Source organism: Pleurodeles waltl, chromosome 3_1, assembly GCF_031143425.1.
Source record: "Pleurodeles waltl isolate 20211129_DDA chromosome 3_1, aPleWal1.hap1.20221129, whole genome shotgun sequence".
Classification (NCBI taxonomy): Eukaryota; Metazoa; Chordata; class Amphibia; order Caudata; family Salamandridae; genus Pleurodeles; species Pleurodeles waltl.
In genome coordinates this window covers 77334970-77620602 of record NC_090440.1, presented here as the reverse complement: position 1 = coordinate 77620602, position 285633 = coordinate 77334970, and the positions used below count along the sequence as shown (strand labels likewise).

The following is a 285633-nucleotide window of genomic DNA, read 5'->3' as shown; positions in this document are numbered from 1 at the left end:
TGAAAGACCTGAAGAGTCACTGGTCCTGGTGAGCTTCAGCATTAATTTGATGTGCCTGTTTCTTGATTTGTCGTGAGGCCAGTTCGACTCCAGGTTCTCTAAGCAGGACTTTGATTCTGGATCCTGCTTGCTTTGATGATTAAGGTAGTCTCATTGGGACTTTCAGCATCTTTCAGGACTTTAGGGTTCAAGTCTGGACACAACACAAAGCCTTAAGCTGGCGTGCATCCACAGGACAGTACTTCATGCCATTTATTTACGCATTCTCGGCCAGTGGTTTCAGTAGTAGCTCTTCCTCGCTTTGTTGCCTGCTCTAAGCCACCTCTTTTTTAAAATACACCACAGCAGATCATATGTGGCACTTGCACATTTTCAATGAAGGGGAAAGACTGGAGTGCAAAGCACATGTAGGAAATGTCATCAGAAATGACGTCACATGAAGTATGTGACTGAAGGACCCATTGAGCAGATAAAGAGTGAGTTTGAGGCTCAAAGATGATCACTCTATACCCGAGGTCACAGGTAGATCACATGTGGTAAGTGGAGGCAGAGGCTACCTCCTCAGCCAATCGTAATCGGAGATAGGTGGTTCAGACAAGAGATGCTATCTCAACTAATCACATGGAAGGGGGCTGCTAATAGGCTAGACAGGGCCATCCGCCAGACCAGTAATATTTTGTGCAGCCTATGTTGCCTGCCTCACATACTTATTTGAGAGTGGGGCTCGGTACATATTATGAAAGGAACACATGGAGGATCCCATGCTCTTGGAAACAGTCACGGATATCACCTATCTGTAACATATCCTACAAGCGGAATGGCCCCAGATCCTAAGACTTTGATGCTCTGAAACTGGTTATTAATTTATTTATTTGTAGTTGGCCTATTTCTTGCAGGTTGTTTTCCGTATTTTAATAATGGCATAAAATTTATTTACTGAGGCCTTGCGGGAGATCCCTTGTTTGAAGAGACAGAGTATTTTAATGATAAATAGTCCTTCAAGTTGTAACACTATGGTCTCTAGTTTTCAGCTTGCTTAATACAAGTGCAAACATCTTTACATTATTATAAAGTGCTTCCCGCACAGTTTGGCAGCTCCTTGGCACTTGGTGGGAGGAGGTGATACTTTTGACCAACTTAATGCCATTCATTTTATTCAGTTACAAAGGATAATTTATTATTTATAGCATTTATGTAGCACAAGTCTAGCCTCCAAGGCAGCGTAGAGCTTTACAGAAAATCAGAGAACAGTGCAGGGAGAAACATGGTCAGCGTTAGAGAGGAGCCTGTCCAGGAAAAACTGTTTTTAGATACATTCTGAATAGGTGGAGTTTTCAGGTTACTTCTGCAGTGGAGAAGGTTGTTGTTGGCTCTCAGGCTGAAAACAGTGAGTCAACAATGCTGGAATCCAGGCGGTGCTTAAACCAGTTTTCAAGCATATATTATATCAGTGGTAACGAGCACAGGTATACAAGCATTCATTCTTCACGAATGTATAGTACTTAGATGATGAGCGCAACAGTAAAACAAGGTACTCAAAGAGTGGATCAGTGGTGTTGGCCGAACTGAATACAAGGTCAGAGGACCACCTACCTACTTCCTGCTATTGGGGAGGCAGCAGGTTCTGTATAGAGCTTTGCGAAAATCTGATTGATTAGGAAGTATGGCACTGAAGCATCTACTTCAGGAGCTCATGTGGAGCACTCTGTCTGGAGCAATGCCCTCCACCCTACATGCCAGGGACCAGGTTGTGCCTCTTCTGTAGTTGTTTGTGGTAGCACCTCACTGTGCTGTATTAAGGCATTGGTGTGTACTGATCCCCAGAGCGACTAGAAAATGAGTAAACTGAGCTAGGAAAAGTGGTTGTGTTGGGGTGCTTATTGAAGAGACCTTTAGCATAGGAGTGGCGATGGAAGAAACTCTTTAACCCACAGTCATCTCCTCCTTAGAATAGTTGGTGGCGATGGAAGAGACCTTATAACCCAGAGTCACCTTCAGCTTGTGATATGGGTGGTGATGAGAGACCTTTTAGCCCACAGTCACCTCCGCCTCGGGATGGGGGTGGCATTGGAAGAAACCTTTAGGACATAGGTGGCGATGGAAGAGACCTTGTTAACCCATAATCACCTGCACCTCAGAATCATGGCAGGTGGACAGTACACTTCTCGAATACCAGCCCTTAACAGATACTCACTCATAATTTGTGCAAATCCACAGCCACCAGTATTTCCTGATGAGAGCAAATGGGCTCCTAGAAACGAATGTGGCATCTTGTGAAAATGTTCCTGATAGATGGCTGTCATATCATATCAGGATTACGTGCGGATATGGCCACCTTGCTAATGTTAGTGAGTATAAGCAGATGAGGTCGAGTTGCTTCATATTCAGCATCGTAGGTGAATAATCTGCTCCCGTGCATCTGTGTTAGAGTTGGAGGCATAATGAGATAATTGGTGGCTAAATAGTGAGGGAGGGAAACTTGCATTAAACACATTTTAGGACCTGTTCTCTACTCCAAGAGAGCTGCCCCTTGCTGTTTCTTCTTGAATTTAAGTTGTGGGATTGCATGCGTGCTGTTCAATCTTATTCTCCCGATCTATGCATAAATTGAAGGCCAGCTCCAGAATGGTATCTGCCATTCAGAGGATTTTGAAATGTATCCTAAATTTCGCTTTCAGCCAGCGGAGTACTTTGGTAAGAGTTTTTCAGTTTCATAATTGGTCTGTGTCAGAAAATGAGACTACTAGAAGTGTGAGTGAAATGTCCAAATGTCACTCTTGACACATTGATGAAAAGCTGGTTTTAATGCTGAAATACCCTGGACTTTTTTCATACATCTTTCAAATGAGTTTTGGAGGTTTAGACGATGTTTCCTTAATACGTGATCTGTGAGCTCTCCTTAGTGATTCGTTTGCATTAATAGTGGAACTCTGTAACCTCTTGCACACTTGAGAGATAGTGCCTCTTTTGACATGGTTAGTCCCCCGCCCCATCCCTCCATCCCCCACCTTTTGCCTGGAACATGATGTTGGTTCAAATTGTGAGTGCCCTGGAACCCTGCTAAACAGATTCCCAGGGCCAGACCTCTTTCCCGAAAACTGTACTGTGGTTGGCACTTCAGCAACCCTTGTAAGTCCATAGTATGGTATCCCTGGTACCTAGGGCATGGGTACTAAAGAGGACCCTCAGAGCTGCAGCATCAGTTTTGCCACTCTGAGAGCCCCCAACACTAGCCTCAAGCAAACTGCCATTGCCGGTTACATGACAAGGTGTCCCCTAAATTGCAAACTCAACATGGCACTCACCCTGGGTGCCCGGTCCACTAGCGCTGCATGCAGTACAGCAGGCCTTACAGCTCTAAGGCACGGTGAACTATAATGCATGTGAGGGCATATGTGCATGAGCATGTATGCCCCTACTGTGCCTTTGCTAATTTGTAGACATAGTAAGTGTACAGGGAAGCCATAGTAAATGCATGTGCTGGACACTGATCACTATGAGTTCGTCAGCTACATGATGGCCTCTCTGCACCCTGGGTTGTTTGGTATCGAACATCTCAGAATACTAAATCCACACTGATGATAATGTGGGAATTATTATAAAATGTGCCCAGAGAGTACCTTAGAGGTGTCCCCTGCAAACCCTAACAGCCCTGGCTTGGTTGCTCACTGGTCCTAACCAGCCCGCCACTACCAGACACGATTTTGGACTCCCAAGGTGACAGCCTTTGCTCTCAGGAGCCAGACGACAAAGCCTTTCCTGGGCGGAGATGTCACACCTCCTCCCCGAGGCAGACACCCTGCTCCAGCTGTTAGCTTCAAAGCCCTTGCCGCCTTTGAAATCTGATCCCAGCTTCTGCTCCTACCAGCCCACTGGTTCTACCCTCACTTTAGACAGGAAAACGGGCGGGAAACTTAAACATAGGGGGAGTGGCCACCCTCAGCCTTCACCATCCTTCAGGTGTGGCATGCAAGGTGACCACTCCATTTAATTTTCCTCCATCTTGGATGGTAGAAAAAATAGCCAATTAGTGTTAGGGTTCACACACAGGTAGTAATCACTTAGTGGGTGTAGCAAACCTAGGATAGATAGGCCATTGGCTACTACCAGGTACCCGCCAAGACCTCCTAAATTCAGTATTTAGAAGGCATCCCCAGACAGTAGATTCGACGAACACAAGAAGACCAAGACAAAGTACACCCAAGGCAAAAGAACTGAAGCCCTGTTGCACAAAGAGAAAGGCACCAAACCCAGCCTGCTGCTCCAAGGACTCGACAATCGTCGCTGCGGTATCGCCTGGAAACCTGAAGGACTCTTCGAAACCCCAGAGCACTTCCAGCCTTCTAAAAATCACCACAAACCTCCCTCAGAGTGAAGGTATCACTCTCCTGCACCCTGAAGGCAAGGAACCGGTGAATTTCGGTTTACTGACCTGCGGCTGACCAACCACATCCCAACCAAAAAACGTACAACAGCCCCAGAGCACCCGACCTGCCTCCCTGCCGAGTTTGGTGGCACTAGGACCTCACAGGGCTGTGGCATACCAGAACCTGGGGTACCAGACTCCCAACGGCAGACAGCCAGAAGCAGAGTCCAATCCAGACTTTCAAAATCCCAGAAGCAAGCACCAGTCGAGTGACTTCAGGACACCCGAGATCCACCCCCCTGAGTGGCCCAGCTGACCTGCAATCTCCCCTCAAAGCTGTCTGCTCCTGACCGCAAGGACTCCCAAGACGCACAATGCCTTGCTTACCTATCTGCGCTGCACCCGGCTTCCCTGGCCTCTGCACGACCATCCAGCTATGTTCCCGTGGTCTCCAAGCCCTTGCGACATCCTCCCTCCAGAGAGACCCTTTGGACTTACCTTTAAGTCCCTCTGTGCAGTGTGTTTCCCAGTGGTCCCCTTCACCTTTGCGCACCAGCTCCAGGGAATTCAGCCGCTGCTCCCGCTCGAATCGAGAACTGCCCAGACTTCTCCGGATGGACCATTGGACCCCTCCACAACCTCGACCTAAAAATAGAATGTGACACTTGTGAGAGCATTGCCTGATTTTATATGCATTTTTCTAATTTTGAAACTTTAAAAATGCATAACTAAAAAAGTACTTACTGTATAACGAAGATCTTGGTCTTCAGTCTTAAAAATTTTATAAAAATCTATATTATTTTAGTAAATTAGTCTGAAGTTATTCTTCTGAGTGTGTGTCTTCATTTATTGAAATTTTGAGTACAACAAATGCTTAGCACGACTCCTGGATTAGCCTAACTGCTCGCCCGCAATACCACAGGAATAGACCATTAGGTGATCTATTTTCACCTCTGGATACCAAGGTGGTGTTGCTTGAACTTTCTGCACAATGAACGCCATTTTCGTATGCTACATAGAGAGCCAGCCTCCTAGAACACCGCATTATCATTTTAGAAGATTTTGTTAGAATCTTTACTTGTTGCCTCGCCCAAGTTGTTCCCATGTTGTAGGCCCATGAAATAGACCTGTCTTTTCTTTTGCAACTTTGACTCAGAAGTAACAAATCAGGTATAAACATGATCCAGATGGTTTGTGGCGTTACGCAGTCTCGTAGTTTTTCGTGTCCTGGCAGAGACGGATGTGGTTATTCTCAGCCTACATTTGGAATTGTAGATGGCATTGTTTGCATACCCAAGCCAGTGGGTGCATATACATGATGGAGAGCAGGAATTGAGGGAAGAGTCCAGGGCTATACCCCCTGCTCCCTTTCTGGTTCCTAGCAGTAGTTTTGGGAGAGTGCATAGATTCACATTCTTGAAGATCCTGACACTTCCATCAAAAAGTTCATCCATTGTGTCGTGGTCTACAGACTCATGGGTTGCAGAGACGTCAAAAAGTAGCAATGCTTGTGATGTCATCTTAAGGCTCTATCCGAATTCTATTGTTTTTCGCCTACCATCACTGCAGTTTGGACATGGCCTTATGCAAATGTGTCTTGACCTTGCTCCAGTAGGAACAGTCAGCCCGAAATGACAGTCTGCGACCTCCCTGAAACAGGATACATGCAACCTAAGACTGTTTTTTACCCTGAGTAATGCTTATCAGTGCGGTATAGCTTGGTTCAAGTGGCACAGTGAACATGGGACCCAAGCCTGAGCATACCCATCGTACTTAGACCGTCAAATTTAACAAGCTTGAGTTTATCTCAGCCACAGGCAATCGCTTGGGCTGCATACTAGTCCATCGTTTTTGCCCTTCTATGCCACCCAAGTTCTGGTTAAGGGAGAATCTGGCCTGGTAGTTTGGACTAGACTTGTTCGTATTCGAGCAGGTCAAGACTAATTTACATATGGCTGTATCCAAACCGAGTTGGCATGGTGGGCGAAAAGCGATAGGGTAAAGTGTGGCCCAAGTGATTGCCGTGGATGAGATTAATTCAAGCATTCCATCCATCACCTTGTTGTTGCAGTTGCCATCCAATTTGCAATGGGTATGCCCAGACAGGTGTGCCACAGGAGCTAAGCTAGACCTGACTGAAGAACCCCAATCGGGGGAATATGGTCTTGGGTTGCTTGTGTTCCGGTTCAGGGAGGACCTAGCAGTTGGGGGTGGACTGTTTTTTTGGAGCAAGATCAAGACTGATTTGCATATATCTAAGTCCAAACTGAGATGGCATGGTGAGCAAAAAATGATGGACTATAGTGCAGCACCGAGCAATTGCCAGTGGCTGAAATTAATTCAAGCATTTCATCCATCACCTTATTGTTGTTGCAGTATGGCATATTAAAAAAGGATGAACTTTCTATGCTTCAGTGCATCAGGGATGCAGTGGTAAGAGGTGAGCTTTTTATATTTGCTGTGACCTTGTGGTTTCTAATGTTGTTGAGTTACTGCCTTTAATCTTTTATCAGTGTTAAGTTGTACATTGGAAGTTTTTCAGTGATTTTAAATTGGTTAATTCGTAGAATATTTTTGGTGATATCTTGAGCTGATTTGACATCATTGTTGCATTTCCTAATATGTCCCAGGGCTCTGTTTACACTGTCATCTTCTGTGTATTCATATCACATCTTATCTGTGCCAGTGTTGATTCCATTGGTGGCCCAGGCTCCAGCCTGCCATTTTTAGATGAGTGAACTAAAGTTGTACTGTTTGTTACTAAAATTATCTAGTAGTACACTTGCCATGTAGCTGTAAGATCAATCTCTTCCTCGGGCTAGCAGTTTGATAGCCAACATGAATTTACTGGGTATTTCTCAGTAGGTGAGTGGCTCTCGGATGTGATCATACTCCAGGTTTGCCTTTGGCCATCTTCAGACATTGTTCACAATGCGTGTGTCCAGGCGATCCTAACTGGATCATAGATAAAATATTACCTACAATGCATTTGTGGAAGTCTTCACATATGTAACACAGTCTGTTTTAAAAGATCTACCAGATGTATTGACACCTGTTCAGGCACCCATCACCTTTAGATGAAATAAACAGAATGTATTAATTTCAAAATCGGAAACTACGAGGGCACTCGAAAGATCCTGGTGGTCGTTCGATTCCACAAAGTGCAAATAAACTTCTCAAGCCCAGGATAAAAAAAATATAATACTATTATGGCCACAATCAGACGAGCAAGCTAATCCTGCTTTGTTCATAAGCAATGCCAAATTTGTAAAAAATCAGAACAATTCCGCACCAGCATGTACTCGGAACACTGTTTCTGCTATGGGGTGTCTACACCTAGAACAGTTTTAAAATGTAACAGGACATGCTATTTTTTTTCCACTCCCTTTTTATATGCTGCTCTCCTCAGAAAATTGATGCTTTCTGTGTATGTAGGAAACAGTACTTTGACAGTGTATAGGTTGCAAGTAACTGAGCGCTGAAAAAAGGACGCAATTCAGATAGTTTACAGTGGTGCAGTAATCGATTACAGCAATGCAAGAATCCATAAAACCACTGTGGGCAGGGAGGTGGAGGAGGGACTTTAAGGGGTAAAAAGCTCCTTATAGAGATCTTCAGTTTGTGTTCTGAATTTTAGGAGAGTTGGAATATTTATTATCTCGTGAGGATGGTGTTCCACATCCTGGCCGCGTAGATGGACAAGGCTTGCTTTTGGTTTTCGTCCTTTCTTCAACTCCAGGGTGCCTGGTCTGGCGTTTTTAATTTCCTTGCCTTATATGCGTGTGTTGTTTCTGATGACCTTGTAGAAGATACAGCTAGGGTTGAAGATGATGCTTGAAAGGGAAGCCAGTATATAACTGGGTCATGTAGTTGGATCCTTCAAGCCCTTGATGAGACCTGCCATGTGTACAAGACCTTTCATGGGTGCCAGGAGGCCATCAAGCAGACAGACTGCTGCCTTAATCCTGGTGGCAATTCTTTGGTGCCAGGAGGCCATAGAGCTAACCCCTGTCTTCATCCTGTTGGTGCCAGGAGGCCATCAAACTAACCGCTGCCTTCATCCTGGTGGCAATTCGCGGGTGCCAGGAGGCCATATAGCAGACTGCTGCCTTCATCCTGGTGGCAAAAGACCATGACTTTCACAATTGTTCTGAATGTAGTCTCATGTAGTATAAGCTTTGCTTTCCTGAGGAGGGGGTTGCTGGTATCGTGCTGTTGGGTTTTCCTGGTGATCTTTTGTCTGAATGTGCGGTTAGGGATTTTGCAAATTTTGTCAGCTGGGACTGTAACCATCCACCATCACTGAAATGTTGTAGGCTGCCAGGTACACACTATGGGAGTCAAATTAATGAACATGAAATGCTGAAAACATTCACACTGAATAAGCTTTGTCATGCTTGGGAAGCCATCAGACTGCATATTAAAAGGGATTACTGCATACCTTGTGGGATTAGGTGCCGTTTGAGGCACAGAGCTTATGTCTAGGAATCCGGAAGGGATTTCTAGGGGAGCCAACCTTAAGGTATGCTTATGTGTGCAATGGCACTCGGAGTACAGGAAAATGTTTACTTATTCTTGTGCTCAAGTGTTTTTGTGGTAAAATCAGGGGCGGCTCCTCCATAAGGGTGGAGGCGTGTTGCCCCCTCCTCCCGCCAGCAGCTGCAAACCTTTTCCCAAAAAACGATAATAAATCTGTGTTTATTATCGTTGTTTTGGGAAAAGGGACAGGGCCACGGAGGTGACGAGTGCTGTGCACTCCCCCTCAGTTTGGCTGCCGTCTGGGGCCGGCCAAACACACATGCGCACAGGGCGCCCAGCCCACCAATACGGTTGCTGGGCTGGAGAGAGCCTGCATAGGCTCCCAGTCTGCCTGGGAGCGTCCCGGCTGGGTGCAGCGCAGGCTGGGAACCTGTGCAGCGAGGAGAAGGAGGAGCGCCGTGTGGCGGTAAGGTAAGTGTTATTTTTTAATTTTTAAATTATATTTAATTTAACCCCATCACCCTCCCCCCCAAGCGCCGTGGCGCGACACACCGCCCCGGCCCTTCTGTTCTGCTCAAGCCTCGACTGAGTAAAGTTTGTGCTGCTGTGTCCGTAGACACCTACTCTTTACTGTGAGAACCTTGCTGCACGACTACAAATCTTTCTCAAAGCTACACCTCACATGTATTGCAGCATATAAACTCCAGCACTTCCACCAGTAATTATGCAGTGTTCCCAGTTTCCTCTTTTTTGCTAATTGGTGTACAGTGGACCCTTTTTCTCTCGTGCTTGGCAAGCTTGATTCACTATGCCCTGGCCCCTCTTTTCAATTTTTTTTAGTTGTTCTTTCCTCAACTATCCTGTTTGTGCAGTGCATATTGCAACAACCTGGTTTGAAGCCATGTGACAAGTGCTACAAGCACTTTGTGCCAGCTGACCCACATTACTACTGCATGTCCTGTCTGGAAGGCAGCCACCCAGAGGATGCACGTGCTCTCTTTCTGACTATCAGAACGAGATGACTCTAAAACTGACTCAACCCCAAGATATAATCTGCCTTAGTTTTTTAATAGCAGCTTAAAGGTGGGTGGAGGAGCTTAGGTACTTAGTCTTGCATCGAACAACTGAGGCACAGTAAATGAGGACTCTCCCCTTCCCCCGCAGGGATAAGTGAACAAATGCATCACCTCTTAATTACAACTGGAAAGGTGATGGCATTGGGAGAACAGTCCCAATTTTAGTCCTTGTATCAGATAAGTTCGTCCAGTTTGATCTGGCTGTCGAGATGCAGTAAAAAGTTGCATCCCACCCAGGAGCAAAAGTCACTTGGAAATCTCTGCTCTGTCATTCTTCCGTCGGATTGAGATCCTATTCCTACCTAGGCTTATTCGGTGTGCTGGCCTGGGATGAAGCTTGCCTGCCTATCTGGGCACAGCAGCATAACTGAATGGTCAAGCTCCCCTCTGTCACTTGGCACCTTTCAGAGGACCAATTCTCCACCTGCTGTTGGGTTCCACCAGGGCAGACCTGTTGACGTCCAGTGAATTTGGAGGCCTTTTTTGCACAACGAAGGACCAGCATGCATCAACAAACGAATGACTCCACCAACCAACCAGACACCTATGTCCTGCTTCCCTCTTCCTCGCAGACACCCCCCAGATCCACTGGATCAACAACAGAGGTCCCTTCTTCTCTCACCTGGCACCAACACTTGGAACGACCTTCCCTTACATCTCAGGACCGCCCCTTCATTCCTACAGTTCTGGAAAGGACTCAAGACCTTGCTGTTCGAAGTAGCAGATCACCACTAAGCAGCTCACAACTCCACGGCCTTGAGACCCTCACAGGTAATTTGCCATGCTTTACCAAACCTTGATTGATTCATTCACCAAGGTTCTTCGGCCTGTTCTGTAAAATGGAGGTGCTACAGTGGGCACAAATGCTTCTTGCATCCCCTGGAGAGGGCCAGAGCCACCATCCTCAGATGCCCACTGGTTGAGCCCCATCCTGACAAGCCTGCTTGCTCCTGATTTCCCACCAAAACCGTTCCTATCATCCCTGCTCCTTCACAACAGTCAGGTTAAAGACTCAAGTTTAGTGACGAGGCTTCATCACAAGACGCAAAAGAGTTTAGTTCTTCATTATGCAGGAGGCACAGAAATGCATGTGTCAAGAGCCATCATCATCTGCCAAACCACCTTCCACTAGCCGCACACACCATCCAAGTAGGTAGTTACTGCTGGCTCTTTCCCACATTCATGGATTTGGGGGCTATTGACACCACCATCTCCATCATCAAATCTTGAGAGAGCTTGGCGATGTATGGTCAACACCCTGTTCATTATTTGCAGAACACTCCTTGGGTCTTCATCAGAACAGGGAGCCTCCTGTGGCCGAGTACCATCCAGAGCACTAACCTTAAAGGCAAGGTCCACTTGAACAGGACAGAAGTAGTACCACCCCACCTGGCTGTGTTACGCCCTGAAAGGCATATAAACAAAAATGTGACAACCAAGATCTTTTTATGTGACGTACAAATTAATGTACGAGTCTACTCAGCGTTGTGATATTAGGAATATATTATTAGTCATCTTCTTAAGAGTCAGATTCCAATATTCATCATGTCACAGGAGGAGAGTTCCCATCACATAGTGTGTCATAAATCTTCATACATGCAAGTCATAAGATCCGATGATCTCCCTGATGCGAGTTGTGTTGAACTACGAACTCTACAGCATCAAAAAATTAAAAATGCCTGTGGGTGGACCAAACATGTTTTATTAATGTTCTCCTTTCATTTAATTAAAACACAGAGCATCTTTGTACAGAATCTTCTGGCTCAGCAGTCAACATGTGTCAGCTCCCACTGCTGGCCCGGATATTGAGTGGCCTGTAGCAGTATTCCATGTTTGAAAGATGGGTTTGATGTTGGGCGTTAAGGAATGCCACTGAGGGCCATAGTTTTTCACCCTATTTCTGTGGCCCCAGAATTAGCAGGTCCAGAAACATTGGCAGGGACTTCAGAGTTGAGAGGGAAGGGCCCAGGCAAATGCGACACCTTGTCCCAGTGTGCATGGTTGTTGCATCCTTGGGAGAGAAGCAAATACTCCCCCAGCTACTCCTCTCTTCACATCAGCCACTCTTCACACAAGCCCCACCGACATTCACTGCCTGCTCCAACCAGATGCTAAATATGGGAGGATTTGGACCCACTAATTCCCTTGGAAAGTGGGAGTGGACCTTGTATTTCCATTCTGGTGGAAATATGTTGTGATCCCTATATTTAGGTGCTGGGGCACCAGCAGGAATCTGAGAGTCCAGCCTGCCAGTATCCCGCACACCTAAATCTGGGTTCCTTGTACTCAGACCCTAGTTCAAGTGGTTATGTGCGTTAGTCAGGATTGTTAAGTTAAAGGAACCTGGTTGTTAAACACTTCAGTTGGATACGTATGATCTCTTCCTGGTCAAATATCTTCCAAATTGAAATATTGTGCTAAATAAAGCATAATGTATGTAAGCAATTGCCATTATACTGACACTCTCCACTGAAATGCCTGTGTTAAATGGGCAAATAACACAATTAAATACCATCCTTTAAGTTTAGATGGCACATGCATGGAGTGTTTTTAAACAAGTCATCTTAGGGATCGATACGCACATGCTACATACATCTCTCCGTTTATTCTGCATTGCTTATAGTGTTTGTATTAAACGAGCCTTAGGCCAAAACACAGTATTTCCGTGTGTACCCGGAACCTATGTGGTAAACTTGAGAAGGCATGCTCAAAACCTACAACTAATGCTTAGACTTCATGACTGATGCTCCAGGCCTTCCCTCTAGCTAATGCAGCAAACAAATCTCACGAATAACCCATAGGTTGTTTTATATGAGCAATGTAATACAAACAGTGTGAGCCTCAGCTACAACAAGCAGTTGCAATTCCAATAGGTCTGGAGGACAAGTGAAAGTTCTGTTTCTGTCACTGATGAATTTAGGATTTCAAAAAGTCAACATATATTTACTCTGTCACTCATCTGTGCACTTAATCATCTATTCATCCACCCACTGACTCCGTCTGGTGTTCACCCGCCATCAAGCATATGGGGACAGTAAATTAAAAGAAGAAAAAAAACATGCCACCACCTGAGCCCGCATGTGATGTAAAAATAAAGTGAAACATAGTAGCGGACAGCCATCCTGCAATGGCATTGTACACAGTGTATCACTGTTTTAAAGTTGTAACATAGAGTCACATTGAGAAGCAATATGTTTACCATCTAGGAGCTGTAAAAGCAATTATACTCTATGAACAATACCATTCCAAGATGACGGTATGGTAAACGTCACACTTGGCGGCCATCTTGTGTAGTACTGAACCTAAGTGGGCAAAATAATGCTTCTAAACATGATATCTATCTTGAAACAGTCAAACAATGTTTCATTATGGACCGTACCATTCCGCCAAGTTTAGAAACGGTGGCTGTACAGGATGCAGCACACTGCAGATGACATGAGAGGCAAGCAAGCGACAGGTAGGGCTGCCTGGGGAGCTGCAGGATAAGCGAAAACAAAGTAGGAAATAATGGAAGGAGACCAATTAAAGGAAAAATTGAACTGTCCTCCATCTCAGACATATGAATAGATGTGTATACGATCAGGCAAGGTGGCGTTACTAACAAGGCAAAAGAGCCAATGGCAAAAATTGGCAAACTTATTACCCCGTGAAGTATGTTGTCATGGGGAAAAGCGAAATGAGAATGACACTCGAACACATGGAAGAGGCTGACCCAAAGAGCCTGTATGTATGTTTTTGAGTTAAATGTGTTTTTTTAATTACATGAGCATCACAGACAGCAACACTTCAATCATGAGGGTCTTCCAAGGGTTATCACCATTTGTAAAAGGATTAATCAATGCCAAACTCCTTGTTTACCACTCTAACCTGGGAGATGTCATGTAACAAATTATCTGTCTACAGGCTTTGTAATGGCCATCCACCCTTAAAGGCCTGTTCACTTTAACAAATGTTTTTTACATTAAGCGTACTGTCATTGTCGTAGATTTTTTTAAAGAGCATTTCAGACCTACGGCATCTGACAAGTTTTTCCAAAGACCCAATCAAGCTTCTAGTCAAAATTAAACTTGTCATAACAATATCCAACTCCGCCCAAGTGGGTTAACTGGGATTATCAAGGTGTAAATCTACCTGCAAGGATTATCAAAGGGGGAAACTAGCAACAATATCCTTGCCTACTAAGTAACCTGTGAGAATGTATGTAATGCTATCTACAGACTTTAACACAATGTAACAACTATCCACCCTCATGGCCATTGACTTTAGCATGTTTTTACAACAGAGAAGTTCGGCCTGCTGCGTTTGTTTTAAGTCTTCTTAATAAAACAGTTAAGTCTAAAGCCTCTGACCTAACCTTTGAGACTGAAGCAGTCAAGCCTATTGCCTTTAGCACTTCCTTGTCATCATAACCACCTCATGTCAGCTGTATACCGCATAAGCTTTCCCAAAATGCAACTGTTGGTGTACCGTCATAAACTTCCAACGATATACAAAATTATAGTTGGTAAAACAATGGAGAACCATTCCTAAAATGGCATAACAAGAATTCTCAAGGTGTAACTCTTCTCACAGGAATACCAGCACCAAAACCCAGTCTGTGAGATTCCCTGTAACCAAGGGCCAGATGTATGATTCTGGCCCATTGCGAATCGGTAATTGCGGTTTTTAAGAAATCGCAATTACCGACTCGCAAAGGGCCATGTATCACATTTGCGATTCGGTAATTGCGATTTCTTAAAAATCGCAAATGCAATTACCGAATCGCAAATTGCGATACTGGCCCCATTCGCAGCTATGGGCCTGTTGGCCCATAGCTGTGAATTTTTTGCATTTCCTAAATTGCGATTTTTTTTTTACAATGTAAAGTACACACATGCCAAAAAGGCATGTGGGCTTTACATATTAAATATAAAAATGCAGTTTTACTGCATTTTTTAATTTTGCACCAGGTTACCACCCGGTTGCAGACAATGGTATTTTGCATGTGCAAAATACCATTCTGCGAAAATTTGCAATTTTTTGCAAAATAGCCTTGCGACCTGGATTTTGCGAATCACAATTTGCGATTTGCAAAATCCAGGTCGCAACGCAGAAAATCGCAATTTTTGCGATTTTCATTTTGTGGTCTGCGAATGCCTTTGATGCATTGCAGACACGATTTTGCACGAGCAAACGGCCGATTTCGCTGTTTGCGAGTGCAAAATCATTTGATACATCTGGCCCTAAATGCCTGTCTGCAAGCTCAGTGTAATGACAATCCACGCTTACATGCCTATTGGCTTTAACATAGGCTTTTCACAATAAATAAATCAGGCCTACAGCCTTTGTTGTACCATTTTGTGTATGCCTGCAAGGACAATTTGGGACTTACCTCCCGACCTTGGAGAGCATTGTTGTGTTGCTCTCAACCCCTGTTGAGCACCTCGTGTGGACTATATATCAAGTGACTGGCCAAGGATCAGTACTGTTTGGATGATGAGTGACCCAACGTAACTCTCGTCACCCGCATTATCAGCCCTTGGCTAACTTCATTGCAACTGATGGTATTCTGTTCTTTCACAAAGAATATGTCCACACAAAATACTTCCATTCATTACTAGGTAGCAGTATCACAATGTGAGCTTTTGAGACCAAAATATTGGTTTGATATTGGTGAGGGCCCGACTGCTCCACTAATAATGTTTTACAAAAAACATGTCACAAGAAAGCAAGCATTAAAATGCCAAAAGCTGGCAGTCGACACCAGACCTATTGGCTTTGCCAATGTTTATGGAAGGTTGGGGGTAATGTGTCTGTTTAGAGGATTTGGCAGGTTGTTTCAGCCCGCGTGATGAGGGCAAAGGAAGCTGTTGTCTTATTTTTAGATTTCTGTATTTTGGAGGGGTTGCTTCCAGCTGTGTGTGGTATAGAAAAGGCCAATGAAGACTTAATGTTAGGAGTTATTCTTATTTTTGGTTTTGCTTCTTCCCTGCACAGACTTCATCGCAGTTAGCAGGAGTCTGGTGGTTGTTTGTAGTCCCGAGACCCTGGCAGTCTTCTTCGATAGAGTGCCAGCCTGGTCCGGAGAGGATCTGCTTCCCCCCAGTCTGCAAAAGCCATGTTGGAAATGTTCTGAGTACAGTGCGAGTCATAGCAGCCACCCTTTACTAGTGTGGGTGTAGCCTCCATTCTTCTAGTGGTGTGAAGCCATACAGAAGGTTCTTGAAAATCTCAGGAGCGGTTGGCAAGATGTTGACCTTTTGAAGTATTTACGGATGAATTGTGTGTTGAATGTTGGATCCTTCTTGAAACATCAGGATGTGCATTATTTAGCAAACAAAACAGTCATCCTTCTTTGAGTGTGTCAAGTTCTAACTTTTTTAGGGAGGGCTGATCAGTTTGGCAAGTTTTAGGATGTACAGGTTGTCATCATGTTATGATTAACTGGGTGGATAGATCTTAACTGAAGAATATAAGTTGATTTATCTAGACAATTTGTCTGCAGAAATCTTCTCAGTGAAATATACGGCATCCTAGGTTTAGAATGGGAACGTTAAAAAGTTAATTGTATGGATGTTTTCCTAACTAGTGCATTTCACATCTCTGATTCTAAAATAAATGTATTTTTCAAGGCTTATTGGAAAGCAAAGGCTGGAATTTACAAGTGGTCTAGGGGTCAACAGCACTTGAACATTGTCAAAGGTTCCTTAGACCTTTTCATTTAAGTTTCTTTTTACAAAATAGCTTACGCCTTTGCTGGTGGAATTTAGGTGGGTATTTTCAGGTAGTGATATTATGATCTTCTCTGTTTTCCTTTGACCCTCAAGCTTCTTGCACTTAAGTATGTCTTGACACCCACGTTTTTTTTGACTACTCTGGACCACCATCCATGATGCAGGATCCACGCACCTCAAGATGAGGGGAGATCCATGCAGCCAGTCGCCGCTTGCTGTAGGTGGCTGCGTTTGCAGGGGAGTGACTTCTTCACTCCAATGGACATTCCTCCTTCTTCTTGTGCAGGCTGAAGAGTTACTGTCTTCTGAGGATGCACGGCCGGAGAAATGTTGCAAAGCTGGCAGGAGACGTGGAAACAAAGTTGCAGTAGAGTGTTCTTCTTTGTTGCAGCGTTGTCGGTTCCTGAAGGTCCAATCGCAGATCCAGTGGCCAGAAGTCGAAGTGGAGGTTGCAGAAAAATCCTGCTGGAGTCTTGCAAGCTGAGTCTGCGGACCCACCCAAGAGAGAGACCCTAAATAGCCTTGAAAGGGAGATTGGTCACCTAACAAGATAAGCACCTATCAGGAGGGGGCTCTGATGTCACCTGCCTGGCCACTCAGATGCTCCCAGAGTTCCTAGTCAACCTGGGAAACAAGATGGCAGAACCCAGGGACCCTCTGGAGGAACTCTGGGCACCACCCCTGGGGTGATGATGGACAGAGGAGTGGTCACTCCCCTTTCCATTGTTGAGTTTCATGCCAGAGCAGGGACTGGGGGTCCCTGAAATGGTGTGGACTGGTTTATGCACGGAGGGCACCAAATGTGCCCTTCAAAGCAAACCAGTGGCTTGGGGAGGCAACCCCTCCCAAGCCAGTCACACCTATTTCCAAAGGGAGAGGGTGTTACCTCCCTCTCCCAAAGGAAATCCTTTGTTCTGTCTTCCTGGGCTTGATCAGATCAAGCAGCAGGAGGGCGAAACCTGTCTGAGGGGTGGCAGCAGCTGGGCTGCCTGGTAAACCCGGTAAGACTGGTGGAAGCAATGCTCAGGGTCCTCTAAGAGTGCATGAAATCGTACTTCCAATAGTTGCAACAGTATTGGGGTATGATTACAACATGTTTGATACCAAACATGCCCAGGTTCGATACCAAACATGCCCAGGTTCGGAGTTACCATTATTAGCTGGACATAGGTAGTGACCTATGTCCAGTACACGTGTAAAATGGCGTCCCCGCACTCACAAAGTCCAGGAAAATGGATCTGGAGTTTGTGGGGGCACCTCTGCTAGTGCACGAGTGCCCTCAGACACAAGTACCTGCACCCTTCCCTCTGGGCTGAGAGGTCCTACCATAGGGGTGAGATAGTGACCTGGTGTAGTGATCTGTAGTGAAAACGGGTGCATGCACCTGTTTCATGCAGTCTGCAATGGCAGGCCTGCAGACCCCTTTGTATGGACTTCCTATGGGTGGCAGAATAACTGCTGCAGCCCATAGGGATCCCCTGGAACCCCAATGCCCTGGGTACCTAGGTACCATATACTAAGGACTTACATGGGGGGACCAGTATGCCAATTGTGGGAAGAAAAAGGTATACTTTACAGGAGAGAGCAAAACTACTGGGGTCCTAGTTAGCAGGATTCCAGTAGACACAGTCAAACACACGGACAACAGGCAGAAAATGGGGGTCCATCCCAAGAAAGAGGGTACTTTCCTACAGCCCTCCTGCATCTAGATTTAGACATCAGCAAGCAGTCCCTCTTAGACAGATATGCCAATCTGCCCCCACATGTATCAGTAGCAAATTTGCTGTATTTACAGTAGAACATTTTTCTCCTCTCCCCATAGAAATATATTCTCTGCCTTCAGTAATTATAGAGAGGTTGATCGAAATCAGAAGTAGGTCACCGGCTATTAGCTTAAGGAACACCAAGGCTCATTGATTTGAAAATTCCTTATTTAAAAATAACAAAACGATGCATTGATGATAAAGCGCTCTTGCCACATCGTTGTGTGGCCTATGGTCCATTTTCATATTAATCCATTTTAGGTGGCTGACAGCAGGTTCAAGAACAGCTAGGTATGGAGACCCATCAGTAAAGTGTCACTGAGGTGGGAGGTGAGGTTGTACATCTTCTTGGTAAAAAATCAGGTCCATTAGCGCCTGTTCCCCAGTCACCTTCCTGCCTTTGCACCAGAGTAATTGCTTTGTTCCCAGGCACAGGCTGTGGTTCCTGACCTGGGTTTTTCAAAAGGGGTTGTAGCCGGAGAAGCCTGGGCCAGGGTGCAGTTTGGCAACCATGACAGGTGATAAGGTGTTGGACTTTAATCCCTGGCTCCCTGGTTGTTAAATAACAGCCATGCAGGGAGGAAAAGATCACTGATTCTCCGACAACACACATCAATATTTACTTTGAGGATAACAGATTATATCAGATTTGGGAAACACAGTGAGTACTTTGACGCATTGCCTTGTGCAAAAAAAGTTATGCTTATCTAAGATAAAAGTTTGAATTAGGGCAACAGTACAAGTATATATTTTGGGTGCTACCAGTTGTATAAAAACTATTGAATTGTGGCCACTTAGGAAAACTTTGAGCAATACTTTGTGTTTGTGGATGAGACTAATTAGGAAATGCACATTTGTCAAGGAACTGCTATGGTCAGAGTAGAACAGCGGTTCCCAACCTTTTGACTTCTGTGGACCCCCACTTTATCAATACTGGAACCTGGGGACCCCCACTGAATCATTATTGGAATCTGGGGACCCCCACTGAGTCATTACTGAAAGCTGGGGGCCTAATCTGTTAATATCATTTCATTTTCTAAGCAGCCGCGGACCCCCTGAGGAGACTTTGCGGACCCCCAAGCATCCCGGACCACAGGTTGAAAACCACTTGAGTAGAAAATCCAAAACATTAATTCCGGTTGCTGGATTTAGAAGAAGGGTTGTATCAGCACCTTCTAAGCAGGGCAGTTAGTACGGTGAAGAACACATGTACAAGGGATAATAAGAATAGGACACAGATGTAAAATATTGCTACGAGTGAGGAAATTATTGTCTGCAGGATGTAGGAACTGACATGGTGATGCTGTCTGGCTCCCATTCACAGCACAGAGTACTATGCCGTCCAGGGGTGGGACTTGAAACTTACTCCATTACTGTTTATTGTTATAAAACAAACCTTATTGAGTTTTAAAACTTTTATGCATTAGTAATATTGAGGTAGTTCCACCACAGATCCCGGATGATCTCATGTTTACGCAGGCACCCACTGGCCAGGTAAATTGGTTCCTCAATCCTGGAGCAATGGTCTGTAGCTATCAACCATTCGTTTGTGGTCTGTCAGTGTCTGATTTCCAGTGCCCGATGATGTCTCTTTTTGCCAGTAGAGTACAGATGCCCAACAGGATGCTTTCTACTTCCCCTCCTACCTCAAAAGGCCATCTAGGATCCCTAATAGAAGAAGCCGGGTCAGCGATCAACAGGTTGGCCCACCACCTTAGACAGAGTTCATTGTATCGAGTCCCTGTAGTTGTTTATTGCTCCACATTCCAAGACCATGTGACAGGAATCGCCCAACTGCGAACAACCCTTGTGTAAATAGGTTGGGGATCGCACCCATGCACCATATTCGTTATGCCATGAAGTGTTTTGTATGCAAATAGTTGAGTTCTATTAATCATAGCTTAGTTGATGTTGTAATCTTCCCACAAAATGGAGGTTATTTCTCCTTGCTCGCCCTTCTGCATCTTCTGCGCGCTCCCTGAGGACCTTTGTTGCCGGTCGGAGGTGTGTCATTGTGGCTTTCAGCTCCTACCCATATCCTCAAATTCTGAGATCTGCCCCTTACCTTCCGTACTCTATCCACACAGAGGTCGAAGTGGGGGGATCTGAGGTTCACGAGATGCCCATACTTTTTTAATTTTAGAAAAAACAGTTCCCTTACTTTTTGTGAAAAGACAACTGTCCCGGGACGGTTAATTCCAACAGTGGAAGTTGAAGACAGGGGTCTCTTTTGTTGTGAAACCGGGAGAGGGCGGGCAGGCGCCTGGTTCCCTGAAAAAATATAAATCTGTGCAACTGGTCAATCTGCAAATGTGAAGGCGCTTGGAAGCGGGTATCGGCTTGAATTGATGGAATCACTGGGCGCTTCCTGATGACACAGATGCATTCTTTTTGAGTGGTATTGTAAGGGAGCTTCCAGTAAAGCTGTGAAGTGTGTGCTTTCAAAAGACAGTTATAAAAAATATTTGCACTACATACATTCTGGGTATAACTAAAATCTATATTTTGGAAGCACTTTATCTTAAACCTTTTTGCGCATTTTGTAGCAGCCTGTCTTATAATGTGTGCAATGCAAGTTTGACTCAGATGTTCCCAGTGCTTTCTGTCACCGGCTGGGACCTGGTAGCACTATATCCACTCTAGTCACTATTCACCACTGCACCAATTCTGTGGCTCTTTGGTGCAGTACATTAACTAACAGAGGTTCCATAATATACATTAGTGCATTTCCCACTGATTAGATTAACTTGCATTTAGCTTTCATTTCAGCTGTGTTGGTTTATATTTAGGTACCTGAAGGTGAAACACCCAAAAAAGTTACAGAATATTTTGGTTTTTTTTAGCTATGCCTTTGACCACGCCCTCACACTGACTCGCCACGCCCCCATTGCACACAGCATCCCAGTTCCCATGCTTTTTTATGCACTTCGACCACTGTAACCATAACATTAAGTGCTGGCTGCAGCTGCCTGGGGCCCTGCGCATGCTCACAGCCATGGGGCCTCACGTCTTTAAAGTCTCTAGAGTTTTCAGGCCCAGGGGGCCCACTCAGAGTTTATATTTTCATTTTTTTATATAATTTTCCCCTGCTGTCCCCTCTCTCTGGGCCCAATCGCTGCATCTGTCTGATGATGACAGCAATTAGACAGGTACTTAAAGTGCCCTTACGTGAGAAGTGCGTCCTGCACCTGAAAACTGCTCACCTAGGATGCGGGAAAGGAAGCAGAGAGGTGAATAAAAGGGGTGAGACAAACGGAAGAAGCTGAGAAGAGGGGCAGAGCAGATAGGTGAGTACAGCAGTGAGACAAGAGGTGCACGCAGAGCAGTAGAATGAGCATTTAAAAGTGGCTGGAGCAGGGCTTCAAGTGGGCTGGGTCCCGTGAGTCTGAGACCCGGAAGTACTTTAAAATGGACATTAAAACCGGTCCCCATAGGGCCCTATGTTCATGTCCTTAACTTTACCTGCAAAAACACCGATCCACTGTCTGAACAATGATTGTACAATACATTAGCAGGGTTGGACTGGCCTACAGTCCCTGATGGGCTAATCTGTCAGGTCAGTATTTAGGACTTTTTTGTGGCTTTTTATTGGCCTGCTTTGTGGCCGGTTTTTACTGTTGATTTTCATGATATTAAGACAAACATTGCCTGCAGCAAACTCAAATCTATGCAGTCTTCCATGCCTTGCAAAAAAAACTTATACAGCATGATTTTGCAAGTTAAAAACTGCTCTAATTTGCAAAACTGAGGCACTTTTCTAGCTACTAGTTCACAAATGGGGGCCACTTTTATTTTCGGTTCTGGGCCTATTCTCTGTGCCAGTCTGATGCTGCGTGTTAGGGTAATCCATGGCAGTGATTTCGTTCTCTTTATTTCACTTGCTTTACTTAATCTTGCCTTCCTTAAGAATGTTTGCTATTTCCAGGATGTGTTTCTGTATTTCGTTTCCCAGCACATTACTCTTGTATTGTGCAAACTTTGTACTGAGTCGCCTTCAAGTGTTTATAACAGGCTTTGGGTGAGCGCTTTGGAGTTGAGGCTGAAAGCAGTATGACTTTCTCACTGTCCCTGTCTGTGGGTCAAAAAGGTGTTCAGAATACATGATCATTCAATACATGGCCTCTCTGCGGAGCACACAGAGCAATAGTCACGTATTCTAGTTACAATTGTGATTCTATGCAAATGTGTGTGAAGGAGGTACTCACCAGTCAAAATATTGACAAGGTGAAAGTAAAAGAGCGTATTGTTGTTACTCATTTATTTAAGAAACCTAACAACCTTGGACAAAACCAATACTCCTGGCTGTTTTTAGGTGTATGTCAGTTGTTGTGTTATGTTTCTGGATTCAAGCACAGAGAGGAGCAAAAATACTAGTCAGATGGAACATTATGGGGATCACAGAAATTTAGATTAGGTGTTTAAGCAACAACCTTAATAATATAGACCCAGAACTTTAAGTATGATGAAAAAACTGGGAGGGTCAGCCAAAGGGGTGTGTCCTATGTAACTAAGGAGGATGTGGCCTAAAGTTGTAAGCTAAAATCTGTGCTTAGTATACTATGCTACCCGAGTGGAATTTTGCTCCCTTTTTCTCTTATTGCATCTAGATACAATACAACAATTGACATTGTTCGTAAAACAAGCCAGGACTATTGGCTTTGTCAGTGTTTGTTAGTTGAATAAGAGTAATAAGTAGCAACAACGAATCTGTTGTATATAATATTGAAAATGCTCCTATGATGAGACTGTGAAATAAATATACCAAGTCTCCCTGAAGTTACGTCAAAGGCCAGTGAAGGGTTGTACTTCTTCCCAGTTAAGATTGTTTTTTACTCTGACGGGGAGGGCAGAAATGGAGAGCCTGATATGGACTCTTCTCAGCACCTGCTTTTTAGAACTTCCGGTGCTGAGCACCGGCAGGACCCTGCTCACTTAAAGCCCTGCACGGACCACACCCCTTTTAGAGACCCACCCATTTTTGACATCTCATTTAAAGCACTGGGCCGGCGGAAAGGGAGTCATGGAAAGAGAAGAGACAGATGTAATGGGCACAATGAATGAGAACAGACTGGCCGCGAGATGAGGAGATGCGGTGAAGGGCATTGCATGCAAAAGACAACGATGTAAGAGGAAGTGAATCCGCACAAAAAGGAAAGAGGCAGGGAGACATGAACTTCAGAATATAGGGGTTCCTAATGAAACATACAATATATTACGGTGTGCCAGGCAAGCCTCACCCTTCCCAGTAGTTTGGGGGTTTCACCCTCCCCAAGAACACCTTGAAAAATGATAGAAGATAGTATTTTTTAGTCAGTTTCCATAAAAAGTGGTCAAGAAGCTCATGTGTGATCCATTCTAACCAGTTTGCACCACTTTCCTGTACCTCCTTCTCAGGCAAGAACTTCACTCCTGTGTTTTCCCTTCTCTCTCCTGTAATTCCTTCTCTGCTGTGTGTGACATTTTGCCCCTTCAGTCACCACTTTCCTGTCTACAACATTCTGCCCCAGTAATCTCCTCTCTCTAGTGTGTACTGTTCTCTGGTGTGCAAAACTCTGCTCTCTAAGCTCCTTTCTCTTTGGTACACCATGATGCCACCCTGTGTACCCTACATGTGTGGTCTTCCCTCCCTCTAGTGGGCAAAATAGGAGCTGGCACCTGTTGCATGTGGGTACCAAAATAAACATTGGTGCTAAATCCAGTGAAATTCTTTTTGCAACTATTGCTGCCATACCTGGGTGTAAATAACTCTGACCAAAGAGGATGCTAGGGGTTATCTCCATCTGGACAGAAAGAATATTGTGTCTATGTTAGACAGGAGGTTCAGCCAGGAATTCGACATTTCAGCTTAAGTCAGAATGCGGGTTTGTGTAGGGAATTAAACATATTTAAATTTAAGTTGCAATGGTCTGCGGGTCACAAGTTTTAATTGGCTATTAATATTTCAATTTAAATTGCAATGATCAGCAGGTCACAAGTATTAAATGGCTATTAACATATTTGCAGAGCTTAGTACTGGCAAAGAGTGATATTAAGTGCTATATAAAGACATTAATTGTTCCATTTACTTTTCTTTGCAATGGAAACATTCCTACTCCTTGAAATGTGTTACTACTCAAGAGTAGACATCGCAAGTATAAAGTAGTTCAATCAAATTAATAAATGTCTGATTTACACCGAGGACTCACTCTTTTGCACAAAACATATTTTTATGTTTAAGCTCAGAAATAGGAAATACTGCAGCATAGGAGGAATCTATTGTCCTAGCTTTTAAAATAAACTCAGTGTACAATCATGGCTATTACTTACAGAATAAGGCCCTCATTATGACATTGGCTGTAACTCCCCCTTACCGCTGTGCCAACTGCCGCCAACATACCGCCGCCGCAGCGGTGTACCGCTACCCATATTATGACGAACACATAGCAATCCATCACTATACAGAGACACACACAACTCCGCCAGCTCAAACGTCAGTGATAAACTGGCGGTAGCAAAACCCACACCGTTACACCAGCAGAACTACGTCCACAGCATTATGACCCATGAATCACCGCGGCGGACATTCAACCGCAGTGGACATTCAACCGCGGCGGACATACCGCTGCGCTCAAAATACACATACACGTACAAAACAACACCACATTGGACAATTCAAACTACACACACCTGACACACATACACGCACTACACCCACACACCCACACCAGTATAAAACACACACACATTACCCACAACCCTTTACGACTCAAAAAATTTAACAACTGAGAGAGAGACACACCAAGAGCACCCACAGAACCAGAGCCACTGAACACCATCCACGCACCTCACAGCACACACCCCAACACATCACTCCAAACACCCTCACACACACCACACACACTACACCCATGGCACCACAAAGACACCCCACGTTCTCAGAGGAGGAGCTAAGGGTCATGGTGGAGGAAATTATCCGGGTAGAACCACAGCTATTCGGATCACAGGTGCAGCAGACATCCATTGCCAGGAAGATGGAGCTATGGCGGAGAATCATGGACAGGGTCAACGCTGTGGGACAGCACCCCAGAACAAGGGATTGCCTCAGAACGACCTACGGGGGAAGGTGCGTTCTGTGGTTGCAAGACCACAGATAGCTGTACAGAGGACTGGCGGTGGACCCCCACCTCCTCCCCCACAACTAACAACATGGGAGGAGCAAGTCTTGGCAATCATGCATCCTGAGGGCCTGGCAGGAGTGGCAAGAGGACTGGACTCTGGTAAGTCAAATCTCTATTACTATCACCCCCACTACCTGCATGCCATCACAAACCCCCACCCCTACCCTCACCCCCAGCACTCCACCACCTCACATATAGCCCACCATCACAACCCACCCATCCCAATACCAAGCCCTGGGTGCAACATAAATGCATGGACCCCTATCACAGACCTGCATGGACACACATCAATAAAGCATGCACATTAGAGAGACTTACTTAGCCCACAATATAACTACTCACACAAGACAAAGCTGACAGGTCAATTACAACCATACAGGTCAACACACCCATGCACAAGATGTCACATGCAGAAACCATAACACTGCATTTACATCCCCACAGGTCCCCCACCCAACGTCACTGGAGAGGAGGTGTCAGCAACATCCAGTCCCCCCCAAGAAGAGGCCCACAATGAAGACAGCAGTTCTGCTCGCCTGGATCTGGATGATCAACCTGACCCATCAGGGATCTCCGGACAGTCGGTTACCCAGGCACAGTCCCAAACAACCACAGAGCCTCCTCCCTCAGGAAACACCACCACAGCACCCACCCAGCGGTCCCATACCTCTGTCTCCAGGACACGTCGATTAGCAGTGTGTCCACCACTACAGGGACCCCAGGCAACCCCACAAACACAGGACGACCAGGGACCTGGGGTCAGTGGCAGTGGGCACACGGTTCAGGGGACAGAGGCACAGGACAACAGGGAAGCTGGGAGGACTGCTGTGCGACAGGGGGAGGACAGGCCCAGGGAACCATCTCTCCACGAGGCACTCACCAACATCCTGGGAGCATACCACCATTCCCAGGAGACGATGGGCCAGATACTGGACAAGTTGCGGGAGGCCCAGCGGCTGCAGGAGGGACAATACCTGGGGATCAGAGAGGACCTGAAGGACATCCACACCACCCTGGTCACCATTGCAGGAGTGCTGGCAGACATGGCCAACACCATGAGGGAGGTAGTGGCACACCTCCGGGCCCCGGACACTAGCCACACCGATGAACAGCCCTCCACCTCCGCTAATGCTAGTGGACAGGAGGCCCCACCACAGGAACAACAGGCCACCAGCACCCCTCCCCCTGCAGAAGGAGAACCACCCCGCAAACAGTCCCTGCGATCCAGGCAGAAGCCAGAGAACATTGCCAAGACCCCCGCAAGGAAATAAGACTCTCCTGAGTGTCACCCTTCTATCCCACTCCGTCACCCTGTCCACCTTGAACTGCCATTGCTCCCCTTCCTATGCCCCCTTGGGCAATGCGCCTGTGATACAAATAGACTGGACTCTATCAAGTACTTTCCTCCATCATCCCCCAGCCCATTGCACATCCCCCTCTACCTCTTAGCACTTAAATAAACACCCTTTGAAAAAATACAAGTATGTAGTATGTCAAATGATTTAAGTATGTATTTGTTTAACAAGGTTTAAACACTGCAATACAACTGTACACTAATGTATACATAGGAATGACCTGTAGTTGGCTGCAGTCAACACACCAGGTGCCAGAGTGGGGCACAGATATCTGAAAATAGAGATGCCAAAGGGTACAGTAAGTGGCCATAGAAGTGGTAAAATCTGCCTGTCATGTACAATGTCAAATACAAAACTGTCAATGGAAGGTGAAGTTACAGTGTCTTACGTGTGTGTCACTGGAAGTACTGTCGTATAATAGCTGTTCTGTTGTCCTCATCCTCATCCTCTGACTCCTCATCTCCACTGTCCACAGGGTCCACTACTGTCACACGCCCATCTCCAGCCTCATCCTCCTGCAGAAATGGCACCTGGCGTCTCAAGGCAAGGTTATTCAACATGCAGCATGCCACGATTATCTGGCACACCTTCTTGGGTGAGTAGCACACCTGTTAGATGGAGGCACCAAAACCTGGCTTTCAGGACGCCGAATGTCCTCTCTATTATTCTCCTTGTTCGCCCATGTGCCTCATTGTAACATTCCTCTGCCCTTGCCCTGGGATTCCTCACAGGGGTCAGTAGCCATGAGAGGTTGGGGTAACCAGAGTCACCTGCAAATATCAAGTGACACCTGTTAGACACACACTGACCCTCAGGGCCCACACCACACCCATACACCTACATCCACTGGGTGGGAAGCAGGGCTCACCTATTAGCCACACCCGGTGCCTCTGGAGTTGAGCCATCACATATGGGATGCTGCTATTCCTCAGGATATAGGCATCATGCACAGAGCCAGGATACTTTGCCTTGACATGGGAGATGTACTGGTCTGCCAGGCACACTATCTGCACATTCATCGAGTGAAAGCTCTTTCGATTTCTGAACACCTGTTCATTTCTCTGGGGGGGGGGGGTTGACAAATGCAAAATGTGTACCATCAATTGCCCCAATAATGTTGGGGATATGTCCCATTGCATGGAAATCAGCTTTTACTGTGGCCAAATCCTCCACCTCGGGGAAAACGATGTAGCTGCCCATGTGTTCAATCAGGGCAGACAACACTCTGGTTAGCACTATTGAGAACATTGGCTGTGACATTCCTGCTGCCAAGCCCACTGTCACTTGGAGTTGCCAAGAAACGGAGCACAGATAGGACTTGCACAAGAGGTGGGATCCCAGTGGGATGACGGATAGCAGATATCAGGTCAGGCTCCAATTGGGCACACAACTCTGTGACCGTGGCCCTGTCAAATCTATAGGTGAGGATAATGTGCCTGTCCTCCAGTGTTGCCAAGTCCACCATCGGTCAGTGCATGGGGTGATGTCTCCATCTCCTATTCATCCGCAGCGGTTGTAGTCTAGGGGGCAAAATGGGGAGCAGCTGGTCAGTATTCCACATTTCCAAACACTACACTACATTGCATGTTGTGACTGTAACAGTATATTGTTGGATAGGCCCAAATGGTGCCTATGTGTACTGTGACGCAGTTAGGTGCCATGTCCTTCGCCCCCCCTGAAATGGTGTCCGCCTGTCCTGTTTGGAGGGACAGGTGGAAATGAGGTAATTCTACTGATGTTGTGCACCGTTGCAGGAGGCGGTCAAGTACCGCCGTGCAACACCTCATTGGTTGTCTATGGGCCCTATGGGTTACAGTGGCCGATGGCGATGTACGCCAGCGGTGACGGTACGCACCGCAGTGGACGTGACCGCCATTTTCTATCTGTTCACTCACTTGCTACCTGACCTTCAAAAGGAGAGGACCTACACTGCAAGTGCTGCTGTGTCCTGTGTCTGGAATCGACCATGGCTCGTGTCACTGGGGAAAGGGCCCCTGCCTTCACTGCTGTGGAGTTGGAGAGACTGTGGATGGGGTCCTACCCCAGTACCGAATGCTGTATGGGCCTGCAGACCAACAGGTGAGTACACTGTGAGCACGATGCAAGGGGCATGGATGCATGGAGTGCTGTGTGTGAGGGCCTCATGTGGGGGGGTTGGTGGAAGGGTTCTGGGTAGCGTGGTGTATTTATGGTGGGCAATGTCTGCGCGTAAGGGGATGTGAGGACTATGATGGGCCATGAGTGTAACAGGCCAGACGGTATGAATGATACCTTTTTCAATGTATCTTTTTCTGCAGGTCAGCACCCATCAGAAATACGGTATATGGCATGCCATCACCAAGGACGTGCGGACCCTGGGGGTCTACAACAGATGGAGCACCCACTGTCGCAAACGGTGGGAGGACCTGAGACGCTGGGCAAGGAAGATGGTGGAGGGCCAGCTGGGGAAGGGAAGGAAGGGGTGCCCGTCGAACCCTGACCCCCCCTGATGGCCCGCATACTGGTGGTGGACTATCCGGAGCTGGATGGGCGCTTGAGGGCATCACAGCAGCCACAAGGGGTGAGTACAGTTTCACATTATACTACTTGTGCTTGGTGGGGTGGTCACCAGGTGGGGGATGTGGGCCTGTGGGTACCCCTAGGCCAGGCCAGACATTGCAGGGTAGGATCCATGTTGGGCAGGGGCTGATGAACACCACCTCCAACCAACCTAGTAGGCATCCACTACCGGGCAGGGGTCTGTGGGTCTCAGGTATGCTGCAATTGGCATTAGGCATTCCTGTCCATGGGCTGGTGACTAGCATTGTGACTGGTAGTGCATTGCCTAGTGCGTAGGGTTGTTCCCTGTGTGTGTGTGTGTGTGTTGTGTACACTAATGGTGGTGTTGTTGCTGCCATTGACCAAGTGTATCATTTGTCTCCCCCCCTTTTTGTTTTGTCACCTTGTCTTTATGTCCATTAGCATCATCTAGTGGAGGAGCAGAGGCACCGGCGACGGAGGGAGCTGCATCCTGCAGGGCCCAGGAGGCCGAATCCACCAACGGTGAGGGCACCAGTGGGACGGAGGGGTAGGGGAGCACCACGGCGGAGACAGGAGGGGACAGTTCGGACAGTGATACCTCCTTCAATGGAAGCTCCCTGCTGGTGGCAGACATCTCTGTGCCCACCACAACTACAGGTACAGCCGCCACCCCGTACCAGCACCGCCATCCCAGCAGCCCCTCAGTGAGTTTCCCGTGCCCGCTTACCCAGGAGGGTGGGCATCTCCTTTGACCCAGGCACCTCAGGGCCTGACCCAGTTAGCCCTGCTGCCCTGAGTGAGGAGGCTTTTGACCTCCTGCAATCCATCTCTGTTGGGCAGTCAGCCATAGTGAATGCCATCCAGGGGCTGGCAGCCCATTTACAACAAACAAATGAATTCCTGGAGGGCATTCACTCTGGCATGGCAGCCCAATAGAGACACAATCCAGGCTCTGGCCTCCTCCCTGATGGCAGCCATTGTCCCTGTCTCTACCCTTCCCCCTCCAACTTCCTCTGCCCAGTTCCATTCCCCTCAACCCCATCCTATCCCAAGCACATATTCAGACCAGCATGCACCCAAGACAACACACAGGAGTGGCTGAGGCAAACACAAGCACCACACATCATCCCAAAGGCACTCACCCAAACACCATCCAGATGCAGATAAAACAACACCCACTGCCTCCACTGTGTCCCCCTCCTCCTCCTCGTCCACCACCTTCTCAGTAGCGTCTCCACTCACACCTGCATGCACTACATCCTCATCCACTACCACCATCACCAGCACACCATACAGACACCTCCAACAACCACTCCCTCTTCCTCCACGCCCAAACCTTCACCCTCTTCCCTCCCCAGTGTCCCTAAGAAGCTTTTCCTCTCCGCCGTTGACCTCTTCCCTACCCCGTCATTCACATTGGGTCAGGGTTGTCAGAACCCAGGCTAGCACCTCAGCCACCCAGTCCACGGCCACAGTTGTGTCAGCAGCTACTGCAGGAGGGAGAGGCTCCAGCGAACCAACCATCAGCACTGACAGTGTGCCTGCACCAGCTGCCAAGGGGAAGGACAAGGAGGCACCACCAGCTGCCAAGGGGAAGGGCAAGGAGGCACCACCAGCTGCCAAGGGGAAGGGCAAGGAGGCACCACCAGCTGCCAAGGGGAAGGGCATGGAGGCACCACCAGCTGCCAAGGGGAAGGGCAAGGAGGCACCACCAGCTGCCAAGGGGAAGGAGTCACCACCAGCTGCCAAGGGGAAGGGCAAAGGGCTCACAGGGAACAATGCCCCCTCCAGAACCAGTAGAAGAAGCCATCCACTCCCCCCGTCCTTGCCAGGATGAAGCATACTGGGCACAAGGCCCCCTCCAGAACCAGTGGAAGAAGCCATCTACTCACCCCCTCCTTGCCAGGATGAAGCACACTGGGCACAAGGCCCCCTCCAGAACCAGTGGAAGAAACCATCCACTCACCCCCTCCTTCCCAGGAAGAAGCACACTGGGCACAAGGCCCCCTCCAGAACCAGTGGGCAAACCACCCACTAGAGAGACTGTGGCTTTGCACTCCCCAGGACCAAGCAGTGGGCAGACCACGCACTTGAGAGACTGTGGCTTTGCTTTCCCCAGGACCAAGCAGTGGGCAAACCACCCACTTGAGAGACTGTGGCTTTGCACTCCTCAGGACCAAGCAGTGGGCAAACCACCCACTTTAGAGAATGTGGTCTTGCACTCCTCAGGACATCGCACACGGCATGTAGCCCCCCTCCTGGACCGGTGGTATTGTACCCTCTTCCGGCTGAGGTGCCCCCCCATTCCCCGCCCCCCTGAGGTGCCTGTGTATTTTCGACCTGATGCCCCTGCAGTGTTCTCTCTGTGTTGTTGCAGGAGTCAAGTGGGGCCTATGCGATGTGGCCCGGTGACCCACGGACATTGAGGACTGGGCAGTGTCCCTCCATTTGTTTATATGTATGTACTGTTTTGATTTAGAATCACAATTTTCTAGTATTTTATCTTATTACACTCACTTTAATCAATTCCTGTTGTCCTTACATTATTCCTGAGGGGTTTGGGGTGTATATGTAATGTTACTGCATCTGGTTGTGTGTGTATAGTGTTGGGGTTGGGGGTGTTGTGTGTTGCGTGTGTGTGTCACTCTCTTTTTCCTCCCCCCTCCTTTGTGTGCTAGGCAGCAGTACTCACTGTGGTCGTCTTCGCTGGCGTTGCTGTTCATAGTGAATGAGGAGTTATACAATCATGGGAAATATGTGCAACTCGGGCTCCATGGCGTTGTGGTTCTTCCTTGAGTCTCCAGAGGTGAGTCCTTTGCCTTCTGTGTTCTGTTTCCGACGTGCTTTTGATGTCGTTGGTACCGCCCTGGAAAAGGTGGCGGATAGGCCTGTGTAATAGTGTGGGCGGTACATTGTCTTCCACCTGGCTGTTGGCGGTTACTGCTGCGGTGCTTGTTGCTACCGCCGTGGCGGTCGCAGTGTTAAGGTGGCTGTCTGTCTGGGCGGTTTCTGCCGTGGTCATAATTCAATTTTTTCACCACCGGCCTGTTGGCACTATTACTGCCGCTTTATCACCGACTGCCAGGGTTGTAATGAGGGCCTAATTCTTTATTTACAAATGCAATAAGGCTATGTTATTGGACTCAAAAAGCCAACGTGCTGTGACAGTCTTCTCTGGAATGCGACACCATATGTTCGTAGGTGATTCTTGGCTCAAAGCCTTTTCACACCGTGTGATCATGGGCTGAGAAAGCTGACACTGTGTGACTATGCGTGCATCATGCCAAGGCCTTAGTGAGGAAAAAGAAACCTGGCCAGTGGTGAGAAAAACAGGCAGGAGAAACCAGGCAAGTGGAAAGAGTCCAACTTACCAACTGTTACTGAGACTGGTTTCTGTGCACTCAGTCCTCGTGTCTGTGCACATGAGATTGCTGACCGCCCTATCTGAAAACAGGATAGGAACAGGGGCTGACCCTTCTATAGCCCCACTCTCTCATGGCTTCTGATAGAGCTTGGGGCGACATTGCTACAAATGCATCACTGCCCAAGAATGTTCATGTGCATTTCGGGTGGGCATGCACAGCTTCTCTATGACTTGTGAATGTGTGAAGGGTGCGGGAAGATGCATATTACTGATGAAAGTAAACACCCAAATTTACTGTTAGTTTCAGTATTTATTCTTTTTGCCTTTCAAAGCAGCTTCTTTTTATGCCTGCTGATACTGGGCAGTGGTGATCTAGCGCCCTCAGTCACCAGCCGCCACTGGTAGAAGGATTGGGGCGAGTGGGAGGGTGGAAGGATAGAGGTGGATGTAAAGGAGGAGAACAAGCAAAACAAGATAAGAGACTGGGGAGAAGAGTGATGAAGATCAGCACATGGAGAGGAGAGGTAAATGTTAGAGGGCCAGAACCAGCAAGAAGAGGGTAGGGGCCGTGGTGAGATAAAACATGAAGCCAACGGGTGGATCTAAAGGGTGCAGAACCAGCGAAAGAAGGTTGAGGCTGGAGGGAAAGATAAAAGGTCAAAGGCAGCGCATGGATAACAGCAGTTGATCTAAAATGAGCGTATTCATCAGGAAAACTTAAGTCGTGGGAAGAGGGAAGGGTGAGCAGTGGATGTACGAGGGCGATAGCACCAAAAGCAAGTTAGAGCAGTGCTTAATTTGTGCTTGTTGTTTCCAGTGCGGAGCACCGCCACTAATTTTTGAAAGCCGGCGCTTATCTTTCTGCCTTAAGCATTAGCTGCCAGCAAAAGACACATATGGGAAAGACTAGGAAGAGAAAAACGAAAAGGCGTCACAAATGGAGAAAGCAGAAAACTGCAAGAGTGAGGGGAAGGGGCAGGGAGTGGCTGTAAATGGATTATAGAGGCCCGAGGTGGCTTCAGGATTACGCCACCTCAGGATTCCGAGTTCGTACATTTAATTGCAGCAGCTGCGTATTTAAGAGGAGGGCTTTGGGCACCGGCACGTTTTTATTTACAAACTAAGCACTGGGTAAGAGGCTGGGTAGGGAGGCAGGGGAAAAGTAGCTGTTACAGGGACAGAGCCAGTGAGAAAAGTGAGAGATGAGAGATGAAGGGTGCATCAGGGAGGAAAGATGGGGATGAAAGAGGAGCAGAATCAGTGAAAAAAATAAGAGGCAGGAGAGGGATGAGGTAAAGTGTAGAGCATGGAAGATGGAGATGGATGTTAGAGTCAAAATAAGAGGCTGGAGGTAAAATGGGAGAGGGGCATTCAAAGGGGAAAGACCAGCAAATAAAAGGTACAAGGCTGGAGAGGGAGAGGGAGAGATATATATATATATATATCTTGAAAGGCCGAAACGTGTCGACCATTTTATGGAGGAATGTTCTTGAAATTATGGAGTAATGGAACAATGGAAATGAGATGGTATTGTGTATAAACATTGGGAGGAAATACCCCTAAAGAAAACGATGCCAAATACCATTACCTCACGTTATAAGACTGTTTGCTGGAAGAAGGCTCAGCAGCTTACTTAAAGAAAGACTGACTTCAGTGCTAAAATTCATAAAAATGATTTTGATCTTTATTTTCATTCATTTTAACTGTGTGGTTTTAGGATGTTGTTAATTTATTGGCTATTTTTCTATTTGTATAATGTCGGGAATGTAGTGATGTAGTTATGTGTACAGTGGTGTTCACTTTGCAATTCCACCCTTGGATAAGAGTCAAACAAGGAGCCACAAAAACATTAATAAATATTAGAAATAAAAAAGACAATAATTGTCCACAATGATTAATTGATGTTTTCATTTGGAATATATTGACATATACAAATCTGTCCCCTCTGTATATCGATAATGGTGTATTGAACTGCTGATTGAGGGCTGACGGGGGCACAAGCTGCGATCCGTAGAGGAGCCAGGAACACTGCGCTAGCACCCTGCGATCTTACAGTTTTCATCCCCCGCAACTAGGATCCCGCAGTGGAGCGGGGCAGCGGCTCTCCACAGCAGCCGCGAGAAGCACGGCACCGGGTCTCCGTGGCCCTGCAATCCAGGCAGTGAAGCTCAGCTCAACGCGGTCAGTGGGGAAGGGTGTTTGTGCGGGCGTGTGAAGCCGCAGAGGGATGCAGCGGTTTGTGGGCTGAGAAGAACAGAAGAGCCCCCGGAGGGCCAAGCGACAAGATCCTAATGGAGAAAAACTTATCATGATGCTGGAGTTTCTCAGGATGAGGGTTCTAAATGGATGATTTCCAGATGATACTCCACCAGACTACACTTATCACGCTCCCAATTCATGATCGATCATTGACTATGCAATAGCCTGTGTACCTTTAATTCCCTTGGTTGGGCACTTCTCAATAAAATACACAACATGCAGGGATCACTAAAGCTAGCTCTTGTTGTTAGGAATAAGCCCATGTACACACATACAGGTCTCAGCAGAAACTGGTGCAACCCACACCACAAACCTAAAGCGACTGGGATGGTCAAATGAAACCATAGAAGAACTTGCATTACTAGCCAAAGAGTTAATGATTTATAGTATAAACACTACAGAAAATCAAATTGACGCTTGGTTAGGCTTTAGATCCTCCTTATTAGAGCAAGCTTCATTAGTGACACAAAAAAAGACTTTTGGACCACAGTCAGGACAAAAATGATACCATCTCTCTTGAAGCAATTCCTCGAAGAGGAATTGAAAAGGGAACAACAAAATTTAAATTGAAGTGCATTCCCTAAAATCTACGCTCTGGGCATGTTTAAAAAGCCTCAAGAAGGAATACAAAAAACAATTATGGGAGGACAGGAAAGTTGAGAAGGACGTCTTTTGGGGTAAAACAGTATTTAATGCCAGGCAGAGTAATCCAAGAAACCTCTGGGAAACCATAAGTAACCTCAACTTAAAAGGAAAAATAGTAAATAATTCCAACATCGAGTATCAACATGGGTGACCTATCTTGTCAGTACTTTCTCTATAAAACAACAGTTCTCTAGTGCTGGACACCCCACGTACAATGAAATGCAAAGACAGCCAGCAACCATGAATCCAGCATCAATTAGACTCAAATCCATGTACACCCCAGCCCAAGTCTGGAAAACTCTTTTTAATAGGTGTCGAGAAGGTGTGCCAGGGCCAAATGGCCCACCTCAGGCCATCTTTAAACAAGACATAGAATTTTGCACAGGGGTACTGGCTTCACTATATAATGAAATTCAGCTAAGTGGCGGCGTTCCAGAAAGTTGGCATGGCTCCATTAATAATCCAATATGCAAAGGAGGTGACAGGACAAACCCAGACAATTACAGGCTCATCACCTTCCTTGATTCAGAGGCCAAACATTATGCATCCTTGTTACTCACAGATTAACAGCTTGGTTAAATAAAAACTGCATTATCCCACTGATTCAGACTGGTTTTAGAAAACGTGTGGGTGCTACAACAAATATATTATCTCTTGATTGATCAATGTAAGCAGCTTAAGAAAAATATTCCGCCTCTGCTTCATAGATTTCAAAGCCACCTTCGATTGTGTAAACAGGGAGTTATTATGGAATAAGCTGAAGAACTGGGATCTCCCAGATACTCTAACAGCGATCCGATCACTGTATTCAGAAACCTGAATCCAAATAAAAATTGGTGATGGCACAAGTATTTCTAGAAAGGTTCCAACTTCTCAAGGATTAAAAAAGGGGTGGTGCTAGCGCCCCCATCTTTTTAATCTGTTTATGGCAGACCTTTCACCTCCAGGGCACCCTTCACCATGCCCAACTATCATGATGACTTTGTGATATTTAGTCTAACCAAGGTAGGACTACAAAGAACATTGAATGTCCTTGCATACTATGCAAGAACCAACTACCCAGAGATAAATGTGACCAAAACAATATCTATCTGCAACAGACATGGGCATGCCACCCTGATAGCTTTAAATGATGTCAATCTGGAGTCAGTAACTAACTACACACATCAGGAGCTATACCTCGATTCAAGAGTAACTTTTGCTCAGTAAAACTAATACATTGAGAAGAAAAGGTCTGCACTAATTTACAACTTTATCACCTTGGCAAAAAAATTAGATGGGGCGTCTTTTGAACCACTCTTAACAGTTATCGCCTCCAAGTGATTACCAACCATCACTTATGCCAGTGTGGTGATGAGAGAGCAGGATGCGCAATAGTGGATAAAATACAGATCACCACTCATAGACAAGTGTTCAATTTACCCCAGAGTTCATGTCCATCACAAATTCACCTCAAATTTGTTTTTACAAAACAAGACCTTGCCAGAAGAGGAACAGTGATTGAAAACTGGTATAAGATCAGCCGAGCCAAAGACACAATAAATTGTCCCTTCAAAGCGACCAGCACTCGAAACATTACAAATATTTGAATATTTCCATCATGCAATTGAGCCTAACACAACTATGGGCGGCAGGTGCGCCATAAGATCCTTCAAAAAAGGAGAAAACAGGACAATAAAACTCCATTCTTCCCCTGAAGACAAAATCAAATTTCAATCAATCAGAATTTGTAGAGTGCAACACTGTCACCCCTAGGGGTATCTGGGCGCTGAGGGTGCAGTGTCTCCATCGAAGAGCCAGGTCTTGAGTTCCTTACTGAAGTCCGCTAGGGTGGATGCTGTTTAGAGGTGGAGAGGCAGGTCGTTCCAGGTCTTAGCGGCAATGTAGGAGAAGGAGAGGCCCCCGCTGCAGCTGCGACGGATGTGGGGTGTGAGCAAGGGTGAGTGAGGTGGATTGCAGGTGTCTTGTGGGCAGATGGAATCTCAGTCGATGGTTGATGTTAGAGGGTCCCTGGTTATGTAGAGCTTTGTAGGCTAGCTTGGGGATCTTGATCTGGCATCTCTTCTGGACGGGGAGTGAGTGGAGGTCTCTGAGGTGGGGGGAGATGTGGTTCCTTTTGGGGAGGTCCAAGACAAGTCTGGCTGCAGTGTTCTGTACAGTCTGGAGTCTTCTGAGGAGCTGGGTGGAGATTCTGGCATAGAGAATGCTGTCGTAGTCAAGGCAGCTGGTGATGAGGGCCTGTGTGATAGTCTTTCTGGTGTTGATTGGGATCCATCTGAAGATTCTGCAGAGGAGGAGGCGACTGCGTTGATTTGTTGTTTCATGGTCAGTTGGGTGTTGATGATGATGCCTAGGTTGCGTGCCTGGCCTGTTGGTGTGGATGTTGGTCCCAGTTCTGTTGGCCACCAGTTGTGGTCACACACAAAGGTATTTTTACCACAGTTTAGTGGCAGGTGTCGATGACTAGAGGGGCGGTGAGGTTGACAAAGGCATCACAGAAAGCTGGTTGTGGCCCTGGGGGTCTGTAGGCGAGCGTGCCTCCTATAACAATAAGAGGCATCTTTGACTACATATTCTCTCTCTTGGCCTCTTGACTTCACTTTGTAGTCTGAAGTAGAGGTGTTCTATGAGGAGCATTGGGTCGTTGTTGGTGGTGGTGCATCGTATGGTATCCTTGAAGATGATGGTAATGCCTCTCCCAAGCTTGTTGGTGCAGTCTCTGTGTATCATCTTGTAGCTCAAGCAGTGACAGTGGCGCTGTCGGGGCTCGAGTGCGGGTTCAGCCATGTCTCGGTGATGAAAGCAACATCATGGGAGAGGGTGTTGATGGTGTCCCAGATTTTCGTTGTGTGTTTGCAGAGGGAGCGGCCGTTGAGCAGGATGCATTGGAGTGGTTCTGGGTTGTTCTTGCTCTTCTTAGTGGAAGTGGTGCGGGTCCGGTGCAGATGGGTGGTGCAGTGTAGAAGGAGAGGGTCAATGTCAGCAGGTGAAGGGTCCTTTGATTGATCTCGGGGAGGCAGTGAAGCAGATGTTTTTGTGGTGCCCCGGGTCCAAGCCTAGGAACTCTTCAGTGGTGTAGTGGAGGGAGGTGGGAGGACCAGGGATCCTGGCGCTCGACATGGTTCAAGTGCAGATGGGCGCAGACGGGCTTGCCTTTGGCGCTCCTTTGGTGCCATGCAGCGGTCTTGACAGTAGTCCTCGGAGAAGGGAGGGCTGTGCGGGAGGCAGGAGGGTGAGGAGCGGAGCAGCGACGGTAGTGGAAAAAACATCGGGAATGGCCGGGGCAGACACCAACTGAGACTACAAGCCCAGTAAACAGAAATCAGTACCACAAATACTTAGACTCAAATGAAAAGAATCAAAAGTAAGCAGAGCAAGGGGAGAGCGGTGCAGTGGCCCAGGGTCAGGAGCAAGAACCCGCGTGCACACATGGATGCTAATCAAATACTACAATATGCTGTCCCCAGCACCTTACTTGGCAATTCCGTTTCCGGGACACGTTAAACGCAGCCTTATGACTCTATACTTGGGCAATATACTGACCTTAGCAAATAAACCAGCATGTAAATACTCTGGCCAAACATCAGGAGGTGCAAAATGGAAAAAGTGGATCTTATACATCTGAAAAGTATTTGTTCTCAGCTGCGTAAGCTTAGGTCGCAACTACTAAAGAGAAATTTTAATGACACAATGTAGGAAGCTGGCTCTTTATATAGTAGTCCAAAAAGACGTGCACTGTGCAGAGTCCAAACAAAGCCCAAAGGAATTACAGAGGCACAAATTACCCCCCAAATGCTCTCTTTTGTGGTAGTGTGGGTGAGAAGTTAGGAATATCAGAGGGTAGTGTTAAGCATGTAATGCACACATATAGGCAATAAGTGAGACACATACTCACTTAAGAAATCTGACACCAATTTATAAAAATACCACATACATTTATATAAATTTAGATTCCAAGATCATTAGAATCAGGTGATTACTTTTCAAGATACGAATTTTTACAGTTTTCAAGGTCGACATTTTGTGCCTTTTTCTGTAGCTGCAATGTTACCCTGTTTGAGAGTAAACCTGTACGGCAGACAGGTACTCCACAACAACTTACATGAATATTTTCAAGGACTTAAGGTAAGTATGGGGCATGTTCCAAGGCCATACCAACAGGTCACCTCGGGAGGCTCTGGGGCGTCCAGGTGCAGAGGTGTGTTGAGGCATCGGGTGTTCCATTCAAGTCAATGGGGATCGGTCCAGTCACAAAGATGCTGCAGGTAGGGACTGGAAGTACATTCAAGGTGAATCACCAAGAGGCTTCAGTTCCTGCAATGATCGGGGATGTAGGCACACCAGTGATCCTCTTCTCCTCGGTCCGGTCACCTCCTGCATAGCTAATTTTCCCTGCCTGACCAGGTGCCAAATGGACCCAGGTGTCGGCATGGCACTTCTGAGGGAAGCCAGATCTGTATACCTAGGGCAGTGGGCTTCTTTGAATCTCCTCTGCTTTGGAAAGAAGATTTGCAGGTCATCGTTTTGGGAGGGGTGTTTTAACACCCCTGCCAGAGCAGGCTTTGTTGCTGACTGCCTGAGAACAAAGGCTCTCACCTCTGATGGTAAGAAACTTGTTTCTTGGTGGTAGACTGGTAGAAACCAGTCCGATGGCACAACAGCACTTGGTAGATTTTCATGGACTCCTCTGAGGTGCCTTCTGGGTGCATGTTTTGACAAATCCATCACTGGATTCAATGAGGGTTTATCAATACGAGATGTTTAATACCAAACATCCCTGTTTTCAGTGCATCTATCATGTGTTGTCTAGTGTCCAGCGCATGTATTTTAAAATGACTTCCCTGTTCACTCACTATGTCTAAGAATCGACAGAGACATAGTAGGGGTATATTTGCTCATTCAGATATGCCTTCACCTTTAATATAATGCACCTTGACTTAGGGCTGAAAGGCCTTCTGTAGGGGTCACTTACAAATATTGCAGGCAGTGTTACAGAACATGTCGTGTTTTCACGTTTTGGAGCACCTTCTCATGCAGCTTGCAGTGGCAGTCTGTGTGAGGTTGGTACTATGTCCCTTAGAGTGACGCAAGTGATGCTGAAGCTCTGAAAGACTCTCTTTAGTACCTATGCCCTAGGCACCAGATGGTCAACTTACTAGGGACTTACGAAAGGTGCTAAAGATCTGGTTACTTGAGGATCAAGCAACCAGTGGTATTGTTTTAGTACAGGAACACTGGCACTGGGGACATGGTTAGCAGAAACCCAGTGCACTTCAGTCAAAGGTGCACCAAAAAACAGGCATAAATTGTGGGGACTACTGCAACCAGAACTTGGTTTCCTAAAGAGAGGCATTCATACGTGCAGGGAGTCTATAATAACATGCCTTAACACCAGCAACCTGCAGCTAAACTGCAAATTTGTTAAATTCTTGGCAATGGCCCTGAGTGAAAAGTCTTGAGTCACTCAAATTCCGTAAAACCTTCACTGTGATCTGGTGTATTTTGCACCTAATTACCGAATGACATTGGGCACTGGAATGTTATAAAATAGGACTGGGTACCTATGTCTAAAAGAAGTCCACAGCAAGCTGGCTCATTTTGCACAAACATTACTTCCGTTCTTTGCACCTGGCCTAGGTCCTCTGGTTGCTAATGATTATGGTAATTGACTGCTACTCAAGACTGCCCATGATGGCACAACGTTAACGTTTTTTAAATTTTACAGTAATCTGTCTTATTTGTAAACATATAAAACTTGAGAAAGACAAACCAGTAAGTTCTCCCTGGATTTATTATTTTAAAGTTTGCCTATCTGGCACAAACACAGGACACGTTTTAGTTCATCAATACGTTCTGAGGAAGCTAGCTGTATGACCTGTTGATACTTCCTTCTCGGATGCACTTTTATGATGTTTATAAATTGTAATGATCTTTGGTTTTAACCTGTCAAATTGTTATGGTTTTAATTAACTGAAACAATAAAAAAATTGACTTTGTCTTTGAATCAAAGCGTAATCTAACAGTCAGGAAGAGAGATGACGTGAAGTGTAAAGCATTGAGGAGAGAGGTGGATATAAGAGACAGAACCAGTAAGAATTGGGGCAAATCTCAGAGCATGGAAGAGATGGTTGTAAGAGGGACAAAATACACAGGGTAAGAGTCTGAGGGAAAAATGGGAAAAAGAGTAGAGCATGGAGAAGGAGGTGGATTTAAGAGCATCAGAATCAACAATAAAAGATAAGATGCTTCGGGAGGATGGAAGAGGAGAGAAGAAGGTATGAGGCTAGGGGAGAGATGAGAGGCGAAGAGGCACGTATGGATAAGATGTGTAGACATGAAAGACAGAACCAGCAAGGGAACATAAGCAGAGTTGAGAGAGAAATAATGGTAAAAAGTGACTAGAAGAAAGCAGAACCCCCGAAAGATGGTAAGAAGTTGGGCAGAGGGAGACAGGAGGGGAGAGTTGGAAGTTAGATGGGCAGAACTAGCAAGAGGAAATTGAAGCAAAAAAAAGTAAGAGTATTCGGGGAGATACAAATGCTCTAAAAATGTTCTGCAGGCTCAAAACTTATCAACATCTTTGTATATATCTTTGTTGCCCATTTCTTGAAAATCCTAGAAAAAAGAAGTCAAGTTCCAAATCCCTTTCATAAAAAGTAATTTACTGATTGACAACACGGTGGTTGTTTTCTGACAACTCTATGAGTTTGAAGTAGAAGTTCTTGCTGTGTCAGAATATTTGTAGCTGACTCTTGTTCAAGGAGTTAGAGCAGCCTTAATATTACTTAATCTTGATGCCACATTTGGCACTGTTTCCCAGCCATTGCTTATAAATCAAGTAGTACAACCTGGAATTTAAGTTAATCCCCTTGTATAACTTGCCTCTATCCTATTTGGGAAATCTAAAAAAAATCCACTCACCACCTATTACTGTTATGTAATAAATCTCTGGCTTGTGGAATGTATTGGGTCTCTGCTCTTTAATCCTTATGATTCTTATTAAGTCTTACTAATATAGTCCTTTGATTTCTTGCAGATATCTTACGCATATAGATACCCAAAACATCATTTCCCTCTGTGACAATCTGGTCTTTGCCCAAGAATATGTTTGGACTTGCATGCTAGCAGTTGATTTCTAAATGAAGACAAATTCATTAAAACCTTATAATGACAAATCAAGGAACCTCATTTTTAAAGAAACTCATACCATATGGTGCTCTTTTTGGTGGATGTCGTATCTGGGCCAATCACCCACATTGGCAGAGTCAGCAAAACAATCTTGGATTCGTTTTTCAGTATCTTCTCTCTTTTCAAAACAGATTAACCATGTTTCATCCACTTGCTTTTATTACATACATTAGCATCACAAAAATCAGCCATTTTCTCCCCTCTCATTACAGTGAGGCTGTTGTACAGACAATTATCTTCTCACTAGATTATGCAAATTTCCTCTATCTTAGGCTTTCCTCCTTTTTGCATTTGCTACTCTTCAAATCATTCATAACAGTGCTAGGTATACATGAATAGCGTCAGACAAATATTGTGTTATAGATATTATTTATAAAAATATTATACCATTCACTGTGGATTTTCTACTACAAGTCCTTTGCAGTGATATTTTTGTAAACAACATTTAAGCAAAATAAAAAATGTACATTTATGGCAGACAATACCCTAACAATAATATTCTGGTACCACACCTCTGCAGGGCCTCTCCATAACGATTTTGGACTGCAACCGGTGGACATGGGTGGTGGAACTGGTACCCAACCACTGACCTGTAAGCATGAGCCTATCATGTTGCAGATGACAGGAGTGGTGGACTGGGACAGGCTTTGACTGATGGTCCAGCAGCTGGTCCCAATGTTCTTCCAAGTGGAGTTGAAAGGAAGACTTGTGAAGCTTCACCTGGTAAATTACCACAGTATGTGATGCCCGCAGAATCCAAAAACTCTGGTGCAAACTGGCTGCCACTGTGAATTTCAGATCCAAGATTTGTTTCATGACTCCATCGCAGAACCACACTCTGTAGGAAAGAAGGGATGTGTCATTTACGAGACAGAATATCACCAATGAACTGGATCCTCCTACCATTAAGTGTAGATACTTGCAGTGCCCCTGCAGAGCAGGCACCTGAAAGTAAGCATCCCACAGGACCATGCATACAGCCAGCCATTCTAATAGACTCCCAGCAGAACCTGGGCCAAAGTTATCATCTTGAACTGCTGTATAGAGATGAACTGATTCAAATCAATCATAGAGGTCAAGGATAGGGATAGTCCCTCCTCTCTTTTACCATATAAGGCATTAGCTAGAGTGGTACCTTCAAGGAGAAGACTCAACCTTCTGCATTCGTCCCTGTGGCACACATTACCTAGATGAGGAAGTTGTAGAGCACAGCTGTTTCCACTGCTAAGAGGCTGGGTGTGATTCCCATATTGGATTTTACCAGAGTGGCAGGAGCAAGATCACCGGGGGGACATGGATTGCCATTTGTGTCATCAGTCAAACGAATCGCTGTTGCATTTCATATGTTATCTGTCCCTGTTTGGACCTCCCGCGGAGGACTATGTTAAGGAAAGGGGATCAGATTGTGCAGATAAGCAGTAATAGAATTGTTTGATCCCCAGAGCGTAACACTTAACATCCAATAGGTGCAATTTCTCGATATTTTAATGCCCTGGTAAAGCCCAAGGATACTTAGCCCAAGGATACGGCGGTTGGCTAAGTTTGGGTTTTTGAAGGGCTTATGGAATGGCTGGGGTGCTGGGGACTGGTAAGGTAAATTTTGCCCCTATCGCGCCTTAGTGCCTTATGGTTAGCGGGCCAGGATCAGTTCCTGAAAGGCCCCGTAAACATGAAGGGCTGGTAGGGGCTATGAGCTCCAGCCAGCTCCTATCCCGTCTCACTGTCTTACTTTTTAGATGATAGGCACCATTTTACGTACCATATAAGCACTTTATGTGCTCGCTTGAGCAGCCGGTCAATTTATGACAACTTTTAAGGTTACACCGGTACCCTTGGTTATCAAATGTCATGGTATTGTGTGCTTAGAAATCGATCCATTGGCTGTATGTTTAGGTATATTAGCATTGTGTGTTTACAAAGGGATTTTATTGGCTGTCCTTTTAGGTACGTTATGTTAAGTATATGGTTTTAATTTGACTAATTAACATTTTAGGGTAGTCATTAGTTAGTCCAGCGTAGGACTGGCATTTTAGTTTCTTATATGTGGTAAGTGCCTGGGTCTACAACAACGGAGGTAATATGAATAAGGAGTGCTGGTTATCTATCAAATGTCATAAACATTGTGTGTTTATGATACTGATTTTATTGGCGGTATGTTTATGTACTATGCAAAGTTTATGGTTTTAATTGACTAATAAACTAAGTTCAAATTCATTCACTTTATCATTATCACTGCTAAGAGGACCCAGTCATTGGTGGTAATCTAGGCCTAAAGGTGGTGATGGTGGAAGGAACCATATTACTCCCCCCCAACATAAACCACCTATATTGGTTCCAAGGAGGGAGTCCAAGGGAAATCATTGGGACTGAATGGTCACTGATTAGGCCTAGAGGCAGACTTGGTTTTGCAGTGCAGTGCCTCTTATTGAACTGTAGGACTTTGGCCATCCTAACATTACCAAGGTAGGTCTCCTTACTTCCAGAAGGGTCCTAGCAGCTGCTGGAATGGGAATGTCCCCTTCATGGTATACAGGTGTGTGCTGCTGCTCTGATATAATGTCTACATGGGTATATGGTATCCTGACATATTTTGGCTCTGGCATCATGCTAATCTATCTTGTGTGCAGGGGCCTAGGCTTGTCCTTCACTATCTGAGGGCTAAGGCCTGTCCTGTGACTTGGAGGGGTGCACAAATTGTGCCCTCAGTGTAGCTAGAGGTTAATGTCTCAGTCCTGGGGTTAGCACATAGGTGTTGCTGGCAGCGTACTGTGTGTCATGATCTTATGCAGTTGACCAGACCTTTTTCTCTGTCTCACTAAGAGTGTCGCCTACTGATCCCTCTGTGGAAAATGACACTGTTACGTGAAACCCAGAACTTTGCACTGACATCAGATGCATATGTTGCGTGCATGTGCATGTATAGAATGCATGTAGGGCATTTGCAATTGTAAGGCTTTGTGTGTGTCTGAGTACTGAATCCAGTGGGATTGCAGAGGCCTTTGGTTTAGCTTGCACAGCATCCTCAGACAATGGAAGTGTGTTGCCTGCATTCCTCTCCCTAGAGAGAGTGGAGATCTAAGCACCGAAGTGTGGAGAATAGAGAAAGGATACCTTTAGAAACTTTATAAAAACTTTGTAGCAAGGGGCGGATTAGGTTGTTGTTCCCGACTAATGTCATTTGGTAGATGGTAGTGGTCAAGGGTAGATATGTAGTGTTTGTTGTTCATGGAGCAGAAACGTCTAGGTCATGCCAGTCCTTTTGCCTGTCACGGATTACCTTCCAGAAAGTCTAATGAAAGCTAGATGCAGAAACCTCACATTTCATTGTGTCAATACTGTGGGCACTTCAGTTTAAGACAGCCCCTTTCCCACCTGCTGTGAGAACCATCACTTTACACAAACGCTGTGTCTGGAGGTAGCCTCAAGGGGACACTTGAAACAACAACTAGAGACACAGGATCCACATGTCCTGTTTGGAAAATGTAAAAAAAGGTTGAACGAAAACAACCCCACTTTGTTCCTATTCCAAGTTCTTCAAGTAAGGACCAAAGAAGGTGAGTGACCAAGCTTGTGTCTGCCTGACAGCCAGTCTCCCCGAGGTGAAGGGACAATACCTGAAGTCTTCACTTTCTGCAAGAAGGGTTGAGAGCTTGCTAGTGCTGAGAAGTCTGCCTGCTGAGATAGTAAAGGTGTCTGCCTGGTTCTATGAGAGGGGAGATTGTCCATGAAGAGAACCTCCTCATGTGAGCATTCAGAGAAAGGTGTCTTCCTGAAAGTGCAAAGAAATGAGCAACCAGTGATGCAGAGGGTCTCCCGTCCTGTTTCTATGGTTTCTAGAGAGGGCTGCATCTACCTTTCCAATCAATCAATCAATTCAATCAATCAGTCGCATTTATAAAGCGCGCTACTCACCCGTAAGGGTCTCAAGGCGCTGTGGGGGGGGGTCAATGCTCGAAGAGCCAGGTCTTGAGTTGCCGTCTGAAGTGAAGGTGGTCTTGTATGGCGCGAAGGTGGCTGGGAAGGGAGTTCCAGGTCTTCGATGTGTATTGGCCTGGGATGGAGTGGCAAATGGCAGCTATGTGCTTCGGCCCAGTGTGGGCTGCGTCTGCATTTCCATCTGTGTCTGCAGGGTTAGCAGCTGCATTAATCTTGCCATCTATATCAGTTCAGGTTGGGGCTATAACTGTCTGCCATATTTGTTGTTGTGGGCTGCCTCTGTTTTGCCATGAGTATCAGCCATGTTGCACAGTATTTTAAATACAGCACACACATGGTGACGTTAGGGGAGCGCTAAGGGGCGCAAGAAAAGTGGTGCAGCGCCACTATTTTCAAATAGGTCCCATAGGGGCATATTTAAGAGCCCCTAGTGCCATTCTAACACCACATTAGTCTATTTTTTTTAAAGATAATGTGGCGTTAGAAGGCCAAAAACGCCTTGCCATATTCACAAAGTGGCACAATGCCTGCATTGCGCCACTTTGTATCTCTCTGCGCTACATAATGCCTGTGCCAGGCATAATGTATGTAAAGGGGGCATCACCCCATCAGGGGGGCCAAAAAAATGGTGAAAAGAAATCTGACAGATTTCTTTACATCATTTTTGTCTGGCACTTTTAATGCCTGCTCAGAGCAGGCGTTAAAAGGAGGCTTCCTTTGGTTACAATGGGCCTCTGGGTAATTTGCAGGATTAGTGTCAAAAAATTTTATGCCAATCCTGCAAAGCGCCAGACTAGCATAAAACATTCTGACGCTAGACCCCTAACTACCGCCATGGTGCGCCGTATTTTAAATATGACGCACACATGGTGAAGTTAGGGGGTGTGAAGGAAAAGTGGCGTAGCACTGTTTGCAGCTCCACTTTTTCACATATGCCCCATAGGGCAGTGTTTAATTTGTAAATAAAAAGGTGCTGGTGCCCAAAGTTCTCCTCTTAAGCACGCGGCTGCTGCAATTAAATGTGTAAACACGGAATACAGAGGCAGTGTAATCCTGAAGCCATCTCGGGCCTCCTCAATCCATTTAAAGGCACTTCCTGCCCCTTCATCTCACTGTTGCGGATTTCTGATTTTTCCCATTGTGACGCTTTTTTGTTTTTCTCTTCCTCAGTCTTTCCCGTATGTGTCTTTTTCCCGCAGTAAATGCTTGAGGCAGAAAAATAAGCGCCAGCCTCAAAAATAAGTGCCGGTGCTCCACACCAGAAACAACAAACACAAATTTAACACTGCCATAGGGGCATATTTAAGAGCCCCTAGTGCCATTCAAATGCCACATTAATGTAATTTTTTTACACTAATGTGGCATTGGAAGCCCAAAAACACTACCCCATATTTACAAAGAGGCGCAATGCATGCATTGCACCTCTTTGTATCCCTTTGTGCTACACTATGCCTGCGCCAGGCATAATGTATGCAAAGGGGGCATCCCCCTCGTTAGGGGGGGCAAAAAAATGAAGCATCATTTTTTCTGGCACTTTTAACGCATACTCAGAGCAGGTGTTAAAAGGAGGCTTCCATTGGTTACAATGGCCCTCTGGGTGCTTTGCAAGATTAGTGTCAAAAAAAATTACGCTAATCCTGCAAAGCGCCGGACTAGCGTAAAAAATTCTGACGCTAGTCCCCTAACTACCGCCATGGTGCGCCGTATTTTAAATATGACGCATACATGGTGGATTTAGGGGGGCGCTAAGGGGTGCACGAAAAGTCATGCTGCACTGTGTGCAGCGATACTTTTCTTATATATGCCCCATAGTTCTGTTTTTTTGCAGCCGGCATATTAACCCTCTATGCTACTTTATGTCGATGGTGCCACTGGGCAAAACTCCCATCTCTCTCTCTAGCAGGAACATTAATCACAAGAGGAATCTTGACATTTTAATTGTTTCTTGAAGGATAAACGCACAAGGAACTTTTCAGCAGGTGCTTTTAAATCTCAAGTTTCTGAAGTTATTGCTAAACACAGCGCCCCCCCTGAGGCCAGCGCCCGGTGCGGTCGCACCGCTCGCACCGCCCAAAAGCCGGCCCCGTGAGTCGCAATCCTTATTTTGCTAGTCGGTAACTGCATACTGACTCGCAAAATAGAGATGGTGCATCGTGCCAGGCCATTTTGCAGTCGCAAACGGCGATTTTTGCCTTTTGTAAGCACAGAAAAGGTGTCGTACATCAGGCCCAAAGATTCCTGGTATACTCTTATTCTTCTCAAGCATTCAGTAGATTTCTATGACATATGACTTAAAGAAGTGTTTTGTGAATCACAGAAAATTGTTAATCAAAGGCAGGCTTTTAATTGTTTGCTTTTATTTGTGACTTGGGTTCTTCATGAACAGTATCAAAGACATCTGGCGTTGCTGTGTGAACTTTGAAAGGAACCAAGGTAAATCTTAGCGAACTGGGCTCATTAAGGTTGACGTACATGCCACATTAAGTGCCACATTTTCAATATTTTAACAAGTTCAACACTTTCAGGCGTTCTTGTGTTTGCTGAACATGTCACAGTTGTGGCACGCCCTATGAACCCATTGGTTCTGCACTCCTGCAGGGCCTTATTGTAGATGCAGTCCAGGCAGGTTATTGCACTCACATTGCAATTATTTTAGCAGTCGACTACTTCCTCAGCCCTGCTAGAAACCTAGTGATGTAATTCATTTTTCTTGTCACTCATTACTCGTGTATCCCTTTTTCTGGGGGTCTTTAGGTCATGTTCACAGTTTATAGTTGTCGGTTTTTCTTTAGAAGCACAGCATGTAATTTTTTTAAATGCCAGTGTTTCAATATAGGAAAAATGTTTGTAGGTGTGAGCAACCCCCACTTTCGATCAATTGCACAAGAGTAGTTTAATGTTGTTTTGTTGCTTTAAAAAAAAACCTAAAAGAGACAGCTCACGCTTCTTTGCAAAGTCAGTTTATATAAACTCTTGCATCATGGTAATCTTTCAAGTAATCGTGTTTGGAACTGGTCCATGGGCCTGTCAAGTGGCAGGATTTTGAAATCATGTAGATAAATGCATCGCTCTTCTTCTAAATGGTTTTATAACACTGAGAGGGTGTGTCTCACCCAAGTCTTAAATGGATTGTGACAATGGCATCAGAAGAGTGAGCAATGAATGGCCTGAAACATCTAACAAAAGTAATGCAACATTTAATTGTTTTTGAGGTAGACAGAGGTTTATTTTTCTGGTTCCTGCGACTTCCCTGCATCCAATATTCTTTCTAAAAATAAAAACCCTGGCCCATATTTATACTTTTTGACGCTAAACTGCGCTAACGCAGTTTAGCGTCAAAAAATTTAGCGCCGTCTAACGCCATTCTGAAGCGCCATGCGGGCGCCGTATTTATGGAATGGCGTTAGCCGGCGCAAGCAGACCGGCGCTGCCTGGTGTGCGTGGAAAAAAACCACGTAGACCAGGCAGCGCCGGCGTTGGGCAAAAATGACGTTAGGGCGTCTTACAATGGGGCAAGTCAGGTTGAGGCAAAAAAATCGCCTCAACCCGATTTGCGCCATTTTTTTACGACGCCCAGATGCCATTTCATGACTCCTGTCTTAGTAAAGACAGGAGTCATGCCCCCTTGCCCAATGGCCATGCCCAGGGGACTTGTGTCCCCTGGGCATGGTCATTGGGCATAGTGGCATGTAGGGGGGCACAAATAAGGCCCCCCTATGCCACCCAAAAAAAATTAAAAAATATACAAAATTATACTTACCTGAACTTACCTGAATGTCCCTGGGGTGGGTCCCTCCATCCTTGGGTGTCCTCCTGGGGTGGGCAGGGGTGGCAGGGGGGGTCCCTGGGGGCAGGGGAGGGCACCTGTGGGCTCATTTTGAGCCCACAGGCCCCTTAACGCCTACCCTGACCCAGGCGTTAAATAGTGGCGCAAATGCGGGGGTTTTTGACCCGCCAACTCCCGGGCGTGATTTTTGCCCGGGAGTATAAATACGACGCATTTGCGTCGCCGTCATTTTTTTAGACGGGAACGCCTTCCTTGCATCTCATTAACGCAAGGAAGGCGTTCACGCAAAAAAATGACGCTATTTGCCAATACTTTGGCGCTAGACGCGTCTAACGCCAAAGTATAAATATGGCGTTAGTTTTGCGCCGAATTTGCGTCGAAAAAAACTACGCAAATTCGGCGCAAACGGAGTATAAATACGGGCCCCTGTTTCTTAGCCTAAATAAGCTATTTCGGTCACAATGTACTTATTGCTGCCTTCTCTCACATCACACCCTCCCTCCAGTATTTAAAGCTTTGGAGGGGGAGGTGCATTAAAGAAGAGCTCTTTCAGTTTAACATTATCAGATCCCTCACTGGAGAGAACTCTGATTAAACACAGGGCACCCTCGAGGCTGAACAGGAGGCTTTGATGCTTCATTTTCTGCATGCCATCTCATGCTTGAATACTGGCACTCGGACGCCCTCTGAATGGAAGTCATAATTCAGGCGAAGTATTTTGCTTCTTAAGAGCACTACAATGTTGTTTTTCATACTCAATATACTGAATATTGTCGAGGGAGGGTCATGGCGATTATGGGAAGCGTTCTATAGCAGCTCTGCCCTATGCAGAGGACGCTGCTCTCCTTTCTACAACTGGTTTACAGCGACTTATCGACTCTTTTGTTGACTTCATGGGTAGCCTGGATTTAAGTACCAATGTTAAAAAGTCCCACGTGATGGTAATGGGCCCCCTGGCCACCAAATACTGGCACTTTTTGTTAAAGGTGTACCTTTTAGTAAAGCAGAATCGTTTTCTTTTTTGGGAATATTACTCGACTGGGCACCTAACTGGACCCCTTTACTGAAACAGTAAAGACAGGCTTTTGGGCAGTGCAGTAACTATGTATTTGACTTTGCAAGGATATTAGGCCACACATCTATTCATGCCATGATTAGAATATATAATGCTCTTAATGTTGTCTTATGGAAATGATGTTTGGAGTTACATTGTAGCACCAGTAATACAGACAGTGGAAAATAACCACAAAGTATTGCTTTGCTTATGGTGCATGAAGAACTGGGAATGTCTTATGATTCTGATGTGTCACAACTTCCTCCACTGATATTATGGCTCATTGTGTAGCTTGAACCTGAGGCTAAGTTGAACTGGTTAATGATCGCCTTGGCCTTGATCATGTCATGGCCATACCATGCGTGAGATGGATGGAGTAGACTTTCAAGCACTTAGGCCACCCTGACCTTTATTACTGCCTCAGTTCCATCACTAAGGCAGACATAAAATGGTAATCCAAAGACTTCCACCTTAATAAAGAATTAGAAAGAGAGATGGGAGCCATGTCCAGACCTCTTGTTAGGCAATTCTTAATGGTTATAACCACACGGTCTATGGAGCCATATCTCTGTTTTGCAATTTTTAATCTTTATCGCTTTCTACTGACTCAATTTAGTTTGAACCTCACCCATCATCTGTTGACAATCCGGAGGGGCTGGGTTAAGGAGTCTGACTTGGGTCCTTGTCCAGGTGGTATGGTCTTTCGACAAGACACTCTACATTTTATCATGTTTTGTCGTAAGTATGCCATTGTAAGAAGTACATTTACCTGTCCCTTGTTAAATTATTATTAACCAAGTCAAGCCAGCACTTATATATCTTCAATGTTTGCCTGATGTGCACATCTGTTACCATGTTGCTTGTTTTCTTTCTAGGGCAGTCAAAGCTAGAAGTCTATTGTATTCTGATTGAACTACATGATGATTTTATATCTTCCTTTTTTTGTCTTAACTATATCTTTTATATGGTTGATTGCTTCAAACCAAATAAAGATTAACTGAACTGTAATGAACTGAATATTCTATTGTCTTTTTTCTTCGGGTCCGAGTTTTCAAAAAACTTTCAAAATGTGCTACAAAGAGACTATGCACACTAGTCACTGAAGATACTTTGATGAGGGGATGTTATGGCTCATTGCTCAGGTGAGGAAATCAGGTTTGTTATTAAACCCCCATAAGCCGAAGACAGGCCCTGTCCTCAGCACCCACTGGGCACATCTGATTGCCACGCTTGGTGGGCTCTTAGTTATGTGACGTGAAGTCAAGTGAAAAATTATGTGAAGTAAAGTGGGTCCTGAAGTCGGCACCCTTTCACACTTAGGGGCACCTTTCACACTTAAAGGCATACTTATGAAAAAAAGTTACCTTGCTGAGCTGCGTGATTGGGAAAGGGCAGGAATGTGCCGTATTTAACATGATACAACGCACTCCTGTCTTAACCCAGCGAGGGTGCACAACGTGCTGTCTAGCGCCAACATCAAAAAGAATAGATGAGAGAGGGAATACTGAACAAATCAAACATTCACAACCAGTCTCAGATCTGGGTTTAATCCATAGTTTTTTGCTCACCACGCCACCCCAGTTTGGACCCAGCCATATGCAAATCAGTCTTGGCCCTGCCCCCCACGGTAACAGTCCATTCCAAACTGCCATGCCAGGTCCTCCCTGGATAGGAAACAAGCATCCTGGGACCGGTTTCGGGTGCAGCCAGGCTAGCTTGAATCCAGTGGCACGGGGCCCATGTTTGGGCATACACTTCCTACTTAGGGCAAAAAAAGCAAAAAAAGAACAGATGAAGGATGGAATAATGAACAAATCAAACATTTACCCCCAGTCTCAGATCTGGGTTAAATCCATCATTTTTTTTACTCACCACGCCACCCCAGTTTGGACCTAGCCATATGCAAATCAGTCTTGACCCTGCTTCTCATGAGAACAGTCCAGCCCGAACTAGCAGACCAGGCACCATGGTGCAAGGGTGTCTGCATTGTAAGCAGGATTGGTAAGGGCCACCTTCCTACACTAAAACAATCCTCTGACACATTTTCCTCTTTCTGTGTGCTGAAGAGGATATAACGAATTTCTCCTTGTTACGTCTCACCTGGGGAGGCATACCATTTTGGCACGTTCCCAAGTCTACCAGTAATGGTGAATCTAAGAGTGCACCAAAATCCATGGGTGATGCGTGGGAACATCCACACTATACCCATGGAATGCCTTCCCAGGGCAGAGCAACGCAATGCAGCAACTTGCGCAAGGTGGCCATGCTTGGCTTGATAAATCTAACTTAAGGGATGCGTCGCTCTTGTGTCCCGCTGCGTGGTGCAAGGGCAATGCAACTCTTTAATAAATATGCCTCTTAAAATCTGGCCTGTGATAGGTTACTTACTGGTCGTAGAGCCTACCAGATACAGTCAAAGGCTGAGAGCAATGGTTGTCTGGCTTGTAGGGTCATGGAACACCTTCACTGACATCACTGATGCCAGAGATGATGTCAAATTTGCTGTCACCTCCAGTATCACTGATGTCATCTGTGATTTCCTCAGTGGTGTCTTGTGTGAGAGCATGTGCAGTGCATTGAAGGTTGAGTTACGGTTGCGTAACTGGCAAGTTTCAATGGATTTTTGGTTTCAGATGGCTAATGTAGCATTTCTTAAACTGAAGTTTTTGGGGTAAATATATTGCAGTTTCTGATAGTGACTCTTTATTTGTGCCTCTGATCTTTTGTCCACTTTATATTTAAGCTTTGATTGTTAATACATTTGAGGCATTCTGACAAATGTACGCTGAACTTAACGGAATCCTGATTTCCCCAAAATAAGGTTTTGCATTTCACATTCCTTTGTCAATGAGAGGTAAAATCATAAGTGCTATTCAAAATCTTATGCAACTTTTATCTTTCTAGTACAGCAAACCAGGCTCACTGTAACTGTTCCACACCAGGAGTGAAGTTAGAACTCAGAATATATATATATTTTATTTGGTCTCAATCTGGTCTTCTAAACCTTAATCTTTTGTATATTTGAAATAATTCTAGAAATGTGACTCGTGATCTAATTGCAAATAAGATGTTAAATATAAAAACAAACTGGAGTAGCCAAGACAGGAACTTTTTTAATCAGCCATTGTGTTGTTTGCAAACCATATTAATCCAATTGGCTGCTGAAAACTAAAAAAATGTGTTGTTACATGTCCCAAATGGTTTGATGGTTTACCAGTTTGCACAAACACAATGTTGCAGAAATGTTGCAGGCGAGCGCAAACGGGTATCACACAAATGCTGGGAAAATCAGGGGCCACCACAAAGTCGTAGAAAGTAGATGGGAAGAAGCCTTAAAAGGAAGAAAATCCAAGAACGACACTTATTCTCCAAATCACTAATTCGGGTCTTGCAGTTTGACTGACAAGTTGACACCACACAAAAAATTGACATGATCAAAATTACTTCAGAAATGACCTGGAGTGTAAAATCCATTTGATGCATGACTGTGGTGCACTAAAGGTTCATAAACTGATTTGGGTTTCATGTTTGCAAGTGGTTCAGAAACAGTGTGTACATCCCCATCGGTGGAAAACAAATGTAATGCATAACTCTGTTCTCACACAAAACCCACAACCCACAAAAAATATGGAAACTTCAGGACCGATGTGGAAGCGTCATTGAGTTTTAGGGTTAGAAGGACTGCTCACAGTCAAGGTAAAGAAAAGGTCCAGTGTCTGCTTGTGAATGTGGGCTTTATGCACTGAGTTCTCGGACACAAACACTAGACAAGGAGAAGAACCTGCACTTTGAGCCATCTGCACATCAGCAAATGCTTGTCCTAGTGCACTATGCGATTGTGCCGCCGAAGGCAATGTCCGCTCCACAAAGCCTATTTTGGAAAGCCATGCAAAGCAAGTACTATTGGCAGAATGGTTGTGCCCAAGGTGTGGTGAAAGCGCCAGTTTGTGTCAGGTGCTTGCTCTGCACACGACTGCGCACAAGCAGCATGATGTGGCGGGGCAAAGGATGTGACCAGGAGTTGTGGGAATGGGTAGTGAGAGAACTGGAGTGGGACTCAAGGCATGCATGAAGGCCACAATCTATGCTCAGAGCTCTTCCGCCTGCATCCAGACACCACTAAGTACGCCAACCCAAACACTATACTGCAAGGTAAGTCTAGGTAATTAAATGTGGGGACAGGAATAGTAATTATACCTTGTTGATGTAGGTTTAGGTTTAGTAATGAATGTGCTACTCTTGTAGGTTGATATTATTGATCTCGATTTAATGTTTTACAACCTCATGGCTGAATGACATGCCCTGTACTTAGAGATATGCAAAGTGGGATCAGAGGGTGTGAAGCTGTCTGCAGGGTTTGGCTAAAGAATACACCATTCACCCATGTAACACAGAAACAGACCATGCACAGTGGCCTCTGTAGCAGTGGCCAGGTTGTGAACAAAAGCTATGTGCTATGTCCAAGGTCCACAAGTGTCCTCTGAGAAGTCATGGACCCAGTAAATAAATGTTAGACTATTTACACCTTGATGAAAGGTTAACTAACACTTACGTCTCAAAATAGTCCACAATTAACCAAGAACCCACTGTCCAGAGCTCACAGTGCAATGACCTTGTGCAAAGCTCAGAGCACAAGAACATGAACTCTGCTAAGAGGACTAGCAACAAATCTTTGCAATTTGAAAAAGCAATGACATTGTGGTAATTGTCTTAAGAGAACATTGTAGACACTGACGTTTTTATTATACTGTTACATAAGCCCAACTGCATTGTCTGATTATTAAGTTCACATCACTATGACAATAAACAAACCCTACAAGTGGGACAATCACTTCATCATCCACTTAGACCTCAACCTCACATCAGCTCCTCCCGCATCCCTCAGTTCCAACAGACCTTTATCAAATTCTGTCAAAAAGCTTAATCCCAACTTTCTCTGGTCACAGCTTACAGTTTCTTTGCTAATCAACTCCATGATGACAGTTCAGCAATTCTAAAGCTAGCTTTCCACTACCTGCAACAAATCAATCCTTCTCAAGACCAGATTTAGAGTTTCGCGAACAGACTAGTGACCGTCAGGATGGTGGGTTATATTACCTCCGCTATCCCCAGGGTACTCCACCCACCACATTAAGAGTTGCCCACTGACCTGGCGGATCTCTCTGCACACTGAAAGGAATCCCATCACAGCAGTCCTTTCAATGTACAAAAAGTGTGGTGTACGTCTGCCGTTGGTTTTGACTCACATATATCAAACTTTCCAAACTTTTTGGTTTTCAAAAACAAACTCCTAAAATGGAAGTTTTGTTATTAAAAAACAAGAAACTAATGTGAGGATTTACTTGGTGGTGGCGGAGAGGCAAAAAAGACAGTACACTGTCCACTTTAAAGAAGCAGCAATTTTTATGTCCTTCCTCCGATGGACCATATTCCACCAGGCCGTCAGAGGAAGATTTCTATCAGTTGAGCTGATGGGGACTGTACTGATGGAAATCTGGTGGGTGTGTATGGCTCTAAATCAGGCGGATGGTACGATGGTTTGGCGGACAGGATAATCCGTCACATTTTGAACTGAGTTCCGGCCAAACTCTAAATCAACCCTTAATCACGTGCACAACAAAGATGGAAGAATAGTTGGTTATGCTCAGAAGGAAGGATTTCAAGAGTCATAAACAGAATCCTAGAAAGGCAAGGAAAACAAGCACTGACAAAGCCAACAGGTATGGTTTTAATTTCCTAATACATGTAAACATCATTTGTTACAAGTAACATAGGGGGTTATTACAACTTTGGAGGAGGTGTTAATCCATCCCAAAAGTGACGGTAAAGTGACAGATATACCACCAGCCGTATTACGAGTTCCATAGGGTATAATAGACTCGTAATACGGCTGGTGGTATATCCGTCACTTTTGGGACGGATTAACAACTCCTCCAACGTTGTAATAACCCCCATAGTCCTTCCGAAGGCAATGCCCTGTTCACAAACCCTGTGTTTGCATGCATTAGCACTTGAGTTATGCCTCAATGTGGCAACACCCACGGGCACTGTAGCCACCTCCAGCTCCAGGTATCGTGAGCCCACCAGATCTTACCCAGCTGCCCAGATCTTACACAGCTACCCAACAGCATGGGACAGCATCCATGCTTAATTTTAGCTGGTGGTTTCTGGTGCTCGGCACCGGTACTTAATTTATCAACACCGGCTCTTATAACAGTTTACCACATGGCGGTGCTGTTTGTCTAATTTTGAAATGAGCACAATAACAGGTATTTAATAATGTATTATTCATTAAAAATGACTAATACCTGCCACCCATGCCATCCGTATAGCTCAGTGGGCCTGGAATGGTCTGACTCGCCACACTTGTAGAAGTGTGATGGTTAGCATCTGTGCTGGTACTGTCGTTGGCTGAGCTGGCAGGGGCAGTGCGGGATGCAGTGGCCTCCTGGTGAGAGCCCTGGTACTTATTTTATTACAAGCACTGGACAACAATCGAGGCAGAACAGGGTCAGTTTCATGGCATCCTTCCTGGCACTGTCAGGAGTGAAGTGATCAGAGATCCCGGCGGTCTGGCGTTCCGGCGGTCCTATTCCTCCAGCACAGTGCTGCGAGCCACGCTACACTGGGGATTACGACCATTGTTCTCTGCCAGTGATTTCATGGCAGTAGCACCACCATGAAAATGCTGGTGCAGAACAGGTGCAGGGGGTTCCAGGGGAGCCTGGCCAGCACCATGGCAATGTTCACTGTCTTCTGTGCAGACAATGAACATTGCAATGGTGCTGGTGTCCCCTGAATCCTAAAGCATTGCCGCCAACTTGATTACGAGCAGGAGACAATGCTGTAGGGTGTTTCGCGCTAGGCCAGCGGATGGAAACTCAAGTTTCCGCCCGCTGACCTAGCGGAAAACTCATAATGGGCCCAGAAGGGCGGCAACCTCCCTGTCGGAAGTTCAGTAGACGGCCTAAACCGTCCGTAGAACTCGTAATGATGCCCTTAGTGCCAAGAAGGTTGCTAAAGCTTGGCCCCACTGCTGATCATCTCTTTCTTCAGAAAATCTCATTTTGTCTGGACTTTTTGTTCGGATTGCCACTCTCTGACACTACCAAGAAGGAAGAAAAATAACATCCATTGTCACCATAAATTCCAGACATTGGTGAACGCCTAGTTGTTTCCATGTCAAGAGCAACGTAAAGAATACCTGAAGGCATGCCTCTCTCTGTTTCATCCCTTTCTGTATGATTTTGCGCTTGAGCACAGACACCATTTTTCCACAATAGTTCTGCAGCACTCTGAACCTCACGCATTGCATGAAATGCTTTGCAATAAGAGCATACTGTAAACCCACTCACTACCAACCATGACAACATATAGGTAGCCTCTTACCCCACCATCCAGACCACAGTAGAGGTACAAAGCTCTAAACAAAGGCTGCAGGACTATTCACTACAAGGTTTGAGAGCCTATTGGATGCTGGAGTCCAGTTTTTGACAATTCATTGTTGCAGAATGTCTACATTGGCTTTTTCAGTACTCAATTTTGAGACCCCTTTGGTCCTAAAATAGGACCTAACTATGGCTACGCTAGCTGTGTTTCTACAATTGGAACTTTGTATTTATTGTTCTTTAATTATTTCTTCAGGTCAGGTGGATTTGGCTGAGGAAATATAGGGCCTCAATTACGAGGTTTTGGTGCAGGGCAGCGTCACAAGGAATCTTGCTGCGCTGCCCTGCGTTGTAGGGATGATTGTTTTTGTACAGGAAGGGCCACCTTCACGCACAAAAAACCATCATGCGATGCATTTTCCTTTTTCTGTGTGTGCAGCAGAATACGAAAAAACAAGGAGAAATAAAGGTATTTCTCCTTGTTGCATCTCCGTTACGCCTCCCCTGGGGAGGCGTAGGCTTTTGATGCTTTCCCAGGTTTACAAAACCTTGTAAATCTAGGAAGGTGCCAAATGCCATGGGTGTTACATGGGAACACCCACGTAACGCCCATGGTATGCCTCCTTGTCACAGTCCATATCTAGAAGGCCATATAAAGCCCGCAGGGTGACTTTACGTGGCCTTGTAAAAATGACCCTGCAATGTGAGCCGCTGGACCGTCACTAAAATAAGCCCTGTAGTGCCAGGTGAAAAAAGGCATGTTCTTGGGAATATTAATCTCTTCTCTCTCTGCTAAGTTCATCCTAACAAAGGACCTGTGGAAGATGGTCTGTTCTTGAGAAAGGGTAAGTGTTGAGAGCATACACATTTGTGACCTGATCCATATAAATAGCCAAAAAGTCACAGATAAGCTGTTCTTTCTGTCCCATATTCAATCAATAGATATAGAAAGACAAAGAGGTAAATCATTTTTAAAACAACATTATATTTTAAAAGTACCCGATTTGCGAACCTGTGCAAATGCCATTGGAACAAGCATTGGTAAAGCCAGTAGACCTGGCACTGGCCACCAGACTTTTGGCTTGTTTTTTTGTGTCATGGGTTTTGCAAAACTTTAAGGCTGGAAAAGCTTCCAGGCCCTCATCAAACTAAAAAAAACATGTAAAAGCACAAATATATTTCTGGTCTCAAAAGCACATATGTATTTTCCTTAAGTGAACTTCTTTGTGTGTCTATGTGTGTCTATATGATCTGTGTGAAATGGCATAACTCCACAGCTTACAAAGAAGTCAATCAATGGCTGAAGTGGGCTGATCGGTTGCCCAGTGCTGTATGCTGTTGTGGGAAGGAGAAAAAAGTATTATTGATGTAATAAAAAGGACAATGTATTAAGATGATAGATAAAAGCCTTTATGAATGAGCATAATATATACATAATTTTAGCAAAATCAAAAGGTCTTGGCTAATGCCAGACATTAAAATGATGAGATTTAAGGGGAACATCCAGTGAATGTTGTCACACTATGTCTCAAAACTCAAATTGGCATTAACAAACAAAGGAGAATTCTAAAATGTTTACTGTTGGTGATTTTTAGTGATGCAAGACTGGGTAAATAGAACTTGATGACCCCTTTAGGTATATCAAAAATGCGATGTTGTTTGTGAATGTTCACCATTAGCAAAAGTGTGTGAAATGTAACCATTAGAAAATACATAAAAGTCATTTATGAAAAGGATAATCCATCTCAATATGGTAAATATATTAATTAAAATTTTCCAGTGAAAGAAAAGGAAAAAATGCTTGAAGAATTACATATAATCATGAAAAGACAAGCATGTTTACACACCCCACCAATAATTATATTTTCTAAACACAAACAAGCAGTAATTGAAAATTTCACAAAAATAAATTGTACATTACATTCAACATTAGAAGAAAAAATGATTGAAATCTGTAATTTTCCTAATTTATGATTAAAAAAGGAAATTGAAGTATTGGTTTTATGTCACAATATTATTTGAAATATTGGCCTGCAAAATGTTGTGGCTATAATATCTACTACCACTATATTGTCAAGATCTAGTTACCTTACCCATCTATTAGTAAGTGATATTGTGGGTGCAATATTTTTGTAGATTGACCCCCCACTAAAGTCTTTGTTTGTCAATTTTTGGAATGGAAAAGTCCTGTCTTACAACCATCACTTTTTTTAGATTCAAAACTATAAGATTTACTTCCATAAAATCTATCTCACACAGCAGACACATACATGGGTGCAGACATGCAATCTACATGGCCACAACCAACTGGGCAAGAACACCAACAGCCAGAGCATCCATTAGAGTCAGATGATAATGAAGTTCAATTAGTGCCGTTACCATGTAATCTTCTAAACTTATTTTGAGAGTGTTTTTTATCAGATTGAAGAATAAACAGATTTAATCAAGATTTCAATCTGAATTTTTTATCAGTAGTAGGATGAAAGTAGAGAGTACATGATTTGCACAACAATGTTGCCTGCCACATGAAAACTCAACACAGAAAGCTTTATTGTGCGGGAGTAAAAGAAGACAAAAAATACCAGAAAGATATTGTCGAGGAGCCTCAACCTTTAATACCACAATCTGTTAGGGAAACGAGTGGCAAAATGCTCATTTCAATGAAACACAAAAAGTGAAAGGTATTTAAGGGGCAGCTTTGCTAATATAACATCCTATGGTAACAACGACAGCCCAGGAGAAACAAATATTTAGCATTTAAAAATGTTCTGCTTCCAATTTTGAAATCCTTTTTTGAATCATGTTAATTGTTTCAGTTCATTTTTTAGGCTGTTAAGAGAAATAAGAGGAAACAGTACAAAAACCATTACAAAAAAAGTTCTGTTGGAACCATCTTTCCTGGCTTAAAAAAGGTTTGTGATACTTACACACTTAAAAACAAAAGTACACAAAGGTCAGGACGTGTATGTACAGTTTGAAGACAGTGGTTTTGTGAACAAACTGAGAGGGTAACTTAGGATCTGATTTAGAGTTTGGTGAACGTGGCAGGTTTCACATCTGCCTTATTATAAGTGCACTGTATACACTGCTATATTCTAATCCATTATAATACGGTGGTCACATTGTGACATAGTAATCTGTCCACCAAATTCTAAATCAGACCTTAAGTCGCAGTTTAGCATATAGCTTCGCCCTGACTTAAGCAAGATGGTAGTATAACCCAAATGATAAGTTTTGTGTCCATACACTGGGGATTCAGGGTCGGATGGTAAACTCTATGCCCATTTCCCACTAACTCGGTGTCATTTGTGGGATTTAGGGTTTAGGGAATATTGACTACCAAGTGTATCTAGTCATAAACAGAATGGGAGGAATAAAGAGGTCTAAAGGCTTAAAAAGTCTCTCTGAAGGAGTGAGCGTTGAGCAGTGAGTGACTGGACAGCAACTGGGCAGAGAGGGTGCTTGGTGTAGCGTCCTCAACAGCCTTGAAGCATGCAAAGAACACACCACTCACGGAGCTCTAGATTAAATGTCTTTATTCCTCAGCCGATGATCACACACTATTCACTGATTATGTCATAACTGCTAATAACCACATGTTAACACCTCCCAGTATATTATGTGATCTCCCTCTTAGGTCTGCCCAGAACCACTAGGGTCCTAGCACCCTTAGGGGGTTATTACAACTTTGGAGGAGGTGTTAATCCGTCCCAAAAGTGACGGTAAAGTGACGGATATACCACCAGCCGTATTACGAGTCCATTATATCCTATGGAACTCGTAATACGGCTGGTGGTATATCCGTCACATTTGGGACAGATTAACACCTCCTCCAAAGTTGTAATACCCCCCTTAGTCTCCTAACACTACATGGGGTATCTGAATGCCAGGGTTTAAAGTGAAGATCCCAAGTATGATAGGGTGAATTTATCAAAACATGTAATTATTCAGGGAGGCAATGATTATGGTGAAGTACAATTCAATAGGCATAAGGATTTAAATGATATCAGGTTAGCTATGTAATGAGTATTTAGTTGAGCATGATGCCAACACCATTGCCTTTGTAGATGGTGTGTAAGCAAATATAGCATTGTATCTGTGAAGGTCTGCTGGTGTAACAAAAGTTACATCACCATTGATATGCCATACATCTTTCAAGTGCAAAAGAAGGATTTTACATGGAGAGAGGTGTCAACTTTAACAAACATAGATTTATATAATAATCTGCAGTAATGACTGTAGTTCAGTTGAGATGGTTTGTCCGTAGTGCTGTGCACCCTACCTGCCATCCATAAATCGAAGGGTATACCTGCAAAGATGTCTGTTACCCAACAGGGAATTTCTTGTTGTACCCCCCTACAGAGAAAAGTAATACAGACAGGTGTCTCTCTCTCTCTCTTCTCTTTAGTGAGTTAGGACCATCTAGACCAAAACTGTTATGAGTCCGAAAACTCTGCCAGAGAAACCAGCACCAGAATTGGTGGGAGTGGGCTCTCTCAGCGCTCAACAGAGTGCCGGACGCCTGTGCCTTCTCTAACCCAGCTGTCCTAAGACAGCTGGGTTAGAGATGTTTAAAGTGTGCATGTGTGGCTGGTTGTCGCAAGACAGCAGCCAAAGTGACATATGCACTTTAAACATGTGCACAGCAACCTGCTGCCACTCAGCAGCAATTGCCACGCCCCGTCCTGACAATCCTTTCAGGACGGGTTTTGAAAAAATAGAATGGTAATAAACAAAGTTTATTACCATTTTATTTTTTTGTTATGAGGGGCATTTTGTTGGTGGGGCGACGCTCCTCCGTCCACGTGGTGGGGCCACCCCTGATACATGAAAGAAAAAAACACCTGTTGTGATTGTTTTTGTGCAGGAAAGTGTAACTTTCTGCACAAAAACAATCATCCTTGAAACACAGGCACCCTTGCACCATGGCGCAGGGGACAAGGACAGGAATGCACCATTTCTTGTAGATACGGCGTAGTCCTTTGGTTGTGTTTTGACACAGGGCAGTGCTGCAAAAATACCTGCGGCACTGCCCTGCGTCACAAAGTTGTAAATGAGGCCCTTAATGTCTCTGTGCCTAAAAACAAAAACAAACATTGGCATAGCCAATGGGTCTCGCTTTTGGGACCTTAGAAGTATTTAGCTATCCAGCACATTAAACCTTTATTTTGCTCATGTGGCTGCCTTTGGGTGCCGCACGGGGTCCCTGGCTTTTCCTGGGTCACAGGCAGGGCACAGTGGCAGTGTAGACACGGAAAAACAACACAGGAGCAAGAACCAGGCCAGGGAGGCCTGTGGGGTTTGAGCCTGTACTGTGCACTCCTGATTCAAGTCCTGGCAGTGCTAGCGCGTCTGACCTAAATAAGTAAACTTACAAGGGGACCCAAATAGGTCGATTAAGCTTTTGACTCGCAATTAAGATAATCCCACCATAACTCAAGTACATGCAGATCAATAATCAAATAACCAATTAATAACATCAATAACCAATTACATTAATAATCAACAGGCATCAGAAATTGTCACACACCATGAGTTTTCAGTCATGAATAACCACGCCTTTAGTAAAAGTTCGAATATTTATTTCCCTATATTAACAATGCTAATGTCATGTAAAATAATCTTAAAATCAAACGATACACATACAGAAACAACACTGGCTGTCCAAAGCGACAGAAGAAACGTAACCTAATCAAAGCTGAACTATTATGCATTCTAAGGTTATGGTACAAATTAATAACAAGAACAATTGTGCAAATTATATCACATACATTTAGATTCAGCAAAGAAAAGCATCACACGTTATTCCCTATTAGCAGAGTAAGAATCCCTAACTAACACCAGATTAGCATCAGCATGTTGGGCTTCATTCAAAACAATTTAGTAAACACAAATTTGGCAAACACCTATCTATGCCTCTATCAAAACAGTGTGGTTGGTACCTAGAAAGAAGATGTAAATAGGCATAACAAAGACATAGGTACAAGAATGCGTCTCCTCAAATGGATCGCCAAGCTAAAATAGTCTTCGCCAGCAGGACATCACTTCCGTCAGCAAGTCATCAGGATTCAGCATCAAAGTTCAGAAAATTCAAAGTCTTTAACCAATAAAGTTAAGCATGTCTCTTGTCAAGACGCTTTAGAAATTAATGACCTTTCGGCCAGCAACAAATGGAGCAAAATGTTAGTCTTCCCCCTAAGTTAGGTTTCCTAAAACTACTTCCCAAGTCCCTATGGTCAAGGGATCGCATGTTCACACTTTGTCCAATAAAACTAAAACGCCAAATCTATGAAACGTTCTCATCATCCGGCTCATCGGGTAACAATATTGTTGCAGCTTATGGTCCAGTCAGTGTCTTCATTGTTCTCCTCCTGAGAAAGTCAGTCTTGCACAGTTTACACTCAAAATTCAGCAAGAACAGCATCTTCTAGCAGTTGGTTCTCATGAGAAAGACTTTTAGTTACAAGCACATAAACACAATACAGTGGAAAATCACAGTTTAACTCTAGGAAAGCCATTTTATTAAACGTTAAGAATTACAGCTTGACATGAAGCCGGGCAAGTAGGCCAAGACCTTCACTAAGTTAAGGCCTACAATTAATAAAGCTAATACATGAGGTATAACTCTTGATATGATATATTACTACAATAGTCAAACATATAATCAACATTTCATATTAATAAACTATTAATAAGTATACTTCGTGAACACTGGCGGCCACTCATTGTGATCACATTTTCAAATGCGTGCATTATTTTTCTATGTTATTACATTTTCTATGCAAATCCATTACTCATAGTACATTACCACTCAATAATTTTTATTAAAACAACTGCGCTAGCAGCAGCAGCAGTAAAAATGCATGAAAATGCGCTGCAGTGTGACATATAAAAGCATAGCAGGACCGGCTGCTCACAGGGAGGGGACGTGCTGACTGGACAGGGCCTGGCCTGGGGAACAAGGGCTTAGAACAACAGAGATGAGGCACACAAACTCTCACAGCATGACTTCTCCTCTCAAATATATCACACCAGCCTTTAAACAGCGCTGCAAAGGAAGGTGCAGCAGCCTCCCCGCTTCACTTTATAGTACTGTGACATTTATTTTAATAGAGGGAAAGGCAAGATGAAAAATCTGAAGTAAAGCGCCTTCTATACAACATGTTTTAATTAATATATTCTGATTAATGGCTATGAAAACCGATGTCTGAAAGAAAAAAAACGAGCCCATGCACGACGCAAAGCAGAACGAGCCACATGGAGAAAGGATCCCGGTTGGGATTAAAAAGGAAAATCGAAACCAGACAGGAGGAGGGTAGAGGGGCCATCACACCCTTTAACGGGGGAAGTGTGCAGTGTTGCCAGATTTGAAAAGCCTTCTAAAGCCCAAAACTGTTGAACGACCAGCCCAAAGTAAGCCCAAATGAACCGGTCCCAGCCCAGGAAGTAGCCTAAACTTTTAACAGTGAAATAATGCAATTGTAGGCTGAAGCAAACATTTTAAAGCATAAATCAAATTTCTATTGTAGGCAAATATGTGGAACTCACCGTGCCTAGATTATTCATTGCATTGCACACTAAAAATGGAAATCAACATGGAAAAATGGTCACTCGCTTCTTTCAGCAGCAAATTGGAACAAGTAGTAAATCTGGACTTAGTGAGACATGTAAATCTTTGATTATGTGCACAGCAGTTCCTCTTTGACACACCTTTTAACATTGAAGCCTCTAGAAGCTACTTTATTCTCTTTTGTTTGGAGACAGAAAGATGAACGTCGCTTTGATAAAGTTCACAGCAGTCCTTTTGGCACTCGTTTTGGCATTGGAGCTCTTTGCAGCAGGCAGATTATTTCCTTTGCAGACAGAAAGCAAGGGCAGTAGCCACATCCTAGGTCACAATGTGCTTGTTTCAGAGTGCGAGGCATGCACTGGTAAGTAAACATGGCTGGTAAAGCGAAACTGTGAATGGTTCATTCAGTCACATACTGTTTGATCCTTTCTAGAATTCACAGCTTTTGGTTGAACATCACTTTGATCAAGTTCACAGCAGTCCTTTTGACACCAGTTTTGGCACTGGAGCCCCTTGTAGCAGGAAAATTATTTTCCTTTTCTTGTAGACAGAAAGCAAGGGCAGTAGCCACTTCCTAGGCCGCAATATGCTTGTTTTAGAGTGGGAGGCATGCACCGGTAAGTAAACATGACTGGTAAAGTGAAACTGCAAATGGTTCATTAAATCACTTACACTCTGTTTGCTGCAGGTTGCTTCGAATCATTGGGATGGGCATGCAATTTTTTATGGCAATACTTGAATGCAGCCTTGGTATTATCTAATTTTACAGGGCAATCAGTCCTTTTAATTCAGAAACCACTACTACTCTTTTTATTATATTGTAATATTGGGCCCACTTGCCCATGTTGCCATAATTAAACTGCAACTGTTTGGCAGCTAGGATAACCTGCTCAATGAATAACTGTCTTGTTGAGACGACCGGGGACTACCTGAAACTGCAAGAGACATTGGCCCTCATTCTAAGTTTGGCGGGCGGCAGACGCGGGCCCGCCAAACTTACGCGGCCGAATGACCGCTCTGCGGTCAAAAGACCACGGAGGCCATTCAGACTTTCCCGCTGGCCCGGCGGGCGCCCGCCAAGGGAGCGCCCGCCGGCCCAGCGGGAAAGGCCCTGCAACACAGAAGCCGGCTCCGAATGGAGCCGGCGGTGTTGCAGGGGTGCGACGGGTGCAGTTGCACCCGTCGCGATTTTCACTGTCTGCTAAGCAGACAGTGAAAATCATGCTGGGGCCCTGCTAGGGGGCCCCTGCACTGCCCATGCCAGTGGCATGGGCAGTGCAGGGGCCACCAGGGGCCCCAGGACACCCGTTCCCGCCATCCTGTTTCTGGCGGTGGAAACCGCCAGAAACAGGCTGGCGGGAAGGGGGTCGGAATCCCCATGGCTGGAGGATTCTCCCAGCCAGGGGAAATCTGGCGGGAAACCGCTGGATCCCCTTTTCTGACCGCGGCTTTACCGCCGCGGTCAGAATGGGCAGGAAAGCACCGCCAGCCTGTTGGCGGTGCTTTCCGTGGTCCGTGGCCCTGGCGGTTTTTACCGCCAGGGTCAGAATGACCACCATAGTGACCATATCTACATCTGTAATGCATAACTGTGGTAGTCAGTACTGGTGTCTGGCAGCGTGCAGGTTTCTGATTCTGTAATGTGTGTGTGCAGGCGTATTAACAGATCTACTTGGAGTGTGAAACAGATTTTAGTTAGCACACGTCTTAATTTAGGATGACACCGTAATCTCATATTGTCATGAGTAGGCTCTAGGGTGGTGCGACTGGTGAAGCCGTATTTGGTGCTGACCTGGAGGAGGTGGGGGTGTTTAGCAATAATACAGGTTTAATAGTACTTGCTGCAGAGTTACTTGTACTTCCTGCAATTTTCAAGCAACAATAAAATGTCAAGACAAAGTTGGTGATTAAAGTTCCTGCTAGAGAGAGATTGGAATTTTGTCTAATGGCAGTATCCGCTCATGTTAAAGTAGGGCAGTGGGTTAATTTGTCTGCTGCAAAGAAAGTGTGCCGCAAAAATCACCAAACTGTATTTCATGTGAATCACTCAGAAAGTTACTGCTTTTTTCACAGAGATCCTTTTGTTGCTCGCAGTTCATAAATTACAACCATTATATAGCACAGTGAGCTATTAAATGTCATGAAAAAGATGCAAGCAAATTGCATGGTACAGGTTATCATCCTACCAAATACTTCAATACTTGTGTTTTTCCCCATTTTTCCATTAACCTAATGTTGCTAAAAGGGTTTATTTGGGTAGAACTACATTCTTATTAGTAAATCCAACAACTGTGGTACGTTCCAATTTTGGGATTCTCCAGACCAGATTCTCTTACAATATACTGCCTACTAGAATCTGCAATATGTGACACTTACAGCTTGTAATGCTTATTTTCTTGTGAATCATTCCCTATGGACTGATTTACAAACTTCGGATTAATTGGCTCTGTCTAACTTGTGTGTGCTGTAAAGTGCTCTAAACCCCTACACTGGTATGAGTATTGCTAAAGGTTTTTGAGGGTGGGGGATGCCAACAAAGATAGTTGCATTGGGCGCCACCAGCGCTAAAAGCTGGCCCTGCTCATAAGTGTGCCAGAAGTCTTACATTTTAATTAGGGATGTATTTAACCTTTCTATGCATTTTTATCTTCACTGAATAACACCACCTTAATAATTTCCCAAAATTAAGTAAGCATGGGGCAGAGCCCTGTAGAGGGTCAAACACAAAGTTATTGTGTTAAAGTTAATGGAGCTGGGTTTCTAAGAGCAGGAGTTGACTATTATAGCATCGTAAAATTACAGGTATATCAGAATAGTTACGGTTTAATCAACATTTATGGCAATTCCTGTAAGCTTTCAGTAGCTGCTAGGTACATGGATAACAAGTTTTATGTTTAATTGAGATTACATTGGTCCATACAAAGCCCGGCATAACCTTCCTATTCAACGTTCTAGACTACACAGCGAAGGTTCTGATCACCAAGTGGGCGAAAACAGCCACGCGCAAGGACTACTAACATACATTACAAACATCTTCAAAACATAAACAAGTTAAGTACGAAAAGAAGTGGCACATACCGTACGCAGAAACACTTGAACCTAGGATGGTACTGCGAAGAAAGGAACCCCATTAGCTTATCATACTATTGTGTATAGTGGCATGCAGTGCCCTTAACACTCCCGCAGCCTCTGGCCTTAATGGGTGTTCAGTTCTTCTGTCCAACTGCGCTGATCTGCAGACTGTGCTGCAGTGCGTGTGGTCCATGCGGCGGCAGGCCAATACTTTTTAGCAGGGGCCAGGCTGTCAATTGGTAGAGCCTTCGCGCGCTAGTAGATTGATGGCCCTATGCCCCAATTAGCAAGCACTATGACCTTAGCACTACACATAGCCAGACACGTGCTGTTGGGTGTGATTCCTGTGACTCACATTGTCACTACACTGAGGGAGGGCCCATTTTATATCCTCACATGGGGGTGGGGGCAGTGCACGTCCGCTGCTGTGGCAGCGGCATTGCCCCGCAAACAATTTTCCGCACAAAGGGCTAATAATCGCCCAACAATTAGGCTCCCGCAATTGGGGTTTTTTGCCGCACAAATGGGAAAAATATTGCCCATTTGTGCGGGAAATCGCCCAATCTGGCAACACTGGAAGTGTGACATAGTGTGATGGCCAACAATAATGTTCCCTTAGTGAAATCATCTGGGAGGGAACTAAGCACACAAAGGGAAGAACATTTTGAAAAATGCACCAATAAAAAGTAAGCATTTAAGGCAAGCACAACAACAACAAGCATTTACAATGCAACGGGTCTCGCGTTTGCTCATGTTATTAGAGTTGTAAACTCTTAACCCGCCTTTTCACCTATCGGGCAAAAGTGCATTTATGTACATAACCCGAAAAAGTGAAATCAAGTATGTAAAGCGCTCGACTTCTGCCAAGCAAGATCGCGCTGGTAAATTAGAGAAAAAGAAGTCCACGAGCCCGATGGAAAACAGCGAGCCTCGCATGTTTTCTGTACTTGGTCGCTGCGCTCCAGGAGGGCTAGCCAACGGAAAAGGCATGACATATGGGTGCCTTTGACTAATGAAAGCAAGCAGATTTTACTTGGGAAGCCCACGAACCAATAAAAAACACTGACGTGAAGTTGACAGGGCTCCGAGCCCTTTTATAAATACAAAAGAGTCTCGCTGCGATACGCATGCGCGAGCACATGCAACGCAGGCTCGACCCTAACTAGCCACCGGAAAAGGCATGACATATGGGTGCCTTCGACTAATGAAAGCAACCAGATTTTATTTGGGAAGCCCACGAACCAATAAAAAACACTGAAGTGAAGTTGACAGGGCTCCGAGCCCTTTTATAAATACAAAAGAGTCTCGCTGCGATACGCATGCGAGAGCACATGCAACGCAGGCTCGACCCTAAAAAACGAATGTCAATAGTGGGCATGGTTAAACGATATTCAAGCCCATAGATTGAATACAGCATGTCTTGCAGACTGTGCATGCAGGCTGCATAGGCTCGATCTAAAAATGAATGTGTTGTTGTGTAATGATGCAGCTGTTTTTTTGCAGAGCACCCCAAAACCTTTGGGTCGAGTTCCCGCCATATAAAAAAAAAAAACAGAACTGCAAAAGAAATATCAAGTACATCAGAGAAGAAGACAAAATGCTCAGTCTTAAAACAAAAACAAATCACGTGAAGGACAATTTGGGGTAGAATTGAAACGCGAAGATTTCTACATTTCTGCTCCCTCGAAGCCAGTGGAGGAACTGTTTTGCTAGCACAGTCGGTGGGGGTCCATTTACCTAGCAAGAAAGATCAACTTGTACAGCCAGTCCCTGTCGTTTTTTAAACTCGGGTTGTTTCTGCCTTCCCCCAGATAAAAAGCGCTTTTTTTTCGTGACAGAGGGACGATATGTTCTAACCAATCAGGAGTAGCCCTGTGGGAAGCGGCCTGGCAGCAGGGGCGGTCGTTTAAAATGATTGACGGGGCAGTGAGTGAACCGCCGTGCAGGCCGCTGTTTGTCAACGACGGGTAGGCGGGTGAAGTGGGCGGGCGGGTTGTCGCGAGTGAGTGGCGTGCGCGCCAGCCTGTCAGGCGGTGAGCTGTGGAGAAGCTGCTCTTTGGCCCGGAGGCGGGGACGGGTCCGAGCGGTAACGGGACTGGCCGCGGGGCGCAGATAGCGACAGCAGTAACGGCAGAAGCGAGCAGCAACAGGCAGACATGGCGGAGAGCAGGGACAGGGCGGCCGACCAGATGAAACTCTGGCAGGAGAGCCGCGGGAGGCAGGTGAGGCACCGGGGTTTGGAGGTACCCCGCACACCCCTCAGGAGCGGTCTGAGGAAGCCCCCGCCCCCCCCCCCCCCCAAGGGTGAGGGTAGAGTGGTCAGTGAGGCGCGGGGTGAACCTGATCCAGCAGAGGAGCACTGGGGGGGGGGGGCCGGAGGGTGGGGGTGTCCTCAGCTCCCGTCAGATGCTCGCAGCCGTGTTCCGGGGCAGACCCACAGGAGGGGCGCCCAGGCCTCCCGGGTTTGCCGGGACAGTCCCGGGTTTTCACCAGTCGTCCTGGCAGATTTGGCTTGTGTCCAGGTTTTTAAAGGGGGTCAGATAAACTACTGAGGGCACCTTGTCATGTGTTCCAAAGCAGGGCTGGTGAGCAAATGTTGAAGGAAAGCAGTTTCATTAATAGGTATGATACTGGGTTTAAACATTGCATTTTGTGCATTTTCTTAGTATCCATTCTGTATGGACGATCGCTGTCATTCTGTGGCGCTCGGATAGTGTAAAATTGTAGTCCTTCTTCTGCTCCTATTTTTGAGACATGTTCTGGGTTTTGGATTTTAAAATCTGGTCATCTTAACCAGAGGTTAGTGGGTCGCCTGGGCGCCCCGGCAGAGCCCCAGGCAGGACTGGTGAGGGAGTCTAATACAGACGCTTGGAGGGTGGGAGCACTCTGTCCTGCGGGCACTCTGGGAGCCCTTGCAGGTGAGGCCTGATGGGGTAATCATGTACCTGCAAAGAGTCTCTGAGGGAGAGGTTGAAGTGGGTCGGGGAACTGCAGGTGACAGCTCCACAAGATTGTGTTTGCAGAAGATACCTAAGCTCCGAGTAGCTCACCGAGGCCCTGTGGGACCGAAGCTAATAAACAAAGGGACTGCCTGAGGGCACAATCAAGGACCAAGAGTGCATCCAGGGCATAAATCCTATTAAAAAAAATGGGGGGGACTAATCATCTTAGGCAGTATGCAGTTAACATCCTGGCATGTGATATAAGGGCGCTTGACAAGCCACGAGACGACACAGGACGTGATATCACAACCCATGACGTCACATGAGTGACATTAGATTTTAAGACCTCACACATGTACAGCAGGTCTATCATGGTTACAATTGTGCACATTACAAGATTTAACACATGAGATTTTGCTTCAGGGTTGTGCTTAAAAAAGTGAAGCAAGTCCAGCGAATAATCAGGTCCTGAACTTAAAACACTTTTTTTTTTTAACTCTCCCACAGAGAAATTAGCAACGAGGAGAAACATGGCAATAAATCTGTTCTACGTAATTGATTGCAAAGATTGAAATTTAAAATACTTTATGGGGTTAATGCACCTGCTGCAGAGATCTTAATATAAAGAGAATAATAATAGTGAGATAACTCTGGAGGTTCACACATTTGCTGGCGAGATCTGTTTTATCTAGTACTAGTTTTGAATCAAAATAGCATAGAGGGTTAATGTGCCTCCTGCAAAGCACATCGTATAACATGCAGATGACAGATTAGTATTTTGTGTAGTTACTTGCAGTTCATAAATTGTAATCCTTCTAATATAGCACAGTGAGCTATGAAAGACTGTGACTCCTTCCTACTCCTTGTAATCCTCACTGTCATATGTAACACATCTTATACATAGATAGATTTTATTATTGATTGGTAATGTGTACGTGTGATGTAAATTGAAATCGCTCCGACACCCTGCATTGGGATGAGTAGCATTATAAAAGAAAACAAAATAGTGTTATTTAAATTGTTATTTTTGCGAGTACTGGGCAATGTGCTTAGGCTGCGTGCTTCAGGTCAGGAGCTTTCGGTGCAATCTGGGTGCGCAAGGTTAGGCCTCTGCTGGCGCGCTAGCACTTCTCCTCCCTGACCAGTATCTAGTATCCAGTACTTTCATAGACGGCATATGTCTAAATGTGAGTGGCTTAAATCACATTAGAAGACACACATTAGTTTTCTGACGTACCGTGGAGGTACAAAAGGACAATCATTCATTCTATAAATCACATTGACACCTCATATTCTTCAGCGATACAAGAAGAGGCTATGTAAATGCTGATACAATCTAAAGATCAAGAGTCTCATAGTTGCTGTAAAAGTATATCACTAGCTCGCGCTGTTGCATACCTTTATTCAAAACTAAAATCTTTTGAGATAATAGACTGAATAGTTATTCTTAATGTGAAGTAGTGAAAATGAATGCTCTATAAATCCACAGTACTCATGTGGATGGTGACATGCCAGACGATTTATCCATCCAGATGCCATGAAGCAGTCACTCTACTCCAGAGTGCTCTGTCAAAAATGCTTGAATTGCTTGCCTAGAGGGCACTAGCCTGGGAATGGCTTCTAAATGCACTTGAAATTAGAGATGACTAATCTTATGTCAGTCGATAAAGCATTCTCTTCCAAAATGCACACACATCTGATCTAAGCTGTGACGGGCAAAATTAAGAATAATTCACATTAAAAAGCTGACTGTTATAAAATGTAATATGTTAAGTTTTTGAGGGCGCATTATTTATTGGAAGCAAGCCCAAACAGACATATGGAAATAGCAATCTGAAAATAACCCTTTATAAGACTTTTTACAAAACTAGTTCATGGCATAAAACTGCCAACACTCCAGAATGATTATCTACTATGGAATACCAGTCACGCAGTCACTCAAAAGGGAAGAACTAGCAACTTTACAACTGCAGACATGCACATATTAAGGTAATGAAAATTAAAAATCCAACATGAATTGATCACAGGTATTAAAATGATCAATCAATCAAAAGAATTTATAGGGCGCGCTACTCACCCGTGAGGGTCTCAAGGTGCTTGGAGGGGGGGGGGGTTACTGTTCGAACAACCATGTCTTGAGGTTTTTTCTGAAGAGTAAGAGGTCTTTGGTTTTGCGGAGGTTGGTGGGGAGGGAGTTCCAGGTTGTGGGGGCGAGGTAGGAGAAGGCCCTGCCTCCTGTGGTGGTTCATTGGATGCAGGGGACTGTAGCTAGTGCAAGGTCGACTGATTTGGAGGTTGCGGATGGGAGTGTGGAAGTTCACTCTTTCGTTGAGGTAGGTCGGGCCGGTGTTGTGGAGGGATTTGTGTGTGTGGATGAGGATCTTGAAAGTGATTCTCTTGTCTATGGGGAGCCAGTGAAGGGATATGAGGTGTGGTGAGATTTGTTTGTGGCGGGGGAGGCCAAGGACGAGGCGTGCGGCTGTGTTCTGGATTCTCTGGAGTTTGCGTTTGAGTGTGGTGCCAGCGTAGAGGGCATTACCGTAGTCTAGTCTGCTGCTGATGAGTGCATGGGTGACTGTCTTCCTGGTCTCTGGGGGAATCCATTTGAAGGATTTTTATTTAGAGTGCGGAGTGTGTGCAAGCAGGAGGAGGTTAGTGCATTGATTTGCTGTGTCATGGAGAAGGAAGGGTCTAGGATGATGCAGAGGTTGCATGCGTGGTTTGCAGGGGTGGGTGCGGGGCCTAGGGCGGTGGGCCACCAGGAGTCGTCCCATATGTTTTGTTGGGGCTGAAGATGATCTCGGTTTTGTTGGAGTTAAGCTTGAGGTTGTTAGTTGTCATCCAATTGGCAGTGTCGATGAGAGCAGCGTGTAGGTTGGTTTTGGCGGTGGTGGGGTTGCGGGTGAGGGAGAGAATGAGTTGGGTGTCGTCTGCTTAGGAGAGGATAGTGATTATGTGTGGTCGGAGGATGTTGGCTAGGGGGATCATGTAAATGTTGAAGAGTGTGGGGCTTAGGGAGGACCCTTGGGGAAACTCCGCAGATGATCTTGGTAGCGGTGGAGTGGAAAGGTGGAAGGCGGACTCCTTGGGTCCGGTTGGTGAGGAAGGGTGTGAGCCAGTCTAAGGCTTTGTGGCAAATTCCTGTGTTGTGGAGGCGTGTGCGAAGTGTGTGGGGGCAGACAGTGTCAAAGGCTGCGGAGAGGTCTAGGAGGATGACTACGACGGTCTTGCCTTTGTTGACTTTGGTCCTGATGTCATCAGTGCATGCGATGAGGGCGGTTTCCGTGCTGTGGTTCTTGCGGAACCCGGATTGTGAGGGGTCAAGTGTTGTTTCTTCGAGAAAGTGCCATAGGTGGGCGTTGACTAGTTTCTCAGCAACCTTGGTGGGGAAAGGTAGGAGGGAGATGGGGTGATAGTTGGAGAGGATCTCCGGGTCGGCTATGTGTTTTTTTTTTTTTTTATTTTTTATTTTTTTTTTTTAGGAGAGCAGTGATTTCTGCATGCTTCCAGGGGTCTGGGTAGGTGGCGGAGTCGAAAGAGGAGTTGATTATGTCGCGGAGTATGGGGCGATGGTTAGGCTGGCCTTGTTGTAGATGCGATGAGGACAGGGGTCGGAGGGGGCTCCGGAGTGGATGGAGTTCATGGTTTTTTTAGTTTCTTCGTGTATAGTGGGGGCCCAGGTGGTGAGTGTGGTGGGGGTGTCATGAGTGGGGGTTGAGTTGGGTGTGGGTGGTATGAAGCTGTTGTGGATGTCGAGGATTTTGTGGTGGAAGTGGTTGGAGAGGGCGTTGCATAGGGGCTGTGTGTGTGAGGAGTCTATGTTGCTGGCTTTGGGTTTGGCTAGCTCTTTAATGATGGTGAAGAGTTCTTTGCTGTTTTGAGAGTTGTCAAGGCGTGTTTTGTAGTGATATCTTTTGGCGGTGCGTATGAGTTGGTGATGGGTGCTAATGGTGGTTTTGAGGGTGGAGAAGTTGGTTGTAGAGGGTTCTTGTCGCCATATTTTCTCCGCTTGGCGGCATTTGCGCTTGGAGTCTTGGAGTTCGGGGGGTGAGCCATGGGGCGTTCTTGATGTTGCGGGTGGCAGTGTGTTTTCTGAGGCGGGCTAGTGTGTCTGCGCAGGTAGTGATCCATTTGGAGAGGTTGTGTGCTCCTCTATTAAAATTATAAAGTATACTTTGCCACTGGAGGAAGATAAGAGAGCCTGATACCATTTGAACAACTGTGGCAGTACTCTTGTGATGCTAACAAGCGTTCTCATTTTCAAATTATATTGAGGTTATGGTTAGTACACAATGAGACCCTTGTGTATTCTTTACTGCACACTACGATATTTTACAATGGACCAAATTTTAGAAATACTTTTGTTTTTGTTTTTCTCTTGTGTGTAGCTGTGGTTCGGCCACTTTTTATCAGTTAACCTTTGTTATCAAACACAATTTCTGCTGCCCTGATTATTTTTTTACTTTTTACAGAAGTTCAGCTGCATGATTTAGACCCAACTGGCCTCTTGGAGTATTCAGTGCATCTTTTGGAATAGGAGGCTTTAGAAAGTTGCACACAACTTTAAATTATTTTTTGTAAACCTGTGTGCAAGATGGGACTGTTCAGTTTTAAGGTCAGAATGACCATGGGTAGGCGTGACAGTTCAATTTCCTCCACTATTCAGTCAGTTTTATCAGAAGCGGGATTTGTGGCTATTGAGATTATATCCTCTATTAAAAAAATATCATTTTCTTAAAGCTTCTTTCTTCATTCAGTTTACAGTTTGTTAGGCTCTTTTGTGACTCTGCTGGGCATTATCTGTGTGATGCCATATGTTACTGTAGGAAGGGGCTGTTGGTCACACCACCACAAGGCATTGGGGGGGGGGGGGAAGGTAGTGTTCTTTCTTGTGCTACTAATATGCTAGCCTGCCATGGTTTGGCAGAGCACACTGGGTGTACAATGATGTTGTTTACTCAGTTGTCAAAGGAATGCAATTGGGGCTGTTATGGAGAGCATGTAGCAAAATGGCTGATTATCTTAATTGTCTTCTCAGGCATTCTCCCTGAGAATCGCTTCCACTCCCATTCTTTCATGACCTTTATGATTGGCTGTCCTTTGCCACAAAGATTAAAGTCTTGCTAATATGCTTAATTGATGTGATCCCTTCATCCTCCAGAAGTATATATGCTAATTCTGATATATTATCTAATTGCAGATTACTCACTTTAGAATATTCCTAAACGTCAGACTGGATCTGTAAACTTAAGTGGTGCTATGTGACTCTGCACTGGCTCTATACTGCCCTGAAAATGACGCGGTGGAGTTGCAGTTAAGCTCCACCACCACATACTATCCCCTACTCGTGGCAGAACAAGAGTTAATATACACTATTTTCCAAGATCTTTTTATCTATGGAGGGGCTACAGATCACCAATGACATTTTTTGTAGTGGGCTGACCTGATCATAGCCTTTTAAGTGTTGAGTCTAATTTCTCTACTTTCTCTACATGCGTACATTTTTAGATTTCCAGAAAGGAAACTTATTATATGCTTTTTTTCCTCATTTTAGACTTATCATGGTCGTGTATGTTTCTTGATTTTTGTGATATACATTATATTCTGGATAATCCCTGTACACGTTAGCTGGGCTATACATCATTATTGGACTCTACATCACATTGGATATCTCGGGAGACATACATATCTTGGTATGTTACCTTTCTAGTTGTACTTTTTTCTCTTATGCTTTGTTGCCCTGATTTGGGTTTCCCCTTTTGAAGTTTTATTTCTCACAGTGTGTGGTACAATTTATCATAACACAGGTTGGCGGACTTTCTGTTTTGGGGAATTCTGGAGGGTCTTGTTCGCTGATGGCTTTCTTACTCACTAACATCTTTAAACCCCCTCCTTTTCCAGAATATATGGATTGTGGTTCATACTTGTTTTTTTCCCCCATGATAGCATGTCGTTGGATTTATTTGTGGTACTTTGTACCACTAATGTTGGCTGGCTTTTCGTTCTTGCACCATCGCCTGGACTCACGGGGGATTTTTCTGATATGCTAGCTGCATTTATATTGTATATATGCATTTCCTGTTTTGTTTACACTGTTTTTTGTATTTATTGTTTTGTACTCAGTCTACAGCCTTGAGAAAGTAATTTTTGACTAAACACATGTCGGCTGTTCTCATGGGATTAGCTGTTCTCTGCACGATCTCCTGAATGTTGGAGGAATAAAAAGTTCCAGCACGTTGAAGTTAAACTGTCTGTGACTCAGGATTTCTGAATAGACTATAAGAATGAATGGGGTGCTCCGTGGTACTTTGAACATTTACCACTCCATACTACATTGTCATTTTCTTTCTCTGTCTTCTGATGTGGATCTGCGAGTCCACTGTCCAATTCGTTGCCCTATTGATGACTCCTAAAATCGAAAGCCAGTATGCCAGGGAACAAAATACCTTCCTAAAACTTCAGGTTTCAAACAATTCTTTGTCTATAGAAAACAGTTGTTGGTCACTCACTCACAGGTGTTTGGTCTCTGTTATTTGGACTTGGGTTATGACTGGAAGTCGGTGATAAGTGTTCTTATGCACCCAAAGGCAATTTGGGAGAGAGCAGCGAATCTGTGCTTTGCTGCATATAAGAAGTAAAGACCCTTGTGTAATTCCCTTTACATGTCACGGACACGTTGTCATTCAGGGACTTTTCCTGCAAAAGGACAGTGCATGGCCTAAGTCTTTCAGTAAGTATGAATCAAAGTCCAAGTGAAAACATAAAAAAAGCTAAGAGGTACTCAACCACATCCCACCTCTCAGTACCCAAGTAGAGGGTGCATATGCATCACAATGTCAGCCTGGGTCCCCGGTCACAGAGCAAATTCCACATCTGTGCCTGGGGCACCCTGAGTTTCTTGGGCCAGCGGCGATTCAGCAGCAAAGAGGCCATCCTTGAGATTTTTGGTGGTTGTCTGATGCCCTCTGATTTGCCTTGGGGCCCCAGGGAACAGCCAGAGCCTTCAGTCAGGTTCCCACTGGCTGTACTGTCCTTGGTGCGATATGGCTTCCTGGACTCATTCCTCCTACCATATCAACTTGTTGAGACTGGTACCAGCACCACTAGTGCTGGTAGAGGATTCAGTGCTGATTCCAGTGTCTGACCCCTGAACCAACCATAGCTAGATCTCAACTGACGTTGCTCTACGACATTACTAAAGTGCAACCATTCGTCACTTGGCCTAACTCTGAACCAGTACCTATCCAGGACAGATGCACCAGGAGATGCTCCATTACCTTTTTGGCTATGACTGTAAACTAGGTACACTACCAGAGGGAGATGATGATGGTGGTGGGGTAAGCAGTGGCAATCTCCACCCCTATCAACCTGACTGCATACTTTGACTCTCATCTCTAGAAAGAGGTGGAGAATCTCATTCGATTGTACCCCAAAAAGTGCTTAGAGGATTCACATTGATTGTACCAAGGAACGCCCTGTGGATGTGCAGCTATTTCTGGTGTTCTCCAGAGTAAAGCAAGTCAAGGCTGTGTAGAAAATGATCCCATTGAGGTGAATTTTATTAATCGGCATACAGAATATATGAGAACCCATCTCTCTAGGGTTAAGGCTGCTACCACTGCGTTGGCACGTAGAGTGCCTGTCCATGACATCCGGCAAGCTGCGATGTGGATATCGGTGCACACGTTCATGAAGCACTTACAGCTTTGACAGCCAGGTTTGGCGGAAGTGCATTTTGCCCGTTCGGTTCAACATATTTGGCCTGAGCCCACTTCACAGACCCTCCACCTTGGGGAAGGCACTGCTTTGGTATCTATTCTAAGGTGAGGAGTCTGCAGTTAGAAATATAATTTTAGTGGATACCCTATTGTTAGAAATAATAGGGTAGGCACCTCAGCCAGACAGGGACCACCACTCTAGTCAGGGCAAGAGAGCTACATACCCAAGATAACCCCTGCTCTCACCGCCTTGGTTGCTTGGCACCAGCAGCCAGGCATATCCCATAGACAATGTGTGAAGTGTTTTTATTTATTTATTTATTTATTTATTTATATACACACACACACACACACCAAGTTATATAAAAATGCATAAGATATCACTAGATCAAAAATGACACAAATCATTAATATTGTGCAAGGCCAGGCACTTGTCAGAGCATCATCATGTGTAGCAAAGAAAACGATCATTTCCATATTGCAGTTGTTATAAACACACCCTGGAATGCAAATCCTGAAAATCTACACGTTCCCATTGACCCAACAAGGCACAGGCGACTTATCTCATAACATCAGATGATAACCGTCAGGTAAAAACTCTGACGGCAAAACATGTCGCGGTGATAGGAAAACATCCCTACGACTAGTGCAGGAGCATTTGCGCTCCAGTTACCAAAAATGCAGACTAAGACGGCTCAACGAGAATGGGGCCGCCAGCGAGGGTTCCCTTCCCGCCCTACTAGCCGAGTCACCAATGCACCCAAAAGTGTGCCACAGACAGGAGGGGCACACCCACGCTGTTAACTTTGCAGGATTCCCTGTGTGTGGGAAAACAGTAGCCTTTGAGAGTATTTTCATGTGCCCCACACACACCTGCACAATAGGTATTAGTTGGTTTCTTCCATTCTGTTGGTCTGTGTTCAGGGCAGTGTGTTAGTTTCTTGCGGGTGACACTGTAACCTAAGGCTGTGGGTGGGGTGACATTAAACGTGTACCTTCAACCGTGGTCCTGGTTTCTGCTCTTTCACAGATACTGATAATGGTAATTGTTAAAAACTTGAATTTATTCGATTGAAAAAAGGGGAGATGTATCACTAAATATTTGTCTTTCATTCACAAGCTCTTAAAAGATTTCATCGGCAGAATAAACAATGCACAGTCACGAGACCAACTAGAGGAAAGGGCATGGTCTTCACTGAATACTGGACTAGACCGGCTGCCTGGTGGGAGTGGCCAAGTCTGCAGATCTCGGAGAAACCTGCACGGCTTTGCAAAAAACCCAAAAAAGACTGCAATTGGGAGTTTGCAAAAAAAGAAAAGAATCTTAACGTGCTCGTTGAGCTTCTCCGTTTACCTCATTCTGGTTGAACAGGTCTTTTGGTTATATTTGCACACTGCTGCTTTCAAAGCCTTGTTCGGCTTTTATTTCAAGTATCCATTCCAGTGCGCCCGGACCTACAAAAACAGGGCCCGCTGTAGCTAAGGTTTTGGTTTCAGGACCACTGTATTTTTGTCTAGCTAGAAAACCTACACTTCATGTTTTGGTGTTGTCAGTTATGTTATAGCGATTTGCCAGCATTGCCATTGGCATAGCCTTGCTTTTCTGTTTGTTGTCCGGGTTGCTGTTGATGCCAGAGCAGCTAAGCCTTTGCATACTGGAACCTGAACATTACTGGGATGGATTGTTTAAGGGTGTTTTTGGACCGTGTATCGGTGGGGCTTGACGCGGGGACGATATATACAGGATCACCTCCGGTCCTCTTGGATAGTTTGGACGTGATTTGGCATTCCTGGCTTTGGTTATTTGACGGTGTTGTCGGAGTAAATGTGTCAAGCGCGTTTTACTGCGATTCTCACGTCCCTAGAAGGCCCTTTGTCCCGTGGGTAGAGATAAACGGAGACTGATACATTTGTCTGGAGGACCTGACAGAGCTGTAACTTGTGAAGTACGTGGCATATCAGAGCTGTGTCGGGCGTGTGGGTGTACTGTTTGATCTTTGGGGGTTTATGTGACATAGCATGACGTCTATACCGTTGAGTTCTCACTTGGCCAGTTTCATGAATCTCTCTGAACCTTTTTGGACTCCTATCACCTTTTAACATTCTTATTTATTTTCAGTTTACTTTAGTGGTGTTATACGTAGAAGCTCTTAATGAAAGCATAACATTTTTAAATTTCACAGGGTGTCTTAAGTTGAAAGGGTTACAGTAAAAGAATTAGCTGAAGGGAAGGTAAAAAGGAACAAAATCCGAGACGGGAGAACAAATGCAAGATTTGTTGAGATAAAACTTAATAGGTGCAATTTAAAGTTTCCTCAGGGTGAGAATGTGCTGTTGAGTCCTGGGTAGAAGGTAGAGGTGCTGACTGCTCGTTTGGAAACTTTTTTTTTTTCCATTGCACCGAACATTTTCATCTAGTTGTAAAGCTCACTTCGTTGATGGTTTTATTCTGACATGCCTTGAGTGCCCTTCTGCGTATCTCACGCTGAACATGTATAGTGTTCAGATGTCTTCACGGCACCCTGAGTGTTTGGAAATCTTAAAGACCCATTAGCTTTGGATTTAAAATAAACCATTTGGCTAAGAAATGCACGTTGAGATTGCTGTAGCTGCTTTGAAATTGGCAACTCGGTTTATCGGTAAGAATGTGACAGTGAGGGTTTTTCTGTAGGTGGATTTGTAACAGCTTGCATTATTGTTGGCCGTGTCTCATCCTGCAGACGGAGCCTGCCCCGGAAGTAGATTGCTAGAACTCGGAGTCTTTGGTGACAGGTGTCCATGAAGTGGGAATGGACACCTGCCTTCAAACTGAGAGCACCCTGGTTCACTTTATGAACTTTAAAAGGAGCTGCGACTCTGTGGCTGAGTGCCATATTACATGCAGGCTGGCGGCCTGTTCCCCTGAAAACCTTCGTTAACGATGTACTTTGGGTATCTAATAGGATCACATAGGGAGCCTGTTGTCTAAAAAGAAAAAAATAAATACTATAAATAGTTTGAAGGAACCTTATATTTACAAGTCAAAACCTGACATTCACCACTTACTGTTGACTACATAACCTTATAACCAAGTGTGCATCGAACACCCTGCGATGATGTTGCTGATTACCTTCTTTCTGCAGTCTCTAGTGACATCCTCAATAAAGAATTGCTGCCATTGGCAAAAAGGTTCAGCATTTTCGCAGACGGTATACATGTCATTAGTGGTGAACAATTGACTCATAGACCACATCATGATTGATGTCTTCTGTTATTTATTTGTAGATCCCATTATTTCTTACATAAGTCTGACACAAAACACCAATACAGAGATGAAAGAAGCTGGGGGTGGGCCAGGAGAGTGAAACGAAGGAGACGGATAAGATGGAAGCAATGAGAAAGGAGCTTTCTGTATGTAATGTGCTTTATTAAACCCCTAGGCTCTCATTGGCTTTGGATGACTGACACATGCATTGTGGGTAGCTGGCCATGGACGTCTGACTGGCAGATAGGTTAGGGCACAATAGCGTTAACGAGATGGGAGCCTGTATATGTAAGGAATAAACAGGAGATGATAGGAGATATAATAGCAAATGGTGAAGGGGGAGCGATTAAGAGTTAGCAGTAATGGATTAGCGGGGGAGCCCCCAATTGCCTGGAGAAGTGTGATTTGGACTTGCACAAGACTTCACTCTATTCAATGTAGCTAGTTGTGTTTCGCCTGCCTTAGGTTCACACTCCTGTTTGGCACATATGGAGGATACAGGCAAAGGAACCCTGTTAATTTTGCTGCAGGAATAGAAATGCAAAGCAAAAAACAGATTTACAGGACTTGGACACTATGGTTAGGGTGGTGCTGGTACAATATACTGGCACCTAGCTGGTCAGTGCCATCCAATATAGTTGTTTGGCATTACAAGTCCGGCAAGTGTTTCTAAAGTCTCGAATTGAAGTTTGAAGTGCCATGTAAACAATGTTTTTTACTTCATGTGTTTAGGTTGTTACCTATAAAATACTGCTTCCTCTGTGTCTTAACTCTTTTGGTGATGCACAGAAATATACTATGGTACTGTTTACTAGAAAATGTGTGTTACCTGTGCGGAACATATTCCACACCAACCTCTTAGTAAATACTGACTGTGATCGTGTTGTGCAGCTCAGTTCCCAAGCCCATCTCCCTTCACACAGGGCCCCTTTCTCCTGGGCTTTAGCTGTGTTGTCTGGCCAGTATGAATTCACCTGGTCATACTGTTGTTGTCTTCCATCCTGGCCTGGGGGTCCCCAAAGGAGCACACATTCAAGCACCCAGAGACAAACACAAAAGGCAGAGGGTTGGCATTGAAGGGTTAGTGGGCAGCAGGCCTGAAGACAGGACTATGCTGACCCTGGGGCTGAGTTAACATGTATTGGTAAACAACTCTGGAAGAGTGTTTCACTTAGATCTAAGGAGAACGGTGAACATTGCAGGCAAAAAAAGTACCAGAATATTATTGCATTGAGTAATATAGAGAGGGCACTCAAAATATCAAAGGGCTATTCTAGTGAAATTCCCCTTTCAGGAAATTATAGGGTTTCCAAGAAACTGGAACAATTGTGTGCAGTACATGTATGGCTTTAGGAAGATGGAGATATTTCAGGGTTGGTAATGTGATAGATCCTTAGAAGAGTCAGGTGTGTATGTGTTATTTCTGTATTACTTTACAGTGCCTTAAGGTAGTTTAAAAGCACTGATCTATGACGTATAGCGAAGAAAATAAGCATTGGCAAAGACAATGGGTCTTGCCTATGCAAGAACCATTGGCTTTGCCAATGTGTTTTAGCCTTGTTGTGCACCAGCATGGCGTTCTTCAGCATGGCTAAAAAGTTAGTGTTGTAGAGTGGAGCACGCATAGTGTGGTAGCACACTGCCATTACAGAGAACACATTTTCAGTTGAAATCACCATTCTGTTTGCACAGACATACAGTTTTACTGATCAAATTATACAGAGCACAACCAATAATGTTTGGAAATCGCCTTCAAAGTGTATTGATTTGTTTTGGTCCTATTAAAGTATGTTTTCACCACACTTCAGAATTACAAAGAATGTGCTTCATTTGTGCTTTCCTAATTCTGATAAATTCTGAAATATCTGTACAGTTGTTTTGCAACCATTTACGTTTTGTTGTGTTGTAGAAACAAATAGCACCCTAGAGTCTTTTTACATTCTCATACTCATCCAAATTGTCACCTAAATTGTTTCACATTGCTGTTGAGAAAGAAAAACGTAAACGCCAAGCTCCCTGGTAGACAGATCCTAACATTTGACCTCGGTCTTTGACTGCACAGTAAATGTGACAAGATAAAAACATTTAAAGGCCTGTTTTATGCTCCTTCACTTCTGAACTCCAGCATGAGTATGAACCTCCCCTAATTCATTGCCTATGGCATGGGGACAAAATTGAGGAAGAGGATTGTTTAAGTTATGCTATTAGTAAAGAGCAGTGACCAACATAAACTAATAGACAGAGCATTGTTCCTCACAGGCGTCTGGCAGTGGTAGAGATGAGTACAAACAGTCAAGCAGGAAAGTAGACCGGTCATTGTTACTCAAATGTATCTGGTAGTGGCAGAGATGAGTAGAATCAGTCAGGCAGAAAGATAGAAGGCAGGAAACCTTTTCAAAGAAATACAGCAGTTTACTGTTGTGGCCTAGTATACAGGAGACAACTAAAACACATACTTTTAATGCCCTTGCAAAAAAGAAAGAGTTCTCAGAAAGTGAGTACTCATGGAAGAATATAAGGAGACAGTTGAGAGATGAAAAAACGGATATACTCCACAGGAGGGACAAAAACATGCTGGACAGCCTAAAACAAATAAAGCCAACAAATAGAAAGCACGCAAATGTGAGTTACAAACTACAAAGCCAGTGGTTGGCAGTGGCAGATTACATTCACAGGGAAGCTTTCAGAATGTGTCTAAGAAGTGTTTCGCAACCACACAGCCGCATTGTCTGGTAGGTTTTGACCTAAAAAGTGAGGAGGGACTGTGGTGAAAAGGACATGCATGATTGTGAACGGGGAAGAAGCCTTGTGGATGTTTGGATTTCCACAAAATTTTGCTTTGTGTGTACTGGTATTCAGCATCTGGCAGAGGTGATCCACCAGTGTTTATCTATAATGTAAATTCTGAGGATGTGAGCAGTCTATTTAGGGGCCTAATAGTTGTATGACTTACCAAAACTAGTAAACGTAAGTGACATTTTGTTGTTAGAGCAGAACCATACCATCTTTCAAACTGACATTTTTACCTAGAAAGTTTTAAAGTTCCTTTATGGTATAGGGTAGCAGGTGATCTGGGTAGCTAATCATAATGTCTTCTTAGCAATATCTCTCTCTTTTTTTTTTTTTTCTCTCCAATGAATTTCCTGGGTTTTGTAACTATTCTTTGTACACTGTTTTTGGTACATTCAGGACATGCTCTGCAGCCATGGCAAGTACTCCTGCTATCGGTAACCACTGTGGTTCTGCTTATGACCGTGAATACCTAGCAGTGGGAATGGCTTTCCTTTGTACATTTTGCCCATTACCACTGTCCTCAACCTTCTAGACATGTCCGGTGCAGGTATCTACTAGATATAGCATTCACTCATACCCTGTATTCACTCAACAAAAACTTCATGTTTACAAGAAAATAAGTATATCGTGTATTACAATAGGGAACATAGATCAGGCTTTTTATAGCGGTAACTGCGGTTGCTCAGGACTCTCAAAAGAGATATGCGTACAAATGTGACACAATGAAATATCTGTTTTAAATGCAAGCAGTTTATGGTCAGTGAATCTTCTGTTGCTATGTATGAATTGATTTTAGACATATAGTTTATATGCATATATTTTGGATACATCTAGAGAAGTGGAAATACCCGATAGGAATACACACGGTATAGATGGGCAGTACTCTAGTTCATGGATATGATAACTGGCCACAAAAGCGATGTGTGTAATTAGTTGATCTACGATAGTCAAAGTACTGACTGCTGGTGTCCACGTTTGTATTATTAAGAGAATTGAACATACACACTCAAGCATTTGATATAGATGAGCCGCATACCTTTGTCAAATCTTTATGCCTAGAACATGGGGAAAAACAGCAGGACAAATTGCCTTTCTGAGCAGTCATCTCAAAACTGAAGGCTGCGTGCCTTGGGTGGTGTTAAAACTACTACCCAACAATTTATGCACTCCAAAAATGAGAGGGACACTAGCAGCCATTGAAAAAGAGTTGAGGAGGGGCGGAGCCAAGCGCTGTGGAAGATGGCGGTTCCTTTCTAGAGCCAGAACGAACGGAGACGTGGAAAAAAGCCTAAAGACATTTTCCCGATCTCCATGTATCAGACAAAAGGAGAATATTTTGTCGGAAGAAGACAGGAAAACATAGGATCCATGGTTTGAAGACAAATCGCTCTATAACCGAACTAAATGCTGAAAGATACTACGATCGGTAAAACCAAAATTGCGGCGTGAACTCTGTCTCAAACTCCGACTGGTAAAGTACATTTTCTTACGCGTTCTGGAACTTAAAAACGCGAGTGCTTCTTACCTGTCATGCAACATCGGAATCATCACATGCTGTTTTTGGATGCTGTCTGGTCTGAATGATTCTACCGTAGTGTAGCGTGATGTAAAAGACAGCAGGAAAATATGCATGCGGCCTAGCTGAAACATTTAAACATCGGCAAAAAATAAACGCAGACTACGCGATGGGTATCACTCTCAATCTGGGAGATGGAAATTGAAGTAATCTACTGCTTTCTTCTTCTTTTACTACTACCCTCTATAAATATAACATGCCATCATGAAGGAAATTAAGTTGAAAAGGAAATAGAATATGTGCTGAAATGTAGGTATTGCAACGGTGAATAAAATCAAGCCCATTGAAATAACTGAAGCATTATATTATTGAGCACCCACTAAAACCAGAGTTGATCCGTTGGAACAATACTGAGGAAGGTGCCACTAGGTAACAATATTTGACTAGTTGTTTAAGCGCGATGCTTCAATAATGTCTGCAAAACTGGAAATATTAATCTTTATTAAAGACATAACCACCAAATCTGAACAACACCCCCTTTGGGCCTCGCTGATGTTACCCCAGGAGAACCTTTTCATTTAATGGTGAGAATACTGGCTTAGGGGAATCTTTGAGTTGAGAATAAAGATTTGCCAAACCCCATTGATTGGGGTTTTTTCTGAGAGCTCAGCTTGCAGAAGAACCGGAGACTGTGCGAAATAGAAGCTGGAAATAATAAATTTATAAGAAATAAAGATAAGGATAAAAAAAAAAAAGGTAGTAGATACTGGAAGAACTCTGGAAGAAGATTAAAATCATTCCCTATGTCAGAACCTAAGCAGTAAGACAATTATCATATAGTGCAGCTCTATTATCTAATTCTGACTCCACTGATTTAAAATGTAAAATGGCTGATTCTACTGAACTACCCTCTACAGCTATGGATACAATTTTAAAAGAACTATTAGATATAAAATCCTCAATTGCGTCTCTGGATAATACAGTCTCTACAAATACCACGGAAGTTCAAGGATTAAGAAATGAAGTTATTAAATTTCAATCCCGCATACAGACAAAAGATAGTCGGATTACGAATATTGAATCCCATCTCGATAAGACTCCTGACACAAGTCATGATATTTGGTACCTGCAGCAGAAAATGACTGATTTAGAGGACCGAAGTAGAAGGAATAATCTTAAGATTATAGGTCTTCCGGAACGTATAGAGAAAGATAATACATTAGACTTTTTGGCCAATTTAATTCCAACTTTGACGAACATCACTTTTACCATACCTTTAGAATTTCAGAGATCTCATCGTGTTCGGTCACTCGTTTTGGACCGCTCTACAAGACCTCAACATATTCTAGCCTGCTGTTTACGACCTCAACAAGCCCGTCAACTCATAATGGCAGCAAAGAAACACAGTCCATACGATTACGAAAAATCACAAGTAATTATTACTGCAGATTTTTTAGCATCTACCAATCTCAAAAGGAATCAATTTTTTTAAATCTACGCGTTAGACTAAAGAAAAGAGACATAAAATACAGTCTTTTAGACCCGGCCACTATGATTGTAACTTTTCAAGGGAAAACCAAGGAATATTTGGATCCTCATGACTTGTAATCATTTTTTAATGACTTTGATGATAAGGACTTAGAGATGGAACATAAGACTTCTTCTCCTTCACCCACAAAAGAATCTTCTGCATCTACCACTCCAGATGATGCTGATCAAGGTGAGTGGGAGACTGTTCAACGTCATTGGTCTCATGGTGGTAAACTGAAAGCCTGGAAAAAATTTAAACCAAGAGATAAATCTAGATCAACCTTGATTATGTTTGAAATATAAATCATATGCAATAATATTTTGTTCTTTTCCTTCACTTATACTTCTTCTTTGCTATCCATTTCTCTCCCTACGTGATTATCTGTTCATGTTATCGGATATTCTGTTTTACATTTGAAATGGCACTAACACCCTCTTTTCTGCTCTCCACTCTGCAGCACATTTGTTTACCCCCCTCCCCCAGTCTAAAGTTTTAGTTTTTAAGTGTACATAATTGTCTTATCACTAGTGTTGGACAATTTATTTTGTATTGATAGCTCATACAAATAATCATTTCTTATTTTAATATATTCCAAAATTTAATTTGATTTTATATTTCATTCTTAACAGTTATATGTACTGACACATTTAAAATTGTATAATTTCTTAATTTCCTCTTATCTTTATCTTATATTCTTTCATATCTTTATAAATATTATTATTTTGTTCTAAATATGTTGGTTTATAAGTTGAAACCTCTGAATGTTCTTTCCTTAAATGTTAACGGTTTAACACATTTTATTAAGAGAAAGAAAATAGTTAATTTTCTTGGACAACAAAAAACAGATATTGCCTTGTTACAAGAAACTCATCTTACTGAATCAGAAAGCGAAAAATTGAAGAGAGATTGGATTGGTCAAGTTATACACGCTAGCATAACCTAGAGTAATTCTAATAGTGATGATACTCCTATTCGTAAATGTGGGGTAGCTATCCTTTTTCATCAAAACCTACCACCAAAAATTATTCAAACATGGTTAGATGATAGTGGTAGATATGCATTTGTTAAAATCTGTGTTAGGAACTCCTTTATGATTGTAGGTACGATCTCTGCACCCAGTGACTCCAAAACTATTTTTATCTCTAAGATTACTAGATTACTGTCATCTTTCGGATCTACACGACTAATAATCGGCGGAGATTGGAATGTCACCATAGACCCATTCATTGATGACCTGACATTCATCATACAAGTGACAGACCTATCTTAAAAGATCTTATGGAAGATTTTGCATTGCAGGCACCATGGCATCTGTTACACCCAGATGCCGGAGATTATACGTTCACATTTAATTTGTTCTAGAATAGATTATTTTCAAACTTCATCTTCAATGTTACAATCGATAACACATGCAGGAATTACTCCATGTAGACTTTCAGATCATGATTTAATAGGCATACATATTAGTATTGGATTAACACAGACCCCCAAACCTAATTGGAAATTTAATATCTCTTCATATAAAACATCTCCGGCTAAATTAAATATATGTCAACATGTCGAACAATTTCTTGAAGAAAACAAGAATTCAGTTACAGATGCTGGTATACTTTGGGGTGCTGGAAAAACGGTAATTAGAGGAAGGATTATGAGACTCCTCTATTTTTAAAAAGCAACTAAATAGTGAAAGGATATTATTGGAAAAAGAGGTCATATTGCTCACAAATAATTATAGCAAAACCAAATCTCCTGAGAGATTAAAAAAATTACTTTCAGTTAAATTCAAACTTAATAATTTGTATACTTCTCATGCTGAAAAATTTCTATTTTTTTAATTCTTCAATGTAATTATGAAAGGGGGGAGAAAGCTGGAAGACTTCTAGCATATCAGTTATGCCAACAAGAATCTTCCAGAACGATACCTTCTATCAAAAATTCTTCTAATGATCTATTTACACTACCAACTGATATACTGCCACAATTTCAGATTTATTATGAAACACTTTATACATCATTGAACTGTAAAGATACTAAAGAGGAAGATTACTTTTTCAATAATTTAAATATCCCAAAATTATCTCAAGAACAGAAAAAAGAACTAGATGGGCAAATAGAAGACATCACAAAAGCTATTGTTTGTCTACCTACAAATAAAGCACCCAGGGAGGATGGATTTCCTATTGAATTTTATAAGATTACAAAAGCTCAAATAACCCCATTGTTACAAACTTTCTTTAACGAAGCATTAAAAAAAAAGGCATTTTTCTCCAGAATTGTTGCGAGCATGTATCACTATCATACTTAAATCTGGCAAAGATTCATTAGAATGCTCTAGCTACAGACCCATCTCACTAATGAATTCTGATATTAAAATTCTGGCAAACATATTTGCGACTCGTTTAAATTCAGTTATTACAACACTTATTCATCCATCTCAAGTCGGTTTTGTTCCATCCCGTTCCTCTTCAAATCATCTTCGAACAATTCTACACTTATTATGGCAACAACGCAATAAAATAGAAGAAAATGTTATACTATCCCTGGATACAGAAAAAGCTTTTGATAGAGTGGAATGGGGATATTTATTTTGGACTATGAATAGAATGGGTATTGTTACAGATTTTATTACTTTCACCAAAGGAATGTATCAATCTCCAACTGCTGCGATTACCTGTAACGGTTTCACATCTTCTTATTAAAAAAAAATTCATGGTGCCAAGCAAGGATGTCCACTCTCTCCATTGTTGTTTCTTGTTACTTTAGAACCTTTAGCTATTGCAATTAGACAACATATCAATATAAAGGTATTGCTACCTCCTCGGGAGAGGTGAAAGCTTCTTACTATGCAGATTATATTTTATTGACAATATCAAACCCGGATTCCCTGGCTAATACTCTGATCACCCTTTTAAATCAATTTTCTATATTCTCCGGGTATAAAATTAATTGGTACAAATGTGAAGCTCTACCAGTGAATACTAGTACTACACCAGCCTCCCTAGGTCATTTTCCTTTTAAATGGAAATCTTCACAACTTAAATATCTTGGGATTTTACTCAGTACTGGGTTGAAGAATGTAATGATGGATAATTTGAATCCTATTGTAGATAAACTTAAACAGGATTTTATAAAATGGTCTCAATTAAATCTTTCATTATGGGGTAGAGTACAGATTATTAAAATGAATACAATCCCAAAATTCAATTATGTGTTCAGCATGTTATCACTTCCAATCATTTCTAATTTTTTCAAAAGCACTTCATCTTTGATAACTCGTTTTATTTGGGGACAAAAAAAACCTTGTATAAGTAGTTCAAAATTGCATTCACACTCATTTAAAAGAAGGGCTAAGACTCCCACATTTGGAAAATTATTGGATAGCCCAGCAGCTGTCACATTCAACATACATGCTATCCACAAATTGTAACGCACCTCTATGGGTGAAATTTGAACAGCTTTTATTGAAAACTACTACTCCCATGGCTATTTATTATACCAAAAGTCCATAATATTCACAATTCTCACATCCAATCATCTATTCTTCCCAAATAGCATGGCAAAAGGCCCATAAAATAATAAAATGCAACACTTATATTCATTTAAGCGCTCAAATTTGGAATAATTCTGCAATTATTCATAAAGGTAAAGAGCTTAATTGGTTCGTTTGGAGAAACCATAAAATTAATACCCTATCGGATTTATATACACAGAATAACTCCTTTGAATCATTCTCGCAATTGCAAGAGAATTCGCAATTTAATAATTTTATTCTAATATCGTCCATTTTAAATTCCAAAATAGACTTGTGTATGGATCCTATAATACAATCATCTATTGCTCATTATATTCGCACATGGAAGAATTTCAAAGGTACTGTATCTGGTTTATATTCCATACTAATTGATAGATCCTTCTCAAATGATACATCCTAAAACTTAAAAACATGGTGGTTCACACGGCTTCATATCACATTTTCAGATAAAGACTTGACTAGAATTTTGGAAAATTATAATCAGGGTCTTCGTGATGCGAGATTAAAATTTAATTATTTTAAAATACTTCATCGTTGGCACGGGTCACCTTCTAAACTTTACTGCACCAAACTTAGTTCAAACTCCGACTGTTGGAGATATCAACAACCCAATTGCGATATTGTACATGTCATATGGGATTGTCCCAACATTCAACAATTTTGGACACAAATTGCAAAATATTTAGGAACATTACTACCTAATATTACGTCTCTATCACCCCGATTGTTCTTGATACATGATACTTCTGGAATAGGAAGAACTACCTCACAGATGTTCAGATGGTTATCTATGGCAGTTAGTCTGGCTAAAGTGAATATATTAATTTTTTGGAAATCTAATGTTTTACCAACGATCCAATCTTGGTTGAAAGATATGTTTGAAGTTGCACAGTTGAGAGAGTGATATATAAACTAAATGATAACTTAATGGAATTTGCTATTATTTGGGGCTCTTTCTTAGAATAGTTGTATTCCTTTTTTTATGTGATTCTCTTAATTCTCTTAATCTCTTAATATTATGTTTTATGATGACTCGTTGGTAAACCTCCATTCTCAGACTATAATGAACAAATTGATATTTAATTTTCTTACAATTTAATTAGATGTCTGCTTTTCTTTTTATACTTTTTGGAAAAATTATATTCGAACAGGACTTCCTCTAACTATATCTTAATTATTGTGTATTTTTCTTTCTCTTCCTACTATTTAATATAGAATAATTATAGAAATTCTTTATTAGTTCACTTTTGTTTTTTAACTATTTGATGTATATTTATATAGTTAATATGCAATTTGTTTATATAGGTTTTCAAAATTAATAAAGAATTGAAATGCAAAGAAAGAGTTGAGACCGTTTTTCCCCTCATGAAACAAATCCAAGTCGAGAAACTTGACTTTTGGTTGCAAAACTACGCTTAACAAATATCCAAAGAGAACAGAAAATTCCAAACCAAGATTTTATCTGAAAGGCATTTGAAATGTGGTATTTTAAAAAGAAAGTATTTCTTTTAAAGGAAATGGAAGAAAGACACTAACAGTCAGTTGTTGCTGCAGTTTGCGATGGATGTCAGCAACTGTACAAAGATTTTTCTTTGAAATATTAATGCACTTTTGGTCAATTTGGTACAGTTATGTTGAGACTTACGCTTCTTTGTCACAGTGCATCACAGGATTCCATATATGCAGTATTGTTACTTTGTGTCTTCAACTTTGTATTTTTTGACCTTTTGTAGATGAGATTATAAGGACAGCAAATGCTTTAAATAATAATACTAGTCTTGGAATAGGCGTGCTTTACTGAGAATTTGGTGTTGAATGGAAATTTGTACACATTTTAATTTCTGCATTCTTAAGTTACTTAAGGTAGGAAGAGAACACCAAGGAAATTGTGCAAGTTGTCTGAGATTTTGTTTGAGGATAATCTACGACTACATGAATAATAATTATTTTTTTTAAAACAAATGAGCTGCTCAAAATGCAAGCACTCAGTAGAAGCATGTGCCTGCTGTATCTGTTGATAGTGTTGCCAGATTAGTTGCTCTTGGTGGCAGAAGAAGAAACAAACTAATTTCATTTTTAGGTCTAGCATAGCAGCACGCAAGCACTGCCTTTCGACTTGTTGTGATCTATTCTGTGGGGTTTAACCATACCTATCACTTTAATTCGTTCCTGGGCCTACCTTTCAAAAATCGCTTGATGTTGTTGGTGAACGCTTTACTTTTGTCCCACCTTGAGGGTGTTTTGTTACCGCCTTGGAGACTTACCCTGTTACATGGATTATTGCACGATCGGCCAGATAGCTTTGTGCTGGCGCACTATCTTTTCTTTTGCCTCACCTCTTCGCTCATGGCGATATGTTGTTTCTTCGTCTTCCTTGTTTTTGGGCATCTTGCTGTTCCTTTGCAATGTTTGCGGAGTCTTTTAAAAAATATTTTTTATTCATTTATTTATTTTTGCAGCTTTATGTAGCGTAAACTCGACACAAAGGTATTGCAGCGCTTTAAATGAGCACCGGTTACATTACACAAGAACACATTCATTTTTGGTAGCAAGGGGAGATTAAGTGATTTGCCCAGAATCCCAGGATGTAGAGTCGGCTCCGAGACTCGAACTGTGTTCCCCAGCTCCAAAGTCGGCAGCTCTGGCCCTTACACCACATCCTCTCCCCTAGCGTTCTTTCTCTGGTGCGTGTTGGGACAGTCTGGGAATAACTCGTTTTTTATATAGCGCTTGGTAATACAGGTTCTGCCATTTCATAGCGCTGCAAAGCGGTGCCATTCTTAACAAAATCGCTATAATTCATTTGCATCGACCTTGCAGAGATGAAGAGGTAAAAAAGATATGTCAGGATTGTAATCTGTGACATTCTTGTTCTGTCAAGACCTCTGCAGTGGGTGCATTAAGTGACTTGAGTAGAGCTTAACACTAGGTGATAGCACGTGCTCTTGATAACCTCAGAGGGTCACCAACCAAGCACATAGATTAGTTGTAGGCAAGAAGATGGCAAAAGGTGTTGTCTCCAAAATGATGGAAAAGGAGTCGTGATTCCAGACCTTAGGCCACAACCTCTCCCCTAGGGTTCTTAGTCTAGAGCGTGATAGGACAGTCCGGGAATAACCTTTTTATTTTTTTAAGGTAGCGCTTGGTAGTACAGTTTCTGGCATTTCAAAGTACTGCAGAGCAGGTGCCATTCTTAACAAAATAGCTACAATTCATTTGCAATTAAGCTGCCTCTACTGGTATTCTTTGTATACAATCAATCAATGTTATTAAAAGTTAGGCTGGTATTGCCAATGTAGAGGAATAATTCCTTTAAAAGTTTAACATACAGAAATATATGGCTGCCCCCTTTTCTTTGCTCCTAACTCTTTTGACCACCTCTTTCTCAAGGTTAAATGCCACAAAAGTGGCTCTTTGTGGCTTGTTTGGTGCTATAAAAGTTTAGGTAATCACACTAGAAAGGGTTGCATCGCTAGGGTATCAAAGCCAGTCTGTAGGAATGAGGCAAAAACACTCCCAAGATGGCAGCCTTGTTGTGTCCTCTCTCCTCCAGCGACAGACCTGGGAGGGTTGCTGTGGCACCTGGCACACCTCCACTACACTCCAAACAAAAACACATAGATAAAAGACATTGTCATTTACAATGCCAATAGCTCTAACTCTCACAAATACAAGACCTATTGCAATGCAAAAGTTTGTCTTTTTTTCTTTATATTCTTTGATGTAAAACATGCATCCCGGTGGCATAACCCGACATGTTTTATTCCATTGCCGACTAGCTCTCCCTATAATGGTCTGGCTTTAAGAGTTTTTTTTCCCCTAAGATAATGTTGCTGCTATTATTATTGGAATTATTAATGATTATTCGTGATGTTTATAGGGTACAAAGTTACGCAGAAACTGGTTTCCTGGTGCTCATGTAGGTCTTAAGAGTGGCCAGTGAAGTAGGAATATCCCAAGCAAGGTTTGTAGCACAGTCTATGCAAACAGATGCAAGTAATATTTTTCTAAGCCACCTTCACCCAATTGGGAAGCTGGCTTTGAACATGTTAGGAGATCCAGTAGATGTGCCTGGCACAGATAACATAGCTACTTGTGCAAACATAGACCTCTGTTTGTTTGCATTGACTAAGGCTTGGTTCAACAGTTTGCAAAGTACAGAGCCCATAAACATCTGGATTTGTGAATGGGTATGTTGTGCTGTTTGGGTAGCCCAGATCTTTGATCTTTTCTGAAAACGTGTGGAAAATAATCATCTTTTATTTTTCATGTGTGGATATTTTAGGAATCACAGAAGTTAATGTTTTTTCCCGGCATTGCAAGCCAGGCCATACATTTGCTTAATCTGCACAGTTTCTACCTGCAGACATTTTCCAGGTTATTACTTGAGTTTTACAACATGATGAAACCTCGCATTCAGCCCCCATTCTGACATGCAGAAGTAGGAGTTGGATGGCAGAATTGCCAAGGAGAAAGCACCGTAAGGCACTGTAATTGTTTTGCCACCTGTAATTTTACAGGTCTGTATCATGAATACCTTATAAGGCCATGTTTCAATACCCATACTGCAATCTGCACTATATTTGAGATTAATCTTCTGTTGATCATTTCTGAAATCTCTCATCATGCTGTTGGTTTAAAAAAAAAAAAAAAAAAAAAAAAAGTTTTCTAACATGCTTATATGTAGGCATCTCTTTCTGAAGGATTTTACACTTCGGATTGGTTTAAAATTGTTTTTTTTTCTTCTTTTTTTCTTTTTTTTTTTTTTTTAATATAGGCACCTGACTCGCTCACAACGGGGGCCGGTATTCCAATTTCTGATAAGCTGAATGTTTTGACTGCAGGGCCACGAGGCCCCCTTCTGGTTCAAGATGTTGCATTTACAGATGAGATGGCCCACTTTGACCGTGAGAGGATCCCAGAGAGAGTTGTCCATGCCAAAGGGGCAGGTAGGTTCTCCCCCTTTTTGTTTAACATGGGCTTTCCCAAGGAGGGGCTGTAAACGGATTTTTTTTTCTGATTATTCAAGACTTTCAGCATTGCAGCCACGGTCTCAATGTAGTTTGGGAGGGTGGGGGTAGTTTTTTCCTTTCATTTTTTTTTTTTTCCATTTTTGTGTGCACTTTTTAAAGATATTTTAAAATGTCCTGCTAACTGCTGTGCCCAAAGGGGCAGACCCATTTTTGAAATGAGACCACCATCCCCAGAGATGCAGTGATAAGTACAGTGAGGGGGCCCTGATTCATAGGCTAGAAAGATTTGTTGCTACAGTTGCCCTGAGTGGGGAGGGTATGCCCAGACGTGGGTCCCTTGCTCACTGTGCCACTGGATTCAAGCTAGCCTGGCTGATGAAGGGTGATACCCTGAAACCGGTCCCAGGGAGCTTGTTTCTGGTCCAGGGAGGACCTGGGCTGACAGTTCGAGCTGGACTGTTTCCATGGGGAACAGGGTCAAGACTGATTTGCATATGGCTGGGTCCAAACTGGGGTGGCATGGTGAGCAAAAAAACAATGGATTAAACCCAGATCTGTGACTGAGGGTGAGTAAATGAAAAGTTTCATCACTCTGTCCATCATACTTTTGTGTTAGAAAGATTTGTTCTACAGGCTACTGAAGGCCAACTTTTCGTATTAAGCATACGCTATTTTTATTACATCTATTGATTACTCAACCTGGCTCTACACTAGAGAACCACTGGTATACAGGCAGGTCAGCAATGAAAAATGACTTTCTTTCGTACCTCGAAAGTAAGACTGGCTCTCTTAGAGCAAGAAAATAAATACAGATCTTTTCCATTCGTTATCTGTGCCCTTGCTTATCATTCCCTGTGAGCTTGTTCGCATTGTTTTGCTTTTCTTTAGGCAAGGTTAAGCCAACTTCATCTACTAATAAAGCAGTTTGTGTTGTTGAGGGGGGGTGTAGAGTAGACACAAGTATTAATTCTCAGTATTTAAAGAAGCCTGTACGTTTAATCTCCCCTCTCAGATCTCGTCACAATATAACATCAGTTGGGCACTCTGGTATCTCGACCGGACCTTTACATTTTTCCATCTCTCACCCAGATGTGATATTTCGTGCACTCTGTGTTACTGTTAGCGAGGTGAATCACAGAGCCTCTAAACTTAGCGCCTAGTGAGGGAGTCCGTGATTGAGCCCTTCAATGAAAACCTTTCTTGGCCGCTTCTTGCATTGAACCCAATAGCCCCGACATTTAAGTTTTCCCAGTTTGAAGGGAGACTCTAATGGCTTTGCCCCTTTGGAAGGCATTCCCTCAACTGGTTTTAATGTGGATACATGTATAGTAGACTTTATCCTAATCTTTGACGCAGACTTATTCTTGAATAGATCTACGTTGTTAAATTGTTTTTTTAGAGTCTGTCCCTTTGAGGTCAATTCAAAGCTGCGACACTGACCTTGTTTCTTTATTGTATTCTAAAGTGGGTTATAAGTCAAGGATTTCCTTTCGTTCCAAGCGCTTGGCCAATCTGGTCCTAAGAAATGCTGATTATTTGCAGTGTCGCAGTATTTATGTTGTTCCCTAGCTGGGTATGGGACGAAATGGTGCTAGTGGAGGGATGTCAGCGGAACGTGATAATTAATGTTATATTTTACATGAGTCCCCCAATTCTAACGACCAGTATGACTGTAGGTCCTCAATAGATTTGCGGGACCTGACAATTTTTCTAGGAGGGAATGGTAGGCAGGTGTCACTGTAGGAAGCATCAATTGCTTCCGATCAAAAAAGCACTAATGAGTCGAATGGGTGGGGCTGGCAACCAAGTGTCTTAAATCGGGCGCGGAGGTCTAGGTTCTGGTTGCAACCCCACAACTAGCATAGGCCTAAAAGTTGTCTCTTGGAATGCTGCAGGTGTAAAATATAGTAGGGAGAAGTTATTTCTGCTCAGTTCTTTAAGTCCTGACTTGATTTGCCTCCAGGAGACATGGTCTGACAGGGATTTGCTGTGGAATGATTACTATGTTATAGATTGTATGGCCACTCCTTCTAGCTGGGGGCATGCTAAAGGGGGAGTCGCCTGTCTGTTATCAACTAAACTCAAGTGGAAGTTTGATTGTTTTAAAGATCCTAGTAATTTTATATTTTTATTTTTATGGCCTTATCCTTTCATGTTCATGATAAGATCCGAGGTTTTATTCCCTCCCCACCCCCTGTTACTGGTCAATGCTTACATCCCCCCCAAAGCAATCTGTGATGCTCTGCTGCAGAAAGTTTTTGCTTGCATAAATAACTCTCTTGTTAGCGAGCAACCCCTCCCCCCCCCCCCATGTAGTTCTAGTAGGAGATTTAAATTGCAACATATCTAATCATACCCTGCTTCAAGTCCACGAGGTTGAGAGAGAGGAAGCCCTGCGAATCCCACCCAGTCTTTTTCCCCTTTCGATGAGAACAAATAAGGGAGGGAAACTCCTAATTGATCTCCTCAGGAGAAATGACTGTATCATAGCAAATGGGTGGTCTCTCTCAGATTTGCGAGCTTCATATACGCATGTCCTCCATGGGAAAATGCAATATTAGATTATCTGGTGCTAGGTTATACCTTTATTTTTGTTATTGAGCGATTTAAAGATCATGAATACCCCTGTTAGTGACCCTAATTTGCTCCTTTTCTTGCTGGATCTGAACATGTTAATGACTGGGGGGCCTGGGAGTTGGGCAGGCTAGTCTCTGATTTTGATGAAAAGACAGAGAGGACCCAGTAGGATCATTGAAGAATCTCAGGCATGTTATAGATTATAGAATTTGCTGTTGTGAAGCTGGGTAACTGGGAGGGGAATACATTGGAGCACTTTGCTAAGTTTATGAAGCAGCTGTTAATTAGATCTTCTATAACATCCTCTAAAAGTAGACCTAAGGTGATTCCTCACCCATTGCTTGCCTTGAATAGGGAAATAAATTATTTTGTTAGGATTCAGTACTTGGAGTATTCTCCTGAAAGGAACTCAAGATTGACCCTGTTAAAAAGGAGAATGAGGCATTTGAAGGCCTTCTCGCAAGGGACTCTTGGGATATGCTTTGGATTCACCTGAGGGAGGCAGCGGTAAAGGGACAGGCTAGACGTTTTTGGTCTTTGGTTGGTGAAGTCTGCGAGTCAAGAATGCACTCTTCCCCTGTCGCCATAGCTGAGACTAGTTGGACTGAATTTATTTTCACCCTTTATGCATTAAATGGGGTAGAGACGATTGGGCCTCTCGTAAGTGAGAGGTCTCACTCTTCTGATTTCCCCTCAGTAAAGGAGATCGAGCTGGCTATCTGAACTAAGCGCCTCTCTGCCGCAATGGGTCCTGATGAATTACCAATCTCTGTAATAAAGCAGGATATTCATTCATGGAGTAATATTCTATTTGTTGTTTTTAGAAGTTTTTTCTTAACCAGAAGTATTCTGCCTTCTTGGGTCGGAAGTATCATTGTGCCTTTATTTAAGAAGGGTGATCATAATTGTCCATCTAACTACTGCAGGGGTGTGGAATTTATTAAAATATCTACTTGTCCAGGGGACAGGTTGCTTCTCAAATCTACTTGTCCTGTAAAAAGATCTACTTGTCCCTTTGGTGCCATGTAGTGTGGCGACAAATTATGGCAGCAATTAATAGCCTCTCTGATTATGCCAGGGCTACTACCATAGTAGGGCTTGAATACTTGGAGTTTCAATCCCTACTGTAGAAATTTCCTTATTTTGCCACCTTTCTGCAGATCTGCATACTGGGGCTGGAGGAAGCAGTAAGCAATAGTTCCAGGGCTGGAATGCCTTTGAGTCTGCAAACCTACTAACCTGCATGTTTTAAAGATTTTTACCAGCTTCTCTCTAATATTTTCCCATAATAAGAAAGGTTGGACATTTACTCCTGACAATGGCAGAATTAGAACTTCTTCCAGGGTTGGGAAGAAAGTGGCTGGAGGGAAAATGAACTTGCAAATGCTCAATAGATTTTCACATGAGCAAATCTACACATTGTATTTACCCACGCTAAAATACAGTTCACAAATATTTTATAGGGGTACGACATATACCATGGGTGCACTTTTGTGACTTTCTTTAAGAATTTGGGGCCACAAGTAGGTAGGTTCAGATTTGTGACCTGCAAATTGCGAGTCGCAAATCCGAATGTAGGATGGTGTCCTTGACACCATCTGTGATTCGCAAGGGCTTCGCAAATGCCCACATCATGAATAATCATGAGGTGGGTCGCAATTTGCGACCCCCTCACGAATGGTGGCCTGCTGGAGACAGCAGACCACCATGTCTGTGACTGCTTTTCAATAAAGCAGTTTTTTTTTGTAATGCAGCCCGTTTTCCTTAAAGGAAAACGAGATGCATAACAAAAACGAAAAATGAAACGTTTTCGTTTCATTTTTTCAGAGCAGGCAGTGGTCCACAGGACACTGCTTGCTCTGATTTTTTTTTTTACAGTGACATTCACAATGGGAAAGGGGTCCCATGGGGATCCCTTCCCTTTTGCGAAAGTGTTAGCACCCATTTGAAATGGGTGCAAACTGCGAATGGTTTGCGCCCGCGTTCGCGGTCACAAAACAATCCTACATTGCACTGCGAGTTGCAATTAGGAAGGGAACACCTCTTACTAATTGCGAGTCGCAAACCCGTTTTGTGATTCGGTAACCAGGTTACTGAATCGCAAAACTGGGTTTGTGCATCGCAATGTGCTTTTTGCACGTCGCAAACAGCGAAAGTCGCTGTTTGCGACATGCAAAAAGCTACCTACATGTGGGTCTTGGTCCCTAATTAGGTCTGGTGTTAACAAAGACATTTTGTTTTTATTAAACTTCTATTTCTCTCTCTTTTGGCTGGCTTTACTGTGAGTGATCGCATTCTGCTCTTCCACAAGGAGCATATTGCCACACAAAGTAGTTTTGTTGAGTGTCAGGAACTACAGTGGCAATCAGTGACGTAACGAAACTGGAGGGTGCCCCTTTGCAAAGAACATGGAGGAGCACCCTCTCCAGACTCACTCAGGGCAGGTGCTGTGCTGACGGGGCCCCCTGGAGGGCGGCTGCGGGGCCTTTGTTATGCCGCTGGTGGCAACGTGTGCTTTAAGAGTTCAAAAACTTTTTTGGGGGGGTTTTGCCAATGTTTGTTACAATGTTGAGGGCCTGGTAGCTGCCACAACAATAAAGTGTTACAAAAGCCATGTCAAAACAAGACACGCATTGATAAAACTAAAAGACTTATAAAAATATGTCAGATCAGTTGGCTTTGTCAGTGTTTGTTTATTTTCATGCTTCCCATAATAGTGTTGAAAATGGTTACACTGATTTTCCATTAGAAATATTTTTGGGAAATACTAGCATGCATCAACACATTTTACTAAATGACACTTCATTTGCATATAATCAGAGAGCATTCTGGGAGCATTATACTTAGCCTCTTAGCCTAAACTTTTCAAACATGTGTGTACACGTTTTATTTTTTTGTACTGGAACCAACGTCAGTAGTGAAGTGTGACCTTAAAACATTTATTTACAGCACGCACCCTAATAATGAAGGCTTTCAAATAATGAACCATAAATACAAGTTCGAACAGCATTATCCTTTGGAAACACATTATCTCAACTGCAGAGAGTTCAACTCTCTGTAAACAGGCAGCCAAAGGGTTTGTGCTGCAGGGGGTTGGGCCTACTTGTCCCAAGGACAAAGTAAACATAAAAACTTGTTGCCCTTGACCCCAAACAAGATGTCCCGGGCGATAGGAATTCCACATCCCTGCTACTGGCAGATCGCTCTACTGGATGTGGGGGGGCAGGGGGGGATTTTTTGCTAAATGTCTATCAAGATTAACTATATGGGCTGCTCTCTCAGAGTGAGGGCTTTGCCCCTCAAATCGGTGGTAAATCATTAGTCTGCTTATTATACGCGGATTATATTATAATTTTAGAATTAACCCCTAAAGGCTTAATAATCATCTCCAGTTTTTGTCACAGTATACTGAGGCCCACTTTTAATAGGTTAATGCTTCTAAAAGCAAGATTATGTGCTTCCATGGAAATAAAATAAATGAAGTTCCCTAATTTTCACTGGTTCCTAGGGGCTCAAAAGCTTGAAATTGTGAACTCCTGTACTTTCTTGGGGAAGATAATGTGTGGGAATCTTAGTGACAAGGCGCACATAGAAAACAATAAATGTAAAGCTGACTGTCAAGTAAGAGGTTTAGGGGCCTTGAATTGGGCTACAGGGAGGAGGCATTTTCCACATCTTTTAGCAGTCTATCGTGCAAAAATTCCAGCATCCCTCCTGTATGGTTCGGGATTGATTATTACCTCCAAATGTTTTTTTTTTTAATTTGATGGAAGGTCAAATCCTTAGAAAACTCATTTCCGTTAACTCGGCTACCTCTGTGGCGGCCTTAAGGTTGGAGATGGGGTTAAGAAGTGTGTTTGCTCAGGGCTTAGCAGGGGTTGAACATTGGGTTGCTTGCCTTGCAAGGAGTGAAGATAATATATTAAGGTCTTTGCTGAGGAAAGAAATTCTGGCAAATAATAATTGCAGGTCCACGATCTATAGGAATGTTTCCTATGCTTTAGAAATGCTGGTATTAGACCGTAATCATGTCCTGGCTGGTACCTCCTCACAATTGAAAATTGCTTGACCACGTGGTCTTTAAGCTTTCGAATAGACATAGAAGGGTGTGCAAAAAAGAGTAACTTTCTGAATTTAGCGGATTCCATTTTAGTAAAAAAAGCAAAACCTTATATTACATGGAACCTTCCACATGGGGTTAGGCGAATTTGGATTTTGCTTCGTCGAGGATTGCTTCCATTGAATGTTCTTATGGTGAAATGGCATTGCTCTGCTATGGAGTGTAACTTCTGTCGAGCTGAAGTCCAAGATTTAAATCATGTGCTATTTGCCTGCCCTGTTCTCTTTCCTTTTTGACATAAGTGGTTAAGACCCATGTGTCTCTAGCTCTCTATTCTGTCTGTACCATAGTTTCTTCAATCCTTGTATGATCCTCCCAATTAACTGTTTTGTTTTAGAATCTTTAACTTTTTAAGTGTTCTTTACATTTATATTGAGTATATGGAATTTAAAGATGTTTTATTTCATATGCTGGCCCTAATGTTTGTGGGGTGAGGGGCGACTTAGGATTTTGTAGTGCTTGGGATATGTGGTTCCTTTGGGAAGTTTTCTTATTTCTTATGACTTTTTTTTTTTTTGTGAATTGTTCAGATTTAGAATTATTCATATTTTTAAGTGTGTTTTTAATCTTGTATCAACTATATGGATTTTAAATATGATGCACTTTATTTGTGGAGTGTAATGTTCGGTGGGCGATTGATTTGTTTGCTTGTGTATGTATTCTTTTTTTTTTTTACTTTTATGTGGACCTCGTTAAGAGTTCCTTATCATAAATAAATTCGAACTTGTACTTGTGCCCCTTAAGCTTTTTTTTGTCCCCTACTCGTACCTAGAAGCAGAGGGGTTTGGCTCATTTTGAAAACGATATTTGTTTTCTGCATTCCTAAAGAGAACCTCCTCATTCTCCTCGTGCTTCTGAACTGCACTTGCTCTGCTGCTGTTATGCATCCCACCTACTCTGTTGGAAGGCACTGTGGCAATCCTATGTTTTTCCATCTTACCCATGTCATGTTGATAATGTTGTGTTTCTTTATGGTGCCATCATTGCTAATACTTTGTAAACCCAGGAGAATCGATTATAAATTACCATGGCCCTTTTGTTTGCTCAAGTATGGTTTTGTTTTTTTAATAATTGACGCTAATGCTTCTTTTTAATTCTCAACTAACCTTGCCTTCTCGTTTTTTGTTTGTAAGTGAATAAAGTGAGAAATGCTTTTCTTTCTAGGTGCTTTTGGCTACTTTGAAGTGACCCATGATATTACAAAATACTCAAAGGCCAAGGTGTTTGAGCACATTGGGAAAAGGACTCCACTCGCGGTCCGATTCTCTACTGTTGGTAAGGTTTCTGTGCTGTAATTTTGAGTGATCTCCAGATTGGGATGAGATTAGGTTGTGACTTATTTTTGTTTTTCTCATTTTCATAGCTGGTGAATCAGGCTCTGCTGACACTGTCCGTGACCCCCGAGGATTTGCTGTGAAATTATACACAGACGAGGGAAATTGGGATCTGACTGGAAACAACACACCCATCTTTTTTATCAGGGATGCCATGCTGGTAAGTCTGAGCAGCGCACAAAACATTTCTCTTGATTTTACGCTGCTGCAACAACATATTTGTTCTTTGTGGTGGCCTTCTCTTTCAAAGGGATTGTTTTACGATTCCTTGAGTTATTTCAGATGTCAGATATTCTGAATAAAGTCTCACTGCAGGAGAGCTGCTCAGACAAGCTTGGTACTTGAGGCTGACCCATTGTAATGAACCATCAAGTTTGGAGAGTGCAAACATTCTGGTATGTTATTAGGGCCTCTCGGGTCGGGACAGCCTTTAGGATTTGCCCTTGTTTGGCCAGTGTTTATTGATGTCACATTGTATAAACTAAAACTGTTTCAGAGATCAACTCATTTTTATATATGTATTATTATTATTTTTCTTTTTTTGTATTGTCCCTCTTATTCCTCTATGGGCCAACCATGGGAACGACGTAATGAAAGTGGGCCATCATGTAACTCTTAAAAAGAGTGCTTATATGCAGTGCATGTTGGTTCTAGCATGAGTCACGGATCCTCTTTTATGTAACTACAGGTTGCCTTCTGTCATTTGCCGAAGTGTGTGGAAGATTTACAGAGCTGGCGAGTGCTCCCATGCAATTAACTTTAGCTTGGATTAGCTTAAAGGGAAGCAGGAATTCTAGTGCATATATCCACCTTCTGCAGGGCACACCTGTGCCTCAAGCACACACATCACAGTGGACATAGCAAACTTTATATAGACCTGTCTAGCACTGTCTGAGGGCCTTCCAGCATTCTCCCTCGCCTTCCTTTCCTCTTTGTTACACCAGCTTTCAACTCTTGAGTCTAGGATAACCGAACAATGTCCTGAGACATTCATTCAGAATGTGTTTTCCTGTTTAACAGGCTGATGTCTAATTTCTGACCCGGTACGGGAAAGAGGAGAGACTGCAGCTTGTTGCACTCTGCACTTGTGACTGCACAATGCTTCATTGCTCACTGCCTTTAGTCTGCCACTACAGCCAAGTTTTGCAGGCAGGGGTTCTGTACTGAGCTACTCGCAAAATATTCACAGTGAATTATTAGCACACAGCTGATCTCCTCTCCTCACCGTTCTTCAAGCCTGCCCTCCTTTTTGGACAGGAGCCAAGGTGGGGCAGAGTCATACCTCCACGCCTCATTTTATCAGTTGGAATATGATATAGGTGGCAGCTGGAAGCTGCGATGTGGTACTCTCAGCCTGTGCCACAGTGTGGCTCCTCCAGATTGGATAGAGCCAACATTTAGATGCAGCCTCGCCAAGCTCAGGGCTCCTTCACTTTCACTTTGCTAGCTAGAGACAAGGCAGGCGATGGCTATAAATATCCTTATAATGACACAGCAGAGTTTTTCTGTTTCGAAAGACAGTTTTATGTTACTGTAGCTTCAGAACCTTTATTCATTATACATAAGCCATCATGATTGGCTTTGTTGTAGTTGGAGCACAGTAGAAGTTTCATCTTTATATATTATGCACCTCAAAAATGTCTCTTTGCCTTAGTGTTTTGAAACAGACCTCCTTGTTCTTGCTGGATTCAGCCTTGGTGTGTAAAAGTAAAAAAAAAATCCCCTGTCACATTAGAAGATCTGGGTTGTAATCAGGATTCCCTTACTAGATTGAGCAATCAGTTGATCTCCAAGTCCCTTTGTTCCAATATTTTTCAAAATTGGAACGGGTTAGAAACTGTCTAAATGTGAATAATAACTCGACAGAGGCATGGTCAAGTATGTTTGTTTTGGCCCATTGCCTCCCATTTGAAGAATGATCTTTAACTTAATTTAATCGAACTAAATATACTTAAATATACCTGCCCGCTCTCCATGATGACCTCTTGACATCCTCTCATATACTTTTCTCTGACTCTATGCCAACCACAGCTGAGGTTTTTTAATAGGTGCCTTCTGTAAGTCCGTTTTTTATATTTAGGAAAATTGGAATAATGCTCCCTATTGTCGGGATCCTAGAACACTCCGTTCTATGTACAAGTTGACTTTGTTTGACAGTATCTTTTTGATAGGAAAGATATGGATTTCTATGGATAGCTCCTTTGGAAAACATCAACATGTATGAGGCACAGATATCTTCTGCTTAAAATGTAAATTAAATAGGAAATAAGTGTATTAGTATATCCTTTAATGAATTTTAGACTCTTACTGTCCTAGAATGTAGCACAGATTCATTTAGTGTTATTTAGCATTGTGCCGTGGTGGAACTATCTCCAAATATAGCTTTTCTTTATGAAGGATTCACTTTATTTTGAACCTTTTTAAAGACACATGGCTTGATTCAATGTTCTAGGATGTCAACTACCTGTTTTACTTTTTAGTGGAAGTTTACAGTGTTGGTATTCATTTCTTTTAACCCACAAGACAGTGTTTTCTGGTCTATCTATTGAAACACTATGCTGGCTGTTTTACAGGTGTCTTTTCTGTGTTGTGAAGTCTTGGAAAGACACACCCCACCCAAGTTTCAGGTCTATTAAGAACATTGATTTAGACCTCCTCAGATATCAACAATAAATCAGTTAATAGACAAACAACTAACATATTATAGTACAGACAAATTGCAAACAATATGATAACAATGTTTTCTTAAAATATCAGCAAAAATCTCTTAAAAAATGTAAATATAGAAACACACTTTTGTTCATTTGGAGGAAATTTGAAAAATACCAAATCTTGATGAGCTTAATTTCAAACGTTCCATTTAAGGAAATAAAAAGCACTTTGGAACATTGCTTAATACCAGGCAAAGATGAAGTACATAAAGAAGGGTCTGGGGACCTAAACCACACCAATTGCATTTAGCAAGATAGGCTGGGGCTCCTCTTCTTGCTAACAGACAATTAAGGGGAAGATAGCATATCCGAAGAAGCAAAAGAAGATGTTTCACATTGTGATATTTGATAGGAAAGATATGGATTTCTTTCCCCCAAACTATTCTACATTTTCAAATATCCGCCAAAGTCCTGATCATGGTATAGCTTGGTTGAACTTTCAAAAAGTGCGGTGTCTGACCAAGAGTCTACAATTCTAGAGCAGCTGTAACACAAAGGAGATTTAAATTTTTTTGTTTTCGTTGCAAAAGTACTATTTTCACCCATGCCTTTTCTCAGACTTGAATTAAGAAGTGCCATTAAGGAGGGTGCTGGTGCATGGAGGAGCTTAAAACCCCAACAGATTATACTAGCAAGTGCTTGAAAGTAGGACCTGGTAAGACTGAGTTCAAATTTAAGAATATCTACATGTGCAGATGAACTTGGATTACAGAATTTCCTTAAAATCTTACCTTCATGCATGTTTAAAAAAAGACCATCTAAAACAGGGAGTATATTCCAGAGCATATGCCAGAGTTAAGTCTTTATTCTATATATTTCTAATATATAGTTAAAATGTATCTTTCAATAGCATAAAACATTTTGAAGTGCCCCTGCATGAGGCAAGGCTTTTTTCTTTAAGTTGGAAAAGAGCAACTTGTGTGAGAGGTTACTGGCAAAGGTTTTTCCCAAATAGACATAATTATTATAACCTCCACGTTTTCTTCGTCCATATACCAATTAAACTTTGTCTTTTTTTCTTGCGCCTGAATACTATCACCTTAAATTTTGCAACATTTATCTTCGAAAAATTACTTTGAGCATAAGTGCATAATTCTTGCAAATTTCTGTGTAAACCTAGAGGGGTTAGATCAAGTAAGATAATATCATACAAATAGAGAACATTATAAACTGGATAATGACCTAATTTTGGAGGAGCATTTTCCAAATGGTGAAGTGTGGAAAATCAGACATATGTAATGAGAATAGCAGCTGTGCTAATAAAACATCCCTGTTTTAACCCATTGGGCATTGAGATAATGTAAGAAAGCCCGCTGTTGCCCTCTTCCTCCCCTCCCCCCACCCCCCCAATACGATCATACACCTTGTGGAGGAGTACAGTGCTATGACTAAATGTTTTAAACCTCACCCTTGTATCATTCAAAATTTTCACACCTTACTGGAAATGCTATAAAGTGTGTTGACTGTCGGAGAGAAACTTCCTGTAGATGTAAACTGGGCTATCTTGGAAAGGCTAGTTTTTATCTCGCATCCCACCCCAGAAAAATTGCAGGTGGGGTGATACCTCTGGCTTTCCATTTGTACTACCCACTGTGGCACAACTTGGGATAGTTCAGAGAGAGACTTATTGCCACCACCGTCATTACCACTTGTGTTTCATTTCAATTAATTTTGAAAAGATGGCCAGGTTTGCTGTCAGGAGCATTTAGACAGTGTTTCTGAGCGTCCACTTTCACCTAAGACCATCCATTTCAGAGGGCTAAGAATCAAAATAAAGAGAGAAGTAACTCCAAAACCTTTCCATCAGTAAGGCTGTGCTTTCTGAAATCATTTTTAGCATTTACTATAAGTGTTTACCTTATACTTCCGTTAACTGGAAAGGCCTTTGACTGTGAGTGACGGGGTTTAAAGCCCCCTGCAACCCACAGACTGTGAGCCTTTGCTTCTTGTGCCCCGCTTTTGGAAGGACTAAATGTGAACACCCACACCTGGAGAGAGGCAGGACACCCCGTTAGTGAGAATCTATGCGCTTTTCAAGGGTAAAAAATGCACAATGATACCTGTGCACTACCACATTGGTGTTAAAGCATTTCTTGCATTCGACAGGTTTGATCTTACGTAACTGATATTATACTCTTGATGTCCAGGCTTATTCCATTGAGATTTCCATTATTCTTCCAGACTCTTGGCATCCTCAACAACAGAGGGCTATTCTGAATTTATGTATTTTCTATGTGACGACTTCATTCTCCCTCTAAGTTAAAATCGCTTTTGAGGAAACCACCTACCAAATAATACTTAAGCCTAAGGACCTTACTTCCCACATTTAAGGGACAGGGAAGTCGTCTCACACACCTCCAGGAAAATTACTCCATGAATATGCTTCGGACCCATAACTGTCAAAGTGAAGCAGGGGTTCTTCCCTGCTGTATAGGCGATGTCTGACCAACGCCAAATAATGATTACTTTTCTACCTGCTGTTTGGTTACTCCGGTAGGGAGTTGTAAGTAAATAACTAAGAATGGTACATGATGACTCAAGGCAGGTGGGTGTTCAGTATTGTGCTTTTAGGCTTGGATTTGAATCTCAAGACTCCTTTGCCTTCTCCTCCACCCAAACGATTTGTCGTTCCTATGGGGACAGTTGCAGGAAGAACTCCAGATACTACTCCTGAATCAAGCAGTGGAACCCAGTCCTTCATTTCTATAAAAGAAAATACTTAAGGAAAACACTGTATTTCCTTTACATCCTGGTAGGAAAGAATAGTGAAAGTACAGACCCAATTTGGACTTTAGAGAGTCGGTGATAATGGATGAAAAAGAAAAAAAAAGGAACCATCAGGAAGCTATAGTCTGTTTTTTCTTTCCTCTCGGTTTGGAGGACTGGATGTATGCAAAAGATGTTAAGGATTAATTATTTCATATGAATAAGCCACAACAATGTCAGCTTATGCAAAGTCTTAGTACAGCTTACTAACTCTCCACCTTAAGTCTTTCCTACATTCCTTCTCCAATACCTGGCAGTTACACTTGTCCAGAAAAAGAAAAATAATTATCTACCTGTTACCAAATCGTTGTCTAATAAAAGTTACTACCTCCAGAAGGATCAAAAGTTCAGGACAGCTTCCATCATAGTGTAAGATGTGGGACTTCAGGTCAATCTCTACACGTTCAAGCTTGTATCAGTGCAGAAGATGTAATACTTGGAAGCCATTCTACTCAATAAATGTGTTTCTTTAGGAGATGCGACTTTCTACTATTAAGTGAAGAATTGTTGTTTTCAGTAAAAACAGTAATCAGTGGTGCCTTAATTTTCCTACTAGGCTCACTGGTGTCTTACGTTTTCATTCTCCCAATTACTAGTCCTAGGGAGGCCAGTATTGGTCCTTCAAGTAATGCCCTAGAGTCAGCATTTAGAAAAGGGATGGTGGCGTTACTGATGGCATTCACAACTTCTGTGGGACAACACCCAATCTAGGGAACTTAATCTACAAATGAGGTCTCAGATTAAACCAATTCCCTAGCCCTCAGGCAGTCAATCACCATGAGGTCCAGCTATTCCTTCTTTGTAAGAATTTGATTCTGAGCTCACTGGTTGAATCAAGGGTAAAAAAAATCCAACTATCTGACACTGACCGCTTGCACTGAAGCTTTTTAAAAGCAGGTTACATTCCAGCTATACAAAAGGTGTTGAGTGTGATAGGAGTGCACAATTAGACGTATTTGCGTATGACAAAAATTCCCATACTATGCTTGCAGGTTCCACAATGAAAGCCAGAATGGGAATTGTCTTTTGATCAGCAGCTGAAATAGTTAAAACTCCAGGCTGAACCTGATTTATCTCTATTGGCCGCAACAGTTCTAAGATTTATTTCTCATGGCTGACAAGGCCACACATGAAGAGAATGTGCAGATGGGCTATTCTCTGTTGGCTCCACTACCACTCCCTTTTGTCTTTGAACTTTGAACCAGCCTGATTATGCCAGGCGAAGCCATCCCTGCATGGGTTGTTTTAAGATTGCAAATGGATGCGCTCCTGCATCCACTCCTTCCAGGAAACACTATATCAGTTTGGCCCCTGTTTATTTTAGCTAAATCAGGATTTCGTATTACGTCCTTGCAGTACTCCTGGCAGTTATCGCAGCTTACAAAAAAATAGTCCCTCTTGGGTCTACTCTTTCGCTCTTCCTGATTGCATGACTGAATTTTCACTATTTATTCCATGTTCTCCTGGTTTACCCACCTCTGAAGTTCTCGCTATTATAGTCTAATGTTTGTGAATATCAAAGAACATCCTGTGATGGGTAAAGGAAAAGGTACATAATCTCCGGTGTCAGTCAAATGTAGTTAGAATTCCTAGGCCACCCACTTGACTCCTTCAACCAGTACTTTAACTGGAAACTGGTTAAATTGATCCGGGCTGTGATCTCCTCGCCAGAATTGATTTAAATGCCCTAACCAACCTGCCACAAACTATCTTTTTGTATTTCTTAGGAGCAGTGTGTAATGTTTCCTCTGTATAGGATGATACCTGGCTTAATAGTGTCCTGCTTTTATTTATACCATTTCTAAAGAGGAATAAGCATTAACGTTTTCAGAGGAATGTCAAGAAATATTTTGTCTGTCAAACCTAAAAATATTGGCTCTTCTGTTTATTTGTGATTTTTGAAAAAAGGCCTATGTTCTGATACCCCAGGCATAATCGGAGATATGTTAATGCCTATAAATTGGAAGAAGGTACCATGACAAATAACTAGGATTACACATAAATAACTTTCTATTCTTCCCTCAAAAGCTATGTAATGCTTCAGCACTAGTGGTATCAAAGGGGCCTAAATGTTAAAAGCGACATTATTCACCCATTGATCCCTACTGTCTGAAATTATTGCTGAGATTTATATTCTCTGTTACGTGGTAGATATTGCGTCAGACTAAATTCAATAATTGGCTGGTTGTTAAGCTTGTGTGTAACCTACTTTTGTTTTCTATGCCTATGGCTACCTATTACAGTTAATGCTTTACTGTCTGTTTTCTTAGTGATAAAGAGCTGACTTTGCCTTACAGGATGTTGAAATTTCTGCTGGCTTGTAAGCAAAACATTTCAGCCTTTTAAGAGCCCGGTTGCTTAAATGTATGTGGAAAAAGACCCAGCTCGAACTATTATAAAGTCATTTCTTCGTCATATAATACTTTTTGGGCGTGTGCATTTTAGGGGCATGACATCCTCCTTTGTTTACAAAACTCGAGATTTTTTAAAATTCACTAATACATGTTCTTGATTTTCACTTGGATGAATTATTTATTCTTATGAAAACAATCACTGACATTTTAACATAGCTTTTGCCAGTATCCAGTCTGACTGTGCAGTTGCTGCAAATTGACTTGTAGGCACAAAATAAGGTACTTCAGTGTACTGTTTCTCCTTTTCCAGACCAGAGCCTTGCTGTTCGTCCCCTCTTTAGACCCTCGTTTATCTCCAAATACGTGTTTTTTTTTTTTTTTTTTTTTTTTTTCCTTTTTCTGAACAGTGCTCTTTAAGAAAGGTTTTCATATTCTGCACTCGCTGCTCTTTTTTGGCACGGTCTAAAAAGGGAATTCCTCGCCTTGCATAAACAGAGGCAAGTTGGAATCTGAGGGAAAGCACCCCTCATTTCTGAATACTGCCATTCTGTTCCTGTCCCTGGTTTTATTTTATTTTTTATTGTTTTTTGGATTGATGGTAATACATTTCTCTTACTTAAAGCCACTTGAACTGCTTGACATTCTGCAAAAACAATGGCATAAATGTTTGTTCCATACATTATGCCCGGTTTTCTCATGCTTAAGAACATTTTTTTTTGGGCTAAACCTTCAGAAACTGGTATCTGTCTTTCCTCTCCTCCTCATGTTAAGTTTATGATGCTTTATGATTTTGCCCAGTAGCCTAGTGAAAGGGATAGGCTGCCTAGCCCTCCTACGTCCAGTCAGTTGTCCGTGACCGACTGTCTTTCATCCAGGCTAAAATTCCAGTATTCCGCCTTGGTCATTGTTTCTACAGTGAGGGACTGACTCAATAAAAAGTGAGGGAGTTAGTGGAAGGTGGCAAGGAATGGTTTTGACGTCTATAGCATCAGGCATTGAGGCCACAGCTAACTAGCGAACGCACTTGGTCGTCTACATTTCTTGAGAGCTCTAGTTTCTTGCCATGTCACCAAAATGCCACACTTGTCAAAAGGCATATGGAACGGAGACTAACATTACAAAATTCACTAAAGTGTATAAATGAATGAGGGAACCATGCCCTTTACGCTGGAAAAAAGGATGACTGGCTCTTTGACGGAAAGTGTACTGAAATCTAGGGGTTCCCATCTAATGAAATCAACAATGGGGTGGATGTTGAATGTTGAAGATTTGAAAAAGAAATCTGGACACAGTTCAGATGATTGATCATACCAGCTGGCTGCTAAATTATTTGTTTTAGGTTGATGGACTGTGAGCCCTATAAGTTTTTTTTTTTTTTTTTTTTTTTGTTTTTTTCTGTTTTAGGGGTTTTAATAGATCAGTATCCATTATCGTTGGAATGATTTATATATTTTTATATTTCACTAATGTAAACCATGTTGTTCCCTGGGGCTGTGTTTGACCCCTCATTCAATTGCAATATGATCACGTTTGTGCTGAAGGTAGTTACATCTTGGCATTGCTAATACATCTAACCAGTATTCCTCGAGGCCCTAAGCTTAGCTGCAACTACAACGCATCATTTTCAAAGGGGCTAAACCCAACAGCCTGACTTCTGGATCCAAATATCTTCCCAGTCATTCAGTACTCGTCCACAAGGGCTAAAGCGACATCGGATTTCCAGGATGATAAAGGACCTTGGTCCCAGTGGCGTAGCGTGGGGGGAACAGGGGGGGCAACATCTGGGGGGGGGGGGGTACTCGAGTGCTAAAATCCACGGGTTAGGGGGCGCAAATTACTTGCCTTGCCCCGGGTGACTTGCCTTGCCCCGGGTGCTGACAACCCACGCTACGCCACTGCTTGGTCCTAATTAATACAGCAGATGGTATTACAGATAATTATTTGAGAACCAGGTATCCATAACTGACCAATCCAAAAATAAACTGCCACAAACTCACCGAGCATTCCATAATGTAGAACGTTCTAATAAGCACAAGACAAGAAAACCTGAGCAAAACTCAACACCCCTGCATTAATGTATGATGAGGAAGTGATTAATTCTCTTTTCCCCTCGTCGGCTGCTTTCTGAATACTTGATATGCCCATCCATTCATCATGCACTAATGATTATTATATTTCAGTTGCAATTATACAGTGCTTAATACCCCTTATGAGATGTTGAAGCGCTTTATGGCAGGCAGCACGCTGCGCTGGAACTCAAGGTTGGGCCAGTAATTATTGGTTATTGTCTGTTGTAGGGATTAGCCTTGTGCTCTGAATGAAACCATTCTGTACATTTATTCCATTGTCTATGTGGTGGATTAAATTAGTAGGAGTTCGGTGTGATCATTAGTGGTTGGTGCGGTATGTGGGTTCTTGCAGATGGTTGGTGGGATTAGTAGAGTGAGCGAGAAAATTAGGTGTTGCAGGGTGTGACTTTCAAATGAGGCCAAAACACGATTTATGAGATGAGATGAGGTGTGGCTAATTTGCAGAAATACAGTAATGGAGATTAATAGTAACTTTCACATGACTTGGAGTACGCTGTAGTCGGAGACAGGTGGCGCGCACAGGATGTTTTAAGTAAAGGCCACATTTTTAATGCAGGGTTTTAGGAACATAGTCAACATCTGAGATAGATTGTACTCTGAGATTGCAAAACCGTAGAAATAAACATTGTTTGCTTGTAAGATAGTGCTACATTAAGTACAGCTGAACTGTTTGTCTACTGGCAGGTTACTGCTAGACCACAGCTTCAGCAAGGACAACTGATCATCTCAAAGTTTAAAAGTTATGGCTGGATAGAAGTATAGGGATATATCCGAGCATTAAACTATGTTTGAATGAAGCACTAAACGCACCTTGAAAGGAATGTGAGACGATATGTAAGGTAAGTAATGCAAACATCAAAAAGGAGATTCTACAAATGCTAGTGTAGGTGTCTTTTGACGTGTACCCTTAACGTTTGACTCCAAGTGTTAATTACCAAAGCACAGTGGGATCCATTTGGATGCCCTTTGGTTAGCATTTCAAAGGATGTGAGTGAGGATAGCTGATTAGTCTGCCTGAGCATTGTCATTTGGTAGTTAGCATGAGGTGAGGGGGTGAGGCTGAGGTGTCTGTTTTTCAAGGAGAGGTTGTTTCTTGGCTGGTCTGTCCCTGGACTTCGACAATATGAGTGTCTGTACTGTTAATACTTCAATGCTCAGCAGATGGTAGAAACTTGTTGACAAAACTGCAATCTCTGAACTCTGCTTCATCTGATATGCAACTTATTAGGATTGTTCTACTGTTAATGTTGCTTGTTGGTGCCCGTTGTGACAATTTCAGCATAGCCTTGTACAGGCATTACTTCACTTGATGGGATACATACCCAGTGGCGGTTGGAGTGGTCACAGCCAGGTGTGATTGGGGGTAATGTGCTAGTGATTATGTATATGAGTCATAGAGGCATGGTAGAAGGTGTTTGTGGGCTGAATGTTTTTGATTTAGATTTTCACCTGGTTAACTTGCGCCACTGGTAGGCCGCAGATGACTGGCTGGGTGGCATACCAAGTTGTGAAGATTTTTCTTCTGGCTCACACCAGTTGCTGTACTTCCAGCTTTGTATCGCTTATTGGCATTGGTTAAAATGTCGGCGCACCTCCTTTCTTTTCAGTCTATACAATGTCTGGTTGTGTGCATATGCCCGGTATTCAAGGTTGATGTGAGGTTGGTCTCAAATAAATGTTTAGCAGTGGGGAGAGAGTTAATCCTTCGGGTATTCTGTATGCACTTGGGTAGAAATCTTCTGCTAGTTGTTTGTTTTGCCATTCTAGAGGCCTACTCTTGATGATAATTTGGCAAATCTAACTGGAGCTTTTGTGGTGGTTGCTGACCGATGTATAAAAGAGTCACTTGCATTCCCAATTAATAGTAGGTATTCCACAGATTTTTGGAAGCTGGACTGCAGATCCGTCGTACAGAAGAATGCTCAAAACCTCAAATTACCACTCACTGTTCTAGTAGACATTCTTGTTCAACTCCATTCAACAACTGACATGGTCCTTCTTGAACTGTCCAGAAAAAAGGGTAGATGTCAACTTGGGGTGGTAGTTGTGAGCCTGTTTTGACCTGCAGATGTAATAATATCCATGCACAAAACAATTGACATCATATTTGTTCATTTTTCTCTTAATAGTTTCCATCATTTATACATTCACAAAAGAGGAACCCTCAGACGCACCTGAAGGATCCAGACATGGTGTGGGACTTCTGGGCACTTCGGCCAGAGTCTCTGCATCAGGTATGATTTTATTATGCTTGAATTCTTTGAAGAAAAAGTTTCCTGTTTTTAGTATTACTAACCTTTCTGAATTATCAGCTTGGTGGGGCAAATTGAAGGGTTATACCAATGTTTACTTTATAGTGTAGTTCTTTTGTACAGATGCATATGTGGTTGTGGGTTTACCGGTCAAAGTGTATCTGTGGTTGGGAGTGGGAGAAGGCAGTCAACTTTGCTTAGTGTATTAGATAAATTTGTTTTGTTACGAAGGGGCAGTAGACTTTGTGCCAGGTTGTTGCATCAAATGCACAAAAAGTCGTTTCTTTCCAATCCATGGTTCTTGTGCCCCCCTGCCTTCACTCCCCCCCCCCCCCCAGGTAGGCTCGGATATTTGCAAATCACTAGTGGCTTCTGGACCCAACAATTGGCAAATCGGCCTTGACCCTCCTCCAGTAGTAACAGTCCAGCCTGAACTGCCAAACCAGGCCCTCTCTGAACCCGGAACACAAGCAACCCAAGATTAATTGCCAATGGATAGCCAAATTGCAAGAATTCCTTCATCACAATTTGTGTTTCATGTACTGCTTGGCAAGGGTATGCCAAGACTTGGGTCCCGTGCTCAGTATGCTACAGAAACCAAACTATACATGGCTGATAAGCCATTATCAGGGCAAAACCAGTCCTAAATTGCTTGTGTTTCGGTGAGGGCCTGGTCTTGCAGTTCGGGCTGGACTGTTCCATAGGGCACAGGGCCAGGGTGGATTTCCATATGGCTAGGCATGATGAACATTAGAACAATGGGTTGGGATGCTGACCTTCGTGATTGCCAGTAGTTAGACAAATTGCAAGCATTTCTTCTATCACCTTTTGCGTGTTTCATGTTCCACCCTAGGTTATTGCATGTTACAGCTTTCATAGTGTACTTCTGTTTTTATTGCCTCAGTGATAGTTACACAAAAGTACTTTATTTAACAGGTAAGTAAAAATTGGAACTAGGATAAATGCAGCCAACATAGGGCACTACCATCTTTTGGCACAAAAATACGACCTTAACGTTACAACAGCGTCCTGTGCTAAACATTCTCGATCAATCAGTCAATCAATATTTGTAGAGCATGGTTACTCATCCGTGAGGGTCTCAAGTGAGGGGAGGGGAGGGGTGCGGCCTCATCCGAAGAGCCACGTCTTGAGGTTCTTCCTCAAGATGGTGAGCGATGGGCTTTGTCTGAGGTGCAGTGGTTGTTCCAGCTCTTTGCTGCAGTGTAGGTGAAAGATCATACTCTGGCGGTGGTTTTGCGGATGTGAGGGACGGTGGCGAGGATTCTGATAACATTAGTCCGATGATTTATTTTGGTCAGGTGTCTTTCTTTCTTCAGTTGCTTGGAAGTTGTTTTCCTCCAATTGCGACTCCAGTGTCTGGCCTCTCTTGTCTAGTTAGGTACACCTTTTAGTGTCACTGAAATTGTGCAGCTTGATTAGGGTCTTACTGTTTATTCTGATTTAAAGCTGCTGAATCGACTAGTTAGCATGCTTTTACTCTTGGTTGGTCCTAGGATACGTTTTTTTTTTTTTTTGTTTTGTTTTTTTTCTTTACGGTCATGTATCTCAGACTACTATCATGGTGACAAGAGTACAAACATGACCAGTGGCCCACACAGGAGTTGCTGGTCCATCTATGAGCTGGTCTTTCAAGGTTAGCTCCTGACTGCACCTGTAAATATCAGTCCATGGGAACCTGTAAGGCTCATGAAGATGATTCCAGTGGTTTTGCTTTTGGGCAGGGTCATATGTGCGGGTTGGTGTGTCTTTGGACGTAGCCATCTTATTCAACATGCAGGGAGTCTAAACACCCAAGCGTTTATCAATCTTCATTTGATCACACATGCATATATGCCAGACATACAAAAAGGAAGGGACTCTTCTGGACTGGATGAACCTTTTTTAGGAGAGAACTAGCAGACAATCTCCTCACAAGGGTACATGTAAAAACAAAAAAACACCACCTTCCTAGGACTATAATCACCATCTCTGTGCTAGTCATTGCATATCTTGCTGCTGGGTCTTTAGAAGAGATGTAAAGACCCAGTCTTATGTGTTAGAGGGGTGAGGAGGTCTTTTATCACATCCCTATGCACACTCTTCCTACTCTAAAGGCTATGCAAGAGGTAGATCTGAAGAGCACAGAAAATCACCTTGAAAACTATGTTCCCTTCCGACGTCGAGGCCTATGATGTCGAGAACAGGTACCATAGCAATTTGCTCCCCCTACTTCACCGTTGTGTCATTACAGTAAGGCAGTGCTGAGACAAGGCCATCCATCGACATTAAGACCTCCATTAACGTTGAACCTCCTGTGATGTCAAGACAACCTCCATCAACGTCAAGATAACCTCCATAAACATCAAACCCACCAGCATTGCCGTCGAGACAATAAGGATCAGAATCATTCAGAGCCAAGAACCCCGTCCTCTGCAGGCATACAGACCTTCTCGCAGGCATACAGCAGTTTGGCTTTGCTGTCTCAAAAGAAGACCAGTGCCACATTCCTCAGACTCTGAGCTTTTTAAGAGCATATTTACCCACAAGGAAGGTAACAACAGGAAAGGAACTGAGTCTTTAAGGTTTTCTTTAAGCAGACCTTCTCCAGTGACTCCTCAGGTTCCTTTTACCCCGGCCAGCAAAGACACTACATGGTCTAGGAGTTGTACTAGATCTAAGTCATCAAGGAGACCTAAAACACCTAGGCAAGCTATTTCCCAAGGAGATCCAGGTCTCGTTCAAGGTGCAATTGATACCTTAATGATAGATCGTCTTCAGGCAGTGCCTCAAGATGAGGAAACTTTATGCCTTCATCACACTCTACACTACTTCGATTCGAGATTATTTTCCAAAACTATCTGACTCTTTCTCTAAGAGTATCACTAGTAGATGCAGTCAACACTTTTAATGAGGTGTTGGTTAGAGAGGATTCATTATTCGACATCCCCATTCAGACCCCTGCTATGTCTACCTTGGTGATTTTTGAGACCATTCATCATAGGCCTTCTTAAAGTCCTTTATTGCCATTGGTTCCCGGTATTTTAGATCCATCTATGCAGTTGTTCTTAAATTCAGCTTCTACAAAGTTGACTTCTTCGAGGCTGCTCAAGGAATATAAGGCCTTGGATCCGGATCCCCTATTTTTCCCCTTTTTTTTAACTGTATGAAAGTGCCCCTTTTTGACATGGTCACCTAACTTTCTGCCTGGTAGTTGAAGTAATTTTCACTAACCGTACACTGGGTTCCTGCTAACCAGGTCCTCAGTGCCCGATCTCTTTCCCTAAAACTGTTCAATTGTTACCCAATTGGCAATACCTTTTACCATGTATGAGGGACTTGTAAGTCCCTTATAAATGGTACCCCTGGTACCTAGGCCATCGGCATGTATTGTGCCACTCTGGGACCCTTCACCTAGCACATGCAGGTTGCCATTGCCGGCTGCATGTGTTGGTGGAGCTAAAAGTAGAATCGCAACATGGCACACAGCTTGTGTGCCCTGTCCCTTAACACTACGTGCAATAAATGTAAGTCACCCCTACAGCAGACCTTACAGCCCTAAGGCAGGGTGCGGTATATTACGTGGGAGGTCATATCTGCAAGAGCAGATATGCCCCTGCTATGTCTTTGATTCTTCAACATAGTGAGTAGAGTGGAAGGCATTTTAAGTACTTGCTGGAAATTAGTCATCACGAGTTCCCCAGCTACATGATGGTTTCTCTGTAGATAGGGATGTTTGGTATCAAACATCTTGTATTAATAAACCCTCACTGATGCCAGTGATTAATTTATTAATAGAAGCACCTAAGAGCTGCCCCCCTGAAAACCTACCATTTACCCGTATTCTGGCTGACTAGTTCTAACTAGGCTGCCACCAACAGACATGTTCCTAAAGGTGAGAGCCTTTGCTATTGGGCTGACAGGACCAAGACCTGCACTGGGAGCACACCTCTCCTAACAGGATGACCTGCAAATCTGCATTCCAAGGCAGGGGTTTCAAAAAAGCCCACTGTAGGAAGTTGGCTCTGTATGTGCTATTTCAAAGTAAGGAATAGCATGCACAGAGTCCAAGGGTTCCCCTTAGAGGTAAGATAGTGGCAAAAAGAGATAATACTAATGCTCTATTTTGTGGTAGTGTGGTCGAGCAGTAGGCTTATCCAAGGAGTAGTGTTAAGCATTTGTTGTCCATACACACAGGCAATAAATGAGGAACACACACTCAGAGACAAATCCAGCCAATAGGTTTTGTTATAGAAAAATATATTTTCTTAGTTTATTTTAAGAACCACAGGTTCAAATTTTACATGTAATATCTCATTTGAAAGGTATTGCAGGTAAGTACTCTAGGAACTTTGAATCATTACTTTAGCATGTATACTTTTTACATAAAACACAAATAGCTGTTTTAAAAGTGGACACAGTGCAATTTTCACAGTTCCTGGGGGAGGTAAAGTTTTGTTAGTTTTCACAGGTAAGTAAGTCACTTACAGGTTTCAGTTTTTGGTCCAAGGTAGCCCACCGTTGGGGGTTCAGAGCAACCCCAAAGTCACCACACCAGTAGCTCAGGGCCGGTCAGGTGCAGAGGTCAAAGAGGTGCCCAAAACACATAGGCTTCAATGGAGAGAAGGGGGTACCCCGGTTCCAGTCTGCCAGCAGGTAAGTACCCGTGTCTTCGGAGGGCAGACTAGGGGGGTTTTGTAGGGCACCGTGGGGGACACAAGTCCACACAAAAAGTACACCCTCAGCGGCGCGGGGGCTGCCGGGTGCAGTGTGCAAACAAGCGTCGGGTTTTCTGTAGGTTTCAATGGGAGACCAAGGGGTCTCTTCAGCGGTGCAGGCAGGCAAGGGGGGGGCTCCTCGGGGTAGCCACCACCTGGGCAAGGGAGAGGGCCTCCTGGGGGTCACTCCTGCACAGGAGTTCCGTTCCTGTAGGTGCTGAGGGCTGCGGGTGCAGGGTCTTTTCCAGCCGTCGGGAAATGGAGTTCAGGCAGTCGCGGTCAGGGGGAGCCTCGGGATTCCCCCTGCAGGCGTCGCTGTGGGGGCTCAGGGGGGACAACTTTGGTTACTCACGGTCTCGGAGTCACCGGAGGGTTCTCCCTGAGTTGTTGTTTCTCCACCAGACGAGTCTGGGTCGCCGGGTGCAGTGTTGCAAGTCTCACGCTTCTTGCGGGGATTTGCTGGGGTCTTTAAATCTGCTCCTCTGTAACAAAGTTGCAGTTCTTTTGGAGCAGTGCCGCTGTCCTTGGGAGTTTCTTGTCTTTTCTTGAAGCAGGGCAGTCCTCTGAGGATTCAGGGGTCGCTAGTCCTTAGGAAAGCGTCGCTGGAGCAGGTTTCTTTTGGAAGGCAGGAGACAGGCCGGTAGGACTGGGGCCAAAGCAGTTGGTGTCTTCTTTCTTCTTTCTGCAGGGGTTTTCAGCTCAGCAGTCCTCTTCTTCAAGTAAGTTGCAGGAATCTAAATTCTTAGGTTCAGGGGAGCCCTTAAATACTAAATTTAAGGGCGTGTTTAGGTCTGGGGGGGGTTAGTAGCCAATGGCTACTAGCCCTGACGGTGGGTACACCCTCTTTGTGCCTCCTCCCAAGGGGAGGGGGTCACATCCCTATTCCTATTGGGGGAATCCTCCTTCTACAAGATGGAGGATTTCTAAAAGTCAGTCACCTCAGCTCAGGACACCTTAGGGGCTGTCCTGACTGGCCAGTGACTCCTCCTTGTTTTTCTCATTATCTCTCCTTGACTTGCCGCCAAAAGTGGGGGCTGGGTCCAGGGGGCGGGCATCTCCACTAGCTGGAGTGCCCTGGGGCATTGTAACACGAAGCTTGAGCCTTTGAAGTTCACTGCTAGGTGTTACAGTTCCTGCAGGGGGGAGGTGTGAAACACCTCCACCCAGAGCAGGCTTTGTTTCTGTCCTCAGAGAGCACAAAGGCTCTCACCGCATGAGGTCAGAAACTCGTCTCTCAGCAGCAGGCTGGCACAGACCAGTCAGTCCTGCACTGAACAATTGGGTAAAATACAGGGGGTATCACTAAGATGCCCTCTTTGTGCATTTTTTAATAAATCCAACACTGGCATCAGTGTGGGTTTATTATTCTGAGAAGTTTGATACTAAACTTCCCAGTATTCAGTGTAGCCATTATGGAGCTGTGGAGTTCGTTTTTGACAGACTCCCAGCCCATATACTCTTATGGCTACCCTGCACTTACAATGTCTAAGGTTTTGCTTAGACACGGTAGGGGCATAGTGCTCATGCACTTATACCCTCACCTGTGGCATAGTGTACCCTGCCTTAGGGCTGTAAGGCCTGCTAGAGGGGTGACTTACCTATGCCACAGGCAGTGTGAGGTTGGCATGGCACCCTGAGGGGAGTGCCATGTCGACTTCGTCATTTTCTCCCCACCAGCACACACAAGCTGGCAAGCAGTGTGTCTGTGCTGAGTGAGGGGTCCCTAGGGTGGCATAAGACATGCTGCAGCCCTTAGAGACCTTCCCTGGCATCAGGGCCCTTGGTACCAGGGGTACCAGTTACAAGGGACTTACCTGGGTGCCAGGGTTGTGCCAATTGTGGAGATAATTGTACATTTTAGGTGAAAACACTGATGCTGGGGCCTGGTTAGCAGGGTCCCAGCACACTTCTCAGTCAAGTCAGCATCAGTATCAGGCAAAAAGTGGGGGGTAACTGCAACAGGGAGCCATTTCTTTACACCCACCGCCCTTGGTATGCAGATCTTGATTCCCTCAAAGGAGAGGATGCCGCCCCTCCTTGCCCCTGGGTCCATTTGGCACCAGGACAGGCGTGAAAATGAGTAGTCAGAGAGGTGTGTCCACCTCTCAGGTCAGTCCCACCCCAAAGGTGAACTGCCTGATGTGGACACAACAATTAGAAATATGCCATCTTGGTGTTGGCAAAATTAGTAACTTTGGGACGGGTTTCTGCCCACTTCCCACAGGAAGTGGTCATATAGGGAGTATAGTGACCCCCGGGGTACGTAGCCCATTGGCTTCTTCCCTACACTCCCTTAAGCACTTCTAGATTCAGTATTTACTGGTGGCCCTGGCACCAGGAAATCAGATTCCTGCTGACCTACGAAGAAGGATGACCGTTGCAAAAGCAAAGACAGAGGAAGAAGTGTCTGACTTGGACCCAGCCCTGCCGTCCTGTCTGCTGTGCCAGAGTCGTCTCCTCCTGCAAGCTGCTGTGCCTCCAAAAGCCTGGGAGACTGCCTGCCTTCAACAAGGACCCAGGAGCTCCAGTGGAGCAGCTGCTTGCCTGCACCCTGCAGACACCCTAAGAGACCTGAGAGGCCTGCAAAAAACTGACACCAGGACGCACCGCTGCACCCGTGCCGTCTTGCCGAGATGAAGTGGGCTGAAGGTGCCAACATGGTCCCCCGGCCCTCCATAGACAGAGCCCACCTTGGATTTGCCCTCTGTGGACTCACTGATACCGCCTACAGCCTTTGTTCCCAGGCCCTCTCACCCGTGAGTGCTCCCGGTGGAGAAAACCCAACACCTCAAGACACCTCTACACCCATTGCCCCTGGCTTGTGGAGAAGAGGACCTAAGGTGTCCCCAAGCATCTCAAGATTTGAACCCACCTGTTGGTTCACCTCAGCTAGACTCCCTGTCCAAACCTGCATCCTCTTTTCAACCTGACCGATCCCCACTGTCTAACATACGGTACCTGATGCTGTACTGCACCTCTTCACTTGGCCACCTCAAGACCGCCTGGTGTGACCTGTTGGTATGTCCTTGGACCTTGCTCCATACCTACCTTAAGTCCAGGAGATTGGTCCTTTAAGTCGCTGTACTATACCTGTATGCAGTAGAAAACATTGTTGCTTCTGATAAATGCACTGTCTGCTTTTGAACTCTATTTTTCTTACAAAACGTACTTCCCTGATCATATTGATTCTGATGCCTAAATATATATAGATACTTGTTATTTTTGTAAATTGGTGTGGATCTTTTTATTGAGTTATGTATCTCATTTGTTGACTGTATACCTATGATAAATGTCTAATGCTCCTATCTAATAAGGCGAAGGCTTCTTGATCACGCTACCCACTAAGAGCACGTTGGGATTGCTACAGCAAGACCTTGTCCACTGGTAAGGGAACCTCTGGACTCTTTGCACAAGGTAACTCATTTTGTTATACCATATAAAGAACCAGCTTCCTACAGACCCTCCTCTGGATTCAGAAATCTCAGCTGCACGAAGATCACAAACAGTAGCGATTTCTTCCATTGTGCCTCCAGAAAAAAAGTGCATGAATGTCCCCCGCAGGCAGAGAAATATGCGGTACAGCTGCCACTTCAGTGAAAACAGCAAGTTTGGGACTCTCTTCAGGGATTAGCTGAAAAGCTGCCAAAGGAGGGCAAACAAGATTTTCAGGAGATCTTGTAAGAGGACATGATGGTTTTGAATCAAGTAAAATGCGCAGGAGCTGATGCTTTTGACCTGTCCGCATACGCCTACTGCCATGGAATGTTTCTCAGCCGCAGTGCCTGGTTCAGATTGACTGGGTTAAAACCGGAAGAGCAAACAAAGGATTTTAAATCTTCCTTTTTCAGGCATTTCTCTTTGGTTCTCATGCGAATGATGAGGTGACCCAAATGAAATCAAATTGGAGACATTGGCTGTAGGTTTGGAGAAAGAGTATAGAAGACACTATGGGGGTTATTCTAACTTTGGAGGAGGTGTTAATCCGTCCCAAAAGTGACGGAAAAGTGACGGATTTACCACCAGCCGTATTACGAGTCCATTATATCCTATGGAACTCGTAATACGGCTGGTGGTATATCCGTCACTTTACCGTCACTTTTGGGACGGATTAACACTCCTCCAAAGTTAGAATAACCCCCTATAAGCCTTATGAACTGAGGTACTTCCCACAGAGGGTTCAAGCCCTTCAGTGGTAGCCTCATCAGTAGCAGCAACAACATCAACAACAAAGGCAGCCTTACCGGCATAAGCAATCATGTAGGAGCAAATTAGGACATCAAACATCGGCCACTACGGAAAGCTTCAGCAGAAACAATTACGTTTTTCTTCTCTCGTCTCCATTAGTCACTCCGGTGGAGGGAAGCATTTCATTCCATATGCAAAAGTGGCACAATATAACAAACAAGTGGCTCTTGAATATTGTTTGTAATAGTTATTCTTTCAAATGGGGGGTTTACACTACTGGGGTCTAGGGAGTGAGGGTATTCCTAATATGCCCCGTGTACTTTTTTTTTTTGGGCTAAACTTCAGGATAGGGGACTAAGTCCCCAAGCTGGCAGTCAGTCAGCGCTCACTCAGCAGGAGTCGAACTCCCACAGAAGCAGAATGGCCCAAGGGAAATAAAGCTTCCTGGGCCAATCAGATCACTCTATTTTTTTAAATTGGTGCTCTCATAAGAGTTTCTCGAGACTCTTGTGGTCCCAACAATCCAAATATCTTTTTTTTCTTTTTTTTTTAAACCCCTAATTTCGCAAAAGTCTCTGTGCTTTTTGTGATTTAGTGTAAAGCAGTTCAGTCAGCGGACGGAGATCTAGCTTCCTGCTGAATTTGGTGTAATTCCGTTTGGCTGTCTTTGCTGTAGTCCGTCTTACAGAAGTCTATGGAAAATGCATGTGGATTTTGAGTTTTGAGACCCCCATCTTTTTTCTCTGTCCTCGCTTGGCTGATTACCCAAAACCTTGAAAGAAGGAGCTGGGGTAGATGATTTATTTTGTAGTAGTAAAGTTTTGTGATTGTTCGTTAAATGGGGGCTAAATTTATTGGCAAACCAATTTTCCATTTCATATAGATCCGTTTCTAAATGCTTTCACTGTAACACTCTGTTCCAGGTTTAGAACATTTATAAACACATTGCTCCAGTAGCTAGAGATTAGAGATCTTTACTGCACTACACAGGTCTGGGAAAGCAGTTAATTTCAAAATTGCATAGTAGAGGGAAATTGCAACACAGCATTCCAAAGAAGGTGCACAACATTCAGTGAAATAAAGTGTTCAGAATATGAGGGAGGAATGTCAGTTCTAGCAGTGTACCATATTTGGAAGTAACAACAAAGGATTCTGTGGACATCATTGCAACTTGTTAGAAAAGTATGTTGTGTGTAGCAAAATTACCAAACTTGGGAGGATAAACATCCATTGATACTTAGCATTTTCCATATAAGACAGGAAAGGCTATTGGAAAAGAGAGATGAGCAGTTTCCACATGTGGTGCATTCAAAGTGTGGAAGCAAGCTCTTCCAGGTATGGTAGTGGATCATACAATGAAATACTACATTCAAACTGTAAAGTCGTCCCACCATCTTGGCAACGTAGCAATCCAAGTATGGGGAAGGCCATCGATTGAAATACTACATTCCAAGTATGGGAGAGGGACGTTCTTTGAAACGCTGCATTCTAAGCGTGGAAAAGACTCATTTGTTTCATCAAAGAATTACAAGTGGGGTAGGTGAGCGTCCATTGAAGAACTGTATTCCAATTGTGATGAGCTGTGTATTGTAACAAAGCATCACTCTTAGAACATGGCATCTTTGGGGAAAAACGGATTTTAATACTTACCTGTCATTGCAGATAGTTGAACATAATCCCTCATAAGTACCGATCCATCTTTTAAATTTGGATCGTTGAAATCTTTCTTTAACCTTCTACCATCAGATTACTATTTGCTGAGACTGCAGAAATTTCCAAGTTGGTTATAAAACAAATACGGCTTGCTGCTGAACTGCACTATTCTCTTAATAAGCTCTGATAGCATGCACCCTTTGGGAGCGTTGAATGTCTTTAAAGGGAATTATGTCAGGATCCACTGAAGCCAATGAACGAGTAATCCCGCCCTACCCCTAAAAGTATTTATTGGCTCAACTACCACATCTCTCGTTCTGGAAACCATGCACATGTGAGGGGAAAGTGGAGTTTACTGCCACAGATGTTTCCTATATAGAGGAATGTTTCTAAATTGAAATGTGGAACTGTTTTGGGAAAATAGACCATCTGCTTTTTGCAAACCTTTAATACCAATGATCAGTTTAGGAGTCGCGATTTTAGGTTGTTACTTAGTTAACTGATTAGCGCTTTCTGTCAAGCTCTTAGTCAATGCAAAAGTGAAAAGTACATTTTTATCTGTTGATGTTGAGTGTTAAGGCACAGTGCCACATAGGACCCAGAGGTAGAATTACTACTATTTTTTTTTTTTAGAGAAAATATGTATGTGCTTTGATGTGGGATCTTTAAAAAGGGAGGTGTTTACCCTGATTTGGTGATGTTTGCTAAACTCTTATCTTTTGGACGACTCTGCCTATGTTATGGGTCCATGTTTCACAGGCTGGAAGTGCACTGTATCACCTAAAAATAAATTGTTCAATGCATTTGTTGATTCAAACAGGTATTATGGATTTCACATGATAGGCAAGATGGATTTTGGGTCATGTTAATCAGCATTTGTCAAACCACGTATTTAGGTCCCCAAGATGCATATGTTGGTGTGATTGAGGATGATGGGGTCCACGAAGGCTTTCAAGAAGAATGGATTGATCAGAAGGGGACTGTTGATTTCCAGGAGTGAAAGGGAGGCTGTGGGAGAGTGTGAGTATTGGAGTTTTGGCTCATACTTTTTACGGGAAGTTAGGGAAGATACTAGTGGTTAAGAAACACTTTAAAATGGCTACTTGACTGGCTATCTTTGCAATTAAATTAGTTGTCATAATTGAGTATCTGGGTGATGACTGAAGGGGAGCAACAGGCGCCTAAGGGTACTGGATAGGAGGTTGGAGTTGGATGTAAACTGAGGGAGGTTTGGAAGGAATGAAAGAGGGTGCCTGACATCTGTCTGCTGGAAGCTGAGGAGGTATTTAATAAGGGTGATGGATTTAGCTGAAAAAAGGAAGGGGATGGATACTGGTAAGGAGATTTAGGAGATGTGCAAGGGGGCAGAGGGCGTAGCCTGGGAAAGAGTCCGAGTAGATGTAATGCAAAGGGAGTGGCAAGAATAACATGGGAGAAGGGAGTCGTCCTCCAAGCATAGGGAGAGATGAGAGGCAGAGGAGAGAGTTAAAATGGTCTTTTTGTGAATTGACAAGCTACGAACAAGATAACCATACAGCCAGCCATGCTCACCATTTCACAAAGCACTGCTGATGAGTATCTTGTGAAATGAGGGCAATATTAACCGCGATTCTTTTTAAAATCGTAGTGCTGGGAGAACTGCCTTATGTAGAGGTGCCAAATTTCATTAAGATTTAATATTGATGATTCTTGAAGTTGGACATAGCATCTACTATGTCCTAAAAATATGAATGTACTGTTTTGCAAATGCAATGCTAAACTTGGGCAAAGATCTTGTCTTTTGATTGTTGAGCTGCACTGAGCATAAAACTGTTTTTTGCTTGTTACAGGTGAGCTTCTTGTTCAGCGATCGTGGGATACCGGATGGACACCGGCATATGAATGGATACGGATCCCATACTTTCAAGCTGGTGAACGCAAAGGGTGAAGCAGTTTATTGCAAATTCCATTATAAGGTATGGACTCAGCAACTGCACATCTTCAAGTCCAGTAACATGCTAATAACCCTTGTAGTCAAATCTTTCATTAATTGTGTAGAACCCCTTTCCTTGCATGTACTGCGTGGTCATTCAAATAAAGGAGCCAAATAGTGTTGGATTCTTTTCTTGAAGAAGTAAGATCGTGCTAGGGTGTTTGAGAGCAGTTAATACATTTGTTTCAGCTTATAGTGACTCTGCCCTCCAGTTAGCTGGGAATGACATTAAAAAATGTTCATACTTAGCCATTGGAAAGTTTGATTTGCATGTTTATAGAGACAGACCAGTGGCAGTAGTTTCCTTCCAAACAGCTCACTTGTCCTCATGGCACCTTCCTGATCTAGATGGATCAGATTACTATGCGACAGCTCGTTTTCTAGAGATCTCACTTAAGACGCGAGCCTAAATATTATAAGCATATTTTCTGTATACAAACTTATTTCAATTAAGGATAATTGTTGCAAAAATTGGAGATCTGCCAGAGCTAAGACAGTCTGCTGAACAGGAAGCAAATAGTGTTCTAACTAGAGCAGGTGTGAGTTTGTCTCTTTTTTTCATATTTTGCTCACAGCTGCCTGCTATTAGCGAGCATTGACTTTTGAGTTCACGTTGCACTCGCTGTTTTCAATCCATCTCCTTAGCTCCTGATTTTTCCGGCTCTAAGCAGTTAAGGTGGTTTTCTAAGCTTTGATATTACTGTTAGTGGCATGACCCCGTCCAATACTCCCCGCCCCCCCGACACACTCCCCAAAACCAGATCTTTATGCATTTTCACTGTGTGAGCCTTGGCAGTCCCGGTCTGGCTTTCTGCCCTCCTCTCTTTCCTGTTTTTCTCATTTGATTTCTCCTGAACCAAGAACCATATTAGACAATTGAAACTTGAGACAAGTACACCTTGTATTTGCTGGAGCGTCGGTTAGTTTGGTCTTGCCCAACAGCTCTTTGTTATAATTGGGAATAGCTCATTGAAGCCCTGCACCATTGGTACTACATTCTCTTACTTTGGGTAACCCAGAGGTGCAATAGTTTAATACCAGTATTCGGCCTAAGGTGTCTCAAAAGCATAAGAACCCCGTGAATGCTCTGTGGGGCGCTCTTGGCCTAACTGCATCATGGCTTGCCCCCATGTGCTCACTGCTAGTAAAATTAGTAGGGCCCACCCTAAGGTGTTGGTAAAACCCTATAAGGTCTGACACCTGAAGCAACACCCACTGGCATTACAAATCACACAATTTAGTAGGTGAAACCGGACACAGATTATCAAATTGTTTATTCTTTGTCTCCAGGTTAGTCTGAAATGGTAGGCAGTTTCTGCCTTACCTTTCAGAAACCTAAAACGTTGGACATTTTTCAGTTCCAATGACCACAGCTGGGTGTGAAACACAGGCCTGCACGTTTCCTAGTACCATCGTTCAGTGTGTGGGAAAGGCCTTGAACAGGTAGTTTCTCCTGTGGATGAGGTCTGGCACCACATTATACCCTCCATCCCTAAAGCCACAGGAGTTTCTGGGCTCTTAAGTGACAGCTGCTCTGTAGTATCACTTTCCCTTGACTTTCGGTCATCACAACAAGTTTCTCTGAAAGCTTCTTGGCACCCAGCAAACATCACAGGCTGGCTCAAATGCTTGAGTTGTTGTTTTGCATGCAGAGAGCTTGCCTGTTGTGGTCCTGTTGTTTATAGCCAGCATCATGATGGTGCTTACTGTATTGCTTCTTATCAAGAAAGGCCAGATCCTTTTGGGCTTACATAGTCCACTTACAAGCCCACCATGTTTGTTTTTGGCTATGATCAGGATCTACTTCAGTTAAAATTATACAAAGTACACTGTTCCAAAAATATGTACCATCTAGGGGACCACTAGTCTCAGGAGCAGGATCCCTCAAGCACCACAATGGATGGGTAATATCATCATTGGGAAATGCTCCACACCAAGCTGGCGCTGCAATGCCTGGTGGGCACCCCAAACGGGGGCTCTAGACCATATTCATATAATCAAAATTGATTAAAATCTGTTATATAGTCACAAAGGTGCTTTTAATCAGGCAACGGTGCAAAAAGAGAGAGGTTCAAAAGAATTTAAAATTGGTTATACATCTCCCAAACAACATCATACATTTTAATCAGTGTAGTGAAGATGAAGACCAAGGTTAAAAACAAAAATTGAAAGTCATATATCGAGTGTAATGCTCGTGGTACTTTCACAAAATACTAAAGGCTCCGAATGTTTTAAGGGCTTTTAGGAACAGGTCAACATGTTTCGCGTCTGTCGGTCCACCAGGATCCATTGACGCTTCATCAGGACCAAAAAATAACCTCTTCACATAATATAAAGAAAACCACCTCTAATAAGGTAGAAAAACCAATGACTTACATTTAAGTACACTTGGTTACATCAGGTCACCCTAGAATATAAACATATAGACAAACAGTACACCAAAGAAAAACCCATGAAGTGGTTAGTGGTGCTCAAACCAATGAAAATCTATATAGAACAAGTGATGGGTCCAAACTAAATGAGTGTAAATGGGCTTACCATCCCCAAATTGAGAAAGGGCCCCCTGGGAAGCACGTTCCTAGGACTCAGAAACACTGAACATAAACAAATAGGAATAAAGTTTACCATTCGTATATATGCTCAATTCACTAAAAAACACAAAGAAAAAGGAGCAGATTATCTGTAATATAATGCAGCCCACAGGTGGGTAGGTCTTGCTAAAACAATTTGCAATCCCGCATAAACAAACGTGTGGATCTGTCAAATTGTGCCATGGTTTAAAATAACAGTGTAAAGTCAATAGAAACTGACATAGATAACAAACATCTCAACCCAGATCTCGCCGCCGCGTGTCGAATTTACAGTTTAGTTGCTGGTCCATAACTCCAGACCTACCCTCTGGAACGGTGTCCCGGATGACAACCTGCATCGGGCACCGTCAGAGAAATAAATGCGGCGTTAATAATCAGTTAACTCATGTAGCAGGTTAAAACTTCTGCATACCACCTTTGCATCACTCCCGTAGCGGCCCTGCTAGTTTCTTGCATGGGTTGATGCTTCAGTATCCTTCCACCCTGAGTCGATGACCCTAATGAACGATCCAGCTATTGTTCAGGAATAAATACACTGGGGTCTCTAATTACACTAGAGGTTTACCATTTTGTCATTTCTTTTTTTTCTATCTACAGAAAGATACAAAAGGCTAGATAGATGTGAAATAGGGTTTGCCTCTCTTTCAAAAGTATCGATTATTGGGCCCAAGGTGGTCATCTTTGTACTTTAAAAGGGCTTGATAGATTAATAGAATTACCCCAAAAGGCATTGTTTTGCGGTGGATCACAATTCCTATATAGCTAGTATAATTAAAGTTGTAAACTAGTTCTGGGACCATCCTCACTTGTTTGTGGGTGTGAGTTGAAAAATGGACATCAAGCACAAAGCATTCCCTTGTAAGCTTGTGTGTGTTTCGCTACTGCCACCTGGACATCCATTGTTATTCTGGGCTTCTCTGAGTAACCAGCTTCCACAACCTCCTCTTCGTTTGAGAAAGGGACACAATTTATTTTGTGTAAAGGTTTATTGTAGTATGGTCTGCCTTTTCACCCTTTGCTCCTTTCGTAATCAAAAAATGATTGTGTCTGTGCCCAGGATCATTTGACCTGGCACGCTGAGTTCTAGGTTAATAGCAACAAAGGCAAGCAGACTGTTTTTTTTTTTTTTTTTTTCTTGTCACTGTGGTACCTAGAGGCATGATTATGTCAATCTGTAAGACATGCCTGACTGCAGTCTCAATTAAGTGCCATGAATCGGTCCTGGACACTCACTTTAAGGGGGAGGAGCATTTTTCCACTTTCGCCAACAGACCCTGACTGTGCAATAGACTTGCTTATAGTGACAAACGTACCTCGCGTTAGAGCTTTCCTGGGACGCTCCTTCAAAGAAGCACTTCTGTCTTGAAAGATTTTTTTCTTTGTTAATATTAACTTTTCAGAGAGGGTTAGTCATTTACATGCTTTTTCGTTTTACAGAAGTTAGTTAATCACAATAGGTTGTTTTTTGGCCCTGCTCCTCTGTATTGATGAGGATACTGGTTATTCTTTGCCAAACTCTACATTTTCTAGACCGCTGCAGTTGTATTGTATGTTGAATGCATAAGTCATCCGCTTTGCTAATGAGCTTTGTTACCTGTGTTGTTCCCTCCCCGATCACGCTAACATACAAGATGTCAGTTGGCAGCCAGCTGGTGCCTTCATTGGAGTTGTAGCCTAAAGGGTTGATTCTGTCTTCAAGAATGTTTACACCCTCAGGTTAATGGGGCTAAGGTGTGTAGGTTATTTTCCAAGCTATGTCCCTTTTAAACTGATTTCTGTGGCTGACAGACTACTACTGTTGTAATTTGTAATCCTTATTCCTGTAGATGTTTTCTACAGGACAGATGCTCAATTTTACAAAACCCCTTTCTATATTTACTGTTAAAAGTAACAGCCTGGAGTTCCTCACCATTTTGTTTCTATTCATTTAACTGATTCCATCATTCTGCAAGAAGCCAGTAATGGTGGTTACTCCACATGTAATTGGTTTGCCTTACTTTTCTCTCCCTATAAAAACCTGAGGAACAAAAGTTTGTTACACATCAAGGGACTAGGACCTGGTTGTAGGGAGACACAAAGTGCTTTTGCGTACAGCCAGGAGTCGGACCATGTATTGCATTTGAAGGAACGGGGTGTTAGGTGTAGCATGTAAGGTGAACAGGTGAAGGGGGCCGCATAATCTATGGTGAAAAGTGAATGAGCCATGTGCAAGGGAAGTTAAGGGGTTGGGTCTAGGGACCAACACTACATGAGTCCACACCAAGTAGCGTATCTTTTCTTCAACAAGATTAACTTACGAAGCTACACGGCTAGGATATAATCAGCGGTACTGCTCTTTTTTCCAGATAAATGAAAGATTGGCTTTCTTGCATGTAAATGTTTCTTCATTTGATTTATATTTGCTAAATACGCGCATATGTAAATAATATAAGATGTAAATCTTTGCACAGTTCATATGTAAGTAGTTTCCCGAGTCGGTAGGTCCGGTACGTGTCATGTATTTGAACTTTGGAGGGGCCAAGTAATGGTTTCACACATCACCATCTCACCAGTGAAGTTTTAGAGATTGTTAAAAGTTGCGTTTTTAGTTCCATTTTCCATGACCCCAGAACTACTTCAGCTTAACTTTAGTATCAAGATGCATTTTTATTTTCAGTGTGAAGAGATTTTTCTGCAGATTGTGCACAGCCCACAAAATATGGGAGCTGTTTTTCCAAGGGATGTATATTTCTTTTTCTAGTGAATGGATTATAATTCCAATCCCACACTAAGTCGTTGCAGCATCCTACCTTTGATTTGTCGTTCTCTCCCTAATTCCGTAAAGTCCATGCTAGAGGGTTTGAAAGAAGCCATGGGTTCATTGTTCTATATCCAATCTTTAACAGATAGCTGGCAGGTTATAGAAACATGCTTCTCATGTAGCGAAGACATTTTTTTTTTTTATGCTCGAACAGATATTTAGCTCCCAAATGCCAGGAACATTCGCCTTTGTTTTTTTTTTTTTTTTTTTTTTGTAAGCTGCAAGTTCTGCCAATGTTGCTCCTATGAACAGATGTTCCCAAAGGGTGTTGTCGCTATTATTTTGCGTTATGTGGCACCATTTTTAGTAGGGCTCAGATTAGAAACCCCTCTATGGCTTTCATTGCACTACTTTCGGGACATCCATTTGTCTGATTTAATCATGAAGTCCTTTGCAGTGGCTTTCATGGTGTGCGATTTCCACTAGTATGGCTACATCTCATGGCTGGATAGTTAATCTCTTGTGCGTGTCTGATACCTCTGAACTAGTTTGGTGGGGATGTCAACCTGTGTGTGTTGTGTTTTGTTTGTTTTTCTTTTGTATCTTGCACCACTTTCTAATCATCTGAAAACACATTGTCCTCAGCATGGAATGTATTAATGTAAAATTGCCTAATTAATAAGAGTTAAACTGTTTAATCTGTCTTTCTTCCTTGACAATAAATGCATAAATATCCTAAACCATTTTTGTGTTTTTGTTTTTAGACTGATCAAGGTATAAAAAACCTAACTGTTGAAGAGGCTGAGAAATTGGCTGCTACCGATCCAGATTATGGCATACATGACCTTTATGAGGCCATAGCTAATGGAAATTTCCCATCCTGGACCTTTTATATCCAGGTCATGACTTTTGAGCAGGCTGAGAAATTTCAGTTCAATCCGTTTGATTTGACTAAGGTAGGTATAATGGTATACTTTTATTTGTTTCCTCTATGTAACATAAAAGTGTAACATGAAATGAAAGAACACATTTAAGTGCAGCAATTGTAAGTATTCCGCAGTCAGTTAAGCAATCTCCTCTTCACAGAGAGCCAGCGAGCGCTTCCTATATATCTAGAACTCAGTGGGCTTTTCGGAATTGCGCTGAATTGACTTACACAAAGTTTAGGTTTACTGCTTGGCAGTGGCCACTGCTCATGAAGATCCTGTCACTTAGCAAACCCTGACCACCTAATCTTACTTGTCAGCAGCCAGCACTCTGTGCTTCTCCTGACTCAGGCAGGATTGCCACTCCACCAGAGGCTGTTGATTTTTTTTTTTAAAGTAAAAAACATCCAGAAAAAATAAAGCACTTTATTTCAAATGACACATAGCGAGGAGCCGCAGGATCTTGGCACTTCGGAGAGCATGAAGTTGTGGGAGACTTCTTCACTCCCCTTAAATATCCCCAACAGCAGAACAACATATACAAAGTCATCATCCACACATTTTTATACAGTTCCCTCCTCTACAGACAAATGTTGAGTGAATCCATTTGTAAAAATGCATCGAACATTTGTGTATGGTTGCTGAAGGCTGCTTATCTGAAACGGGTGGCTTTTTAGGTTTGGTGTGATCCATTCCAGGGCCTCCAGTGATGCAGTTTTGCATTCAGGTATTTGAAGGTTTCAAGAAGGGACCCTATGACCGTTTACCATTGAAGAAGAACTTCCTTTGCATGTAGGGGAAGGGAACACATTTTCCACCTTTATTGAAAATGTTAAACACTTCTCTGCTAGTGTTTGCTTCAGTGGTAGCAAAAAAGAAATAATAACACCTATTCCCGCTGAGAGAAAGCTATTTGCATGCCCTGACCAGCCCATCACCTGGCCCCAAGAGCCTCCACTGGCTGCACTGCAAACACCGCTACCTAACCCTCACTCTTCACTCTTCACACACTGTGAAAGCGCCATCACATCTGTCCACCTTCCTGATGGCCCCAGGGATCACCTAACAACCTGCCTACCACCTCTTTCCGATATGCCGCCTGTTTGTCTACTACCTCCCTCAATCCCACACACTTGCACCTTCTCTCTGCCCAAGAGCCCACCCTTTCAGCTTCTTCCCCAGAGTCTGAGATCACATAATGCCCAGCCAGTCCACCCCTCACCCATCGCCCAGAGAATCAGTTGGCTCCCTACTCAGTTGTTGTCTGCCTCCAAGAAACACGGATCCAGTCCCACTACCCTTCCAGTCCATTAGGTTCCAGCATGCAGAAGGTTTCTTTACTTAATACTGTCGGACAGATCAGGAAGCCACGGTGAAAGAGTTGAGGCACCTGGAACAGTATTTGGGATGCCAAGCACTTTAAGGATGCTGTTGGAATTGTCTTTTTTAGTTTGTTGCTAGGCCTCTTCCGCCTTGAATGCTAAACCCTTTTTTAGGCTATTTGGTGTAGTTTGCGCTTGGGCATCCATAACGTTTTTTCCATAGAAGATATTCACACCATATGTGTCTTTTATTTTTTCTTCTTCAATATCCTGGGAATTCTAAAGATACAATGGAGGGCCCTGAGAAAATAGGCAAAATATAGCTGTTTTGAGATATTTTTTTGGGGAAAAATTGCCCCTCAAATAGTCCCTGGTGTCTAGTGGAGTGGGTCACTGCTTGGGGATTGCCCTTCTGCGGCGATCCCAAAGTAGGGATCCACTAGGGAAAAGTCACCAACGGAGAGGGGAGATTCTCTTCTTTCCAATGATACCTCTCCCGTCTGCTTCAGTGCTCAGGCGACTAAGATATGCCATCAAGCACTGAAGCACGGAAAGTGCTATGAGCTGATTGGCTCATTTCACTTTCACTTTCTCTGAAATTACGGCGATTGTCATTTCAGAGGCGAAAAAAATTGCTTTTTTGAGCTGGAGAAGCTCTTTCCCAGCTCTGAGGCTGATTCCAATAAAAGGAAATGGCTCAGGTGCTTGCACCAGACAGATTTCCTGCTCCTGGTGCCAGGACGTGCTGGGCATGTCCTTAGCACCCGAGTACCGGTACTGAGGACATGCCCAGCGTGTTCTAGTACCCTTGGAGTTAATCTTGTACGTGTTTGATGGCACTTGTGTTTGTGCACATGTGAGTGTTGTGCTAAGTGCTCATCTCTCATTTTAATGCTTGCCCAGCAATAATGGTGGTAAGTCATACCATATTGTGAACATCCTTGCTGTTCGGGAACAACCGTGGTAATTCTTGGCACATTGTGTGTGAAACCATGGCACACAGAGTACACTAAGGCTTTATGGCAGACCTGGCAGCAATTCTTGGACTCATGTTGTCGGCTCAGGCACAGTGGTGTAATTAGTACTATATTTTGAACCTCTGTATTAAGCAATTTTTGTTGGTAAGTTTTGGCAGGTTGTGGCCACAGTAGCGACCCTAGCAATAAAGTGTTAATGCATTGTGGGTATCCATGGCATCTGATGTCCACCCATAGCATAATGACACACCGTTAATCATTTTTGGAATGTTGTAAGCATTTGTGGAACCATGGTGTGCACAGCTGTTCTAATGCCAGCCCATGCAATATGGTGTCAATTGTTGGCTTATTGTGGAATAATGGTGCATATCCTGGCATGACACAGGCCCTGCCTTGATGATAATTCCTAACATACTGTTGACATCCATGGTTTGTTGGCTTCCAGCTCTAGTATAACTAACACTGGTGTAAAGGTGTGAATTCCTTGCTTATTGTAAGCTTCCATAAGACAATGGTGTCTCTTCATTGCATAATGGCGGCTGATGCAGTACTTTTTGGCATAATCTGATAGAGACTTATAGCTGCAGATTCCTTAACCTTAGAATTATCCCTATGCGTGATACTCGATCCGGAATCCTTTTGTGAGCAGTACCCCTGCACGCCGATAGGTGGCATCCTTCAGCTCTGTGTGACATTGACATCCGCCACTGACTGTAGCCATCCCCTCCAAGACGGAGCCTGAGCCCTATTCTTATGGGCTAGGACTTTGGGAAGATTAGGAGGGGCCTGTTGACCCTTAAGAATTCCAGCCCCTAGACCTAGATATTGACTGGTGTGAGGAATTGGCAGATTCTAGTGGACTGAAAACCTCCACAGATACTGGCTTGATCTCTCCTCCTACCATGGCTATGGAGGAGGATGCCACATTTGGTATGGTGATGAGGAGAGGGTGGCCTTGGTTCTTGGCCTTCAGTTGCCCTCCGTGGCTGTGAATACTAATGTCTTGATGGAGGTGCTTCAACCTGGAGTCATCCCTTCAGAACCGCTTCTCCCATTTAATGAAGCCCTTCCAGACCGGGCTCTGGTCCAAGCCTTGCACATGGGCTCCTGTGGACAGGACAATTGCCTGCCGCCATCACCCCACCCTAGGGGACCCCTTTTTCCTCACCCAACACCCTACCCCTGAGAGCTTGGTGGTCCAAGCCTCCATTTCCCTAGTAAATCCTGGTGCATTCCTTACTGCCCGACTGGATAAGAAATCCAAAAGGCTGGACACCTTTGCCGTGGGGAGAGCCTTGGTTAGATCGGTTCGCCTCCACCAAGAACGCGCAGTGCCATCGGTTTTGCACGGTGAAGTTTCCAGGGCGGCTCTCGCTTGGAGACGCTTTTCATTTTGAGTGGAGATTAGGCCTCCCACATCCTTTCTCTGACCATACTCCTCCGGCCCAGGGTTCTCAAGAGGATCAGGAACGACTGGACCCTAGTCATCCTTGTGGCTCTAGACTGGGCTTGGTGAGTTTGGTGTCCCGAGCTATTGAGCATGGCCATCTGTCATCAAATCAGGCTGCCCCTTCAGGAGGATCTGCTGTCAGAGTAGCAGAGGAGGGTTCACTTCCTGAACCGGTCAATGCTTTGCCTTCATGCTTGGAGATTGAGCGGCGACAGTTGACAGCTTTTGACCTTCCACTCCAAGCCTGTGCTGTTATATTGGCAGGCCGACATCCCTCCATTGAGATGCAATATGCTGGCTTATTTAGCATGGTATGCTTAAAAACAGACTGATCCCGCATCTGCTTTCCTTTCCGAAGTTCTTTTGTTTATCCTTACCCTGGCCCAGCAGGGTTCTGCATTGGGCACCTTGAAGGGGTATTTATACACTATCTCCCCTATTCTGCAATTGTCCGATCAACCCTCCCGCTTGAAGTACTCGGTTGTAAATCGGTTCCTTAAAGGTCTTAAACACGTTGACCCCTGCCCCCCAAGCTCCCTCTTGTTATGCCTCAATAATGCCTTAATTTGGTTCTTACATTCTTAATGTGGACTTTCTTTGAGCTATTTTTTTCTATTCCTGTTGGGCTCCTCACCATCAAGATGGCTTTTCTTGTGGCAATTACATCTACTTGGAGAGATGGTGAGCCACAGGCACTGTCCTCTCCGCAAACCTACATCAATCTCATTAATTCCCCCCCCCCCCCCCCCCCCTCGATACACCAATCAAGCTGGCCCTTCCCTTTGACGAAGAGGAGGGACTCAACCTGCTAGACCCAAATAGAGTGTTGTTCTACCTTGACCGCACAAAACTGTATGGGTGGACGATCAACTCTTTGTGGCATGTGTCGGTGTCAAGTAAGGAAAGGCAGGGCAGAAACCAACCATCTCCTTATGGGTGGTGCTCTGTATTAAAATCTGCTACGCATTGGACCAGAAGCAACCCCAAGAGGGTTTCAGTGCTCATTGTACCAGAGCAAATGCTACGACCATTGCGTTTGCATGTGGAGTTTTTGTTCTGGACATCTGCCAGGTAGCAGTGGGGGCCTTTCTGCACACATCCACCAAACACTGTACATTCAGGATGGGCACTTTTCTAATTTAGTCCTGGATGAACAAGTTCATTACCTTCACCTTATCTGGTAGAGACTCTGTCTAGCTGTAGATTCCTTACTGACCCACTGGTGCTCACCCCTCTCTGAACAGATTTTTAGGATCATGCCTGTTCTCCTTTCAGAGTCCTAGTTTTTCACACCAGTGGTCAGTGCTCTTCATGGTTCTTCGCTCCTATTGTGGAAATTTATGAAAAGTAACTGACATCAGCCCGCTGGGGTGGTGCCTATATAGCCACTACGCATGTCACTTCCGGTGCAGATGATGACACACAGAGCCCACGGATGTCCCCTACTGGCGCACAGGGATACTGCTCAAGAAAAGCTTCTGGATCCTGTCTGAAGCTTGGGGTTAATTCTAAGGGAAGGAATCTACCGCTTGATATTCTCTACCAGATAATATTATACTGAAGGTAAGTAACTTGTTCTTTTATGCGACCATTTCAGAATGGGCCTAGTGTGGCTCTAATCCTTACCCTTACGTTGTGGTGGTAAATATGGCTATTGTGGGTTTCCGTGCCTCAATGGTGCCCACACCTGGTGTAATGCTAGCTCCAGCATTAATGCGGTAATTCTTTACACGTTGTGGGTATGGATGGCATGATGGTGTCCACCCTGGCACAATGTTGACCCAGTCTCCGGTGTGGTGTTAATTACTGGCATATTGTGGCAGTCACAACATAGAGGGTGCAGGAGTGATTGTTACCTTAGGGCAAGAGTGATAATTAATTAAAATAACTCTAACAGCTGAAATTCTATGTTTTTTGTTTTTTTTGCCTGTAAATTCAGGACCTAACTATAGTGTTCCTGTAATCTTTGTTTTTTTCAGTGAAGGAATATACATACTCCTTTCACATTTTTCTTTTGCTAAATAATTTGTGTGACTGCATACAATTGAGACTATTGTATGTGTGATATGTATTGTTGGCGAGCACTGCACAACGGATACTGCTGTGTGCTTTCATTGTTTTATGTGTTATATGAATTAGTTCGATATTAGCCTGTGGTTGTGATTCAGTACTTTTAAAAACTGAAGAAAATTAAATGTTCTGCTTTCGGAAGTACTCCTGGGTACGAGTATCATTCAAATTGAATTGTTTGTTTTTGATGTTAAGATGTTGAGCACACACAGCATGCACTGCATGAATCCCCTTGCAAAACCGTGAAACTGAAATTATGCTGTGCCTCTTAATTTGACAAGGAGTTCATCATCGCATTAATATCATGGTGGTAGTGCATATTGATAAATTTTCATTATATGCATTTGTTCTATGAAAAAACTATAATTTCTTTCTTTTATGTAGGTTTGGCCCCACAAAGATTATCCTCTCATCCCCGTGGGAAAATTGGTATTAAACAGGAACCCCGTCAACTATTTTGCAGAAGTGGAGCAGTTGGCGTTTGACCCTAGCAACATGCCCCCCGGCATTGAACCTAGCCCGGACAAAATGCTGCAGGTTAGTGGATGCCTTTTTGTGACTTTTTGGATGCATTTGTAACTGACCTGAATATACAGTCCGTTGAGTGAATTATCTATGGAATTTGTTGGGAGTGCCTTATTTTATCCATTAGATTTTATTTGAAAATGGAGTCTGCTTCATCACACTGTTAGTAATGTATATGTACAGGTGACATCTCTTCTGAGATTCTGTTATTCACAATTTCTTATTATGCTATAAAAATGTACAACATACTGTCTTGCTTTCTTCTTTCGCAGCCCTTGATCCATTTGTGCTATAGTTTGTTCCAGGGATTTACTACCTTTCCTTTGCAGGGCCTGTTTATGGTACGGCCCATCGCTTTGTTGTAGAGTCATCCTTCCAATAAATATGCTTAACTATTATACTGTGGTTGTATCCTGAGGCTTTTCAGTTGTGTAACATTTATTTGACTGAAGTAACTTATCTTGAAAGTGCTGTAAGGAAATGCCTCCTTGGCATAGTTACCCCCTGACTTTTTGCCTTTGCTGATGCTATGTTTTGAATTGAAAGTGTGCTGAGGCCTGCTAACCAGGCCCCAGCACCAGTGTTCTTTCCCTAACCTATACTTTTGTATCCACAATTGGCACACCCTAGCATCCAGATAAGTCCCTTGTAACTGGTACCCCTGGTACCAAGGGCCCTGATGCCAGGGAAGGTCTCTAAGGGCTGCAGCATGTCTTATGCCACCCTGGGGACCCCTCACTCAGCACAGACACACTGCTTGCCAGCTTGTGTGTGCTGGTGAGAACAAAATGAGTAAGTCGACATGGCACTCCCCTCAGGGTGCCATGCCAGCCTCTCACTGCCTATGCAGTATAGATAAGTCACCCCTCTAGCAGGCCTTACAGCCCTAAGGCAGGGTGCACTATACCATAGGTGAGGGCACCAGTGCATGAGCACTGTGCCCCTACAGTGTCTAAGCCAAACCTTAGACATTGTAAGTGCAGGGTAGCCATAAGAGTATATGGTCTGGGAGTCTGTCAAACACGAACTCCACAGCACCATAATGGCTACACTGAAAACTGGGAAGTTTGGTATCAAACTTCTCAGCACAATAAATGCACACTGATGCCAGTGTACATTTTATTGTAAACTACACCCCAGAGGGCACCTTAGAGGTGCCCCCTGAAACTGTATCCAACTACATGTGTAGGCTGACTGGTTCCAGCAGCCTGCCACCCCCGAGACATGTTGCTGGCCACATGGGGAGAGTGCCTTTGTCACTCTGTGGCCAGTAACAAAGCCTGCACTGGGTGGAGATGCTATCACCTCCCCCAGGCAGGAGCTGTAACACCTGGCGGTGAGCCTCAAAGGCTCACCCCCTTTGTTCCAGGACCGCAGGACACTCCAGCTAGTGGAGTTGCCCGCCCCCTCCGGCCACGGCCCCACTTTTGGCGGCCAGGCCGAAGGAAATAATGAGAATAACAAGGAGTCGTCACTGGCCAGTCAGGACAGCCCCTAAGGTGTCCTGAGCTGAAGTGACTCTAACTTTTAGAAATCCACCATCTTGCAGATGGAGGATTCCCCCAATAGGGATAGGAATGTGACCCCCTCCCCTTGGGAGGAGGCACAAAGAGGGTGTACCCACCCTCAGGGCTAGTAGCCATTGGCTACTAACCCCCCAGACCTAAACATTCCCTTACATTTAGTACTTAAGGGCTCCCCTGTACCTAAAAATTTAGATTCCTGCAACTTAAAGAAGAAGAGGACTGCTGAGCTGAAAAACCCTGCAGAGAAGAAGACACCAACTGCTTTGGCCCCAGTCCGATCGGCCTGTCTCCTGCCTTCAGAAGAAAACTGCTCCAGCGACGCTTTTCCCAGGACCAGCGACCTCTGAATCCTCAGAGGACTGCCCTGCTTCCAAAAGACCAAGAAACTCCAGAGGACAGCGGCCCTGTTCAACAAAGACTGCAACTTTGTTTCCAGAGGAGCAGATTTAAAGACCCCTGCAATCCCCGTAAGAAGCGTGAGACTTGCAACACTGCACCCGGCGACTCCGACTCGACTGGTGGAGAAACAACGCTACAGGGAGGACCCCCATGCGACTCCAAGACTGTGAGTAACCAAAGTTGTCCCCCCTGAGCCCCCACAGAGCCCGAGGCTCCCCCTGACCGCGACTGCCTGACTCTAAAATCCCAACGCCTGGAGGAGACCCTGCACCCGCAGCCCCCAGGACCTGAAGGATCGGAACTCCAGTGCAGGAGTGACCCACAGGAGGCCCTCTCCCTTGCCCAGGTGGTGGCTACCCCGAGGAGCCCCCCCCCTTGCTTGCGTGCATCGCTGAAGAGACCCCTTGGTCTCCCATTGAAACCTATTGAAAACCCGACACGTGTTTGCACACTGCACCCGGCCGCCCCCGTGCTGCTGAGGGTGTACTTTCTGTGCTGACTTGTGTCCCCCCCGGTGCCCTACAAAACCCCCCTGGTCTGCCCTCCGAAGACGCTGGTACTTACCTGCTGGCAGACTGGAACCGGGGCACCCCCTTCTCCATTGAAGCCTATGTGTTTTGGGCACCACTTTGAACTCTGCACCTGACCGGCCCTGAGCTGCTGGTGTGGTAACTTTGGGGTTGCTCTGAACCCCCAACGGTGGGCTACCTTGGACCCCAATTTGAACCCCGTAGGTGGTTTACTTACCTGCAAGAACTAACAATAACTTACCTCCCCCAGGAACTGTGAAAATTGCACTGTGTCCACTTTTAAAATAGCTATATGTCTTTTATGTGAAAAGTATATATGCTATTGTGATTATTCAAAGTTCCTAAAGTACTTACCTGCAATACCTTTCAAATGAGATATTACATGTAGAATTTGAACCTGTGGTTCTTAAAATAAAATAAGAAAAGATATTTCTCTATACAAAAACCTATTGGCCTGGAATTGTCTTTGAGTGTGTGTTTCTCATTTATTGCCTGTGTGTATGTACAACAAATGCTTAACACTACTCCTTTGATAAGCCTACTGCTCGACCACACTACCACAAAATAGAGCATTAGTATTATCCCTTTTTGCCACTATCTTACCTCTAAGGGGAACCCTTGGACTCTGTGCATGCTATTCCTTACTGTGAAATAGCACATACAGAGCCAACTTCCTACAAGTGTGATCCAGCTCTTAGTGTTAATCTTAACCACTACCCACATTACAGTTTCTCTAGTCACAAGATCAGCAATCCCCTTTGATTTTTGCTTATTCAGTTTCCTTTTTCACAGAACATTTTATTATATCAAAATAGGGGTCCCCCATAACCACATCAGAATTGGGGAGCGAAATATTGTATTTAGCAAATGTATTCTCAATTGGAATTAGTTTATGGATTCATTCTTCACAAGGAGCTATTACTATTTCGGAAACGTGAAGTCACAAACCTTATTCTCGTGCCCAAACTAATGAACAGTCTGGAAACCCAAACACATGAAAGGCCATTTGAAAGTTGATTCACGATGTAGGATATGAGCAGTTGTTAAAAATACGTATTCCTTGACAAAAAGGAAAAAGTCTTTGTGGAGCCTTATTCCCTCACGCACAACAAGGGTTGTTCAGATGATTCACCTTTCTGCATGTAGAACAAGGACTTCATTGTTCTGTGCCTTTTTAGTTAACCTTTGACTGGAAAGTAATTTCTCCTCTGGGTTTTTGGCCTGATGGTGTCTGTCTTAGAATCCTGTTTATTTCTTAGTTGATTTTTTTTCTTTTTGTACAAGGAAACCACTTTAGAAAACCCTGTATTTATGGGCTAAAGTACCCCCTGTCATACATTATAAGACAGTTGCTAGTTACCAAGCAGTTCCATGACCACATAGAGGAACAAGGACAACAGCAGAGTTACTTTAGAAGGTCATGGGACTCCTAGGTGTCTTGCTTACAGTGTACGGCATGGGATACTTTATTCATTGATACATGACCATATCGTCATTCTTCCCACAAACGCTTCAGTCTTTGTGCCTTGCTTGTTCATGGAGACAAAAAGAGTAAAAGCAGAATCTGTGCTGGGGAAATTAAACACTCGGCAAAAAGTTGTTAGTCGTCTATGCAAAAAAGATATTAAAATCAGTTAATGTAAGTTAGCTGTAGTTCGGTTTGTGTAGAAACATGCAGAGATTCGGTCTTTCCTGCAGTGACCTAAAGTGTGAAAAAAAATATCAGAAGAGGAAAAAGGCAATTTCGTTTTTCCTTGTTCAAACTGCAGTTGTAATTATGCCCTGTGACCTGCCTTTCAGCCTTTTAGATGGCTATGGCAGCAGGCATTGTGATGTTCAAACTCAACTGTAAAACTTATTACAGTGGAGCAGCTATGTAATTTCTTTAAAAAAGATGATTAGGGATGTCACAAGTACCTGTAATAAGGAAACTGGAGACTGCCTTTTGTAAAGAGATTGCAGGTTCCCGTGTACCAAAGCCGTCATACTGACTATGATAAGTGTTTCTCTTGTGATGGAAGAAGCCATTGGTTGACTAAGAAAATGTCGGCTTGGTCATCTTTTAACACTTTAACTAATGGCAAGGCTAGCATATACAAGAGATGACATGCAAGGTGCAAAAGGACAGGAAGGACATGTCTCATTACGTTGCAAAAAAGATGGGAGAGCCGAAGGAATGTGCTCATGTGGGGTCGAGCCTGCTAAATAGTTCATGAAATATTAATCCTCTACATCAGCACTTGGGAATGGGTTGTGGGGTTAAGTCTGTTTTCATGAGAAGAAGTTTCCCCAGAGACCCTCCGTTTCATCACTGCTTCATCACTTAGGTGACAAAAGGCCATCACTGACAATCTGTACAACTTCAAGGTACTTTTCGAATTTGAGATCTCCAGGGCCACAATGCCATCTTTATTCTCTGACAGGCCTCCTCCCCCACCTGAAATGACTCCCAACAGGCACAGAGTCTTTCTGTATTTTCTAAGCCCAAAATAACTCCTTGCCAAAATGTTAAAGTTGCAGGCCAGGATCTTCATACTGGTACAAGTTATTTTTTCATGTTAGCGGCATAGGTTACCGGAACATCTGGTAGGTCCTGTTATCGCTTTGTTCTCTCTCCACTTAGTCAAATCTCCTAGCTTACACTCCACACCACACACCAATATTGCATTACACCATACACTCTCTGCATTCCAGACACTAACTAAGACATGGAGGGAATGGGTACACCCAGGCTACTAAACATATCCTACCCTAAAGAGGGTCTAGGCATTGCAGGAGCAGGCTTGCCTTTACCAGACCATTTTCTCTGATGGTGAGGACTGTATTGAAGCTGTTTGGTATGATGGTCTCTTGCGTTCATCAGGTCCATATCAAAAGATAATGCATGAAAACAACCAGTGGTTGCAAACTCTAAGAAAAATAAGAGGATGTAGTGGTTATAATAGACCAGGTCAGCAAGGTGATCAGATGGTGGAACAGAGAGAACATATTGAAGAGGAGGGTTTTCTTGATATCTTTTTCTAAAGTCCTCATAATAATAGACCCATCCCAGGTAGGGTGGGGAGCTCACACTGACCAGCAGAAGATAAAGGGGGCTTTGGGCCACACAAGAGGCACCATGCACTTCAACTACTGTGAATAAAAATAAAAACAAATCTCCCTGGTACTGAAAGCCTTCCTGAGCCAAATTCAGAGCAGACAAGTGCATATTCTAATAACTGTTAAGTTCAGTCTGAATAGGATGGTCAAGTCTGTCACAGTCCAACTGCAAGTGGGAAATTGCACAAAGTGTACAATTGCTTGCAAACCAAATTCCAAGGATCGAAAACTCATCTGAGTTAAGAATAGCAACAAACATATCGCACAATTGGGAAATGAAGCAGGACATCAACATAGTACTTTATCAGTAGGGGATTCCACAAGTAAACCTATTTGCAACAGCAAAACAAAAAACGCAAAGTCCCGGTATTTCACATCCAGACACTAGCATCCACAGACTCTAAGGAATCCACTATCAATGAGTTGGCGTGGGATGCCTCCTTACTCTTTTCTCCAAGAGCTCTGATTGCACTAGTCCTGGAAAATTTCAGAGCATCCAATATGACTATGATCATAGTACCGCTCTGGTGGTCACATCAACATAGTCTACTCCAGAAAGTACTTCGAACATTTGTGAAGATAGCAGAACAGAAGGTCACTCGGACAATGCAAAGGGGAGAAGAATGTGTTTAATCACAATCAGAACGCTGAAGTCCTGACTTATGAGCTGGGGTTAACCTGATAAAACATTTAGTATCACTTAATATCATTAGGGAGGCACTTGGACCATCCACAAGGAATCACCATGCTATGAAGTGTAAAAAGTACCTCTGATGAAAAGTACCCTAGTCGCAGGAGAACAATTTTCATGTTCCCCTTTCAGCTGCCTCACACATTTAGTGAACTGCTATTTCTTTTAAGCTTCCCAAATGGTACATTTATTAGGGGTTACAGCTTACATTAGGGGACTTGTGTAAAAACAGGTTTTCGCTATCTGTCATCAAAAGATTCATGAAAGGGGCAAAAAGGCACCATTTATGCACGACAGTCAAACTAGCAGTACTTTTAAGGCAACCATTGAATCGATGGTTAACACTACTCTGGCTCTCCCATGTCCTGACCAACCAAGAGTTGGAAAAAGATTTTGGAAATGGACATTGCGGACTCAATTATTTGATTGTGCTATTATGCACAGCATGCGACTCTGAAAAATATTAAAGGTCAAACCATAACTACAGGTATGTAACTGGTTTCTTTACCTACTCTCTGCCCACACACATCAAAACTACACCGCAGGACACTTCAACCAGTGGACAAATCATACTGTACTACCCTCCATTCTGAAACATGGTTGGGGGGGGGGGGTCCTCGGGATTCCCTCTGCAGGTGTCGTGGGGGGGGCATTGGAGAGGTCAACCCAGGGTGGGCACTTGCTCACAATCGCTTGGGGACCATCTCTTGCTGAGTGGACACCTGGACAGTGGGTGTCGGGTGCACAGGGGTCAGGACCTCACACACTCTGAGTGAGGTGGGAGTCCTTGGTTGTTGGTTTCTTCTTGGTCTGGGCTGCTGTCCACTGAGTTTTTGGTCCTGTGCCAAGTTCCAGAGGGCAGTCCTCTGGAACTTGGCAGAGGTCGCTGATCCTGCTGGATGAGTCGCTGTTTTGTTCAGGATCTTTGAAGCAGGAGACAGGCTGGTAGGGCTGGGGCCAAATCAGTTGTCGTCTTCCTTCTTTTTGTTAGGTCGCCAGGAATTTGGTCAGGTGTTCAGGGAGGCCCTTAAGTCTAAGATTTAGGGGCATTTTAGGGGTCAGAGGGCAGTAGCCAGTGGCTACTGTCCCTGAGGGTGGCTACACCCTGATTGTGCCCACTCCCTTTGGTCCCTGTCCTCCAAACCAAGATGAAGGATTCTGCAGGGGGAGGTCACCTCAGCTCTGTACACCTTAGGGGTGGTCCTGGCTGGGTTGGTCTCTCTGTTCTCCCTAATTTTTCTGCCGGACTTGGTGCCAAAAGTGGGGCTTTGTCCGGGGGCTGGCATCTCCACTAGCTGAGCTTTGAGGCTCACCACCAGGTGTTAAAGTCTGAGGAGGGAGGTGTGAAGCACTTCCATCCAGGACAGGCTTTGTTTCTGACCACTGGGTGCACAAAGGCACTTTGTCTGAAAGTGGCAGGCTGGCACAGACCGGTCAGTCTTACACTGACATCTGGCATCAGTGTGATTTTATTGTGCTGAGAAGTTTGATATCAAACTTCTCAGTATTCAGTGAAGCCATTATGGAGCTGTGGAGTTCGTAATGACAAACTCCCAGACATATATTTAATATGGCCGCACTTACAATTTCTAAGAATAGACCTAGACACTGTAGGGCCATATTGCTCATGCAGCTATGCCTTCACCTGTGGTATAGTGCACCCTGCCTGAGGGCTGTAAGGCCTGCTAGAGGGGTGACTTAACTATGCCACAGGCAGTGATTTGTGGGCAGGCACCCTTAGAGGGGTGCCATGTCGACTGTCTTTTTCTCCTCACTAGCACACCCAAGCTGCAAGGCAGTGTGTATGTGCTTGGTGAGTGGTCACCTAGGATGGCATAATACATGCTTCAGCCCTTGGAGACCTTTCCTGGCCACAAGGGACTTAACTGTGTGCCAGGGTTGTGCCAATTGTAGAAACAAAGGTACAGTTTTAGGAAAGAGCACCAGGGTTGGGGCCTGGTTAGCAGGGTCCCAGCCCACTTTCAATCAAAGTTGGCATCAACAATAGGCAAAAAGTGGGAGGACAACCATGCTGACAGTGGCACTTTCCTACACCTGGAGGTTTGGTAAATTGTGGATTTTTTAACCATTTGATGTGTTTTTCAAATGTACTAAACCCATTCAATAAATGGCAATAGGTTATTGAATTGCTAAATAAGTTTAGGAAAACATACTGAAGTGGTATTTGGAAGGGTTGTGTTTTATGGCATTCTTCCAAATACCGATTAAATATTATGGTGTGTATTAATGTTTTCGGATGCAGAATATTAATATTTTAATGACTGCTGCAAGGTTGTGGGTAAGCCATTCACAAATTGGAAGATGTTCCTAAGGGACCCCTTCCCGTTTTCTGAATGGTCAAAAAACATTTAGACTACTGCTTAATCTTAAAATAAAGCTTCAAAACTTTAAGGAAAACAAGTTGCGTTTAAAAAAATGCTTTATTTAAAAGCAGTCACAGACATGGCAGTCTGCTAATCTCAGCAGGTCACCATCCTTTTGATAACCGATCGTATAGGCCAGTGCCAAATTTGCAACCTGCCTCATTAATATGTATGAAGTAGATCGGATTCTGACCCACTACGATTCTGATTTTTAAGAACCAGCTGACTACCCTAATAGTACATAGGTTGGTTCTTAATAATCTTCACTGGTCACAAAACTACTGGTCGCAAATTGCTAGCAATATTTTTCAACCAGTAAGTAGTACTTATGGTCCTAAGTTCCTTATTTTTTAAAACCTAATTTATGAGCCCATTGTGGGCCACTGTTTTTGTAATGATGGAAACCCCTTTGAAGCACATACCAGTTGCCATCTGCAAAGTGAAAGGCGGACCGGGAGTTTCAAACAGCCCATCTGCCTTTAACTAAAGTGCTGCCCCAGGGTAGGCACAAGTTTGCAGATGTGGTGGGTGAGAGCATTGAATGTAATAGGGTGTACTGACCTGGTCAGTGCCCGGTGCACCATGACACAGATGGGGGCAGTGCACCCTGTTCATTATACACGTCTGTTATTGGAAAAAGGGCCCTCCCGGCAGACCTAAGTCGAAGTTGTGAATAAAACTGCAGGCATTTCATAATGTTACAGTTGGGAACAAATGCAAAGAAAGCAAATGCCCTGTGTTAACTGCATATCGGACATACACGTGACTCAAAGGATGTTTTACTAAAATGGAATGGACTATTGCGTCTTATCAATACAGAAATAATTGAAACTTCCATCAAATGATGTTGCACTATGCGATGTAAAGTACCAATAAGAACATCTAGAATTGTGTGGGAAAGTTATAAATGTGCCCCACCATCCGAGTGTTATTCAGGTTGACTTCTTTATCAGGCCCATATCATCCTAACTGCATTATTATACGACAGCCTTATAGTATGTATTGATCATACAGTGTATAGGTTATGGTACAGTGGTTTTGGAGCTCAGGGTTTAATGTGCTTCCGTTGCCACACTTGACACTGGCTATCTAATTTTACAGTAAATTGATGTTGTTTTAATCCCCACATGTTCTCTCAAGCGCAACACTACTTCTCGTGTACCACCCTAGTTTTTGCTTGCATTGATCTTAGCAGATTCAAGGCACTAATATTTTGTTTTTACTTTTGCCTCTATTACTCTAGAAATACTTTGCTTTTTCTACTGTAACCTGTGTTTTGTACCATCTTCGTCAGGGTATATGTTCTCGTCTCCTACTCTCCCTTTATTGAGATTTTCACAAAATAAAACAAATTTCATATATTTTTTTGTACATTTATTGGTTAGAATTTATTTTTGTATTTTAGGGCCGTCTTTTCTCCTATCCAGATACTCACAGGCATCGGTTGGGGACAAATTATCTGCAGATACCTGTAAACTGCCCCTACAGAACCCGGGTGGCCAACTACCAGAGAGATGGGCCTATGTGCATGTTTGACAACCAAGGTAATGCAAGAGCAATGTGAAACGCAGTTTACTTCATCATAAAACCTGCCCCTGCGGATGTGTCCTACTCGGGCATAAAACCTAACTGACTAATGCGCGTTGGTTTAAGTTTGTGCATACAGTGATGTTCAGTGTATTTGTAAACACTGGTTCTGACACTCTGTGATATTTTACACATAAACTTTAATATATTTTGCCTGCGTTGATATTGACAGTTGTATCATCCTTCTTTTATTCTAGTTCTTTACATTTCTAACAATGCACTATAGCAGCATTTCTTAACCTGTGGTCCAGGGACCCCTGGGGGTCTGCAGTGCCTACGGAAGGGATTCATGACTGCTTAGAAAATCACATAACATAAACAGGTTAATAAAGTGTTTATTAAAAAAGCAACATTGAAACATTTAAAATGTTCCATAAATTAAGTTGGTGCCTTCAGATTGACTTGTGGGAGCAGTGCAAATGCATCAAACAGAATGTAGTATGTACATGGGCTGGCCTTAATTGAATTTGGAAAAGCACCAGTCTTCCCATTAAAATGAACATTTTTATTTATTTTTTGTAAACTAAATGCAATAGCTCATTATTTGTGTATTTGTTTGAGTGATTGTTTCTGTATTTTTGTGTGTTGTTTTGAGGTTCAAGTCGTTGAAATTGCTTAAGCTGCGGTCCTCTGCTTCCATTAATGACCGAGTGAGGGTCCCCAGGTTTCAATTATGATGATTCAGTGGTGGTCCCCGGACTCCAGTAATGATTAAGTGGAGGACCATAGGAGTCAAAAGGTTAAGAATCACTGTTCTAAAGTTTAGGTGCAGTAAGAGCTAGCTCTGCTGTATTTTGGTTGGTTAAGTCAGGAAGGCAGTGGGATCACAGAGACCAGTCATTAGGCATGATGTAACAGCTGGTCTGCTAGAAGTAACGTGGCAAGACAGCATTTAAAAGGGTGCAATTATTCAGAGTTCCTTCCATAAATCAGCAAAAGTTTAACAATCTAATTAGAAGACTCAACCAACAATTATCCAATGGACAGTACTTGGGTAGTCTGACCCCAGATCAAGGAGTGTGCAGCCAACAAATCGAGCACTGTTCATAGAATAGTTTTAAATCAAATCTCTTCTTTAGATCACACTCAACTACACAAGCCATAGTTTTTAAATAGACTCAACCAGAGAGTGAACCTTTATCAAGTCACAGATCTCCTGGGAGATATATTGCCACTTTGGAGTTATTCTTTATAAGGCTCCTAGTGCTAAGGCATAGTTCTAAACTCAAGCAATGTGCAGGGAGTCTGTCATAGAATAGTAAAGTTAGTTACACTGTTTGTGACTCGCAGTTCTCAATGGTGGTTATGCTGGTGCCCAGTGTTGGTTTTAGATCAGGAAATACTATGAAGTAATTGGCATAGGCCACCACAGGCAGATCCTGCTAGAATGAAAGCAGCCTCTTGGCATTAGGTTGAGGCAAAATGTCACTTTAATAAGACAGCAAACCTTCTACTGATCATGCGGTTAAGTCCTATTTCTGGCATTTGCCAATATATTCAGCTAGGTATGCAGCACAAGGCTGTTGGGATGGGGCAATAATTCTACATTTTGTAAGTAAAAGGCTTAGATGTGTGATGGTATCTCCAATCTGAGTGCCTACCTCAGCATGCCTAAGAATGATTCTTTTTCAAATTCATATAGTGCTGTTTTTTCAGGTGGCTTGTTTATGTGGCCTCTGAGGCTTACTCTATTAGCTGTAGTTCAGAAATCTCACAGGTCCTCCTCGTGCGAGTCTCACATTGTGCTTAATGTTTATTCTTGACCTTCTGTCTCCGTGTGAGTAAATGAGTAATTGATGGTAACTGATCCCATGATTGTAACCATGCTCATTTATGTTTTTGCTTTCTTATGTTATGTGCAGTTGTATTACCTAATTATTGTTAGTTGGGATCGAAGTATCTCTCATGATCAATCCCAGTTGTTTATTGCATTTTTTTCAGGCTTTCAATCCTACAGGTTAAGTATTAAAGCAGCACATTGCTCACAGATTCAACAGGATGTTGTACAGCAGTGGTTGCCACATATTCACTCGTTGCAGTTTGAATATGGTCTCAAACTAAACATTTTTAAGCAAACCTCTAAGTTCAAAATAATTAATTTGTTTTTCTCAGATAATCATACACCCATGGCCACATCCCTTTTATGAATGGAAAAAAAAAGTTATTTTTCAGGATCACTTGTAAACTGATATTTAGAATTAATATTGCACAAATTTGTATCTTCGTTATGCTGATTGAGGCAGCGAGTACAGAAATCAATTCAAAGTAGTAATTTCACAGTGCTAAGAAAGTATGTGGGAACAGTGTACATAAACTTGCAGTGAAACCTGAGCTGAATCCGCATTGAACGCAAATGTATTAAATGACCCGCAAGATCATCATCGGTTTTGGTAAGGTGAAGTCTGGTGTTGTAGTTGTAGAGTTTTGACTCTATTTGCACGCATCTGTTGATTCTTCAAAATAGCTTCTTTTTTTTTTTTTTGAGTGAAGGGACTACTGCCTCCTTCCAAATTAAAGGATATACAACTGTTTAGTATCTGATTGTGACCCTTTTAGCAAAGGTATTCAATCTGATCCGGTGCAAATTATAAAACTCTAGGAGGACAGGGGTCCTCAGGTGAGCCTGATTTCATGAGGAAATGTTTTACTTTCGAGGTGGAGATGGGAGGAAATGCTGGTCTGCAGCGTCATCCACACCAAACATGGGGTGAAGCATATCCGTATTCATGTTGAAGTCGGAACAGTTCTTCAAGATTTTGTCTCTGAAGTAGACTTCAACATTGTTGCAGAAAGTTTGTGGGCTCAATAAGGAATGTTGGACCTGAGGAGAAGTTTGTTAGGGGTGTTGCTGGCATTGTTTACACAGTGAGAGGATTTAGCTACCACAGTGACACGCTTATGCATAAGTATCAGTTTTTTATGCTTACCTTTCTTCTCTGGAGTAGAATTAGCCCTCCAATTTCCATTCTTGCCTCCAACACTGCCATCTGAGATCTGTTTGTCCGAAAACCAAGGTGTGAATGCTTTAGTTCTAGTGCCTATCTTAGTTTCAATCAGATCAACCGGGTCGATTGCGGCCATCATCCAAACATTAAAATTCTCTGAGGTGGGTTCCTGTGATCAATTACTTTTCACTAGGACCTCTCTAAGTGCTGATTCTATATCTTTAGAGGAGATTTTACTCTAACTCCTATGTGTGTGTGTATATATATATGTTCGATGGCATGTGTAGCTGCAGATACACATGCTGTGCACATCCCGCCATCTGGTGTTGGGCTCGAAGTGTTACAAGTTGTTTTTCTTCGAAGAAGTCTTTTCGAGTCACGAGACCGAGGGACTCCTCCCATTTCGGCTCCATTGCGCATGGGCGTCGACTCCATCTTAGATTGTTTTTTTTCCCCCATCGGGTTCGGACGTGTTCCTTTACGCTCCGTGTTTCGGGTCGGAAAGTTAGTTAGAATCTCGGAAAAATCGTCGGTATTGTTTGCATTCGGTATCGGGTTAGTTACAACAGATCGACACCGACTTTGGAAGAGCTCCGGTGGCCCTTCGGGTTTTTTTTCGATCCCCCGTCGGGGCCTGGTCGGCCCAGCCACGTGTCTCTTCAAGGCTGATGGAACGGACCCCATTCCGCTTCTGCCCAAAATGCCATAACAAGTATCCATATACAGATCAGCATCTGGTCTGTAACTTGTGTTTGTCGCCAGAACACAAGGAAGATACTTGTGAAGCCTGTCGAGCGTTTCGGTCCAGGAAGACACTAAGGGACCGAAGAGCAAGAAGACTGCAAATAGTGTCGGCGCCGACAGGATAAGGGCGTTTCGAGGAAGATGAAGAAACATTCTCCTTCCAGGAATCGGACTCGGAGGAGATCGATCCTGAGGATCGCCGAAAACCGTGAGTAAGACGTCGAAACACAAAACTCACGAAAAGACCACAAAAGCCCAGGGGACGCCACCGCCAACAGGCTATGGCTTAACCCAAAAAATAGGTGACCGATCATCGGCACCGAAGAAGGGCACGCTGGTGTCGAAGTCATCCGACTCCTGTCGAGATACCGCCACACAGCAATCTCGGGCCCGAGATAGTGGCTCCAAGCAGGTTCGGCACCGAGACAGCGGCACCGAAATGGGTCAGCACAGAGAGACCACGACGCCGAAAGTAAAGTTTTCGTCGGAACCGAAAAGAGCAGCCGAAAAGGTTTCGGTACCGAAACATCCGGCCTCAGAACCGAAAACAAGTTCCTACTCAGAGGAACAAGGACTGTCCTCACAAATGAAGACACATAGATTTGGACAGGATTTGGAGACAATAGAGCCAGACTACACACAAAGAAGGCTCCATATCCAAAAAGAAACAGGGAAGATCAGCACTCTTCCTCCAATCAAAATGAAACGCAAACTTGCCTTCCAAGAAAAGGACAAGCAGCCACAGGCAAAGGTGGCTAAACAAGTAACCCCGCCACCATCTCCAGAAAGCTCTCCGCAACCATCATCGGTAGCCACTCCACCAATGATGCAATCCCCAACTCATACAGGAATGAGTTAAGATGACCCTGACGCATGGGACCTTTATGACGCACCAGTGTCAGATAATAGTCCTGAATGCTATCCAGCTAGACCGTCGCCACCAGAGGATAGTACAGCCTACGCACAGGTGGTGTCGAGAGCAGCAGCATTTCATAATGTCAGCCTTCTTGCAGAGCCCATTGAAGACGATTTTCTTTTTAACACACTGTCGTCCACACACAGCCAGTATCAGTATCTTCCCATGCTACCCGGAATGCTAAAACACTCCAAACAAGTGTTTGAGGAGCCTGTTAAAGAAAGAGCCATTACTCCAAGAGTGGAGAAAAAATATAAACTGCCACCAACAGACCCCGTGTACATCACACAAGAGCTAACACCAGACTCAGTTGTAGTAGGGGCAGCGCGCAAAAGAGCGAACTCACATACTTCAGGAGATGCACCACCTCCAGATAAAGAAAGTTGCAAATTTGATGCTGCAGGCAAAAGGGTGGCGGCACAAGCAGCAAACCAGTGGCGTATTGCAAATTCACAGGCTTTGTTTGCCAGATATGATAGGGCCCATTGGGATGAAATGCAACACTTCATAGAACATTTGCCCAAGGAGTTCCAAAAGAGAGCGCAGCAAGTAGTAGAAGAAGGACAGAGTATCTCCAACAATCAGATACGGTCAGCAAGGGATGCTGCAGACACAGCTGCTAGAACTGTCAACACAGCAGTAACAATAAGGAGACATGCATGGCTGCGTACATCAGGATTTAAACCAGAAATACAGCAAGCTGTGCTGAATATGCCATTCAACGGACAGCAGTTGTTTGGGCCGGAGGTGGACACTGCGATCGAAAAACTTAAAAAAGACACTGACACGGCCAAAGCCATGGGCGCACTCTACTCCCCACAGAGCAGAGGCACATTTCGAAAAACACAGTTTCGAGGGCAAAGCACTGAAGCCACAACCTCACAAACAAGACCCACTTTTCAGAGCCAATATCAGCGGGGAAGTTTTCGGGGACAATATAGAGGGGGACAGTTCCAAAAAAGTAGAGGAAGGTTCCAAAGTCCCAAAACCCCTCAAAATAACCAGTGACTTCCATGTCACAAATCCCCAACACATAACACCTGTGGGGGGGGGGAGACTAAGCAAATTTTACAAATATTGGGAGGGGATAACTACAGACACCTGGGTACTAGCAATTATCCAGCATGGTTATTGCATAGAATTCCTCAAATTCCCTCCAAACATCCCACCGAAAACACACATTATGTCAAAACAACATATAGATCTTCTAGGACTAGAAGTTCAGTCATTGCTACAGAAAGAAGCAATAGAATTTGTACCGAACCAACAGAAAGGGACAGGGGTCTACTCTCTATACTTTCTCATACCCAAAAAAGACAAGAGTCTGAGACCTGTACTAGATCTCAGAACATTAAATACCTACATCAAATCAGATCACTTTCACATGGTGACATTACAGGACGTAATCCCACTACTCAAACAACAAGACTACATGACAACACTAGACCTAAAGGATGCATATTTCCATATACTGATACATCCTTCACACAGAAAGTACTTAAGGTTTGTATTCCAAGGAGTACATTACCAATTCAAGGTGTTGCCGTTCGGAATAACAACTGCGCCAAGAGTTTTTACAAAATGCCTTGCAGTAGTAGCTGCACATATCAGAAGGCAGCAAATACATGTGTTCCCTTACCTAGACGATTGGTTAATCAAAACCAACACGCTAGAACGGTGTTCATAACACACAAAGTACGTCATAGAAACCCTCCACAAACTAGGTTTCTCAATCAACTATACAAAGTCACACCTTCTGCCGTGTCAAACACAGCAATACTTAGGGGCGACAATCAACACACAAAAAGGGATTGCCACCCCAAGCCCACAAAGGATTCAAGCATTTCACAATGTAATACAGGCCATGTATCCAACACAAAAGATACAAGTCAAAATGGTGATGAAACTACTAGGCATGATGTCCTCATGCATAGCCATTGTCCCAAACGCAAGGTTGCACATGCGGCCCTTACAACAGTGCCTAGCATCACAATGGTCACACGCACAGGGTCAACTTCTAGATCTGGCGTTGATAGAACGCCAAACATACGACTCGCTTCATTGGTGGAACAGTATAAATTTAAACCAAGGGCGGCCTTTCCAAGACCCAGTGCCACAATACGTAATAACAGATGCCTCCATGATAGGGTGGGGAGCACACCTTAATCAACACAGCATACAAGGACATTGGAACACTCAGCAAAAACAGTTTCACATAAATCACTTAGAACTATTGGCAGTATTTCTAGCGCTGAAAGCATTTCAACCCATAATAAGCCACAAACACATTCTTGTCAAAACAGACAACATGACAACAATGTACTACCTAAACAAACAGGGAGGGACACACTCAACACAGTTGTGTCTCCTGGCACAGAAAATATGGCATTGGGCGATTCACAACCACATTCGCCTAATAGCACAATTTATTCCAGGAATTCAGAATCAGTTAGCAGACAATCTCTCTCGGGATCATTAACAGATCCACGAATGGGAAATTCACCCCCAAATACTAAACACTTACTTTCAGATTTGGGGAACACCACAAATAGATCTATTTGCAACAAAAGAAAACGCAAAATGCCGAAACTTCGCATCCAGGTACCCACAAGATCAGTTTCAGGGCAATGCGTTATGGATGAGTTGGTCAGGGATATTTGCTTACGCTTTTCCCCCACTCCCACTCCTTCCATATCTGGTAAACAAGTTGAGTAAAAACAAACTCAAACTCATACTAATAGCTTCAACATGGGCAAGACAGCCTTGGTATACAACACTACTAGACCTCTCAGTAGTGCCGCATGTCAAACTACCAAACAAACCAGATCTGTTAACTCAACACAAACAACAGATCAGACATCCAAATCCAGCACCGCTGAATCTAGCAGTCTGGCTCCTGAAATCCTAGAATTCGGACACTTAAACCTTACACAGGAATGTATGGAGGTCATAAAACAAGCTAGAAAGCCTACCACTAGACATTGCTATGCAAATAAGTGGAAAAGATGTGTTTATTATTGCTTAATAATCAAATTCAACCCTTACACGCATCTGCCAAAGACATCGTAGGATACTTACTACATTTGACAAAGTCAAAACTAGCTTTTCCTTCCATTAAGATACATCTTACAGCAATTTCAGCTTACCTGCAAATTAAGCACTCAACTTCTCTATTTAGGATACCAGTCATAAAAGCATTTATGGAAGGCCTAAAGAGAATGATACCACCAAGAACACCACCAGTTCCTTCATGGAACCTCAACATTGTCTTAACACGACTCATGGGTCCACCTTTTGAGCCCATGCACTCTTGTGAAATGCAATACTTAACGTGGAAAGTTGCATTTTTAATTGCCATCACATCTTTAAGAAGAGTAAGTGAGATTCAAGCATTTACCATACAAGAACCATTTATTCAAATACACAAGCATAAAGTAGTTCTACGGACAAATCCAAAATTTTTACCAAAAGTCATATCACCATTCCATTTAAATCAAACAGTAGAATTACCAGTGTTCTTCCCACAGCCAGATTCTGTAGCTGAAAGAGCACTACATACATTAGACATCAAAAGAGCGTTAATGTACTACATTGACAGAACAAAACTAATTCGGAAAACAAAACAATTATTTATTGCTTTCCAAAAACCGCATACAGGAAATCCAATTTCTAAACAAGGCATTGCTAGATGGATAGTTAAATGCATTCAAACCTGTTATCTTAAAGCAAAAAGAGAACTGCCTATTACACCAAAGGCACACTCAACTAGAAAGAAAGGTGCTACCATGGCCTTTCTGGGAAATATTCCAATGACCGAAATATGTAAGGCAGCTACATGGTCTACGCCTCATACATTTACCAAACACTACTGTGTAGATGTGCTAACCGCACAACAAGCCACAGTAGGTCAGGCAGTACTAAGAACATTATTTCAAACAACTTCAACTACTACAGGCTGAACCACCGCTTTTGGGGAGATAACTGCTTACTAGTCTATGCACAGCATGTGTTTCTGCAGCTACACATGCCATCGAACGGAAAATGTCACTTACCCAGTGTACATCTGTTCGTGGCATTAGTCGCTGCAGATTCACATGCGCCCACCCTCCTCCCCGGGAGCCTGTAACCGTTTAGAAGTTGATCTTGAACATTTGTAAATTTGTAAATATATTACTTTAAACTTCATTATGTACATACGTATTCACTCCATTGCATGGGCACTATTACTAGCATACACAACTCCTACCTCACCCTCTGCGGGGAAAACAATCTAAGATGGAGTCGACGCCCATGAGCAATGGAGCCGAAATGGGAGGAGTCCCTCGGTCTCGTGACTCGAAAAGACTTCTTCGAAGAAAAACAACTTGTAACACTCCGAGCCCAACACCAGATGGCGGGATGTGCACAGCATGTGAATCTGCAGCGACTAATGCCACAAACAGATGTACACTGGGTAAGTGACATTTTCCATATATATATATATATATATATATATATATATATATATATATATATATATATATATGTATATGTTCGATACACATGCTATGCATAGGATTCCAACATCTAGTGTTGGGCTTGGAGTGTTACAAGTTGTTTTTCTTCGAAGAAGTCTTTTAGTGTCACAGGATCGAGTGACTCCTTCTCTTCGGTTCCATTGCGCATGGGCCTCGACTCAATTGTTAGATTGTTTTCTTTCCGCCGTCAGGTTCGGATGTGTTTCCACTCCTTCGAGATTTCGATTCTGAAAACTTCTACAAAACTTTCTTTTCGTCTGTATTGTCTTGATCACGTTATTCATCTTCCATCGAAACAGCAGTACCGTCGGGAAACAACTTTGTTCGCCCTTAGGGGCGCGCGTGCCCAACTTGGGTCTATACGGGCTTACCGTGTGGAGAGCCTCATGGCTCGGACTCATTCCGATTCTGCCCTTGGTGCCATGCAAAATACATATACGCAGACCAACATCTGATTTGCAACCTCTGCCTTTCCCCAGACCATCGCGAGGAAAACTACGAGGCCTGTCGATCGTTCCGATCGAAAAAGACTCTGAGGGACTGAAGAGCTAGGAGATTGGAAATGGCATTGAAGACTGGAGAACACCTCGACGTAACAGAGGAAGAACAAAGACAGACAGCAGTCTCGATCCTAGATACAGAGTTGGAGGAGGAATCCGAAGAAGACAGACCCATCACAGCCACCCAGCATGTGAGTACGTCTGCCCCTGCATCCCCACATAAGAAAAAACAGAAGGCCTTGGGGACGCCACTGCCGGCAGGCCATGGTTTGGCGCGAAAAAATACTGTCGGTGACCGACCCTCGAGTTAGGCACTGAGAAAAGGCCACCCCTCCGAAGACATCGGAGTCGACAAAAAGCTCCATTTCAGACTCCAATAGACAACAATTTTTGGAGTCGAAAATAAGAAAAACTGTTTTGGAGCCAAGACCTTCCTCAGCATTTTTTAACCCGAAAAAACTGCACATTTCTGAGCCAAAAAAGAAAGGATATACAGAGGAACATGGACTTTCAAAAAGACTAAGAGAAGGCCTTAAAACCTCTGAGAAGGAGTTGGAGATTGAACCAATACTCCAAATTATGGATGAAAAGCAGTCCAGGATACACATCCATTAAGAAACAGGGAGGATCATCACAGCACCTCCTTTTAAAAAAAAAAAAAAAAAAAAAAAAAAAAGAGAAAACTGGTATTTCAGGAGGAATTGAACACTGCGCAGCCCCCAGCTAAAGTGTCAAAGCAGAAAGAGAAGCCAGCACCTCCTCAGTCCTCTCCTCCTCATTCTCCACACCTACCTACCTCTCCTCAGATAAGTCCTACACCAATGCATTCTCCAAAGCATTCTTTTGACTTTCAACAAGACACTGTTGATCCATGGGATCTTTACTACCCTTATCCCATCCCAAAAAACGACCCAGACAGCTACCCCTCAAAACCGTCTCCTCCTGAAGATACAACAGTATATAATCAGTTGATAGCTAGGGCTGCAGCCTATCATGGGGTGATAATGCACACAGAACCACTAAAGGAAGATTCTTTATTCAATATATCATCAACTACTCATTCTAGGTACCAGTGCCTCCCAGTGCTACCAGGCATGGTAAAGCATGCAGACCACATTTTTAATGAGCCTGTAAAATCAAGAATTATAACACCTAGAATAGAGAAAATACAAACCTGCACCTTCTGACCCTGATTACATCACCCATCAAGTGCCACCTGATTCAGTAGTGGTTAGTGCTGCCAGGAAAAGAGCAAATAGTCAATCCTCAGGAGATGCATCCCCTCCTGATAAGGAAAGCAGAAAATGTGATGCTGCGGGAGAAAGGGTTGAGTCCCAAGCAGCAAACCAACGGAGAATAGCAAATTCACAGGCACTATTAGCTTCTTACGATAGAGCCCATTGGGACGAGATACAGGATATAATATAGCATCTCCCCAAAGAGCACCAAAAAAGGGCTCAACAGGTGGTAGAAGAAGGGCAAGCTATCACTAATAACCAAATAGGATCTGCCCTTGATGCAGCAGATACCGCTGCCAGGAGTGTAAACACGGCAGTCACTATCCATAGACATGCATGGCTGAGATCCTCTGGTTTCAAACCAGAAATACAACAGGCTGTGTTAAACATGCCCTTCGATTAAAAACCCCCAAAAAAGAACAAAAAAAAACAAAAACAAAAAAAACATCTTTTTGGGCCAGAAGTAGACACAGCAATAGAAAAACTACAGAAAGACTCTGACACAGCCAAAGCTATAGGTGCACTCTATTCTACACCATATAGAGGTTCGTTTTGAAAAACTCAGTTTCGAGGAGTTTTCAGACCACAACTGTCAGAGGCATCAACCTCCCAGACAAAACCACCTTACCAAACCCAGTACCAATAAGGTGGTTTTAGAGGCACATAAAGAGGACAATACTCTAGACAGAGGTAAATTCCAAACTTCTAAACAGCAAAACAGTGACTTCCCTCACTCCTTTCCACTCCACAACTCTCCTGGGTGGGGGAAAGACTAAAACAGTTCCACACACATTGGCAAAAAATCACCACAGACAACTGGGTGTTATCGATTATCCGCAATGGTTATTGCCTAGAATTGATGAACACTCTTCCAAATATTCCAACAAGGTTCCACAAGTTAACCCCAGAACATACAGTTCTATTACAAAAAGAGGTCCAGTCTCTACTACTCAAACAAGCAATAGAGTTAGTTCCACAGTCTCAACTGGGAACAGGAGTTTCTTCACTATACTTTCTAATTCCCCAAAAAGATGGCACTCTCAGGCCAATATTAGACCTCAGGTCCCTCAATTTTTACATCCTACCAGAACATTTTCACATGGTAACTCTACAGGATGTTATCCCACTTCTACAAAAACAAGATTTTATGACATCCTTAGACCTCAAAGATGTGTATTTCCACATACCCATTAACCCTGCTCACAAAAAATACCTCAGGTTTGTCGTTCAAGGAAAACACTACCAGTTCAAAGTGTTACCCTTTGGAATAGCAACAGCTCTAAGGGTATTCACAAAGTATACATGTCTTTCTATATCTAGACAATTGGCTAATAAAATCGAGCAGTCGTACACAATGGCAAAATCATACACGTTATGTAATAGAAACCCTACACACACTAGGTTTTTCTATAAACTACCAAATGTCACACCTTCAACCAGCACAAGTACAACCGTACTTGGGTGCAATCCTAAATACTCAGCGAGCTCTAGCGTATCCAAATACACAAAGGATACAAGCTTTCCAAAATCTAATTCCACATGCGGCCCTTACAACAGTGCCTTGCACAACAATGGTCACAGGCACACGGTCAACTCCAAGATATAGTGTTGATAAACCGCCAAACATATATGTCCCTTCAGTGGTGGAATTGGACCTATTTAATCAAAGAGCGGTCATTTCAAGACCCTGTGCCTCAGACCATAATCACAACAGATGCATCAATGATTGGTTGGGGAGCTCACTTAAACAATTACAACATTCAAGGACAATGGGATGTCAAACAGAAACCACTTAGAGTTGTTAGCAGTGTTTCTAGCCCCCAAAGCCTTTCAACCTCTTCTCACTCAAAAGAATGTTCTGACCAAAACAGACAGCATGACAACCATGTATTATCTCAACAAACAGGGAGGGACCCATTCATCCCAACTGTCCCTTCTAGCCCAAAAAAAAAGGAAATGGGCAATCCACAACCAAATTCATCTGTTAGTGCAATACATCCCAGGGACAGACAATCAGTTGGCAGATATCCTCAGCAGAAATCACCAGCAAAACTCATGAATGGGAGATTCATCCTCAAGTACTTCAAACATACTTTCAAAAGTGGGAAACACCAAACATAGATCTATTTGCAACAAGTGAAAACACAAAATGTAAAAACTTTACATCCAGACACCCACATCCCCTATCCAAGGGCAATGCTCTATGGATCAGTTAGTCAGGGATATTTGCTTACGCTCTCCCCCCCCCCTCCTTCCATTTCTAGTCAACAAGTTGCGTCAAACTTCACTCAACACTATACTCATAGCACCAACATGGGCACATCAGCCATTGTACACAACATTACTAGGTCTCTGTAGTACCACACTCCAAACACCCATGCAGACCGGATCTGTTAACACAAAACAGAGGTCAAATCAGACATCCAAACCCCAATGCTCTCCACCTAGCAATTTGGCTCCTGAAGTCATAGAATTTGGATTTTTACAACTCCCATCAGAATGTATGGAAGCAAGAAAACTCACTACTAGATAGTACTATGCAAACAAATGGAAAATATTTGTCTATTACTGTCAATCTAAAAATATGGATAGTTTTACAGCATCAATACAAGATAGTGTGTTATTTACTTCATTTACAAAAATCAAATTTAGCATTTTCTTAAATTAAAATACACCTTACTGCAATTTCTGCATATTTACAAAACATTCAACATAGCTCTTAAATTAGAATTTCTGTCATTAAAGCTTCCATGAAAGGCTTAAAACACATCATTCCACCAAGAACACCACCAGTTCCATCTTGGAATCTAAATATAGTGCTTACAAGACTTATGGGACCACCCTTTGAACCCATGCACTTGTGCCAAATTCAATTTCTAACATGGATAGTTGCCTTCCTAGTGGCAATTACTTCTTTAAGAAGAGTGGGTGAAATCCAAGCTTTTACTCTTGAGGAACCTTTCTTCAAAGTACACAAACATAAAGTTGTACTAAGAACAAATCCAACATTTCTGCCAAAAGTAGTCTCACCATTTCATATTAATCAAACAGTGGAACAGTCAGTCTTCTTCCCACAGCCAGACTCTGTAGTAGAAAGAGCTCTACATACATTAGACATCAAAAGAGCTCTAATGTACTATATAGACAGAACTAAACAATTTAGAAAGACTAAACAACTTTTTGTGGCTTTCCAACAACCACATACAGGCAATCCTATATCAAAACAATGTTTACAAGATGGATTGTAAGGTGCATACAAACATGCTATATCAAAGCAAAAAGACAACTTCTAATCACTCCCAAAGCACATTCTACATGAAAGAAAGGTGCAACAGTGGCTTTTTTTAGGAAATATACCAGTGGCTGAAATATGTAAAGCAGCTACATGGTCAACACCTCATACATTTACTAAACACTACTGTTTGGATATATTATCACAACAACAAGCCACAGTAGCACAAGCTGTTCTAAGAACACAATTTCAAACAACTTAAACTCCTACAGGCTAGCCACTGCTATTTTTGAGATGACAAACTGCTTTGTAATCTATGCATAGCATGTGTATCTGCAGCTACGCATGCCATCAAACGGAAAATGTCACTTACCCATTGTACATCTGTTCGTGGCATGTTGAGCTGCAGATTCGCATGCACTCTCCCTCCTCCCCGGAAACCTGTAGTCGTTTAAGTTAACATATTTGTACATATGTATATACATTTACATTTGCATGGACATCTCTTTTTTCACTTACAAACTCTATCACTCCTTCCTTTACCCTCTGCGGGAAAACAATCTAACAATGGAGTCAATGCCCATGCGCAATGGAACCGAAGAGGAGGAATCACTCGATCCCGTGACTCTAAATGGCTTCTTCGAAGTAAACAACTTGTAACACTCAGAGCCCAACACTAGATGTCTGAATTCTTTGCATAGCATGTGAATCTGCAGATCATGCAGCTCAACATGCCACGAACAGATGTACACTGGGTAAGTGACATTTTCCATATATAAATATATGTATGTTCGATGGCATGTGTAGCTGCAGATACACATGCTGTGCACTAGTCCTGCCATCTAGTGTTTGGCACGGAGTGTTTTCTTCGAAGAAGTCTTTTCGAGTCACGGACTGAGTAACTTCTCCTTTTTCGGCTCCATTGCGCATGGGTGTCGACTCCATTTTAGATTGTTTTCTTTCCGCCATCGGGTTCGGGCGTGTTCCTCTTCTCTCCGTAGTTCAAATCGGGAAACTTAGAAAATCATCGAAATTCGTCGGTATTGTTTACGTTCGGGACTGGTTTAGCTTCATCACATCGGCACCGACAACAAGACCGCTTCGGCGGCCCTTCGTGGCTTCCGCACTTCACCGAGGCCTGGTCGGCCCAACCACACCCGTCGTCGAAGACTATTGGACCGGACCCCCTTCCGTTTCTGTCCCAAGTGTCATACCAAGTATCCTTATACAGACCAGCATCGGGTCTGTAACCTGTGTTTATCGCCCGAACAAAGACAGGATACTTGTGAGGCCTGGCGAGCGTTTCGATCCAAGCAGACTTTAAGGGATCGACGCGCAAGATGACTACAGATGGCGTCGAAGCCGAAACAACATCTCGACGTCGAAGAAGAAGAGATGCGGATATCCAGCCAAGGATCGGACTCTGATGAATCCGACTGTGATCAACCTTCGGCGGCGCAAAAAGTGAGTACACCTGCCCCGTCCCACACCCAAGGTCAATCCAAAAAACTAAAGGCCACGGGGACGCTACTGCCTGAAGGCCATGGCTCCACCCACAGAAAAGAAGGTGACCAAGTAACATCTGCACCGAAAAAGGCCAGGATTTTGCCGAAGACTTCCGACCCCGGCCGAGAAACTGGCACCGAAAAAAGTCGGCATCGAGTTGAGCAAGCCTCGAAAGAGGCTTCGGAGCCGAAACAGTCTTTCTACACTGAAGAGCAAGGGCACTCTCTGCAGCTCAAAGAAAGGCACAGATTTGAGCAGGAACTGGATTTAGAAGAGCATGACCAAACTCAGCAAAGGTTAGAAATCCAGAAAGACACAGGGAAGATGCAAACCATCCCTACGCTCAAGTCAAAAATCAATGAGACTGAGATGCAACCAATAGCCAAAGTGGTTAGAGAAAGATAACCACCCCCACGTTTCTCACCACAAACATCCCCACTCCAATCACCACAGTTGTCACCAGTGGGTACACCAATGGCACAGTCACCCACCCATACTGGGATGACTCAAGACTATGCAGACCACTGGGATCTATACAACCCACCTATATCGGACAACAGCCCAGAGTGTTATCCAACAAAACCGTCACCGCCAGAGGACAGTACGTCCTACACACCGGTATTGGCCAGAGCAGCATCATTCCACAATGTAACAATGCACTCGGAACCAGTGGAGGATGACTTCCTGTTTAACACTCTGGCATCCACGCATGCATCGTACCAAAGTTTACCAATGTTACCGGGCATGCTTAAACACGCACAACAGGTCTTCCAAGAACCTGTAAAAGCGAGAGCTATCACGCCAAGGGTCGAAAAGAAATATAAACCGCCCCCGTCAGACCCAGTGTTTATTACTCCACAGCTCCCTCCGGACTCAGTGGTTGTGGGGGGCTGCAAGGAAACGGGCAAATTCACAATCCGGGGATGTGCCACCCCCTGATAAGGAAAGTCGAAAATTCGACGCAGCAGGGAAAAGAGTGGCAACGCAAGCAGCCATTCAATGGTGAATTGCCAACTCACAAGCCCTACTTGCCCGCTACGACAGGGCGCATTGGGATGAGATGCAAGACATCATCCAGCACTTGCCCAAAGAACACCAAAATAGTGCCCAACAAGTGGTCGAAGAAGGACAGGCCATATCAAACAACCAAATCCAGTCTTCCCTGGACTCTGCTGATACAGCAGCACGGACTGTCAATACAGAAGTAACAATTAAAAGGCATGCATGGCTGCGAAGTTCTGGGTTTAAACCAGAAATACAACAGGTGGTATTGAATATGCCATTTAATCAACATCAACTATTCGGGCCGGAAGTGGATACCGCAATAGAAAAAATGAAAAAAGACACGGACACGGCCAAAGCAATGGGTACGCTCCACTCCTCCCAATACAGAGGAACATTTAGGAAACCACAGTTTAGGGGAGGGTTTAGACAACAACCATCAGAACCATCCACCTCCCAAGCAAAACCCACCTACCAGTCTCAGTACCAGAGAGGGGGGTTTTGTGGTTCCTACAGAGGACAGTTCCCAAGAGGAAGAGGGAAATTCCAGCCTGCCAAGCCAACCCCTAGCAAGCAGTGACTTCAATGTCACACTTCCCCAACACATATCACCGGTGGGGGGGAGATTGACCAAATACTACCACAATTGAACACACATTACCACAGACACGTGGGTCCTATCAATTCTCCTACATGGTTACTGCATAGAGTTCACAACATTCCCTCCAGATGTTCCCCCAAGACTGCACAAAATGTCTCTACAACACTTCGACCTATTACAAATAGAGGTCCAAGCACTGCTACCAAAAGAAGCCATAGAGCTAGTACCCTATCACCAGGAAGGAACAGGCGTTTACTCCCTGTATTTCCTCATCCCGAAAAAAAGACAAAACGTTAAGGCCTATCTTAGATCTCAGAACACTGAATCTCTTCATCAAATCAGATCATTTCCACATGGTAACACTTCAGGACGTAGTCCCCTTACTAAAACAAGGGGAATACATGGCAACACTGGATCTCAAGGATGCGTATTTTGCATCCATCCATCCATCCATCTCACAGGAAATACCTCAGGTTTGTAATACAAGGCAAACATTACCAATTCAAGGTGTTGCCGTTTGAAATAACAGCCCCCAGGGTATTTACAAAATGCCTAGCTGTAGTAGCAGCTCATATAAGGAGACATCACATGCATGTATTTCCATATCTAGACGATTGGCTAATAAAAGCCAACACTCAACGACAATGTCATGTTCACACACAATACGTAATAGATACTCTACACAAACTAGGGTTTTCTATAAATTACCAAAAATCACATTTACAACCATCCCAAATACAACAATACTTGGGAGCAACACTCAACACACAAAGAGCAATTGCCACTCAGTCCACAAAGAGTTCAGTCGTTTCAAAATATAAGCTCAAGCATGCAACCAAACCAACACTACACGGTCAGGTTTGTGATGAAACTACTAGGCATGATGTCCTCATGCATAGCTATTGTCCCAAACGCAAGGCTACACATGCGGCCCTTACAACAGTGCCTAGCAAAACAATGGACGCAAGCACAGGGTCAACTCCCAAGATCTAGTGTTGATAGACCGCCAAACACTCTCTTCGCTTCAGTGGTGGAACCCTGCAAATTTAAACAAAGGGCGGCCTTTTCAAGACCCAGTGCCTCACTCCATTATCAAAACAGACGCCTCCATGATTGGGTGGGGCGCACACCTCAACAATCACAGCATACAAGGTCAACGGGACAGTCAGCAAAAACAACTTGACATAAATCACTTAGAATTGTTAGCAGTCTTTTTAGCACTAAAAGCCTTTCAACCCCTTCTAGCCCACAAACACATTCTTGTCAAAACAGACAATATGACAACAATGTATTATCTAAACAAACAGGGGGGGACACACTCGTCACAGCTGTGTCTCTTAGCACAAAAAAGTTGGCATTGGGCAATTCACAACAACACTCTCCTCATAGCACAATATATACCAGGCATTCACAATCAGTTAGCCGACAATCTCAGTCGAGATCACCAGCAAACTCACGAGTGGGAAATACATCCCCAGATTCTACAAGATCACTTCCACCGCTGGGGGACACCAAACATAGATCTGTTTGCAACAAAAGAAAACGCAAAATGCCAAAACTTCACGTCCAGATACCCACACCCTCAGTCCAAGGGCAATGCTCTATGGATCAGCTGGTCAGGGATATTTGCTTACGCTTTTCCCCCTCTCCTGCGGATTCCTTATCTGGTCAACAAACTGAGTCAAAACAAACTCAAACTAATACTTATCGCACCAACATGGGCTCGCCAACCCTGGTACACCACAATGTTGGACCTATCTGTGGTACCCACATCAAACTACCAAACAGACCAGCTCTGTTAACACAACACAACCAACAGATCAGGCACCTGAATCCAGCATTGCTCAACTTAGCAATCTGGCTCCTGAAGTCTTAGAATTTGGATATCTAAACCTTTCCAAAGAGTGTATGGAGGTCATTAAACAAGCAATAAAACCCACAAGAAGACATTGTTACGCTAACAAATGGAAAAGGTTTGTTTGTTACTGTCAGGCTAATCAAATTATGCTATTAGACGCCTCAACACAAAACATTGTAAGTTATTTACTACACTTACAAAAGTCCAATCTAGCGTTCTCTTCCATTAAAATCCATCTCACTGCAATATCTGCTTATCTGCAGATTAAACGTACAAAATTGCTTTTTAGAATCCCAGTTATTAAAGCCTTTATGGAAGGACTAAAAAGAATCATACCCCCAAGGACACCACCAGTACCTTCGTGGAATCTTAATATTGTATTAACACGACTCATGGGCCCACCATTTGAACCCATGCATTTGTGTCAAATCCAATTTTTGACTTGGAAAGTAGCCTTTCTAATAGCCATCACCTCACTTCAAAGAGTTAGCTAAATACAGGTGTTTACTATTCAAGAACCCTTTATACGAATACATAAACATAAGGTGGTTCTCCGTACAAATCCACAATTCTTACCAAAAGTCATATCACCCGTTTCATCTAAACCAAACTGTGGAACTCCCAGTCTTGTTTCCACAGCCAGACTCAGTAGCAGAAAGGGCATTACATACGTTAGACATAAAAAGAGCGCTAATGTATTACATTGACAGAACAAAAAAATTTAGTAAAACAAAACAATTGTTCGTAGCTTTCCAAAAACCGCATGCAGGTAACCCTATATCACAACAGGACATTGCCAGATGGATAGTCAAATGCATTCAGACCTGTTACCTTAAAGCTAAAAGAGAATTACCCATTACTCCAAGGGCACACTCCACTAGAAAGAAAGGCGCCACAATGGCTTTTCTTGGTAATATACCAGTGACGGAGATTCGTAAAGCAGCCACCTGGTCTACACCCCATACATTTACTAATTATTACTGTGTAGATGTGTTAGCAACACAACAAGCCACAGTAGGACAGGCTGTACTAAGAACATTTCAAACAACTTCAACTCCTACAGGCTAACCACCGCTTTTGAGGAGATTATTGCTTTGTAGTCTATGCACAGCATGTGTATCTGCAGCTACACATGCCATTGAACGGTGTACCCAGTGTACATCTGTTCGTGGCATGTTGCCCTGCAGATTCACAAGCGCCCTCCCACCTCCCTGGGAGCCTGTAGCCGTTTTAGTTGCATGTAAATTGTAAATATGTAAATAGATATTCCTTTACTACACACTATGTACATACATATCTACTCCATTGCATGTGCACCTCTAGTATCCTTACTTCACCAACTCCTACCTCACCCTTTGCGGGTAAAACCATCTAAGATGGAGTCGGCACCCATGCGCAATGGAGCCGAAAAAGGAGGAGTCACTCGGTCCCGTGACTCGAAAAGACTTCTTCGAAGAAAAACAACTTGTAACACTCCGAGCCCAACACTAGATGGCAATAACAGTGCACAGCATGTGAATCTGCAGCGCAACATGCCACGAACAGATGTAGACTGGGTAAGTTACATTTTCCATATATAATGTGTGTGTGTTCGATGGCATGTGTAGCTGCAGATACACATGCTGTGCATATATCGCCATCTGGTGTTGGGCTCGGAGTGTTACAAGTTGTTTTCCTTCGAATAAGTATTTTTTTGGAGTTACGGAATCGAGTGACTTCTCCTCTCGGTGATAGTGCGCATGGGCATCGACTCCTCTGTTAGATTGTTTTCTTTTCGCCGTCGGGTTCGGACGTGTTCCCTCTCGCTCTGGGATTTTCGGTTTGGAAGTTCTTAAATCTTTCAAACTTCTTCTCATACCGTTGGTATTGTTTCAAAGTGTTTTCCTTCTGCACTCGATCCAAAAGTACTGTTGGGATCAAATTAACGCCCTTTCGGGCACTCGCACCGTCCTAGGGCCTGTTCGGGCCTACTGCTTCATAGGCTCATGGATCGGACTCCATTCCGATTCTGCTCCCGGTGCCACGCTAAGTTTCCATACACTGACCAGCACTTGGTGTGTAATCTCTGCTTTTCTCCAGAACATCGAGAAGAAAGCTGTGAGCCATGTCAGTCTTTTTGATCGAAGAAAACTTTACATGATCGAAGGGCAAGAAGATTGGAGATGGCGTCGAAACTCGGAGCCCACCACCAACGCCCTTGACGAAGAGCAGGCAAACAGCAGTTTTGATTCCAGACTCCGACTCCAAGCAGGATTAAGAGGACAGACAGGCAATATCAGCGGCGCAGTACATGAGTACACCTGCCTCAACACCAATAACTAAAAAAATCAGGCAAGGCCTTGGGTGCATCACTGCTTTTAAGCCATGGTTCCACCCAGAAAAAATTCATTGTCGAACGACCCTTGGGTTCGATGACGAAAAAGGCCAGGGCACTCCTTTAATAGGCTACCACGCCTGTTTTGTGTCTGGGTTGAGCTGCAAAATGCAAGCCTCCACCTCTGAACCGAGTCGACGTCCCACACCATCGGATCCGAAACAAGTGCTGTAGGAAGTTGGCTCTGTATGTACTATTTCAAAGTAAGAAATAGCATGCACAGAGTCCAAGGGTTCCCCTTAGAGGTAAGATAGTGGCAAAAAGAGAATTCTAATGCTCCATTTTGTGGTACTGTGGTCGAGCAGTAGGCTTATCAGAGGGTAGTGTTAAGCATTTGTTGTACACACACAGGCAATAAATGAGGAACACACACTCAGACAATTCCAGGCCAATAGGTTTTTGTATAGAAAAATATCTTTTCTTATTTTATTTTAAGAACCACAGGTTCAAGATTTACAAGTAATACTTCAAATGAAAGGCATTTCACTTAGGTAACTTAGGAACTTTCAATCAGCAAAATAGCATGTACAGTTTTCACAAAAATGGCAATAAGCTATTTTAAAACTAGACACGTAGTGCAATTTTCAACAGTTCCTGGGGGAGGTAAGTGTCTGTTAGTTTTGCAGGTAAGTAAACCACTTACAGGGTTCAAAGTTGGGTCCAAGGTAGCCCACCGTTGGGGGTTCAGGGCAACCCCAAAGTTACCACACCAGCAGCTCAGGGCCGCTCAGGTGCAGAGGTCAAAGTGGTGCCCAAAACGCATAGGCTTCAATGGAGAAGGGGGTGCCCCGGTTCCAGTCTGCCAGCAGGTAGGTACCTGCGTCTTCAGAGGGCAGACCAGGGGGGTTTTTGTAGGGCACCGGGGGGACACACAAGTCAGCACAAAAAGTACACCCTCAGCGGCACGGGGGTGGCCGGGTGCAGAGTGCAAACAGGCATCGGGTTTGTAGTGGAGTTCAATTCTCTTCAGCGAAACAGGCAGGCAAGGGGGGTGGGGGGGGGGCTCCTCAGGGTAGCCACCACCTGGGCAAGCGAGAGGGCCACCTGGGGGTTGCTTCTGCACTGGAGGTCGGATCCTTAAGGTCCTGGGGGCTGCGGGTGCAGTGTCTTTACCAGGCACCTGCTTCTTAGAAGCAGGCAGTCGCGGTCAGGGGGAGCCTCTGGATTCCCTCTGCAGGCGTCGCTGGGGGGACTCAGGGGGTCAACTCTGGCTACTCACAGGGTCGCAGTAGCCAGGGAGTCCTCCCTGTAGTTTTGTTTCTCTGCAGGTCGAGCCGGGGGCGTCGGGTGCAGAGTGCACAGTCTCACGCTTCCGGCGGGAAACGTGTTGTCTTTAAAAGTTGCTTCTTTGTTGCAAAGATGTTTCTTCTTTGGAGCAGAGCCGCTGTCCTCGGGAGTTCTTGGTCCTTTTAGGTGCAGGGTAGTCCTCTGAGGCTTCAGAGGTCGCTGGACCCTGGGGAAAGCGTCGCTGTTGCAGTTTTTCTTGAAGTGGGGAGACAGACCGGTAGGGCTGGGGCCAAAGCAGTTGGTGTCTCCGTCTTCTCTGCAGGGCTTTCAGGTCAGCAGTCCTTCTTCGTCTTCAGGTTGCAGGAATCTATCTTGCTAGGTTCTGGGAGCCCCTAAATACTCAATTTAGGGGCGTGTTTAGGTATGTGGGGTTAGTAGCCAATGGCTACTAGCCCTGAGGGTGGCTACACCCTCTTTGTGCCTCCTCGCTGAGGGGAGGGGGGGCACATCCCTAATCCTATTGGGGGAATCCTCCATCTGCAAGATGGAGGAGTTCTAAAAGTCAGTCACCTCAGCTCAGGACACCTTAGGGTCTGTCCTGACTGGTCAGTGACTCCTACTTGTTTTTCTCATTATCTCCTCTGGCCTTGCCGCCAAAAGTGGGGCAGTGGCCGGAGGGGGGTGGGCATTTCCACTAGCTGGAGTGCCCTGGGGTGCTGTAACAAAGAGGGTGAGCCTTTGAGGCTCACCGACAGGTGTTAGTTCCTGCAGGGGGAGGTGAGAAGCACCTCCACCCAGTACAGGCTTTGTTACTAGCCACAGAGTGACAAAGGCACTCTCCCCATGTCAGCCCACACTGGAAGTCGGGGATGTTTTCAGGGGGCATCTCTAAGATGCCATCTGGGGTGTATTTCACAATAAAATGTACACTGGCATCAGTGTGCATTTATTGTGCTGAGAAGTTTGATACCAAAATTCCCAGTTTTCAGTGTAGCCATTATGGTGCTGTGGAGTTTGTGTTTTACAGACTCTCAGACCATATCCTCCTATGGCTACCCTGCACTTACAAAGTCTAAGGTTTTGCTTAGACACTGTAGGGGCATAGTGCTCATGCACCTATGCCCTCACCTATGGTATAGTGCACCCTGCCTTAGGGCTGTAAAGCCTGCTAGAGGGGTGACTTATCTATGCCATAGGCAGTGTGAGATTGGCATGGCACCCTGAGGGGAGTGCCATGTCGACGTAGTCCTTTTCTTCCCACCAGCACACACAAGCTGGCAAGCAGTGTGTGTGTGCTGCGTAAGGGGTCCCCAGGGTGGCATAAGACATGCTGCAGCCCTTAGAGACCTTCCCTGGCATCAGGGCCCTTGGTACAAGGGGTACCAGTTACAAGGGACTTACCTGGATGCCAGGCTGTGCCAATTGTGGAGACAAAGGTACGGGTTAGGTAAAGAACACTGGTGCTGGGGCCTGGTTAGCAGGCCTCAGCACACTTTCAAATCATAACTTGGCATCAGCAAAGGCAAAAAGTCAGGGGGTAACCATGCCAAGGAGGCATTTCCTTACAAGTGCGCTCTGCTTTGGACCCGAAACATCTCGGTCCAACTTCGGAGCCGAAAAAAACATCTTACACAGAAGAAACATCAAAAATCTACAAGCAAAAGGAAAAGCCAAAACCTGTTGAGCTTTCTCCAACACATTCACCGCAGCTTTCTTTTTCGCCACAACCTCTGTCTCCACCACCACCACTGTAATGATGTAACATGGCTCCATGCCAGAACACTGGGCATGGAACCAGCTTGTTCTGAGGTTCTGTGATGCAGGGTTCTCTGCATGACAGTTGATATGCTGGCTGTTGGTTGAGGCTGTAATAAATACCTCCTACCACATATCTTCATCTGGTGTGGATTCACTTTATTACACTGGCGACGCTTGGGCGGAGAAACAAACCCAGAGGAAGGGACAGCCTCAACAACAACAAAGAAGGAAGAGCTTGGATTATTTAAGAGAAAAACGGAGATAACTTACAGAGACGTGCTGGGAGAGGATCGAGCGTCTTGCAGCATGTTCTAGCGGAGAAAAGTGTGAAATTGCGGTTGTAGGGGCTTTGTGGAAAGCTGTTTGAGCATTTACTGAGGATCAAAGTGGTCTCTGTATGCTTCACGACGTCAGAAGGACTGAAAGCTGTGGGAATTGTTGGTGGCCATCTTGAGTGTGGTGAAAGGAGAAAAACAAGCCAGATTGACTAAAGAAAATAGACTGGATGTTTGGTTGCGGCCATTTTGAGTGAGGAAAACGATCCGAGATTGCTCAGAGAAAGCAAGCCCAACTGCCTGAAGAAAACGGACCAAATGTTTTGTGGCGGCCATCTTAGATGAGGAAGAAGGAATTTCTTTTTTATTTTTTAAAAAAAAATTTTTTACAGCGCAATTGTTGGAGGACATCGAAGAAGAACATCAACGGTCTATTGGAAGTTGAAACTTAGACGGAGACTGGATAAGGATCACTATATTGGTTTGTGGTCACGGGAATATACATTTCTTTGGAAACTTTATTGCACTTGTGGAATACAAGTATTGGGCGTTGTAAAATGAATTAAACTGAAAAGGTCGTCTCTGCGGTGACAAACACACCTGAAGACCCGTGTTTGATATAGCGGCATCGTGCTAGGACATACGGTGACTGGCACACCTTTTGGACTTTAAGTACTTTTAGCAACTAGTAGGGTTTGGAATATATTGTGGGGAAGAAGTGTTTTACACCTCTTGTGAGTATGCAGAATGTTACGGCGCTGCCGTTTTTCTTGTCAGATCCAGGAGAACCGGTTATTAAGTGGAAGAAATGGAAAAAGATTTTTGAGAATTATGCCAGGGTGTGTGGTACGAATTTGAGTGGTGAAAGGAAGCAGGCACTTTTGTTACATTGTTTAGGGGGTGAAGGACAGGAGGTGTTGGAAAATCTACCTCCATTGTCGCAAGCTGATCAGAGGGGGTTGAATGAATATGAAATATGTGCAAGACAACTAGATTTACATTACTTGCCAAAGATTAGTACTATTATGGAAAGGTACCATTTTGGTTTGCGGGAGCAAGGGAAAGAGGAGAGTGTTGAAGAATATATTACGGCTTTACGGAAGTTGGCTTCAAGTTGTAAATTTGGGGCGTTGGTAGAAGAAAGGATTAGAGATCAGTTTGTGCTGAGGTGTTGCAGTGATAAAGTGAGGGAAGAACTCTGGCTAAAGGACGAGCCACCGTTGGATGAGGTTGTTAGTATTGCAAAAAGGGTAGAGCATATGTTAAAGTGTGTTGGAGAACTAAGTAAAGCACATAAAGAAGACAAGGTCAGTGTAAAAGCACAAGAAGTGGAGTGTCAAGTCATACAAAAAGATGAGAAGAAAAAAAAGTATGAGGGTGTCCGTGAGAAAGGTGTTGTAATAGAAAATAGCGCAGGAAAGACACGGGAATAGGAGGTTTGCAACACCTTTTCAAGGAAATTGCTACAGATGTGGAAGATTTGGACACATGGCTAATGCAAGTGAGTGTCCTGCTAATAGGATTACTTGTAATGTTTGCGGAAAAAGAGGACATTTTGGAAAAAATTGTAGGATGAGGAATAGGAGAGATTCTAGATCCGAAATAAAGGAAGTCAGTTTTCAAGTTAGTGAGAGTGAGGTGGAACATCCCTCTGAGTGGGTTTTGGTGGGGGATGTTAGAGTCAAAATGAAATTTGATTCGTGCTCTCACATCACGTTTCTCTCAAAGGATCTTTTTATGAAGAATTTTCAAGGAAGGAAGGAAGAAACTGTTCAAACCTAATATTAAACCTACGGGTTATGGTGGGTTGCCAATTAAGTTATTAGGTTATTTTGATGACTGCATTGAGTACAATGGTAGATTCACTGATGCTAGGATTTATGTTGCTGAGAGGGGTGATAATTTGTTGAGCTGGAGTCATCAAGCACGTTTGGGTGTCATTCTCAATCCTAATGCACATCCATCTGTTCAGGTACAATCTATTGAGGGTGACGAAAACAAGTTTGTGAGAGCTTTTGGTGAATTGTTCAGTGTCACCTTGGGGTGTTTAAAGGGGTACAATCACCATATTAAGTTGAAACAGGGCGCAGTACCAGTTGTGGCAAAAGTTAGACGCATTCCCATTTGTGTCCAAGACGCTGTACAAAAAGAGATAGATAAATTGTTGTCCACTGGTGTTATACAGACTGTAGAGGCAACGGAGTGGTTAGCTCCCATTGTTGTGGCACGTAAACCAAATAATGAAATCCGTCTATGTGTGGATCTTCGTGCCTTAAATAAAGAAGTGGTGGTTGACAAGTTCCCACTTCCCAATATTGAGGAATTAGTATCATCGTTGGATGGTGCTTGTTATTTTACCACTCTGGATATGGCATCAGCATACCATCAGGTTCCGTTGAGTAAAGAGTGTCAAGAATTAACGGCTTTTATTACGCCAATGGGGGCCTTCAAGTTTTTGCGTATGCCGTTTGGGCTGGTTTCTGCGGCCTCAGTATTCCAGAGGATTATGGAAGATCTTTTTAAAGGCATTTCAGGCGTAAAGTGCTACCAGGATGATGTATTAATATGTGGGAGAGACGTGAGAGAACATGATGAGAGGGTGCATGCTGTGCTTAAAAGGATGCTTGATGCTGGGTTATCTCTTAGGCGAAGCAAATGTAAATTTGGAGTCACTGAACTGGACTATTTGGGTCATCATATTTCACGGCAGGGGGTGAGTCCTAAAAAGGATTTGGTGGACACTATCGAAATGTTAAAAGAACCGTGTACAAAAGATGAGTTTTCTTCATTCTTAGGTATGGCAGAATTTTATAACAAATTTATACGAAATTTAGCAGATAAGACAGTAAATCTAAGGAAGTTGATGTGTAAGAATGCAGAGTTTGTTTGGACGGAAGAGTGTGGTACAGAATTTAAACAAGTAAAAAATGATCTCAGGAATGCACCAAACTTACATGCTTTTGTACCTGGGAATCCCACTTTCATTGTTACTGATGCGAGTATAAAGGGGCTGGGTGCTCTTCTTTTTCAGATCAGGAAGGGCCAAGAGGTGCTAATAGCTTGTGCTTCAAGATGCTTGAAAGGGGCAGAGATAGGTTATTCTGTTATAGAGAAGGAAGCGTTGGCAATTTTCTGGGCCATAAACAAGTTCAGAAAATTTGTGTGGGGATCTTCTTTTTTAGTCAGGTCTGATCATAAACCCCTGAAAGAAATTTTTGAGAAGAAGGGTTTAGACTCAATTTCCTCGAGGATCAGGAGATGGGTCATTTCCTTACAGGAGTATAACTTCACGTTTGAATACATTCCGGGAAAGACAAATGTAACGGCAGACTGTCTGTCGAGATTGGTGGAGGTGGTAGAGAATGATAAATCTCAGGATGAAAATGATCAGTGTGATGCTGAGTGTGGCATAAGAGTTTGTGATGTTACGCTGGGGGCTGTAAAGGAAGATGAATGGAGGGATGAGTTGCAAAAGGATTGTGAATTGTGTTCTGTGATGTCTCTTTTGGAACAGCATAAGTCTCGAAGTCTGGTTAAACCTTGGTCGTTAGTTGCGAATGAGTTAGCCGTTGGTGATGGTGTTCTAATGAGGGGCACAAGAATGATTCCCCCATTGAGTTTGAGAGAAGTCATCGTGAACATGGCTCATGAAGGGCATATGGGCATTTCTAAAACCAAAGAGCGCATCCGTCAGGATTTCTGGTGGCCTGGATTAGATTTGATGGTGGAACGTACTGTTAGCGAGTGTACACCTTGTCAAGCTAGTGATAAGGTGCTTAAACCAAGATGTTCACCTATGGTTTGTAGAAATTTACCAAAAAGTCCATGGGATGAATTAGCTATCGATATTGTGGGGCCATTGCATGGAGAACATCAGACTCCTTACCTGTTGGTGTTGCTGGATTTGTATTCACGATGGGTGGAGGTAAGTTTGGTGAGAGAGATCACTTCTCAATCTGTGATCAGTTTTTTAGAATCTGTGTTCAAACGCGAGAGTTTTCCTAACTCTATTCTTTCTGACAATGGTCCGCAGTTCTGTTCTGCTCAGATGGAGGAGTATTTTGTAAAATGTGGAATTGTACATAAAAAAATTGCGTTATATCATCCAGAGGCGAATGGTGCTTTGGAGAGATTTAACAGGACTTTAAAGGAGAGTATACAATTAGCAAAGGTAAACTGTTTAGATTGGAGAAAAGAACTGCAGGGTCGTATAACAGCTTACAGGTACACTCCTCATGCATCAACGGGGAAGACTCCTTTTGAACTGCTCAGGGGAAGGTCTCCAAATACTTGTTTGTGTCCTGGCTGGATGGTTGCTGGGAAGGGTTTGAAAAACAATGGTATTGGGGAATGGAGAGACAAAGAAGTGTCTCTGCAAAGCAAAAGGAAGATTTATGTTGATAAAAGGAATAATGCGAAAGTTACAAATTTTGAGGTTGGAGATAAAGTAAAGGTCAAAGCTCCTGTTGGGTGTCAAAATTGGTCAAAATATACCTCTCCAAAAACTATCATTAAGCTGTTTAAAAATGCTGTCAAGACGGATGATGGTCGCATCTGGAATCATAGTCGTGTAGCACATTTTGGGGGGTGTGGTGTGGCCGACAGGAGAGATTATACTTCTTATCGTTTTCCCTCTGACATTGATTTAAGGTCTGATAATACTCGTAGGAGTGTCAGAACACGCAGGTTTCCTTTACATTTGCGTGATTTTGTGTAGTTCTTTCTACCCTCTTTTTCTTTCTGTTCAAATGTGTTTTTTGTTCTCATGTTACTTCTGTTCTAATGTAAAGAGGAAGAAGTGTAATGATGTAACATGGCTCCATGCCAGAACACTGGGCATGGAACCAGCTTGTTCTGAGGTTCTGTGATGCAGGGTTCTCTGCATGACAGTTGATATGCTGGCTGTTGGTTGAGGCTGTAATAAATACCTCCTACCACATGTCTCGACAGACAGTCTGCCGTTACATTTGTCTTTCCCGGAATGTATTCAAACATGAAGTTATACTCCTGTAAGGAAATGACCCATCTCCTGATCCTCGAGGAAATTGAGTCCAAACCCTTCTTCTCAACCCCCTGCCGTGAAATCTTGTTCTGAGGTTCTGTGATGCAGGGTTCTCTGCATGACAGTTGATATGCTGGCTGTTGGTTGAGGCTGTAATAAATACCTCCTACCACATATCTTCATCTGGTGTGGATTCACTTTATTACAACCACCTTCACACTCTCACACTTCCTCACAAGAAGAAGAAAGGGGTGATTCTAGCTACACCATAGATCCAAGGGATATATATGATTCAGATCCAATCCCATCTAACAATCCAGATTTTATCTCAACAGACCATCTCCACCTTAGGATTGTACAGCATACAACCGGGTTATCTCCAGTGCAGCTGCATACCAGGGAGTGCAAATGCGTGCAGAACGTTTAGAGGAGGACTTCTTTTTTAATACCCTGTCCTCAACTCATAAGCAATACCAGTGTCTACCAATGCTTCCTGATATGCTTAAATGCGCAGGCAATATTTTCAAAGAGCCAGTTAAAGCTAGGGTTCCTAAACCAAAAATGGACAAAAAATATGAGCCTTCCCCAACAGACCCAATTTACATTTCCAAGCAATTACCGCCAGATTGTGTTGTGGTTAGTGCAGCCAGGAGGTGCGCCAATAGTCAGTCTTCTGGGGATACCCCCGGCAAGGAAAGTTATAAATTTGATGCAGTGGGGGAAAGGGTTGCAAAACAAGCAGCCAATCAATGGGGTATTGCCAATTCCCAGGCCCTGTTAGCAAGATATGACAGGGCACATTAGGATGAGAAGCAAGAATTCTTGCAATATCTCCCCAAAGAACACCAGAAAAGGGTGCAGCAAATTGTAGAGGAAGGTCAGGCCATCCCAAATAATCAAATTAGGCCTGCTCTAGATGCAGCTGACACTGCAGCTAGAGGATTTAATACCAGCATTACCATTAGGCGACATGTGTGATTGAGGTCCTCCAGTTTCAAAACTGAGATACAGCAGGTGGTCCTTAATATGCCATTTAACAAACAGCTTTTTGGACCAGAGGTGGACACGGAACTATAGAAAAACTTAGATTCAGACACAGCAAAAGCCATGGGAGCTCTTTATACCACACCATTTCGGGGTTCCTTTCGAAAACCACAATTTAGGGGAGGATTTAAAACCCAAACTACAGAGGCTTCCACCTCCCAATCAAAGCAAGGACAGCAGTATTACACAAGGGGGTCATTCAGGGGCTCTTCCAGAGGACAACATTTCAGGTCCAGAGGTAAATTCCCTGCCTCAAAGGGTGCTTCTGCATCCACAAAACAATGACTTCCCAGACATTCCACAGCACCATACATCTCCTGTGAGAGGAAGACTGCAACAATTCCATTCTGACTGGCAACAAATTACTACAGATCAATGGGTGCTCTCAATTATCCACAATGTTTATTGCCTAGAGCTCATCTCTACTCCACCAAACATTCCACCTCGTTCTCACAGACTCTCTCCTGAACACACTATTCTACTAAAACAAGAGGTACAACCTGTACTACTCAAGGTGGGAGACAATAGAAATAGTTCCCATCACACAACAAGGAACAGGAGTATATTCCCTATACTTCCTTATACCAAAAAAGGATGGTACTCTCAGACCCATTCTCGATCTCAGGCCTCTAAATCTATATATCCTGTCGGACCATTTTCACATGGTCACTCTATAGGATGTCATTCCCTTGCTACAAAAACAAGACTACATGACAGCGTTGGACCTAAAGGACGCTTACTTCTACATTCCTATACACCCAGCTCACCGCAAGAATTCAAGGTTCGCAATAGCAGGCAAGCACTATCAATTCAAGGTACACCCTTTGGGGTAACAACAGCACCAAGAGTGTTCACAAGATGTCTAGCTGTGGCCGTAGCATACCTCAGAAGGCAGCACATACAGGTCTTCCCTTATCTAGATGGCTGGTTAATAAAATCCAGCACCATTCCAAACTGCCAACAACACACTCAATACACAATAGATACCCTACACAAATTAGGGTTCACAATCAATTACCAGAAATCTCACCTTCAGCCAGCACAAATTCAACCTTATCTAGGAGCAATTCTGAACACTCAGTCAGCATTATCCTACCCAAATCCACAACGGATACAAGCGTTTCATTCCCTTATATCCAATTGCAGGTCAGTCAAACTTACACAGTAAGCTTTGTCATGAAACTATTGGGAATTATGGCATCATGCATAGCGATAGTGCCAAATGCACGTCTAAACATGAGACCCCTGCAGCAGTGTCTCTTGCGACACTTGTCTCAAACACAGGGTCAACTACAGGATCTAGTGTTGTTAGACCGCTAAACTTACAAATCTCTGCAATGGTGGAATCACAACAGCTTATAAAAAGGGCGGCCATTTCAGGACCCTGTGCCACAGACCATGATCACAACAGATGCCTCAATGAAGGGTTGGGGAGCCCATCTCAACAATCTGACAATACAAGTGGAATGGGACTCAATCCAGCAAACTTCCCTCACAAACCACTTGGAATTACTGGCAGTGTTCTTAGCCATCAAAGCATTCCAACCAAATATCCTACACAAAATAGACTTACTAAGGACAGACAACATGACAACAATGTATTATCTGAAAAAAACAGGGAGGGAGGAATACACTCATCCCAATGGTCCCTTCTAGCACAAACAATATGGAAATGGGCAATACACAATCGCATTTACCTGCTAGCGGAATACATCCCAGGGATACACAACCAGCTAGCGGACCTTCTAAGCAGGACGCAGCAACAAATACACGAATGGGAGATTCACCCACAAGTAATTCAATATTAATTTCAGATGTGGGGAACACCAAACATAGACCTTTTTGCAACAAATGAAAACACAAAATGCCAAAACTTTGCATCCAGACACCAACACCCTCAATCCAAGGGCACTGCTCTATGGATCAACTGCTCAGGGATATTTGATTGCGCTTTTCCCCCTCTCCCGTTAATTCCATTTCTGGTCAACAATATGTGTCACACTTCCCTCACTATGATACTCCTAGCTCCCACATGGGCACGTCAGCACTGGTACACAACACTATTGGATCTGTCAGTAGTACCTCATCACAAGCTTCCAAACAGACCAGACCTGTTAACTCAGAACAGAGGACAAATCAGGCATCCCAATCCCAGTGTGCTCAATTTGGCTCCTGAGGTCATAGAATTTGGATACCTACAGCTTCCATTAGAATGTATGGACATTCTAAAACAAGCAAACCTACAACCCAGCAGTGCTACGCAAATAAATAGAAGCGTTTTGTATATTACTGCCAACCTAAAAATATTGATCCACTTAAAGCATCAGTGCAGGATATTGTGTTATTTGCTTCATTTACAAAAAGGAAATCTTGCCTATTTGTCTATTAAAATTCATTTAACAGCAATATCAGCCTACCTACAAAATAGACAACATACCTCTCTGTTTAAAATACCTGTCATAAAAGCATTTATGGAAGGGCTTAAACAAGTTATTCCACCTAGAGTACCACCAGCTCCTGTCTGCAATCTTAATATTGTGCTCACATGAACCCATTTGAACCCATGCACTCTTGTGGTATTCAATTTCTCACATGGAAGGTTGCTTTCTTGGTAGCAATTACTTCCTTGAGAAGAGTAAGTGAAATTCAAGCATTTACTTTAGAAGAACCATTCTTCCAAGTACACAAACACAAAGTAGTACTTTGGACAAATCCAATCTTTTTACCTAAAGTGGTTTCACCCTTTCATATTAATCAGTCAGTCGAATTGCCAGTCTTCTTTCCACAGCCAGATTCTATTGCTGAATGAGCTCTCCACACTCTTGATCTCAAAAGAGCTCTAATGTATTATGTAGACGGAATTAAAGACTTTAGAAAAACTAAAAAACTTTTTGTTGCTTTCCAACAACCTCATAAAGGTAATCCTATTTCAAAACAAGGATTACCTAGATGGATTGTAAAATGTATTCAAACCTTCGCAACCACATGATCCACACCACACACATTTACTAAACACTAGTGTGTGGATGGGTTATCTCGACAACAAGCAAATGTTGGTCAAGCAGTGCTTAAAACACTGTTTCAAACTACTTCAACTCCTACGGGCTAACCACCGCTTACTTGGGAGGAGAACTGCTTTTCAGTCTATGCACAGTCTGTGTATCTGCAGCTACACATGCCATCGAACTGAAAATGTCACTTACTCAGTGTACATCTGTTCATGGCATGTAGTGCTGCAGATTCACATGCGCCCTCCCTCCTCCCCGAAAGCCTGTAGTCGTAGTACTTAATAATGTAAATATGTGTTCGATGGCATCTGTCGCTGTAGATACACATGTTGTGCATAGCCCGCCATCTGGTGTTGGGTCGGAGTGTTACAAGTTGTTTTTCTACTTTCTATATATATTTGTACATACACAATTCTTCAGTGCTTACTTCACCCTCCTGCGGGAAAACAATCTAACAAAGGAGTTGATGCCCATGCACACTATCACCGAGAGGAGTCGTCACTCGAGCCCGTGACTTGAAAAAAGGCTTCTTCGAAGAAAAACAACTAGTAACGCTCTGAGCCCAACACTAGATGGCAGTATATGCACAGCATGTGAATCTGCAGCACTACATGCCACGAACAGATGTACACTGGGTAAATGACAATATATATATATATATATATATATATATATATACATACATATATATATATATATATATATATATATATATATATATATATATATATATATATATATATATATCCACACTTCTCTTCAATTTGTAATCGGGAGGCAGCACTCCAGAGCATATATTCAAGACTTTTATTCAGACGCTTTGTTAGCTATTTTCAAGTACCCATTTATGTCTAGAAACACCAGCCAGATGCAATGTAAAGACTTTATTTAGCGATTACCATCGTTCTGGTAAAATTTTGGGTAAAATTTTGGGTGAAGTCAAGGACATTGTGAAGCGATCAACGTCGTTATGTCTTGAATTTGGGTGATTCCACATACAAGAGAGTGTGGCTGCTAAAACAGTCGCGGCAAGTATAATTTACAACTGTGTATAGTGTATTGAAGAATCATGTTTGTGGAATATATGGAATGTGGGAGATTTGAAATTTTCAGAATATATTGTTTAGAAAAATGAGCATGTTGAGAGCATATAAATAATGAACTAAAATGGCGGCCGGCAGGCCGATGAAGGCAGTAAAGCCGAAACATGTTCCTGTCGCGTCTGAATAAAAGTCTCGAATATATGCTCTGGAGTGCTGCCTTCTGATTACAAATTGAAGAGGAGAAGTGTGGCTGTATAAAACACTGCACCGCACATTTAAAGAGCAGCACCACCGGCGTTTTAAAGCGGAGTGATTAACGCCGAAATCCAGTGTTTATTTATTTATATATATATATATATATATATATATATATATTACACACCCACATGTTTGACTTGCCTATATCTTTGGCGCCGTTTGACAAATCTTCACAACTTTTTTTTTGTTTTTTTTTTTAAGTGATTTTGCCTGTGATTGTTGTTGTGGGCGGAAAGTTTTGTGTTGCTCAATCAAGCGGGAGCCGAGGTGTGGGGGTCGGGAGTGGTTTAAAAAAAAAAAAAAAAAAAAAATCTTTGCATGGTAATTCCCATAGGAGATTTGAGCACGACTCCATCCTGAAATTCTAGACAGAATTACATCAAATTTGTCAGAAAGCTAGTTTCGATACAGATTATGCTTTTGCTTATTTGGTGTCCATCCGTTACGTAGTTTTCGACAAATTAGTACATCTCTGAATGCGACGACTTCAAGACTAAAGATGAGCCCATAGAAAACACTTTTGGGTGAAAACCCCACCCCATGCTTAGTGTCTGGTTTGGCGGTTGGGGGGGGCATTGGCTGAAGGGCAATCCTTGTTGCTCATGAAGTTCGGTAGTTATAGGAGAGTTGGCCACAGGCCAGGCCATGTGGCCAACCCTCACCACACACGGCCATGTTACATTTACTTTAAAAAAAAAACAAACGTTACAGGGACATAGTTGGGTAAAGAATGAAAACAATATATATAGAAATTCACTTAAAAAAACAAAGGTTTTAATTTCCATGGTTTTGTACATTTAAAATGTGGGACTAACTATAACGTCCCTGTAAACTTTGTTTTTTTAAAGAATAAAATATATATAGCCTCCCCACAACCTCCCCGGGGCTATCCAGTTAATGAATGCAGGGGTGCCTGTCCCCCCCCCCCCCCCCCCCTCCCCCCCCACGCCGCGTCCCGGGGACCACCACCCCCAGGGGCTGCACTTTATTTGGAGGGGCGGCCTCGCCATGCACTGGTAATTACCCAAAAATTATGGCACTTATGACATCTTTGATTACATAATTGATGATATAAATTTAATATTTGAAATAACTCCAACTATAACTGGTGAATTTCTAAGGTTTTGTACGTTTAAAATGTGGGGGGTAGTGCGTGTTTGTAAGGAGGTTTGCTCTGCCTCCAGTTCAGGTCTTGAGTCCTGATAAGGTCCGAGGTTACAGATTTGTTAGCATAGAAAATACTTTGGATCTTTTAATTTGCTTATTGAGAAGGAAACACACAGGCCATCTGCGGAGAGAATAAATCTGTATGCAATGGACCCAAAGTATAAGGTCAGTCTGCAGTGCCAGCCATTGTCTCTTCAGCACGAAAGACGGTAACAGGCAATGCAAAATGATGCATGCCTGAACGAAGTCAGCGAAATTAACTGGTCATAGCTTGGAGTAGCATTAAGTATAAATCCGATCTTGGTAGATGATACAGAAGTAGGTTCTAGTCTCTAATAAGTTTATGTTCATGTAATATTTGCGAGTGGGTAAGATTACAACGAAGATGCAGTAAGATTTATGATGTCACACAATATCACCTGTGCACAGGAAAGCTGGTGCTTAAACTCTCCTGACTTTGCAACCTTTGAGGCAGTCCCTACTGCAGTGGTTAAAAGCTCAAGTAGGGAAACACGGCTGGAAGACTGGTCTTAGAAATATCTGCTAAATTTCATCTAAACATAGTCCATTTACATTCAAAACGTTCTTTGGTAGCAGCTGTGAAGCTAATTCCTTTTGAAAACGCAATGCATTTAATCTGGTGGCAGTCGGTGTGTACATCAACAAATCTGCATCGCCTAAAAAGGCACTAGGTAATGTGCTTATTGAATATTTAACTACAATGAAAAAACACCAGCCATATTATTTTATTGTTTAGCCCTCTTGATGTCTACAGTTGAGCTCAGAGTCCAAACCGTCCACAATAGCCCATTGGAAGGACTCTTTGAAGAAACACCCTACCTTACATATGTAGCTTGGAGTTAAACCACTAAGGGGGTCATTCTAAGTCTGGCGGGCGGCGGAGGCCGCCCGCCAGACTTCCCCCTCCAAAATACCGCTCCGCGGTCGAAAGACCGCTGAGGGTATTTTGGGATTTGCCCTGGGCTGGCGGGCGACCGCCAAAAGGCCGCCAGCCAGCCCAGGGCAAATCATCCTTCCCACGAGGACGCCGGCTCAGAATTGAGCCGGCGGAGTGGGAAGGTGCGACGGGTGCAGTGGCACTCGTCGCGTATTTCAGTGTCTGCAAAGCAGACACTGAAATACAAAATGGGGCCCTCTTACGGGGGCCCCTGCAGTGCCCATGCCGTTGGCATGGGCACTGCAGGGGCCCCCAGGGGCCCCGCGGCACCCCATACCGCCATCCTGTTCCTGGCGGGAGACCCGCCAGGAATAGGATGGCGGTATGGGGTGTCAGAATCCCCATGGCGGCGGAGCGCGCTCCGCCGCCATGGAGGATTCACATGGGCAGCGGAAAACCTGCGGGAGACCGCCGGTTTTCCGCATCTGACCGCGGCCGAACCGCCGCGGTCAGAATGCCCTGCGGGGCACCGCCGGCCTGTCGGCGGTGCTCCCGCCGACCCTGGCAGAATGACCCCCTATATACAAGAAGACCCAGAAATAGCAGGCAGGCTTGTCTTCTTCAATAAACACTTTGTATTTGAGGATCTGTTTGGCATTTGTAGTTGGCAGTTGTCGTTGATGTGTTTTAGGTTGAGCCTACCATACAGTGCAAACCGAGCTGGCAGGACTGGAACAGGTCTAGAGCATTGGATGTGCTGGCAGGACTGGAGCGGGTCTGGAGCATTGGATGTGCTGGCAGGACTGGAGCGGGTCTGGAGCATTGGATGTGCTGGCAGGACTGGAGCGGGCCTGGAGCATTGGATGTGCTGGCAGGACTGGAGCGGGTCTTGAGCATTGGATGTGCTGGCAGGACTGGAGCGGGCCTGGAGCATTGGATGTGCTGGCAGGACTGGAGCGGGTCTGGAGCATTGGATGTGCTGGCAGGACTGGAGCGGGCCTGGAGCATTGGATGTGCTGGCAGGACTGGAGCGGGTCTGGAGCATTGGATGTGCTGGCAGGACTGGAGCGGGTCTGGAGCATTGGATGTGCTGGCAGGACTGGAGCGGGCCTGGAGCATTGGATTTGCATGCAGGACTGGAGCGGGCCTGGAGCATTGGATGTGCTGGCAGGACTGGAGCGGGCCTGGAGCATTGGATGTGCTGGCAGGACTGGAGCGGGCCTGGAGCATTGGATGTGCTGGCAGGACTGGAGCGGGTCTGGAGCATTGGATGTGCTGGCAGGACTGGAGCGGGTCTGGAGCATTGGATGTGCTGGCAGGACTGGAGCGGGTCTGGAGCATTGGATGTGCTGGCAGGACTGGAGCGGGTCTGGAGCATTGGATGTGCTGGCAGGACTGGAGCGGGTCTGGAGCATTGGATGTGCTGGCAGGACTGGAGCGGGTCTGGAGCATTGGATGTGCTGGCAGGACTGGAGCGGGTCTGGAGCATTGGATGTGCTGGCAGGACTGGAGCGGGCCTGGAGCAGAGCTGGAGAACAGGATCCAACATCAGGATCAATATACTGGTAATCTGCTGAGAGCAGGAACCACCTGACAGGGTTGGTCTCTGAAAGGAACTTACTGACAGTAAATGTGTGGTGTCCTGCTTGGAATGGAGTCTTACAAAAGGAGAGTTGGGCTTTAGATTCCTGCTTACAGCCGTGACCCAGAACTGTATTCGGCTCTGTCTGGTTTAACCTTTTTGTCACTACTTTTCCTTGCATGCATTCTTACTGAAGCCAAATTCCAATCTTTCAGAACGTTGGAGGGGTTTCTTAATTTGCTGCCAATGAAATGCACTGTAATTGGTCGTCCATAATCACAAATGTTCTGATTTTTGAGTTTCTGGGGTTGATCACAAATGCATACCCTGTTTTAGGGAAGCTGAGACAGTTTAGTGTGATGCACAGGGTGAACAAAGAATCGCTCTGCAATGTTGTGTGCTGGACATTGCATCTTAATTCAAAATCTGTCAATTTTGGTAGCTGTAGTTTGTCTTTTGATTAGCATTGATTCTGTTTTCATGAGCGTGAAGTATTTTCATTTGCCTTTTCATTAATCGGAGTATACCGTGATTGTGGCCTTTCCGCAAACGTTCATGACTTATTTAGATAGCATGTTTTGTGGATTCAAATTTCACTTGTTGCCAGTTTGATCAAATTACATCATGCTGTTTTATATACATATATCAATGTTATCTGTTTAATCCCATGTGCCGTTCGTAGGTATTAAAAGGGAGCAAAAAATGGGCTTTTCAGCTATCTGAAACGATGGTAGGTTCAGTTTACAGGCAAGGAATTCAGTGTTTTGTGTGTGTTTTTAGACCTTGCAAGGTATTGAATGTTGCGTTGTTCTACTATAAGCCTGGCTCTGAAAATACTTCAGTACTGTTTGTGGTGGGTAACATGAAGTCATAATTTTGCTTTCTAGGCCTGTAAGTTTGGAGGTTTAGTTCTACCATTTTAGTCGGTTGTGGTGGTGTTGTCCGCGTGATCTTTAAGGGAGCCAAGGTGGAGTCCTAGTTCTGCTCTCTGTGGAAGGCTTTCTGATGAGAGCTTAACGCTGCCTGCTGATGTGGAGGTACACTTCCATTCAAGGACGCTGTCATTGAAGTAGGTGTTTCACTGCCCTCTGGTAGACATTCTGCTCTACATCCCTGTCCTTGGCGGTGGAGGTTCTTTGTCATTTTTAAAAAGCACAGTCTCCAAGTTTCTTATATCACAGCACATTTGGTGGTCCGGGCATGAGCTTCCAAACGGTTCTCACTTCTGCTTTGGTTTGCTGAGATGTGCAGTCTGTGGCATGAAGGCCTTTTTGGTGCGTCTGTCATCCGTGTTGAGTTGTGGGTTGAAAGGATGCGACCAGAGGGTTCTAGGTAGTAGAAGCACTTACTGTCTTTCTGTTCAGTACACCAATGTTTGGAGCCGTAGTAAGAAGATAGTTCAGTATTTGGATGGGTGAAATCATATGTCTCGGTTTGCCAGTGTCACGCCTGTGTCCTCTCTTTAAGATTGAGAATGTGGAGGAATACTTTTCCCCTACAGGACTGTCCATGTAGGGGAAGAGTTCTTCTCTCTATGGTTGTATATGTAAACCATAGTTATTTGTGGCTGTGAATGTGGTAGAGAAGGTCTGCTCTTCAAATCTACCAGTTTGGTGGCATATTTCTGTTCTCTGACGCTGTTTTCGTGGTGGGATATCACCGGTCTAGAAGCCTATGGATTTCAAGGCACGGTGGTGCACATGAATATCTCTGTGCTGTCCAAGGGGAGGGCGTAGTGATGCATGCTTTGACTGCACTTTTGCAGGCATGTTTCACCTATGCAAGGTTGCTTACTGACTAAATGATCCAGATGTAACCTAGTGTTTGTGGGCCACGATTTTGGAATCTGATCCTACATCCAACTAATTGGCAAGGTGATAACTGCTGCTGAGTTCGCTTCCAGGTGAAACAAACTTGGGCATCTTCCAGGAATCTTGCTCTTTCGCCCCATTGTTTATTCTGTGAACGAGCTAGAGTCATGAGACTGTTTGGATGCTGCCCAACAAGCTCGGAGACCTGAATGTGGGTGTTTTGTCCGTCGTTTTTTTTTTTTTTTTTTTTTTTAATCCCTGTTTAATCCTACTGTGTTTAGGGACATGAAAACTGTCAGGAAAAAATTGCTTGGCTTTAAAATGAAAATCTGCTTTCCTTCTTGTTTACCGTGTTTTCTTACCCTTCAGTGGACCCAGCGCTTCTCAGTCTGTTTAGCCACAAAGGCACTGGGTTTTGAATTCCAAAATGTGTTTAGTATTATTTTCTCACAGTCCTTTGTTTTTATTCTAGTATTTGCAGCTCTGATTCCGTAACTGGCCTTTTTCCTTCTGCTGATTGTTATGACTTAGGGCAGTGGCATCACTACTAGCCAAAAACGGGTGAAGTGCTACTTCAAGCATTTAACTAATCAGCAGAGAGTATCTGGGGGGGGGGGGGGGGGGGGGGAGGCAACAGGCAATCGTTAAGTCTCTTGGTTTGGCCAGAACCGGTTGTATCATAAACTGCAGACGGTTAAGTACACTTTCTGGTGCGGTCGGGTTGCATTGATCCACTGTATGCTGCTATCTTGCAGTATTAATCTGAACACCACTTAACACTGGATGTTTCTCAGAAGGTATGGTGCAAGTGTGCCAGCATCACACATGGGCACTCGCAAAGTGCAGGTATGGATGTAGGTTGCTGATGCTTTGATCCGCTCATCTGCCACCTTGCCTGAATTCTCTGAACCATATTGTTCACCATGCCATTTCTCATTTCTCTTTTGCTTGAAGCCCTTTGCCTTCCTTGTAGGAAAGATACATATTTAAGAACCTCAAAAACCTCTGATTTACAGAAGGTGTTAAATGCAAAACAACTATGGTGCCAGACCCGCTCTGATGATTTATGTATTACCTTCAATTAGCAGTTAAGGCATTCTAAACAATGTCTGATTGCCACAAATGTATCTTTTTTTGACCCATGTATTGGACAGTCCATTAGATTATTAAGGGCCCTACAATTGAAACCCCTGATAGTTCTAATGTGACCTTCTCATTCACTTTGGACAGGCTGGCACTGTTTTTCCAAAAACAACCTACATCTTTCTCTTCCCATTATTCAAGAAGTCTAAATCTCCCCCATCTTGACTACCCTCTGAAAACTATCCCGCTGATCTATGTAGAAGAGGTGTGTACTCTACTCACTCTGAGCTCTGGCTTCTCAGATGGCATACGTGTGCTTAGGGCCTGTGGACACACCCTTTCGTATTTCTTTCCTTAATTCTTTGTTTTGCATCTGCTACTGTTCCTAAAGGATTAAAAGAGGGTGTTGTTAAACAGTTATTTAAAAAGACCCTAGTTTGATGTCTACTATTCAAGATCATTACAGACCAATATATTTCCATTTTGGCTGTAGCCAAAAATCCGTCACAAGTTTCTTGCATGTTGGTTGTTGGGGTACCTGGAACATCATCTTCTTGTAGATCAGTCAGTTGGGTTTTAGAAATGGGGGGTTGATTCCTGGGCTGAAGTGTACTTCAGATAAGGCTCTCCCTCATGTCCCATGATTAACATGTCCACTGCTTTTGATGCTGTGGACCACTCCATTCTGGTCAGTCATATTGGGGAGATGACTTTGCAGGTGAATGCTGGACTGAGGTTTGCCGCCTTTCATTCAGCATTTACCTTCGACCTCTTTCCAAAATAATTAAGCACATTCTATTTTCTGGTAGGTTAATACATGGACAACATTCATCTCATGTTGTAGCCTAACCAATCTCCTGTTGAAGTTTGAGATGAAAGGATCTGTATAAGAAAGCCACTGCCCATCCAGTGCATAGTATCTGAGCCTTAATTCCTGTAAAACTAAAGTACTTCTGTTGGACCAGAATTCCTCATGGTCCTTTGTTCTTTGGGCTCCGTGCATGGAGGGTGCACCCCGACCAGCGAACAAAGTGAAAAGTCCTTTGTTTCTGGCTGGACAACGGTATCCATCTGTAGTTTCAGATTAATGAAGTTGTCTCCTCTTGTTACGTTCAAATAGGGATTCTGAAGAAAATGTGTCTGTTTATTTCAGTACATCTATGAGCATTCTACTGTTCTCCTTAGACTGGATTACACCAATGGGGCCCATATATGCCTCCCCAACTCCTCTGCGCCCATGAGCATGTCCCAATATGGCAGTGTTCGGCTCATTCATAATTGTAGGAGGTTTTATAGGGTGTCAGAATCTCAGCAGAATCTGGTGGGTTCTTAGTTTCTAAACTGATGACACTGTTAGGTACTCTTGTGTGAGAGAAGCTCCTGTTCCTGCTGTGCATACTCTTTGATTTCTGTGTTGTGGAAGCATGAGAAAATTTTAATTATACATAATTATATTATACATAATTATAGGCCAGTGCTTGGGCCGGTGCCCCCCTGCCCCCGGACATTGAGGGGAAAAGGAATCTGCAGCTGGCTATTGGATCACATTCCGAAATTCCTTAGGAAACCACTGCATCCAATCTGAATTGGACGCTGAATTCACTGGAAACCGAGGCCTTAAAAATATAACAAAATGTACAGGTCTGCTGAGAGGTTCATTTTGTTTGAGCCTACTGCAGCATACAACACGGAACATGGGGTCAGTCCACTTCAGCCTTTGGCTTGCCTTGCTGTGAGGGATGGTATTCTGTTTTTGCATAATGTGTACATCCACACAATACGTAGTTCTTTTTGGTGCCAGGGATTACTGGTTCAAGGGTTGCTTATACATTACACAAAAAATATACATTTTGGCATTTGAACCATGCTTGTTTGTCTTGGATGGGGACCAGCAGCTCCCTTAAAACATCTTCTGGAACTCATGTGCTGTGTCTTCATAAAAAAGAAAAAAAAAAAAAAAACAATACTGCTCAAAAGGTAATCCGCCAACTCTAGAATGATTTGGCTTTGCCACTGCTTAATATGTCCCCCGCAGTCTTGACATCCGCACAAATGGGAAAGTAAAGCCTAGTAACAACTAGCATCTTTTCACTCAGCACTGTTATCACTGGAGCCAATAGGAAGCATGGAGGAGAGCACCAACATACCAGAACACTGACTGAGTGCGCCTAGAGGGGCACGGAGGAAGAGGAGTTCAGATGGGACCTCTGAGAGAGACGCAGATGCATTACTCTGAAGCAGCTGAGCGAATCTCTTCCAGGATCCTTCTATAGTAGAAAACAAAAACAAATCTTCCTTGGCCTAGAGCTATGCATAAAGCCTTGAAACATGAGGTTCAGGTCTGTCTTCAGATAAGGCTGCAAAGTCCATTTGCTGACAGCACTTAAAAAGTTTGGGTTTCAGTAACTTACTGCACCCTGAGGCAGTAGTGACCTGGAAAAGGAGGCATGCAAAATTTAATATGAATCACTAAGTTCATATGTTATCCCACTGTCTGCACAAGAGCCTGTTGCCTCAGAATCCTACCAGGAGGCCACAGAGAAAATATAATTTCAAGATTGTGAAAATGTCTTAAGGTTGAGCAAAAGATTGAAGAAGGCAGTAGGTGCTGCCTCAAATCTTTAAGGGTGAAAAGGGACATTGAAGAACTGATGACCTGAAGAGGAGCTAGAGATCGTAGTTTTCTGAGCAGAAAAAAGCGTTGAGCATTGTGGAAATATTAGATCCATAGCCCCTTTAAATTTATGTACATTTTTGGTTGGTTATGCTTAAAGAAAAATGTGGCTATTCAAGGGGAGAACAAACTAGATCTTTTAAAAGGGCATTTTTGGATTAAGGGAGGCGTTATTTTAAGGGTATGAATCCTGTGACTATTCACCGTCACTCAGTGTTTTTTTAAAACGCTGTCTCTTTAAAGCTCTGCACAACAGTGTTCTAATCTGTTTACCCTGAAAAGTAGCCCAAAGTTTGTGTACTTTATCACATGCCCACTTAGAGTTCTGCATGTCAGAAGCAGATATTGCGCAAGTATGGACACTACCGGCTGAAAACTGTAGCTGTTTGTTAGAAGTATTTCCAGCACATGACTCCTGGTCAAGTCTCTAGCGTACCAAAGCCCATGAAATGGTGGATTTAACCCATGCAAGTTGTCATTCAAGCACTCTCTGCTGCCTTTGCATAATCGAGACCATTTATAAGTGTATAAGCCGGGTCTGGTGGCTTAGTGGACTAATGCATCCACTATAGCAACATGTGTTCAACCTCATGGTCACAGGTTCAAATCCCGGTGGGTCCACTCAGCCTTTCATCCAAAATTCTTAGGTCGATAAAATGAGTACCATTGAGTAACAAGAAACATCTGTTATTCAGCACCTACGTAGATACCTACGGGTTATGTGCGCTTTACAAATACACATTATGTTATGAATTATTCTTCTGTCCTCACCAAATGTAAATGTCCATGGTAAGTGACAGGAGGGCTTCGCCATGTTCTTCAAGCTGCTCATTACGTGAGAGGCAGTGTCACTCCTTTCCTAGTCAAGTACCAAGATTGGCCAATCCAAAGGTCAGAACACAAAACAGGCCTGTGTCATGGATTAAGTAATAGCTTAAATTCAAAATTTGTTTCTGACCTTTGAGACTAGAGATAAGATTAATTATGATGTATCGTGTTTCGCAGCAACACTATAGGCACTTGTAATAGTTAAAGAGATGCACAGGAGAGTGAGCTGTGTCATGGTTCGTGGAACATAAGTGCTTTTTGCTGCACGTAGCTCCTATATCTGAAACACAAGCTCAGTAGTGCAAAATACAAGTAATGTCAAAAGGCATGCTGGCTTAAAACACACCGCTGACATCGTGGGTGACCTGCAGGACATCAGCCTGACCTAAACGTTGCATTCTAACACGATTCAAAGATAGATTCAGGGCAGAGGCAAGCGGTTGCCACTGAGCTACGTTTTGGCAGGTCTTATGACAATCGGAGAAAGCAGTGGAGCAGGCGGAAAATGATGTATAATCCTTCTCTTGCCCATATTTATTTAGCAGGCAGCACACTCAAAATGTTCAACCTGAGATGAATGATCCAATTGCCCTGTTCAACTCTTGAGTTGATGGCGCGTGAGCGTTGACAGTGCAGCGTGAGCGTTGACAGTGCAGTGCAGATTCATGGACTTACACTCACAGGAAAAACTTAATGTCTATTCTTAAAGTCTCTGGACGTATGCATTTGGGCAACTTTTACCATACTACATTAATCAGCATGCAAAAATGGACTCAAATTGTACAGTGCCTATGAAAAGTCATGAATATTGGCTGCATCGTTTTGGGAGGAGTTGCACGTTGTCGCAAAAAACAAGATTAGGTTTCACGATTACTTTCTTTAACAAGACTGGTTAGAGGGTATTTCTAAAAGGGTCCGTTTGAATACAGCACAAAATCGGACCATGCTCTTACGCTTACTGTCAGTACTGGTGCAAGCAGAGTTGAATTGCTCCAGTTAGGTTTAAAACCCATTAGCAGTAGGTATAAAACATTAAGTCGAACAAACTGGCCAAATTTGTTGACTTGGGTGAATCTAAAATGCTTTGTCAATGTGTTTGATAAGTAGATAGGAAGTCACTCCCTGAGTCTCTTTTGGCCAAGTTAATTAAGACCCTCAAAAGATGCAGATAATAGTTTGGGGCAGACAGTACAGCCAGGCGAAATGTGTGCTGCAGTCCTCAACAGCGAGGCCAAAGGAAGAGGAGGCGTGGGTAGCAGGCCAAAAGACATAGAGCACCTTGTATGACACAAACGCTTTAGTATTTACGTATTTGATAGAGACTCCTAGTTGCCAATTCCTTACTTTAACATTTCCCCCAGGCTTCAGTCTGAATCCAGAGATTTTTCTTCAATCAGTACCCCTGCGCATCGCTGGGTGGTGTCAGTTGAATTCATGTCCGTTGTTGGTGTCCTGGTCACCGGATATGACATTGTGGAATGCATATATGCCTACCCGGCGTGCTGATGTCATTTCTTTTCTTCCTGCGCCAGCCTAAGCTTGTCCCTAAAGCTGCCCGGTGTCCAGCTTTGCATAGGTCTTGGTCAAGAGGAAGGTCCAGAAACCACTTGCAGAGCCATCACCACTCCTTGTCCCTTTCGAAATCGTCTGGACATTCAGGTAAGCACAAAAACGTTGAGGCACTAGCGTTATTCAACTTCACCCCGTTAGTCGGACGATGCGCTGCAGGAGAGTGTCCTCACCCTAGGCCTCGATCTTCTGAGCCTTCTTTTGGGACCCAGAACCACCCCTACCTGATTAAAGGAATTCTACAAGGCCATGCGCCTCATTATTGGGCAATCCGGCCCTGTCGGCGAGCCTATAGGGTCGGAAGGGGTCCCTTTTGAGTTCCGCGTGGGCGACTTCGGCCTCAGCTCTGAGGGGTACCCAAGGACCGGCTTTGGATCCCAACCTGCGTTGGTCGTACCATTGCGACCTTTCCCGACAGTTCGGCATTGATGCTGCTAACAACACCTGGGCCGGCAGGCGGCGGCGATTCTATATGTAGGAAAGTACCCTCTTTCTGGTATGGTTAGCCCCCAGTTTTTGCCTCTTGCCAGTATGTTTTGACTGTGTTCACTAGGATCCTGCTAACAAGGACCCCAGTGACTATGCCCTCTCCCTTTAAATTTGGGTGCTTGGACCACTCACACCCCACAATTGGGATACTGGTGCCCCATAGTAAGTCCCTAGTATATGGTACCCAGGGCATTGGGGCACCAAGGGTCACCCATGGGTTGCAGCATGTATTATGCTACCCATGAGGAGCCCATGCAAAGTGCATCTGCAGGCCTGCCATTGCAGCCTGCATGGAAGGGTGCATGCACCCTTTTCACTATAGGCCACTGTAAGTCACTCCTATGGTAGGCCCTCCTAGCCCAGAGGGCAGGGTGCAGGTACCTGTGTGTGAGGGCACCCCTGCATGAGCAGCGGTGTCCCCACAAACTCCAACTCCATTGTCATGGACTTTGTGAGTGCAGGGGATGCCATTTTACGCATGTACTGGACATAGGTCACTAACTATGTCCAGCTATATAATGTAAACTCCGAACCTAGGCATGTTTGGTATCAAACATATCAGAATCATACCCCAATACTGTTGCCAGTATTGGAAGTATGATTTCATGCACTCGGGGTCCTTAGAGGACCCCCAGCATTGCTCCTACCAGCTTTCTGGGGTTTTCTGGGCAGCCCAAGCTGCTTCCACCGCTCAGACAAGTTTGATCAGCTCAAGCCTAGGAAGGCAGAACAAAGGATTTTCTTTGGGAGGTGGGGTAATACCCTTTCCCTTTGGAAATAGGTGTTACATGGCTTGCTAGGAGTAGCACATTTGGTGCCCTCCTTGCATAAACCAGTCTGCACCAGTTCAGGGATCTCCAGTCCCTGCTCTGGCGCGAAACTGGACAATGGAAAGGGGAGTAACCACTCCCCTGTCCATTACCCCCCCCTGGGGTGGTGCCCAGAGCTGCTCCAGAGGGTCCCTTGATTCTGCCATCTTGAATCCTAGGTGGGCAGAGGCCTCTGGGAGCATCTGAATGGTCAGGTCAGGCAAGTGACATCAGAGCCCCATTCTGATAAGTGCTTACTTGGTTAGATTACCAATCCCCCTTTCAGGGCTATTTAGCGTGTCTCTCTTGGGTGGGTCCTCAGATTCGGCTTGCAAGATTCCAGCAGGACTCTACTGCAATCTCTACTTCAACTTCTGACCACTGGAACTGCGACTAGACCCTACAGGAACTGACAATCTGCATCCACGACGAAGACTCTGCTTGCAACATTGTTTCCATGGCTGCTTCCAGCTTCTGCAACGTTTCCCTGGCTGTGCATTCTCTACGGGCGGCAAGTCTTCAGCCTGCACGAAAAGGAAGAAGGAATCTCCCTTGGAGTGAAGACGTCACTCCCCTGCAGCTGCAGGCATCGACTGCAAAGACAGCCTGCTGAGTGGATCTCCTCTCCTCCTGAGCTGCATGGGTCCCGCATCACAGGTGTAGGTCTGGAGTGGTCCCCGTGGTCCTCTTTGCCAGCTGTCCAACTTTGGTGAAGGTAAGCCCTTGCCTTCCCACGCAGGACAGTACCCTCGTGTACCACGTCTCTTGGAGCTACCAAGGCTTGTTCGCATCTCCTCTAAGGGATCTTCAGGCTCCGTGTAGCCCCAGCACTCTTCCCTGTGACACACAACCCTCTGCATGCTTCTCCTGTTGCGTGGGGTCTTTCTTCAGTTGTGCTGCTGGGCTCCTCAGACTCCTGCGTCCTCTTTCAGTGGGTCTCCTGTGGGGGCTGCCTTTTCTTCTGTGGACTCTCTTCCTTGCTGAGGGTCCCCTGAGACTCTTCCCCGTTGGGTTAAGGCCTTCTTGGGGCTTGCTGATCCCTGGCAGCTCCACTTTTCTTTTACCATGCCTCTTGCCTTTGCCAAGGCTTGTTGGTGGCTTTTCCATGCCACAGGCAGACTGCAATCTTCCATCAGCCGTGGGGCGTCGACCGCATCCTCCAGGAACTCTTCTCCGGTTCCAGGGGTGCATTGCTAACCGTCTTCGTCCTACCGTCAACCAACTCCTGCAACCACATTCAGATGGGTAGTGGCTCATGCCACCACCGGACACTCCTGCGGCTTCTGGACTTGGTCCCCTTCGTTTGAGGTCTTTCTCTTCAGGAATCCACCGCTGGTTTCCTGGAGTCTTGTCTGGGTGTTGCATTATCTTCATTTTCAGTCCTTTTGGTAGTTTGGGGGAAATCCAGTCACTTACTCCTTTCTTCCTGGTCCCTGGGGGGACTGTGGTACTTTACTTTGGGGTTTTCTAGTTCCTCCAGCTCCCCGCTACAGATTCCACTTATCTAGGTGGGGGTCCTGCCTTTTTATTTATTATTGTTATATTTTTTTATTTTTTTTAGTATATGGTTTGGGCTCCCCCTAGAGTCACTATTGTCTATTGCTGTTGTATTGTTTTCTATTGCTAATTATGCCTATTTCTGATTACTAGTGTACATATCTAGTGTGGGAAACAACCCTCTTTCTTTGCATGGTTACCCCTGTTTTCTGCCTGTTGTCAGTGTGTTTGACTGTCTATGGGATCCTGCTAACGTGGACCCCAGTAATTTTGCTCTCTCCTGCAAATTGTACCTTTTTCTTCCCACAGTTAGCATACTGGTTCCTCCCTCCCCCATGTAAGTCACTCGTATATGGTATTTAGGTACCCAGGACATTAGGGTTCTAGGGGACCTCCGTTGCCTGTAGCAGTTATTCTGCCACCCATAGGGAGCCCAGGCAAAGGGTTCTGCAGACCTGCCATTGCAGTCTGCATGAAACGGATGCATGCACCCATTTTCACTACAGGTCACTGTAAGTCACCCTAATGGTAGGCCCTCTCAGCCCAGAGGGCAGGGTGCAGGTACCTGAGCGTGAGGGCACCAAGCACTAGCATAGGTGCCCTGACAAACTCCAGATCCATTTTCCTGGACTTTGTGAGTGCAAAGATGCCATTTTAAGCGTGTTCTGGACATTGGTCACTACCTATATCCAGCTACAAAATGGTAACTCCAAACCTGGGCATGTTTGGTATCAAACATGTGGGAATCATACCCCAATACTGTTGCAAGTATTAGAAGTATGATACCATGCACTCTGGAGGCTCCTTAGAGGACTCCCTGCATTGCTACCACCAGTTTTCTAGGCAACCCAGCTGCGGCCACCCCTTCGACAGGTTTCTGCCCTCCTGCTGCTTGATCTGATCAAGCCCAGGAATGCAGAACAAAGGATTTCCTTTGGGAGAGGGCGGTAACTCTCCCTTTGGAAATAGGTGTCACTGGCTTTTTAGGGATAGCCTCCCCAAGCCACTGGTTTGCTTTGAAGGGCACATTTGGTGCCCTCTGTGCATAGAATAGTCCACACCAGTTCAGGGACCCCCCCCCAGTCCGTGCTCTGGCGCGAAACTGGACAATGGAAAGGGGAGTGACCACTCCCCTGTCCATCACAACCACAGGGGTGGTTCCCAGAGCACCTCCAGAGGGTCCCTGGGTTCTGCCGTCTTGTTTGCAAGGTTGGCAGGGAACATTTGAGTGGCTATGCCAGGCAGGTGACATCAGAGCCCCCCTCCTGATAGGTGCTTACTTGGTTAGGTGACCAATCCCCCTTTTAGGGCTATTTAGAGTCTCTCCATCGGCTTGCGAGACTCCAGCAGGATTCCTCTGCAACCTCCACTTTGACTTCTGGCCACTGGAATCGCGACTGTACCCTCTAGGAACCAACAACACTGCAATCAACGAAGAAGGCTCTTCTGCAACTTTGTTTCCATTGCTCCTTCCTGCCTTCCAACATTTCCCCGGCTGTGCTTCCTCAGGAGACAGCATCTCTTCAGCCTGCTCAAGAAGAAGAAGGAATCTCCCTTGGAGTGAGGGAGTCGCTCCCCTGCCACCACAGGCACTACTGCAAGCGACGACCAGCTGCGTGGATCCTGCATCATGGGTGGTGGTCTGGAGTAGTCCTCTTGGTCCTCTCTGCCAGCTGTTCAACTTTGGTGGAGGTAACCCTTTGCCTTCCCACGCCGAACAGTTACCCGTGCACCGCGTCTTTTGGAGCTGCCAAAGCTTGTTGGCATCTCCTCCAAGGGATCTTAATGCGACGTGCAGCTCCAGCCCCCAGCACTCCTTCCCGCAAAGCACAGTTCTCCGGAGGCGTGGGATCCTCTTTTGTAGTGCTGCGTGGGCTTCTTCTGCGACTCCTGTGTCCCACTCCTGTGGGTGCTGCCTCTGCTTCTGTGGACTCTGCGATGCTGAGGGTCCCCTGTGACTACCCTCCTGGGCCTTGCTGGTCCCTGGCCGCACCAGTTTTCCACCAACCGCGAGTTTGCCTTTGGCAAGGTTTGTTGATGGAATTCCTGCACCGACACCCGTCTGCAATCTTCATTCCAGCGAGGGACATCTGCTGCATCCATCAGGAGCTCTTCTCCGTCTCCAGGGCTGCAGTGCTGACCTGTTCTTCCTCACCATCAACCAACTCCTGCAGCTGGGTGGGTGGTAGCTCCCACTCCTCCTGGACTCCACTGTGACTGTTGGACTTGGTCCCCTCTCTCCACAGGTCTTCTTTCTTCAGGAATCCACCACTGGTTTTCTTTCAGTCTTCTCTGGGTCTTATTTTTCTTCTTTTCCTCCTCTTGAGTGGTTTGGGGAAAATCCAGTTATTTACTCCCGCTTTCTTGGTCGCTGGGGGGTGTTGGGTTACTTACCTCTGTGGTTTTCTAGTACCCCAGCTCCTCTCTACACTTTCCACTTACCTAGGTGGGGGTCCTGTGTTTGTATTACATCTTTTTTTGTATACGGTTTGTGCTTCCCCAAGGGTCATTATTGGTTATTGCTATTTTCACTGTTTTCAAACCTTTTCTATGCCGATTTCTGACGATTAGTGCATATATTTAGTGTATTACTTACCTCCTATTGGAGGGTTGCCTTTCTGGTATTTTGTGATGTTGTGTTCCAAAAATAATTTACCTTTATTTTTGTACAACTGGGTGTTTTTTTCATGTGTGTAAGTGCTGTGTGACAAAAGTTGTATTGTATGAGTTTTGCATGTCTCCTAGATCAGCCTTGGCTGCTCATCCACAGCTACCTCTACAGAGCCTGGCTTCTTGACTCTGCCTACACTTCACTAAGATGGGATACTGCGACCTGGTATAAGGTTTAAGTACCTTAGGTACCCACCACCCACCAGGCCAGCTTCCTACATCTAGTGTATTACCTCCTATTGGAGGGTTGCCTCTGGAGTCGACTCCCATGCGCAATGAGCACAGAAGGAGGAGTCACTCGGTCCAGTGACTCAAACACTTCTTCGAAGAAAAACAACTTGTAACACTCCGACCCAACACCAGATGGCGAGCTATGCAGACCATGTGAATCTCAGCGACTGATGCCACGAACAGATGTACACTGGGTAAGTGACATTTTCATTTTGTAACACTGAGGGCCTCATTATATGAGTTTAGCGGGTAGCAGTGGCCGCCTGCCAAATTCTTTGGGTCGGAAGACCGCCACTCCGGTCTTCCGCCCGCTGGCCCAACGGAAAATTCACCACAACAATGACCCCTGCTCGTAATTGACAGTGAAAAGCGCTACAAGGTTGTCCGTGGGGGCCCTGCACTGCCCATACCCAGTGCCGAGGCCTCCATGGGGCCCCGGCACCCTGTCATGGTGCTGGGGTACAAAAAGCTGGCGGACACAGTCTTAAACCCCAGGGCAACGCTGCTGCTTTGATTAAGACCGCCACACTGATAATAAGGGCCTAAGTGTTTTCTTTCATGTGTGTAAATGCTGTGTGACCACAGTGGTATTGCATGAGCTTTGCTGTCCCCTAGATAAACCTTGGCTGCTCATCCACAGCTACCTCTAGAGAGCTAGGCTTCTAGACACTGCCTATACTACACTAATAGGGGATGCCTGGACCTGGTGTAAGGTGCAAGTACCTTAGGTACCCATCACACACCAGGCAAGCTTCCTACATTATACTCATTCCAGAGTCCGACATGGAGCCAGAGCGGCGCCGTCTCAACGCTGATTTAGACTTCGGTGGGGACCTCGGTCCCTAGATCAGATACTGACTCTTATGCTTATGGGTACAAGTTTTGGTAAGAGTATGGAGGGGAGGTCACTGGGACTTTTAGAATACCACCTAGAAGACCCTATGGCAGTGGTTCCCAAACTTTTTCAACCCGTGGCTCCCTTGTCTTGTATTGGCCATTGCCTGCCGCTCCCCATTGTCATTTTTTGTTTTTCCGGGTGGGGCGATGTAGGCCCAACCTCAGGAATAATTCAATTTTTCTCCCTGAAAATAATTGGGATGAAGCTGATGAAGATATTATAATATTGGTAACAAAATAATAATATAGCAGTTGTTAGCAGTAAGTAATGTACATAGGGGTCGGAGGGGGACCAGAGACACCCCTTTACTATTGTGCATCAAACTCACACATACCGCTAGATGTGGCAGCCAGGCTCCAGAACCAGTCTATTGCTGCACACCCCGGTATACCAGTATACTATTGTGCATCTTACTGTTAACTAACATTCTGAGGGTTGGAGACCTGGGCGCGCACTCCTTCCACTGCTGCTATACAGCCCACTAACCTTGTCACTGACCCTTCTAGGGGTCAGAATCCAGCCCTGATCTTGTCCAGTGCTGACCATTGAAGGAACAGTAGCATTCACCATAGGGTAGGTGTCTGACTCAAGCATGTTCCGTCAGTAACAGGCTGCCGGGCGCTACCCAATGACAATGGCCTGCCCTGCCTAATGATCACACGAGCAGCAATAACGTAGCGACATCGATGTGTTATGATTGCGGCACGCCTGGCCCCACCTAAGCGGAGGCTCACATGTCATCAATGTAATCACGTTGGGCTTTCTTTACCATGTTCCAAAGATGCGTGCGGCGCCCGCACCTAATTCTAAAGGTGCGTTGGGGTGCCGTGGTGCACAGTTTGGGAACCACTGCACTAGGGACTGGGCACAGGAACTTGGTGAAGCCAACGTTTTGATACTTTCTCCGATTCCGGTATGATTTCTCCCCGTACTTTGGCTGCATATGAGGAGCTACTTTCTCCATGGTGGTGCGGAGAGCGGCCGAGGTCTTGGGCCTCGAGCTGCCTTCTTTAACTGTCAGTACCAGTTTCCGTACTGAGATGCTTCACCCTGGGGCTTCCACATCAGAACCCCTTTTGCCCTTCAATGAAGCCCTAACGGATGTCCTGCTGGGGACCTGGTCCAAACCCAGCACAGGGCTCCTGTTAATAGGACAATAGCCTGCTGCTATAGGTCTGCGCCTAACGACCAATTTTTCATGACCCAACACCCTACCCCCGAGAGCTTATTCATCCAAGCCTCAACGTCCCATGGCGCGTTCCCTTCCGCTCCCCCGGATAGGTAATCAGAGAGGCTGGATCACCTTCGGAAGAACCTGTCCTGTCTCTGCCTTCTTGGATGGAGATTGAGCGGTGGCAGTTGATAGCTTTTGACCTTCCGCTCGCAGTCTGTAACATTATCTTAGCAGCCAGGTGTCCCTCCATCAAAAGGGTGGTTACCTATTGTTGGAATACATTTTTGGTATGGTGTACCGACAAGTTTGTTGAAATCCCCGCCCCCCACTGCCTCTGTTTGTGAGGTTCTTTTGTTTATTCTTTCATTGGCCCAGCAGGGTTGTCCTCTGGGCACCCTAAAGGGTTTTCTGCCATCTTGGCATTCCTCCAATTGCCTGACCAACCCTCTTTGCTTAAATCTCCCATTGTTGGAATATTTCTTCCCCATACATAATGGCCCAATTGCCTGACCAACCCTCTTTTCTTAAATCTCCCACTGTTGGAATATTTCTTCCCCATACATAATGGCCCAATGGGATTTGAATATAGTTCTTACCTTTTTGTGATGTGTGCTCCCTTTGAGCTGCTTCACAACTGCCCACTTCACTTGCTTACTCTGAAAACAGTCTTCCTCGTAGCAATCACCTCTACCCGCAGAGTGAGTGGGCTGCAGGCTCTTTCTTCGAAGCCACCTTTCATCTCCATCCACCCTGACAAGGTGGCCCTTCACACTAGGGATTCCTTTCTGCCTAAAGTGGCCACTCCCTTTCATGTAGATCAATCAGTGACCTTGCCTACTTTTTTACGTGCCCCCACATCCTTCTAAGGAAGAGGAAAGACTCCACCGCCTGGACCCAAAAAGAGTGTAGGTGTTCTATCCTGATCATACAAAAGAGTTACGGGTGGCTAATCAGCTCTTTGAAGGTTATAAGGGTGCGAAGAAAGGTTAGGCAGTGTAGAAAAGAATACTTTCTAGATGGGTGGTCCTCTGAATTAAATTGTGCTACACATTGCCTAAAAAGCAAGCCACAGACGGCTTGCATGTTCAGTCTACCAGCTGCAACCACTGGGATAGCACGTGGAGTTCTAGTCCTGGACATCTGCTGGGCAGCAACGTGGGCATCCTTGCGCACAATTACTAAACATTACTGCCTGGATTGGTACGAAGGGATTGGTACTTTGCACGTTTGGTCCTGCCGGACCTCTTAGTATGAGCTTCGCAAACCTGCCTTCTGGGATGGCATTGCTTGGGTATCTCAGGTAAGGAATCTGCAATTTGAAGTCTTTATCAGATGAACAAGTTACTTACCTGCGATAATGAACTATCTGGTATAGACTTATTCTACTTGCAGTTTCCTTACCGACCCACCCATCCTCCCAGCTCTGCAAACTGATTTCTAGGGACAGGGACAGCGCCCTAATTCTGGTGCACCAGAGTCCGTGTTCTTCATGGCTCCGCGCTTCTGGTGTGGAAAGTTGTGACAAGAAACTGATGTCCGCGCACAAGGGTGCCACAAATATATGACCCATGACGTCCTATCCGGTGACCACAATGCCAACGACGGATGCTGAGTCTACCAACTCCATCTAACATGCCGTTAGCAGGGGGTACTGCTGTAAGTAAAATCTCCAGATCCAGGCTGACACCTGAAGGAAATTCTAGGGTAAGGAATCTGCAACTCGAATAAGTGTCTACCTTTACTAATTAGTAACTGAAGGTAAGTAACTTGTTCGTTAGGGCAAAATATCAATAACAAACCCAGGTGATCAGCTCAGGCTAATCGGAAACTTGAGAATTTTCTGCAGTGTTTAATGTCTAATGCTCCACACAATACCTATTTGCTCACATGTTTGAAAGGCTGTGCAGATGTGTTACAAAGATGCAGGAAAGTTTGTGATATCTAAAAAGACGTTCCAAGATGCAAGGATGTCATCTAACGGTATAGGTGTAGGTTGCAGATAACCTCGGTGAGGATTTCGCTCAACAAGAACCTACTTAATTATGAGAGCATAGTTAGTTCTTCCTCAACAGAAGAGTTTTTCAATGTTAAAAGCAGCCTTACTTCATGAATGTGCCCTGTAATCTATCCTCCTGATGCCCTGGTAAGCTGAGGCGGTAGTAATTTAACACAACTTAATATATCAAACAATAAAGATTTCATTTGCAAGCATGATAAAAACTGTCCCTATGACACTGCCTCATGCAATTGTTTTTCACAGATTCAGGAAAAGGAAGGAGAGAAGCAAGGGGATCAGCAGGCATCAAAGAGACGAGAGGGGCAAAGAGAAAGAGAAAGGGAGAGAAGGCAGAAGAATGCAGGGAGGAAGCACTGATAAAAGGTTCAGTTTTTCTGCTGTCCCGCAATGACCACATCCACAAGGGGAGGAGGGTGTGGGTGGCCACAGTGAAATCAATGTTGATGGAGCAGCCGCCCTGAGGGAGCAAGAAGCAAGCCAGGACAGCATGCATTACTTTGGAAGCATCTTTTTTTAAATGTGCATAACACAAAGGCAAGAGGAACAGGGCCCGGTTTCATGGGGATTGTCCCTTGCTGACGGGTGCGCCTTCAGTGCTTCTCGGCTACTACTTTATATTCTTGTATACAAAAGACCTGCATGTTAACGAGGAATGGTCTTGACACACACTTCATACCTTTTGTAGGTTTATCTAGGATTTGTACTAACATTTGTTATTATAAAAAATGGGTGGGTTTGGTGTTGGTACCCTCTAAGATATCCATTTGTAGGGTGCACACTGGTGGTTACCCAACACAGCGCTTGCCACGTGAAACTCCATGCTACCAAAATACTGAAATTGTGTAGGTTCACTAGTAATAACAACCATTCGCCCTTGCGGCCTACAGTTTCTTACTCCTAGTAGACCACTGAGTCACTTCTAAAACTCAGAAACCCAGAGTTAGTGAATAAAAAAAATATGTAGTTTCCCACTGCCTACAGTTCTAATCAAAGGGCTGTCCCATATTCCAAATCTACACCACTCCAAGCAATCCCAGTAATGTAATTGACAACATTAGTGAATGAGACAGTACTGGGGTTTTTCAGTGTCAGCGCCACAGGATTTAATTAACTAATTCTTGGGACGGTTCAATAGTTTGCGATGTCTTCATAGGCTGCTGCATGGAGATAAACTAAATTAAGAAAAATAAAGAATAAACTAAGAATAATATATCATCCATTGTTGAAAAGTGATTGTAATGTGGGCACATGGTTAAACCGGCACACTAAAATTGTAAAGACTTTCGTGAAGGCAAAAAATAGCATTTTGAGGCTTTTTGCAAAAATAGAATTACTTCAGTATTGAATCCATTCCTTTTATAAACGTCCTTTTGACATTCTGGTTTTCTAGCTCCCCTAAAGCACCTTCTCATGTCCAAAGTGCCTACTGGGCGTCTTATTGTGTCTCTTCAGTTACGTTTGTTTCTTTCACCTTGGGTAGTAATTGTGCCTTAGTCCTTCCTTTCTGTGACATCATACCTGAGTGCAATGTCCTTCTTCAGTTTTCTTAGCATACCCTTTACTTTTAGCACCTCATCATACTAGACATGCTTTTTCAATTAATTATTTCAATGAGTGGAGATTCCCTGGTTGTTGTATTAAATGCATCTCCTATTGAGCCTTAATATCCTTCCTTTGGTAGCTTGTCTCCATGTTTGTTTTTTCTCTGGTTGGCCAATTTCCAGAAAATAATGTGGAGCTTGATTCAGTGTGTGCGTTTTCAGCATCCCGGTCAATCTTTTGATTTTTGCTATTGCAAAGATAATAATTGCCATTGGATGCACCACCTAAGTCAACTATCCTCCAAATTAAACAAAAGGTGGTCACTTGGAGCCGCTGCACCCAGCAGGAGGTTTCCTTGATCTTCCCCTGTTTGGGTGATACACCATTGAAAAACGTGCATGAGCTACTGATTTCAGGGTATTTTGTACTGTCTTGGGTACTGCTGAGACTGACTCTGTTTTGTTACAACTCCAGGATGCTGGTATTAAAGAAACAAACTACATTGATTGGGTGGCTGTGTCCATTTTCTTGCAAGGCTAATTGCATGAAAAGAGGTAATTCAAAATATGTTTCACTGCTTTGCCTTGTTACTCTGAAATGACCTAAACTGGGACTGGTCAGGTTGGACTCAACACTCTTTCATACCTGCTGGTCCATCTATAACTTAAGCCCCCTCCTGAAGGGTACCATTAGCACCAGAGCCAACTTCTTTGGTGATCTCTACCCATAGGATGTAGAGAATGATGGCTCCCCGACTCCCATCAACCTGGAATAGCAGTCTGAATCTGTCCACTGTCACTTAGGCAGCACATGCACTCATGATGCAGTCCACCAATCCTTAGTGTGGACACAGATCTGTTTGTTCCCGTTAGTGAGTCATCAGAAGCTTGCCTTGCAGTCCGCATCGTGCACTGTCGATCTAGTTTCATTCTGAAGTTGTATTGGTTACATGGGTGTACATATAGCTTGTACAATAGGAAGGAAACAATCTAACAAATATTTATTTTCTAAAATGGTGTGGCATTGCCTTTTCCTGGGCATGTGCCCCTTTCACATGCCTCCTCCTTATTGTTGGAACTTCTTTTTGTGGTACTTGCACAATTGAGGCATGGGGGAAAGACTTTATTTTGAATCTATGATGAACATAGTTTTAAAACTAGTTACCTGTACAACAGCCTATCTGATTGCCTTGCTAAGAGTTGTTAGCACCATGGGCACCTGAATCATGTACCATTTGCCTTGGCAATAGTCTATACTCATTCTTTCTTCACTCCTAAGGTATTTACTGCTTATATAGTAATTTCAATATTAATCAAATGATGGGTCTACTGTTCCCGAAACCCTCTGTGATAGAAGTTGCTGTACATGACGAGAGCGAATAAGAGCTATGTTATGTTGTTTTGTACAACCCCCTTTTAATTAAGACTGTGACCTCTAGATTGTCTCTTGTCTGTCAAGTTCATGCAAATAAAATGCAGCATTAGTTGCTCGTACTATGGCTTCCAGATGTACAAGCCTTTTCTCTATAAGCTAGCTTTGATAGGCAATTTTTGAAGACCATACTCCCTGATTTAGCTGCCTGAATTAGTGCAAGCCTGCATTTCCACCAGCAAGTTGGTGCGTGAAAATATCGCTTTGAATTCCCAATCGAAGGCTTAGGGGCAACAAGTGGTGTAATTCTGTGCACTGTGCCCATCCTCCATGCCACATCTCTGGTCCAGTTGTAATAACAGCACTTTTTAAAAATTGTTTGCGTGTTCAAGATGCACATAACGGTTAATCAACGACAAGTGAAAGGGATGTGTCTGACTTTGCCACCAGTAGCTATGGCAGTTTTTTTTTAGGGTGAGCTCTTCCGACATGTTGATAATGGAGTAAGATTGAGGGACTAAGAGTACTGGGTGAGTAAGTACATTCCTTGTTGTGTTCATCTGCAGTGACAGATACACACATCAAGTGGCATTCAGTTGACATTTTGCAACAAAAAAATGGGTCTTTCTTGTGAGGGTAACAAAGAAGAAAAAGTCTTCTTTCTGAAACTGTAAGAAGGAGATTGTTGTAAAACAATGGTTTGCCTAAAATCAGTAATGAGTCAGGCTGCCACAGGAAATGTGAATTGCATTACATAAATGCATGTATTTTTTTACACAACAGTCACACTTTTAGGATTAGATAAACCAAACGCATAACACCCCTCCATTTGCATATTTGTAGCTAGATTTAACTGTTACTGGCTTTTAAGTAGTGGCTAATTTAAAGTAAATAATAAAAGAAAATGAATGTATCTTTAAGGTTGTCACTGTCCGCTCTTCTTAAAACTAATTTATGTTTTTAAGGTGGTGCCCCAAATTATTACCCAAACAGCTTCAGTGCACCTGAAAATCAGCCCCAAGTCAAGGAGCATTGCTTTAACGTCTCAGCCGATGTGGATCGCTATAACAGTGCCGATGATGACAACGTTACCCAGGTAAGTTGGCGTGTGGTGGTGGGTATATCCCCTGTGCCTGGAATTTTGTGGCATTATAGTACAGTCATTTTGAGTAACTTGGTTCAGCACCTTAATTCTGGATTCTTTTTGTTCAGACTTCCCTCTTTCAGTTCCAGTGCACCACAGTTTGGAGCTTTCTAATCCTATTCCAATCAGCTGTGTATTGTGTATGTTGATTGTGAAGTAAATACACCATCTTGTGCGGATGGGAGTGTGCTGTGAATATTCCCTTCATTCCTATCTGAAGTCTTGATATTTAGTTTAGGAATTGTACCCATGGTGAGATTAATCAAACATAGGAATATATTTAATGATTTTATACAAAGCAATGTGAGCCTAGAATGACAGAACTAAACTGTTCAGCTTTTGTACTCTAAAACTTTGCATTCTTTTTTTCACTAAGTTCTTGACCTTCCACTAGAATTGATCTACTCAGAGCCTTTCTGAACAAAGCTATTAGTTTAGAGAACTTCCAGCTAGTCCACCTGTGATCCAATGTTATAAACCAAATATTTGCTTATCATTTCAATATTTATGGATCATTAGGAGAATCTACTTAACTTGATTAGCATTTGATTTATTTTTTTCTGTTCTCTTGACAATTCTTAGATTTGTACAAATGCCTGGTGCTCGCAGAAACTTGTGACTGCCCAAAACCTAAGTCTCTTTTTCCATCTGTCTGTAGTAATGTACTTTTGTTATGTGGTGGTGTCAATTAGCCTGCCAGGGAAGGACAATATAGAGGCAGACAGACTCAGCCGGCAGGAAAGCAATTCACACAAATGGGAAATATAACAAGGAAGCCTAAAAAGAAATCTTCAGGCTCTGGGGCACAACCATCAATCGACCTGTTCACAACAGCAGAGAACAGGAAATGCCAACTCTTCGCCTCCAGGTTTCAACACCACCAATCAGAAGGGAATGCTCTATCACTGACCTGGTCAGGGAGATTTTCCTATGCTTTTCCACCGATTCCTCGAATCCCAATGGTACTGGAGATTGCCAAGCAACCATGGACAAACCTAATTCTTCTAGCCCAGCAATGGGCTTGTCAGACATACTCGAGCTGCCCAGGTGACAGATGATCAAAATCAAAGAGGAGTGAGACCTTCTCACAATGCAGAAGAGACAAGTGTTCCATCCGGAATCAGCAACACTCAATCTAGCAGCTTGGATACAAAGATTTTGGACACCTAAACTTTCTTCCTAGAGCTGTGTAAATACTAGGGGAGGCATCAAAACCAGCAACGAGGCAATGCTATGCAGCTAAATGGAGAAGATATCTCCCATGGTGCACAAAGAACAATGCTTTAGATATCCGATGCTGGACAACAGGATTAACTATTCATCTCTCAAAGTCCACTTGGCAGCAGTTGTGGCTTACTCCAGGGGAGCATCATGTAAATGTTTCTTCACATCACCAGTGAACAAAAGGTTTCTAGAGGGTTCCAAGAGAATAACACCCCTGAGGAAGGCTCCATCCCCTATGTGGAGCCTAAGTACGATATTAACAGAATTTATGACAGAACCATTCGAGCCTGTGCAGAAAGCAGATCTATGATATATATTGCACTGAAAACTGCCTTACTAATGGCGATCAGATTGCTAGAGAGTGTAAGTGAACGTCGGGCATTAACAATTCAAGAACCGTACATACAAATACACAAAAACAAGTTAGTTCTTAGAACAAACCCTCAATTCCTACCTAAGGTAGCAAGCAAGTTTTGTGTCAGTCAGAGCATTCAGTTACCAGTGTCCACGAACACATCTAGACAGAACTCTGCATGCCCTTGATGTGGTGGAGCACTAATATATTATCTACAAGAGACCAAAGAGTTTCAAAAAGGCGACCAATGGTTTATCTCATACGCTAAATCCAGCAAAGGTTACAAAAGGAACAATCACATGATGGCTTGTGAAGACCATACAAACATGCTACTCCTCAACAGGGAAAACTCTACCCTCTTGCCCTAAAGCGCATTTAGCAAGAAAAAAGGGCGCAAAATTCATGGCAAATGTGCCCATATATACTATGTGCGCAGCAGCAACTTGGACATCTCAACACGCATTCACCAAACATTATTGTGTGGACATATAGCTGAATAAGGAAGCACAGTTGGGACAGAAGGCGTTACAACACCAGTTTGCAAACTCATCCTCACCCCATCCCAACCAACCCAGGGAAGGAGAAACCACTACGTAATCTAGTGCACAGCATGTGAATCCAGAAAATGATTCATGCTACAAAACAATGATTACTTACTTGTAGGAGTAGTTTTGCAGCTTGAAGAGTTTTCTGGATTCACATGTGACCCACCCACCTTCCGAGAAATGAAAACAGGACAAACAGGTGGGAAGAAGATCTTTTATTAGAATGAACTGTAGGAAAAAAATAAGAAGAAGAAATAACGTAAAGCAAAGAAATCTGAAGATGGCTACCATGTTCTGGAACTTCTGGGTTGCCATCTGACTTCAAACAGGGGATGGACCTAACACTAAATGGCTGTCGGCGATGCCCACAAAGAAAACAAGCATTTGAACTGCAATAGCTCTCGTGTTCGCTCGAGTTTCAGCTATTAGCGTTTTTTTGCCACAAACTGAAAATAAAAAGTAAAACAGTTGACATAAGCAGCCGTTCAAAGCGCTGCTGAGAGCTCGCAGAGACAGACAAAATGAACAAGCATTTGTAATGCAAGAACAGAAAATGTGCGAGGGAGAGTAATGAATGGAATAAACAAAGTCACACATCACTGCAGATGAAAAGTAAGTAATAGACTAGAGCCCTGTTAACAGAAACAGACTGGGTCCACTGAAGCATCCAGCGCTCTGGTCAAATGCTATTAGCCTTTGAACAAAGTAATCCCTAAGCACATGCTTCATAGGCACAAGTGGAAGGGTACAAGTACTAGGGCCGTGCTCCAGGGGAGTGTACAACTGTGGAAAAGTTGGGACAAAGAGCAAGGATTGACTACTAGCAAGCAAGGATTTTTTAAGGACACTGAAACAAACCAGTGAAAAAGCAGAGACCCCACAAAGAAGTATAGAAGTATATACTAAAGTATATACAAGAGGCCTTGAATGCTCGACCTAAAAATAAAAGGGAAACATAGACCATTCTCGACTCAAACACTAGGTGGCGAAATAATGCACAGCATGTGAATCCAGCAAACTCTTCAAGCTGCAAAACTACTCCTACTGGCAAGTAACCATTTCGTTAGTTTGGATGCCTCAAAACAAGAGTGATATACTGCAGGGATAAATTCATTGAAAAGCGCTCATGCCACAATGAAATAATTCCACTGGTAATTCTACTTAATCATAGATTCCTTTATCAATTAATTATGAGCCTATCTGCTCTCGTCTACATTCCATAATATTTATACATTTCTGCAAAGAAAGTTATGACAAAAATAAATTACATCATACAAAAAAACAAGATGCAAACTTAACACATATTACAAGTACCTGCAAAATAACGGAAAGCTCATTATCGGTCTGATACTCCTTGCTTCCTTTTTATTAAAAGCAAGAGGTGGTTGTGTAATTAGACCAACTTTCAGTCCACCAGGAGGCAGTCACTGAGTCGAGGAAGTCCTGGGCCACTGCCCCCTTACTGTGTCCTTATGACTACTCAGATCAAAACACAATATAGCTTGTTGGACTCCTTCAAATATAAAGACCTTATATTTGGAGAAGTATAACATGATATACTTTGTTTTGAATTGTGAAGTCAGACTCTGTCCTGGTGGATAAATATTATGGAATGTAGACGGATGTACAGATAGGCCCATGTAATTAATTGTTAAAGGAATGTATGATTGATTAAGTTGAATTTCCAGTGGAAATTATTTTATTGTGGCATGAGGGTTTTTCGATAAATGCATCCCACAGTATACCACTCTTTTGTTTTGAGTATTTTCTGCCCATGTTTCATGGGCTTAGATGAGCATACCCTTTCTTTTTTTACACCAGCCAGTCTTAGTCTGGCATGGCTTAAAATACAGCTTGGGGCAGTGCAGTGGGCAAATGAAAGTAAAAATAACTAAAAATATTTGTATATGCACAGTGACTATGACTAGATGACAGTCCATGCTTGTTAAATTATGGAACGACTCCTCCCTAGGATTTCTTTACATTGAGTGAAATCGAAAATCTGCCTAATAAACGGAGCAGAATCTGTGCTCCTAAAAACGAAGTGATATACTTTGAGGACAAATCAACCAAACATTCAAGCTTTTTTGGTGTTTGTTTGTATTGAGTTCTAGCAGTCCTTTTAGAATGTTCAAGGCAGGCTGAAGACATGCTAAAGAAATATCTTGTCTAAAGACTAAGCAGAACCATCTGACCCATCTGATTCCCAGCTCACCTCTAAGAAGAGACCTCGGGCCCGATTATAACTTTTTTATTTGTGCCGCTGTTCATACTTGCAGATTACATGAACAGCCACCAACCGCATGGAAGGCCACTTTCTGTCTAAAGTTTGGCAATCTTCCACATGCGTATTTATTGCATGAATGCGGATTCCAGTGTGCTTGCCCTGATTCCACAAGCACACTGAAGATTTTGTGGCACATCAGCAGACTGCCACATAAAACTGTGATTAGGCGCATAATTTTATAATATCCACAGAGTCTGGGAAAATGTACATTTTGAAGGCTGCGGTTCTGCAAAAAATGAGTCTGTGTAGCTTCCTGTTGCATGAGGGCAAGTTGCACAGGGAGAGCCCACCATGGTTCCTGTAGGAAGCTTGGCTGGTGTGTGGTGGGTACCGAAGGTACTTACACCTTATACTAGATCCAGGTATCCCCTATTAGTGAAGTTTAGGCAGTTTCTAAAAGCCAGGCTTTCTAGAGGTAGCTGTGGATGAGCAGCCAAGTCTTATCCAGGAGACATGCAAAGGTCATGCAATACCCCTGTAGTCACACAGCACTTATACACATGAAAGAAAACACTCAGTTGTACAAAAATGAAGGTACCTTATTTTTGGAACACAATACCAAAAAATACTAGAAGGGCAACCCTCCAATAGGAGGTAAGTAATACACTAAATATATACACTAGTAATCAGAAATAAACATAGAAAAGACTAGAAACCAGTGCAAGTAGCAATACCCAATAGTGACCCTAGGGTGAGCCAAATCATATACTAAAGAAATGGAATGTGAATACAGGACTCCCACCTAGGTACTTGGGTTGTGTACAGGGGAGCTGGGAGTACTAGGAAACCACAGAGTAACACAGTGCCCTTCCCCCTGACCAGGAAGACCGGAGTAAATCCCTTGAAATACCACAAACCACCCAAAAGAAGGAAAAGAAGACACCCAGAAAAGACTGCAAGAAAACCAGCAGTGGATTCCTGAAGAAAGAAGACCTGTGGAGAGAGGGGGGGGGCAAGTCCAAGAGTCACAGTATAGTCCAGGAGGAGTAGGGAGCTACTACCCACCCAGCTGTACTGGTAGATGGTGATGAAGAAATAGGTCAGCACTGTAGCCCTGGAGCCAGAGAAGAGTTCTTGATGAATGCAGATGATGTCCCACGCTGCAGTGAAGAGTGCAGATGCATGTTGGTGCAGGACTTCCACCAGCAGGCCTTGACAAAGGCAAACTCTCGGTTAGTGGAAAAGCTGTGCTCCTGCGACCAGCAAGGCCCAGGAGGACCCAACTCAGGAGGGTGAGTCACAGGGGACCCTCTGCATCGCAGAGAGACACAGGAGCAGAGGCAGCACCCACAGGAGTCCCACAGAGGGCTGTGCGTCTCAGGAGGGAGTGGTGGGGGCTGGAGGTACACATCACCTGAAGATCCCTTGGAGGAGATGCAAACAATGCCTTCCTGGGCTTGGTCAAATGCAGGAGGGCAGAAACCTGTCTAAGGGGTGGCAGCAGCTTGGGCTGCCTGGAAAACCCTGTAAGACTGGTGGTAGCAATGGCTGGGGTTCCTCCAAGGACACCCAGAGTGCATGGAATAGTACTTCCAATACTAGCAACATCCTAGGTTCAGAGTTACCATTATGTAGCTGGACATAGGTAGTGCCCATGTCCAGTACATGCATAAAATGGCATCCACCCATTCACAAATTCCAGGAAAATTGATCTGGGGAGTGTGGGGGCACCTCTGCTAGTGCAGTGGTGCCCTCACACACAGGTATGTGCACCTTGCCCTCTGGGCTGGGCGGGCCTACCATAGGGGTGACTTACAGTGACCTGGTGTAGTGACCTGTAGTGCATGCACCCGTTTCACATAGACTGCAATGGCAGGCCTGCAGAACCCTTTGCATGGGCTCCCTATGGGTGGCATAATACATGCTTCAGCCCCTAGGGATCCCCTGGAACCCCAATGCTCTGCATACTTATGTACAATATATTAGGGGCTTACATGGGGGGGAGGGGCAGTAATTGTGGGAAGGAAAAGGTAGAGTTACCAATTTAGAAGAGAGAGAGCCTAGTCACTGGGGTCCTGGTTAGCAGGATTCCAGTGAACACAGTCAAACACACTGACAAACAGGCTAAACGTGGGGGTAACCATGCTAGAAAGAGGCTACTTTCCTACAGTTGCCTTATGCCTCCTCTCCTTTTTGCATACACAGTAGAGCAGTTAAACTGATCATGTTTGTTGGTAATGCATTTGCCTATGTAACCAAAACCCACATCTCCCTGTTGTACTGAAAAAGCTAAAACTTCACACGATGCGCTGTGAAATAAGTGTGTAAACTTGGAGGCTTAATACCGATTAAATACTGTTTACTTTTTGTTATTGTGGTACTGCTTGTAGAAACAGAACTAGCATGACATAACTGTGGGAAGTTGTCTCTATTGTATGTGCTATTTCAAAGTAAGGAATAGCATGCACAGAGTCCAAGGGTTCCCCTTAGAGGTAAAATAGTGGCAAAAAGAGATAATACTAATGCTCTATTTTGTGGTAGTGTGGTCGAGCAGTAGGCTTATCAAAGGAGTAGCGTTAAGCATTTGTTGTACATACACACAGGCAATAAATGAGGAACACACACTCAGAGACAATTCCAGGCCAATAGGTTTTTGTATAGAAAAATATATTTTCTTAGTTTATTTTAAGAACCACAGGTTCAAATTCTACATGTAATATCTAATTTGAAAGGTATTGCAGATAAGTACTTTAGGAACTTTGAATAATCACAATAGCATATATACCTTTTACATAAAACACATATAGCTATTTTAAGTGGACACAGTGCAATTTTCAACAGTTCCTGGGGGAGGTAAGTTATTGTTAGTTCTTGCAGGTAAGTAAACCACCTACGGGGTTCAAATTGGGGTCCAAGGTAGCCCACCGTTGGGGGTTCAGAGCAACCCCAAAGTTACCACACCAGCAGCTCACGGCCGGTCAGGTGCAGAGTTCAAAGCGGTGCTCAAAACACATAGGCTTCAATGGAGAAGGGGGTGCCCCGGTTCCAGTCTGCCAGCAGGTAAGTACCCGCGTCTTCGGAGGGCAGACCAGGGGGGTTTTGTAGGGCACCGGGGGGGACACAAGTCAGCACAGAAAGTACACCCTCAGCAGCACGGGGGCGGCCGGGTGCAGTGTGCAAACACGCGTCGGGTTTTCAATAGGTTTCAATGAGAGACCAAGGGGTCTCTTCAGCGATGCAGGCAAGGGGAGTGCTCCTCGGGGTAGCCACCACCTGGGCAAGGGAGAGGGCTTCCTGGGGGTCACTCCTGCACTGGAGTTCCGATCCTTCAGGTCCTGGGGGCTGCGGGTGCAGGGTCTTTTCCAGGCGCCGGGATTTTGGATTCAGACAGTCGCGGTCAGGGGGAGCCTCGGGATTCCCTCTGCAGGCGTCGCTGTGGGGGGTCAGGGGGGACCACTTTGGTTACTCACAGTCTCGGAGTCGCCGGGGGGTCCTCCCTGTAGCGTTGTTTCTCCACCAGTCGAGTCGGGGTCGCCGGGTGCAGTGTTGCAAGTCTCACGCTTCTTGCGGGGATTGCAGGGGTCTTTAAATCTGCTCCTCTGGAAACAAAGTTGCAGTCTTTGTTGAACAGGGCCGCTGTTCTCAGGAGTTTCTTGGTCTTTTGGAAGCAGGGCAGTCCTCTGGGGTTTCAGAGGTCGCTGGTCCTGGGGAAAGCGTTGCTGGAGCAGTTTTCTTCTGAAAGAGGGAGACAGGCCGGTAGGGCTGGGGCCAAAGCAGTTGGTGTCTCCGTCTTCTCTGCAGGGGTTTTTCAGCTCAGCAGTCCTCTTCTTCGTAAGTTGCAGGAATCTAAATTCTGAGGTTCAAGGGAGCCCTTAAATACTAAATTTAAGGGCGTGTTTAGGTCTGGGGGGTTAGTAGCCAATGGCTACTAGCCCTGAGGGTGGGTACACCCTCTTTGTGCCTCCTCCCAAGGGGAGGGGGTCACATTCCTATCCCTATTGGGGGAATCCTCCATCTGCAAGATGGAGGATTTCTAAAAGTTAGTCACCTCAGCTCAGGACACCTTAGGGGCTGTCCTGACTGGCCAGTGACTCCTCCTTGTTATTCTCATTATCTCCCCCAGCCTTGCCGCCAAAAATGGGGCCGTGGCCAGAGGGGGCGGGCAACTCCACTAGCTGGAGTGTCCTGTGGTGCTGGAACAAAGGGGGTGAGCCTTTGAGGCTCACCGCCAGGTGTTACAGCTCCTGCCTGGGGGAGGTGATACCATCTCCACCCAGTGCAGGCTTTGTCACTCTGTGGCCAGTAACAAAGGGTCTCTCCCCAGGTGGCCAGCAACATGTCTCGAGTGTGGCAGGCTGCTAAAACCAGTCAGCCTACACAGGTAGTAGTTGGTTAAGGTTTCAGGGGGCACCTCTAAGGTGCCCTCTGGGGTGTATTTTACAATAAAATGTACACTGGCATCAGTGTGCATTTATTGTGCTGAGAAGTTTGATACCAAACTTCCCAGTTTTCAGTGTAGCCATTATGGTGCTGTGGAGTTCGTGTTTGACAGACTCCCAGACCATATACTCTTATGGCTACCCTGCACTTACAATGTCTAAGGTTTGGCTTAGACACTGTAGGGGCACAGTGCTCATGCACTGGTGCCCTCACCTATGGTATAGTGCACCCTGCCTTAGTGCTGTAAGGCCTGCTAGAGGGGTGACTTATCTATACTGTATAGGCAGTGTGAGGTTGGCATGGCACCCTGAGGGGAGTGCCATGTCGACTTACTCGTTTTGTCCTCACCAGCACACACAAGCTGGCAAGCAGTGTGTCTGTGCTGAGTGAGGGGTCCCCAGGGTGGCATAAGATATGCTGCAGCCCTTAGAGACCTTCCCTGGCATCAGGGCCCTTGGTACCAGGGGTACCAGTTACAAGGGGATTTACCTGGATGCCAGGGTGTGCCAATTGTGTAAACAAAAGTACAGGTTAGGGAAAGAACACTGGTGCTGGGGCCTGGTTAGCAGGCCTCAGCACACTTTCAATTCAAAACATAGCATCAGCAAAGGCAAAAAGTCAGGGGGTAACCATGCCAAGGAGGCATTTCCTTACAATAACCCAATAAGTTGCATAGGAAAAGAAGCTTAGGATACCTACACAGATCGAAAGTGACACCCCCCCACCCCTCTCAAAAAAGGGAAGGGATGGGCTAAATTGTTCTGTCTTTAAGGAATGGCTGAAAGATGCGTCCCTAATTGAATCTGAGGTTCGATTGTTTTTTTTTATTTTTATTTTTTTATTATTTACCAAGAAATACATAAATACATTACCAAAGGTAAGTAGTTTGTTCATTTGGCTTAACGGACAGACAATTGCTGATGCCTACAATCCAGGCGATGGACCGCAAAAAAAGTTTACAGTTTAAGAACCTTCAAGGAATACTCCATTAGAAAATGGTCCATTTTGCTTCAGACATGTAACATTTGCTAGAGAGAAGGTGTGCAGAAACCCACTTTGAGAACCATATCAGAGAGTGAACTGGAGATCTATGATAAGAGTTAGACACAATACATAGAGGAAAGGCTAATTTCAATAATGCTATTCTCGTTCTAATGCTTCTAAGTGCCTTTAAGCTGATTGCTTCCTAGCATTAAGGCTTGTCTTAGAATGGACCCAATTGCCTTTTTTGTGATTAGCATTAAATGTTCCTTTTTGGTCTGGAGTTTAGAGGAGATAACTCACCACTTGGGATGATCTGCTAAGGGATCTACTGACTATCCTAACTAAGCTTCCTTTTCCTGAATTAAGTGGTGTTTGCTTTACCCTAAAATTCACATGCACTTGGCAGCTAGGATGGGTCTAGTTGCCTTCTGGAAGAATGACGAGCGATTTGGATATGGTCCAATAGGTGACGGTATGTGTGAATGCTTGCAAACAGATGACCTACTTATAATAACCATTAATAAAGCCAATAGGTCCCCCCTCTGGGACCTATTGTCTTTGCCATTACCTTTTAGCCATCCATGACCTATGCTGTGCAACATGCCTTAATAAGAAAAACCCTGCCTATTGTGACATTTTGTGGGCACTGATACCACGCATGCAGATGCCACTTCTTTCTTTGCCAATCCAGCTGTGACCGGCAAAAAAAAAAAGAAACAATGTGCAAGAGTGGGGTGTTTTTTCTTTTGTATTCTGGGGAATCCGCATGGGCGGAGAAGCAACATGGGGGCAAAGTGGGTGATGGAGGGGGCAAAACAGGTGGGAGTGAGGAAGCAACACAGGGAACATGGAGAATGGGGGAGAAAAGCAAATGGGCAAGAGAGAGCAACATGGAGCTCGCAGTGGGGAGAAGCCCACAGGTGAGTGGGAAACGCAGGGGGGCATGTGAGGGCAAATACATTAGAGGGGGCAGAGGAGAATGAAAGGGGCAACAGATATCGTGGAGAGAAAGAGAAAACAAGCTAGACCAGAGGACATTAATATAGTTGAAACAGTATGAAAATAAGAGTTCAATTTTGTGTTCCTATTTTAAAAGGTTAATACAGAGCACTACAGCAAAAGAGAAAACATTGAATATAGTTGAAGCAGTGTGACAACAAAGCAAACGAAAGTGCAGTAATGTATATGGAAGCAGAAGCACGGAGCAATAAGGGCAGGACATGGAATTTGGTGGGGTAGCATATGAAGGAGACAGATGGAAAACACATGCACAGTGCTGGTGTGCTGAAACAAAAAGAAAAAAGTAGTGCCTTGAAAGTGGTCAGAAGAAGTATAAAAGCCAGCCAAAGACCTTGCCTAAAGAGGCGATGCTCCATGGGAGAAACAAATACTGAAGTGACAAGCTGGGACACAAATAAGAAGCAGGAAAATGAGTGGCCAGAAACCCAACCAGTGTTAAGAAATAGGTGGGCGCTATGTTCTTGGCAGGCTCACAATGTCTTTCGTGACCAGACCACTGTGCTGGTCTGGTAGGCTCGACCTAAAAACTGCAAGTGCAGAAATTTACAAGTATAAAGTGCCCGGTTCGGCAACATGACTTTTGTACAGAGAACTTGCACGCCCTGGCAGGCTGTGTTCCATGAGCCTGTTAGTGTAAAGCCACATACTAAGACGATTTGAAGTCCTTGAGGCTTTTAAATACCGATGCATGTCATACTATGAGGTGCTGAAGAGCCTGGATGCGGAGGGGATGTGGGGAAGGACCAACTTGGTGTTTTACAAGGTTTTATTTATTGCTTTTATCATTTTTGTATTGTAACCATATTATATACCTAATAGAAAAAAGTAAAGGGTTTGGTGTGCAAGAGACCTGAAAGCAGAGCATTGCGTTTTTTCTTGCAGGCGCTCAGGCCTCTTTGGCTCTCTCAGAGACTTACAGCTGTTGAATCTTAGCCACTGCTTAATCTGAGAGTTGCACAACAGTAAATAATTGAAAGTTGTGTCTTTCCATAGTAGAACACTGCAGTTACTTAACTCGAAGGTCTCATGTGTAAATCATAAGACCTTGCCAACGAGGAACCCAAAAAATGTTGGCTTGAAACGTAAAGTTTTCTTATTTGGATGCAGTCCCATTTTGAAAGAAAAAAATTCAATGTTCAAAGAAACAACGAAGAAGCGTGTCTGACTATAGAGCAAGCTTGTCTTCTTCTTCTATGTGCTGCTCCAGCGTGAAATTACCCCACCAAAACGCAGAGATGGTATAGCGTTAAGTAGGTACCAGCACCACTAGGACTTTCGTATTGTCCCCCTCGGCAAGAGAATCTAACTGGATAGTAGAGCAGGTGAGGGAAGTGTTCCCCAGTCCAGGGTAGGCACAGGGTCTATCTATATACTCCGTGTTGGAACCCTGGGGGTGACAGAGGTGACTGGAGTTGTCTACCAAGGAAACCACTATGGTGCAGGAACATTATTCCTTAAGGAATACCAAACAAGCATTTGCAATGCAATGGGTCTTGGCATTTGCTTTCGTTGCAAATTCATAACTGGACTTTTCTTGCCCTATAAATTGAAAATAAAAAGTAAAACAGTTGACATAAGCGAGCTGATTCAAAGCTCGACCGCGACCATGAGTGCGAAGCAGAGACATAAAAGCAAAAAGAGGTTCGCTCGCAGTCAAACTTACCTGCAAACGTGCAATTATTCATGTAATAGGGTCACTCCCCAAGGAGGTAACAAACCGCCCCAAGGAGGGACGAACGTAAAGCATTTACCAATGGCATAAAAGGATTTGTGTAAGGCAAGCCCACAAACGAGTGAAAGAGATGCTGTGCTTCGTTAAAAGCCCAAACAGATACCAACACGTCAGAAAAACAGCGCTTGCGCGCTGCTGTGCACAAGCTAAAAAGAAGCCAAGCCGTGCCTGGATTGAAGAGTCTCTGTGAACAAGGCTGAGACTAGCAGGAACCGACGGTGATAAGTAGGTCATGGGGCAAAGTCATTCGGTAAGGGGGCTAAATCGTATCTGATCACTTGAAATCAGTTATGGACGTCATCGCCAAACATCTCCTTCCTGCATTGCACCCTCTTGGTGTACCAGCAGTCCCAGTGGAAAGGTGTGTCCTTGTTTGCAGTGCTGCATTGACGCCTGAGTTTTTGCGCCAAGTACCGTGTTCTGGCAGTGGCGCCAGGGAGCGGGTTCTCAGCTGGGATCCGTTGCTTAGATGCGAGATAGACCAGGAGGAACATGTGTGGGCCTTTTAGGAGACCACGTTTGGGCATCTTGTGGTCGCACAGGTAGGAGGGCAGTTGTGACAAATGGGAAGCAGGACTACACGAGGCAGCCGAAGGCCCCCAGCTGTGGTACCTACTCACAGTCTAGAAGCTCATAATCCTGGTCTTCGGCCGCTCCATTTATGGGATCCAAGAAGTATTGTATTGTATTGTAATCGTATTTATATAGCGCTTACTACCCCTGACGAGGCGTCAAAGCCCTTTTCGGTGAATAGCACGCTACTCTGGAACCCAACAAGAATTAGTGAAGGATTAGTATCGGGAAATAATGAGTACAGTTTTAGTATTATTATGAGTTAATTTGAGCCGCGGATATGAGAGTATGTTAGTTAGATTGACTGGAGTAATGGAGGGGTGGAGTACTTACTCTCGATGCATTGCTGCCTTTTCCTAGCCCTGTCCTCTCTCTCAGGGCTCTTCACCACAGGATGTACCTTCCCCTACCCTTCTTTCCTGTCTACCCTTCCCTGCCTTGCCCTCCCTCTCGCTCCTCTTCCCTCCCCCACACTCCTTTCCTGCCCTTTCTTCCTCTTCCGCTCCTCCACGTTTTCCATCTCCGGCTGCAGTGCACGCGGAGGTCATGGTGTGAGGCAGATGGGCAGCTTCTGTAGCTGCTGAGAGTATAAAAACAGTCAGACTTTGTTGCCTGTTCGCCCATAAAGGTAACAAAGCTGTTTGAGCAGTCTGGATTTTATTGGTGACCATCGCCTGTGCTCCATATTGCTTCCAGGTTTAAAGTGGAGCACTGAAGTAACAATTCTGCCCGAATTTTAGCTTCTAGGAATAAATGCATTAAACAAACTGGTCTGCAGTACCTGGCACACTGACATTGTGATGTCCTATTCCTCAGGTTACTAGTTTGGCATACGTGGTACGTTTACTTGTGTAGGAGATACAGGTCACGGGTATCCTGAGAAGGCCTATCATGATTTGGTTTCTTGCACCACCGGCTCTATAGGCTTTGTAGTAGGATGGGAGACCTCCCTATGAGTGCCTTCCGCCCCCATGACAAGCCATGACACTGTTAACGGTGGGTGGCAGTTGATTGCAGTAATGCGGTGCAGGCCGTTTTACCTAGGTCATGACCGGGCACTCGATTTATATGTTGTGTGAATCAGACCACCAGGGTACATGAGTGGTGCGCTGCCCCTCTCCTGGGTAGACACTGTATATATGCAGCACTTAAGGGCTATAAGGTGCTCCATGGGGTTTAGCTGCTGTGCTTCCATCGAACTATAGGTCCCTTCCCCCAGCCCCCACGCTGCCCTCCATTTTCCCCTCCTTGTAGAATTCTTCGTCTATCCTACTTTTAGTTCACATCCTTTGAATAAAGTCGGAAGGTCTTTTATGCCCACCGGCTTGTACAGAGCATTTTCCAGTAGCTCAGGCTGTGGGTTCACAAGAGCCACAACCTGAACGATGAATGTGGCCAGGTCTGCACACCTTACATCAAGAGGTGGGCTCCTTGGTCACCCGTGCATCAGTTGCCCTGTTCTGCTTTGGAGGGAAGAGAGTCCAGCAACAACCCCTGGTTCTGGGAGAGGTATGGAATTCAGAGTGACAACTCGGATGTGGCTAGTTGCCATAGGGCTGTGACACACCTGTAAGGAAAATAGTTTTATCATGATTGGCTCCTCCCCAAAATTAGAGGCAAATCTTGAATTTAATTGGACAGTTGATTACCGGCCTACTGTGACTCTAGTGGCCATGGCTAGCCGAGTGTGTATTATTCACTCGAAGGAGCGCTGCACTCTTGTGGAGAAGACTGGCACCAGAGGTAGATTGTACAGCGGCCTTCCTTTGAGTGAAAGGACTGAATCCCCTGGACTGAGGGAAATAATTTACCGCTCCTAGTCCTTCAGCTGCAGGAACAGCAGATATTCCGCCTTCTTGAGCTAGTGCCCAAGTATGCCACGTTCCAGAGCGTTGCTGAGAGAAGAGTAAAGCCTGAGTGCCTTAGTACCATAGCTCCTCCTCCAGAATCTGCCTTCAGCTGAAGGTCTCCTTGCTGCATTCCCCACCATCAAATGCTCCCTCTTCTTCAGTGAGGCTGATGTGAGTGTAAGGCCTGAGCACCTGAATCCCTGAAGAGAAATGGGCATCATTCTCTTCAATGGCCTTCCATCTTCAGTGTGTGTGTGACCTATGTCATACCCCCAAATTTTCACTGAATTCCCGAACGATTGCCCTTCTGATCGTGATGCCCTTTGTACTTACCCTTGAATCCTGATAACTCTGCCAGCTGCCCATCAGCTTGCTGTCGAGAAATTGTACATCAGTTACTTTACTGAACAACACTGATCTGTTCGGTTCATGCACATAGATCAAGAGAAGCTGTGTGTGCTGCAGGAGACAAAGCGAGAATCAAATTGTAACGGAGAACCATTTAAAATTGTTCCCTCTGTTTAGTCACCTGAAAACCCTGCCATTCCCTAGTCAACTGTGCACAGCCTCAAGAATGATCATGTTGGTACCAAGATTGCCAAAATGGCCGCTCTCGGTCTCCAAAGGCACAGTGAGCAAACTAAACGATGGACTGGCACGAGGCCCAGAGTAATTGCCAGTGGCTGAGATTCTTCAAGCATACCACCCATATTTGTATTTTATTTTAAAGTGAGATGCTGTGAGTTCGATGGGTCTGCGGATACATGGATGCTATGGTCACTGTTCTATTGGGCTCAAGCTGCTACTCACTGATGAGGCTAGTGAGGCAGAAACTGGTGTGGGTCCTGTGCTGGTGTCCGGCATGGACGTGGTCGTCTTCCAAGATAACAGTCCTGTCCGAACTGCCAGGCCTAGTATGATTTGTGTATTACATAGTGGACCGGAATAAGGTTCAAGTAAGTATTAAAGGCTGGTATTAGTACAAGCTTTTTACTCACCATTATTTGTTGTTTGTAGTCCCAGGAACCTAGGAAATCCCAAAGAAGTTTAAGTAACTAAATGTGCAATGAAAATAATGTTTATGCCATTAAACCAAAGGCTAGTGTAGATCCTTATTTTGATACAAAGGGTTGTATCTTTCTCTTAAAAAATAACAACTCTGCTTGGGAATTATGTTTTTTTGTGAATGCTGTTTGTGCTGCCTGACACCTCTGTCCGAGAGTGAGACTCGACTGTTCAATCTTGCTACCCCTTGAAAGTCAAAACCTTAAGAGAGGGAAACTTGGCAGTTTTATCAGCTTGAAGTAGTACTCGGTTCTGGTGTTTCCAGGGACAGTGGCAGTCGTTGTCATAAGGATTACCTAACTGCCACAGTCACATTAACGCACATTGATAAACAGTGGCAGATGGCTTCTCACTGCCTCTGCACTTAGGAAGAGAAGCGCTTTCCCTGCAGCCCACATCTCGTGAAGAGCGCAGGTGTCCCAGGCGCTACGTCTAGAGAACGTCTTGTGTTTCAGGGAAGGCCTATGATGTTCTCTACACAATCCCGTACTTCAGTATGCACTAATAGAAGCCAAGGAGTGGTAAATCTTGCTGCAGACAGTGAAACAGTGGACACATTCAGCTGACAGAAGTTATGGCTTCACTATGTCAGCTTTGGCAGGGCAGGGGGGCACTCTAAAGTCTGCTGGATAGTTGAGTGGCTTTTAGCTTTTTCAAAGAGGGAATAATGGGTGTAATTATTGTAGAAAAACCTTTATAAAGCCTTTCAGTTACAGAGAGTCACAACAAGTTTGTTTCAGGTTTATTGATTATTATTTTTTTTTAATGTAGGTTTGCGAATTCTATACCAAAGTTCTGAATGAAGAGGAGCGCCAGAGGTTGTGCGAGAACATTGCTGGGCATCTGAAAGGTGCTCAGCTTTTCATCCAGAAGAGAGCTGTGAGTATACTTTTAATTCTGTGTATGGTGTGGCTGTTATTGGAGAAGTGTGAGTGGAGGAAGATGAGGAGGATGGGCTGAGAGGTTGGAGGGGACTGGTTCATAGTAGGAGCATTTTGGCATCCTAGACCTGTGCAGTATGTACATCCTATGCCTACACACGAGTGCCAAGCCCCATTGGTAGTTGAGTCCGAGAGACTAGCGAACCCCTTCAGTATGAGACATTTCTGCACTTTTCAATCAATCAAGGAATAAAGCGCACTACTCACCAGTGAGGATCTTAAGGGGTGGGGGAGGCACCGCTACTGCTCGAACAGCTAGGTCTTGGAGGTGGGGGGGGGGCTGCTACTGCTCGAACAGCCAGGTCTTGAGGACCTTTAGCATTTTAACAGTGGCATGAGGGTGGAAGTACCTTTTGAATATCTAATTCCCCACAATTATTACACATATTTGATGTGTGAGTAAGTAAACCAAGGACACCTAATCATTTCTGTGAAGCGCAAATGCCTCTCAGCTGGGAACAGTTATACAGTTAAATGTAACTTTGTAGTAATTATTCATTGCCCCATCCCTCTGCACCAAGAATAACTATTGCTGCATGCAGAAATAAAGAAATAATTATTCATATTCAAAGTAAAGGGAATAGGTCCACAGGCAGGAATTGAATCCTTGGTTTAAAAAAAAGAAAAGTGCACCATGAAGGAATCTAGCCAAGCTGGTTAGGTGCGATTAGGGTCTTGCTCCCATTCCGCCAAATCCCCTCCCCCCCTTACACTACCTAGACTACCCCCGATACCACATTGCCAAATTGACGGGCATTCCTTGCCTCCCAGACAGTGCTGTTAGTCACTCAGGGAAGCAGTGTCACTGGATTGGCATTCAAGGAGTTCAATTGAATCTCTCTGATAATTGGGATGGTCCAGGCCATAGTAGGCATGAACTGAAACCTGGGATGAGAGGTTGCTCTGTATTTGCGGACACCCTAGTGGGCACATGCAGGTTCACCTTAGCGTGGAATTGCTTTCTTCACATAGGCCCAGTTCACATCAGCTCTGCATAGTTTGAGACTGCGTCTTGTTAACCTTTAATTCTGAAATAATGGCGAAGGGCTATCAGCCTAAAATACCAGCAGACCATGAGATGGGCAGGTAGTATCTTAACTTCACAACTCAAGCCCTCCGGAAACAGTGACTCGTAGCAGAGACAAATCATTTGGATTTACAAACGGGCAGAAGGCACAATATTTCAATGGGCAGCCTTCCTACAATGAAAACACTGAGTGTCCCCTGAATACATATACTACAAAGGAATCGCTTTGGGATGTATGTTCCCTGCTGAAACGTCTGTATAGACAGCTGTAACATTTGCAATTTTTTTCCAGAGGGCTACTTCCCGATTTGGTCATTGCATTGAAGTAGTTTCAAACATCAATAAATCTGCTGTATCAAATGCTTCAGCATCTTGTTGCAGAAATGACAGGTAACTGGTATCAAATTAGTACTCCATAGGCACCTCTAAGTCTCAAGTTGTAGGGTTCCTGGTAGTAGATTAGTCTTCCAGTTGCACCACTATGGGTCAAGGTGTAGGGTTCCTTCTCGTAGTACGGCAAAGTCAGTGCCCAGAACAATCCAGGTGGGGTCTTCCGGTTGCACAGTTTACCAAAGACCGAGTGTCATGTAAGCCACCTAAACTTAGCCTGGTGTTCCTAGTGACTGGAAAATAATGTGGTGGTCATAGAAAGATGTCTGGTCTCCAATGATTCTCTATGAGGGGGCCCCAGGGGTCACTCAGAGGCCGCAGGCGAGGCCAAGGAGGTCGTCTCAGGCAAACCACAGGCTGGACAGGGAGGAGGGCCGCCTAATGAACATTGCTGCACCAGAGGTTGTGTTCTCCAAGGCCTGGGGGCTGCTGGTGCAGTGTCTTCAGGCGTCTGATATCTTTGCCCGGAGCTCGCGGTCAGGGGGGGAGGGAACGGGGGTATAGATAGTCCTCGGGATTCCCTCTGCAGGTGTTGCAGTGGAGGGGTCAACCCAGGGTGGGCACTTGCTCAGAACCGCCAGGGTATCCTCTCTAGCTGGTTGGGCCACCTGGACACGGGCTGTGGACATTGGGTGCAGAGTGGTTAGGACTCACGCATTCGGAGTGAGGCTGGAGTCCTTGGTCTTCGGTTCCTTCTTGGACAGGGTCGCTGTCCATGGGAGTTCTTGGTCCTTTTGAGTGCAGGGCAGTCCTCTGGAGCATGGCAGAGGTCGCTGGTCATGCTGGATGCGTCACTGTTCTTTTGCAGGTTCTTTGAAGCAGGAGACAGGCCGGTAGAGCTGGGGCCAAATCAGTTGTCGTCTTCCTTCTTCTCTGCTGGGGGTTTCAGCTATGCAGTCCTTCTTGTCAGGTCACCAGGGTCTGGTGAGCTTGTTTCAGAGAAGACCTTAAATCCTAGATATAGGGGCATTTTAGGGATCAGAGGGCAGAAGCCAATGGCTACTGTCCCTGAGGTGCGTACACCGTCCTTGTGTCCACTCCCTTTACGGAGGGGGACACAAACCTAACCCTATTGGTCCCTGTCCTCCAAACCAAGATGGAGGATTATGCAGGGTGGGGTGGGGGGGAGGTGTCACTTCAGCTCTGAACACTTTAGGGGTGGTCCCAGTGAACATGCCGCCTGAGCCTGGTGTTAGTTCCTGCAAGGGGTGGGGGGTGCTGTGCTGTGAAGAACTTCCACAGAGAGCAGGCTTTGTTTCTGGCCTCAGAGAGCACAAAGGCCCTCACCCCAGGGGGTCAGAAACTTGTCTGCTAGTGGCAGGCTGGCACAGACCAGTCAGTCCTACACTAGAGGATTGGGTAAAATATAAGGGGGCATCTCTAAGATGCCCTCTGTGTGCTTTTTAGAATAAATCCAGCACTGGCATCAGTGTGGGTTTATTGTGCTGAAAAGGTTGATAGTAAACTTCCCAGTATTCAGTGAAGCCATTCTGGAATTGTGGAGTTCTTAATGACAAAACTCCCGGACCATATATTTAATATGGCCACACTGCACGTACAGTGTCTAAGTATAGACTTAGACACTGTAGGGACATATTGCTCATGCAGCTATGCCCTCACCTGTGGTATAGTGTGCCCTGCCTTAGGGCTGTAAGGCCTGCTAGAGGGGTGGCTTACTTACGTCACAGGCAGTGGTTTGTGGACATGGCACCCTGAGAGGGGTGCCATGTCTATTTTGCCTCTGTCTCCCCACCAACACACACAGCCTGCAGTGGCAATGGCAGTGTGCATGTGTTTGGTGAGGGGCCCCTTCGGGTGGCACAACACATGCTGCAGCCACAGGGCCCTTGGTACCACTGGTTATCTGTGTGCTAGAGGTGTGCCAATTGTGGAAACAATGGTACATTTTTAGGGAAAGAACACTTGTGCTAGGGCCTCAGGTTAGCAGGATCCCAGCACCCTCTCACTCAAGTCAGCATCAATATCAGGCAAAAAGTGATGGGGTGGGTGGGGTTTCTACAACTAGTATTTGGCCCATGCTGTACATTCTGGCCTTAGAGCTCAAAACCTAAAGTGATTACCACACAAATCAGATCACAGCTCTGGAGATGAAAAGGTCTGTGCAGAATAATTGTTCTGAAACCTAGTGTTTGTGTTGTTAAATGGATACAATAACTTTAGGGACACCAGCAAAATAAATCTTCAAAGAAGAAGACTGAAAAGTGGTGTGGTGAAGGAGAAGGGTGGCAGTACAAAGCAAGGCTGTTATGTTTTTGAATTAATACAGAGGTATCCAGTCCGAAGTGATATAAAATAGGTGAACAGGTGAATGATGTCCAGTCAACTGAAATCAACTCAGAAGTAGGCAGAGAAAACTGACCTGTTCTAAAAGTAAAACTGATGGATTTGGGCAATGGAATAATTGTGACAAGATGTTTTTTTTCGGGTAAGACATTTAGCCGAGTTGCAGAAAAAATATGGTGGTAAAACAAGATCTTTTATAAATTCAGATGCTTGAATCATTCCCTGTTGTCGAAGTGGGAGTCCCACGATATCATCAAATAGCAGTATAGAGAAACTTCCCATAGAAAACAATGTTAAAGTGTATTCACTTTCACAGCTTATTTACACCATTAGAAAAGGCCAAAAGTCCAGCCAATCAGACGATTGCACCCTGCAGAACCCTCACCACTGAAGCTCCAGTCTCAGATTTTCTACTGCACATCGTGTGAAGGGAGTGTCTCCGATCTCTACTCCGTTTTCTCATTATCATCAACTTGTCTGATATTTCAAGTAAAGGACTCTTTAGATCCTGCAAAACCTGTGGGGAAAAAGGTTACATGTGCCACAAGACTACTGCCTTTAGTGACTTTATCCTTAGCACAAAGTTAAGGATTGTAAAGTGTGTCACACTTTTTCAAGGAAGACACTTAAAGACAGACAGTCAAGACTTCTTTTGTGGCCCCAAAAGCAGAAAGAAACATCTTCAGGTGAGGAGAGTGACACTTCTCCTAGGTCTCAAAAGAGGGAAACGTCCCACGACCAGGGGATCTCTGAGGAAAGCATGAAGTCCCAAAATCAATCAATCAATCAGGGAGTCTTGTAGAAAACAAGCTTGTTGAGCCCGAGTGGTTTCCAGGAGTTGATGGGTTTTTGTGGGCAGGGGTGCTGCTGCTAACCTTGTCAGGCAGCTGCCTGGCGGTTGAAAAGCCAAGTTTTAAGCTGCTTTCTGAAATCCTTCAGGGAGGGAGAAGAGTGCAGGTGGAGCGGGAGGTTGTTCCAGGATTTGACGGTGAGGTGGGACAAGGAGCGACCTCTGTACAGCTCGCAGCAGGTGCTGGGAACATGGACCTGGACAAGGGAAGCTGACAGGGCTGGAGAGAGGCTGCACAGGCTCCCAATCTGCTTGGGAGCACCCTGGCTGGGTGCTCCTAGCTAATCCTGATGCTGCTTTGAGCAGCATCAGGGTTGGCCACGAGGCAGGCTGGGAGCCTGTGCCTGCAGCTGGAGTGCCGAGGGATAGAGGAACATCGGCAATGGCGGAGGTACGTTTTTTTTTTTCCTTTATTATTTTTGAGGCATATGTGTGCATGAGCAAATATGCCCCTACTGTGTCTTTACAATACCTTAAGGCATAGCAAATCTACAGGGGAACCATAGCGAGAACATGTGCTGGACACTGGGACATTACGCGTTTCCCAGCTAGATGATGGTTATTCTGAACCCTGGGTTGTTTGGTATCAAACAACTCAGAATACTAAATCCTCACTGGTACCAGTGCTGGATTTATTATACAATATACCCAGGGGCTACCTGGGTGGCAGTCCAAACCAGCCTGCCACCACCAGACACAATTCTGGATCCCTGGGGTGAGAGCTCCTGCTCTTTGGCACCAGAAGACAAAGCCTTTCCTGGGCAGAAGTGTCACTTCTCCGTCCTCAGGAATGTGTCCTGCTCTGGCAGGAAGCTTCAAAGGCCATGCCACCTTTTGAAGCTCCACTCCAGCCATTTGCTGCTAGCAGCAGATGGCCACCCCCATCCCAGACCCCATTTTTGGCAGCAGGACTAGTGGGGAAAACACACAAAGGATAGGGGGAGTGGCCACCCTCAGGTATGGCAGACAAGGTGACCACTCCATTTCATTTTCCTCCATTTTGGATGGCAGAAAAATAGCCAACCAGGGTTAGGAATGTGACCCCTTCCCACAGGAAGAGGTCACATAGTGGGTGTAGCCACCCAAAGCTAAGTTGCCCATTGACCACTACCAGGAACCCCTCTAATGCCTGCTAAGTACAGTATTAAGTGGGCATCCCTAGACCTGGAAATCAGACTTGACGGACACAAAAGGCCAACGACAAAGGAGACCCAGGCTTGAGAACAGAAGTGCTGCTGCCAGAAGAAAAAGGCGCCAAACCCTGCCGGCTGCACCCAGGGCTCGGCAATCTCTCTTGAGGGGTTGACTGGATATCAGACGGACTTTAAGAAAAACCCCAGAGGACCTCCAACCTCCTTTAAAAAATAAATAATTGCCAAAGACTTTCCTCTGAGTGAAGGCATCTCTCCCTGAACCCTGCAGGCAAGGAACCAGATAAATGACCAGCCGCTGACCAACGAACCGGACACAGCTGCCTGACCAAATTCCACCCAGTGGACCCAGAGGACAAACCCTGCAAGTGTTCCACGTTTGGTGGTACTGCAACCTCCAGTTGCAGAGACGTGCCAAAGCCTGGGGTACTGGACCCCCAACGTCGGACACCCAGAAGAAAATTCCACACCGGACTCTCCGAGGTCCAGAAGCAAGCACCAATCGAGGGACTTCAGGTTACCCAAGAACCACCCCTCAGAGTGGCCCTGCTAACCTACAGTCCACCCTCCATTTACCTGCCCCTGGCTCCAAAGGCTCCTTGACGCATGACCCTTGGCTGACCTATCTGCAAAGGAGTAAACCAGCGAGCACCTTCCAACAAGAAGGGCACAGGTTTCTACTCTTGTTTTTTCCTTATCAAAAATAAGTCAGGAGAGTGGAGATCCATTCCAGACCTCAGAAAGCTCAACATTTTTTTTTTGAGAAAGCAATCGTTCCGCATGGTCACTCTAACAGACATCCTGCATATCCTGGACCTTTGGGATTGTATGACGACTCATTCCCATACACCCCAAACATATCAAATACATTCGCTCCACCATAGCTGGCACCCATTACCAGTTCAAAGTGCTTCCATTCGGCCTAAAATCAGCTTCCCGAATTTTCACCAAATGCCTGGCTCCAATTGCAGCTGTTGTCAGGAAGCTCGCTCACCAGGTATTCCCCTACCCAGGTGACTGGTTGCCAAAAGTGCAAACACATTTCCAAACATCCAGGATTGTATTACACGGTTTCACAAACTGGGACTTACATTAAACCTTCAAAAGTCCTCTGTGGTTTCACATCAAATCATAACCTTTCTAGGTTTCACTCTAGATACTAGGCATGACAAGGTGTTTCTTTCACTAGAAAGACAGCAAAGATTGACTCAGCTGGCCCTCAAGATCTCCAGAAGAAAGTCAGTTTCAATGTGTCTGTACCAGTCATTGCTCGTGATGTCATCTGCAATAAATCTCGTTACCTCCTTTGCAAGAGGAGCTACAACTCCAGTGGCTCCAGACAAAATGGTTGTTTGACGATCTCATAAAAATAACTCCAAGAGTGGTCCAAGTTCTGAGGTGGTGGTCCCACACTCCTCACATTTCCATGGGCCTCATGTTTCTACCATTAATACCAAACTTTACCATGACAACTGACACCTTTCTGGAAGGTTGTGGTGGACATCTCCAAGACTTGCAAATCCAAGGGAAATGGTCTACCACTCATATGTTCATGCATATAAACCCCCTGGAGCTCAAGGCCATCTGTCTCACTCTCCAGGCATTCTTACCTCGCATACAAGGATCCTCCGTGCTAGTACATACAGCCAATATGACTATCATGCACTACATAAACTTGGAGGTATGAGTTCTTTGGCTTTATCCCAGGAAACCCAGGACGCATAGCATTGGTTAACAGCACACAAAATTACTTTGAAGGCTGAGCATATAGCATACGCAGACAGTACTTTGATGGACACGTTCGACAGATCCCTAAAGAGCTGCCACGAGGAGAACTAAACAAGATTTTTCACCTGTGGGGCAAACTGGAGCTAGACCTCTTTGCTATGAAAGAAAACAACAAATGCTGCTTGTATGCCAGTCTGCAACCACTCCCCGGATTATGGGGGAATGCCTTTTTGATAAGATGGTACGGAATATATGTGTATGCTTTGCCCTCCATCCCCATGATATCTAGACTTGTCAGCGAGATGAAGGTGGAGAGGTGCTGCTTGATCCTAATAGCTCCAAAGTTGTCCAGGCAATACTGGTACACTGAGCTCCTCCTGCTGTCGGACCAAGCCGGTTCATCTTCAGACCAAACAAACCCTGCTGAAAAAGAACCGGGAAAAGCTCTGCACCCAGGTCCAGGTTCTCTCCAATTATATGCAAGGCTCCTGAATTTCATGAATTGCAGAATGTGAATATTCCTCAAGAATGCAAAGGTGTTCTTGCAAGTGTAAGAGCAGAATCAACTAACAAATCCTACAGGTTGAAATTAAAAAGATTCTGCTTATGGCGTCAACAATCCAGTCTGCATCCACTGGAAGCATCACCAGAGTAAATTTTGCCTTATTATAGCTCCATTAGGTTTAGTGGATGCGTCTGGGGAAAATACATCTTGCAGCAATATCCAGATGCAGACGTTCTACACAGGTTCCGTTGGTTTGCTCCACAAAGATAGTCAAGCAAGTCATGAAAGGCCTTTTCCGAGTATTTTCTCCAGTCCAAGCGCCTCTGCTGGAATGGCATCTGAACGTTGTTCTTTCTCAGTTAATCAAACCACCATTTGAACCAATTCATAAGACCGATCTAAAATTCCTTACCTGGAAAGTTGGCCACACTGTTGGCGTTAACATCCTTTAGAAGGGTGAGTGAGATTCAGGCGTTTACAACCTAAGAGCCTTTTTCTCCAGTTCAGATGAAGGGGATATTCTAAGGACTAATCCAAAATTCATTCTTAAAGTGCCTTCATAGTTTCACCTTAATGACCCTTCGATTTTACAATTGTTTTGGCCAAATCCTGTTACCCCAGCAGAGCAATCTCTGCATACACTGAACATAAAAAGATGTCTTAAGTTCTGTCTGCATTGTACCAGAAAGTTTCATAATTCCAAGCAACTCTTTGCTGCATATGGACTGTTTTGACGTGGCACACCTGTTACTAAAGCAACGATTGCAAGATAGATCTCTGCAACTATACAGTTTTGCCACTCCAAAACAGGCAAACCTCTTTCCTCCAAGGCACAGGCACACTTTACAAGGGCTGTCTCCACATCACCTTTCTTGTTCGCAGGGGTTCTTTGGAAAAGATCTGTCATGCTGCAATATAGAAGAGCATTCATACTTTCACACAGCACTATTGTCTGGATTCGGCGCACAACAGTGATGCAGCAGTTGGGCAGGCGGTGTGATAACATCTATTTCAATAAGGCAAGCCCATTTTGTTTCCAGTGTCACTTTACTGAATGTCTAGTATTTGATTATACATGTCTGTTAATACATTACAAAATGTGTATTATTATTATGATTATTTTGTAGCCCACCATCCACAAGATAATGGCATTACAATATGAAAATATTGCAAAACAGCTTGCTATTCGGATTCAAGCATGCAAATCTATGAAAGATCCAATACTGGAGAAGAAAATTAGTTACCTACCTGTAACTGCAGTTCTCTAGTATTTGTATCTTTCATAGATTCACATGCTAACCACCCTCCTCCCCATAGAGGTCCCCTTGTGTCTGTCTTCTTGCTATTTATCTCACTTGTGCTGGAAAATTTGGGAGACTGGAGCTTCTGTGGTGGGGGGGTTCTAAAGGGTGCTGTTGCCTGATTGGCTGGACTTCGGGTCTTCTCTAATGATGCAAATAAGCTGTGAAAGTGAATGCACTTTAACATGGTTTTCTATGGGAAGTTTCGCTATACTGCTGTTTGATGATACCGTGGGACTCCCACTTCGACGACTGGCAATGATTCAAGCATGTGCATCTGAGAAAGGTACCAGTACTGGAGAACTGCAGTTACAGGTAAGTAACTAATTTTCTTCCCAACCTAAAGGTCTCTTGATACCCTACTTTGTTTTATTTTCTGAAGTCCGATAGATGACTTGCATTCCCTTAGTCATCTTAAACAAGGACATATAGCGGCCATGTTTGCTACACAGGCTTGATTGAGGTGTCTGTCTGTCTGCAGAAAGTTACCTGAGGCCATTTGGGGCAGGAGGGACTGAGCAGTACCCTTCCTCCTGAAGTCCTCCCAATCCCGGACTCCGTCCAACTTGGACTACTTTTGACATGCGTCTGACATCAAGGTTTTCCTCCAAACACAGGTTGCGAGAATGCCACTCTGCATGTCCATGACCAGGGGCACTAAGGGAATCTATATGTACGTGGCGTGTTGTCAATGTTACGATCATACCCATTTTGTTGCGTCTCTTGTAATGTGTTGGGTCTCCTTACCAGTTTGTTTATTTTGTGCTGTCCGTTCCCTCAGATGCCCCTTTTCTCTGGAAAGGCCAGCAGCATTTACACTAGTTCAGGGGTGCTGTCCTGAGTATAAACAGTTAAATTGATTATGCAGTGGTTGGGATAATGCTTCTCTGCAGTTTTTCCCTGAAAGATTGTTAATGTTAGAATTATTTTGCCTTTAATCATCTTTTTTTCTCCACTAGGTTAAAAATTTCTGTGATGTTCATCCAGATTATGGCTCTCGGATCCAGGCCCTGTTGGATAAACACAATGCTGAAGCCATTGGGAAAAAGGTGAGTGAGGATCTCGCTTTCCTTTGGAATTACTTGACATTGTAGTACTTTTCATTTTGCAAGTTTTTCAGCCCTGGATGGTCTCGGCCTGGGCTTGCCAGAAGAATGGGATTTTAGCAAACCTTCAGGAATGGGAATGAACTAAGTTCTTTTCGGTTCTATTGGAGCACGTTTGTTGCATTTGTTTTTTGTAGTTTTGTTTATAAAGTGCTACAAAGACTAATCTCAAGCTAGGTTTACCCAGACTAAATTAACTTTGAACAAACAATTTTCTATCTGAGGACTTTAAAAGTTTTCCAGGCTTTCTGTGCTTGTGAAATACTGGCAGAGGCTGCCAATGTTGTTTAAAGGAAACTGATATAAAAGCAAAAAGCTGATTTAGAAACCAAACAATGAGAGGTATTTTGTTCAAATTATTCTGCTGCTTTTCCGTTTTTTTTTTTTAAATCTGAAAATAATGTACATCCAGGGTGTGTTCGCAGAGTGTTTAATAAATAGTTCTGTTTTGAATGAATTAAGTTTAGTCAGGGACGATGGCAAGGCCCACAACACCTTATTCCATTTCGTTGATGGCTTAAACACAAACCTCTGCTTGGTAGAACATGTCGCGCAGAGCCTGTTCTATTAATATAAACACGCAGGATCACAGAAGGTGTGGTGGCAGGACACTTTTGTCATCATAGGCTTGTAGGAAACCTGAAGCTTTCCCCTTTGAGTAATGTAGTGTGCAATATGCATTCTACTGTAGGTCTCTTTCAGACTGGAAGTACAAAGATAAAGTAGCTTAAGGTTATGTCTAGGACCAGAAATGATCCTGTGCTACAACTGACATTACCTCATAATTAACATGATCTGCTCATGCCAACATTATCCAAATGCAGTATGTAATCACTGCCTGCTTATTGTCGCAACATATTTGGGTGTAAGTGGAAAAAGGTTTGAGGTGTCCCACCACATACCAGAATTTCTTAAATGCAATTGCACGTCATTGCTGTGGCGGGTACGCCCGGTCAGACTACAGCACCATGACTTTTAAATGTCCATTTGCATCTTTTGAATGGCTATTGATAATTTCCAGTTTAGTATCACAAAAAAACAGATCTGCCTACTAAGAACATTGGACCATCTTTGAAATTTTGGAGCACATCTCTAACGTGAGCCTTACTACATTCTAGGACTGTCCACCTAGAGCGATACTGCAGTCTGCGTCAGTGTTCTGAAAGCCTAATGCTGGAAACTGGGACTGTGCCATCACCAAATCCAATTTCATCTAAATGAGGCCCAGTTTTAAGGCCACAGAATGTAAACTGTGGTTGTAGCGTACTCCTTATACAGTCACTGTACTCAGCTCCAGAGTTCTAACTGGCCTAGGTTTGTGTCCACCAGGTGCTGGGCCTGCATTTGACCTTTTCTGTGCCTTTTCCAGGGGCGGCTCCTTCACAGTGGCGAAGGAGCGTCGTCCACCTGGCTAAGAGCCAGCTGATGGAAAAAAAAAAAACCAATAGTTTACTATGTTTTAGCAGCTGGCTCAGCCAGAATGTGCAGAGAGGGGTGGGGCTGGGCCATTGGAGGGAGGAGGAGTGGAGTCACTGAGTGCCCTTAAGTGCGCATACCAGTTTGGCCGGCTGTCTTAGGCTTGCCAAACTGACATGTGCACTTAGCTTTCTCCAACCCGGCTGTGTTGCACTGCCAGGTTAAAGAAACTGCATGGACTCGCATGCAGTGTCTGAGTAGCAGTCCAAGCCCCTCAGTCCAATCCTGACGCTGCTCTCATGTGAAGCATTGCATGAGAGCAGCACCAGGATTGCCTGGGGGGAGTCTGTGCTGGTGTATCAGGGACTGCTAGGATACTATCATGAGAGACGCGCGAGGTGGGCGGCAGCATTGGGATAGTTACTTTTTAAATATTTTTTTTTGTCTTCCTATCTCTTATTAACCGAGTTAACTTTCAATAAAGATGCTTGAGCTCCAAAGTTCCCTTTTTTGTGATCCTTTGGCAATCCGGCATCCCTCCCTTCTGATGCATCACAAGTTCAAATAATGCTTCTGATGTCAGTAGAAGCACAGGGAGTTTGTTGAAATTAGCTCAGTTCTTTTCGAGTAAGGTCCTATTTAGTAAAGCCCTTTAAAAGAAATGCTGTTGATATAATGTGAGATTTTTATTTTTAGGGTCAAGCCTGCGAGTGCACGCGTTGGCGCATGCGCCTCACATGCGAGACACTTTTGTTCAGTAAAGGGCTTGGAGTCCGCATTTGTTGGTTTGTGTGGCACTCTTATTTACAGCCTCGTAATTGGTCAAGGCATGTCTGGCATCATTTCCGTTCCTCTCTGTGAGGCCGGGATCCAGCACTAATTGATTTAAACTTTAGTGCCCGTCCGCTGCTCCCGACGTGATTGATGTACTATTTTGTTCTAACTTCCAGTGCCCCGCAAACAGAAGGCTTGTGACTGGCAAAAACGTGCCCAGCAGGACAAACAAAATTGCAAAGTTTTATTTTAAAGCTAACTTTATTTTAAAGCTAACTTTATTTTAAAGCTAACTTTATTTTGAAGCTAACTTTATTTTATTTCGTTTGTCTTTTCTCAGTTGCCACTCGTTTTTTTTTTTTTGGTTTTGCTTTTTGGTTTTGCTTGTGGGCGCTGTTGTCAAAATATAACAATTAACTTGTTCAAAATATTCGAGACCCATTACGTTGCAGATGCTTGTTTTTCTTCAAGTTGCCTCATGGGCACATTATTAAATCAGGGGTCAAGCTAGTGCTTTCATGGCCCCATTGCATGCGGGACCTCTTTTTCCAAGAGTTATGCTCTCATGTATTATTGGGACACCGGGTACATTTTGAACGGGATTGGGAGTGACTTGCAAGTCAATGCGGTAGTAAATGAAAGTTGGTTAACTGACCATTGTGTCCTTGATCTAAAGTGCGTTTTTATTGTACAGTGCTGTACTTTGCTTACCTTGTGCAAGAATTTGCAGGTTTGTGTGGTGATTTCTGCAGTATTTTTCCTCGGGCTGGTGCATGTAGCGCAAATTCGCTCATGCAGAACTAGATGTATGCGGAAATGCACCAAAAGGATATTGCAAACATTGCTCATCTTTGTCAATATCTGAACATTCTTGTCTCACTTATTTCAGAATTCAGTCCGGACCTTTAAACCGCATGCCTCTCACCTGTCTGCAAGTGGAAAGTCCAACCTGTGAGCTCGGCAGCCGTGCTTGATCCGTCCTGAGTATCGCCCGCCATGAACCTTAATCAATAAACTGAAGATGGCAAATGTAGCAGCTGGCCAATGATAACATAACACAGTTCTACACTTCTGCTGTGATGCATACATAGCTATGTATGTCCTGTGAAGAACTGCTTCCTGTGATGAGAAAATAATCAGTTGCCTAGAGATGGTAGTTTGATGCGTAGGTTGCAATATCTTGATGTAGAATCCATTTACTCTGGAATTAATACACTGACAAAATTTCATTTCCATTCGAACTGCTTCTGTAATATGACTTACCCTGGCCAGAGGCTAATGAAGTGCATATTTTAGCCAACAGCAATTGTGTGAGCTTTTCACTAATTAAAGGTGGTTCAAGATATTTTTTCATCCAATCTGTTGACACTGGCAGTAAGATCAATTCCACACATCTGATTTGCTTGCTGTATTCAAATGAAGACAACTGACTTTGTTCCACATGTAGTCTGGAGTGAGTCTTTTTTTTATTTTTATTGAAGGCTAATTGAGAGTTGCAGGTTCAGATATTCCCCTAAATGCTTTCCGTTGCAGTTTAGCCAGTGATGACATTGGTGCCCTTGGCTTTCAGTGGCCTGAGTTAGTAAAACAAGTTGGCAGTCACTTGCAATGGTGAGACTGGTGGGCCCTGCACTTCGTGTATTCAGTCTCTTTCAATTTGCGATTGCCTACAAAGAGGACATCAATGCTCAACTCATGCCATTCTGCACATAACCTTTCAACCTTTGTGTCCTATTAAATGTGAAACCCATATGGTGGTTCAGTTTTCAACAACTGCACAATTGCCAACATTCTGTGTAAAATACCATTATTTTATTATGTACTTTGTTAATTATTGAAAATAGTGTTGGGTGGGAAGTACCTGAAACATGGCAAGCTTACTCCTAAAGATCTGGACTTAGCAGCTCATTTGTGAGGAACAGCCTATGAATGTAAGGCTTGAGTGCTACAAGTTGCAAGTCTATTCTCTGAAATATCCTTTAAATTCTGAGAGTTTGTTTTCTTTGTTAGATTAAGGCCACTTCCAAAATTACATGATATATGCTGAACTGTCTGTATGCTTTTCTACTTGTTAATTTTTGTTTGTATATTGATACATTAAGTTGATATGATTTTTTCAAAGAAGCCATTAATTGTTGCTGAAATAAACGCACTAACCCCAAAAAAGCTGTTTTGTGAGTATCTGCAAAGGGGGACTTGCAACAGTATGATACCGAGGCTTTTACGCTCAAAGTTTTCCATGCTGTACATTTATTTGTTTTCCTAGCTCATATGATGCCCGATTCCATCCTATGTCCATCACGAGGCATTCTTCATTATTCAAAACCATAATTCTGTTTGTGCACGTAAAGCATCATAACTGAACACTTAAAATATTACAATAAAAAATAAATTTTAAATGTGACCTGTCCTTTTTGGATTTCGGAAATCGAAAGACTGCATTGGTGATATGAGATCCAGCCCAGTGCCAATATTCTTGCCTACATTTGTCTTTTTTCCCTTCATGTAACTTGTTTGTTTTTTCCCCTTGGCCGATGTTATTTTGATAAGTTTTCTATTTTCCTCCACCCTTGGAGGACTTCTACATTTTTTGATTTTTCGACAGAGAATGACACTTATAAAATATTTTAATGATTAGAAGGGAGCAGGAGTATTCTGCAGTAGTAAATGCCATCGACCCAGACAGATACCTTTATAGAACTAGGACTGGGAGAACCAAACTGTGACAAACACCTGCACACACACACTCCCTCCATCTCTCCTACCTACAAGTGTGATTTATGTTCTAAATACATTACAAAATGAAACTCTATATGCTTTTTGCAGTGTGAAATCTCTTCTAGGTTCATATGCTGTGCATTATTTTCCTATGTAGTGGTTGGATCTGGAAGTGTACTTAATACATATGTATATATATTTTTACCAATTGGATGTCGTCTTGGGTGATGTCATTATGACTCACTAGAATGCCAAATGTAAGCCCACAATGCCCCCTAACACGACTTCCGGTGTATATTCTCAGGACAATGAGGAGCAGTTCCAGGATTTGGAAGGACATCTGCTGGGTGTCAATTATCATTGGAAGGTAGATACGTTTTTACCCTGGCTGTCGTCTGGTGGGTAGTGGACTGTCTACAAGGAAGAGTATTTTCTCTGAAGCTCCATGATACTATTTTGTATGATAAACATGTTGTTTAAGTTCTGTTAGAACGCAAACAAAAAGTTTTGTCATTTGACGAAATCTCAGTGTGTATGTTATGCCTCTCAGGAGCCTATAAGTCAGAAGATTGTAAATCTTGATCTTTTTCAAACTGAAAACTTTAATTCCCAGGATAAAAATCTTATTGGCAAGCTGGGCAATTGTAGACATGGCAAAGCAGACGAAATAAAAAGGAGACTGCTTTTTCAGAAGACAAGGATATGACTGAGTAGTCTCAGTTGAGACTATCATTCCAATTCTGATCCCGAAATAGTTTGTAATGGCTCGATTCACAAAAATCGTTTCGTGAAGAGTTTTATGAAATACTTCACAAAGCTAAGTCTACAATGCCCCCATTAAAAGATCTAATATGCCCGTGCAAAAAAACATCCTCAAAGCTGACAGATTGCAAGTCAAAACTTTCAAAGAAAAAAGGTTGCTTAAGGAAAAATCCTAGACTTTAAAAGAATATTCCCTGTAAGAGGGTGAATGACCACAAAATATATCCATTCTGTTCTAGGTTTAACCATACCAGGAAGGAAATTCAAAAGTGAGATTACAAATCCCACCCTTCTGGCTCCAACGAAAAGGTGACTGGGAAGTAGTTGCCCAAATCTAGCGACCCGATGTCCGAGCATGATCGAGTTCCAAAGGAGACAAAGCAATCAGAACTGATTTCTGCGCACAACCTAGTTTGAAAATCCAAAGAAAAGACATTGGGCTCTATGTTTGAGCATGAGAAGGCACAAAAGATTTAAAAAGTACTCGAAGCAAAGATTACACAATTAAGAAAAAAGAAACTGAATTTTAAAGCGGCTTTAAATATTCATAAAACTCCTAAACCTTTTGAAATTAAGACCTACAAAAGATAATGAAATCTTAAAACAAAAAGAAAAGTGAACATCCTGTGTTTCTCCACAATTTTTATATTGAGAAACAAATAGGAAAGAAAAACATAGAGGAGAATTACATTCAAGCACAACACCGCGGATCCAGTTTTGCAGTTCACTATAGAAGTAGAAAAATGATAAGATGTCAAGGCAGATTTGCTACAGGAAGAGGTTGAGCACTACCTGTGTATACCTTCACTTGTAATAAAAGAGCAGCAGGCGCATGTGAAGTGAAGATGTCTGTGTACTGAGGATGCTAATTTGTCACCTGAGACCTTAAGTCCTCAACAGAAAGCAGCAGCACTTTCCTGTGTCAGAAAGCATGAGAAAGGTGTATCCAAAATGAGCTACAGCAAGAGTATTAAACCCAAGAATTGATTAAATAAATAAGGCCTTCCAGCAAAATCCACAATACATAAAGTCACGTGTAGAGGCTGATTAGTTGATATCAGCTACAGCGAGGAAACAACTACAACCAACAGCCACTCATGGACAACACCTGAAAAGCTAGCAAGAGAAAACAGGTGATGATTCCAGCTGCCACTTAGTGGTGTATAGCTAATTTTAACACCTTATTAAATGGATACCCTTGTTAAACCTTGAGGAACGGTGGAAGAGTTGATTGAATATCATGTCAAAGATTTGCAAATGAGAAAAAATCAATTTTTTTAAAAAGGAAAACATATTGCTAAAATGTTTGAATTCTCTTCCAGGGGATCCTCATCAATAGTCATAAACATTGAATATTCCCGCCTTTGTGCTGGGACCCCGGAGCATATATAAAATACACACATATAAAGTATGAAATATGCACGAAAAATATATATAGCATTTTTAGTAGACATATTTTCATACTAAACTCCTATATACATGTGTAAAACAGCAATGCAGGCTATAATTATAAACAGGCTAAAATGCTTTATTTCTATGGATTTTTTTTTTTTTTTTTAATTCTTTACAAAATTACAATAAGAGAAAAAAATATATATCAACCAAAGCCCCAAAACTGGGCCTAGGGAAATAAGCAGTAGTAATCATCAGAGAAAAAGAGAAAAAAACGACATTGAAAAACAATGGAGCATTCTTAGCCAATAGGCTGCACGCAGGTTAACACAGGAGAACCATAAAAACTTTGGCACCGTGCCTTTAAGACCCTGAGCACCTCCAGTATCCCACCATGCCTCAGGGGTGAAGGAGAGGTGACAGTTGGTTCACAGTTAGGTTAGTTCTTTTTTCCGGCTTCTTCTGAGAGGATCCTGGAGCATTGAGCTCTCAGTTTTTCTGAGTTTTGCTTAGAAAAATACTTTAGAAAAGCGTTTTTTCCTACTTTACTTGACATCTAACATCTTTGTCTGAGTCTGGAAGTTTTTTCCTGACTGAAAAATGCCTTCACTTTTTGTGAAATGCCCTTCCTGTGGGAAGAAGGCGGCCCAGTCAGATCCACACACTCTCTGCATTGTGTGCTTGCCTCAGAGTCACTGCCCTGACACTTGCAAACACTGCAAGAACATGTCAAAGAGGACTCTGAAGGACAGGGAAAAGATCAGGCTTCATGGGCTTCACGAGAGGCAGAAAACATCATCCTCTTCGCTTCCCAGGCAGCCAACAAGCCACTCTCAGGAGAGACAGGCTAGATGGACGTCAGCAGGTAGGAAGATACCTGTTTGTTCCCCGTCGACGTCGTCGCTGCCACCATCTCACCACCATAGATCGACGGCGACCCGACCGACGTCGAAGGATACGATGTCGAGAGAACATGGCCACCGCAGGGGCACATCTCCGTCGACGGCAACCCGCCGATCAACGTCGAGCCATCACCGGCGTGCCCATTCGCCGCCGAAGGCCTCGCACCCCTCGACGTCAAGAAAGGCGACGTCGAAATCGCCCCAACGGCGAGAGCGAGGACATCTGCCTTCGGCTCCCCACCGCTCGATGTCGAGGCATACGACGGTGAGCAGGTCGCGGTCCAGAGATCGCCGTTCGACGTCAAGACACTCAACGTCGAGACTGGAACAACCGGCGGCAATCCCTTCGACGTCATTGCGGCTGTCAACGTCGACGCAGGTATTACCTGTCTTGCAGGGAGCAGAGCATCGGCTTCCGCCACCAGATAAGACCACTCCATCTCCAGTGGTCTCTATAAGAAGTGGTTCATCACGGTCGAGAGCAGCATTGTCGGGGCATGTCTCACCCATCAATTTGTCACCAAGATGGTTGGAGAGCCTTAATAGACCAACGGCCTCCACGGACTCGCAGTATTCAAGGATGTACTCTCCTACTGCCTCTCTCCCGAGAACACCATCACCGACAGCGCGGGCAGGACGGGCTCGTTCTGCTTCTCGCCAGCCGACCACGAGGCCTGGGCGCTCTGCTACAGCATCTCGCAGCAGGTCACGTTCCCAGCAACGATCTAGGTCACGATCAAGACACAGAAGGTCGCCTTCTTGGTCATCGTCAGGGTCATCCGTCAGATTCCTTAACAGATTCTCCACCAGCTAGGGTTTCACCGGTGGACGACATCACTACTTTTAATGAGGTGCTTCTCAGGGGAGCGCAGAAGCTAAACATAGAGGTTCCAGAACCATCAACCTCCTCATCCGTCATTTTTGAGACTCTACAGCATAGAGCGGTTTCGAAAAAGCTACTGCCGCTAGTGCCTGGTCTGTTGCAACCAACCATGGACACCTTTTTAGCGCCAGCCACCCTCAAATCGGCTCCTGCTATGATTTTGAAAAAATATAAAGCACCTGAACAAGATCCTTTATTTCTCAGAACGGATCCGCCGCCAGACTCAGTCATATTGCCCGCAGCCCGAAAAACTCACTCAGTAGCATCATCCTCCACGGTTCCACTGAACAAGGAGAGCAGACATCTAGACTCTCTGGGGAGAAAAATGTGCGGCACGGCTGCATCTATGATGAAGATCTCAGCGCGTCTGCACTCCTAGGCAGATATGACCGTTCACTGTGGGACTCTTTGAACACGTTCACAGAAAAATTACCTAGAGAGGACAGGCAGGACTTCCAAAAGATCCTTCAAGAGGGATGTCTGGTTTCCAACGAGGTCATCAGCGCCGCGGCAGATGGGGCAGACTTAGCTGCACATGGATACGCACATGGGATTTGTGCAAGAAGGTCTTCCTGGTTGAGAGTGACTGGATTAAAACAGGAAGCACAACAGCGTATCCTAAATCTTCCGTTCAACGGGAACTCGCTGTTTGGTACCCATACGGACGAAGAAATGGCGCGCATGAAGACGGAAGTGGACACCATGAGGGCAGTAGACCTGGAGAGGAAGAAGGACTTCAGGCGAAGATATAGGCCTTATGACAGGTGCCCTTTCCAGCAGAGGGTTCAAACCCCTCACTGGTCCCAGAGGCCACAGCAGAGGCAAGGACGCCCGCTTTTTCAGTCTCGTAAGGCCACGAGGGAATGAGGGTCAAGTAGACCACAACAGTCCACACCCAAAGTGCCGGCCAAACAATGAGGACTCACTTCTCTTAACACTGTGCACCACTCCGGTGGGGGGGAAGTATCACAGACTTTATTCACGAGTGGCGTGTATAGGAGGCTGGCCTGGTTTGTAGTGGGTACCAAGGGGTACTTACACTCTGCACCAGGTCCAGGTATCCCTTATTAGTGTAGAAGAGGTGTCTAGCAGCTTAGGCTGATAGAAAAGGTAGCTTAGCAGAGCACCTTAGGCTGAACTAGGAGGCGTGTAAAGCTCCTACTATACCACTGGTGTCATATGCACAATATCATAAGAAAACACAATACACAGATATACTAAAAATAAAGGTACTTTATGTTCGATGGCATCTGTCGCTGGAGATACACATGTTTTGCATAGCTCGCCATCTGGTGTTGGGTCGGAGTGTTACAAGTTGTTTTTCTTCGAAGAAGTCTTTCTAGTCACGGGACCGAGGGACTCCTCCTCTTTGTCTCCATTGCGCATGGGCGTCGACTCCATCTTCGATTGTTTTTTTTCCGCCATCGGGTTCGGACGTGTTCCTTTTCGCTCCGTGTTTCGGGACGGAAAAACAGTTAGAACTTCGGAAAAATACGTCGGTATTGTTTCGTTCGGTATCTGGATTAGATAGAATCGACACCGAATCGGGAAGAGTTCCAGAAACCCTTTGGGGTATTTTCCATCCCCCTTCGGGGCCTGGTCGGCCCGACCGCGTGTAACGTCGAGGCTGATGGAACGGACCCCGTTCCGATTCTGCCCTAGATGCCACAACAAATACCCATATACAGACCAACATTCGGTCTGTAACCTGTGCTTGTCGCCCGAGCACAGAGAAGAAACCTGTGAGGCCTGTCGTGCGTTCCGGTCCCGAAAAACACTCCGTGACCGACGAGCCAGAAGACTTCAGATGGCGTCCACGCCGACAGGACACCGAGAGTTCGAGGAGCAAGAAGGAGCTTTCTCGATCCATGAGACAGACTCGGACGAATTCGACGAACATGAAACAGTGATTATGACGTCGAAAATAGCACACAAGAAAGGTGACAAGGCCCAGGGGACGCCACTGCCGGCAGGCCATGGCTCAACCCATAAAGTCGGTGACCGACCATCGGCACCGAAAAAGGCCGAAAAAGTGCCGAGATCGTCCGACTCCGGTCGAGACACAGGCACCCAGCCATCTCGGGACCGAGATAGTGCTGCAGACAGAGATCGACGCCGAGATAGCGGAGCCGAAACTGCTCGACGCAGAGACAGCGGCACCGATGAGGATCGGCGCCAAGAGATCTCGACTCCGAAAAAGAAAAAGGTGGCCTCGGAGCCGAAAAAGAGCGCGGATATAGTTTCGGTACCGAAAAGACCTGCAACCGAGCCAACTAAAGGTTCCTATTCAGAGGAGCAATCAATGTCCACTCAAATGAAAAGGCATACATTTGAAGAAGAGTTACAATCCACCGAAGTGGACCATACTCAAAGACGGATTTTTATACAAAGTGGAACGGGGAAGATAAGCACCCTTCCCCCTATCAGAAGAAAAAGGAGGCTTGAGTTTCAACAGGAACAAGCACCACAAACAAAAATGGTGAAAAAGGTAACTCCGCCACCTTCTCCACCTGTAACACACATTTCACCGGCACAATCTCCGTCACATTCCCCGGCTCACACCACCATGAGCCAAGATGACCAAGACCAAGACGCCTGGGACTTATACGACGCACCAGTGTCAGATAACAGTCCAGAAACGTACCCTTCAAAGCCCTCACCACCAGAAGACACCACTGCTTATTCACAAGTGGTAGCTAGAGCAGCAGAGTTCCACAACGTGTCCATGCACTCTGAACCGGTTGAGGATGACTTCCTGTGCAACACCCTCTCCTCCACCCATAGCTCCTACCAAAGCCTGCCTATGCTCCCAGGAATGCTTAGGCACGCAAAGGAAATATTCAAAGAACCAGTCAAGAGTAGAGCTATAACACCAAGGGTGGAAAAGAAATATAAAGCACCTCCAACAGATCCTGTTTTCATCACCTCACAACTGCAACCAGATTCGGTCGTGGTGGGAGCAGCTCGAAAGAGAGCTAACTCTCACACATCAGGTGATGCACCACCCCCTGATAAAGAGAGCCGCAAGTTCGATGCAGCCGGGAAGAAAGTCGCAGTACAAGCTGCAAACCAGTGGCGCATCGCTAACTCTCAGGCACTTCTTGCGCGCTATGATAGAGCCCACTGGGATGAGATGCAACACCTCATTGAGCATCTACCCAAGGATCTACAAAAGAGGGCGAAACAGGTTGTTGAGGAGGGGCAGAACATTTCAAATAACCAAATACGCTCCTCCATGGATGCAGCGGACACAGCGGCAAGAACAATTAATACGGCAGTAACTATAAGAAGGCACGCGTGGCTACGAACCTCTGGTTTTAAACCAGAGATACAGCAGGCAGTGCTCAACATGCCATTCAATGAGAAACAACTGTTCGGACCTGAAGTGGACACTGCAATCGAGAAGCTTAAAAAGGATACAGACACTGCAAAAGCCATGGGCGCACTCTACTCCCCGCAGAGCAGAGGCACTTTCAGCACCTTCTGCAAGACAACATATAGAGGGGGGTTTCGGGGTCAAAGCACACAAGCCAGCACCTCACATTCAACACCATCCACCTATCAGGGACAGTACCAAAGGGGAGGATTTCGGGGCCAATACAGGGGAGGACAATTCCCTAGAAACAGGGGAAAATTTCAAAGCCCCAAAACACCTGCAAGTAAACAGTGACTCACACGTCACCCATCCCCTCCACACAACACCAGTGGGGGGAAGAATAAGTCAATATTACCAAGCGTGGGAGAAAATAACAACAGACACTTGGGTCTTAGCAATTATCCAACATGGTTATTGCATAGAATTTCTACAAATCCCTCCAAACACACCACCAAAGATACAGAATATATCAAAACAACATTCAGACCTCCTAGAAATAGAAGTCCAAGCTTTACTGCAAAACAACGCAATAGAATTGGTACCAAAAACACAAAAAAATACAGGGGTTTACTCACTGTACTTTCTAATACCAAAAAAGGACAAAACACCGAGACCAATCCTAGACCTCAGAACACTAAACACCTACATGAAATCAGAACACTTTCACATGGTCACGCTACAAGAAGTGTTACCATTGCTAAAGCAACACGACTACATGACGACCTTAGATCTCAAGGACGCGTATTTTCACATACCAATACATCCGTCGCACAGAAAATATCTAAGGTTTGTATTCAAAGGAATACATTACCAATTTAAAGTATTGCCGTTTGGTTTAACAACCGCACCAAGAGTATTTACGAAATGTCTAGCAGTAGTGGCTGCACACATCAGAAGGCAGCAAATACACGTATTCCCTTATCTAGACGACTGGCTAATCAAGACCAACTCACTGACAAAGTGCTTACACCACACAAATCAGGTCATACAAAACCTCTACAAACTCGGTTTCACCATCAACTATGCAAAATCACACATTCTACCGTGCAAGGTACAACAATACCTAGGAGCCACAATAGACACAGCAAAAGGATTAGCCACTCCAAGTCCACAGAGGATTCAAAATTTCCACAAGATCATACAACGCATGTATCCAACACAAAGAATACAAGCAAAGATGATATTACAACTCCTAGGCATGATGTCCTCATGCATAGCCATTGTCCCGAACGCGAGACTGCACATGAGGCCCTTACAACAGTGCCTATCATCACAATGGTCACAAGCACAGGGTCACCTTTTAGATCTGGTGTTGATAGACCGCCAAACATACCTCTCGCTTCTATGGTGGAACAGTATAAATTTAAACAAAGGGCGGCCTTTCCAGGACCCAGTGCCACATTACGTAATAACAACAGATGCTTCTATGACAGGGTGGGGAGCACACCTCAATCAACACAGCATACAAGGACAATGGAACGCACATCAAACAAAACTGCATATAAATCATTTAGAACTGCTAGCAGTTTTCCAAGCGCTAAAAGCATTTCAACCAATCATAACTCAAAAATACATTCTTGTCAAAACAGACAACATGACAACAATGTATTATCTAAACAAACAGGGGGGGACACACTCCACACAGCTGTGCCTTCTAGCACAAAAGATATGGCAATGGGCAATTCTCAACCACATTCGCCTAATAGCACAATTTATTCCAGGGATCCAGAATCAACTTGCAGACAATCTCTCTCGAGATCACCAGCAGGTACACGAGTGGGAAATTCACCCCCAAATCCTAAACACTTACTTCAAACTTTGGGGAACACCTCAAATAGACTTATTCGCAACAAAGGAAAACGCAAAATGCCAAAACTTCGCATCCAGATACCCACACAGGCAGTCTCAAGGCAATGCCCTATGGATGAACTGGTCAGGGATATTTGCATACGCTTTTCCCCCTCTCCCTCTGATTCCATATGTAGTAACCAAATTGAGTCAAAACAAACTCAAACTTATACTGATAGCACCAACATGGGCACGGCAATCCTGGTACACAACACTGCTAGATCTATCAGTAGTACCCCACATCAAATTGCCCAACAGACCAGACCTGTTAACACAAAACAAACAACAGATCAGGCATCCAGATCCAGCATCGCTCAATCTAGCAATCTGGCTCCTGAAATCCTAGAATTTGGACACTTAAACCTTACCCAAGAATGTATGGAAGTCATAAAACAGGCTAGAAGACCATCCACTAGGCACTGCTATGCAAGCAAATGGAAGAGGTTTGTTTGCTACTGCCATCAAAATCAAATTCAACCATTACACGCATCTCCAAAAGATGTAGTGGGTTACTTACTGTATTTACAAAAATCAAACCTGGCTTTTTCTTCCATTAAAATTCACCTTGCAGCAATATCTGCATACCTGCAGATTACGCATTCAACTTCATTATTTAGGATACCTGTCATTAAGGCATTTATGGAAGGACTTAGAAGAATTATACCACCAAGAACACCACCCGTTCCTTCATGGAACCTCAACGTTGTATTAACAAGACTCATGGGTCCACCATTTGAACCCATGCACTCTTGCGAAATACAATTTCTAACCTGGAAAGTTGCATTTCTCATCGCCATAACATCTCTACGGAGAGTAAGCGAGATTCAAGCGTTTACAATACAGGAACCTTTTATCCAAATACACAAAAATAAAGTAGTCCTAAGAACCAATCCAAAATTTTTACCAAGGGTTATTTCACCGTTCCACCTAAACCAAACGGTAGAACTACCAGTGTTCTTCCCACAGCCAGATTCTGTAGCTGAGAGGGCACTACATACATTAGATGTCAAAAGAGCACTAATGTATTACATCGAAAGAACAAAAAACATCAGAAAGACTAAACAACTATTTATTGCATTTCAAAAACCTCATGCAGGAAACCCAATATCAAAACAAGGTATAGCCAGATGGATAGTTAAGTGCATCCAAATCTGCTACCTTAAAGCAAAAAGACAACTGCCCATTACACCAAAGGCACACTCAACCAGAAAGAAAGGCGCTACCATGGCCTTCCTAGGAAATATTCCAATGCACGAAATATGTAAGGCAGCCACATGGTCTACGCCTCACACATTTACCAAGCACTACTGTGTAGACGTGTTATCTACACAACAAGCCACAGTAGGTCAAGCCATGCTAAGAACCTTATTTCAAACCACTTCCACTCCTACAGGCTGAACCACCGCTTTTGGGGAGTTAACTGCTTACTAGTCTATGCAAAACATGTGTATCTCCAGCAACAGATGCCATCGAACTGAAAATGTCACTTACCCTGTGTACATCTGTTCGTGGCATCAGTCGCTGAAGATTCACATGTGCCCACCCACCTCCCCGGGAGCCTGTAGCAGTTTGGAAGTTAACTTCAACGTTGTACATTTGTAAATATATTATTTAGACCTTAAATAGGTACATACTTATTCATTCCATTGCATGGGCATTATTACCAACACACACAACTTCTTCCTCACCCTCTGCGGGGAAAACAATCGAAGATGGAGTTGACGCCCATGCGCAATGGAGACAAAGAGGAGGAGTCCCTCGGTCCCGTGACTCGAAAGACTTCTTCGAAGAAAAACAACTTGTAACACTCCGACCCAACACCAGATGGCGAGCTATGCAAAACATGTGAATCTTCAGCGACTGATGCCATGAACAGATGTACACTGGGTAAGTGACATTTTCATTTTATGACAATATGCCAAAAGTATCTCAGTGAGTACCCTCAGTATGAGGATAGCAAATATACACAAGATTTATGTACACAATACCAAAATTATGCAGTAATAGCAATAGAAAAGAGTGCAAGCAATGTACAGTCACAATAGATTGCAATGAGAGCACATAGGTATAGGGGCAACACAAACCATATACTCTAGAAGTGGAAAGCGAACCACAAATGAACCCCAAACCTATGTGAGCTTGTAGAGGGTCGCTGGGACTGTAAGAAAACAGTGAGGGTTAGAAAAATAGCCCCCCCCCCCCCGACCCTGAAAAGTGGGTGCAAAGTGCACCTAAGTTCCCCAAAGAGCACAGAAGTCGTGATAGGGGAATTCTGCAAGGAAGACCAACACCAGCAATGCAACAACAATGGATTTCCAGACGAGAGTACCTGTGGAACAAGGGGACCAAGTCCAAGAGTCACACTCAAGTCGGGAGTGGGCAGATGCCCAGGAAATGCCAGCTGTGGGTGCAAAGAAGCTGCAACTGGATGGTAGAAGCTGTGGATTCTTCAAGAACGAAGAGGACTAGGAACTTCCCCTTTGGAGGATGGATGTCCCACGTCGTGAAGAAGCTTGCAGAGGTGTTTCCGTGCAGAAAGACCGCAAACAAGCCTTGCTAGCTGCAAGGGTCGCGGTTAGGGTTTTTGGATGCTGCTGTGGCCCAGGAGGGACCAGGATGTCACCAATTGCGTGAGGAGACAGAGGGGGCACCCAGCAAGACAAGGAGCCCACTCAGAAGCAAGCAGCACCCGCAGAAGTGCCGGAACAGGCACTACGAAGAAGAGTGAACCGGAGCTCACCCGAAGTCACAAAAGAAGGTCCCACGACGCCGGAGGGCAACTCAGGAGGTCAACTCAGGAGGTCAACTCAGGAGGTCGTGCACTGCAGGTTAGTGTCGGGGACCCAGGCTTGGCTGTGCACAAAGGAAATCCTGGAAGAGTGCACAGGAGCCGGAGCAGCAGCAAATCATGCAGACCCAGCAATGCAGTCTAGCGTGGTGAGGCAAGGACTTACCAACACCAAACTTGGACTGAAGAGTCACCGGACTGTGGGAGTCACTTGGACAGAGTTGCTGAGTTCCAGGGACCACGCTCGTCGTGCTGAGAGGGGACCCAGAGGACCGGTGATGCAGTCTTTTGGTGCCTGCGGTTGCAGGGGGAAGATTCCATCGACACACGGGAGATTTCTTCGGACCTTCTAGTGCAGAGAGGTGGCAGACTACCCCCACAGCATGCACCACCAGGAAAACAATCGAGAAGGCGGCCGGATCAGCGTTACAAGGTCGCAGTAGTCGTCTTTGCTACTTTGTTGCAGTTTTGCAGGCTTCCAGAGCAGTCAGCTGTCGATTCCTTGGCAGAAGGTGAAGAGAGATGCAGAGGAACTCTGATGAGCTCTTGCATTCGTTATCTAAAGAATTCCCCAAAGCAGAGACCCTAAATAGCCAGAAAAGGAGGTTTGGCTACCTAGGAAGGAGGATAGGCTAGCAACACCTGTAGGAGCCTATCAGAAGGAGTCTCTGACGTCACCTGCTGGCACTGGCTACTCAGAGCAGTCCAGTGTGCCAGCAGCACCTCTGTTTCCAAGATGGCAGGTCAGGGGAGTGGTCACTCCCCTTTCCTTTGTCCAGTTTCGCACCAGAGCAGGGCTGGGGGATCCCTGAACCGGTGCAGACTGGCTTATGCAGAGATGGGCACCATCTGTGCCCATCCAAGCATTTCCAGAGGCTGGGGGAGGCTACTCCTCCCCAGCCCTGACACCTTTTTTCAAAGGGAGAGGGTGTAACACCCTCTCTCTGAGGAAGTCCTTTGTTCTGCCTTCCTGGGCCAAGCCTGGCTGGACCCCAGGAGGACAGAAACCTGTCTGAGGGGTTGGCAGCAGCAGCAGCTGCAGTGAAACCCCGGGAAAGGTAGTTTGGCAGTACCCGGGTCTGTGCTACAGACTCGGGGGATCATGGAATTGTCTCCCCAATGGCATTGGGGTGACAATTCCATGATCTTAGACATGTTACATGGCCCTGTTCGGAGTTACCATTGTGACGCTATACATATGTCGTGACATATGTATAGTGCACACGTGTAATGGTGTCCCTGCACTCACAAAGTCCGGGAAATTTGCCCTGAACAACGTGGGGGCACCTTGGCTAGTGCCAGGGTGCCCACACACTAAGTAACTTAGCACCCAACCTTTACCAGGTAAAGGTTAGACATATAGGTGACTTATAAGTTACTTAAGTTCAGTGTAAAATGGCTGTGAAATAACGTGGACGTTATTTCACTCAGGCTGCAATGGCAGGCCTGTGTAAGAATTGTCAGAGCTCCCTATGGGTGGCATAAGAAATGCTGCAGCCCATAGGGATCTCCTGGAACCCCAATACCCTGGGTACCTCAGTACCATATACTAGGGAATTATAAGGGTTTTTCCAGTATGCCAATGTAAATTGGTGAAATTGGTCACTAGCCTGTTAATGACAATTTGGAAAGAAATGAGAGAGCATAACCATTGAGGTTCTGGTTAGCAGAGCCTCAGTTAGACAGTTAGTCATAACACAGGTAACACATACATATAGGTCACAAACTTATGAGCACTGGGGTCCTGACTAGCAGGGTCCCAGTGACACATAACAAACATACTGAAAACATAGGGTTTTTACTATGAGCACTGGGCCCTGGCTAGCAGGATCCCAGTGAGACAGTGAAAACACCCTGACATACACTCACAAACAGGCCAAAAGTGGGGGTAACAAGGCTAGAAAGAGGCTACTTTCTCACAGCGTGTTATAACAAAAGACAAATGTGTGCTCAACATTGTCGAGAATGGCTACTCTCTTCTTTTCCGGCAACCTCCACCGCACTTGCCACCAGCCAAATGCAATCCGTCTCACGTCAGCCTATTGCGCAAAGAGGCTCTCTCCCTTTTATGAAAGAAGTCAATAGAAAAAGTTCCACTCGCGCACAGAGGGAAGGGGGTTTACTCCCGTTATTTTCTGGTAGCGAAAAAAAGCCGAGAGGGCGTTTTCAGACCAATTCTGGACTTACGGCTACTGAACAAGTACATAAAAAAAGCAAAAGTTCAGGATGCTGGCTCTTCACCAGATTTTTCCTCAGCTACATCGGGGAGACTGGATGTGCTCCATCGACCTGCAGGATGCATACTTTCACATCTCAATAGTTCCCAAGCATCGGAAATTCCTGCGCTTCCAGATAGCCTCACAACACTATCAGTTCAAGGTGCTACCATTCGGCCTGAAATCTGCCCCCCGCGTTTTCTCGAAATGCGGGGCAGTGGTAGCGGCACATGTACGAAAACAAAAAATCTTCATTTACCCTTACCTAGGCGACTGGCTACTGAAAGCCTCCTCTCCGGATTAGGCGAGAACCCATCGGGACATTGTGCTCAAGGTTTTCGAGTCGCTAGGTCTTCAAGTCAACTACCAAAAGTCCACCTTGATTCCAACGCAGAACCTCCACTACCTGGGAGCAGTACTAGACACAGAGCTCCAAAGAGTGTATCCTTCGGAGGAACGACTATTATCAATAAAGAAAAAGTATCAAGACCTGTTAAAATCCGACGCACCTACAGCCCGTCAGGTGACATCTCTGCTGGGCTCCATGGCATCATGCATTTTCATTGTCCCGAATGCCAGGCTACATATGAGGCCCCTCCAAGAGGCTTTGGAAAACAACTGGAGCCAAAGGACAGGTCGCTGGGAGGACAAAGTGCGGCTGCCGATAGCAGCACGTCAGTCATTACAAAGGTGGATGCGCAGACCTCACCTGTCAGTAGGAGCTCCGTTTCACCAGGTAATTCCATCCGACACTCTGGTAATGGATGCATTTCTTCAGGGATGGGGGGCTCATCTAGGTCCCCTTCAAGCTCAGGGCCTGTGGTCCGACAACGAAAGGAAGTACCACATCAATCTGCTGGAGCTCAGAGCGGTCCATCTGCCTCTCAAGTCTTTTGCTCCATCGATTCAGGGGAAATCTCTCCAAATACAAACGGACAATACAACCACAATGTATTATTTGAACAGACAAGGGGGAACGAGGTCCCTACCCCTATCTCGGGAGTCACAAACAATCTGGCATTGGCTCCTGGCGAGAGGAATGTCGCTTACAGTGGTTCACCTACCAGGTCAACAAAACGTGTAAGCAGATTTCCTGAGCAGACACCTAGAGGACGCCCACGATTGGGCCCTACACGACGAAGTCGTCAAAGACATCTTCGCTCAATGGGGTCGGCCTCAATTGGATCTCTTCGCAGACGAGGTAAACAGGAAATGCCCAGACTTCGCGTCCAGGTTCTACCGTCCGGGATCTCGAGGGAATGCCCTGTTGATCGACTGGTCAGGGATATTTCTCTACACTTTTCCACCGATCCCCCTCATACCGGCAGTGATCAACAAACTTTACAGATCCAGCACCAGAATGATTCTCATAGCTCCGCAATGGCCCCGTCAGTTCTGGTACACGGATCTCCTCAACCTCACAGGAGGCTGCCGTGCAGACCGGATCTTCTGAGCAGGATGGAGGGCAGGGTACTGCACCCCAACCTACCCTCTCTGAGCTTGACAGCATGGCTCCTGAATTCCTGCAGTATGGGCACTTAGGGCTCTTGCAGGAGTGCATGAACATCTTGAAGGAGTCCAGGCGACCTTCCACGCGGCGTTCTTACGCATTCAAGTGGAAGAGGTTCTACATATGGTGCTGTCAGCAAGGTCAGAATCCCATACGGGCTCAGGAGGAGGTCATACTGTCGTACTTACTCCATTTAGCAAAATCCGGTCTACAGGTATCATCTATTAAGGTACATTTATCTGCCATTACAGCTTATCGTAAGTCACCTTCTCAGGAATCCTTCTTTACGAAACCAGTAGTCAAGGATTTCTTAGAAGGTTTGAAAAAAGTTTTTCCGCCCATTCGGAAAGCCATCCCCTCTATGGGAGCTGAACATAGTACTATCAAAACTTATGGGCCCTCCTTTCGAACCTATACACAAAGCCTCTTTGCAACACCTTATGTGGAAGATGGCTTTTTTGGTAGCCATTACTTCCGCAAGGAGGGTCAGTGAAATTCAGGCTTTGTCCTCCAAAGAACCGTATACAGTCTTCCACGACAATAGAGTAGTTCTGCGAACTCACCCATCATTCCTACCGAAGGTGGTGTCAGAATTCCACATCAATCGGACTATTTCTCTACCAACTTTTTTCCCCAATCCGGAGACTCCGGCGGAGAAAGCGTTGCACTCACTAGATCTGAAAAGAGTGCTAAAATTTTATTTGGATAAAAATAAGCTGATTAGACATTCCAACCACTTGTTTATAAATTATGGTCATTTGAGAACAGGAGAGGCAGCATTTAAACGAACCATATCAAGATGGATAGTTTCTTGTATTGTTAATGCATACCAGTTGGCTAACAAACAACTACTTGCTAGACCTAAAGCGCATTCCACAAGAGGAAAGGCGGCTACTGCTGCCCTCCTTAATAATGTTCCAATCTGTGAAATCTGTAAGGCTGCTACATGGAAGTCTGTACATACATTTACTAGACATTACTGTTTGGACTCAGATGCAAGAGCAGACGCCCAAGTTGGGCAGGCCTCTCTGAGAAATTTCTCTGAGAAATTTGTTTGCATGATGCATATCTATTCCTGCACTTCTATTGGACAGTCCGCAGAGTCAAGGGATGGGCATGCTAATCTATTCAATGTTTATGACTATTGATGAGGATCCCCTGGAAGAGAAGGATAAGTTACTTACCTGTAAATCCTAGTTCTCTTCCAGGGGTATCCTCATCAAAGTCATAAACAACCCACCCTCCTCCCCGGACGCACGTCTCCTAGAAGTGCAGGACAGACTTTCTTTTGAATCGGCTACACAGATTGTCACCGTAAAAAAGCACTGACCTAACTGTGAACCAACTGTCACCTCTCCTTCACCCCTGAGGCATGGTGGGATACTGGAGGTGCTCAGGGTCTTAAAGGCACGGTGCCAAAGATTTTATGGTTCTCCTGTGTTAACCTGCATGCAGCCTATTGGCTAAGAATGCTCCATTGTTTTTCAATGTAGTTTTTTTCTCTTTTTCTCTGATGATTACTACTGCTTATTTCCCTAGGCCCAGTTTTGGGGCTTTGGTTGATATATATTTTTTCTCTTATTGTAATTTTGTAAAGAATAAAAAAAATAAAAAAAACTCCATAAAAATAAAGCATTTAAGCCTGTTTATAATTATAGCCTGCATTGCTGTTTTACACATGTATATATGAGTTTAGTATGAAAATTTGTCTACTAAAAATGCTATATATATTTTTCGTGCATATTTCATACTTTATATGTTTGTATTTTATATATGCTCCGGGGTCCCCGCACAAAGGCGGTAATATTCAATGTTTATGACTTTGATGAGGATACCCCTGGAAGAGAACTAGGATTTACAGGTAAGTAACTTATCCATCTGTGCTAGACGCAGTCAGCAGACTGTTAACAATAGCAGAGTGTACATGCTTAGGTGTCCATTTCAGACTTTAAACCTGAAGAACAAGCTCTCATTATTGATAAACATGCCACGGAGGTCTGGGACACGATCCCTTCCATTATCCTGGGTGTCACCTTCCTCACAACAATCTGGGTAAACCCCACCTCCGCACCAGGCACCACCATCACCACCTCAGCACTGTGCCCCCCAGATCCACCCAAAGACTGGCAAAAGGGATCAGAAAACCAGTTCTGATCCCACCTCCCAGACTTTACACACAGCCCTGAATAAGCAGCTAAGAGCTTTTCCCAATGGATCGCAGAATGCGCTGATTCTATCACCCCTGTTACGACAGCCATAGTCAAAGAACAAAGCCAAAGAGCCAGCTGGTTCACCAAATGCAACTGCTGACAACTTGAAAAGAAGTGGTGCATCAGCAAAAAAACAGAAGACCACACCGCCTTCTGGATGGCTCTCAACCAGTGCCACCGCTTCCTGAAAGAAACCAAGAACAACGCACTAGCAGACTGTATCAAAGCCAACGCAAACAACAGCAAAGAGCTCTTTGCCATTGTAAAGGAGTTCAACCATTCGTGAAGCAGCCACCGAGAACGACATTGTTCCCTCATACACTGTGCAACAGCCTTGCGGACTTCTTCCACAACAAGATCTAAGCCATCTACGAAAACTTTGAACACCAACCCTCTGCAGCAGGCAACATCAACCAGTTCACACATATGAACACAAACCCTTAACACCTCACCCACTGGGAACTCCTCACCATGTAAGACACTCCATCATGAACTCGGGAGCACCCACGGACCTTTGACCCCACCACGTTTTCAACCTCTGAAGCCAGACAATCTGTGACTAGCTCAATAAGGTCCTGAACATCTCCATCACCGCGGCACCCTTCCCTGAGGACTGGAAACCCGCTGAAGTTAGGCCCCTACTGGGAAAAATACATCCGCCAACCCACCCAAATTTAAGAACTACTGACCCATCTCTCTGTTCCCCAATCCAGCAAAACCCTTGTGAAAGCAATCAACCAGCAACTCACAGACCACAACCTCCTGGACCCCTCCCAATCCAGATTTCAAGCTAACCACAGCACAGAGATGGCCCTAATCGCAGACACAGACTAAATCCGATCCCCCGGACCATGGGGAAACAGCCCTCATCCTCTAGGACCTGTCTGCTGCATTTGACACAGTCTCCCAATCCAGATCAACAGACTCCATCACATCGGTATTCAAGGAAACTCCCTGAAATGGATCTCCTCGTACCTCACCAGCAGGACCCAAAAGATCAATTTCCCACTGTTCACTTCAGAGCCCAAGAAGATAATCTGTGAGGTCCCCAAAGGTTCGTCCCTCAGCCCAACCCTATTCAAAACCGACATGACCGGTCTTACACCCAACCCCCCATCCCCATAGCCCCCTTCTCTGCCCGTCACCGTCAGATCACACAGATTCAACATCTCCTATGCCAGCAACATACTACTCATCCTTCCAAAGATCCCTCCACCACAAAAGCTAACTTCTACAGATGCATGATGAAGAGATGCAGTTGCACAGTCTACAGATACAGTTGCGCTTCATCCACAGACTGGATGAAGCAGAACTGTCCCAAACTCAACACTTAAAAAACGGAAGTCCTCATCTTTGGGAACATCACCTGGCCATGGACCAACACATGGTGGCCTGCGGAGCTTGGCAATATTGCTTACCCTAATCTCCCCTCCAAGCCCTCCGCCCTAACAGACCGCGCCCACAACCTCAGCTTCACCCTGGATAGCAAGCTATCCTTTAAGAAATAAGTAGACAGTCTGGGGAAGGGAACCCACCCAGGAGGCCCCCCACCCAGGAGGCCCCCCCACCCAGGTTAATAACAAGCTACCTAACGTCTGTAATGGGTGCCATTGAGATAGGGAGGGTAGAAGCCACCTTAGAGTCGTCTCTTGAGAAAGCAGGAAAGGCTGGGGAGGGGGGACGAAACCCGTCAGTAACACTGCTGCTGAGTAAGTCTAAGAAAAGAAACCCTTGTGTAATGACAGAAATTGATTTAATCGATCTAATTACTCCTACAACTCCAGAGAGTCCACCCTCAAAAGAAAGCAGGCAAATAATCCCCCCCCCCCCAAACGGCAGTAACCCCTATACACCAAGTGGGACCTCCTGTAGATAGGGAATGTTTTGGAGAGTCCTCATCAGGAACTAAGAAGATCAAGAGCAAATGTCCTTCTAAAACCCAAAAAATAAAACAAACTATAGGGAAACAACCAAAAGACAGTAAAAATCTGGATTCAATTAAAACTTGTTTTCTGCAAATTGAAGACCAACTTAGAGACATTAAAAAGTTATGCTCATCAGTTCTCGAGAGAGTGGCCGTTCTCGAGCAGAAAGTTGAATCTATAACGAATATAAAACCTGAACCACCGAAGGCAGAACCTCAGAACATTCATTCCATTCCTGACTATTTACCAGCTCCACCTACTCATCAGCATCTTCAGAACTTTAGAATATCTCCTGCCCAGAACCCAACCCAAAACCTCCTGAATGTAGAGGCCTCACAACATTCTACAAACCCACAATATCACTGGGGTACAAACAAACGGGAAGGCCGCTGGACACTGTCATTCCAGCCAAGACCTGGGTGGACTATTTTAAAAAAACTTTTGCCATAGAGACAAATACCCAATCAGAAATGCTAAATTCTCTAACACTTGCAGGAAATGATCAGTTAAGTTTGGCTTTTAGTAATATTATAAGTGTGGATGATGTTAAACAAGCAATTCAGGATAGTCCATCTGAGAAAGCCCCGGGCCCAGACAGAATTCCTGCTGACTTATATAAAGCACTTCCAGACTTCTGGGGCCCACTGCTAACCAATGTCATGAGATCGGCTGTGGTAGGCCATTTAGTAGACTCTTGGAAAGAAGCGATCATCGTCCCGATTTTCAAGAAGGGAGATAGGGCAGACCCTCTGTGCTATCGCCCAATCTCTTTGCTGGACAGTTCAGTCAACATTTTGGGTTGAGTAATCTTAAATAAGCTAGAAGCATGGGCGACTGATACTCACTCCCTCTCAGAGGTACAATTTGGCTTTCGCCCAGGGGTGGGCACAGTCGAACAAACTCTCAACTTGACACTCATAGTCCAGAAATACACTAAAGCCAAAAGGGGCTGTATACACTTAGCATTTATGGATCTCTCCTGCGCCTTTGATACAGTCAGCAGGGAGAAATTGTGGAAGATAATGCTGGGTATGGGCGTGGATAAACACATAGTTATATTACTCAGTAAACTTCACGCCTGCACAGAGGCTCGGGTCCGTTACTCTCAGGAGGGTGGCCTGACAGAGAAATTCCCCTCACAAAAAGGGGTCAGACAGGGTTGTGCTCTTGCCCCTTTCCTCTTTCTCTTATATATAAATGGGCTGGAGAAATTTCTCTGCCAATCAGGGAAAGATTCCACAGTTATTAATAACTCTCCAATCCCCGTACTTTTATATGCAGATGATTCAGTACTAATTTCAAGGACAGCGAATGGCCTCCAGATTTTACTGAATGCTTTTAATACCTTTATGAGGAACCTTGGTCTTAAAATTAACAGAACCAAGTCATTTGTTATGAAGTGCGGTCCTAAATTAGCAAAAACGAAAAAATTTACTTTAAATGGGCATGAGATACTTAAGGTCCCACATTTTACGTATCTGGGGGTCCCTATTGATGTAGATTTTAATTGGAAATTTCTAGTTAATATACGCTCATTACAATTCCAAAAAAACATTGAAGCTGTTTTTAGATTTGCAAGAAGACTTCGACATAAACCTGTTAAGGAAATGATGACTGTCTTCACTTCTAAATGCCTCTCTGTCGCGACATTTGGAGCAGGGGTCTGGGGGCTTGCAGAACGTACAGGACTCCAGATTATAGAAAATAAATTTCTAAGAAGATTACTATCAGTCCCCCAATCTACACCAATAAAGTTCTGTCACAAAGAAGTAGGTTTAAGATACATATCTAGCTATATAAAACTCCAACCTCTTATACTGTGGATAAAAATCTGGACTAAGCCTGAAACGCTTCTATGTAGAAAGGTGATACAGGACTGTCTCCTTCTGTCACGATCTCTAGATATACCCTGGCTTAGATATGTTTATCTTTCTTTCCTATCATTAGGATTAGGAGATTTTTTCCTTAAACCAGACACTTTAACAAGACAGGACATTAAGAAGGTTAAAGACATATTCTGGCAGAAAAATCAGGACATGGACCCAGCCTCTAGTTTTATGAGTCAACTGACAAGTTATGAGACACAACAACCTCAACCAAAGTTGTATTTAACCATCATTAATCATGAGCAACAAAGGATTTTACTTCCAAGACTACGCCTAAACACCTTACATTATCTGGTAGCATTCCCAGTTGCTGGAACCTGGTTTAAGATCCTGCCTCCTTGTCGCTGCGATGGAAAGACATCTCAAAGTACATTACACCTTATGCTTTTCTGCACTTTATACATTGCTCCGAGAAAAATATTTTTACGTCCGCTATTTCAGTCTAACAGTATTAGAACTAGCCAACTTGCTTACTCCCACTTACATGATTTGGGAAATATGGACATAATCCAGGCTGTGCTAAATTTTATACATGCTGCTTTTGGTGTTCGGAAAATGTATTAACAATGCTTTTAGAAAATTTTATGACTGTGAAATCTGTATGTTATTTATTTTATGTCTTTTATGGTCTTTTTGCACCGAATAAAGTAAACTAAAGAAAAAAAAAGAAAGTAGACAGTCTCATCCACTTCCTTCCACACCCTTCGCATACTCCGCCAGATCTATAGGTGGCTCCCATCAAACACTAAAAGGACCGTCACCCAGGCCCTTACCACCAGCAGACTGGACTATGAAAACACGCTCTATCACTGAACGCCTCCTCAAGAGACTCCAGGCAATACAGAACTCAGTGGGAATACTTATATTCGACCTCCCCTGAAGCACCCACATCATGTTCTATCTCAAGAGAATACACTGGTGTTATGATTTACTTTCTAGTGTTGTGGTAACAGAACCTGGGTATGTAATAGTGAACTCTAGGAGCCTAGAGTTCTGTAACAGTTCAGTTGATGTAAGCTTTCATGGAGGCTGCCTGCTTCAGTTGGTGGCTCGAAAATACACACATTTTTGCACCTTTTAATCCATCTCAAGAAACTACACTGACTTCCGATTCAGAAGAGATACCAGTTCAAAACGCTGACCCAAGGCTACAAGACCCTGCACAACAAAGGCCTAGCATACATCAACAAACTCCTGACCTTCCACCACCCAGACGCCTCTGGTCCGCTTCCCTCTCCCTCACAGACACCCCACAGGTCCATCGAGCCAACATCGGGGCGCTCCTTCTCACACCTGGAAGCCAAGTGTTGGAACAATCTCCTCCTGCACCTCAGGACTGCACCATCGCTGCAGCAATTCCGAAGAGAACTAAAGGCCTGGATGTTTGAATAGTCATACCTCCATGCAGCATCATACAGCTCCAGCGGCTCGGCCCTCACAGGTGATTTGCTGCGCTCTATAAATGTTTGATTGATATTCCTTTTACTTGCCAGAGTTTGTTGGAAGCGCAGGTAACTGGCTCCTTAAAGCAAACGAAGAAAGCAATTGGTATGGCAAAAACAATAGGGACACTACAAATGAGAGGCTGTTTCAAAGGAGTTTCCTCTGATCGAGGGAAGGCAGACCTATGACATCTTTTCAAAGGCAAACACAAGGCAGTTCCTTTCAGCCCATACTCTTATGCCAGCTATCAAAAGCAAACCAAGAGACTCAATCTCAACTAGTAATGACTGATTAAGCCTGCCCCATGACATCCAACACCAGTGAGAGGCAAAATAAGATGCTTTAAAAAAAAGTCTGTCTTCTCAACAGACATATAGGTATAGAATCTAGTCGATTATAGTTATTGAATGAGGCTTATAACGATGTACGTTAAAATAAAAAATAAAAGGTGCAAGAAAGAGTAGCTATAGATCCTACAACAAGAAGTACAAGACCTAGTAGAAAAAAGTAGAATTACAAAGAACTACTTATTGACAAATGCAGTAGAAAAAGTTAATTATAGGAACAAAACAAAGGAGTTTTCTCAGTATACTTCTTAATTCCCAAACAAAACTTAACTTTGGAGACGGATACTGGACCTGTACTTTTACAGGTTTATCAAGACGTGTGGTGTTTGAAATTGGGTCTCTAGTTGGCAGAGGTATGCACCTGTTTAAGTAAGGGACCACAGTCCTAGTCAGGGTAAGTCACAAAACAATCTAAATTATCTGGTGCTCATCCTCCGGTAGTTTTCAACAGAGCAGGCAGGCTTAATTTATAAGGCAATGTGTAAAGTATATGTGCAATAGCTTATACAGTAACAGTGAAAACAACACAAAATACTCCACACCAGCTTAGGAAAATAGATCATATTTATCTGAATAAAATAAGATCAAAACGACAAATCCAATATGCACAAGAGATCACTTTTTAAAGGTTAGATGAATCTTAATCCATAAGAATGGAATGTGTCTAAAATAACGATGCATAGGGTCGCATAGGTGGTGATGTTGAGAAATAAAACGATACGAAGAATTCTTTTTTCTTTTTTTTTTTCCGGCTCAGCGGAGGTGATGCGGCGATTCTTTCCTTATGGGCAAGGTGATTCGTTGATTTAGGAGTGCACCACCTTGTCTCCTTACTGTGGTGCAGGGATATTTTGACACTCAGGGACAATGTGTGGGAAATCCAAAACATGCTGGGAGGATGAAACGGGCGATGCGGACATTTTTCAGCCGTGAGAAAGGCAAAGCGCTGATTCTCCTGCATTGACTTCTTAACAGGAGGCAAGCTCAGTACAAGCCCTTGGAGATCACTTGTGGGGGGGGTGGGAGGGCAGCAGAAACCTTTCAGCAGAGTCAGGGATCAGCAGGCAGCAGGGCAACTAGCAGAAGAGCAGTCCTTCCAGAAAAGCAGTCCAGATGAGTCCTTTGGGCAGCATAGCAGTCCTTCCGACAGAGTCCAGTCCTAGGTCCAGGAGTGTCTAATTTGATAGGGGTCACAGACCCGATATATACATACCCACCCAAATGTGTCTTTAAAGGGGGGAACTTCATAGTGGTTTTGAAGTGCACAAGTTCCCCTTTCAACCCAGTGCTGTCTGCCTGGAGATCTGTGGAGGGTTATCAGTCCTTTGTGTGAGGTCAGGCCGCTAGTCTTTGACAAGTAAGAGAGAGCCCCTCCACCTTTCCTGCCCAGGAATACTCATCAGTATGCAGATGCAGCTGAGTGTCGTGTGTTATTGGCTGTCTGGGTGGAATGCACAAGGGGAGCTGTCAACCAGCACATTGATTGGAGACTGGCTGTAAGGCATAGAGAGCATTTCGTTCAGAGAAATGTCTATTTTCTAAAAGGGGGATTTCTAAAATAGTAATGTTAAATCCAACTTCACCAGTAAGCAGGATTTCTCACTACCATTACAACCATACCAAAACGTGATAAAGCCACTCCTTTCAGAACAGAAATTGCCACTTAATTCCTAAGGGAATTTTCAATGCTGGCCTATGAGAGGAGCAGGCTTCACAATAGTGAAAATTACTTTGGGAGTTTTTCACTAACCGGGTATATAAAACTTAAAAGTACATGTCTTGCCTTTTACTTGCATAGCACCCTGCCCCATTGGGCTACCTAGGGCCTACCTTTAGGGGTGGTTTATATGTAAAAAAAAAAGTACGTTTGAGGCTTGGCAAGTAGTTTTAGATGCAGGTCAAAGTGTCAGTGAAACTGCAATGGCAGGCCTGGGACATCGTTGAGGGGCTACTTATGTGGGTGTCGCAAGCAGTCCTGCAGGCCCACTAGTAGCATTTAATTTACAGGCCCCGGGCACATATAGTGCACTTCATTAGGTACTTATAGGTAAATGAAATATACCAGTTGGGTAGGAGCAAGTGTTACCATGTTCAGTGGAGAGAGCACAAGCACTTCAGCACTGGTGAGCAGTGGTAAAGTGTGCAGTCCTAAAACTAGCAAAAACAAGTTCAGAAAAATAGAGGGAGGCAGGCAAAAAGTTGGGGGAAGACCACCCTAAGGCTGTCTGGTCTTACATGGAGGTTCCAGGTGACAACTCTTCAAGAGGCGAGTCAGTTAATAGAAATGAGCAACTAATTGGCAACAATAGACCTAGGGTTGCCCGTTTCCACATTTCAATAAATTTTTCACATACAAATAGCTAATTTTTGTAATAAAAGGCGTCCATCATCAATTCAAAATACTACCGTTTGACATCAATCCTGAGAATTGTCAAGGGGATGTGGCCAAGATGGCGACCACGCTGGTTTCATAGAAAGGAGCTCGGCGGCCCCTGTGCAAACATCCTGCACCATCACTGCTTCTCTCCGAGGGAGCTGCACGATTGCTGGCACCCTCTGAAATGTACTAGTGGCCCCCTAGAGCCTCTGCCCAATGTAATCGCTCAATACTTAACAAAATAAGTGGCGAACCATGTAATCCGTGGACCCGGCTCAAACTAAATATGAGTCAAGGCAGCAACCAATGTAGAGGGCCAAATACATGGGCTGAAGCATCTCTTATCCAGAACGGTAAATAAAAAAGACCATCTCTGTCTGCAAACAGGGGATGAATATGATCTCTCTGGCTGTGGGGGCCTTGAGACCGTGAGGAGTTGTCCGCGATGTGGAGAAGCGGTCTCAACAGCAGCGGCCTAATCGAGCAGCAGCGCCTTGGGCTGGGATGCCGGTGCCGCACCCAAAGGCCCTTGCTGAGGGGGACGGGGTGTGCCTTTTATCGACCATATGCTCACCCCATCGTCGTGAGGCACGGCAGCCATTTTTCTGCCTCACTCATCAGCCACACAGAATTGAGCTCGGCCACACCAAAACACCATATGGATTACCACAGTAGCCCTTATATCAAGCAGTGCGGTAGCCACTTTGAGGCTTGGACATGTTGCCCTCCCCACCTCATTCTGCCCCAGTGACTGACTTGTGAGGGGCCCCATGTTCCAGCCATTGCCTCTTTCCCACTCCCCTGTGGCGCTCTTCCCCAATACAGACTATAACATTTGTGGTCCCATGTACTCTCCCCTCCACTGCCCTATGACAATGGATACCGCCTGCTGCCTCAACCAGTGACTACCTGAGGCAACCACACCAGAAGGGGCCCCCACCCCACATTACCATATATCATTATAACTCACCAGTGGCAGGGTTAGGGCTCTTCCTCTCCTCACGCCTGACGCCAGTGCATAATCTATGGGAGCAACAAGCACTGTAGCTGTGCCGCTGCCCACCACCATCTGGCTGCAGCTAGAGTTACAAGAGTGATAGAGCACCTTCTATTCATGTCTTCTCCCCCAACCCTCGAATATTCAGGACCCAGGTGCTGCACCACGCCTTAGATTCAACAGTACTCTTGTGCACAGTGCCTCAGGAATAATGTCTCCTGAGGCTCCCCCACGGCCTTGCCAACCGGAGCAGCACACTGCCAACATGGTCCACCCCAAGCAAGACAGAATTACTGTTCTGGCACCCATAGGGGTGGCATGGATGAATCATGCTGGTGGAGCACTCACCCAGATTTGATGAAATTCTCAGGAGGGCAGGTCCCGTCGTAACAGTGTACATACCGGAGCATGTAGAGGGCCATAGCATGGAGCTCTGTCTTGAGGAATGGTTCTCTACAACAATCTTGCAGGGCAAACACTCCACCTTCTCTCTTGCACGTGCTCACAGGGTTCTGGGCAAACCACTTCGTCCAGAGGCCCCCCTCCGCCCAGTCGTTGCTGTCCTCTTCAATTACAGAGACAGAGATCATAACTTCCAGGTCACCCGCGCTAGAGGCCCATGCAAGGTAGAGAACTCACAAGTTAATATCTTCCCAGACTACACCCTGGAGGTGCAGTGGCTTAGGTCCTCCCTTCTGGCTGTGAAGCGATGCCCCTGGGTCAATGACATCAAATATGTCCTTCAATTTCCTGAAATGCTCCGGATCTTGCATGGTGACAGCACCACCTTTTGTACCTGCCCCCTGGATGCACAGTCCTGGCTTGAGCGCAAGGGCCTCAATGCTCCATCACTGGAATCAACAGACTCTCCAGGGGAGTGGAAGATATTACATCGTCGTAGACCCCAGAGCAAACACCAGCTGGTTGGCCCAATGAAAGAACAGGCTGCCAAAGAAAGAGTGCAGGTGGTTGCGGAGGTGGGGCAGCATGCGGCTACCCCCTCCCTCGCTGGCTCACTTGCAGGATGCCACGAAGATGAGACTCCTGACATGGGCCTGACCCTGGTAGACACTCTGCTTGGAGGTGTCCTAGTAGTCACTCCACGGCAGGCCAAGGCAGTAATTTAAGGGTGTGCCGGCACATAGGAAAGGCCTGTCTAGCTGAGCGTCCCCCAGTGTGCCATGAGGGGCAGCGAGTGACAAACAAAGAAGCAACACTGGTGTACTGTTCGAGGGTTGCGTACCTCATGCTTACTAATAGCATCACTACCTACTTGCCAACACCCCAGTTGTGGTTAGCGGCACAGTCAATCAATCAGGGAATTTGTAAAGCGCACTACTCACCCGTGAGGGTCTCAAGGCACAGCAATTGACTGGTTTAGAATTTTGTTGTTTGCAGCATCACAGTACTATTGGCTAGACACCTGTTGCTGTGCCAGCTCGGGGGGGGGGGGTGTTGAATGCCAATGATGTGTTCATATAACAATATTTTATGCGTTTTGTTGCTTCTTGTTTTTCTATTTCGTTGTTACACTGTTTATGTAGGTGTGTGGTCCACGGTGCGTGGGTGGCTGGGTTGGTGGGCGGGGGGAGATTTGTGGGGGTATGCTGGAGCTGCTGTGCTCTCTCTGTTACTGTCTCATAAATGATGGTGGGAGGACTGTGTCACAGTAACTGCTATTGACCTGTAATGCCAGGTGGCTAGCTGGATGTGTAAAAGGTTATTGTGTGCACCATTATTTACAAAGGTGCTAAATTACAGATAGCAATACTCCAAAAGACCCCTATCACTGCCCTGGACCTGGAGAATGTGCACAAGGATGGCAGGGTACACAGGTGGGGACCTCCTATTCCAGGGTTCTGCAAAGTCGGTCCTGGAGAGCCGGGTCCATGGCAGATTTTTAGCGTATCCACATTTAGAAGAATGTAGATTTCTGTAACATCTTTTTTCTAAATGTGGATATGCTAAAAATCTGGCATGGACCCGGCTCTCCAGGACCGACTTTGCAGAACCTTGTGCTATTCTTGCTTCGCTAGAGGTGTTCTTACATGGGTGGCACCTGGGGTTCAGCTGGAAGTACTGCACACTAAGGAGGAACCGGAAGGGAGATTTGTGGTCACAGAGGGAGTCTCTCCCAACACAAATCCTGGCCTCTTCCTGCGATCCCTCACCCCTGTGGCACCCTGTTACTGTGTAGGCGACTATCACTGTGCCCCCGATCTAGACCTGGAATGCTCATGCCCCCCTATACCTGCGCTCGCACACCACCTCAAACATTGAACTTCCCGCACACGTGCTCGATGCCTGGCACAGCATACATCCCACAACATGCAAATACTCATTACTCTGGGTTACCTGACTTACACACCAGAATTGATTGCTTTTATTGCAGCCCAGAGGTGCTAATGAAAGTCAAACGTGCTGAATATCTGGGGGGCACTTCCTCTGACTGCTGCCACCCCAAAATTTCTTGTGGTGCTTTTGAATACCCACATTGAGGCCTCCTGCTTAAACCCGGTATGATGGGCCTTCTGTGCTACCCTACCCAAACTCATTACCCGTATTTCAATGAAAACGAAAGCACAGGCTCCGATGCCTGTATGGAGTGGAACACGTTCAATGTAGTCCTCTGCGGCCATGCTTTAAGGACTGTCTCTGGCGCCAAGCTGGTGCTACGCAGGGAACTTTGCACCCTGGAAACAGATATCCGGAGTAAAGAACGGCTGCTACCAAATGACAGGTCACTGCCCTCCCCCCCCTCTGTCGCAAGCAAGGCTTGCTCCAATACGACTCTCATTTCTTCGTCAGGAAGTGAAGGCTCTTTTGACCAAAGGAGCCACTGATGTTTCTAAGTGCCATATGTGTGCAAATTGGCAGTGCTTTTTTGGGGTTAAGTAAAAAGCTGTGATTTGTTGTTTCTTAAAGTATTTATATCTCTGGAACCCTCTGGTAGATCTTTTTCATTTTGGTGTCTAGAAGTTCATAAAAATACAGTTTATTTTCATAAATTGGTGTCCGATTTCATTAGTGTTTTGCTGATTTCTTGTGACGTAGTTTTGAAGCAGCTAAATGCTTTACACTTGTTCCTTTGTGTGAGCCTGACTGCTCCGAGACGCAGCTATTCAAAGTTGAGCTAAGGTTTGACAAACAAGCATGACTGGATCCAAGACAGGGTGGTATTTTTCTTACACAGTGAGGTTGCACAACTACAGCATTAAATACACCCCATTTCCTCTCAGTCACCGAAAGGGCTTAGACCAAAAAGTCCTGGAGGAACAAACGGGTGAAAAGCCCATCACAATGGACTGGACTGTCCAAACAGTATTGCTTTGTGTATGTATGGAGGGACGTCCACACGGCCGTCTGACACATATCCAGGACAGAAAGCCCATGCGCTGAGATAGTAGCAGCGGCTTTGGTGGAGTAAGCTTGCAAGCCCTCAGGAGGTTGTTTCTTCAACCAGTGTGTAGAAGATCGTTATGCAGAGTACAATCCATTGGAGACGTTCTGCTTCTGCACAGCCTTACCCTTCTTCACCCCAGTGAACCCAATGAAGAGCTGATCATCCACCCAACGGTGCGATCAGCATAGTATGAAAGAGGTCTTTAGGGCCAAAACAACAGTCTCTCTCCTCCTCCTTGGACAGATGAAGCAGAGCATAGAAGGCAGGCTAAGTAATACTCTTACAATGTGAAAACAAGTGATAACTATGGAAGGAAGGAAGGAAGGAGACACATTTACAAAGATTCACCTTGTCAGGGAAGAAGTTAGTGTATGGAGGCTAGACAGACAGCAGAGCCCAAAGTTCACTGACCCTCCTGGCAGATGTATTGGTCACCAGGAGCACTGTTTTCAGAGTCAAAAGCCACAAAGGGCAGGGGCTCGAAGGGAGAACACAAGAAAAGTAGAGACCAAATTGAGACCCCATTGTGGCATCACAAAAGGAGTAGGTGTGAGCAAATGTTGTAAACATTTAAAAGCCAAGTCACAACATCAGACTTAAAGTGAGAGAGTTGATCCTGTAGCCTCAAGAAAGTCGAGATGGTGGGCAAGTAACCTTTAATGGTGCCCAGAGCCAGGCCTTGCCGGGATAAAGAGCAAACAAAATGTCAGCCAGTGGTGCAAAAAGGGAATCATCATGGCGCAAGTAACACCAAGGCACAAACAGCCCAGCAGCATGCGTAGACAAATTAGAGGGAAGCGTGGCTGCCAAGATAACATCACTAATTTCGGGCAGGTGATAAAAAAATCACAACTGTCGCCAATCAATCTCCAGGCAGGAAGGTGGAGATATGCAGGTTCGGGTGTCAGAACCCTGGCCTGTTGCTTTGACAGGAGATCCTCCTGAAGGGGCAACCTGACCAGAAGACAGATGCTCAGGAGTTCTTGATACCAGACCCTCGGTGCCCAATCTGGAGCCCCTATGATGACTTGCGCAAGGTCGTTCTGATCTTCTTGAGAACTCTCGGCAGGAGTGGTATCAGCAGAAAAATGTACAGGAGCCCCAAGTCCCACTCGAGACAGATTGTGTATCTGAGGAAGTGCTGCTTTGGAAACCACAGTGCGCAGAACAGTATACACTGCACATTATCAGGGTGGCAAAGAGATTCTCACCAAGATTTTCCCAGGCCTTGGAAGAGACCTTGCACTACCTCCGGGTGTAGACATGATCCATGAGGCAGCAACAGTTGAGTTTGCCCACCATGGCATTCAGAGATCCCATCAGGTGGTGGATGGCCAGGAAGATGTCCTATCTTTCCAGCCATGTCCAGAGGTGCAGAGCCTCCTGGCACAGGATCAGTGACCTCACCTGCCCTTTTTGTTGCAGTACCACATGACAGAGATGTTGTCTGTGAACACCTGAACTAGCCGTCCTTTTTTGAAGAGAAGAAAGGCTTTCAACGCCAAATGAATTTCCCTCAACTCCGACAAACTGAAGTAGAACCAAGACTCCACAGGAGACTAGAGTCTTCTGACTTCCCTCTCCCTCAGATGGCCACCCCTGCCCAGAAGTGATGCATCTGTACCCCTGTGAACACAGGGTGGGGAAGGAGAGAGAACTGCAGCTGGCTCAATTGGGGTTCATAAACCACCACTGCAGATTTTTTGCAATTCCCTCCGCTATCTGGACTAGGACAGAAAGATTATCCTAATCCTGCGGCCACTGGGACTTCAGATCCAACAGCAGAGCTTGCACATGCAAGCAGGCTTGCTTTACCAGCAGGATGCAGAAGGTCATGAGTCCCAGCAGCTTCAGAGTCCGTCTCACCAAAATCTAGGATAGAGGCTGAAACATCGGTGTTGGAAATGGTCCTTTCTATAGGGTTATCCCCAAACATTTTGCCTTCTCCTTCTATTTTCTGACCCTCATTGTATTGGGCTTAGGACTCTGAGCCCTTTACCACTGCTAACCAGTGCTAAAGTGCATGTACTTCTCCCCTAAAACATGGTAACATTGGTGTACCCACGATTGGCATATTTCATTTACATGTAAGTTTCTTGTAAAGTGATATATCATATAGCCAGGGCCTGTAAATTGAATACTACTAGTGGGCCTGAAGTACTGATTTTGCCACCCACTTAAGTAGCCCTGTAAACATGTTTCAGGCCTGGCCCTGCAGAGCCTGTGTGTGCAGCCTCACTGCCACCTCGACTTGGCATTTAAAACCTCTTGCCAATCATTAACTCTCCTTTTCTTCTTATACGCCATACCTAAATTAAGCCCTGGGTAGCCCATAGGGCAGGCTGACATGTAAGTAAAAGGTAGGACATATACTTTTACAGTTTCATGTCCTGGTAATGAAAAACTCCCAAGGTCGTTTTTCATTACTCTGTGGCCTGTCCCTCTCATAGGTCAGCATTGGGAATTCCTTATAATACTTTTAAGCTGTAATTCCTGATCTGAGAGGAGTAGCTACATCATGTTTAGTATCACTGGAAGTTTAATGATAAATCCTCTTTACTGGTAAGGTTGGATTTGTCATTACTTTTTTAAAAATGCCACTTTAAGAAAGTGGGCATTTCTCTGCCCTTACTGCCATGTGTGCCTAAAGCCTATCTCCAATACACGTCTGGCTTGGGCTATGTGACAGCTGCACTTGTGCATTCACTTCAGACTCCCACAACACAGGATACTTAGGTGCATTCATCTGCATACAGATGGGTCTTGCTGGGAACGAGGCTGGGACGGGCTCCCACTTACATTTCAAAGGGTAGTGGCCTCAGCTATCACAAAGGGACTGATTACACCCCCACTGATAGTCTGGAGTCGAGACTGACCTGAAAGGGTGACCTGTGCACGTCACAAGAATTCTTTGTAGTCATCTTCCACATCAATGTCACTTTCTGGTATAAGTGCTGGGTCCCTGACCCAATCAAGACGGTACACCTCTGCACTCAAGAAAACTGCTGGAGTAAAGACTGCTGTGTGCCAAGATTGCCACACTGCCAGAACTGACTATTCTCAGGGATTGCTGCTCTGCCCTTGTGCCTGCTGATCTTTGCCTTGCACCCCAAGGACTATTCACCCTTTCCAGAGTGACTCCAAGGGCTTGCCCCCGGTTCCATTGAGGGTCTCTGGGACATCAAAGACCCCAAAAGCGGCCTCATCACAACCATCATCGCTGTGCATCAACCTACAAGCAGCCTCATTACAGCCATCGCTGCTGCGCATCGACCTAAAAGTGGCCTCATCACGGCAGTCACCACTGAGCAGAAACCACGGAGCAGCTTCTCTTTCTGCTTGCCACTCCACCTGCATCTGAACTTCGATGTGGCCCACTTCAGTGGGCAACCACTTCACATGAACTCAGTTGCAGCTCCCCTTCAGGTTGTCACCTGGGCTGACCAGGTACCTGAGATGCACTACCCATGCTTCCTAACCTCAGCTCAAGTGCCTCCCTGCTCTCTATCAGAGCGCCAGCAAACACAATACCACCTGCTCCCAACCCGCGGCCATGCCTTGCCCGATAACTGCAGACCTGAATGGTCTGAGGACATCCGCAGCGCTCCCTGCTCATTGAGAGACAAGCACCATTTTAAAATCAATCCAACCCTTGGGCTGGTCTTGAATGGCCCCAACGCGTCTTTGCTGCGCTCATCGCAGAGGGACACACAAACTTCTTTGAACTACCATAAAGGCTCTAAAACGAGCCCCGTATAAAGTGCGCTTATTTGATACTCTTCATGAGTAAATACATATTGGATATTTTAACGTGTTGGTCATGATTCATTCAGATGTGCTCTATTTTTTTATGTAACACTGTGTGGAGTCTTTTTGTGGTGTTATCACTGTATTTACTATTGGCGTATCGCACAAGTACTTTACACATTGCCTTCTAAGCTGAGCCTGCCTGCTCTGTGCCAAGCTACCAGATGGTGAGCAGAGGCTAATTTATGTCATGTAATTGATTTGCTCTGACTAGGATTGTGGTCCCTTCTTTGACAGGGTGCATACCTCTACCAACTACAGGCCCAATTTCTAACAATCAGAAATGTAGTCTGAATATCCTGGGCTCACAAGTCAGGAGGGTAAGTGCGGAACTGCACTGTGTCCAGAATAGCTCCAACGAAAAGTATCATTGGATCAGTTGATTGTTAACCTCGGTGAATGGAGCAGGTCTGCCATATTCTGGAGGTGAGCAACGACTGCCTGTGGCGAGTCCACCTTCAATAGCCATTCGTGGAGGTAGGGGAAGACTGGAGTGCCTGACCTACACAGATGGGTTGCAACCACTGCCATCACTTTTGTGAAGACCCAAGGGGCACTGGTGATGCCAAAGGGGAGCACAGCACAGTGGAAATGCTTGTGGCCCACCACAAACCATACATAGCATCTTAGGGCCTACAGAATGGGGATGTGGAAATACGCATCCTGTATGTCCAGTGCTAGCATCCAGTCTCCAGGATCCAGGACAGACAGGACCTGAGCCAATGTGAACATCTAGAATATCTCTTTTTCAGGGTGTAGTTGAGAGGGTGCATGTCTAGGATAGGCCAGAGGCCTTCATCCATTTAAGGCACCATAAATTAGTGGGAACAGCAACCAGACCCTACTTCTGACAAGGGCACAAGGGGCTTTAAGGGGCTTTGCCTCAAAGTTTTATGCAGTCACTTAGAGTACTTTGTCAGACCAACTCTGACAAAGAGCAGGTAAAGTGGACCGATCAGGTCCAACAAGTCAGTTACCTCAAAAGAAGAGCAATCTCCATGTCAGTTCCAGAGTCAATGGCAACTTGCCACGGAGTCCAGTGGAGTGGTCCTGATGCAAGGGATGCAGAAGGATGAAGATGCTTAAGCATGCTTTGGTTGATCCTCTGGTTGACCGGGATCTTCCTGTGGCCACTCTTAGTCCACGAACAAGGTGGGGTGACACTGTCCCAAGAGTTCGATGTCCTTTGAAGTTCAGTACTGAGACAGTTTCCACTGGTCTACACGTGCAACGGTTCCAGCGGTTCCCTTTTTTTGGCAATTGACTGCCCTCTGGGCTACTCCGATTACTCTCCCAGGTCCAGCAGACTCAGGTGCAACTTCTGTGCATCCGAATTTGGTCTCCAGGCTACACTGTAAAAAGGACTGACAATTTGGTGATCTGGGCTACCAACTCACAAAGGCAGACGTCCTCAGCTTTTGTGTCCCAGTGCTGCAACAGGAAGTTAGCCAACTGACTCTTGGAGTTCAACTCTACTGGCTGGGGTTCGTGGATAACTTTCTCAAGCCAGGCACCACAGACACAGTCCTGTATTAGGTAGGTCAAGGAGCTGCAGCTTTAGTCCAGACTTCAATGCAGTCTCTCTTTGCCAGATATAAAGTCAGCAGGACAGTCCTTCAGCCCTCCCACCAATCCAGACCTGCTCTGAGGGTCACAGGTGCCACTCTTATGCCCAGAAAATGGCCTTTAATTCATGTTTAATGCACAGATTCTTTGTACACTTTGAAGTACAAACCTTAGTAATCCCTTTCAGACATTAGCAGAGCTGAGGTGTTGGCTTGTATCGCTGGGTCTACTAACCTTTCAACAGTAATGACAATGTTGATTTTTACTGTCAGGACATTGAACTATAAAATGATAGGTCCAACCTTTTACCATAATCCACTCTATCTTTAGGACCTGCTGTAGGGGTGAGTTACAAATATTAAAAAGGGAGGCTTTGGATTTGCCATTGGGCATAATGGCAAAGTCGAGTTAGTAGTTTGCAACTGCTCTTCCTGCCAGCAATGGCAGGATTGGAGTCGTGCTTTTGCCTTTTTATACTTGTGGTGGCACAATTAGGGATGCAGACAGACACTTTAACTTACATGCCATAGGTAACCCTGGTACTGTATACCAGGGACTTGCAAGTAAGTTAAGATATGCCGAATGGGGATAAGCCAATTAACCATATACTTTTAAAAGGGTCAGCGCTCATGCACTGAGGTCTGATCAGTGCACTTCAGGGCCATTACACCAGTGCCTAGGGTAAAAAAAGGAGCAAAAAGTAGGGGAGAACCTGCAAAACGCCTGTTTCCTCACACAACAGCTGCACTCCCGCTAATACGCCAAGGAGAACAAACTGGAAGTCCTTCTTAACTATCTAGGAAGGAGTGGGAAACTGGCTTACCTTTTGTAAGACCTTATCAGCCTAACATCCTCCTGCCAGGGCCACTCCCTCTGGGGAGTTGACCTACCTCAACTATGACAGGCCAATCCTAAATTGGGCCTTTGCCAGGATTGTGCTCCTGTAATCCTTTCCTCTACCCTCTACTGAGGTGTACCAACCTCACCTAAACCTACCTTAGCTGGGGTGACAGCTAGCTGACCCACAGAGTTTACCCAATACTTGAGTAACCTCATCCTGTCAAGGTTGGGGCGGTTACTTTACTTACCAGACCAGGGTCTGATCCCCATGCCAGGGCTAGTTCTACCACAAAAGCAAACATCCATGGAGGCTACCGACAGCTGCTGGTATCCAGAACCACACCCTAAGCTCTCCACTGATAGGTTGATGTTCTGTTTTGGGGGAAGCTATAGGTCTCAAATCCAACCTGGGGCTGGCAAGGAGACACCCATTATATCTTGGGGTTATTTCAGCCTCTTTGGCTTGGAGTGTGGGGCTATGTCCTCTCTAGCGTCTTTCATCTTTGTTCTTTTGAATAAAATGTCATTAAATGCCTCAAAAAGATCCATGCGCAGACAAAGGGTCTCCCAATTGAAATTTCATCAGGTACATTTAGTAATTTGTAAGTTAATCTGTCCCATTTTTAAACCAGTTCCCAATGAGGGTCGCCAAACACGTACCTGAGCCAAAAAGATGGGTGAGTCAGCCTCAAGCTCTTTTTATTGGTACTGAAAATAAGAGAATTAGCAAAGGCAAGTAAAAAGAGACAAGAAATTGCCCGACATTTTATAAGAAAAACTTAGGTAAATCGTGTTATTTTCCACTATGAGGGTAACATACCCAGCCCTGCAACTATTTTCTATGTTGCCTTCTGTGAGCAAAGTCCCTCACTTTCACTATGAGTTCACTTTTGGCAGTGAAATCATATCCTGTCGCTCATCTCCCAGCGTGATGATGATATAAGAAAATAGGCTTTTAATACTATCTTCTACTGAGCAAGAACTGTTTAACAAAGTAGCTTATAAAGATTATTAGCGAAGAAAGGACTCACAATTATATTTGTCTCATACAAGATTAATAAAAGCATTGTGAGCTGGCAAGCTTTCATGACTTAAATAACTTTTGCAATAAAAACCCATATGTGGCCCTTCTAAAGGCAGAAGTCATAAGTTAGAACCCTGAGTTCAATATGGACACCCAACACCTTTTTAGTTTGATAAAAATGGAGGGTCAGATTTATCAAGGGTTTGCATCGCCCTTGCGCCGCGCAGGGGGCCACAAGACCGGCCCAAAAGCTAAGTGAGACTTCTGGTGGCTTGCTGCATTGAGCTGCATGAAAAAATTGTAAATCTGCCCCACAGTGCATAATACACTGCCAGATCGAGACAAGCAGAACTGTAGACTGCAGTATAGTGCAGAGCTAAAACTGAACTGGAACTGCACCGATCCGTGCTAGAATATTTCATGTCTCACCTGGTTGTTTCTGCCCTGAATTGGAATGATTATGCTTCTCCAGATAGGTGAGCCCCACAATGGCTCCCTCCTTAGGGAAGCATTGGACCCACCATTATGAGACAACAGTTCAACAGATACAAACCAACAAGAACTTTTAGATGCAATGACAAAGTTCTATTCTGTATACCTCAATGAAGAAGAACTAAATAGGATGCAATTTCTCTGTGTGCCACTTACCTACAGACATGTCTCCTCATTTTGTTGGAAGAAAATGAAATTTGAGACATTTCACTTGTAGATCTAGATTTACTAGGTTTTGCGTTGACAAAAGGTGGCGCATTTACTTTCCCGCCAAAAGTTGTTTTGTACTGGAAATGTGTTCTTTTCTCTGCACAAAAATATTTTGCTACCCTAAATATCCAGGGAATGTTTCAGGGGTGTTACCTGGTTGGATCAGAGCACACTATTAAAATATTCAGACCAAGATCTGCACACAAAAAGAATGCCTTCTTGAAGCAGGCGTTAACAAGGGGAAATGTTTTAATTTTTCATCGAAAATCCTGTGTTGCATGTGTGCTGAAGGGTATAGCGCACACCCAAAGAGTGGGATCCTTCTGAAATGTGTCTAAGCGTAGAACATTGCACTGGAATGGTATGCTTCCATTATAAACCCTATGCTACACAGCACATACTCAAATCTGCACCATGGTGTCAAGCAAGCCAGGCTGAGTAGAGGACCAGCAGTGCTTAATTTGAGCCAGCGGTTCCGGTGCGGGACACCGGCACTTATTTTTGAGGGCCGACACTTATTTTTCTGCCTTAAGCATTTACTGCGAGGAAAGGACACATATGGGAAAGGCGGAGAAAGAGAAAATGAAAAAGCGCCCCAAAGTAAGAAAGCAGAAAGCTGCAAGAGTGAGCTGAAAGGGCAGGGAGTGGCTGTAAACGGATTAGAGAGGCCTGAGATGGCTTTAGGATTACACTGCTTCAGTATTCTGTGCCTGCACATTTAATTGCAGCAGCCACCTGTTTCAGAGGAGAACCTCGGGCACTGGAACGTTTTTATTGACAAATTAAGCACTGAGGACCAGCATATGAAATGACAGCAGAAGCAGGCAAATCTTAGTAGATATGGTTCTGTACGGTGTTCCCCTTGCACTATACTGCACAGGAAATGTAATTGCTGCACTGTGGGGGAAAAGAAGTAAATCTGACCCATAATTTTAAAACCTGGCTATTCAGTTAACATGGGGCCTTGTGCACTATACTCCAGTTGCATTTAGAGAACTCTCTATATTTGTACATTTCATTGCATCAAGACACTGCTTTCACGGTGTAAGTCTGCGCTGTAACAATGTGAATTATAGAGCCAGGCAGTTACCTGAGATTTTCACTAAAGTGCAAGACTTCCCTGTAGTTTCAGCATCGGAGCCTGTGTTTAGGCCTTCACTCGATAACTATATCAAACTTGTAGGTTTCTTAGTATCTGCAGTCTCCAAGGGCAG

At 44.4% G+C, this 285633-nt stretch overlaps 1 protein-coding gene across 1 annotated transcript; it reads left to right on the top strand.

The window, feature by feature from the left end:
* Positions 1–71501: 71501 nt before the first annotated feature.
* LOC138283777 (catalase) lies at positions 71502–245896 on the top strand. The gene is made up of 13 exons (XM_069221848.1): positions 71502–71914; positions 97746–97917; positions 105803–105913; positions 106002–106132; positions 118023–118127; positions 130528–130653; positions 136766–136957; positions 143131–143283; positions 153306–153444; positions 213811–213941; positions 230776–230883; positions 241161–241250; positions 244387–245896. The coding sequence occupies exons 1-13, from the start codon at positions 71849–71851 to the stop codon at positions 244450–244452; spliced, it is 1590 nt and encodes a 529-aa protein (XP_069077949.1). The 5' UTR covers positions 71502–71848; the 3' UTR covers positions 244453–245896.
* The last annotated feature ends 39737 nt before the right edge of the window (positions 245897–285633 follow it).

What these genes read in the sequence shown, in the direction of transcription:
- LOC138283777 (XM_069221848.1), top strand. Translation starts at nt 71,849, where the DNA reads ATGGCGGAGAGCAGGGACAGGGCGGCCGACCAGATGAAACTCTGGCAG. An exon ending in TGTCCATGCCAAAGGGGCAG is followed by an intron (nt 97,918 to 105,802) that starts GTAGGTTCTCCC and finishes TTTTCTTTCTAG; the next exon opens with GTGCTTTTGGCTACTTTGAA. An exon ending in ATGATGACAACGTTACCCAG is followed by an intron (nt 213,942 to 230,775) that starts GTAAGTTGGCGT and finishes TTTTTAATGTAG; the next exon opens with GTTTGCGAATTCTATACCAA.